The 235117-nt window shown below is 35.8% G+C and overlaps 1 protein-coding gene and 1 long non-coding RNA gene across 3 annotated transcripts; one reads left to right on the top strand and one right to left on the bottom strand.

Annotated features, from left to right (window-relative positions):
• Positions 1-3649: 3649 nt before the first annotated feature.
• On the bottom strand, positions 3650-233765 carry LOC124405564 (zwei Ig domain protein zig-8-like). Its single transcript, XM_046880582.1, has 7 exons — positions 233651-233765; positions 92432-92713; positions 29350-29540; positions 28956-29169; positions 12748-12934; positions 7738-7859; positions 3650-3995 (listed from the first exon to the last, which is right to left on the bottom strand). The coding sequence occupies exons 2-7, from the start codon at positions 92586-92588 to the stop codon at positions 3868-3870; spliced, it is 999 nt and encodes a 332-aa protein (XP_046736538.1). The 5' UTR covers positions 92589-92713; positions 233651-233765; the 3' UTR covers positions 3650-3867.
• On the top strand, positions 117107-193165 carry LOC124405565. 2 transcript variants are annotated; one of them, XR_006929122.1, is made up of 4 exons: positions 117107-117205; positions 175788-175891; positions 178304-178309; positions 193155-193165. It is a non-coding gene; the product is annotated as an uncharacterized LOC124405565 (long non-coding RNA). The 2 variants fall into 2 exon arrangements; XR_006929121.1 differs by lacking the exon at positions 117107-117205 and adding an exon at positions 175683-175728.
• Positions 233766-235117: the final 1352 nt, after the last annotated feature.

Here is a 235117-nt window from a genome sequence, read left to right as displayed (position 1 = left end):
GCACTAAGCTGCAAAAGGCCTCGTTTAGCTGGCTGATTTTGATCAAAGATGTGTTATTTAATAATGTTTTAGATCAGTTGATCAAGGGATGCTCAGCTGGTTTGATCGTTGGCTAGAACTTCTCTTCATAACTGAGAGTCGGTAAAACAGTGCTGAAATTCTTGTTATCGACCCCGAGGGATGAATACGACAATCGAGTACCGCTTGTAAGTACATGTACCGACTGAGTGCCAATGAAGTAAGGTCTCACGTACCGTAAGTCGGTATTGTAGCAACAATCAGATGCGTAGCTCCTTGACAACGGCAACGGAATTGTTTGTTTTTTAAAAGTCTGAAAGTCTTGGAAACATCGTTCAATTTTTGAGTCATTTGAATAAAAAAAAAAACAGTTTTTCTTTCTAGGTAATTAGATTTTTGAACTATACGCCAGTATAGAAGAGAGAAAAGCTAACGACTTGAAATAATACACAGTAATTCAAGATGTGAAACATCATTTTCGAAAATCATTTAAATCATTGAATTTATATGGATAAGTCCAGAAGTATTGTGAATTCGAAGAAATTTGGTCGATAATGAATTACGTATTATTCAATCATACGAATTTAAGTACGCTGGTCAAAAATCTCTTGGAAACAAACAAGTTCGTTCTTTTTTTCGTTGATATTGAAATCCTATTCACCAAAGAAAATTATGCTTAAGAAAAATATCATGTGGTAAATGAAACGTTTATAGCCTTGAAAAAGTTATTAAAAACCAGAAGAATTCCGTATCGATATCAGTTTTGATGGATACACTGGATGTAGTGAGATTTGTAAAAATGGTTGTTTCTATGTCTTGTCCGTTCGAATTATGTACGGAAATTTGCTTTTTCCCAACAACAGATTTGGTACGGCTCGCATATGTGCAATTTATATATATTAAAATTTATTGTATAGTGTTTGAATGAATACCAAAATAAATATGTTGAATACTACTATTGATTAAAGGCATTTCTTTTTGTTTCCTTTCCCCTATGATTTAGGCATCGGATGATTGATAATGATTGTACTACGTGAGTGAAATATTCGATGAATGAGTACAATTGTGGGAATGTATAATATTTCGATACATATAAATATGTATTAGGTGTGAAATGAGTGGTCCGTATTACATTCATCGTAATTTAATAACGTATCCGTTAACAATATTTATACGCAGTAATCATATATTTAAATTTAATCTACATTAGATACATACACAGAGTGGTTGTAAATAAGTCTCAATGTGTTTCACATACGACAATGGAGAAAATTTTCGTAACATAGAAGGAAACAAAATGTAATTAAAAATGTTTTAAACTCAATTGAAAACTAGATTTCTTTGAGCAACTTTCGTTCATGTGAAGAATTTTATGAAGAATCCCTTACTTACGGAGTTACTCAATTTTCCAAATTATTTCATCCTTGATTAGTAAAAAATCTTCAAGTCTTGGGTTTGATACACTTATAAATTCTTTTCAATGAATAATCACAAAGTAGGTTTCGAGCTTGTGTCAGGTTTTCCCGGATGAAAGATTGTGAGCTATTAACATTTAAAGTCTGGTTAATCGCAAATTAATTACGTTGAATAGAAACTGTTTCTCAACAATTACTAGAACAATAATTCTAGTTCTCTTGAAATGTAATTTTTCAAAGCGCTTTGATCACTTTCCTTCATGATAAACTCTGAGGGTTTCTGAAAAATTCATGTATCATGAATTCCATGAAATTCATCCATCAATTAGAAATTTTGAAACGTTCTCGCCAGCAATTTGCCAATTTATTGAATTTGATTCAACCAAAAAAAAGGTTACCTAAGCCCCGTTTAAATATCACTTTTTTCCAATTTCACGAATATGTACAATTCATTATACAGTCATCAATTTTTTCCTCATTATTCTGTCATCGCTTATTTTATCATCAATACGTCAATTATTCAAGCGTAGTTTTTTTGCATCCCTTGTATGTATACATAAATACGCATAAGACTTTAAAATACGTATGTACAAAATGAGGCATTGAAAAAGTTGCGAGTCAACTCCTGCGAAATATGTCGCGATAATCGAACGAAAAAAAAATTGCAAGCTATAATATAAATAGTTCGACGAAGAGCGTAACTCTCATAAGAGAAATGCTAATCAATAAAATTATTCAGATAAATTACACGAGAATCGATACTGGGAAAACGAATGAACAATCACTTTTATAATTGAATACGGCACTCCAAAAACTCTCCTAACGAAAATTAGCAGCCAGAGATCAAAAATGAAAAAGATTATTTCTCATATTTCAATTAATTAGAAAATGAGTAATTATTGAAAGTGCTTGATTGGTCCCCTGAAAAATTAACAATTTCACAGGTAAATATTACTAGTTCTAGCAAAATGAGAAATCAAAAAATAAGTCGCTTGTAGAACGAACAAGGAATTTGACCATTACGAATTTGATGAAAACTTAGTAATAACGTTAAGATAATTTTTCGTAGCCTAGAATTGTGATGAGTTTGTTGTTTTCATGTCATTAGTAGTAATGAAGAAAGATATTCCTAAAGGCAATCATTATTGCCAATCCCTGCTGACAGTGTATTGGATTCCGAATTAGAATTTTCCACAGTGCATTCAAATTTACTTTCAGAAATATACGCCTTTACGTGTTAAGTTTATCGCTAACTTGTTGTTCATGTGCTACAATTCTGTTACTAGGAATTGAGCGTGCGACTTAAATTTGAACAGAAAGAAAGAAAAAAGACATATTCGGTAGAAATTGATCTCTGTGACCTATAAAGATTATTTTTTCAACACTCCGCAGATCTTTCGAGACATTAACTCGCAACGATTCGCATGCCTCATCGTGTTCATGTACGAGCATAAACGTACTTAATGATATTTATAGAATAATACTGTTATATTAATTTGTATTACGCGTATATACACGCTGAGAAAAAATGTACTTTACTTGCATTTACTTGATTACATTCAACGAAATGTTTCAACTTCAACTGAATGTTATTTGGCGAGACATAAGTGGTTACTTATATCTATGAAATAGAAAATAGTTTAATACGGTTGAGAGAATTCACTTTTATCTAAGAAAATCACTTTCTTACAAACTGTCAATGCAATTTAGTCAAATGCAATTTAACCTCACAATATATTTACCAGCTCTATGAGTAAATGTTGATTGTTTAAACAAATTTGCTTCTGTACCACTAAAATTTTGACTTTTGCCTTACAGAATATTCTTCAACAACCAGCAATCGATTCTATTTTGTGGATCAGTGAAAATTTTCTTAAGCCTAATTGGTCACACCTCAGAAGAATCGTATAACGATTACACTGAAATTCATTCCAGTTCCAAAAAAGTGATATCCTGCTTCAACAATGAGTTATAAAAATCTGAAAAAAAATTTCTAGGTAATCTTTAACGATCACAGAAAAAACTCTTTCAGTTTTTTTAGCCAAAATTGATTTTTTAAATATTGCAAAACATCGACAAAGTTAAGGTAAAATGGAAAAAAAATTCTGTTTGATTTTGAGCAAAAAAACCCCATCAAAGTCTATTCCTGAACTCTACGAGAAATTTAAAAAATGTTTGGGGTCAAATTCACCCAGAGTGACCAATTAGGGTTCATTCAATTAGATGCTTGAATAGTTTGTTATTTCATAGTTGAACAAGAAATTATTTTACAAATCCAATTAGGGCTCAGTTGAAGGTCAAAGATTTACATCAAATAAATTAATTTTGATTATTGGTTATTCCTTCCAATCTAATTAACGTTTTCCTCAGTGTAGAATCGTACGTCGAATAAAGGATGCTTCCTTATCATTGATAAGCTGAAAACGAGTTTTTCTCACTTTTGAATCACTGCGAGTAAATCACTTAACAGGATAGCCAAAAACACTGCAATAGTTTTTCTGTTTGGTCGCTTCGTCCTGCCGGAATTCCATTGATCATGGTGTACAGCGGCCTGCTTTTCGCCTGCAAAAAGCAAAAATTAAAAGTTCTATAATTTGAACAGAACTTTAAAATATTTTCTTCTTCCATATCTAGACCATTTCGGTTTTAGTTGAAACTGGGTCGTGCTTTGCGTCCTTCGATTTTGTAGCAACTTTATCGCGTCACAGTTGAGCGAACCGCAATGATGTATAAAAGACCATTAAAAGTTTCGAGTCCCTCGACCTATTCGAACTTAATATTGTTCAGGGGCGTATTAAGCCTAACCGCCGCCCTAGGCTTGCGCGCAAAAGCCGCCCTTTTCACGCAGGCATGGGATAGGTGAAATGAAATAAGATACCTGACGGATCAAAAATGATTATTATTATTTTATATTTAGCTAAAGCTGCACAGTGCAAAAAAAAATTTATCGTCCTGATTTTTTCTGTGAATTTTATAGAATTTAGGAATAAAATCAACATGATATTAGAAATCATTCCCCTCCTTACATTATCACAACAATATGAAAAACTAGCGCCAATGTAATATAAAGTGAACTTTTAGAGTCATATTACACGCTAAGTTTTTATAGCTGCTTAACATTTTTTTGGAAAATATTTTTATAATCAGCATCTTTTGCGTTGCCTAAAAATTTAGAAACAACAGTTTTGAAGAGATTTCAGGCATATTTTCCTGAGCTTGTCATGGCAAATTACAGACATTCTCAATCTCTGCATCTTCATATTAACGAAGCAAACATGAATTCACTAGAATACTCTTTTGATGATGTTATAAAATTATCTCTTCATGTATGTATGAATAACAAGAAATCACGATGTGATACGTAAAAACAGAGTTGATATTCTGAATCAGTAGACCAAAATCCATATGTCCATATGTATCATGTACAAGTATTCAGAAAACTTTTTTGTTGCAGACCTGTGTATTCAATTGAAATGCATTAAATCTTCATGAACTGTACAATTTAGTAGAATTAGTAACTGATATTAACAATTATGAGAAAAATGTTAAAAAATACTGTTTTCGGTACAATTCAAATATTTTTAGACGTCATACAGTCTTTTCAAAATGTATTTTCAATCACAGAAATGCAAAACTAAAGTAAGCTCTACAGCTGCATCTAAATATTATCTACATATTTTCTGAACGAAATCACATTTCACGCACATTTTTTTTCACCCAATTTTGAACAAAATTTTTGGTTGCCCCATGAAATTGAAAAAAAAAGGCGGAAAATACAATTCAATATACATATCCACCAATTTTATAGTTTTATTACAATGTCAATATCGTATTTTAAACCACAAATAAACTCTCGACACTCTCGACACTCTCGTAGGTAATAATTTTATCACCTACTTCATCTACAATATAAAATACACCGATCACAGCATTCACTGTTCACAATCCACTGAAAAAACAATAATGATTTACTACACGAACAGGCAATCACGCGGTCTTTCTACTATTTAATCACGTCCAATATCATCGACCATACGAGGATTTTAAATGCGAAACGCAATACGCTCCTCGAGAGAAAAGTCTCGCTCCTCGCACATGATGCGAGATCGAACAGGCCGTGGCCCGTGACAATCAGCGCATACATTGTAATAAATATCGAGTTTTTTCGAACGACAATCTGGAGACATTGGCTTGAAAGCAACTGGAAATATTTGTAATGTATATACGAATGTGTTTAGTCGATCAATTTAATTATTTTTCAGGAACATTTTTATGACATTAACTTGAAAGTTTTTTTCATTTCTTTAAAAAAGATTTTGTTAAATGCATTTCCATACGTGTGGCGCTCAGCTATTTCCTTGTACCAAATTTGTAATTATTTGAGATTTCAATTTTAACAATTAACCATTCTCCACAGAAGCTATTCCATGTCATATATATTATATGGGGCTGTCCACGTCAATTCACCTAGCCCCCAGCCCACAAGATTTTTGATTTGCTTCGCGATTTTTTCTGTTTGTTATCCTTGCTCTGAAACCTTGTTCTGAATTTTTTCAGATTTTTCGATACAACCCTTTTCTGAGTTAGGATTTTTTAAATCAGAAAAACCGAAAAACGACCAATTTTAAAAATCTGAAAAAATTCTAAAAAATCTTGCGTTGTTTAACAAAATTCTTGTCTTGACCCAAAGTGATCAGACGTTCGTTTCTAGTTTTTTTGGACTTTTGGAATTTTTTTTTTTTCGACCAACGTTGAATATTATGAGAACCGAACGTCTGCCCACTTTAGCTAAGAGCTTGAAAATCTTGATAAATGAAGCAGAATTTTTCAGAATTTTTTCAAATTTTTCAATTTGGGCTATCGATTTGCTCATTGTCAAAAATCATAAGTAAATGAGTTGATTTTCGAAAAATCTGAAAAAGACTACAGTGTTTTTTTTAAAGACGGAACAACATAAAAAATCATGACTAATCGGAAGGGATCACGGTTAGACGTTGTTCGGTTTGGGGTGGACTGCCTCATGTATATAGTTTTTCAGATTATACAGTTAATAGTACTTTCTTGTTGGGCTCATTATAGGTTTAAGAACTTTGCTAATACAAGAATACTGCTGTATGAATGAAAATCACTAGATCATTGTATCACAATGATACACCTACACTCAAAATTTGTGTAAATCATCCCGTGACAATAATGTAATCACGCTTACTGGCAATTTTTTCCTTGTTACAATATCAGATGATATTGAGAAAAAAATAAGAATAATCTAAACTGTTGATCAATCGACTAATCAGAAGAACGAGACTATCAATTAATCGATTAATCCTTGGGAATTTTAAGAGTAACGGGGGTTAATTTTTTACTCTACAACAGCATTCTCGAAGGCTGATTGCTGAAAAGTTGATATTCTTAGGTCAATACCTACTCCTATATTAAAATAATAAAAGCAAGACCGCACAAATGCCACATATTTTAAGTGGAAAAATGTATGAGGCATTCCAAACCCAACCGACCTACGTATGACCCTCACCATCTGAGTTTCAGATTTTCAGAAAACACGCAAACCCAATTTTAAAATATTCGAATTTTGTAAAACAGCCGAAGGAGTTATAATAAAGGGATGAAATTCGATAGTGTAACTAATACGTAACTTATGTACCTATAAGTCTAAAATACGTGACTAATTATTAATAGTCGATCCACGTTGCTACAAAATCCGCCGGGATTCGATTCAGCGATCAACCGCTTATGAAGCGGAGACGTTCCCGACTACGCTGCGTTGAAATCTGCCTCACGCGGATAGTATATGAACACTTGGAAATTAACGATTTTTTCTATCGCGAGAACGCTTGAGATGTGGATCCTATAACTTGGACCTGTTACACTCCTGGGTGGACCCTACCTGTGACGTAAATTTTGTCCGAATTGTTCACCTGACTTAGGCGATGTCCCGTTGTTAGACATATAATTTCCTACAATCATTTTTTTATGATTGGGTGTCTATTCATTATCAGATTTAAGGAATAAAATAGTGGATTTTGCACGAGGTGTAAAATTTACTGCGGATCGTATATTTTTTTTCTAAATTTCTTTAAAATTCAGGTTTTGTGGCGAGTTTGACTTTATCGGAAAATACGAATACAGGATGGTTTTTAATGTTGGAAAAACTGAAGCCATCGTAGATGAGTCTCATTGTTACGTAGATGTCATTAGAATTCATAAATTCATGTTGAAACAACCTAAGAGAAAGCAAAACGTTCCCGTATAATTGTATTTTTTCCAGTAATTTATTCCTATCACTTACCGTTTAAAACGTGTAGATGCACCAGGGAAGTGCTGTGCTGGTCAAAGCTGCAGGTGTATTCACCGCTGTCGCTTTTTGCTACGCTTTCGATGTAGATTCTGGTGATCAGCTTATCAGCAGATCTAAGAAAAGAGGAAAGAATGAAAAATTCGGAGAATCATTTGAGGGATTTAAATTTAAATCCATATCAAGCTAATCTTTTTACCATTAGGGATTTAATTTTGAAAGATGATAAATAACGAATAAAAAATTTCAAAAGTTTCTCCCAGTAGTATAGAGAAGTCTCGAGAGGAAAGAATAACTATTTTTGATTATTCGTTGATTGGAGAATATTTGGAAAAGAAATTCCGTAGTTGGGACAGAATCAGTAAGTGGGAAATCACGTTACGTTTAAGTATATTAATAGGAAAATAATTCGAATCGTTAGAACGCAACGATTATTGTATTTGATGAATGACTTCAAGCAACTAAGAAAATACAAATTATAAAGTTGTTCTTCATATTTAAAATAACTGTGTAAGGTGATTCCTTTTTACTACAGAATATTATCACATTATTCTAAAATACTCTGTAATTTTGACGAAAGAAGAACTTCAAGCGCCTTAACGACCAGAAGTAATTGAACAAAATTGCTACATGTGTATATACCTTTAATTTTATGCAAACTCAGTTATTGATTGAAAACGAGGGGTTGATAACTTCAAGAAATCAAGCGAAACGGGCTCGAAGATCGTAACTTAATTTCATGATGTGACGATAAAATCCAACTTGACTTGAACGGATACAAAGAAAACTGATTAGTATTGTCATGAACCCTAGCCGAGCGGAACACGAAGGTGATGACGTCACACATGCCGATCACCTTATTCTTCGTTGCATTCACTGTGTTATTTAATTACCGAACTTCAAACATTTATATCACAGGTTAAACTTATCCATGAACAATAAAATTTCAGTACCGAAGGAAGCAAAGTCACGCACTTAATAAAGTATGACTAATGAACGTCAAATGGATATTCAATCGTAGAAATGATTAAAAGATTTCTCTCTTCCTTTACAATTGGTCTGTCAATTAATTTCCCAATTTAACATACATACTGATTACTATTAACGTGTTTTATTTTCTCGTTTATTTCCTTTTTACATTCCGGACTCAAAATTCTTAGATCGTTCGCTATATTTATAAGCCTTAGGATTCGATGGATCCTAAAGCAATTCACAAGGCTGAACGGATTTCACGAAGTTTCTTCAAGTGAACTCCACGCCACACAGTATTTATCTTTTCGCTGGTTCACTTCGAACAAAAAGTAATGAATTTTAATTTTTCTCGCCACATGGTGCCATTTTTAATAAATTCGAAGTAACTCCTTCATTTTTTTATTACCTCCATTTATAGTTTGAAACCTGTGGAATACGGTGCAGTTAGTGATTTTGGTAAATTTAAAAAAAATGACGTCCCGAGAGAATTTGAACTCCGATCGGCAACGAATTGAGCGGCAAGAGAAGCGCAGTTTCTTAGCGACAAAAGAGGTCCGTAAATCACGCAGCTCAGACGAGATGGATGGGCAAATTGAGTATTACGAGAAAGCTAAAGGACTATTTTATGTGCTGGAATAGCTGACTAGTCGGTAAGTTACAGAATCATACGTGCCGAAACTTTAAACGAGAGTATCTCGAAACTTTTTTTCAATGAGTTGAAAATCGATGGACGATTACTCAAAAACTGTTTGACCGATCAAGCTTATATTTGGCACACGTTTTTATGGTATATATATATTTTTTTTTCGTTCTTCACATTCTAAAAATGAAAGGGTTCCAGACTTCGTGATTTGACTCAATTAAATGACAGATGCACGGTACGTTCTCGTGAATTATGTCAATTCTCCAAGTAATATCGCATAGTCGGTCGGTTAAAATTATCTTCGTGTTCGGACAAGCTGGAAAATTCATGAAATTTTCATCCACAAGTTCACTAAGTTCCCTGGAATAATTGACTTCAAATACGCGAAAAATATAAAATTTTCATAAATTATTCTCATTGTCAGAAAGAGAAATCGAGATATCAGTCACATAATTCGCGACTGTCTGGATGTCTGTACCATAAAACAACGTCGACTCATGATAAGAGTGTACAAGGTGACATTTCATTCCGAATACCCTGTGTATCTAGGCTGGGAGTAACATGTGTTGCACAGCTAGGCTTACAAGGGACACCAGTTTGGTGCCCCTCTTAGAATTCGTTACAACTCATGTATGTTGTAGAAAACTAAAAACTAAAAAACACGTCTTCTTTTTACCGGCGAAAAAACGGTCAAAGAGATGAAAACGATCCCTGAAGGTATGCATTTGAATGAAACCAGCGCTGCAATGTTTCTGTTGATGAGTTAAACATTTCAGCGTTGGTTTTATTCAAATACATGAAGCACTTCTATTTAAAACTGAGAAACAACCCCATTGGTTGCCATATTTGAACCCCATTTTCATTCCTTTAAACCATTTTTTCCAGCGTTACAAAAATTCGAGGGGGACACCAAACTGATATTCCTTGTTCAATCTCTGGAAGTTGGGTGTAATTTCTAACTTTTACTCGAAGTTGATAACAAATTTATCTCTGTATACCTTTAATTTGGAGTCTACTTGCTGGCCCCCCCACCCAATTTCCTCTAGAAGATTCCCTAGGGGCATCGTGCCTTCTGAGAATATTTTTTCGGGGCGTTTCTTCATCCATCACGTCCGTAGCGCTCGGCTATCTGATGTTCGTTATACGTTGTATAAATGTAAGGGTTACGCGTTTCCTAATCAACGGATTTTGCGGAACACCATCAAACAGATGTAGCTAACAACTTTGCCAAAACATTTCGTACGTATTACAATTCTAACTAACTAGTCCAATATTCAATTTAATAACGATGATGTTGCTATACTTAGTGTCTGTGTAAATGTGTGTAAAGGAGTGAGTGCCACCCTAGCCGTAACGCCTGAGGTTTTGACAGAAAGGACCCCGCAGAATCCTTGTGGGAATTGACTCTCGGTCGAATAGGCTGAAATTTTAGTATGTGTAGTACATACCCTTCCAATCATAAGTTCTCATGTCATGAGCACAAGTGATACAGGCTTCGGAAGAGAGGTGTATGAATTTTTTTATATCTATGGATTACGTGATTTTGACGAATTACAAAGCTTCAAGGGGACTTGAAATGAAATATATCACCGAAAAACTGCACAGCCGATTCGAAGAGACTACGCACATGCGTGAGAAACAGGAAAATTCGACTATTACGAAAAACCAGAGGATTTCGTTCTTCACGCGAAATCTGTCGTTGCACCTTCTTCCAGTAAACCAGCGAGTTCATGAATGGCATCAATGCATTGATGGAATTAATGGCAACTTTCTGCATATCTTTCAGAATCGACAGTGTAATTTTTTGACTAATTACTTTGACATCAAGTCCCCTCGAAGCTTCGTAATTTGTCAAAATCGCGTAAACCAGAGATACCGAAAAATCTACGCGCCCCCCTTCCGAGGCCTGTATCTCGGAAACGACTAATTTTTGACACTTGTGTCCTAGGGAATGTACTCCCAACGATTCTCGTAAGAATTCTGCCGGGTCCTTCATTTATAACTGAAGAAATTTTTTTTGACCGTAGATTGATAAAAAATACATAAGGCTTCGTGGGTGTGGACGGTCATAGCAATTTACAAAATGCTTTATTTATAACGAATTTGCGACAGAAGAACCCCCATTGATGAGCCCACCAGAGCCGGAATACAGAAGACTGATCATTGGTGGAATAAACAAGTTATAACAGAATATCAATTGCACGTTTGACGACTTTTCAATTTTTTTATATATACCTTACTGGTCTAAAATACTTGTTATTTCGTAGAAGAAAAAGAAAAATAATATTCACGGTAAACGTTGCTGTTTTTTGAGGATTTTTAAATCAAAGGTATAAAATTTTTATCTATCAATGGAAAATGTTGTTCAAAATTTTGTCGCAGTCAATCTGACTATGCTTCTCACAGCGGAATTGGTCCTAATATTTCGTCAAGACATATACTTAGATAAAAGATTAGTAATGAATAACAAGCTTTAGTTTGTATCAATTTTATTTCAAGTGGGTGCAAAGTGGTTGGTCTTTTTCGCAACAACTTTTGTATGTTTGAAATTTCCGGTTACGGGTAAGAATTATTTAAATGCTTTGAGATCAAGTGAAATTCAAATGTCCACATAAAAATTTACTTAATTAATTAAATTTATGAAAATATATTGGTTCCAATTATACAAAATCAAGTATCTTGGTACAACAAACTTGGTAAACCAGTGCTTTTTAAGCATCTCCAGAAAGAATCTTACGTCAAAGATAAATAAAAATTTCCAGATAGCATTGTGTTCCTGAGAAAGAAATTGTATTCATGTGTTGTAGTTCTATTCAAAACACGTGAAATAGTTCAGAGAACAAATAGCTTACAGCAAAAATAAGGCAACATTCGGTGAAACTATGCAGTCAGGTGCAACGGTAAAGTGCAATTAGTTTCTGGCAATCTAAGGGTGAATTTTACTTGGATTAGTATTTCGCTGTTTGGTTTACTGTGAATCTCAATTGCTGATAGTACCTGTTGACAACTAATTTCCCGCAATGTTGTTTATCAAAAACAAAAGTCAGCATTCAGTCTGGCAAAAAAATGAAAATAAAATAAAAAACGCCCCTGACTAAAAAAATTCAGAATATTGCTATTTGGGTTGTTCACACCAAGAAAATAATGTTGTATCGTCACTATGAGTCAGCCGGCGCGGCGTTGCCTATTATGGCAATAGTTTGTTCAAAAAAATGAATTATGTTAAAAATTAAACATTAGATTCTGCAAATAGCAAATCCAAAAAAAAAAAACCGTAATATATACATATAAATTGGAACGTGGCCTTTCAACGCTTAGCTTACAAATTATAGAAATAACTTAACTGAAGTATATTAACACACGAAAGTGACTAAAAGTAATTTGCTCACCCGTTAACATGGTAAAGTTTGACGTGGTCAGGAATTTTTGCACCATTTTTCAACCACGTGGGAACCAGGTTTCCATTCGTGCGCCACGAGCTCCGGACAATACATGCAAGCTCCACTCCACTCCCTGTCTTGTAGTAACGGTCCGCCACCTCGTGACCCGCTTCGTCCAGAATCCTTATGTCGGGTGCTGGAATCAGGTTTGTTTTTAATTTAGTCAGGATTTTCTCAAACGATTTTATAACTGGTATTACGGAAAGCATAAAACCTTGAGGAAAATCAAGAAAATGTTTAGAGGATATGGGACACATAATTTCGTAAATCTAATATCCATAGTAACACAATAGATCTAATTTTGGTGCTTTAGAAACATCTGCTGTTGAAACGATGGCGCTTTGGCCTGGAATCTTGCATTTCGATATACAGTATAAAATGAAGTTAAAAGTGCCAAACGAAAGCTAAAGTTATCTCATGATTTTCTGTGATGATCGAGTATATATATTATACTGATAAAGGTCGGGTGTGGATATGACTCACAGCGTTGAAGTTTCAACTCTAGTTCAGTTGGTTACACGTGACAATATCAGGAAACTTTTAATCCCGCTACAAAATATCCGTAAAATTAACCCGCAGCAATATTATCGCCAGACAAATCCTCCTCACGACAAAACTTCATAAGAAAAAATATCTGTATACAAAAACATCTCACGACAAAATATCACAAGACAAAATAATTATACACAAAATCATCTTGCGAAAAAAAAATAACGGGACAAATTGTGTGTGTGTGTGTGTGTTCGTGGGATCAGTGGAGCAGAATAAATTGGATGCCAATTAGTGTAGTCAAGCAAGACTAAACCAGAAAACCATACACATGAATACATGTGATGTCTACATTTTTTTGTTTACCATGTTTTCAAACTGTACATCCTCGTAACGTTCAAATCGATATTATTCTTGTAAATTATGACGCTGGTTATTTTTCGATGTTATTTTGTGGATGTTTTCTAGTCGCTACATATTTTGGCTCCAGTTATTTTATCGTGTGATATTTTGTAACTAGTTATTATGTCGTTGGTAGCTTTGACGGTTATTTTGTCGTTGTCATATATTCACGTGCCACCGTTCATGTCAGGGCTTCATCAAAACTGTGCACATACAAGCAGAGCAATACCTCAACTCCACTCAACTTATTTCGGTAATTGACATAAACACCAAAAAATTCTCACTCATACATCCTGCAATAATAACAACGTTCAACTATTCTATGAGATATTATTCCAGTGGTGTTTAATGTTTATATGGTAACTGGGTGCCGTTAATTTTGCGTTGTTGAAAAAAAAAAAGCACAATCACCTTTGTATATGAATTTCTGTTCGTTTATTTTGGCAACACTTGTTTATTCTTTGATGACAAAAATCCTAGATCATAAATAAACGCGTCTTCTTCTTCTTCCTCTTCATCAATACTTGTCACAGAATTAGTATTCAAGTGAGGATAAATATTTTCTGTATCTCTGAAGTATATGAGTACACAAAGAGGTAGATTCTGACCGATTCAAAACCGCTCGTGCGTCTATTATGCGAGTTGAATAAATAGTAGCAGACGACATCTACCTTGGTTTGTGTACTGTAACGCTAAATTCTGTTACCCTCTGACGAGGACTTACCGTTAGCACTTTGGCGCGATTCTCCAATTATTCGATACGATATTTAAAGATCAGAAAAGGTACTCGTTGGGCGCCAGACGCTCCAGCGTCAATTTTTAAAGAAAAGGGAAAGATACGATACGGTAATAATAATTAGAGAACCCGTTGTATGGCTGGCTAGGCTCAGGTACTCACACGAACTGGTAGAGTGGCGGTATCCAAGGCAGTTACAACAATTACGGAAATAAGGAAGTAAAGAAATCAAGAAATAAGCTCGAATTAAGAAAATTAACAAGTCAATCAGTCGTGTATTATCAATCAGTTCACAAGCGGTAGATTAGTCAAATTTGTTACAGAAAGGTAGCAGAAGGTAATTAGTCAACGAGAGTGGTTTACAAGATTTTCGACAAAAGAAGCTAAGCGATAATCCGCGCAAAAGTGATAGTTAACGAAAGAAATTAGTCGTAGGTCGGGAGAAGCGATATAATACAAAAAGTCTACTTATACTAGACGTCACTGGGCGACGTGATTTTACCCAAATTTCAGAAGGCAACACTACGAGAATTGTTAATTGGTTAAATTAAAGCAAGAGTGAAACTTTAGCGAAAATCGGTAGTTGACGGAATTGACGATAGCTCAGAACGATAGTAATAAGAAAATAATATTGAAATTACGACAAACGGTAATCAGTAAGAAAGATTGACAGTGATATACAATTCACAAATATCGGTAGCTTACACGAAAGTATTATTCACGGCGAGTGAATCCATAATTTACAACAGTCAAAATTACGATGTTAATTTGACAAGGAAATTCGGAATTACGATAACGAGAGAGAATACAAAAATTATGCAAGATTGAGAGATTTAGAGACGGGGTCGCAAGATAAAAATAATACACTAAATACACTTGTTTACAATAAGCAACTTACGATAACAAAGAAATATGATATTTGGGAACGAGAAAATATTACAAGGTAATAAGAAATGTAAACCAATAATAAGCGATAGAACAAAGGTGCGATAGTATTTAGCGGCTTAATCTACGCTCGGCTGTACTCCAAGTAGCTCGATATACGATACGAAATTCATGCACAAAGCAAATAATATAAAATAGCGATACGATACAAAGCGATAGGCAATACTAGTAAAGAAAATAAAAGATAGCGATAGTAAGAGACAGTAGAAATTACACAAGCATTTCAAACACAAAATTACGAAAAGCAAAGAAAATCAGAAATACAAAAGATAATTATTCGGTAGTTACGAGGTTACTCAACGATAACTTTTCGGAAATTAATTACATAACGAAATCATGCAGTCGCACGGCGGCTTACAGCACCTCAATGTCCATGGACCATGATTCACAAAGATACTGGCATCATTTGATGCAACCAAAACGATAATTAAGATACGATAAGAGAAATAGAAAAGAGAGCAACTTCGTAACGATACGATAAAGAAGCAAAAGCCTTACCTTAGTCGGTGACGGTATTAACACTGAGTTTAAATTAAAATAAACTTAACGAAAAGCTAAAGAAGGAAGGAATTGACTCTACGGGAAAGGAAAGAAGCTAATAATCAAAACGATAGTGGGTGCGAAAAAGATAGAAAACGGTAGCGATAGCGATAAGAAGGAACAGGAACGATAGAGGAAGAATACGGAAATTTGAAGGAAGTCTAGATTAACGAGAGCAAGATGTTCGGTGTGCTGTCTCCTGGCGGGTTGAGTGTAGAATAGGTAGAGTTTGGAGTCCGGATCAGCGATCTCGCCGTTGTCCTCGGGTGATTCTTCCTCCCCTTCAGTGGTCATTCAATCCCCACCATAATTGGGTCATCCCTCTGGCGAATATCGGCTACGCGTTGTCGACGATTACCGCTAGATGATGCGTAGTTGACACCAACACGTACTTTTCTTGGGCTGCTGAGTTATACTGTACAGGTTGCCTGTCGCTGGGGGTTCTCTTCACGAAGGCAGGTACGTAGGCTACCTCCGGAAGGTTACCGGATGTAGTGCAACTCCTCATTGTTTGCCTTCACCGGCTTCGTCGTATAGGCAGTGGCCTTTTGCCCACGATATATCACGAAGACCATGCAGTCACACGGCGGCTTACAGCACCTTAACGTCCGTGGACCATGACTCACACTGATTGTAGCCCTTACTGACAGGAAGGCTGCGTCGATCCTCCGAACGAGGGCTTTATCAATTCTGGACGTAGTGTTTTGGGTTCGGTCCGACTCCTGGCCGGTAAGTCGGGGGACGACAGGCTGCGGTCTGCCCTTAATGTCGAACTTACGGCATCCGAAAAAGTAGGCATTCGAAGTTGTACGGGAGATTCATAATTACGGAACGGTAGTTGAATTCGTTGGTAGCTGAAACTGTAGTTTTCGGTAGATGTTGATCCCTCGGTGAATCAAAGAACTGTGTTGATCCCTCGATGATCGTGGTTGCGGTACCTGTTTAGCTTTCGCCGAAGCGCGGGATTACAAAATTTATACAGAAAATATTAGTAACTAGTATTTTTCGCCTATATCATACCGAGCTTTCTTGGAGTACCCCACCAGGGACGCGTTTTCGGTAGTTTCCTTCAGATTTTTAGCCTTGTAACGGGCCATTCCAAAATGCCACGTTACAGTACATACAATGAATCAAGACATTGAACTACGCACAAGTATATAATACTTCCGATAAATTTATAGGTTACGCAACAGAACAGCTATTGTTGTACAAGATGATGAGTATTGTCTTTTAGATGAATTTGAGATTATTCGTATAAAAATTTATCTATCTAAGTTAAAGTATAATTTTCCATGCAATTATCTCTATAAATGATAAGATTTTCCTAATTTTTATCTCGACAATCAAACAAGTAATTATAAGATCCGGAGATTCTTAATAAATTGAAAGAAAATAATTCCTTATTTCATAGAACAGTTTTTAGATGGATAATTTAATAGATACTTTGGGTATCACGCGAACAAATACTGTTTCTGCGAATGTTTTTTTTATTGAGGCAACAAAATATCCGGTCAGATCAACTAAACAGGCCAGATCTTTCGTAACGTCAAAAGACTTAGTGAGATCATGTCAAGTTTAATTCAAACAATAAAATATTTTATCACTGCCTGAAAAAAATCACATTTTTCCGGAACAGTCTTTTTTCTCAGAGAGACGTTCTCATTAAACCATTCGTGAAAGCAGAATGACTCCGAATGGTATCACTTTCGTGTTAGTATAAGTAGTTTATCTTATCTTTCATATACCAAAAACAAAATTTGAAAATGAACACTAGATTTATCCAAATAAAATTTAAAAATGAATCTTATCTTGTGTTAAATAACATACATGCATGAAGAGAATTAGATGAAATTGTTATCGTTATGTTATTGTTATCGGCAATAAGTTCGTAATCGTGATATGTTAATAATTTCAATTTCGTCAAGGTAGGTCATGTTTGAAAAATATATTTATTGAACGCCGTTTTGATCGAGCACCCGCCAACCATCTTCAGGCTAGAAAAGCATCGTACAATTTTTAATGTTTAATTTGACATTGCATAGAGATAATTAATTCAAGTTTGACCGAAGTAAGTGTGAGAATCACAAATTTTTGATTGCATTACAACTTATAATATGTCATTGAGGTTATGTGTAGCGAAATTTCAAATGTGTGAAATGAAAAATAAATATCCCAGTTTTTACAGACTAGCTGGGGAATTAGTTCACATTATGTCACAGAAAAACTATTTACAACGAGATCACGAATGATATTCATGGATTAACTACTAAGAATTGACGACCTGCAGGCTATAAGTTATCGTCTTGCGATTAGGGGGGAAGTGACTTGTTCGGAAGTGATGAAATTAATCGAGTACAAAGTGCGAATCGATGAAGGTAATCGATACTATACATGGCGAGAAATTACGAATGTGATATAAGGTCATGATCAAAGTACCTTAAATTCTGTATATCGATTCTACGATTTCATACTTTGTTATTGTTGATACTTATGTGTATCATTTCATAAATGTTTTTTCTTTGTACCAATTGTTCAATACCATTTAAACCGGTAAAAAATAGAATATAATCTTCAAACGATTTTTTATGAAAAATGAACGATATCATATGAAAACGAATCAAAATGAGAATTATAATAATGAAGTGTATGAATCTAAAGAAGATGACATCGACAGTGAATCAATATACAAATACAGCTAGCTGTAGAAAGGTCTGAATTCTGCCGTTTACGCTCTTCAGCGAGTCCTGTATTATCTTAATTATATTAGATACATATTGGGCCTAACGGCCCAAACCCCGTGGCTGCAACTTTGTGTATTAATGCGTGCTTCAATTAGCTAATTAAAATATTGGCAAAGGATATCCTAATGTAACTTTCATACATACATAGATCTTGCATACTGATTACTCTGTCTCAAGTTGGTGCTTCTGGTGTAAGCAGTTTGTCCTAATTATTGATGGAAAATATATCTTAAAAAAGGAAAAAGCTTCAGCGTGTGGCGGTTTTCAAGCTAGTAATGAATAATCATCACGACAGTTCTGTGCACAGAGCTTTAAACTTGAATCTCTGAAAATAACGTTTACCCGTATTTTCCCATTATTTCGGTTCTCTTTGCTTCGTTTCTTATTATTTCCGTCCTAATCGAACAAAATCAGCTCGCTGCACAGTAAAGCGTAGCCTTTTAATTGGGTTACTTTCGCAGTACATTCAAGGCTCTGGCGGTTCGTTAGCATCCGCGTTTACGTTGCCGCTTCCGAATTACGTACGTAGGGAGAAGTGAGGAGGAAAAAAGAAGAGCAGGAGGAAAAAAATCTACTTTAAACTATGCATATCAGAGAAGTTGCGGGTTTACTTGATGATTGGTTCGAAGCTCTTTGTTAACGAGATATTATAATGAATAATTGCCATCTTTATAAAAGCGTAGGATCAAGTTGGTTTTCCCTTTCAAGTTTCCAAGTTCCCGTATCTCTCCCTCCTTTATATCTTTACTCTCATTATTATTCCTCAGCTTTTCCATTTCTATTTAAAAAAAGATCTCCTCACGCACACTTGGATTTGCCATTTCACGTATGGATTTATAGTATCCTATACATGCATTTTACACACACACACACACACACACCTGTATTTACGTTGCATGCTTATATGAGATAGACGTTTTATGAGAGAAATGAAAGACCCCTTCGCTTCCTTCAAGGCAAATATCTTTTACCATCGTCGTCGTGCAATGCGAACGAATATATTTTTTATTCCTCCCCCCCCTGGTTTTTTTTTCAATTCGCGAACTTGCTGTCGCCGGCTGATATTTCTGGTCCCCGAATGATTCTGCCTCGCCTTCGTGCAGTATCTGGGTACGATAATCCGCGTAGACCGTTTCTGCATATTCACCCCGAAGAAATGTATAACCATACCCATCTCGACCGTCTTTCTCCATTTCATTCCATTTGAGTCTCGCCTGGTAACTGGAAAGCGTGCTACGATTTAACCTCTAGTTTCCATCATTTCCTTATTTTCGTCTGGGAATCACAGTGAACATCGCGTATCTTATTACAAATGTAGACAGATGGTCGTAATCTGTTGGTTATGGAGCTAATATTCTTTACAATTGACCGAACATCAAGCATGTACTATGAATGCCAGAAATTGTTAGCTTTACAGTTACTGTGTTTAGAATGGGATGTTGACGTGACATCAGAATACAAATCAGGCATGAAGATACAAAAAGTAGAACAAAAAGAAGAAACATTAATTAGAGGACACAAGACGTTCTATTGCTCTGCAAGAGGAAGTACCGTAACTCATATCAGAAATGTCGAAAGAACACGTGAACAATATTGAGATACGATTTTTCGTGAGTGAATGAATTTTTTGTGTCAAACATGAATGCGCCCGTCCCGACTGCACTATCTTTTACCACGATGATAAGCGTTCTAACCTCCCCGGCGAAAATATTATCACATATACGTCGCCGCTTACGATAAAATTTGACGTTCGGCAAGTTTCATAGGTTTATAGATTTTTAGACCTTTTAATCAAGCTATATATCAATATCATCGATGCACGAAGAGCCGAAATATAACCAGTTGTAAGATCTCCGACGTCGTAGAAATCGTTAGTTCGATCAAACATTTTCCTTCTTCTTCAATTCTCGAGACTCGATATTAGGGTGGCCGTTATTTACCAAATTGATTATTTTTCTTGCGACGCCCCGTAAATTTTTAGATTATAGTTTAAAACAAAATATCAGAGCAATATTAAGCCCTTAATATTCATATTAAACATTGCCCCAAAGATAATACATTTTCCATTTGAATTACATTTGCCACTTTTCACAATAACATTCTTTTTCTTGAACACGTTCATATACAGCAATGAGAAACACATATTCTTATAGGGAATTGAATGCTCTACAAGAAAGGTCAGTTATAATTTTTCGATTAATTCACTCCTTCAAAAGTTATTCACGGTTAAAGTTGAACTTATTGTAAATTTTCAGATTTTTCTCCTTTGCGGGAAAATTATTATTGTTTAGATGAAATTTAGTGGTTTATTTCTAAGAATATATAGTTCTGACGATATTAAGGTAATAAGTTGGAAAAAAATTGAATTAAATTTGAAAAATTAAAAAAAACTCGAATGCTTCCGGAGGAAAAATAGGAGAACAAAATATCTAGGAGTTTTTTAGGATAAATTCGAGGAATTGCTAGATTTATGCTTTTCTCGCCAATTTTGCAGTTTTTACTGGCTGTGTTTGTTATTTTTCTATCCACGCAGTCAGCGACACAATCTCAAAAAAATGTAGAAAACCTTCCGTTGTCTTAAGTTCTCGTTACCAACCGAGAACTCTACAGAGTTTGTTGCTAGTTACCAACACGCACACAAAACCTGCATGTCGTCAGTTTTATCGTCAGGTACCAGCCACTGATCTGTACAATACACACTGGAAATCAGCGGCGGTGAACGAAAGGCGACCACTTGAGGGGTTATGAGCTGATTCTATCGGTAAAGTAAATTCCAGAATTGCTGGTAGGGAAAAGCATTTATAGGGACAGCCTATTCTGAAATTTGGATTTTATTTCTACATGCCAATTATATACGTCATATTGTACCTATACACTAGATTCAAGGTGGTTTCTTCGGTTCGAAAATTCCGACGTAAATTCAGAAGAAAATTATTTTGTAGATCAGGAGAATCTAGGAGGCTTTCAAAGTTACCCTAGGAGATTTGTACGACAGCCATCTGGCAACACTGCGTGGTAATGCGGTATACGATAAAATTTCGTGAACAATCCGTCAGCTGCGTGACATATGGTGCGAATGAGCAGACGGAAAAAATATCAGAGCCAGTGTTGAACAGTTCGCAATAGTTGGAAATAATTGGGTAAATATCATTTACATCAATTTTTTTCACCTGAAGCAATGTTGCGGCGTAAAAATTGAACCGAGTATGGCTCGGATTTTTTGAAAAATGATAACTTTTAGGGTTATGAGAGCCTAGTTTGTAATATATTTGTTTTTTTTCGAGATGGTTATTATTTAGAATAAGAGTAAGAGACACAATATTTAGGAAATGCTATATAATTTATTTGAGCAATGAGCTCTCAGAAGCAGTGTAACAAAAGAAAAGTGCGATAGTGAATCAGATTTCTAATTTATATTAACAAATATAGTAACAACATGTATCTTGGCGGTAATTACGTTGAAAAGCGATCTACGTATAATGCGGAATGCAAAGAATGCGAAAATGCATAAAATGCTTACCAAATCATCAGAATAACAATTAATAGCACCAAATGTGCTATATAATAAGATAATTCGAGTACGAATCGACAAGTTGAAAATTGTATAACGACGACCGTATAATACAGTCAAACGATTGAGAATAAAACTGGTGATCACCTCAGAGATACATTAATAAAAGTACATAAATTGATAATTGTAAAATAACGACTACACAAAATATAAAACAATGAACAAATAGAGAAAACTAGGCAATATAACAAATGTATTGATATAAATGCAACTCAGCATAATTTGGCTCACAGCCTCAAAAACGATTCGTTTGAACAAATTTAATCACAATTGTAATTCACACAGAACCAGAATGTTTCGAAGTAGTTATTAATAATAGGTGGTACGTCAACTCACTTCAGCATTCAAAAGAGAATCTCAGCGAACATCATTGTTCACGCTGGCGATAGATGCTGATAATTGAGACAGATGCTGATAATTGCGATATTAGAGATGAGTACACAGCATGGAAATCCTCCTTGAATGCGATACCACGAGGTCGCCCTTTCGGACTTGATCAATTGCTCAGAGCCCTTTGCGTAATGTGTGAATTATAACAGGCGGATAAGTTTAAAATTTACTGAGCTGAGTCTGCCGGTCTTAAGGTGCTTATAAAGACGCGTTGTACACCTCAGAAAACGCGGGGATGCAAAACTCCTATATCGCTCCAGTGATCAGAGTGAAACTTGGGTAGTTGATGCTTTATTTTGGCAAAAAGTGTAGCGACTTTTTGCTTTTCCAAAATTTGGAAAAAAAATTTACAGATTGGTTATCACCCACAGAAATCGGCCAAATTTTCACCAGTTGCACTGAATGGATCGAACTATCCGGTATGATGCCACTCGGCGGTGATGAAACACACATTTTGAGCCCAGTCCCATGGAGATTTGATGGTGAAATGACGAAATGGCAGCTGATCTGGTTTTCAATTACGAAGTACACCGAAATCTCATTTTGGCAACATTTGTTACCGACATTACGCGCATGCCGGTAATGCGTGTAATGTCAGTAACAAATTACCGGCATGCGTGAACAGTCGGTAACAAATGTCACCAAAATGAGATTTCGGTGTTCTTCATAATAGAAAACCAGATCAACTGCCATCTCGTCATTTCACCATCAAATCTCCATGGGACTGGGCTCAAAATGTGTGTTTCATCACCGCCGAGTGGCATCATACCGGATAGTTCGATCCATTGAGTGCAACTGTGAAAATTTGGCCAATTTCTGTGGGTGGTAACTAATCTGTAAATTTTTTTTCCTAATTTTGAAAAAGTAAAAAGAGGCTCCACTTTTTGCCAAAATAAGGCATCAACTCCCCAAGCTTCACTCTGATCGCTTGAGCGGTATAGGAGTTTTGCATCCCCGCGTTTTCGAGGTGTACAACGCGTCTTTATAAGCACCTTAAGCAGAGCACGTTTCGCCTAGATCTGCGGTTTGATGACGACGCTACGCACCTACAGATTATACATCGAAGAGGGAGAAATTCGTGACCACACATGTCGTGAAATTGTGATAATAGTTTAAGGGGCATGAAAATCCGTTACAAGTTGTTGAAATAGTTGGGATAATGAATATGGAAGCATTTTAACGTGCTTAAAACAAACATATGAAAAATTTCCTGTCAGATGCTCGTTAAAAAATCATATATCTTCTCAATGAGTCTGACTGCATGGCGATTATTTTGAGTTTGATGTGAGAAAATTTGTAAGACGCAGAACAGTATGCTTCGTGGGATACATTTTCCTTCCATCGGTTACAAAATAATATTCAATGCGACGGCGATAAGAGGTAAGATTAGAGAGTACCAAAATATTATTTATCATTAGTTCCCATATGAACGACTCCAACGAAAACTATGCGGATATACGAAATAGAATATAAGCTGCAGGGCCCACGGTTCTGCGGTAGCACGGTTGTTTTCCATGTAATTCAAAAAGTGGTTTTATTACATCAGCATAACCTCAATGCTTAATTATGGATATATTCTGAGAGCGGTGATGAAAATATTCTAATTCTTAAACGTGAGGGTGGAAAATTTGACAGCTTCCTCGTACTGCAGTTTTGATGAAGTCTTCAATCTCATTGACATTAGTTTTAAAAAACATGTTGAATGTATAGAATATGACTACTCTGGTAGTGATTTTTGTAAGTAATCTATTTTTCTCTCTATCTCGAACATTCAAACATTCTTTCTATATTTTAGACACTAAACGCTTCGGCTGAATCAGAATTTGTGTAACGTGCGCTTGGATAGCTAGTTTTTCCAATATGAACGACCAAACTCAGGATCAAAAATCAGCATCGAGGGGCCATTCACGGGAATTCGAGCTGTACTTCAATATTGAAAATCACTTGCAAATCAGCAATATGCCGAACATCTTCAAACGTTTTGGAACCACCTTGCGATTAGTGGAATTCAAACTACATATTTCCTAATATCGGAAATCACCAGAAAATCACTTGAGAATCGTTGATGACTTCAAACCGAGTGACCCCTTCGATTATAATCCTCGAATCTGTCCACAGATTTCTTCGTACTACTTTATGATGCATCAAAAATAGTTTTATAATATCGCTTTAGGAAGATTTGAAATAATTACACATTCAGAAATCGAAGACAAGTCTTTCGGCAAAGTTATAGTAATAATAATTTGAAAGCAAAGTTCACGCGTGTTAATTTTCATTTGATTGAATGTTGGTCACTTCGAAGTAAAAGTTCCCAAGATGCGAGATAATTCTTACATGTTTACTCTGGATGTTTTGTAGCTTTCAATGATCAATAAAGTTTAGTGCTACGTGACGTTTGCTAATCAATTTTTTTATTTCATAGTGCTTAACGTAGGGACGAGATTTACACGGAGTTCCGATCGATAAATTTTAATCAAAAACTTAATGCGGTGTTGATATCCAGATCCCATTATAAATATTTGAAGAATTATGGAAACTTGGGTAGTGTGAAAGCCTGCAAATAAACTTCATCGATAAAAGCTTCAAGTATATGAAGCAAGATATGTAGCACTGAGTGCTCAGTGCATCGAACATACTCAGGTGGATCAAATCGAACTAACAAAGTATATCTTGCCAATTGCAATTGATCTTCCAGAACACAAGACACATAAAGCTTCAAACAATTGAATTCAGCAATACGAATCTCAGCACAAATTTATAAATTTCGAGAAAATAACTGTTTCGATAGAAGATAAACAATATAACTGGTCACAGTGTTAATGTCATTTTTTGGAAACTGATTGAATTTGTGTAATACAATGAAATAAAGTGATGTTCATATTTTTCATCGTCATAGGTTCAAAACTAAGTAAAAACATACAAATTAGTAATTATTGTTAGACTACTTTAAATTGATTTGATGAAAAGCGGAGATTTCTATGAGGCTAAACGCAGAGTTAATAGTCTTGCGAAGCCTAAGTTTATGCTCATGTAACTGCGAAAACTTGGTTTGACAATCTACAGCACCTTCGAACCAACTAGTGCTGCGATGAAATCGTCTTAAAATAACCATGATTTTGGTCCGAAACAATTGTCTGCATTTCAAAGTTATTAATGTCTATCAAAAGTAGTTTACACATAAGAACGAGTAACAAATAAATTTGTATAAAAAGCAGTGATATCCCCCCAAAAAGCACCATCGGTGCAAAAACTTTTCGCCAAGTACATTAAATGTGTGTTCTCATCCTTTACCAAAAAAGATGGAAATCGTATCCTACCATCAAGTCCATGTCTGTTAATTCACAATAAAAGCATGATTGAGACTTAACCCTTAGCTTCCACATCTTTCTGGAATCACACTCCTATTACAATGGGGTCAGATCAACCCTAAACTTATCCAACTACAAAGGATAATTAACTATGAATAAAGAACAAAATAACTTATACACGAATAAAAATTCAGAAAAAAATGAAATCAGTAAGTGGTATTTGGCGGGCCTTTTTCAAGGCATCATGCATGCATGAAACTATAATGGTAGAATTTGATTTTTTCATCAAGGTATTTTCCTAAAAAGTCCCACCAAGTACCACTTACTAATTTCATTTTTTTCTGAATTTTATCAATGTATGAGTTATTGTGTTTTTCGTTCATACTTAATTATCATTGTGGAACCTAAGGGTTAAGTTTCGATCATGCGTTTATTGTGAATGAACAGACATGTACTTGGCTGTAGTATGTGATTTCAATCTTTTTGGAGAAATGATGAGAACACATTTTTAATGTACTTGGCAAATGGTTTTTACATCGGAGGTGCTTTTTGGGAGGATTATACAATTTGGGCGATTTTGCTGTCCGTCATTATGGCTTAACAAATTTGAGATAGCCTCCCTGCGTGCCTAATCGCAAACATGGTGCCAGTGAAAACAGTTTATACGCGAATAATTTCTGGCGGAAGAAAGCGGCACAAAATGTAGACTAGACGCACAAAATTACAAACGACAACCTGGACAAAACATGATCGAGTATTTCTAACAACGTACTGTACTGTACAGTGATTCCAAACAACTTTCTGTGGCACATGTTCGTAGGAGGAGATATTCGAAAAAATGGTCTCGGCATCAAGGGAGGACTTTAAGGAACGGTAAGCTGATACCAAGATGTCTGATATCTGTTTCTGAAGAACAAGACTCCACGATACCAGTTCTAAATATTTCTGGAAAGGAAGTAAAAATCTAAAAAGGTAAAGTCATCACCAGAGGTGATGTAACGAACACTGTTGAAGGACGTGAACGAACAGTCAACAATTAGAACGCTACTTTCAATGATAAGTCCGGTCGAGAAGTCAATACTAAAGACATCACGTTAGATGAAATTGATACCGACGTACCAAACGACAGATGTCAAGAAGTTCTACAAACTCTAAATGGCTACAAGGATTTGGTGGCGAGAAATGTCAATCAACTTGGACGCACATCAATGGCAAAGATGAAAATTCAACTGGAGTCAACGACACCTGTTCACTGGAGATGATAAATTACATTGGACACTGTACACTTGAACCCCAACGTGGCTGCCGTAAGGCGCTTCGAACATCTACATTTATGATCTAGAGAAACAGGCTCTATATACGATAGTGATGGAACTCAAGTTACAGGTAAGTTCGTCTAATCCTTGAGTTCTAGCGTGATAGAATGACTTTTACAGTAAGAAGAACAATTTTTTTTGTATTTACTTCTGTTTTAGATTGTAACATTTGCGCCAACTTCCTTCGATGGCCGATTTTCTACGCTTCGGTAAACACGTTGGTAATATTTCACGCGGTCCAATGTATAGCAAAACAAAAGAAACAAAAACTGGATAGATTTGTCAAAAATGCGTCACAGCGCGGCATTACTGAAGGACCATGCAGAAGTAATTCTGGTCCTTGTTGTACGTGAACACGTTTCGTTTTGACGTGTTATTCGGATAACGTTACTGATCCAACTGGGATTTGGATGTTTGATCCCGGGATGTCGCGTGTAGCGTGAGCGGGCACACGAGGACGTTCCCCTGTATATCCGGCCATACATGTACACCCACATAAATCGGGGAAACTTTGCAAGCACGTATAACTGTAGAGCCAATTTAAAGTTGTCCCTCGTCGTTGGCACCGGCCAGCCGACTCGATCCGTTCAGTTTCCGCAGGAGCACCGGATACCCTGGCAATACTTGAAATTCATCAAATGTTTGAGAGAAATTCAAATTTACCCATGCAGGAATAGCCGTGCGAGGGGTAACGGAGTGTGAAAAGTTGCGTACACGGAAAGTTTCAGGCTTGTGCGATCTGGACCAATCGAGGTCAAGAAAAGGCTAAGAAATTGATTTCAGAAAGTTTCCAAAGCCCGGAATACCTCCATGTTTGCGGCACTGCTCTGAAAAAGATCTCACTGACATTGAAATTGGAAAATAATTTACCTAAAATAGTTTTTTTGCTTTATAAAAAAAAAATCGCTGAAAGAGTTTCTAGAAAAATTGAACAAATTGTAAAATTTTTTATTTCATTTCACTTTTGGGTCGACTTATAGGTACAAAAAATATAAAACGCATTCAGATATATAAGGTATACCTAATATGCCCGAACTACTTAAGTCCACATGTTTTATGACCGAACTAATCAGGTAGTTGGCCAAAATTGGTAAATAGTTGGTAATCAAAAATTGCTCTAAAATCGATATTTTCGATTGGTTTCATTGTGTGAGAGTCGTAAATTGTCTTTTTAAAAATATAAGAATAGAAATTGTTGAAAATATAAATAAAATCTTAGATATGAATGCTTCATTTCAAATCGCTTCCAAACGGTTGAAGGTCTAGTAGATAGATACATTTTATTTCATCCCAAGATGGCTTATTTTATTTAGGAGACTAGTTTCTACAAATTCAATTTTATTATGGTTAACAAATGACAATATTCATGTGACTACTGGAAAAAAATCTATTTCATTAACGTTATACAAAATAGTCTTCTGAATAAAATGAGTCATCGAGGTGTGAAGTCGAATGAATCCAGTAGATTCTGAACCACTTCCAAATGATTTCAAACCAAGCATCGACATCAACGCCTTCGTTTATAATTCTAGTATTTTTCATTCTTGTATTTTGAGACATCTTCGTAACCTATGAATGTATTCAAATTAAATAAATACTCAATGTACGAATATCCCGTAGTAAAATTCATACAAAGTATCAATTTTCGATTATTCAAACCCCGAATAAGACATGATTTCTAAAGAGATATAGTAATTAATAAGGATGAGTAATAATTACCTAAAACCGTGACGTTCGTCGTGAGCATTCTTGGGGGATGGGTATTCACCTGGCAGACGTAGAGCCCATGGTCTTCACGTCGCACCGAAGAGATGGCCAGCCGCCAGTTGTTGGGGTATTGGAAGTACAAACTGTACCGCAGGTCCGAGCTGTAGGTATTTTTTGCGACCGTCAGCAGCGAAACTCTTTCCCCGTTTCGTCTCATCCACATCACCTGATTTCATACTAGAGTTACCACTAATTGTAAGCTTCGATTTAGCATTAATTGTAAATGGAAATGTTCTGAATTTAAGTGACACTTCTCGTTTCAATGACGGTTACAATTGTAATTATAGAAAAGGGAGAAGAATAGCATTGCAAAATAGAGAAGACAAGAGCTTGGAAAAAAATTGACCGTTTTGTCGGACAGCATGGCGACTCGACAATCGAGCATTGCTGTCGTGCCTAGATGGAAGGAGACGTGGCGAACACCGTTAGTGCTGACATCCTCGTTCTTCACGTTCTCAAAGTAAGGTCCCCAGTGGGTGACGTGGTGATGCCTCAGATGCGGAATTCGTATTGGAGGAAGTTGCAGGCTCGGTTCATCTGTGAAATGAAAAAAATAATTAGAAGCCGCGCCCGTTTCTTCCATATTCGAAATGAGACTTTCAAAATGGTTGCTAAAGGGCCCGGGGATGGCCAATCGGTCGATCGCGACAAGGTAAAACAAAATGCGTGACCCTGTCAAAAAATATTTCATTTCATTGGATTCTGGGCATTAAGGTGCTTATAAAGATGCGTTGTACACCTCGAAAACGCGGGAATGCAAAACTCCTATACCGCTCAAGCAATCAGAGTGAAACTTGGGCAGTTGATGCCTTATTTTGGCAGAAAGTGGGGCGTCTTTTTACTTTTCCAAAATTTGGAAGAAAATTTTACAGATTGGTTACTACCCACAGAAATTGGCCAAATTGTCACAGTTGCACTGAATGGATCGAACTATTCGGTATAATGCCACTCGGAGGCGATGAAACACACATTTTGAGCGCAGTCCCATGAGGTTTGATAGCGAAATGACGAAATGACAGCTGATCTGGTTTTCGATTACGAAGAATACCGAAATCTCATTTTGGCAACATTTGTTACCGACCTTTCACGCATGCCGGTAATTTTGTACCGACATTATACGCATACATTACCGGCATGCGCGTTATGTCGGTAACAAATGTTGCCAACATGAGATTTCGGTGTACTTCGTAATCGAAAACCAGATCAGCTGCCATTTCGTCATTTCACCATCAAATCTCATGGGACTGCGCTCAAAATGTGTGTTTTATCGCCTCCGAGTGGCATTATACCGAATAGTTCGATCCATTCAGTGCAACTGTGAAAATTTGGCCAATTTCTGTGGGTGGTAATCAGTCTGTAAAATTTTTTTCTAAATTTTGAAAAAGTAAAAAGACGCTCGACCCTTTGCCAAAATAAGGTATTAACTGCCCAAGTTTCACTCTGATCGCTTATGCGGTATAGGAGTTTTGCATCCCCCCGTTTTCGATGTGTACAACGCGTCGTTATAAGCACCTTAAACAATAGATGTCGGGTCTGATCAAGTTGGTCATTTCTGCTATTGGGATTGTCATTTTGCAATGCGTCACTTGGTGATCGTTGACGGCGTCTTTTGCGTCTCGATGGTAGAACAGCTACATTATTGATTACGTTTCGTTAATTTATATAACATGAGTAATTTAAAACCCCAAGAATTACGATTTACCTTCACTAAAATTAAAAACTTAGGTTATGTAGTGATAAAACGGCGCCAACAACCACCCTCTGACCTCATGAGGACATTTTCCAATCGAGCGAACACTTTGCATGTCTTACTTTATCTACACAATGCGCTGAAGCCATTGGTAAAACCGAACGTAAGGGATGGAGTCACGAGATCTGAGCAAGGAAAAAAAAATATTCAAACAAAAAATTGCAGGTGAAAATAAGGATGATTGATGAATAGTTGATACCAGCCGGAGGTGTTAGCTCACCAATAATTTTGAAAGGGTGCTTTGCGGAGAGGATGAAATTGATTTTCGCTGCTAAAATTTTATGAGCTCAAGCTTGTTTTAGTTGCAGCAGACCTTCTTCTCTACTTGCCATTCAGAATAGCAAATATAATTTTATTCCATACTATATTATTATATCAATTACTGTCACGTTCTCACGCATATTTTCCTACAATAAATGGTTGTTGTTAATGATTAATAGACTGCATCAGTTCCGTCTTCATCATACTCAGAATGCATTTTATCATTTCCACGTTGTAATAATTTTCAAAGTCGTCGACGTACTTTCTTATTCTTTTAAAGGTTATAAGGTATCATATGCGTACGCTCAGCTGTATCAACAATTGAGCCATGCGTAGTAACTAATTGCGACGTTAAACCACGACGATTTCAAAAACCCCGACACTTTCACACTCAGGATTAAAATATACGAACACGCTACAGTAGGCGATCATTTTTAATTGCCACACCTCGTAAGAGTTGAACATAAAATCGCTGTGACAATAAACGGCGCCATAATTAGAGCAAATTTAACGAAGCCTTGGCCTCAGGCGCAATATTATAAAAGTTGCACGATTTCAAGAGAATCGATATACGTATACTTCAAATATTTCGCATGTAGCTTATTCAAAGTTTTCACTAAATTGGATGGAAAGTGGATGAAAATGAGAAATCAATGTTACTGTAAAAATTTCCTTATTATCGGTATTATCTCTATAAATTACACCTTCAGAGTTATATTACTGTGACAAGTGAATCCGACAGTACGAAGAGTAACTTGCCCTTCCAAAAGTATATCGATGCGGCATATAAAATGACTGATTTTAGCGGTTTTCAAAATTGCCTAATTTTTGGCAGAGATTAGAAATTTCAATTTTTTCGGTTTTTGGACGATCAAATTGTTGGTCTTGGACCTAATTTTTATGAGTCTGTTTTCAGGAGCCAACTGCTATTAATACTTATAGGATTTTGGTATCTGTCTATGAATAGATCTTCTACCTGAAGGATCTGCATTACTTTTTTTTTAAGTAGTTTATACACATACCGGATTATTTTCTTTAATTTTCTCAAAGCTTCGCCAGCAGCTAGACAAACCTCAAATGTAACTTTGGTTGCATATTTGCTACCGAAGCATAGCAAACCTTAGAAGAAATCGTTGGGTAGATTACTCAAGATTGCATTTAACGGATATTTGAGAAATCTTGGAATTTTTTGCGTAAAAGTGAAGCACTTAGCTTCCATTATGTTCTTGCATAGTTAATTTTTCCAAAATCAGGTATATAGGACGGTTCGATTTTGATAGTTTCAGTGACATATTAGCGTAAAAACTAATATTCTGAGGCACACAAACATGAACATATAAAATTGAGATAGCTGAGTGCATTACGATGAAATAACTTAATGTTTATTTTTTATATCCGCATAATAATTTTTACTGAACCGTAAAAATACGGTAAAAATAACGTTTCGTGAACCACTGTAACATTCATTTAAGATTGTTTATGGTGTCGATAACTTGTTTGAATGGCATCTCATACTTTCGTCTCCCACCATTATGTAATATCCATTCTACATGTTGAAAAGCTTAAAAATATTATTGATAGAACCATCTGCATTTTACAATGGGAGGCACTTGAAAGCCCGGGTACGAATAAAAAAATCATCACCTAGAAACCCCTGGCTTATTTTCACACAGCTGATGGCAATTAGCCGAATAGTAAAGAAACGCGGAACACGTTGATGGAGGGGTAACGAATTTTCAATTTCTTACGATGGGCGAAGAGCCGAAATATAGAAGTCTGAAACTGAGTTTTGATATATACGACCTGACCGATTTAAATTCCTTGACTAGAGGATACCTTTGACATATCACTATAAAGCCATGGGTTCGTGCTTCGTGGTTTTTCTCCAATGTTTCGTGGCTCAACGTGTACAAACTTTATGCATGACAAATTTGATCCGTAGAGCGGATACTGAGACCTGGCTAAGATTTTTACCTTGAAATATTCTTAAACAAGGTAACTTCGTAGACAAATGTACGGATCTGCGTTTAAAAAGCTCCCTCGTTTCTACGTCCGAAATTTCTTCTCAGAGATTTTGTGCCTGCGATGAACTAATTCTAACGGAGTAAAGTGCCTTTACGATTCTTAGTCCTCAAGAAATTTACGCAGATTTTCTATTTAAAACCTAACTATGCATCGAAAAGTTTTTGGCGGTCTTAGTTTTGCTAAATTTGGAATGCGTTAGTTTTTGCTATTTTAAGCATGATAATATAAATATTTAAGGGAATTGCGATTTTAATCTTTAATGATTGAAATATACTTAAAAATTTATTAGTAGGTTTCTCATTAATTTTACTCGCATTTCTATATTGCATTTTAGATATGACACTACATAAAAATCCAGTTTATAACGTTAAAAATAAAAAATATATGATCAGGGAATGATAAAAGCTACTGATACACATTGCTCTCATTTTCCAAGAAAAACAGTTCTCGGAATTGAATTGTTCACAAAGTTCTATCGATAAAGAATTCTCATTTGCTGCAAAAAACAAGCAAACTAAAGAAGATCTTTCGCAATTCTTCTGACGGAAAACCTTCAATTTTGCTGATGAAAAGAAGATCATGAAAGAAAGTCTGCCAAATGCTTACCGTATTGTTAAGTTATCCATAATTTGTAGATTAACAGGAAATTAATCAAAGAATAATTAAAACATCATATATGGTGAACGTGTTCGTAATATTATTTATCTGGTTCTATATGTAATTGAAAAACCGTCCAATTTGCGAAATAGGCTACAATTTTGACGTTTCGAAGCTCTTTAATGCAATTACAAGTAGTTTACTACACGTACTGCAATTTCGAAGAAGATACTGGAAAGTTAGACTACTTGTTTACTTTTCAGTGATGATACACGGTTGTCGATTTATCTGTATAATAAGAGGAAAGAACAATTTCAACTACACGGCAAAGTTGTAATTAGCATGAGATTAATGTTGCATCGAAAATGCAAGTATCTCCGTGTAAAATAAATTTTAATTAAACTTGCTGGTAGTCCCGGTCTAGGTTGTAGCATCATCTTAACTACCGTAAGGCTTAAGGTGAAAGAGCTCGGAGCGCAACGCAACATGTCGCTGCCTCGTGTTCGACTTTATTTAATCCAAACAGGGTGTTAAATTTACCGCCAAGTTTCCTCCGTAATGGAAGGCACGTGTACTTGTATCAGCGCTATACGCCCGGCGGTAAAGATAACGTAAAGTACGCAGCCATCAGTCCAGAGCGCCACTCTTACGTATTAGCATAAATACATTACTGGCATGTATATACAAGAAAATATTGCTTTCGAAGTTTAACCGTACGTCGATGCTGGGGGAACTAATATTTTCAAAACTCCAATTTATCATATATAATTCACCCTTATACCACAACGATTCGTTAAGGGAAGTATTTGGTGTAAAATTTTTGACGTAGTTCAGTTTTTGGGTGGAATCAACGTCACAGAGAGTTGGAATAAGTATTATTATTTTCTCTGTAGAATAGTTGCATTTATCGGAGAGGGAAAATTAGATCATGAAATGATAAATCTGAGTTTTAAAGTTTACACCATATTTCACAGAATTATGACATCAGTGTTTTTAATGTATGCAATTCGGTGACAAATTTTTCTGTGACAATGTTTTCAATGAAAATGTCTAGAAACTATTCACGACAATTTCGGAAGAAATTTCTGTAATGAAGTAAAAGTTTATTGAACATAGCCTACAATGATTTTGCGTACAATATTTTTGTGAATAACTGACGGTTCAAGAAAAAAATCAATTACTAATTTTCAGAAAATTGATTTGCGGTCGAAATCAGGTATTATAATGAATCAATATTGGCCAAACGGTTCATTTTTGGCATCAGAAAAAACTGTCTAGTAATTTAGTAACCGAAATCGCGATAAATTATTACTGGTCTCACATTTCCGGTTCACATTTTTAAGTTTCAAATTTTCTTTATTTATTTGAAGATAATGTTGCCTCCAGAATACATTAATGTGGTCGAGTACCATCACAGCCTGTGGACTTATGTTTCATTATTAATTTCGTTTTGACGCTTTTTTCGGAGTACACGCCTGATACAAATCGATTTTCTGAACCACCAGTGGCGCGCGTCAAGTCTCAGGATTTGTCTTACTTGTATTTCTATGTTCAGACGAGCTTTTCAGCCTGAAACCGTATACCACGTCTTTTACTGCGATTTTAACGGGCGGGGTAAATTTTGTTACAGTCGTAACACGAACCGTAAAGAAGAAAGCCGAGTCGTCTTTCGAATACATAAGAAAGGACGTGACTTATTTCCTGCGAGTAAGGATGCAGCAAAAAGCTATGATTATTTGATCAATCTTTTCACACTGGGTTTGTGATAAATGAACGATGAATCTGTGTTCCTTATATGTGATTTAATACTATTGTAAATTGTTGAAGTCATTTTCTTCCACTCCGTACGACTAAATTCAATATTTCCGGTAAAAATTTTCGAAAGATCAATCGAACGCTTAGGTTAATTATTTTCGAAGAGAAAAATCCCAGAAATATTCTGTCGAGAAAGACTTGAAAACTGTGAAATTATCAGATAATGTTGTAATCATTTTGCAGAGAGAATGCCAAACATTCCAGCGCTTCATTGCAAATGTTGTCACGATTTTTATCCCCGACGTTATGCGGTATGTAACGATTTAAATCTTATATTCGATCCATCAAGCTAACCTATATTTATGTCTAAGCTCATTTCAAGTATTCCGTAATTTCATTCGTGGCACTGAAGATGATGAATCCATATTCTATCGTATGACCGCCAGGATGGATAAAACCCATTTTCCGGCATGTATAAAACCATCTTCAATGCTGATCTCGGTCATTTTCGAGTATTAAGAACGGATGCGATAAAGTGGCGAGCTTTTCTCCCCATTACAGAGCGGTGATCCTCGAATAATCTGAGCATCAAGTCGTGGCATCGGATATTGCTTCATTGACTTTACGATGAGGATTCCACACACAGTTCGGTCCGAAGGTTACAGAAGTTAGCTTGTTAGTCACAGACTCGTAGGGTGGATCATATTGAGTGCGTGCACTTTACCTCTCTTAACTAGTCGATACTCCAGATCTTGTTAAAAGTTTTCACTCTATCGCTGGACCACTTAGCTGAAAGCTGTTTCTCAAATTGCCAGCAAGTTTTAAGGATAGAAAGAAAACCGTATGAGAAGTGAAGGCAGGGCTAGAGGGAGGGGGGTAAATGGTCCCCAACTGACCTTTCAAGTGAAGTGCTCTAACCAAAAAATGAAAGGAGGAAAGCAGAGAAGGAATGAAAGTGCCACACACTCCTCGAGGTAGGAAAGCATCTGTGTCTGTGTGTCTCTGTTTTTCTCTACCTTTTCTCTTGTACTCCCCTTTTATGTTTCTCTTCTTTTAGTGACCGAGATAAGTGATGGAAAAGTCGACGACGCGACGAGCCGCGATCGTACCAACCGGCTTGGGGTGGAGTTGCGGTAGGATCGAGCATTCAGGGTGCGAGGGTATTTCGAAACGGTCCTTCAGGTCAAGGAAGATGATACCAGGACGCGGATGAAGACGGTCGACTCGTTTTATACCGGGCCATTGTCTTCCATTAGATAATTAGACGTGGAGCATCTCGGTTCCTAATGTCTGTCCGCACTCTCGTTCCTTTCTTCTTTTTCACCTAGCTCCGAGTGACGGAAGACGGTCAAACATTGACCTGCACACCCTCTATCTCTGTGTTTAAAGATCGCTTCTAGAGACGCGTTCCTGAACCAATTGGTCATTTGACATCCTATCGTCTAGTATCTAGTTCGATTGTTAGGTTTGTTCATTAAGTTTTCTTAGCAACCAGCTGTATCACGTTGTCAATGATCAGATTATGTAATTTTTCAAACATACAAACTGTGAAGGTTATTCGTCCTCAATTTACTCGTTAGGTCTACGAGCCGATGACACGCGAGACTCCGTTTAACTGTAGATAACTCTGAATGACTTCGAGTATTGATTTACCTGCTCGATGTATCAACTTTTTTTGTGGCGATTCAGTAATGGCTCACAGAATTTTTTATTAATGTCTCACATCCGATAACCTGAAACTCTGATTCCGGACGACGTTTTATTCTTATAATTTTTATTACTTATAAATTATAATGAGTCGATATTTACCTTCATTTGCATCATCTTGAAACTTTTCTCTAAATTCTTGAAATTCTTTTTCTAAATTTCTGATAAATCTTTATTGAGTAAGTACGTTACATTGCAATGATTTTCTTCGTGGTTGGACTGGTTGTCTGTGATGAATTACTTTCTACTAACAACGGATATCAGGTTCCCTCCCCCCCCCCCCCCCCCAGCCCCGATTTCGTAAAAACTCATGTATGTTGCAGAAGATTAAAAACTAAGAGACACGTATTTTTTTATCGGTGTAATAAAGTTTAATGGGTAAAGTGACTCCCAAAGGTGATTTCTTAATTTCGGATAGAAGTGCTCGATATATTTGAATGAAACTAATGTTTGAGTCATCAATAGAAACATTTCAGAGTAGATTTACTTCCAGAAACATCAAGCGCATCAAGGAATCACTCCGTTAGGTGCCTATCTTTGGGGGTCATTTTCACCCCTTGAAACCGTTTTTCCGCAGATAAAACATACGCGTCTTTCAGTTTTCAATATTCTACAACGTAAATATAAATAGCAACGAAATCAAAGGAGAACACCAAACTGATATACCTTCTCAGTTTCTAGTTTCCGCAATAATTTGAGATAACTTTTGACAAACTCCCTGAAAGTGTTCAATGGCTTTAGTTCTTATTCTGTACATTTATGTTTTACATAATACAGAGTAAACTCTTTCTAGGCCTGATAAAGGGGGTCTTCAATCAATTGAGGCTCCACGTTGATGATGATTTCTATTTCTTTCATTCATGTTTCATATTGTAGGATAATAGGCATGGCCATCTCGAAAAGCTAAATAGTACCTGAATAATAGCTTCTTCTTCGTCTGTAAGAATTAATCCTTCATGATCGTTAATATATGGCAAGTGTCGAGTAAATAGGCGCTGATTCGAAACTATTGTTCTGGCAATGATGAGTATAAATGGAGGGATACGTAGCTTCTCCTGTATCGAACTCGGAGAATTCTCACCCTGTGTATGAATTTGAACTTGGGTACTGCCACGTTTGGGGTTGATTAACATTCGTTTTGCTAAAACAACGGTAAGTTCGATCTTTGATATTGGTAATGTGGCTACAATTATAGCCGAACTTGAAGAATCGATCGACAGAACTTGTTATTTATTAATAAATGTGTATTTGAATCAACGTGTTAACGTAAAAAGAATCATTTCAATTATGCGTAGTGATAGTGGGCACGAACCCAAATCAACCTAATCCCAGATCGATGAGAAATCCGTGAACCTGGACATCACAAGGTCTGTAAATTTCACTAAGATCTTAAATCATGCGGTAAACTAGAGATTTCTTGCGACGTTCTTCCCAGAACATAAGGAATAAACTGGAAAATCTTGCAAGGTGCTTTAGGCAATATTATTAAATATTTGTTTCCTATGGGATAATCTTAGAGATCAGAACACACTAATCATTAGAACATTTTATGATTTATCCACAAACCCCTAAGCTCTTCTACAGCATTAAAGTAAAAATTCGCTCCGCGGTTTTAGTTATGCGTGAGTGAATCTACTTACGAATCGGAGCGCTCGTAAAAGTGACGTTAAAGAGTCAATATATTGATTGCGGAGACTGCCGGGGATTTGGTTCTCGTATTTTTTCGTAACTTATAACGAATTCATCCACGTGGAGGTGATTCATTATCCAAAACGATCTCGTCTAGGTAGGACTTCTGAGAGCCCAAGCCTCCAGGAAAGCATTTAATTGTTATAATCAATACAATAACTATATAATTTAAAAAACCTAACAAAGAACCCGCGAAAAGTTAGAGGTATTATCCAGGTGTGAGTTAAAATCAAACCAAGTTACTTTTCAAGTTTGAAATTATTAATGTCGGGTATTGCCACTATAATTTCATAATGCAAGTCATATGATTCCAGAAATTAACGAATAACAAAAACACTCTAGAGTGTTTTCTCACCAACATGTGAGAATAATAATTCTCGCAAGATGATTAATTCTAATATTGTTTCATTTTTTATTTGAAGTCGTATGATGGAATTTTTTTTGTCTCCAATACATGAAGGCCCGTAAAGGTGAAGTGATAAGGTCTGAAGGACTGTCTTATTCCAGAGCATCTGTAATTATGGAAGGCTAAACAGTTCCTCAAACTGATTACTTGAACCACGATTCTCAGAACTAAATATATTTCCTGGGTTCTCCGTTAAAGATCTTGCATATTTTAAGTTTCACTCAGTGTGCTTTTCGTCCAAACCTGCTTCGCTCTATCGCCATTTTCCCAGGATCTCGAAGCATCATCAATAAGCCATGACACCATTCCCCTTGATATTCGTTCACGGTTTTCAGGCTTCGCGATATGAATAAAAAACCTGGTATTGTACAAGCATCAGCAGAGAGAGATAGAGGTAAAGAGAGATGCGATTAATTTGTCGATTAGGCGTTTTAAATTTCGGAAAGCATCCGTTTATTTATAATACCGCCTAAATTGCTCATCTCGTGGTATTTTCTCAAGAGGATTTTTACGCATACAGGGTGTTTCCGAGCAAACGCCACAGTACGTTGGGTTGTCTAAAAGTTAGGGGCAAAAATACCGTTAAGACAGATCTACCGAGTTATCGGTGGATATCGCGTTTACAGTTCTCGCGAGTGAGCCGGAACAGTCGGTGTTGCCAAGTTCTGTGCAATTCACTCGCGAGGAATTTAAGGAATTTAAACTCGTTACCTACCGAGTTACATACCGATAACTCGTAGGTTTGTTTTAACGGTATTTGTACGCGTCGGTGGTGGACAACCCAACATACTGCGACGTTTACTCATAAACACCCTGTCTGAACACAGAAATGCATTTTTCTCGCCACGTGCAGCCTGACGTTATTTACTTGCCCACAAATTGCGTCGCTTTTTTCTTCTACACAGCCACCTACATTGTAAATTACAGCGTGAGTTTTTGGTGAAGGTTTCCGTCGCGATTGATGCGTCAGCGGCAGATAGGTTACCGAGGTTGCATTACAGGTACTTATACTGCATGACAACGCATCGTTCGTGTCGTGATTGTTTACTGAAAACTCACGATAAGAACCAGTGTCAAGCCTATACATATACCTATGTGTATTTTTTGATTCCTATTTGGCTTTGCCACTACGTTAACAATTTTACGCAACAAATAATTTCTTACAATGGCTAGCATTATGAAACTTTTCTTTCATGGAATTCAAGAAGTATTTTCATAGGTGTACCAATGAATTATATTTACCCCATATATTATCAATGATATTTTTCTTAATAAGCAGAAATTATTTGCTTCTGTATGAAAACAATGAATAATTTCTTATATAGATTTGCGACAAGACTTTTTCACTCGTGATAACCTAACGATGACGTGTTTTCTACAGACGAAAGTCACCCGGTATATTTACGGAATGCGGGAAGCTGGAAGTGGGTCAATGAGTGGCGAGAAATTGCAAAAAACTCTTTTCACTGTGCTTTTTCTCGACGATCGGTGGCGCCTCTCTTCCCGACCCGTTTCGGATTTCTCGTTTTTATTCACTGACCTATACTGGGATTTCTACACGAATCAAACACTTTTTACTGTTTCTACTTTTTCGTGACGTTTTGGTCTCGAGTCAGGTATGATCGTTAATTTTGTTCGCGATTCGCACTGGCGTCAACACACTCGGTATCATTTTTCTATGCGTGGTGTTATTTCAAGCCAAAAATATTTACGATCAGTGAAAGTGATTATACTGGAGTTTTCTTATAATTTTCGTGATAAGGAGTTTCAAACGCTCAAAGACTTCTTGTTCACACCGCTTTCAGGAATAGACAATTTTGAGATGAGAGTGATCTACTTTTTTGAAAAGGAGGAAGAACGACGATCGCAAGATGAAAAAAGTGAAACAAATTGAAGATTCCACATGCTTGTCGTGCAAAAAATTACTTGGATGAAACTTTCAACGTCCGTATCCTAAAAGTTCAATTTATGAAGCTGACAGGAGCCTGCAGATTCCTTCTGACTCGCTCGATAACAGCATCCAAAACTGTTTAAATCTGAGACAGAGATTTATAACCGTATTTTGACTGATTGCGACATACTGGGTGAAATGTGTTTTCCTACTTGTTTCATATTTCTGAGTTAAACCAAAAGCTGCTCACTGCTTCAACGTATCGCGTAATAGCCACTTCGGTGTGGCACGACGTTTGTACGAAAAATAATAGTTGTGAAACTCCAGAGGCGATAAATTCAAATTCAAATTAGTGTATGAGCCTGGCATATTTAAGATCCTTTTCATATTGAATTTTGCGACCAGCTGACAATTTGAAGTAAAAACTAAATGTAGCACTCAGATTTAATCAAATGGATTTTCATATAACAAGTTTTACATGACCAGACTCAAACATATTTTTTTACAAACGAAATCGATTGCGTTTTGAGCACAAATTCATTGATACTTGAATTTCAACTTGTCACGATTAGTAACAATGCTGAAAATTTGAAATATATATGGAACTAGGTCAATTTGTTTTAGGGAATTCAATTAATTTCAAATATTTTACACAGAAATTTATCTTTATGTTTGAAATTAAGTATAAAATTTTTGCCATAAGTACATTTTTTAAATTCTACATAATGAGATGTTTCATGTAAGAATGATCATTTTTTCACCGAGTTCCTTGAATTAAAATACACTTGCAATAGGATCATTTTGCCCCTCGTAGCTAATACGATTTTCTCATAAACGGCATGCAGGTCTTTTTGAAAATTTTTAAATCAAAGTAAAACCTACGTTCCGAAAAATAACGTTTGTTTCAAAACCGTACGTATGGAATTTCATAATACACGGAGCGATGTCATTCCCATATTGTTATTATAGAAAATAAAGCAAAGACAATACAGGTACCTGTAATGTCCACGAATAATACAGTTTTCAAAGCTGGTCGAGTTGCACAGAAATGCAGCTTCGAATAAATATTCTTCTGCAGCGGTAACCTCACGCGTAAATAGTCAAAGGAAATACGTACTTCTGAAAATCTAAAGACAATCACGTATAATATGTAAGTTCTGAAAAACTAGTTGGGTGAACTTTCTTCACCCAAAGAAGACTTCCATCTATATGTACATTAGCATCACGCTGAACTTAGCGAAATAGTCTTGAAACTTTCTCACCTACCCTCATCAAGATTTACAGCAGTTAGGGGAAAATCCGGTGACATGACGACGTTAAGACTTTAGGGGATGCTACACTAAATTTTCGATCCTATTTGAATTGATTACATTTGGATTTATTCTTGAATATTAGTACTAATAATATTTGAAAGAGCTTTTCTTCAAAAGTATCGAAACTTTGTGTTATTATATTACCTTTCGTTTGATTCAAAATTGTTAATGGAATATAATATAATGAATATAGAGTTATTCATCAGAAATTGTCAGCTGAATATGGTGTTTTGGAGGCACAGCATGTACTGTATTTATGATTTGCCCTACCTCACCTGGCAAACTGTCTTAACAATATAGGCTTCGTAAGTGCGAATCCATCGTTAGGATTAAACCTGAGACAAAATTGGCGAGCCATTTAGCTGTAGGAATGTGATGAATTTGTTTTCCTTCAAAATACACGTCGACTGCTTAAGAGCAGTGGTGAAATTTTTGCTATGCAACAATTTCTTCCAACAAAAAATATCTTTTCCTAAGATAAAAGTAAACGTAAGTTTTCAAAACAGCGATATAATATAGATAATAGCTTGATAGCCATGAAATTAATAACTCCACGTTTCTATACACCCTTTAGACACCCTTCGCAGTACGAAAAGTTGATTTTCTGTGGACAACGTAAGACAAAACATTTCTTGTATGCTGCATAATATCGGAAGAGGAAGTGTTCGCTGCTGCAGTTTTAACCAAGGCTGTATTTCAAATGGCTTGCATACTGGCATGTGTGACGTGATATGTGCATAAGGGGCATTCCACGCCTAATTCATACCATTTTTCAATCCTGATGATTTTGGGTCTCATTTCCGTTTTTATGTACTCGGTTCGACCCTAAAAGGTACCTGCAATATTCAAAATTTTTTTCGAAAATCATTCACGAAGTTAATTAACGAAATCTCAAGGGAAAAAACCCATGTTCTTGGGAACTTAGCGTATTTAAAAAAATATTTCAACTGCCCATTACGTTGAACTGTTTTTAAACGTATTTTCACGTAATTTAAACTTTTATGTAATTCACGTTTTTTTCATTTACTTTACTCATAACTACAGCTTTTATGTAACAGATTCAAGTCCTGATAACAGATCCCAAATTTTTTTTCAGAATGGACAAATGACCAGCAAATGGTATTGTCCAAAAATAAATTGTAAAGGAATTGTCACTTTGTTTCAAAATGGACATTTTCTAAAAAGATCTTTCTCTCTTGTTTCAAAACTTCTTTCGTTCGCCAATTTTTTTTTTCCGCAAAAACCATATTGAGCAGTAGGTATTTCTGCTATATTTACACAAGCATGGTTTCCATTTGCACCATACATTTATACTGAATAAAAATTGTCGAAATTGGGAGAAGAAACGGAACATGAATAGGATTCCACTTTTAAATATAGCTTAAGGTTGAAAGGAATGTTGATAATAAATGAAGATAAAAAAAAATGCCTGGAAAATGTTACTATAGTATTTAAAGTTAGTAAAATGATACAGCCAAGAATATCAACCAGCTCGAGATATTTCAAACTGCATATCAGCTGATCTGGCATGGAATGCCCGGTATACATAGATAGAAGATGGATTCTAACTGCAGGATTTATCGCAGCTCAAACGGAGCGGCGTAAAGCTGTTCTTGAATGAAATTTCGACCGCGAGGCGAGTAAAACGAAAAGCATGCTATGGAAGAAGCCCGTGTAACCGTTGATACGTTTGCGAGCCTGCAGGGTATACGTATATACGTGTATATAGATATACATATGTATACATAGGCACACATATATCACACGTTACTTGTATACCCGTGGCTTTTCATCCCCTTTTTCATCCCCTTCACTGCTCCAGGCCACGTCGGCCACGTCGCAAGGTTTAAATTACATATGCTCACGTGCAGTGTCGAGGGGACTAGATGCGTCAAATGTGGATACCACCGAGAAGTTTTAATTTCAAAAGGTCGCTATAGACCGGTGGCAAGTGTAATGGGGGTTCATTTTTTTCTCAACGTTTGGCTCGTGTGTTTTTTTCGGTATACCGAAATCTTTCCCTTCATTTTCTTTCAAAATATTTCGGTACAAAGATCGGCTTTCAATATCGAAACCGAAATATCGATTTCATCGTAAGCGAAAGTTGTAACTATCGACAGCGAAATACCGGAATATCGAAGTACTAAAATACTGAACGCAATTCTCGACTACCGCGACCTTAATATTAAAATGCAGATTTCAAAAACTGAATATCCCACATTTTCACGGTACTTTTCGGCTTCACCTCAAATAATCTTGATATAATGTTGTATTCTCACATAATGCTACGGTTTTCTTAAATTATAGCAGCTCATATATTTGACCACAGTTGAGCGCGGACGAGTTTGCGTTCTATACATTCAGCTATTTAGTGCAATAGGTGCAACAATTTTCAATTTAATAAGCGCCTCAATTTTTAGTTTTTCGGTATTTCATTTTTACCTCACTGTTTTATCGGTATTTCTGCATCCCGTCGGTAATTCGGTATTTTGTTGGTAATTCAGTATTTCGATATTTACCGTCAGAACAATATTTCGGTAATTATCAACACGTGCGGTAATGCGGTGAACCGAAAATACTGAATACAAAATCCATGCAGAAAAACACTATAAAATTTTCGATGTCGCATAGCCTAATCAGTACATAGATCATTTTTGAGCAAGACTAGTCGGTTGTCGAAAGGTTAAAGGTATGCCGTGTGTCAAATTTGACTTTGTAAGATGCCATTTCCTTCAAAAGACATGTCCTTTCCGCTTGAGCGTGACGGAAGAAAGAAAGCGGAAATGTCATGTCCTCTGAAGAGAATAGTTTCTCATCATGTCAAATTGGACTAAACTTCCTCCATCCCTAAGACGACAAATTGGTTTTGCTGAGAAACTGATCTCTGTATTGACCTACGTACTGGGAATGAATTAGTCACGTGAAATGTAGTTTTTACATTTGAAACGGTAAATATCCACCATATTTTTTTCGGAATTCTCAGCATATAGATATTGGTACTGCTCACTGATTTTTTAGCTTCTTTGATTTGGTATCTCCATTACTTGTTACGTATCGTAAGTTTCAGCATGTTGTAGGTTAACCGAGTGTTACCACCAATCATGAGCCGATGATTCGAGCTTGAAATTTTTATTCGCAATCTGTTATTTTTCCTTTCAGTTATAATGCATGTATCAAAATGTGGAATTTCAGAGTAGAATCAATCTCGGTTTTATCATTCAGGAGAGACTCGCTAATTTACTTTTATTCATTTCAATAAGTTGAACATGAAGTCAGATTTTACGAAGCATGACATTATTTTTTGCTTTTGTTCAGAGAGAACTCGGGCAAAAACTCTTGGAAACATTCTGGTATCATTTAGAAGCGTCAAGAATTTTCTGGTAAAACCTCTGAAAATGATCTGGAATGTTATATTTTTAAGGGTTACCAGAGTAACCCGAACTTCTTACAAAATTTCAGATCATTTTTAAGGTTACTAGAAGATTCTCAACGTTTCTAGGTGCTACCAGAACATTTCCAAGAGTTACCCGAGTTCATTCTCGAAGTTCAAAAAATTATCCGAAACATTTTCAAATGTTACCAGATAAACTAAGAGGTAATAACCTTTCTTTACGTTATTCGAGACGGGTTATATATTCTTTTACAAAATATTTTCTAGTCTCGAATCTCAATGACTCTTCCGAATCGACTTGAAATCGTCTTCACTTTTTTTTGTTTGGACCTTGAAATGTTTGTAAGCAATGAAGGTTTTTTTGAAAAAAATTTAAGCCAAATTAACCGTGCCATACTTGAACAAAAATTTTGTTTTTTACTTTAGAAAGAGGCAAATAACCCTCGGGAGGTTTTAGATTATTTTACCATTTTTTTTTTTATCAAACTTTGAACTAAACTGAAAATGAGCATTTTGTTCGAATCAAATTTTATTGTTAGGCCTCACGTTCTTGCGTTGCGTGCTCTTGAAAATGTCATTTTTGAAAGGCGATTTGAAAAAAAAGAAATCTCGCCCCCTATCGATTTTGAAGTGAATCCGAACATGCACTCGAACGGAAAAAAATTATTAAAATCTTGAGCCACAGAACGTTGCTTGGGACATCATTATGTATCGAATTGCTATCCATAATAAACTCTGATTTGAAAAAGTAGTGAATGCCATCGGGACCTTGTCCCCTGTTGATTTTTAAGTAAAAGAAAAATTTACAAAACTGCATGAAAATGGCCGCCACAGATCCAAATATGGCTGCCCGTGAGCGTGGACGTGGCGCCACTATCGGTCATTGCCTAAACTAACGTAATCCGGCGTTTCTTGGATTGACGCATCAAGGTTGTCCTACTGCTGTCGGATACTTGCAAAAAGTAGCGAAACCTGTGTAGAAAAACATCTCAAATATAAAAAAACGCTGTCAAGTATCAGAATTACGTTATAATGAAATACTGATAGTCGTGACTGACTAAAAATTGCTGTGTAATGCATACTCATACACAGCAGATATGCCTTTTAATACTGCCACTTTGAAGATAATGAGCTCTAGTTTTTTACCCGCAGTGCCACTATATACTGTGTGCTAGGTAAGAATTGACTCTCCTACTGTTTTTCCAAAGTTTCATGCTAGGATTTCAAGGAAGAATAATACATCACTGTCTAGAATAAAACCTTAATCATATATATATATATATACAAATATGAACTCAGAGGTGATTGACGATGTTCCTCGCTACCAAAGCTGCAACGCAGTGTAAATAAATAATATCGAAACATTCGTTTGGACCTACCTGTTACTTAAAAGATGGGAAAATCGTTGCGTGCGAGTACAGAAAGGATCCGAGCGTCCAGAACAGTGGGAAACAGAATTAGCAGATTAAAGGCGATAACGAGTGGCATCAGGCTGGGCTGGATGGAAATTGGAGGACAAGATGAAGGCTATAAAGTTACTACATATATGGAATGTGGAAGATTTAGCAAGCAGGGGCAAGAGGCGATCGAAAAAGATGGTGAAGACTTGTGCGCCGGACGTGATAAAGTACTCAAAAAACCTCAAACATGGTGTAATTTACAAATCAACTCATATCAGGATTATATTTCCACCTTGAAACCCTCCAGGTTTTGTATAAAATTTTTTCTTGTATCTCTTCTAGTTTGCGAAACATTCGCCTGAAGGGATTGAAAAAAACACCCTATCCTATGTTTAAAAGTAGATGGACTTATTCGACAACTGCTACCCATTCGTGAAATATTCTAATGTTGGCATTTTGCTATAGTATGTGTGGCTTTTCGAAAATTTTGCTTGAGTATACTTCCTTTGAGAGTCCTCGGATTACCGCGGTTTCTTGGCGTTGAAAGAGTATTTTGTGGTGGTTTTTTTTTGTGTTTTTTGACAGAGACTATGTCATAGTCATGTAATGTCTGAGAGGTTATATAACCTTCAGGCCTCATCTTCGAGTTTATTTCCCAGTTATCCTAAGACCAGAGTTTGAAGGGAGTGCATTGTGTCAATCTCTGTTCGATCTCTGCCGTGCGCGTGTCATGTCAAAATGTCCTCATTCAAAATTACATGAGGGTCGTTCCGTCAGCATAACAAAATATTTTATGGTGCTACAGCTTTGGTAATTCACACTGCAATGAATCCACTATTTTGGACATGTGAAATTTTTAACGATTCCCTAAAGACACCCTTCAGATTCTCTCGGGCGTATATTATGCATTATCAACAGAATTGCGTACGATGAAGCTTACTCTAATACAACGAGTCAAGACTGTTTGGCTGAATCTGAGGTGAAGCCCAGAAATATTGTGATTGAGGAGCTATTCTGGTCTAGAGGTCTGGATTTCGTGCGTTTCGTCGGGCTTAATGTAAAGAATCATATTTTCAGTATCGATTTTTTTTACAAAATTTTTATTGGTGTTCAAGGAAACTTCAGTTAAATTTTTGTAAAAAAAAAAATAGTAATTGAAAAAGTTATGTGCCTCTTAATACGGTCGTGACAAAAGAACCGGTTTAGCTGGCTGACACGATTACAGTGCTCTCATTCATCCAAATCAGAAAAACAACGAGCTTTCTTGATTAGTAAGAACATCGCTATAGCTCGTACGAAGAAGAGAATTAATATCGTAATGCCTGTGGTAGGGACTATAGAGGAATGTATGCTGAAGATTCGTACCACATTTCAAGTCAATCGGTTGGACAGAACTCAAAATTTTATGTCAACCAGGTTGAAAAATATAGTTTTGAGATAAACGCATTTAAAGTTGATGCGTTTAAAAGTTTGACCTCGGTTTTCACGCTTATTTCTGTATCACCTGAAATGGGAATTTTTCCTACAGTTGATGGGCGATTCCTGGGGAACACAGGAGACCTTATGCCGCATCCGTAGCTTCCTTACAGGCCGGTCTTTGTAACCTTGAAGCCAATAAGTTTATTGAAGTGCACATCGAGCGGTCATACATGGTTTCACTCGAGTGCTCATAACTTTCTTGATATTTGTAAATTTGATATTGGCTTTGGGCAGAAATATTCTTAAAGGACGTAGCTATAATAATATGCTCCAACTGCAAAAAAAAATCCAAGTTTCTCGACCAGAATACATCCTTAATTCGACGAGTCATGAGGTCAATTTTGAAGGTGAAATATTTTCTCATTGATTCGACGATAATATCCAAATTGGCATGCTCAATTTGGAAAACGCTTCAATGATTTTTTTTTTTTTTTATGACATGAAAATTTGTTTTTGGATATGAGAAAATTGGCTCATTGTACTTATTATCAAATAACAGTATTTCTGCAACTAGTGAAAATCTGAGTGATTAGTCAGATTTAACGTAAATGGGTGTAACTATGAATAAAGACAAAAATTATAGTATTCTATCAATCAATAAAAACAGGTAATAAAGCTTGAAATGATCGCTCAACCGGAGTCTAAAAAAATAAGTTCATCACAATGTACTACTACGAATTCAAATATAAATTCAATTAAAAAAAAAAAAAAAAAAAACAATGTAAATAACAAAAAATAAGCAAACAACAGAAAATAAATTCCATTTGATGAAACAAAAAGAAGAAAGCAGTCTTAACAGTGATATCGTCAAAGTGTAAAAGCTAAGTCTATAGTTATAGAAAATAATTAGATAGGTACAAAGTGCTCAGTAAAATCAATTAAATCACAAGATCAATATATGAGAAATTCGAATATAAACTATCGAATTAGGGAGGAAAAGAATAGGAATTTTAATAATAATGGTCAATATTATGCAGGGTCAATGGATTTTGTATCCCCCAAATGTGGTGCGAAACATTTCAAAGGAGGAAAAGTGTCCAACGAACTATCACTTTGAGACTACTGTGCTTACTTACTTTTTCGAGTGATTTCAATGAAGCGATTTTAAATTGACGGCTTTCCAGAGCGGTTGTGATTTCAATGAGTAAATACCCTCTCGGCTAATTCATTAAATTTGCGAGGGTAAAGATCTGACTGGTGTTGTTTTCAAATATAGGCGCCAATATATTATCGAATACTACCAAAGTTACGGTGAGGTTTTCGTCATAGATAAACAAGAAGTTGTAGATCATTGCTGGCAGAATAATTCAGAACTTGATATAGAAACGATGCAATTACTTGAAGAAATGATACGTAGTGATAATATACATGCCAGATCATATCAAATTTTAAAAGAAGAGATACGGAATTACTTCAGCTATTGGGAGTATACCTGAATTACATTTATCCGTCATATCAAAATCCAGGGCAAGATCTTCGTCGTTTCGACACTCCGAGATGTGATAAAGTAGCAGCTATTTTTTTTTCTACTTCAGAGAATGTAGAAATTTCAGAATTATATTTCACTATTGTGAATATCATTACAAAAGTGTTACATAACATAAGTTTTGATAGATCGAAACGTAGAGTCGTGGATTCATCCATTATTTCATTCATGCGGATTGACAGGTTGGCATCTGTTGTGCATCGTCACACAATTTTGCTATATTCTCTAATCAATTGTACATTAGATTAATATCTATAAGGATCTTAGACTCCAGTAGTTCATACACTATAAACGTGGATTCTCGTTGAATCACTATTTTTCAACTTTAACTATTACTTCTTAATAATTTCAAATTACAAGAGGAAGACAGAGCCTGGATGTCGCAAATCGGGTTCTCCTTTCACGTGGTGAAAGTTAAAGACTTCCGAATTAACGTCGTTTTTGATTTTTGTTCAAACAGGACTTAGTTGCTGAGATATCGCGATTTGAAAATTTGGGTGGCATTTTTTTTTTAATTCGACTTTTTTTTCATCCAACAATCTCTCATAAGACTTTATATGTGCAGGTAAATATTGTAAATGCAATACTTGTCTTTTTACGGCATGGGCATTGAAAAGTTCACTATTTGTGGCAGTTTTCGTGCCGTAAAATGACGCTTTATACGGCAGCGAACAAAGCTGCGGAATAAAGTCTTTATTCCGCAGTTTTGATGCGCAGTTCGAAGTGCGCATCCCAAACTGTCGGATAAAGTAGCTTCGTCGAACAGATCGCGACATAACCTCACTCTTCGTTTTGCTTTTTAATGCCCATACCGTATAAAATATTGTATGTGGCATGCCCGTAAACTGTTTTTTGGCTGGGATAATTTCAGTACTCGCTTCCGGCTCGCTTCCGGTTCGCCTTCAGCTCGTCCTCAAATCTTTATCCTTGCCAAAAAAACAGGCGGTTTACGGGCAGGCCACACAAATAGCTATTGTTTCATAGAAAAATCCGGTGGAACAGGATATGCGATATTTCAGGAATTTATGTGTCATAGAAAATCCAGGTGGGATATTCCAGGTACTCATTTCTTGACTAGGTTCAGCCGGAGGGGTGTTTTTCATTGGTCCGTCACAGGTAAAGATCAGTTTTCGGTCTGGTAATCCACACTGCTACGTATGTCATCAGTTTCACTGCAATTCTCGACCAGGCAAGACGAATTATTCACTGTGAAAATATTATTTGTGTAAAAATGGAAGACCGTCCAAGTACTTCTGGAGCCGGCAATCTAGCTCCTTCGGAGAGTGAAATCAATGATTACGAGTTTCAACATTCAAAGGAAGACGTCACTGATGCCGTGTATGAATGTGTTGAATCCGCATTGGTGTACTGATAAGACTAGATCGTATTTTTGTAGGCAATTGAACGCTCTACAAAAAAGTTCTCATCATTTTATGATAAATCTACTTTTTCAAAAGTTATTTGAGCTCAAAGGTCAACAAAGGATCTGAAATATAGAACGTAATTATGATACTTGGCAGCTTTTTCACATCCAAATGTTCTCGATTTGGAAAGTATATTGCGCCGTGTTTCACGGTCAATAAGTTTTGCGGAAATGTATCATTCCTGTTCTATTTCAGCCGAGTATAATAAAAGTAACTTATTTCAATTAACTTAAGGCTTATTTTTGAATGTTTTTCATCTATCTTTCCTTGCAAAAAAAAAGGTATTTTATTCTGTCCTCGTACCGAATTTTACCACCCCAAAAATTCTACAGTCAATTTAGAGGCTATAACGGGTGAAATTGGTTGAAAATTTTTTTATTTCAAGTGAACAATTTTCTATTTCACTCAGTAAAGCATGTGCCTATTGAATTTATTTTTGCAGAACATTCAGCTCAATAAGTTATAATTTTACCTCTGTTTTCAATTTCGAAATGTTTCTCGAAGAAATCAAAAGCTGGAAATTAAATTTTAGACCAATTTGAGAGTGTAATTTTATTATTACTATGCTCGGGCTATTCCTTAAAAAATCGACTCAGAAGATTCAATTCTTTGCCTGATCCTTTTCAATTTCTTAAGCCTCTTACAGAACTCAAATTTACGGAGAATTTTCGGAATTGGGAAGGATTCTGTATAAATTTCGCCAAATTGATCATAAAACTTTTGTGGGAAAATGATTAACGCAGATTTTATGCACATACAAAGTGAACTTTATCGACAAAGGAGTGTCGTTTTAAACAGGTATTAAAAATTTCAGACAAAAGTGCGAAATTTCCGTGTAAGAAGCTATTTCATAGCCTAGGTCTCTGAGATTTCCCGATACACTGAACACTGAATCGACAAATTACCGTAATCCAAATTTCAAGATGAGTATTATAAAATACTATTGATTTACAAAAATATGCAACAGTTTGTAGCTGAGTCTTCCAATACATTAATGAATTCCATGTGTTTCAAGTTGAATTATTTAAATCAATACTAACTTACTTTTTAGAATCCTTTTTCTGCATTGCATACTTTTAAATCTTTGCATGTAGGTATACATATATGTATGGAATTCATACCTTTAGAGTTATCAACACCAAGCAAAACAAATGAGTGACAAAAATTTGCAATAAGCATGACGTGTTATAGGCTCAGAAAGAAAATTTGAAAAAATTACCCCTTTTCAAATCGTTTTCCAACGTTTACAGATCATCCACAACGTTTTGACGCGTTAAACCTCTCACCTTTTTTCTATATGCCACTTTTTTGCTGATTTGCCGTTCTAAATCCGCATCCGATATGTGATACAAATGGAGTGGGAAAAAAAAAGAACGACAAAGTCGTTGGATAGCGACAGTTTATTGGCTGTGAGATGAGTCCCCGGAGGCGGAAAAAATTTCGAGCACCAACAATGACGAAGGTTGAGATAAAGCGCAGAGTGACCGAGCAATTTACATTAAGTTTTTCACTAAGAGTAACAAAATAACGAGGTGAGATAACCCAAAGAAACGCATGAGTGTGCAGAAAAAGAAGCAGATAGGAAGACCCCAAATGGTGGATTAAGTATGAATACGAATACTTACGAAGCATTCGTGATTCCAATTTTGAAAGAATTGCTAGGCTGGCTGCACCGTTTCGAATTCCCAAATTTCGATAATTCCGTAATCGCCATTTTCTAAGCAACGCTTTCGCGAAAAACGATGTAAATAAAAATTACGATGTAAAATTCGGACTGAAACGCTTTCGTGCGTGAAACGTGCGAGTAAACATTGAGCGAAATTTGTTCTCCGAAAATCGAAATATTGCTGCTGTAATAACAATACTGCAGCTTGCTTGTTATTCAGTTTCATTTGAATAACCTCGCTGTTATGTTTTCTTAAGGACTTCAAAACTCCAACTAAAAACGAACAGCCGGAGAATTCCTAAGCAACTCAAAAAAGTCGGACTAAGCCAACGATCTCTGTTAGAGAAATACATTACAGTGCTGCAAAAACAATAAGATTTTTCTTTTTTATCAACAATTAATTAATTAAATAATTTTTGAAAACGTAGCCTCCGGTGAGTCGGAAAATCGATCAGCGTTTGACAGGATTCTAAGTAGAGTTTCATTTGTTTGTTAAAATTGAACTTTTGAAACTTGGCCAGATTGTAGCTGTAATCGCTGTAACTTTTTTTTGGTTCGACCACAAATGAAAAATCTTCGCCCACAATCAACTACAAGCGATCCCGCGTTTATAGGAACGTTAATATCTGATACACCTCAAAAAATAACAAATTCCAATTTTTCGAATATTAAAAAATTGCTGTAACTTTTTTCTGGAGCTGTTACAAACGAAAATTTTTTGACTACAATCAACTACAAACGATTTTGCACCTGCAACTTCTTACGATTTTCGAAAAGTTTAAAGTGGAGTTAGCCCCATTTTTGGAAACGCTTTATCTTCGTTGCTTTTTTACTACAAACGAAAATTTTTTCACTACAAACAACTACAAACGATTTAGAACCGATAGAAATTTTGAAAATTGATTTTTGAACGTGTCGGGTGTTAGGTTCACATAGGTGATACACCTGTTTTGTTGGTGTGCAGAAATGTCATTCACACACACACACACACACTCATCGTTATTACTCAAGCCGAAGATCAATGCAAATACTCTGAGGACAAATATTCTGCACGGGGATTATATGTATAGTAGAAGGTAGGAAACCCGATGCAGAGCTGGAGACGTGTATTGTGGAGTGTGAGGTGCAACTCGGAGGGATAAATAATTCAAAGCAGTATTAATGTGTACTGGGAGGATTTCCTTTTTCGTGCCTGTATATTCCTGTGAATAGAAATAACGACTAGAGAATGAGAACAGACACGTGCTATATGTACATTATCCGGGTGGGTACGCGACACGCGTGTATGAAATATTTCCGAATCGTTTCTGAAATACATTCGAAATATACTATGTTTCATTGTAATATTACAGAAATATGTCAGAAATATCTTCATGTCCGCCTATAGCTGACACATGTCTGAAATATGTCGAAACATTTCGGTAATATGTCAGAAATATTTAAAAAACGGTTCAAAGATGTTACATTCGAATCATGTTATGTATTCTGTTTCAACATTTGAGAAATATGCTGGAATTATATCCGTGTCTGCATACACAATTTGTGTAATATTTCCAATGAATATTTCCGAAGTTATAAATACGAACACAAACACATATCTGATACATTTTTGACACGTTGCAAAAACATTTCTGTTTTTTCGTGTTCTGCGGGTGGTTAATATGCGGAATAAAAACGTATTTACGTAGTGACAAATGGATTTTTGAGTCACCGTAACCAATCATTGATCCCGAATGTCGATTAAAATGACTATATTGTTATGATTTATTTGGGATTCTTTTAATTACACAAATTGTTAGCATAACTGTTCAAGAATCTGTAGTCAAAATTTCAAAGCGAAATTCGAATTCGTTCCGATTTTATGAGAAAGATGTCTTCATATTCAAACGGTAAGCATGAGACTTCGGATCGGCGCAGTAAACCACGTAAGGGATCGTTTCATGGAAAGTAGAATAGCAATGAAAAATAAAGAGAGAAAGCAATCAACAGGAAAGTGCTAGTGCAAAAAAACTTTATACTGCTACCAGTGAGAACATGACTGTGAATGCGTTGCATTTTTATCGGTTCATAGAATTTTTCACCGTATTCACAGCAATGTCAGAAATGTTAATTTGTCGGAATTGCAAACAAGATGTGAAATTTGAAAAAACTAGAATCCGAAGCCTTGGTTTCAAATTTGTTGTTAAGTCTAACTGTGGATCTAGATATATCCATTCATGTCCTCTGATAAACACTGGATTCGAGATAAATCGCAGGATTGTGTTCGTCTATTTTTTTCAATTTTGATCACATCCACTTCACTGCAAAGAAAGTGTTCGAATGTTGCGGTAAAAAAGTTGCAGAGGAAGAGAAACAAGAGAATGTAGAACGAGAGACACCTATTTCGAATTTCAGTTTCTGGGGACGGTACTTGGAAAAAAGCGGATATAAATCTCTGTAAAGCTTGACAACTCATATTACACAGCTCATTACTGTAGCAAAGTCATCGATATAGGTGTCCGCAGTAATTACTGTCATGCTTGTGCACGATGGCAGAATAAATCCAAGAATTTCAAAGAATATTCAGAATGGAATAAGAGCATGATGATGAATCCTGTACTAAAACTCATGAAGATTCTGCAGGAAGCATGGAAGTAGAGTCTGCAAAAAAAATGTTTTCATGATCAGACAAGCTGCATGGAGTAAAATACGGTAATTGTACTGGTGGCGGTGATTCGAAAACATTTTCAGGAATTCTCAGTTTAAATCCTTGCGGTGATGGACATAAAGTCATAAAAAGTGAATATATAGGTCCCGCTCAAAAGAAAATTTATAAATGCAATTCAGAATATCAATAAAATTAAATTAAAGTTAGATCAAATCCCAATTAATTTTGCCTACACGAAAAAATTTGTACAAAGAGCCTGAAAAACAGCCTCCTGATGTGGTTACCGCTCTTAAATGCATAGTGTATTACAAAAATACGATTTTGAGTGATGTGCTCCAGAGTCATGAAAATGTTGGGTGGTATCTTAAATATGTCAATAATATTTCAGAAGTACTGGAAGCGACATATTTGAATTATGAAATATTTCAGATATTTTTGAAATAACGAAACTGTTTCACTTAAAATAACATATTTCTAAAATTTTTCATGAATATTCAGATGTTGCTTTGCAGTTGATACATTTCTGACATGTTTTGATAATGTCGAAAATATTATATTGCACTTGAAATATTTCTAAAACGTTTCTGAAGCATTTGAAACATTACTGAAACGTTTCTGAAATTTTGAACGTATTATGTGGTCATTGACGTACTTCAAACTCATATCAGAAACATTCCAGAAATTATGTAATCAGTCTGAAATGTTGTAATATTTCTGAAATATTCCGCGCCGTGTGGGAGTATAAGAAGATATACCTTTGATCGCAAGAAATCCGAAATCAAAGTCGAGTACGGTCTGAATATAAGATTGAAATGGTTTATGATTTTCAGGCTTAAAATATTCTACGAATTGCATGAAACGCGTTCCAGACTGTATTTATTTTCTGTGGAGATTATAAATCTTGGATCAGAAGGCTTTCTTCAATTTTCGCATTTTCGAGAAATTAATCACGTAGATTATGAAAAGAGCGCTAAATTACGTGATGGCACAATTTACGCCATATTGAATACGATTTATTTGAGGCCTTTTGTTCATGTTCTGTTTCTTTTTATTGTTCGAGTTTTTACAGCATCAAGCATCACCCAAGTCTCCGACGATTTCGAAGGAATTAAAGAGTTGCGGAGTGGCGCAAATTTCGAACAAAGGATGTCGAGGCTGCGGAGTCCAAGGTGGAAGAGAATCCTGCTGGTGACCCTCTATGTTTTAGTATAAGATTCTTATTCCAGACAACCTATTGCAGAACATTACCACGTGAATCGAGCTGGGTGATGAAGTGTCCAAAGGTTAGTAGAACTTTTGACTATACCCCCAGGTTTATTGGTAACACAATTTTTTCGCAGCGTACTCTCGAGATAGAAAGTCAAACAACTTTCCATTGTTTGTCATTATTATAAATCAATGCTACCACTGTTGCTAGTCAATTTCCTTTTCAACACTTGTTTCTTTCGGATTTCGGGTTTTTGATTTTTCCTACACTCTATTTGGCGAGATGGACACTTTCTTTAGACGGGAAAAGATTACGGTGGCGTGGGAGAAATTTCGAGAGCTAATTAATAACGGCGTGCCAAAGTAACGTGTAACGATTTTCATTATGCCGATGTGATGTAATGTGAAGATTAATGTGAAGATTTATTCATTTGATTATTTATTCAAAGAAAATACCGGTAACAAATAGCCTCATTTGTTATCAAAATGTTGGTTAACGTAAATTAAAATAACATAAATCGAGATTATTTGCACATAGAATTTAAAGATTTCTCATAGCTGACAAAATTGACGTAATACGTTCATTCATCGCACACACATCCATCTAAAATACGTCTATCTTGAATTTTTAAATGATTAACCTTAAACTCTACGTGGAAATTCTGTGTTACGTGTGATGCTGAGTTAAAAAAAGCTGAAGTTGAGTTAAACAGAATTTTTATATAAGAAGATATGTGTAATAAGCGTACAGTCAAAAACAAATTTAGGTATACATATAAATGTAAAGAAAATGTATTCCTTTAATTTGAATATTGCCGCGCTCCTTTGCGAGTAAGGTAGAGACCGGCTTTTACGGTGGAGAGTTTTTGAGAGAAAATGAAAACACATTAGCTAGAGAAAGTTGAAAATATAAACATAATTTGTAAAAGGGGATCGACAACCCAAATAATAAACTTAAATTGTCGTTTCTTTGTTTCCAGGTAAGAGTCACAGGTCACTGTACATAGCGTAAAATAAGACATTAAAATAATTAAAGAAACACTTTGTTTCCAGAGCAACGCAACAGTGTATTATTCATGGATTGATTTCCCAACACCATAAAAAATAGATCTTATATAAACATAAATATACCGAACTTAACTCAATTTTTGTACAGGTCGAACAGATCGTCACACAATCCACGTTTGATCCATTACCAGATGATATGCGTTGTAAAAACGGTGTTTCCAGGTTACGACAATTTACGATGATAAAATGATGTTCCCACATAGTTCGAAGGGTACTAATTTACATTTTGTTGTATTTGGTATTGATGTTCGAATTTGACCACGTCGGCAATGCTGTCAAATTCAATACAACTTTAAGCAATTGAAAAATAAATTTGTATAAAACCCCACGAGGAATTATATGTATATTTATACGATATACGAGAGTTTAAGATCAGAATCTTGATTTTGTCTGAATTGTCTGATTACGATTGCGGACGATTACGCCATAGTGAATTTGGTTTGATATAACTTTGGATTTAGCTTTGTCCGATAAGGTTGATGATAATGATTACGCTGGATTTGATGAAATTACGATTCCGATTACGCACGTTTGGTAAAGTTTGGAATTACAGTTACGCTAAGCTGCGCTGAGTAGGACGAGTTCTCTTAAAGTTGTGTTAGTATGGTATTGCGTTTGCAATAGCTTCATTACGATAATTCATTATTTCGATTACGGCAGTAGATTAGACGTTAGACAGATGTTACTTCGGGAAAAACGACATTATTTTTGTTTCAAATTCTTTGGATTGTCGTAGCGTTCTGAAAACTTTTTGTTTTATTATTTTTTTGCGATACTGTGCGTAAAATTCAATTCTACGCACTAGCTGTTATTAGTACGTAAAATGGTACTTCCGATATAGTGTGCGTAAAATCCTAAGGTAGGTCTTAGCCAATTTGACGGTAAGGTAAGCGGCAGTATCGTTGCAATAGTGTATCATAACAGCGTTCATGTAAATAATTTCATAATTTTAACCTATCGTTTGTGATACTGAATATTATGTATTCATATCGTCACTGAATTCCTCCCATTTTTTTGTTGGTTCTATGGGTTTATAAAAAGTAATATTTATTATGGTGTTAATACTGGTTTGGAATATTTAAAACTACTCCGGATATTTGTTTACCGTTACGCTTACAAAAAATGTGAAAAATAAAACTATTACGGTGACAAATTCTCGTTCTGTTAATTCTCTAAATTATTACTCTCCATAAATAATTTTTTTTTACGTAAATACAGATTTTGATGATTATTATGAAGTTTATGATGAATTTTGTTGAATTATTGAAAGTATATTTTGTAGTTGGTTGGGCTCCACCTGCCCCAACTCCCCGGGTGGGGGCTTTGCCCCCCCCCCCCCCCCCCCCAACCCTCCAGGGACTGCGCCCCTGATTTTAGTACATGACATCTACCGGGAGTTTAAAAGATGCTCTACAAGTAGAGAGAGAGATCGTTTATGCAATAAAGCGGAAGTACTTTCTTTAAGCACACACTCTGAGAACTGTCTTTATTCTTAGAGTACCATATTTCATGAATATGAACCATAAATTCGAGCACCCCGACTTGAAAAATGAGATGTGATTCTTCAAGTGAGAAAGCTCATTTTTTACAAATACACATCTTTCCGGTGTTGTGGGTCATCTTAACATTTGATTTCCTGATGCCTGCGTTCATCACATACTCCAAAATGTACAACCCACGTTCTCTAATTATTTTTCCCTCAATTGGAGGGATACTACTTTCCGTATAGCAAACACTTGAAAATCAGTCTGATCAATTTGACACTGCAGTATAAATACGGCGGGATTCAACAGACGTGTGACTGTGGAGGGTTGAAATGAAGAAAGGGTCAAAATTTCGCGTGATTCCAAGTCATACATTGAGATTCGGTAAAATTAACAATCAGAATTTTGTGGCGCACCCTGTGGTTAGTTGGCATGACATATATAGTGTACATTGCTAACAACAGAAATTATTTAACAGAGGGGAGGGGAGGGGGGGGGGGCAACTGTCCGCCGCAATGTGTGTAAGCTGAAAAAATTTTACAGCTGTCAGTATTGAAGACAATTCAAAAAGTTGTCTGTGACAACTGTTAATATTTGGAGGTTAAGCTTACGGCGGTTGGTCATCCTGGAAGCAACTGCTCTCGGATTGGTGTATATGCGCTGAATTATAGCAGGTGACAGGCCATTCTGTCGTTGGTAATTTGCGTTGTATAATTTATTTCAAGAATATTACTAGACTTTCCAATATTTTCACTTCGTTCACAATCAGTGTAGGTAATACTTCATATTACGCAGGACACGTGGCCATTTGCAATTCAAGGATTTGACCCTAAATTTGACAATTGTGGTTACGGAATAATCGTCATCAAGGCACATATCATGCAAGGCATATTAATCCTTTTCAGGTAGATTGGTAACCACCACCTTTTTTTTCTCTAGTTTATTCATTATTTCCATTGTATTTTGCAATGCCTTTATAATTGTAAGTATCTTCTAGATTCTTGAAGGTTCAAGTTAGAGGATACGTATGGAAAAAAGTGTAGATTTGTTTATTTATTATTTGTTATAAGCAATTCAAACGCAAAAAACTTGTTTTTTTTTAGAATAAACTCGGCTGTTCTTGAACGAATCGTCCAATTGCTTTAAAAATTTGTTTACGTCTACTTCATATCTAGCACTATTATATATATTTTATCCAAATTTTTTGACAAGCTAGATTTAAAAAAAAATGTTTGAATTTTCCAAAAATCGAGTTTTGTAAAAAAAAAAAAAAAAATTCATGCTTCATGACTCCCAAAACCCCCTGTATACCAAAAACCACGAACTTAACCTAAAATAGTCGCCATATCGGGTCCCCCATCTTGAACTTTGCAATTCTGACATCAGAATCGTAATCAGCGATCCCAAAAACCCTCAGATCACCTATGATTTTGAAAACTTGTTCAATAGAAAACCGTGCCTCTCAAAGGGATATACCGGTGGGATGCCTCTACCAATGGAGCGGCACTGTTTCGGTAGTGAAGTCTTTAAATGTGGTTCACTGCACCAGTAGCCAGCTATACTAAGCTGCTGGTTCATTACGTCGTTGCTGATCATTATGGTCTTTATGCGCCTCGTTTCGTTGTATTGCAGTGTGCGGTATGCAGGTGGCTTCGAGCATAGCAGGGCGTAAACAGAGTTCGGCTCCAACAACTAATGCCGAGCTTGCAGGGATTAAGCCCGAATAAACCACAAAGCACATTGTGCAACACCTGTGCGGATCGTGTTTCAACATTGTTCAAACACTTGTTCACGTAGCGAAGGATGAACTCCACAAAGTGCTTTAGTTTTTTTTAGTATTCTTGGCCCTGTTGATAACCGATGTGTGTAACTGATCTGATGAAAAATTAAAAATAGCTATTTATGTGGCATGCTCGTAAACCGCCTGTTTTTTTGGCAAGGATGAAGATTTCAGGACGAGCTGAAGGCGAGCCGGAAGCGAGCCGGAAGCGAGTACTGAAATTATCCGAGCCAAAAAACGGTTTACGGGCATGCCACATACAGTATTTTTTATGGTATGGGCATTGAAAGCAAAACAAAGAGTGAGGTTATGTCGCGATCTGTTCGACGAAGCTACTTTATTCGGCAGTTTGGGATGCGCACTTCGAACTGCGCATCAAAACTGCGGAATAAAGACTTTATTCGCTGCCGTATAAAGCGTCACCTTACGGAACGAAAACTGCGAAAAAATGTGGACTTTTCAATGCCCATGCCGTAGAAAAAATATTATGCGGAAAAAGTAACTTGTAAGCAGTAAGAAAGGAAAGGAAAATATTGAGAAAAGAATTTTGTAGTATCTAGCAACCAAACATTGTAGATTATTGGAAACCGACAGTAAGCGAAAATAAATATTCATGCCTTGTTTTTCGCATTTCTAATCTATATTTTTTCAATTAAAAAATCGTTCCTAGTGACATAATGAAACAAAAAGTGTTACAAGTTTAATATTGAGGGAGGTTTTGTCCTGTTACGGTGTTGGTGTGCAGCTGCTTGTTTGAGGAGAGAGAAAAGAGAAGGGAAGGACAAGAAATTTCATTTTCTACGATACGAATTGTTTATAGTTCGATCAAAGAGCCTGCCTGTATTCAAAGGAAAATTAATGTTTACCAACGCAACGGCTCCGCGATCGTGTAGGCTATTCACAAACTTAAAATGAAAAAAAAAGTACAAGCTCGTGCGGAATTAATTTTCCACTCTTAATCGGAGGTATAGGATTTACCGAAAATGCGAGGCTTTAGAAAACTCACGTTCATGTGCCTCTTGGGAGATGTAATATTAATGCTTACCGTCTGAAACGTTCACATATTAAGTTACAGGTGAAATTTTGTACTCGGTACGATAAAGCGAGGTAAAGCGTAAAAGCATTATGTCCAATATATGTATTTGTAATTTTTTGAATATTCGAAGGTGACGTTGAAATTGTTGATTTCATTTTTAGTCAGCTTCGATGTGTGATTTGGGTATCAGATAAATTTATCACGTGATACTGATTCCAATGAAGAAATTCAGTGCTCCTCTTGTACATGAAGAAAATTTAAGGATCGTGATTTTTGTAAAAAAGCCTCAAGATTCTAAAAAAATATTAGTTTCGAGATTTGACGTCAAGAAAATGTGAAAAATTGATTTTACAGTAGTCATTTTTTATCACTTGCGACCTATTCTTCTTCCAATATGATTTTTTTGTTTCAACTTTGATTCCTTCACAAAATAAAATGTTTTTTCAAAATTGAGCAATAGGTTGGTTCTTGTAGAAAAAAAAACAGGCACGCACGAGCCACATACGTATTATGAGCATTTGAGTCATGGTTTCAGAAAGTCTATAACCTAACGTGCAAAAACCTTGAGTCAAGTACAGTGAATTTATAACCACGTACAAATTTTTTTTTCCTTTCAAAAACCATAAAAATGGTGGCCCTCAAAAATACTTTGTTTGAACAAAGTTTCTGTATAAAAACTAGCAACAATGCCTTTTTTATGTACAATAGATATTGAATCGAGTCTCTCTTATTTTACTGTCCCACCATAAATCGAGTTGAGAATTCTGCAGCCAGTGATAATTCCGTTTTTCAAAATCTTCTAATGCTCTATTTATGAGACTATTCGTGCCATACCTCTAAACTTTCTTGAGTGTAATGTATAACCATTTAGGAAAACCTATCCAAAAGTTCAGAACTTTGGATCCGTTTTTCAACGTTGAAAAAATTTTCAAAACCGGTTTTTTCAAAATCGCCGAAGATTCCAAAAAGGTATCATAGATATTGAGAAAAAATCAATTAATTCATAATATATGAATGAAAACAAATTTTACCAGAGATTTGATGACAAATTTTTGTTTAAACGATTTTGGCTTTACTAATATTCAAAACGAATTTTTCCAGATTTTTATCTCATCGTGAGTGTTCAATATTATCACCGAGATTCACTTTTGGTTGGGAATATTCGTCCAATAAGACCTTAGAAGATCAAAGTTTTAAAGATTTCATGACTATTGTAATCACAATGATTACGATTGAATTGCAAATTATTATGTTAATAATAAGTTTTCATGAGTACAACGCGATCACAATAATTACAAAACGACTACAATAAGGTTTGACACAATGACTGCTTTAGCGGCCGACCCCTGATCGATTTCCCTTCGGAATCGGGATCTCTACTTTATACTTACAGTACGTAGCACATGAAAAACCACTTTCTATGCTTTAAAACCAATTTTATACGGCTTCATTAGGTCAACACTGAAATTCACAATTTTTTCATAATTCTGAAGCTTCTTTACAACAAAATCACTATCTGTATATCTTTTCATTCCAAGAGGAGCCCTGAAAACTGAAAGGGGAATTGGAAGAATGCAATTGTTCAAAAAATCGATTCTATGATTCTGACGGAACGCAGAATCACCAATACATATGGGGAGGCCCAAAGCATCTTGACAAAACTTTGACCTTTACCCCTTTCGATTTATTCACTAATTCTTCATTGAATTCCTTATTATAAAGTGGCTTCTAGATTTTTTTTTAGATTTTTATATCGTACAGTTTTTGAGGCAGAAGATTTTGAATCTCAAGAAGCAAAAAATATTTTCAATTTACTATATCTTCCAAAAGCCAAATGGGACGGTCAGAGTTAAAAAAGTTGAAATTCTTTGTCTTCAAATGCAGTTTTCAGTAAAAATGCACCAAAAATGTACTGCGCGTTTAGAATTGCGATATCGTGTCTCAAAATTGAAAAAGTATTTTTCAGAAGAAACGATTTTTTTGATTCTCACAAAAAATGTACATAATATCTTATTATAAAATCGAACAGTTTAAGATAGGCACGATCACGGTTGTTTTTTGGTATTTTTTTGCGCGTATTTTCAAAAGATTGATATTCCATTTATAAAATATCTGTGCCAGTAGGATACTCAATTAATTTCTGTTTATGCTAGGATGAGGTAAAAAACTATAAACGTCAAAAAAAGAACTCATCAACGATGCAGAATATTCATAATTCTGATTTAATTCTGTTTCGAATGTCACATTCTGATGTTACCATAAGCCATAAGCTAGATCTTTCAAGTTAGAGAAACTCTAACACGAACTGTACAGTGTACCATAGCTTTGAGAAATTTCGGTGAAATTCGTAAAAAAAAAGCGATTGCAAAAAATCTGCTATTGCCGTCATTTCGAAAAACAAAACAACCTAAAAATGCATTGCGTTATTCTTCGAAAATGTGATTTGTTTTCAAAGTTTCTCTGATTCAAAATACTTGAGGAGCTGTAAAATTCTATTGTCACGTTCGAAACAGCATTAAATCAGGATTTTTGATTATTCTGCACCGTTGATTATTTGTTTTTTTCAATTCTGTATTGTCCCGCACGACACTTCAATGGAGTGACGGTATTTAATTAGGTATTAATTGATGAATTGATTTTTGGAAAACCTAAATATTTATTTACACGTTGAATATAAGACATTTGGTTACAAGATTACAGTAGTATTATTCGTAGTAGTTCATATATTTGTATGACTATTTTATAGTGCAGTTGATATCGTCTATTGGTTTATTTGTTCAAGTTGTCAGAATCTGAAATAGCTGTTTATTAGATAGACTGATAGTTAGTTAGGTTTAGATATTTGGTTGAGAATTGAAATTATCATTTAGCTGTTATTGGCTTGAGGATTTGAAGTAAACTGTTGTCGGTTCGAGGTCTTGATGGAAACTGACTTTTTGATGATGATAGAAGGAATTCGGAAGCTTTTTGGAAAATCTATAGGGTGTAGGAGTTTGCTAATTCGTCGATTTTTCGTATTGGTTAATTATTATCGTTGGTAGGAATTTAGGATTGGTCCAGAATTTGTACCGGAAGTCTGAATTGTAGGAGTGAAAATTTTGTACATAGAAGGGAGGTGCACCTTCGTAGCAGGGTTGAAAACCCGCGGATAATAAAGTAGGAAAAACCCCCGGTGGAAGTCCCGTACGACGCATCAACGCTGTCGTCATTGTTTAATATCACTTTATTGTTTAGGGTCGTAGTTCCTTCAGCGTGGTATTATCTTACCAGCTGTTATCTTACCTTTTCTAGATGGTTCAACCTGGCTTGGGATCTACCTTCCATGGAAGTCCCAACCGTATAAAAATATACAGATTAAAAAGAGGTTAATTACATTAAAGAAATTGTGTTGATACACAATAAATTTCTAGTTTCCTACCTCATCTTAACGTAAATAGAATAGAATGATACTGCGGTAGATATTTCATGGAATTTATACATAAATTATTACATAAATTATTTAAAAGAAGATAGCCATTATCGGACCTAACCTAAATTATTTGTACTTGCACAAAAATTTTCGGATTTCAATTGCAAATAAATTGTAAAGTTTCGCGCCTTATGAAAAATCGTTTTTCAATTTTGACGCATGACTTCTGAGTTCATATACTATAATAAAAATCTGTCACACATTTCAACCTTTGTAGCTAAACCGTGTCATAGTCATAGTCATAGAACCATTCTAGGGACGTAATGAAATCCACGCTCGAAATGAGCAATTGTCCATCGACTTCAAGGGCCCATTTCATGCACGTGTTGAAAGACAATACATATAAACACTGATGAAAACCGTGCAGTTTTGATAGTACACCGTAATTTTGGAATGTGCGATCATACCTGTCGTCTCCAAAGTTCCAAAGGCGCGGGATCTCGAAGTGGCAAATAAAGCTGGTACATAGGTGGAGTATTTGCAATAACCTCATGGCGTGAAACATGCGTGCTATGCATACCTACACAGGTATGCGTGTTATCCTGAACCCTTATCCGGCTCAAAAGGCGAGTGCCGCGAGTTATCGAAAGGTCGAATTACACGGCCGATTGAACCCCGGAGGATAAAGTGACCGCAGAATCGACTGGTCGCAAGCATAATTTGTGTTTACCTTTGTCCTTATGTTCATTCTTGTTTATTTTCATTTGTCCCTTTCATTTTTACCCCACTATTTACTTTCCTGTATCGTTTGGTACACATTTGCCCTCCTCCCTCTCCCCCATAGCAATTATATGGACCGTCGTCGTAATCAACACTCGAGCGATTCTACCCACGCTGGTATTCCGATACAGGAGGGTGTAACGCTGACCGAATTCATTGTCCGCAGAATGATACCGCGAGAAGGGAATTATACCCCCATCAGGGATGCGGGGTTATCGAAGCGAGAGAATTATATATATACATGTATATATATATACTTTCTCTCGGATCAATTTCAATCTAGTTTTCATTCGTTATTTACTTTTCCTGTTTCTTTGTTGATTATTCGACGAGTTTTGCATCAATTTTGAACACAGTACTGGACGGGACGGTGGAAATTTATTATAACGGAAAATAAAACACGCGAAACAATCATGCTTTGGAAAATGAAACTGAAGTGTCTGAAGTTTATTGTTTTTTCTTTCCACGAAAAAATAAAAATAAGATGCTAGATAAAAATTGCAAATCTAATAAGGAAAGGCCGGTTGTTAGTAAATTTAGAAAGTTAATAGTTTTGTTTCAATGTTTTTAATGTGAGAACTGTATTGTTTAACAGATTTTTATGGATCAAAGCTGAGATTATTTGCAGATATGTTCTGTATAAATCGATTTTCAAGAAAGTTAATTACTTATTATTATTAATGTTGAATCATCTGGCTTGTTTGATTCGACTTAAACCAAGCTAAAATTCTCTGTAGTCCAAAAATATATCATTTTGATGGAACTCAATTCTGTCAACTCAAATACAACTTTAGAACCCGTGTTTCATCAGTTTACTGGTTTGACGTTATTACCTTCAGACTGTACACTCGATACATCCTTCAAATAATCCTTCGAGGAGAAAGGACAAAAATACCCATCTCACTTTACTTTTGAATTCATGCTCCAGATACTTGTTAACAAAACAATCTCTTATCTATAATCGGGATTCCGCAAGACCATCCTCGCATGTTGCAGTTAAGAGTTAGCTGACATCTCGAGAGTAAAAAAAGAGAGCTTTATGTTTATAATCTACCAAAATAATTAATGCCAAAAATCCTAAACGAGAGGTCCTTTTAAATGTTTTTGCGGTTAGGTACAAAAATATTCAGTCTGTATTAACTGCTGTGAATTTCAAACCAACTTAACTTTATTTACTCCTCACGTGACAATATACGTTTAGTCCTGTGTAAATGTGACAATATACATTAAGTCCTGTGTAAATTCTAAATTTCGAAAGAACACTCTAAATCCAAGGAAGTCAAAACGTAGTGGAGGTTCGAAATTAATATCAACTCGAAAAAATGACATCACAACATCCGGTCCAGTTTTAGAATAGTAAATAATTACACCGGTCGACACGATTATTGGGTCTGACTTATGAATGTCAAATTTTCCAATTTTAGGAAAAATAACTGAATTTTTCATAATTTTATTTTAAATTACAATCAGAAAAACTTTTGCTGAACATTGGAGTGTAGTTGATTCAATTATAATGATTATTAATAGCATAAAAATGAGAAATAATAAAAAATAAATTTCAAAAATGAATATTTTTAGTGACTTTCTTATGTTTGTATGGACTTTTTCGTATTAAACCCCAAATGTAATCTTCCATCATATTCTCGTATGAGAATTGAGATCAATTGGGGGTAATTCTGATGATTTTTCCGTATAATAATAACAGTTATTGAGTATTCAAGTTACAAAAATATAGTTATGTTCGAAAATTTTTTAGATTTCAATTATAGATATAATTTTAAATTATCACAAGCAAAGTAAGGTATCCATTGTTTATCTTGATTCCGAATTTGCCGATTAAAGTAGGCTTCATATGCTTCAGAAGGCTTTAAATTTGTTGCCAAGGAAAATTTTTTGCTTCTTACTTTAATAAATTCACCGCGCATAAAACAGAATGAATCAACATATTATTTACATTGTCTTGACGCCATTTTCTAACTCAGAAAATTTTCTAACTCAGAAGAACGGTTGTTACAGCTTTGATAGACAAGTAAACACTCACTAATGTGCCTTACGCGAGTAATACGCAATTTGCTACCGTTTTGATCAAACTAGTACTACCTACTGCTGGTAAAATGAATTAAAATCTGTAAAACTTACTTATCGACGTAAAACAGACAAAAGCAAACTTCAAAAGCTAAGAATAAATATTCTGGTGTTCTTCAATTCCTAGCATCAGAATTTATGCATTAGAACAGAAACCCGGAAAAAAAAGTTTTTTTGTCGACCTGTGTTAAGGTGCCTGTCCACATGAGAGTAAAACTCTCAAGAGTCGCTCTCGAGAGTAGTACTGGCCAGTGGACATGCTCCTGAGAGTTACTCGCAGGCAGTAAAGTCAAACTCGCCGATAGTAGACTCGCGAGAGCTTGCTTTCAAGTGGACAAGTTCAAAAGCGCTATCTGACAGTTACTCGCAAAGGTTCGAACCTGGTTCGAATTGTGACAGTGCTCTCCAAAGTCTGATCATGGCACGTCGCACGTAGACCAAAGAATATTCGGACCGACTAATTCTATCAATTCTTCTAATCGAGCTGCGGTCATTCGGATGGAATTTCGAAATTGACACGCGTCCTCTATTTTCAATTCACGCACGAGATTATTAGTGACACCAAGTCGCAGTCTTCGTGATATCAACGGTTTAATCCAACAACTCCTTTTATTTTTTTCAGTTTTTTTTTCGAATTTCAAACGCAACTGTCATGGCTGCTGCAACTCGTTGCAGTTTATGAGAAGCCATCTCGAAAAGTAGTAACGTCACGTATCTCACGAGTTGCAGACGCTCTCTAGTGGAAATAGTTCAGAGAGTAATTTGTGACAGTAACTCTCAGGCTACTGTCTAAACTACTCGCGGAAGAATACTCTCACGTGGAAACAGTCACGAGAGTACTCTCGAGACCAACTCTCAGATTTTACTGACTGATTTCACGTGGACAGACACCTTCAGCTATGGAAACGGAATTGGAGACAATCATTTTTGATCTTCGTGAATAATTTTCATATTACTTCACATCGAATCTACAATATTCAATCAAATTTAAGATGAACAATAATTTCATTCTCGTATTTCTATATTCATAACGAAAGCAAGAATAATTAAAACGTCACATTCTCGTCATAACTCAAATTAATAATAAAAAACATTCGAAATTTTTCCAAAAATAATCGTTTGTGACTTGTCGGAATGATTATATGTATGAATATTTATTAAAATGAAAAGCAAACGATATTGTACAAGACTACGGAAATTACTGTTCAATAATTTTATTTCTATAATCATGAAAAAGACCTAATAATTTACAATCGGCAAAAATAAATTATCGATAAAAGGTTTAGTTCTATAAATGTATCTTATGGATATTATTTAAACCTACCTCTTCGCACATTAGTGAGATAAAAACAATAAATTCGTTTCTATGTATTATAGTATAGTTAAAAGAATTTTACATAAATCTACTACTGAACTAATCGAAGGCGATCAAATTCTGAAAATTGAGATAAAGTACTATCCTAATTAGTTTTCGATAATTGATTTGAGTTGACGGGAATCAGGTTTCCGGACAGTTCACCGTCTTAAAATCGGGGGGATGAACGAAGAGCAGGAAATTCCAGGTGAAGATGTCCTTCCGGCCATGAGAGGCTCGCAGGAATAAAGTATGAGGACGGAAGATGGAAAGGGGGTTAGGCGGTGATCTTTGGTGAAAACATTTGCCACGAGACAACCCCGGCGGTCGCGGTACCTGCTTATCCTGAAGGGCGACAGGGTCGAGAAGACGGATGGACCACTTCCAAAGTCTTCTCGAGCTCATAGCGAGCATCCCTGTCTGTCTCCCCGGAAGACAATGCGCAAGGTCTAAACAAATGGTCGCGAGTCACGCTCCCAAGATTAATATTTATCTCCGCGATCACCATGCAGAGCTTTTAAAGACTGTTTCGGCAGAAAAGCAAAGTGTGGTAAATTTGGAGGGTTAAGAGGGCGCGTTTTCAAAATTAAACGATGCTTCCCGCCATGTGCGACAATGCCAACAATGTTACGGCAGTCTCTTTAACAATGATAATGACGCTGTGGTGGTCCAGGAGGAGGGTTAGGGTCTCACTATGTGGACCTTTGTCCAAGGTACCTACTGTGGCGTCCTTTAGAGAGCGCTCGATACCTCCGGGAAACACTTTTCACAGCCTGGGCGTATCTTGATTGCAGGCAAACATAATCACGGTTTCAAACCTGAGTGAGTCGCGGTTGCGCCAACTTTTCTGATCCTTGGCCAAATCGATGGACTCTCAGTGTCGAAAGCAAACGCGTGAAGTATGGACTGCGGGTGAGAGGCCAAGAATTGACTGCGCGTTGAACAGAAACAGCGTGTGGTGTATTACCTGGTGATTTTATCTCATTATATGTTCATAATAATATGTTAGATCGTAAAATGTTTTGAAAGAATAAGCCTGATAATTTATTACATTATTTATCTTGTAAATTCGATGAAATATATGATGAATGACTTAATAATTTACGAATTTAACAACTTTAAATTGCTCTCTGCGTTACAATATTGTAACTTTGAGTTACAAGAAAGTGAAAAGGAGTGTCCGATTAATAAATCAATGTAGTAAACCCCATAAAATCAGATGGGCAAAATCCTATATTTGAGTTAATGTCTAGAGAAAGACTGATTTTTACAATAAAGGTGGTTAACGCAGCAACCAAGTAATTCGTTCATTCGTAATATTCCCTTGTTTAAATAAGAAGGGTGAGAAAGTATGAACATGAAATTTCAAATGTAGGTTTTCATCATCCAAATATCACAGCCTACGGACTTGGAGCAGAATCGAATAACGCAGAACGAAGTAGTAATTGATTATATTTTAAATCGTAATTTGCCTCTACGAAACATAACATCAGCGAAACCGTTGTAAACGTAGACTAAAAATCTTGCAATAGGGAAATTTTATCTGAATCTTGCTCCCTCTTGGATTTCAAAAAGATTTGATGACGCACAAAAAATCTATGAAACCATTTAACATCTACTATGAAATTTAGACGATTCAATTTCCCAGTCCATATGACAATGCACTGAAAATTTTTACTCAATCCACCCAATGAATCTTGAGTTACTAAGTTCTTTTGGATTCGGATGCATTGTTTCAGACAAGCGGCTAATAAAAATTCTTGAAACTTACTTGTTAGAAAGTAGGTTTATACCATTGACATGGCTTCATTCCTATTTATTTTTAACTGAATTGGAAGATGGGTAGAACAGTCCCTGGTTATTTTACCAAAACCGGTAGGGACTACGATTTCAGACATATTATTGGAAGTGAATTTTTCGGATCTGAATGGTGGGTTCACTGGAGTGAAGAGGTCTTCTGACTATGAAAACTCTTTTCATTCACAGCATAATACTCATAGACTTATATTTGTATGTATTATCAATATTTCCTACTGGTCTTTTACACTGAATTGAATGTGCCATTTTAATGTATTGATTTTGCAACCAGATTCTTATAAAATCCTTTGAAAAATAATCTAGTTTATAAAAATGTTGAAATAAAACCGTAATTCTATTCGTACTGTGATATCATAATCATAGTCCATTTTTGTAATTCGTAAGCGTAGAATCTAGTAGTATCAATATTATACAATGCGCAAAAAAGAAGTAAAATACATGTCAAAGACACGATAAATTTCAAAAAATCTCCCAAGTCTGTATTTTTAGTTGCGCAGAAAACTTGAGTGCGGCAAGGGGATGCCCTGGTCGATTTTGATGCTGACTTATGTATCTCCAAATGTCGAAGACTACGTGTCTCAAATGCAAAAAATACCTCAACAACCCCATTCTATAAACAATTCCGAACAAAAGTACTCCAATCCATTTTCGTTTGACGCAGAAATAAAAAAAATGGCATGGATTCTACGAATTCACTACTGCGATTTCGTAGAATTCGTGCCATTTCTTTATTTTTGCGTTTGAGATACGTGGACATTTGATATTTTTTGATATATACGACAGAATCGAAATTGACCAGGGCACCCCCTCAAAATACTTTGGGACGCAACTTTAAAGTCAAGTTCAAATTGTTCGACGATAGTAACTAAGTGTAATTTGATACCTCAGATGATCAATTTTTGATCTGATGAGCAAGTTGAAACTTGTAAGAATAATTCCACCAAGATGGCAACGTGATCATCAGAACTTTTTTGAGAAACGCGTCGCAACCCGTGAAAAGCTACCAGCCTGAAGTCAAGGGCGTGACAGCGTCATGAGAAAAATTGCTGCGCACTCGAAACGCTCAAGATACACCCCGAAATTTTTTTCAAGCATTACAGAGAACTTTTGTATTACGATTTTATCAATTTAACTCAAGAAGTTCCAAATTCAATGCCTCCGTATTCTGCACCTGTGAAAGTTAAGAAGCTTGAAATTCGATATCCCCGTATTGTTCTAAAAGTGTGTATTGCAAAATAAATTCTAAGAATCAGAAAGAAAAGGTAATAAAATCACTCAACGCGAGACCAGAGTTCGTTTTCAATGCCAACTTCGACGAATCGGTGTAACTACTGTGAACCAGAGATTCAAATTTCATAGTGAGTGTGTTCTGCTCAGAGTAAACATACGTAGTTCATACACTCTCAATACCAACTACCAGGGGCGTAACTAGACTCGGGCAACCGGGTCAATGCCTCGGGGGCCCCGAGGTTAAGCGAGGACAGGGGAAAAAAATGAAGTCAAAATATTTCATTCGGATTCGTAATTGTGATGTTTCGCTCGTTTATTTTCTTAAGGTTTGGTTGTTTGTATAGTTCATTACTTTGCCATCAGATGCCAGCATGTTATTTTAGCCAATTTAACAACTTGTCAGTGTACTTCTGATATTTTCTATTTCAAATACTTATTTCATTTTAGTACTGAAACTGTATTGATAGTCATATTGACTGTATCGTCAAAAATGTAAAATATCTTCTTTGGATAAATGATAATTTTATTTTACAGTGAATAGAATGCGTAATCGAATATCTTACTGCTTGGGATGGGAGGCTTTGGAAAAACATATTTAATTATAATAATATAGACCCAGAGGGCTCAATTTGCGTCTTGCCCCGGGGCCCCTAAATGTCTGGTTACGCCCCTGCCAACTGTGAGGCAACTCTCTGGCCTATTATAAATCGGTGGTATGACGCTAAGGATTCACTTTAGAGCAAGCTCGGGATGTAACTGGCAATTTAAGGACTTCCTTTTGAAACTAGGGTCGAGCGCGAATGCCAGCATGCTGCTGTGTACTTTGGTCAGGATATAACGACTCTGTTCAGGGATGTTATACATGTATGCTCATGTATGTATACACATCCATACACATATAATCGGCCTTTACCAAAACCCTGACCCTCCTAAAATGGGTTCAGACTTTTTGGATTTTTTTCTTTTGGAATAAGGCGATTATGTGCGATTTCTGTTGAATTTGAAAAATTCGATTTCTTGAAAACTGTGCATTTCTAGCGGTTGAAATTTTAGAAAGTACGTCTGTGTAAGTGTATGACATTTGTAAATTTTGTTATCTGCCCCGAATTAATTCAGAAGCTGTCAAATCATTTTCTATTGTAATTTTCATAGAAATTGTAATCCTACGTTATCATGTCGTCAAGTCATATGACATAGCCCAAAGTATGGATACTAATTTCTCACACTAACAGAGTGGGTAAGTAATATCCACTGACGTAAACGGAAAAAGTACGGTTTCCAAGAAACCCAAAGAACTGAATTTTTCCCGAACTTTCAGCAACTTTCATGGGTCTTCATGTGTTTTTGTATAGTTATTATAACTTCAGAATTCAATCAATTAATTGTCCACTGACAACATTTCGGAAAGTTTTAACGCGTTTCGAGATGGTCAGAATGTCCGTCAGGTCGATCGCATGTGAACGCCCCATACACATACGTCTGTCTATCAGTACACGACGCCATCCCGTTAAGTGCTTGATATACGGACGTTATGTGTACGTAAGTATACATTATATGAGTGGTGCCACCGTACACTTTGCCACAAACCCTTGGACCTGAACGCATGCGTTACTGAAAGGTCACCTTGAAACAAGACACTAAATAACGTTTGCAGAATCTAAAAAGCTTTATTTTTTGCCACGTGTCACTATTGTAATGCATATCGGTGTCCGTCGTCAGATTCCTTACCAAAATACAACTTCTTATCACAAAAAAGAAATTACGCGACAAGTATTTGTTCTTCAATTTGATTCTACTTTGATTGGGGAAAATTGATATTTTCTTGAAACACTTTTCATCTGATAGTCAGAACGTCGAAGCAGTGTAAGTATCGTTTTGATAATTCCAAATGAATTCGTAGTCACATTACTGATGTAAAATATGTATACATATATGATATTCGATCTATTTTATATCCTTAATGTGAGGTCGAACAACTTCAAGCAATTTTTGCACTGTATGCACAGGTGACTGAACCCTAGATTAACTTAAAAAGTGCAAGTAGTGACCCGAAAAGATTTAACATAGTTAGGAAAAAAAACCGTTAATCAGTAACTACAATTCCGAATTGTTGAAAGAAATTGCCATTTGATGACAATTAGAGATATGAAATTTCGAGTGCACTTTTTTTACCAACCAAAAGTACCTTGTCGATTTTTCAATTTTTATATATTTCGTAGTTGAAATAGGTAGATTTGAAACTCATTATATGAAATCAATTATCTACCCTCTCGGTTAGTAAAAAAATAGGTGAAAATCAAATTATCACTTAAGGTTTGTAACGGTGAAGTGATATTGTTTTTATATTGGAAAAAATTTTATTAAAATTGTGAGACTGTACAATAAGTACAGAATTTTGTTTTAAAAAAGGCGAGCAACAATCCTCCATGAATTTCAAAAACCGTGTAATGAATTGGCATCTGCTTGTAACCACAGTAAAGGATTTTCTTTTTACTTTTGGTTGCTTTACTTCCTGAAAGACATCAAGAAATTTTGAAAAACTGCGATAGGTATAGAAAAATGACTGATAATGAGTGGAGAAAAATATTACAAATTAGTCCTAATTCAAGTCTGTTGAGTTTCAATGGGTGTGAGCGTTCTTTTCAATAAATCATAATATTACGACGTGGGAGAGTGATTTGAAAAAAACTTTTCTACAAATTTCGCGTTAATTTTGCCTACTTCACGCTACTGCACCGTTCACTCTGCTTCTTCACATTCACCACGTGAACATATTATTGCAACACATATTTTTGCAAAAAACTGTTTTAGACTTGAATCAAAATTTATGGACAGGTAAAAATAGAAAATTTGAAAATAGATTTCAGACGGACAGAAATTACTGACAGGTTTTTCACGTATCTTTTATTATGAGTTGAAGCCCAAGCGAACACAAGCACTGTAAATTTCGCCGTACTTTGCGAATGTCAGAAATTAATCCGCAACGCTTGTTCTTCCTTATCCGTCTTCCCACGAGCGATCGGCCTGACGACGGGGCTAGAGGGCGAGAAAAGGAGGAGAGTGAGGCACCGAACGAATCATCACGGCACAGACGAGGGTTGACAGAGACCGAGGAACCGCTAAAGCATTTCCTGTTGTGCCGCCTTCGCTTGCAGAACCGTTTTTATCGCTTTCACCGATTTTTGTATTTTTCTTTCCATTTCGTTACCGTATATTTTGCAATCCTGTTTTATTGTGAGTGTGTACCGAGTATTACACCCTAGGATTACCTCGAGTCACTCTACATGTAAGTGAGCTTCTTTTTCCGTCCGAATTCCCGAGTTGTAATTTTGCTTTGCTTTTTCCGTTTGTGCCTGCCCGGTTTGCAGATAAACACCTCGGGTTTTCGTGCGTTATTGTATTAGAATTCATATATCTAGCATGACTTTGTTGTGAGTTATGATTTACGGTCCCGAATTTTATCTTTCATCGTCCCTTTGTTCTCATGTAAACGCTTTCCACCTTCTCCCTCTCCGAAGCGTGTTCGTGGATAGTGTCTCTTAACGATACCTCTCGACTACCGTTGAAACAGTTTATTCCATTATTAGTATCCTATTCAGATTGAATAAAAATCGATTTAATATCGATTGATGCCGATCGGACGCTTGTTGCACGGTAATAAAAATCCTCTTTTGTATCCAGAAATTTCTATTACGCATTAATATTGTGCTAACTATCCCGTGCTTGCGAAATCGCGCGCATGCGCTGTTCAATGCATTGAACCGCGCGTTCAAGTCTTCGTTCCTTTTGTTCCTAGAGGTAACCATTATAGTCCAGTCAAAATAGGTCTGAATTCAAAACATTCGAATTGTGGCTTCATTTTGGTTTATGGGAAATTTTCGACCCTTCAGGAACTCAAATCTGGCGTCATTTTTAAGCTGCATAGTCGGGGCTTTGAGAAAACAGCCGCATTTAATGTTTTTGCATTTTCCTCAACAACTGCTGTTGATAAATGAAAAATGACTTGGCCATCGTATAGAGCAGAAAATCCTACATCGATTCATGTCCTCCCATGTTGGAAACGGAGTCCGATTAATAAAGATAAAAGAAATTATTTCACAAAAATTCCCCAGATACCGTCGATAAGTAGAATTTCTATTTTCTTAATTTGTTAATCCAACTCCGTTTCCGACATGTGAGGACATAATTCGATGTAGAATTTTCTACTCTACACGATGGTCAAGTTATTTTTCACCTATCGATAGCAGTTGTTGAGGAATATACAAAAACATCAAATTTGATTGTTTTCTTGAAACCCCGGCTATGCAATTCAAAAATGACATCAGATTTGAGTTCCTAACGGATCGGAAACCCCTATAAACCAAATTGAATCCACGAGCCGAATATTTTGCATTCAGACCTATTTTGACTGGACTAATTAGCTTGCACATAGTTCGTGAAAACTGATGGATCGTGTTTTATACTAGAGAGCTGTATGTAGCGTCAGTCGAGGTATTAACCTGTGTGAGATCGTACGATTGTAATTTTTGTATCGTCTGTCCTGTAATGTCACTCGTTAGCGTATATTAAATTATACCGGGTCAAACTCGTGGTATGAGTATACATGGTGTGCCTAGGAGGGCAGCTTATTTCTCTAAAAAAGTTTCTCTCTCGCGCTGGAATGGACTCAGGTAAGATGTGTAGGTCGGTGGTAATTAATTGTTGTGACGTTGAATATGCGTGGGGAAAAAATGAGCGGGATTCTTAAATAACTCACATCAGAACTATACATGCTGGCATTACTGAGCAGGGTAGCGTTCGCCAGAAATATAATTCCCTAATAATATAAGGATTTCTTTAGACAGTTGGTACACAGCTCACTTAAGGTGCTTATAAAGACGCGTTGTGCACCTCGAAAACGCGGGGATGCAAAACTCCTATACCGCTCAAGCGATCAGAGTGAAACTTGGGCAGTTAATGCCTTACTTTGGCAGAAAGTGGAGCGTCTTTTTAATTTTTCAAAATTTGGAAAAAAATTTTACAGATTGATTACCACCCACAGAAATTGGCCAAATTTCCACAGTTGCACTGAATGGCTCGAACTCTTCAGTATGATGCCACCTGACGGTGATAAAACACACATTTTGAGCCCAGTCCCATCAGATTTGATGGTGAAATGACGAAATGGCAGCTGATCTGGTTTTCGATTACGAAGAACACGGAAATCTCATTTTGGCGACATTTGTTACCGACATTACGCGCATGCCGGTAATGCATGCGTGTAATATCGGTAAAAAATTACCGGCATGCTTGTAATGTCGGTAACAAATGTCGCCAAAATGAGATTTCGGTGTTCTTCGTAATCGAAAATCAGATCAACTGCCATTTCGTCATTTCACCATCAAATCTCATGAGACTGGGCTCAAATAGGAGTTTTGCATCCCCGCGTTTTCGAAGTGTACAGCGCGTCTTTATAAGCACCTTAAAGGCTTTACCTCGAAGAAAGAGGCGTGTCATAGGAGTTGCACTAGGCACACCATGTATACTTACATCATGGTCTAACTGTAACTGCATATCACCGTGTCGTACCCATAGACTTATAAGATAGACTGAGCGCTCTTATGAGTCACTTGAACCAAGGATATAAAGGACAGAGATATGTCCGGAGTATTTCTCTCTCTGTCTGGCGATATTAGTGGCGGGGACTGAGTAGAGGAGAACGAGGAGAAATACGCATTTGACAGGCGCAAAGCTGTTCCACTTCCACTGCTCCGTTGTCTCCCACCATGACGCCGATTGAAAAGAGAGAGCAGTACTCCCGGATATCTCTGTCCTTCATATGTAAGCGTCAGTGCCTCTTATAGAAGCGCTCGATCTATCTTATAAGTCTATGGTCGTATCACGATTGTATAGTCAGATCTTGTTTAAATCGTTGCTTGGCAACGTAAATTGATAAACACCAGAGTGACACATAATACTGTCTACCGGGTGAAACTCTGTAGTTTTATTAGACTTGTAATTATGTAAATTTAGTGCGGTACTTTTCTTTAGCTGTGTTAACTTCTACCGTTTGCCGTTTACTTTATTGTAATTTTACCTGATAATTTCCTTATTGCCAAGCCGTTTGAGCATAATTGCCGTTACCGATACTGTTTCATCATTTACCGTTTCCTTTATCGTAAGCGTGCCGTATGATTTCTCTATCAATTTCTGATCGAGATAGTGTATTCTGCATCGTTGCCATCTTTACCTATTACTGTTTGTACTTTTGAAAATCGCCTTTCCATTCCGCAATAATTCCTTCTTTTTACTACATTTTTTTTGTGAACTTGGGTATGTTTGTCATAACCTATGCTCCAGGCCTCAGCCGAGTATCTCGTTTCATATAATGTTTTTTCTTAATTATTGTTTTTTTTGTATCTATCAAATCTCGTGGCACTTCAGGCCTGACGCCCAATTAAGCAAATTAACGTAGTTCCGACTATTTCTTGTGTACTTGGTTCAGGAATCTGTACTTCCGTTGCCTGAGTTTCCCCGTAGGTTATCGGAGATCCGACGATGTTGCAATCTATATCTTTTATTTGATTTTCTGTCTTTATAATCAGTATGGTTTGTAAAGAAATGGCAACTATTACGACATTTTGTTCATTGAATAAAAAGAGACACATTTTCAAATACAAATATGATAAGAAAGACATGAAAGAATGAACAAATTTTATCTCGACGCTAAAGTCTTGTTCATAATATTCTAATAGAATTTAATAATAAAATTAGTTGTTCAAAATTATGAGTGGTTTTCGAGAAAGTTTTTGTATACTCATTCAATATATGCATGTTGTTGAATAGTAGCACCAAAAATAGGAATCTGCCTTATCATTCGTGCAATCGATTATCGACCTACAGAATTAAAGAGAAACGTTTCGCTTCTTAAAACTCACTTCCTGCAGTTCCTGCTGTTGTTTATCCTTCAATAGTGTAGAATATTGTTATCAATATAAATCAAAACCTGTATGTGCACAAAAACATTACAGTATAATCAAATATTCAATACGCAACTGAAATGTACTGGTTGTTTCTATAAATCAGGAAAATGTTCCTAACAAGTATCAAACATCTTACAAACTCCAAAACATGTCATTATTGGAAAGAAATTACGTGGCATTATCAGTATATTCGCTGTACCGTGATATATAACGAAAAACGAGGAGGCGAGACAATTTTTACGGTGATAAGAGGGATTTTGATAATGGCGGGAAACTTTGAAAGTGCCCGTTAAAATTAAGTGCAAATTTGAATCATGCAGATTGAGTTTCATCTCGCAGGAAAAAGCAGCTTCTCGTGAATTTTTTTACAGCACGTTGGATTCTCGGGTACATCACGCTATAATGTGAGAATATCGTGAAATTCTCGCCGCCGAGCCCCTTATATAGAGGATTGAGGTAAGGTCGTCTGAACTTTCACAAAGTTTGTAGCTCGTCCCGATTTGTATCCCTTAAAAGTATTAAACCGTCTGAAGCATAGAACGTGTATACAATATAGATATACCTTGCGCTGATGTGAGCCGAGAAACTCTCGTCAGCTCTTCGGCGGTTGGTACTCGTTCGCAGATTCTGCAGGACCAAACAACAATATATCTTTGGAAAGTTGCAAGTTTCAAGCATCCTGCTGCGATTTTCCAACGTGTAATATATATATATATATATAGTGTCCTTTGTGAAATATCCAAATCAGACAACCCGCAATATTTACTCTGCAAAGTTGATCAAAGCTTCGTATATTGGTGCAAATATTCAGTTTACGACTACCTCGTAATAAACTGACCGAAAAGTATCGATTTTTGGCCAACCTTTTCCTTACAGTTGATTTTCGGGATATGAGTAACTTTCCTGAACTTCGCTAGAAAAGAGTGATGCACCTGCGAAATTTGGAAGCTTTCAGTTCATTTTTTTATTTAATATAGAAAGAAAAGGGGTGAGTTTACTCGGTCGGTAAAGGTGTAAGTACTACATGACCTTAAACGACGAAAAAATCGCCTCAATTCCCTGTTTTCCTATCTCGTATAAGGTTCTAACACGTTTCAATCCTCGACAATAAAAATTCCAGCTCATTGGTGAGCGTTGCATAATTTCAATTCCTTTGTGCAAATTGTGGGGCAAAATCTACGGCGATGGTTTTAACGTGGGTAAAAAATGTGCTGCATTGCGAGTGAGCATCCACTTCTCTTTTATGTCGGTCCACTGTGGCGACCCTGCTGCCAGAGTTTTCTCGCTTTTACCTTCTGTACGATTACCGAGGCAGACGTTATATCCCGCTAATTGCTGAGGATACGACCGAGGCTTCAAACTTTTCGTGGGCATGTAAGTGTGCTCATTTTTCACCAAACTTTGATTCATTAGTCTATGCATGAAGTGAAAAACTAATTTTCACTTAAATTTAGGACTCGTAGAAGGGAACGGCTCTGTGAATTTTTAATTAATATTTTTCTGCAAAATTAACACGGTAATATTAAATTCATAGCTCGACATCAAATTTCTCTTATCAATTACGTTGAGATTTAATCTTCGTTCAGCGGTCTAACGTCCATTATAATTAAGCCGATCTTATACTTCCACCGTGATGAGCTTCAAAAGATTCTAATCTGAACGGCAATGAATAAGTATAACATGTTAGAAATTTTTAAATTCACATTTGTATAAAGTATAAGAGCGCATTACTCAAAAATGAATAGTACAAAAATAGTTAGACATTATGTACAAAAAGTAAACACATCAAGGCTTAAACGTAGAATCTCATTGTTTTGTTTCCAATATATAACTGTGTAAATAACTGATAACAATATAATACGAAAAATTTTGACCATGTTTGGCCGGAATATTATCGGTTGACGATTATAGCATATTTTTAGTTTGATAATAATCAGCTAGAAGCCATTATAGAACGTTTATTTGTTATTCATTTTTATTCAAGCGTTATTTATTTTAGCAAAGTATTTAAGCGAAAAGAAAATTAGAAAGGTTATAATATTGCGTAGCGAAACTAAAATGAAAGGAAAATGGGATGAAAGAAATGTAAGCCTACGCAGTGAAAAAGGGGGAGAAGAAAAAATAAAAATTTCCCTTTTCACATTCTGCATTTACGGTGGCTCGAGGTGCGTGAAATTATTACACACGTGACGTTATACAAAGGCGGCGTATCCCCGAGGGTGAACAGGGTTACCCCACAGCAGCATAAGGCTGTAAAACAAATACGTCACAGTGTTAATCTTGGAAAAAGAAAGAGTGCCTGTCGTAATTGTGTCCTTGGCCGTAAAATGATGGCTGGAGAGAATTTGTGAAAATTAAATAAAACGCGGGTTTTCGTCACAATATTGTTACACATTCGCAAAGTTTTCAATCTCCTGCTCAATGAATTGGTACATACGTTAAAAAATATATAAACTGTATATAATCAATACATATATATATATACATATATATGAATGTCGAAAAGTTCATGCAAAACCAGTCAGGACCATGAATCTTGAATTTCACATCCGGACCATGCTGCCTCGATGAATACAGTCGAGCTGTGAATGGTTATTCATAGCGAAAATAGAAAATTCTTCTTTTTGCCATTTTCATGTTTCTGTAAGTTCAAATCCTGCCATTCGTATTAATTGGTTTTTGTTATACTGGTGGGTTTTTTCTATCAAAAAGCCTGTTACGAAACTATTTTATCAAAACTGAATAATAATTGAATGTTGTTATGATACATCATCACTGTCTATATCCTAGTTATATTGAAAACTTGTGGCACTTTCACGATTTCTGGATCATTTCTAGATTGAGATCTTAAATTTATTCATTGTAACACGGCGCGAGCACTTCAATCGTTTTGTTTAAAAAATATGAACTTGTTGTATCAAAACAAATTAAGCTTGTTCTCTATTTCATGGTTTGTTGAGTCAAGAGTTCAATGGTCGAAGTAACTAATAAAATTTGTTATTACAAACAAATTTTGCATTAACTGGAAATTACAGTTATTCCAGCGTAAAAACGTATTCTTCGAACGATATCATTTATAATTCCGTCGCCACCAAATTTTGTGGGATTTACTCGAATTTTCATATGGAAAAATACACTCATTTGAATTCTTTTAAAGGATGCTGTTAATTACTTTCAAACTGTATATTACAAAAAAAAATCATCAAGATAAAGCAGTGCAATAAGTAAAGAGCAGATATTAGTGCGATACGTGACGATACTATTCGATAAGCAACAATCAGCAAGTTTATAATATTCAAAGAAAGATGACTGACATGCAATAACAATCTGAGAAATTATTAATAATAGAGAAGATAATAGCATATTCTTCGAATTTAAATCGGAGTTAATTAACGGCAGTTTTACGTAGAAATCTAGATTGCGGTACTCTTGCAGTAGGGAATCGGTTGCAATAATTAGAGGATTAGCTAAAGAAAAGAGAATTAATAATATAAACCAGAAGAAACGATATTAAAGGTACTCTCTACGATTTTGATACCGATACTACAAACTCGATTAATCTACGACCACATTTGCGACATCATGAATTTCGATGCTGGGGTCAACCAACTCACTTATTATAGACGAGGTATGAGCAATAAATCAATGTATGACAAGGTTATTACCAGATATAGAAATTATACGAAAGCGTGTGTGTAAACAAGATGTGGTAAGCGTGAGAAATTCGACGAGAAGTTACGATATTGGACAAGATACTACGATTTCAAGTAAAGAATTGCGGTATTAGATAGAACGAGATTGGCAAATTAGACACAAGAAATGCGATAAAGAAAAGACACCGGAAATTGAGTAAGAGCAATCACAAGATCAAGCGCTAAAGTGCAGAAAGAAAACAAGAAAGTTAAGTTAAGGTATTAATTCTTACTTAAATCATCCGAGGATTAATTACACTTGAGCTTCAAAGTTAACGAATGTTACGATAAAGTTAAGAGAGCGTTAAGAGTCACGAAGTCACTTGCGATAAAGAGAATATTAAGCTATTCGAACTCGAGGTTCGTCGGCTTAACTAGTTAGCTTAGCTCAACATAGGTTGTGACTTGGTTTTTCCGGAACATCGAGGTCATACGTGCCCCGGGAGGGTTTTCGTGGTAGTGCACATCAAGATTTGTGTTAAGTAACTCTTGTAACAGTCTTATCCAACAAAGTGTTACGATATGTTAATTACTTTTGGGGGGTGAGCGCGAAGAAATTGCGATATGAACAAAATAAGAACCACCTTATGGTATACTGATGTTTACGATGAATTTATTCTCTACTTGTTTCAAAGCATGTAGTGTTCATTTTACCTCGTAAACAAATTAGTGCAACTAATTCAATCAGTTACGCCATGCAAGTTTCGGTTAGATCAACAAAGTATGGCGTTTAATCGATGTAGATTTTTTGTTGGCTAAATTCACGTACTTATTTTATTTGAAGTACTCGATTGTTTCTGTCAACGAACATGCGACTTGGAGGAAGAATATATACACTTCAAATGAAACGATATTTAGTTGACTAATTTTCGGAAACACATGAAAGGGTTCACTCGAATTAATACTTCACTCAATTGCGACAAGAGAGGCTTTTGTTGAACCAAGGAATTCGCTTTACTACATCATTTTGAAAAACAAACTAAATCGAAATTGTTGAAATGAAGCTATCGTATTTGGAACAAGTAAGGGATACTGCATTAAAGTAAATGAACTCCGAAAAAATCTATTCTGTTAGTTTCAGAATTTCTTTTGCTCGGTGTGACTTTTCCACAGGGGTCTTGAAAAAATCTAGATATATTGAATGTGTTTGTTTTTCCAGAGACGACGAGAGCGCTGAACAGCGATGTCCTTTTTCGAAAGCTGTTGATTAGAAATCTTGAACGAATTAAAAACGATGGACATCGGCAACAAAAGCTCGTTTACCAAATTTTGTGAAAATTCATTGTGAATTGTAAGAATAATATATTCTTTTAAAGTTACTTTGTAGCTATCTTATATTAATCAGAGTCACGTCAAATCGAAGTATTCAACACCGACCGCATGTGTAAGACTTTCGATTTTACAATGATGGCTAATTGTAAGAATAGGAAAAAGTACATAACGTCACATTCTCTGTCAAAATATGCGATCAAGTACTGAAATAATCAAATACTCACACTCACATTTTTTTCACTTATTCCTGAATTCAAAAAATGACTAACGTACTGTTTGCAGGATCGATGAATTGCCAGGGGTGGCCCGCACCCCGTCGTATCGGCGGTTCACTATCTGAATTATTGAATAACGGAGCGTTGAGTTTGATATCAAAACTCTGACCATTATTCATTCAGATTAATGGCAGAGTTTGCATACTTTGGAGCCTTGTATTATGACTATCAATCCAGCTTTGACTCGTTCTTCGTGAATCATGAGTAACAAGAAAATTCCTGAAAGCTTTGAAAGTTCCGTCAGCCCCGAATCCCAAAAAGGAATAGTCAATGGGTCAAACTGTCAATGTCACTGTTATTCTTATTATTATTATTATTAGAACGCTTTAAAATGAACTGCGCTGCTATCATCAGAAGGGTGAATAAAAAGTTTCCACCCTTACTTCCTGTACCGGAAAATACTTAAGTTTGAGGATCTTGCAAATTCCATGGCAGAGTCGTGAAAAAGAGAGTAGAAGAGAAAACAAATGGGGAAAAGCAACGATCTACAAAGCACTTAATAGAATAAACTTTTCCCGCACTTGTTCGCCTTCTTTCCTCGCGTTACTCGCCATGCCTTTCAAAAGCTTTGGAAATAACGGTAAACAAACTGTGCGCGGACCTTTTGTCAGGCTTGAAAATCGATCAAGGCGAAAGAACGATCAACTTACGCCATTTTCGGTACGAAATAAGCTTGAGCTTGCAACAATGGTTATTGTGCACAGGACGGTTATTGTACACAGAGTAGAAAGCTTTCGCGACAATACACCGAGTGAAAATGTTTTTACGTATAAATTTCTTCCTAAGAATTTCAAGTATTTTTACTTACGGAAGTTTATTTGACGGTTAAGAGGTTGTGGAAAGCAGGTACATCGCAAAAATTTCACGTATTTCTTTCACATAATACGCAGTCCCAGAAAAATGTTAATGATGCTTCACAATACAGATCTTGAATGCTGGCGAAAAAAATTTTTTAGGCTCGTTCTTAATTTTCCATCTCATGATATTTTAATGATATTGAAAATTTTTGAGAAAAAAATTTTCAGTCACTTTTTTTTCTTCATCACAACCTTGACGACAGTGAACATTTTTGTTTCAGAAAAACCCTTTTCTAGATAAACGGAAAATGTTGATAAATGAAATAGGGACGTGAATTTTCGCCTTGCTGAAAATTTGAAATCTTATCTTGGGTAGTTATCCAACTAAACTTTGTCGATCATAAAATTTAGTGACATTTATTCCACGTAATGTGAAAACGAATTCAAAAATCAAGAAGGGAATAGCAAATTTTTAGAATAATCTCTCCAATTTAATTTTCTTTGAATAATCTAAGCAGGGAGTTTGAGGTCGCATCCTTTTTGTTCACTGTTTTAAAAATTCAGAATTGATTGTCAATTAAGTTTCTTACTTCTATTTCTATAAAAAATTAGTCGCACGATAAACGTAGTTTGACGATTGACACGAAGTCATCTTTCAAACTGACATCTAACGTTTTTAAGGTTCCATGCCTCCAAAGAAAATAAAGGAACCCTTATAGAACCACTTTGTTGTCCACCCTTCCGTCTGTCAAGATCATTCTTCTCAGGAACGGGTAGATGTATCAAGTCGAAATTAATACCAAATACTAAGGTTCACGATCCCTTGGAGGTGTAAAAAATTCAAGCTTCCAAGTCAACGCAATCAAAAGATACGGCCATTTATGTCACATATTTCGATACTTGTAAAACTAAAACGTAGAGGCTACTTCCCGTTGACCTAAAATCAAGAAATTTGGAGAAAAGCAAGGTCTTACAGCACAAGAAAGGGGAAAAGTCAGAAAATAGTTAATCTGCAACAACAACGACGACGACGACAACTACAACAACAACAAAAAAAACATTGACAGGCCGAGATCTTGAACCCCAAGTTTAATTTAAGAATTAATTTGTTTAATAAATTAATTTGCCTATGTATCACTTAAAAAAAAATGATAATAATTAAGTTCGTACGGAATCCTTAGGGCGCGGGCCCTACTTGCACTTGTCTATTTTTTTTCTTCAGTTTCGCACTTTAGTTTACGAAAACTCGTTGTGATGCGTGCCTTGGGGATAGACGTCGTTACCTACAGGTTTGCCCTCGTATCAACTTAAGCGGCGATTTGAATACTGACGAGCACCCGAGCGTAAGGTTCAAGCGACATTCTGCATGTTAGCTAACCCACCTTTACTTATTCACTCCGGAATTATGATTGAGCTCATGATCTGACGTTACCGCACATTGTAACGATTCAAATGAGCCCGTCTGAAATCGAAACCAGTGTTCAGTTGAGATTCACTCTAAGTGTCCATCACGTGGTTTTCGCCTCTCTCTCTCTGCTAAGCTCTCTTTGAAGTATGACGTGCTGAATCGTCTTTCAATAAAATCTCTTGCTAAAGAATAATGTGAATAAGAACTATCAGAATTTTTTAATATAAAGTTTATACACGAAGAATCTATGAGCTCAAAATAAAAGGTGAAGTGATATCTTGAAATGTTATCGTGTCCCTTCGGAAACGTAACACCTTTAGGTGTAAACGTCTTAAACGAACCTGTTGCCATTGGAGAACGTCGATAGAGGAGTATCACAAAATTAAGCCAGTTAACTTTCACTGTGAAATATAAATTAAAGAGAGACTTTTTGTAAATAAACGACATATATCACAAACAATTTAAATTAAGTAAAGACCATTTACATCGACAAATTAAATTAACCAATGATGATTTATATCATACGTTTTAAACGAAGAAGGATGATTTATTTATATAAGTATAACTGAAGGAAAGTGATTTACGTATACATTTTCAACGTTACATGCATATTTTGTTAATATATTATCGATATTTTGTGTGAGTAAACGATTGAATGAATAATCGGATGAATGTTTGTACAATTTTATGTAAGAACTATTGCTTCAAATTTAAAGATGTCATATAGAACAAAATTCTTGACTGATTCCAGTTTTAATTATTTGCACTTTTGGACTGATGTAACTACGGGTTTGTTTCTACGCGACATATTAAGCCACTTTATAATTTCATAAATGTCTTGGATGTTGTACCAACTAAGAGGAACTAACATGCGTTGCATTCTTGGAATTTGAGTCAATTCTAGAGGATAAATTCATTAGTTAATTTCGTTTTATGTTGCAGACATTTAAAAAAATGTGAATTCCATTAGCTTGAAACTTTCAAATTCATTCAGGGAAAATGACGTTAATTTACTCTTCACGTTTAATCATTGAAAATAATTTATTTCTTCTGTAAAATATTGTATGTAATTCTTTTTGCAATGTGGAATAATAATAATACTAGACGTGAGTCCAGGCGTGGAGCGAAAAGTTTCACAAGATAACTCAACTAGTCTTTTCGTCATTTTTTTCATCACTCAAAATTAATATTCTTGAATTGAAGGAAATTATAGTTTCAAAATGGAACAAGAAGTGTAACTGTTTTATACGAAATAATATATTCTCTGCTTATAACACATCCCGCATAAAGAGAAAAAAAAATAAGAATTTCAATTTGCGTCAAAAACTCTCAAATGTGTCCTTGTCAAAGCTTATTTCAGAGATTCAATATCACAACTCGTAAGGAAGTATTAAAGTAAAATAATGGACATAAATTTTTTTGCAAAGACCTGCTAACGTAATATTGTAGAATGATTCCTCGTTATTTTTCACCCTCATTGAGCCACTCTGGAATGATACTCTAAACAAAAAAGTAACCGTGAAAAATGTGTATTTTCGAACCTTTCCCTCCCTTCGATAAATCCACCAATTTCTTCTTGTCAAGCTTTGACGAATATTGCAATGTTTGTGAATTCCAACAAGATATAAGATAACAAGGTAAATTACTGTAAATGAAAAAGACGATGCGCCTGGTTTCTTTATAACAAGCAGACAAATCTGAGGACTCTAGAATATCCGGGTTTATCAAGATTTTACAAATTTAGCTTAAAATTTCCTGTGCGACATAAATCCTTTTCAGGATTAGAAAATTTGAACTATGTGTCATAAGTGAAACGAATCGATAGCAAGTAGAAGCTTGGGAGATTTTACTTTGCAGGAACTTGTCGAGTCGTCAAGTAACTTTTCCAACTGCAGTAAACGTACTTCAAACTGCCGGATGTTGGTCCAAATTTTGGAGACATGGGACGGATTCTCTACTTTCAAGCATTTATGTCACAAGGAATCAATAATACGTCTCAAGACTCGGCGTGTGTGAATCTTGGGTTGCGTTTGCCTTAAAACAGCTGTTTTGAACGCTGAGAGCTTCGAATCTGAAGTAGAGCAAATACATTATTTGAATTTGACCATGGTAGTCAGCTTTTTACGTACTCATAATGCACTGCAGTTTCAAGTTTTGTGTAAATAAATTGACGTCGTGGGCATGAAATCTGCGGACGGTAGCGATATTTGCTAAATATATTTAAAGCGCGAAGAGTTTATTTATTTTAGCAGAGAGATATCGCATTCGTTCCTGTCACGGCAACAAGAACGGTATCTATAACTAAACTTGAACCATTTCTCTTAATAAAATATGATTCAACGTCGTGCTTGATGAGCCCCGCGGCATTTCACGTCAACTGCAACGCTCGTGAACTTTTCGTACCGTATAGGAATACGTGGTTAGTTGTTCCACTTTTATTTATGTATGCAGAATCAGTAGAGAGACGGCAAAGAGACAATAGCTGCGTCCTGCGGTCTTATGGATGTATAAAAACATGTACAATAATTGCATATAATGTCTAATATAAAACGTGTGTGATGTGAAGTGAGAGACGAAAGAAGCAGAATAACGGGCATTAAAGCGAGCTTCAGCTTTCAGAAAATGGACATCGACAAATCATCTTTAGCAAAATAATGCGTTGATCGTAAGGTTTTAAGTTGATCGTTGATTTGATGTCAATTGTCCGAGTTTTGAATTGTTGAAAACGAAATCTCATTGTATTATATTTATATACATATGGGGCATTCCAGCTGAACTCGACTCACTTTTGACCTCGCTTTCGAATTCAGTTTTCAATTTTTTTCACAATTCTACCAGCCCACAAGAAGACTCTCTATTTTTGCAGATTTTTTAAAGCAAACGGTTTCGAGTTATAATATTTAAAAAAATGGCTTTTTCAAAAAAATAACATTTTTCAAGAGGACGTAGCTCAAAAACGTAAGGTTTAACAATAATTGTAAAATAAAATACTCAGTTCAATTCAAAGTTTCCGTGAAGAAAATGGTGAAAAAATCTACAACCTCCCCAAATGTGACTTTCTGTTACAAGGCCTTACAAATTACAGAAAATCTCAACATAAACTGTAGAAATGTAAAGTACTTACAATATTTTTAATCGTGTAATAAATCAGCTTTAATATTTTATACGATACCATGGCAATCTACATGGTAATAATAGAACCATAACGTTATTGACGTCTGATGAATTCACAATCATGCGTTTAAAATTTTATTTAATAGTTTGACTCCATCTCTTTGAGAAAGTTGGATCCTTCATTGATCAGGCTAACGAATAACTCTGACCATTACGAAAACTGCAATACTTCGTTCAAGATTGATAATTTGTTCATTTCTGTCAATGACTCTCATTAAATGTAGATGTTAAACAGACTGAGAAAAGATACAAAAAGCGTGAACCTCCCACTCCTGGCACCAATTTTTTTAGTTGTTTATAAAATAAACTATTCCGAAAAACATAATCGTGTGACTAAGCCTGTATTCTCTTCATTTGTTACAGAGTTGACTCTTACTTGTCTCCTTGAATTCTTGGATCACACTGCCACGTTACTGGCCCACATCCTTTGTATCCACAGTTGATTGGGGTTTAGCGTGCAGCTGACAGAGGTCTTATGGTTTCATTGTTTATTCGCTTCAGGCTTGGTTAATAAATTAATACGTCAAGTTATCCCCGGCTGAATTGCTCCCCTTGTTTGACGTGTGTAAGACGTCGAGCAGGTTATAGTTACCTTCGCTTCGGGTAAAACATGTTACACTGATATGCTCGACGAACAGTACACGAGACTACATTTCGTTTATTTCCACACATAATACGCAGACCTCAAGTTGTGCACATCAATTTCTCGCAGTTCTTTCCTCAACTAGTCGTTGATCATGTACAAAAGAATTACGACGCTTGTAGGGTCCCTGTAGCGAAGTACGTCTAATGTAGTACTTATTTTCTGCACTATGATCGATATTCATTTCCATTTTGCATTTTCTTACTATTCTTAAGTGAAAATTGACGTTTATCCCAAAAAACGAAAATTTATTGTGTTATAATAACTTGATCAATTGAATATCTGTGAAAATTCGTCTCCACAATTGGCGTTGGATGCAGTGAATTTGGTTACCTTAGAAAATCTATCTTTTAAAATTTTTTACACTCGTGTTTCGATAACTTCTGAAAATGTATTCATTATCATTATTCGTCATCCCCTGGGGGGAAAGATAGATCATGCATTTGATTACAACGACCAAAAGAAGGAAGTTACAAAGACTTAAAAATTTAAATTCTGAATCGAAATTGACCAGTGGATTACGTTGATTTAGGATTTTATAAGTGATAAAAAAAATTAGTTTGGTCCAAATTTTCAGCGGTATCATCTGTAATGGGAGATATATGGTGGGACTGGGGCGATAGGGCGCAGACCGAAGGTTAATTTGTCCCGCGACTGAATTGCGCCGTTACCAAGACCTTTTGGTCCGCGAATATTTGGTACAGTTTTGTTGCAGGCTGGCATAAAGAGTATACTTCACGACGTGTCCTAGGCAAGGATCTGACAAGGGTCTCGATCTTGAAGATTGACTATGCCGCTGGACTAAACCGTCTGAGAGGCGGAATTATTGACTTGTTCATGTTTTCCCTGAATATCCTTGGCGGTAAAAGGCGAAAGCAAAATGAAAGAAAAGAGGATGATACAAAAACTGAAGTTCACCATGACGAGAAACTGCTAATAATAAACTCGATCTGTTGCTTATATCCCCACGTGAAATATCTACTAGAGGAATAGATGAGATTCTGGAAACTTTGTCTCATTATAAAAATAACTTGTTTGAATTATTTTACTTGAAACATGACCACTTGCCTTGAAAGTAGGATCCGTTCCTCGGTTTCCTGGTAGTGGACCTTTCGTGGAGATGAGCGGAGAGATTATCGAACTGATGGTTTTGGTTCGCTATGACGATGGAGAGGGTGGCCACCAGGAGAAGAAACCACGGCTCCCACGTCCCGGGTCCCAGCATCGTCCGCTGGCTGTCGCATCCCCCGAAATTTTCTATCGGCTTCGGTATTACCGTTAATCACAGATCGAGCCGGCCTAGCGAGATTGTACGGGGATTCGATAAATTTAATGCTTCCGCTTCACAAACTGGAAATGAAAAAAGTTAGATGGGTTTTGTTAATTTGAAAAATCTTGATTCCTAAAGAAATACTGGCATTCTTTTATCTGATTTTTTTTTTCTTTTGGGAGTAATTTTTTCATTATACTGACGGTCAAAACGTGTATGTATATGTGAGCAAAATAATGCGGAAACAATAGAGAATTAGCAAATAGTTCCCTAAACCAAAGGATTTAAAAGGATTGGCAATAATTGAAGTGAATTAAGTGGAAAGGACTTATCATTAACACTGGAAATGAGGACAGTTGTGGAATTCAAAAAAGAAGAATGAATAGAAAAAGCATTCGTTGGTGTGACACAAATGAAATCAAGGTAAATCATTTCGGTCAACTATCAAGTAATTTGATGAATCATCGATTAAAAAAAAAAACAAGACTTGCAATTTGTCTAAAAAAACAACCGTTTTTTTCACATTACATTTATTTTGTATAGTTTACGTATTCTACACTTGCAAGACTGGAAGGTAAATGAAGCTACTGACTCGACTGCGTTTCTTTTTATCTTTTTATCACTTTTCCAAGGCAATATAGGCAAAGTATTAGATTCGGTCAGAAATATTCTTTTTTTTTAAATTTCCATGAATCTGCTTTTGCAGACCTCTGAATCTGAAATCCACACGACTTCACATTCAACTAATAAGAGTGAGAAATTGCCATGTCTCATTTATTTATTTTTTTCATGAAAATATGCTTTTATCGTGGTTATAAAATTCAAAATTTCTATTTTCGACAAGCTCCCGTATAGATATTAATCGGAAACAGCTTGATGAGAAAATTTGAAATTTATCCAATTTGAGAATCGAATGATGGGCACTAAAAATTGCGGTGTCCTGTTTTCTGTGATCGTATACTTCTGTAGAAGAATGTTCACGAAACTTGAAGAATTCCGATACAGTTCATAGGACCATTATAGAACATTTTATACAAATTTCTTTGAAATGAATAAAATAATGGAACAGGGAACAATTTCATTAAAAAAGTGGAACCATTTTATGAGAAAAGAGTATATTAATAATAAAAGATTTGATAGTACTTCGAAAAGTACTGTAAAAAATGCTGTATTTGCAACAATACATATGTTGGTACAAAAGGCATTCTGAGATTGCCTTAGTAAAATTTTGAAAGGGTTCCGCTTAAATTAGGTGAAAATGATCGGAAGAAATCAGAAAATGATGAATCTGTCAAAGGCGATGTGTATTCGAAATACGTTGTCTTCTTTTGAGGTTTGGAGTATTACTGTTTTTACAACAATGTTGGTTGACGAGCAACCGTGAATAACGAAACAGGTGATATAACAGCTGACTCAAACTATAGGAAACTCCTAATAATTTGGAAGTGAGAAGTCCCTACCTCTTTTTAACGTGGTTTTCATTGCAGTAAGACGATATTTTCTTGTTAGACTCTTCGATCAAGTACCTAGTATTTTTAGGTAGCAAGCCTCGAGCATGATTCTGCTGTTATAATTAACTCTTATAACCGCAAGTCCCGAGCTACCGTAATTAACCCGGTTGTTGGCGGAAATTTCAAAAGTTCGGCCGTGACTTAAAGAGTGATTAAGCGGGCTTCGTGGTCGGTAGGTATATGCAAACCACGGCTTCTGCAGACCTTCGCCTGCTTTGGCTAGTGTGAGTGAGTGTACCGTGGGGTGAAATTGAGTTTAAACTACCTTGCGTGGAATGTAACGTACAATTGCAGGGATTGCGAAAAGAAAAGTTATTTTTTTTACTCGATTTCGCTTCGAGTTTACTATGGAAACGAAATTTTCTTTTCTAACGTTAATTAAATCGGTAGACGGGAAAGAAAATTACTGTTAGCAAACTGATGAAATGGTCCAGTTTTCTGTTGAAGTTAATATAGTTTTTTATTGAAGTTACTGCAGAAATTGCCTGAGTTACTAGATCGACAGTCTAATTCATCGTGGAGAAAATTTGTCATTACAAAGCTTTTAGTGATGTAAACAACAACAGTGCGTCAGTCTCGAAAGTAATAAATGCAACCATCTTTTTTCTCTGAGTAGAAGTCTAGCCGAATAAAAATAAACTGAACCAACTTGTCTTCGGGAAAGAATTCTACAAAAACAAAAATACGGGTGTGAATAAAACTTACGCGCGGAATTGAACTACGATTTATGAACAAGGTAAATCAATGTTTACATACTCTAAAGTACGCGAGCTTCCGACATGCCTCAAGCTTCAAGCGTTGAACTAAATATTAAATTTTTATTTGAAAATTCTAATATATCCCTCAAAAATCCTGGAATTCTTAGCTTTCTCATAGGTATACTACACTTTGAATTTTTTACTTCATTATTACTCGAAGTAACGAAAGATTGAGAAGCATTTAATCATTTCACGGATTTAGAATAATTTTGAACTAGTTTAGTTTGAAAAATATGCCTACGTTTCGGTTTATTTCAGTTTTACGTCACACGTTTTTCGAAAAGTGTATCCTCACATCAACATATATTGTGCATTTTAACTTCATCCAAAATAAACTTCAAACGGACACACTGATTAGTAAATACTAAACGGAAATAGATAAATTATTGCTTATTCAACGCGAAATATTTTCCAGAACGTCACCTGAATTGCTGACAGTGGTCGAATGTAGAACTTTTGATGTTAAAGGGGGGGGGGGGGGGGGGGGGGGGGGGGGGGGTTCAGCGTAAAAAAACACTTTTTTTGTGAATTTTTTTTTGAAATTATGGATCGAGCAAATTCATTGAGACCTTTTGTACATTATTAAGCACACTTTTAACAATATTCTGTAATTTTTTCATGCAGGAATATTGCAAAACAAGCCGGTAACAGAGCTTGCCCCAGAACGTCTTAGAAGAAGAACCATTTGCGGTGTTCACTATATCTCGGTCGGAAATTATCTGAAATCAAAATCCATTGAAATTTAGTCAAAGTATTATCAAATCCTCCCCCAACGTTCTACGTTTATTTTTTTTTTTTCCATTTAAAAATTTGTGGTGGCCGTCTAAAGTGTAAACTGCTATTTTCCACAAAAAATTCCGCCATTTTGTGGGTGGGAAACCCCTTTAATGTTGAAAAAAAATTTTTAACTAAACGTTGGGGGGAGGTATTTTATATGTAGAAAATGTGTACCAAGTTTGGAATGAATCGGTCAAGTAGTTTGTAAATGGCAGTGAACACGGACTTTGAAAAAGTAGTTTTGAGAAAAACGTGTTTAAAGTTTATTGAGCTAAAAAAGTGAAAAAAAAGCTCTGTCACTGGCTTGTTTTGCAATATTCCCACATGAAAATATTACAGAATATTGTTAAAAGTATGCTTAATAATGTACAAAAGGTTTTAATAAATTTGCTCAATCCATACTTTCAAAAAAAATTCACGAAAAAAGTGTTTTTTTTTACGCTGAATACCCTTACCCCCCCTTCAAATGTTTTGCTCAGATCAACTTAAAATTTTGAGAATATATTCTTGAAATGTTTAACAATAAAAAAAGACAACAAAAAAAATTCGATTTTTCGAAAGTGTAAAACCCCCCCCCCCCCCCCCCCCCCCCCCCCCCCTTAAGGGCATCTGACGATGAACCTATGAAATTTTTTATTCTTGCTATTGAGTTTAAGTTACGACAATTCATAAAAAAATAGATTAGGGAGTAAACGTCGTTATTGCTTGACTTGACAGCTGATTCTGAGTCATTTTTCTTTTCAAAAGCAGTAGAGGTTTTAATATCATACGACTCGTACATACCTGCTTGCAAATTGCTTAAGTACTTTAAGTGACAGGGCGTGAAACGCCGACAGTCACTCAAAAATAGAATCGTCAAATAATTTGAACAATTATAAGGATTTCACACGGCTTCAGAGCTGTGGCGGCCAAATGTGCACTTGTAAACACGCAATTTTCCTTCTCTTTTTATAATTTCTGTACATGATTTGTGAAGATTTTTCCTTTCATTGTTTCAATCCACATAGCTTTTCCTTATAGACGAAATTCTAATGTCAAAATCTTGACCAATCCTGAAAATCCACGTAGCAGAATAGTTAACCTATCCACAAACCAAAACAAACTCCCCCTCTTCAGAAAACTAATAGAAAGTCAGTCTTCCGGCAACTCTTCAGAGTGAAACATCAAAAAGCTCTTTGAGCAGGAATTCGATTCGTTTACTTATACAAGTCTCTACACGTAACAAATTCGAACATAACTACTGAGACGTTTCGATTAGAAATTGTATTTGAGTTTTAACTCTGCCGCGGATCCAGTATATAGTAATATTATTTCAGACATCATTTCTGGTAAAATAATTGGTTCTTGACTTCAGTTTCATGAATAAAGTAGGATCTTAGATATGAAGGTCAGCGTTGTCGTAAAACAAAAATCTTTGTTAACGTTTCGGCCAGAGATACGGGCCCTCCTTAGAATGAAAATAATACATTCGAAGCTGTTCAGAATCGGTACAAATAATTACAATGATATAAAAACCGAATTAAATATAAGAAAAAATCCAGGCAGATATAACAAGCAGAAGATTTTTTTTTGTAGTTACCTTCAGTACAACGTAGCGATTCATGTGCACTCTGCAAAACAGGTTTAAATTTTTAAGTATAAAAATAATAATTATTATTTACATGTGTCTTTGTGTCAAAAAATTTTCTAACCTCACTTCAACCCACGAGTTGGCTTGCTCTTTTGCCATGTCGCACCAAGATTTTGGCTAATGAAATGTCTAATCAACGCCTAGTTGTAACAAACATATAGATAATAATTACTGTTTTTCCATTTAAAAATTTAAACCTGTTTTCTAAAGTGCACATGAATCACTACGTTGCACAGGAGGTAACTACAACAAATTTTTTTTTTTCAGAATGTTATCTTCCCTTATTTTTCTTACGTTGAATTCTCTTTGAATATCATTGTTATTCCTTGTACCGATTCTGTACAGGTTCAAATATACTATTCTCGTTCTGAGGAGAATCCTAATCTCGGGCCGAAACACGTTAACAGAGATTTTTGTTTTATGACAACGCTGACCTTCATTTCCAAGATCTTACCTTATTCATTGTATCTAGTGTTAAACAGTGTTAAAAAATGTGTCTTTAAGAAAGTTTTCGTTGATATCTTATTATTAGTGCTAAAAATTTGTTAATAATGAAGAATCTTTTCTGAACCAGTCACATTAAGACGGTGTCGGCGTGTGACGCTACATTCAACGGAAAGGTAACTAAAACACGAAATTCTGCTTCAATCGTTCGTCTGTCTTATTGAAAGTAAGTAAGTTTCTTTTTCTTATTCAGAATCTCAAGTTTTTTAGATTAAAGATGTGAAGCACAATTCGAACAAAATCATGTACAAACTCTTCGGTTGGCTTCATTAATCATGTATCGAAATTGTTGAGTTAAACTCTCTCTTATTTATATAAGCAGTAGAAGTTCGGGTATTACGATTAGCCTTTTAGGTCGAGGATACTGTTTATAAATTAGGGATGAAAGGGCGCGGAAGCTCTCGTTTATGAACGAGGAATTAATTCCGTAGAGATTTTCGGGTAAAGTATTTGCAACTATTATGCGTATATTTGTGTGTGTGTGTGTGTGTCAGAGACAGAGAGGAATCATTTATTCATCCTAGGTCCCTTCTGACTCATGTTCCTTCTTGGTCAGGCAATCAATACATATCAGCATCACGATAATTCAACTGCGTGCATATTGGGCGTGATTAGGAAAAACTTGGATAGCCTAAACTAAACAGTGCAAAATAAGGTAAATGTAAAACTGAAATAAAATATAATGTTGAAACACACAATAATATTTTCGCCCAATAATTATACATTAAATCTAGTCCAAGTCGCTTGGCAGCTGTGACCAATTTTTCGCAAGTCCATCGAACTAACACCCTGTATTTGAAGGCGTTTACCAATTCTGTCTTTCGAATTGGTTGGATGAGTGTATTCCAAAGATGCTTAATGGTCACTTCCTATCAGCGCTCACGAATTGCCACTGAGTAATTAGGACTATAGAGATCGAGATTTGATGTGCGTGTGGCATAGTGGGCCGTTTGCGTCCTGTACCTAAGTCTACAGCTTAGATAAATTGACCCTACTCCCAAAAGCAGCGAATACAGAAAAATAAGTGCTAGGTCTCAAATTAGATTTTTGACACACAATAAGTTCAGTTGTTTGTAGGTAGGAGTGTTGTGTTGTTATGTTCAAAGGCAACCCTCACAAAAAAACCTTTAGCTTGGGCGTATATTCGTACTCTTAACATTTTTCTGCAGGAATTTAGTATTATTATCTATGAGTTGGTGCTACGAATTCACCCCTAAGTTGAGGGTCTTTCTATAAGGGAGGAGTTTCAGTTACAAAGTGCGTGGGCACGTTCATACATCTCTGTAGTTTATATACGGGGTCGGTTGTTAGATCAGTAAAGCATAGAGCCATAGTCGGAGAACAAAAAAGTTCAACGACTTTTTAAACAGTAATTGAGTCGTAGACGGTAAAAGTTCAGGGATCTTCTTCAACCAATACGATGCTGTATACTTTCATTTCATAGATTCGTGCACTGCTTTCGCTATGAAAGTGTCAGATTCGTGGTAACCTCTAAATCAGTAATGGTTTCCTTGTATTGGGGTAATGACACATCAACTACAACCAGTGGAATATCTGCTGCTGACAACCTACCTAGAACCCGCAAAAAGGATAGCCTGAGTCTTGAAAACATTAAAAGATAGCCCATTCTCAGTTGTCCACCTTCAAATCCTACCAATATCGTGGCTGAGTAGATCAATAGGTGATGAAAGATCTTTAGGCTTGCAGTGAATGTAGACCAGGAAATCGTGACCACACGAGTGATACTTACAGTGATGTAGACATAATGGAAAACCATTAATAAGTAAAGAAAATAAAAGTGGGCTGAGATCGGAGCTTTGTGGAATCCCACACATCTTTTCACATGCAGGTGGATTGGGTCCCTGCTGACTATAGTGACTAACAAGTGAAGACGAGAAAACAGGAAAATAGAAAATAAACAGAGAAATAGGACCTGGACGTTATCAATTATAGAAAATTGAACTACGAAAACAGTGACTGAGAAGTGATGATCAACTGTAGTGAAGATGAGATTTTGGTAGTAAGAAGATGTTACCCGCAACCCCCCTGGCGCGCTGCCGCCATGCTAAGGCTGGGCCTGCAGATATCGGCAGTAGCCTGGCTCCGCACCGGCTGAGGAAATAAGAGTGCGCGCGGGCCGGTTAAAATACAAAACTACCACAACTTATACACGGTGTAAATGCTCGCGCACCCGCTTGCGCAGCCCACTCAGCCGATCGGCCTCTCTTCATGGCCCGCGCTCGTCCACAAGATACCGACTGGCGACCGAGATCGACAGCCAGGGTTGCCAGATTTGGCTACTTTGCAGATTGCTTTGGCGCCCGAATTTTTGATTTGGTGACTGATGATATTTTGGCTACTTTGCCGATTTAGCGATAATTTGGCTACTTTGCGCTTGAGCGATATTTAGCTATTTTGCCTCTTAAAAGAATGTTTAATAAAAAAAATGAATAAAGTGCAAGTATCAACAAAATATAATAGACTTCAGTATACCCGCGAGAATTGTTGTCTTAATGAGACATATAATAAAATAAATTGAAATTCGCTTCCTGTAAGTTAATTATTTATTGTTTAAGTGAATTTGTGTTAAGGCAAATTTGCTTATATTTTATATTTCTATTCACACACTTATTCATACAAACAAAAGTCAATAGTTTGAAACGATTGTTAAGTTTTACAATACTCAAATAGGATATAACACAAATCCTTTACCCTGATATGAATAGCAATTAGATAGAAGACTTATCTTTTAAAACTATTCGTGGTTGAGTCGGTCACGTTCATGTTCACATTTACATTTTCTTTTTTTTTTTTAAATTCCCAACAGGGTTCGTCAATCTTATATTTGTCAATCAATAAATAATCAGTCAGAGTATGTACTATTAAAACTTGAACGAAGCGCTTGACTAAGCGAATGACTGAAATCCTTACATTTGAACATCTGGTGACCGACTGACTAGCTGAGCGTACTCACCGCTCAGCTAAGCCTCATATTGTCTCTCTGTTGTGTGTACATATCGTTACAATGCCGTGTTCACGAGCTAATAAATTAACTTCTTTTATTTATTATGGTTATGATACATACTGACAAATCCGTTTAGTATATACATTAATGGGTCACAAACTCCAGTTTCCCAATATTTTTTGAGATGGTCAACATTTTGGAGAAAACTAAACTCAGTTCGAGTGTACAATTAATACATGCATTCGAATGCAATTTGATTTCGTCCGAAACGTCATCCATATTTCCAAGAAAATAGGGAAAGCGCAGTTCTTACCTGTTGAGCCGCTCCGTAAGTGTGTCTGTGACATACCGACGGAAGATCCAGGTAGAGAGACAAAAAGGTAGCGGCATAGATTTAACGACGAAGTGAAAGAGAGAGAGTGAGAGCGACTAGAAACTTGTTAGAGGCTAACTGATGGCGATTTTTGACGATTTCAGAGGTCTCTGAAGTTGGCGATTTTTGGCTATTTCGAGGACCTCTAGTGGCGACTTGAGGTTGGGAATATCTGGCAGCCCTGATCGACACATTTGACCGTTGACTACCGATGCCACAGCGCTTGGATTCTGTGACCTACCTGCTCAATAAAACGGCTTACAGCACAAAACCGTCCTTTTAAGGATTTGTCTTCTTTTCGTCTTTCCTCCTTCTTGTTTCTCCTTTCTCTACCTCTATCCTTCATTATCATTCTCTCTCTCCCTCTCTCTCTCTCTCTCGCTCTCTCGTTCGCTCTATTCTCCTCTCATTCGTCATCCGACATCCCGTGTCCGTGCCTCACTAACTCACTCGCGGTACGATGCCCCCGACGTCCCCACCCTTGCCCCGGACCAGAGGATGGCCCTGTGTTGGGTAAGGGAGTAAGCTGCCCGGGTAACATGGCAATCCCGGCTCCGTAAGATCGAACTACCTTCTGACCCACCAGCCAGGCCCCGTCGATATCACCGGATTTGCCTCCGAGTACGGTACCGGGAGCCAAACCTCGAGAACTGGTCCTCGCCAGCACCTCGGAACCCGCCGAGAAGGAACACGCCAAGGAGGAGAACGCAGCCCCCGAGACCGAGGATGTCACCCGGATAACCAGTCGGCCCATTCTCCGAAACGCTTACGCGGGGATCCAGTGACCTGCGACGCACCTAGTCGCCCCGCGCCGATCGACCCTCCATCCTATCGCGATTACCTCCTGTCCCCCACGTCGCAATCCTCTTTCTCCTCCTCCTTTACGACGACAGCCATCATTATCCTCGTCCCCGAAAAACGTCGCCGTCTATAATTTATCCCCCTCTCTCTTTCCATCCCACCCTCTTTCTATCCCTCTCTTTACCCCCCCCCCCCCCAGCCATACATTCTAGCGTGTGACAAAGACATTGGCAAAAGATCACTCTAAAGGCGGGTAACAATTGCATCTTGTGACGTTTGGTCAACCCATCAAATAAAACAAAAATTAGATTATTAAACAAAAATGTATTAGCAATTGTGAAAAATATTAATGCAATTATTTATTTATTCGAGTGTCGAAAGACATACATGTAATCACGAATATAGTATAAGATTAGACTACCTACTCGGTGCAAGCCTACAATCCTGACCTGATAGTCTAAATTAAAATCAATAAATAAAACTATGTAAAGAAAATAAACATAACTTTCAATTAGAAATTCTCAGAAAAGAATAAGGAAGAATAAAACAGCAAACATCAAAAGGTAATCGGTAAAATAAACGTTAAAGTGTCAAGCGGTTCGGAGACGCGATATATATATATACCGAGAGTATCTCTAGAAACTCTACAAGAACTGCGCATGCACCAAGTAATTCAATCTCATTGGTCGGTGAAATCGCCTCACGACGTTATTTCGTAAGCTAACCAAGGCTACCAACGTACACAAAATGTAACAAGGCTGTGAATCTCTCGCGCGCGAAGTAGCGCATTCAGATTATGTTAATATGAATTGTCTAAGAATAGTGTCATTCAGCAATACCATGGTCGATATCAGAAGATATTTAATCGGCACAATAAAGGCGTCAATGGAAAAACAAATACCAAAAGCCTCAGAATATGGATTAGTATTTTATTCAAAAGAAGAAATCTGAAATTAAAAGTAAAACGTCATTAACGGGTGGGAGACTAGATAAACTGAGACAGGTAAGTAAAAATATTGTTCATTTTAAACAGATTCATTTACATAAAATAAGAAGTAAATGGATTCGTGCAACGCGGTAGAAGGTAGCTGAGGCGAGTGAGGCGTAGATTTGTTACAGCGCAGTGCTCCGGAAGCCAGTGATCAGTGCCGATAAACATAAAATAAATAAATAGAATCAGTAACAAGGGTTAAGAAAAACGGTGTATTTTAAACACACAGCTTAGGAGTACAAAAAGTAGCGATTCGTTTTTCTATCGCCATTTATTGAAAATTAGTGGTATCCAAAACTATTAGAATCTCCTGTCTGATAATAATATCTTCTAATATTTTCAGGTAGGCAACAAGCCATCATCGAAGCGAGACTAAAGTTGCCAGGCATCGCAGCATGTTAGTAAATTTCTAATTCTCTGATCTTTGAGTATTACAATATTTTCACAGATGTTCAATGATAAAATTCGTCTTTTTCGGCAGACTCAAAGCTTCCAGTTTGGTTAATAGGAGGAAAATCATACCTTATCTGATAGTCAAAACGTTTTGGTGGTAAGGACCCTACTTTTTCGTTTGGTGCCACCATTCCAACCATCGAACCTGGTTGTTTCATTGTTCCATTAGACAATAGGTAAGCGACGGAATTTCTTCAGATCATCGCCACCTTCTGAACATCAGTCGAGGCAAAATTGAAGAGCATGACACGCTATAGATCATGGTCTGAATATTCGATCATTTTAGACTGATCGAGCCAACAGTAATAAGTTTGTTATTCAACCGTTGCTGTTAAGTAATTTTTCAGAGGAATCATTCCGTGCACCATTGCAATCCAAACAGTATTATTGGCCTGCAGTATTTTCCATATTTTATCCCCCTCAGTTTTGAAATTTTATTTCTTACTCTCTTGGTATTCAATTCAGATGAATAGTGTTTCGAGTCTTGCATCAGATTCTAGGGATAAATTTTGATAGGTAAACTGAACCAATCTCAATCTAAAAATGTTGGATAACTTTAGTTGAAAATGTCTTTAAAGTCAATATTAATTGACGGTATTATCTGACTAGCTAGTTGCAGCTATCATCCGTGCTTGAGTCTCGTTCAACCCCAGCAAGGTCCAAAGAATGCATTCACTTACTAGTACACGTTACAAATGATCACTTGGTCTATAATAGGATTAATTGGCTGGCAGACTTTTTTATTTTAAGTCTCTATTAGTGAGTTATCCTGTAACTTATTGATAGCTTGAAACCAGATTCAATTTTACACTATTAAAATGGTCCTTCACTGAGAGTGAAAGTTTGTGAATCTCCATTCGTTACAATCATTTCTTGTTTCTGTTTGAAACAAAAAATCTCACCCTGAGATTGGAAATGGAACCCGCAATGCGAAAGTTATCTAGTGGCACAAGTTGAAAACAAAGAATTTTATAATGGTTTCTGCGATAGAGGAATTTCTTCTGGATATTTGTGTTACTGGATGATGTTCGGAGCATTATGAAGCAGATATTATATTAGATTTAGGTTTGATTAAATTCTCTCATGAACTTCGTTGAAAATTAGATATTCATTTGTTTGATAGGAACACGAGGTATAAACTTGAATTTGATAAGTCAATATCGTCATATTAATGTTCTGAACATTACTGAGGCACATTTTGAAAATGGTGATTTTTAACTTGTGTCACAGAAAGTTTCTGAGTTTTACTCTTCGGATTAGATTTTTTTTAGATCAGATTTGTAATTAAAAGAAACTATAAGACCTACAACTTCTTTCGCCAACCAACAAAAGTGGCGATGATCTCTGTACGTGACATGAATTGAATAGCAGCAGCAGATATCACCGTACAGCGGAGATGAAATTATTTTGGCGGTATTTTCTGTTGATAGAAAAAGATTTCATTGTTATTCTTAACGTACGGGGTAATAAAAATGATTGAATAAATTGTCCCCACTAATCTGCTTCGTTTCTTCCGAGCAGCCAACATTTAAACAGATTTCTTGTTTCAATCGAATAAGACGAATTTTAATTAAAAGAGCACCAGCATTAAATTTCGAACATTTTTTGAAGAATCAATTGTCCGACTCAAGAACAAGTGCTTCCGAAGCCTTTCCGAGTCACTACCTGATTTTTTTTTCTTACTTCGGCACAGTTATGGGATGTTAGCCCATGTACCAAACTACCTCAATTACTTGACATTCTAACCTCAACAATGCGTATGAACTACATCGCCAACAGGAGCAGAGTTTGACAGCTGGGACTCGGGGTAGCCAGCCTGCATGGACGGCCGATTGAAACTCGCTCATGCGCAGTGCTCGTATAGTTTCTAGAGATTCTCCCGCTATATGGGGCATTCCAAGTGAAATCGAGGAGTTATTTGCCTCATGTCGTTAGATCGTTGTGTCACTTTTTTTTCGCATTGATTCCACTTCGTACGAAGCAAAATTTTTTTAACGAATTTTTTCGCTACTCTTTCCGGTGGCGCGATGTTCGTTTTTGTGTCAAAAAAGGGATGGCTAAAAAAACACTATTTTCTTAAATTCTGTAACTTTTTCCACGGATTCTGGGTCAAAAACCAGTAATATCTATTATGGTTAGAAAGTGGGCTGCGGCGGCCTTATATTTGAGAAAATTTTTTTTAGTTTCCGAAATACGAAAAAAAAAGGAAATTACATCCTAATAGTCGATACAGACGCGGAAAAAAACAGAGAAATGAAACGTGTCTTGGAAAATTTCAATATTATGCATATTTTTCAAAATAAATGAGAAAAATCTTCTGACCTTCTAAACGTTTTTATTGGAAAAAAAAGATTTTATGTAACGTTTCATTTTTCTTTTTTTCCGCTTCTGTAAGGACTATTAGGAGTTGGTATTTTTTTGTACTTTGGACTCTAAAAAAAAGTAAAAAAAAATATGAGGCAGCCAGAGCCTTCTTTTCAATCATGATGGATATTACTTATTTTTGACCAGAATCTGTGGAAAAAAATTGCAGAATTTTACAAATGGTGTTTTTTTGGTTTTCCCTTTTTTACACGAAACAATCGGCGCGCCACCTGAAGGAGTAGCGTGAAAATTCTTCAAAAAAATTAGGCTTCTTTTGAAGTGGAATCAATGCGAAAAAAGAGTTATGCAAGAATCTGATGACCCGAGGCAAATGACTCCTCGATTTCACTTGGAATGCCCCATATATATTGAAGGGAGTTCGAAATGTCTGTACTTGAGTGAGTGTTTCATTTCATGTAACCACCTGTTTTTTATATTTGTCATTTGGATTTTCTTCGTGTTTTGGTTTATTACCTGATCAGGATTTATTTCATTCACACAACACCGAGTTTGGTTCACACACTTTCCTTCTCCTTCGAGTATTGTAAGCTTACTGACCGTTTCGAACGTCTGTTCTCACTATTCTGATCGTAAATAGACACATCGTCACAATCTCTTTCAGCGTCAGCTGGATCAACTTCAACAGATGGGCCTTACTAACGGATCAAGACTTGCAGAAGGCCTCAGTAAAGAAACGCGGCTCAAGGTATTCGCCCTCTAACAAGCCAGAAAGAGACAGATTCGTCCACATAATAAGTTTAGAGAGACAAGGAGAGGGAGAGGGACAGGGAGAGGTGTTTATTAAGTCGTGGGATCAAATCCCCTATATCGTATTTCTGATACAGTTATAAGTAGAAACAGTAGCCGAAACAGAAACAAACAAGGCAGCAGACATAACTGACACATAATGTAATATAAGAGTGGCATTCTGATTCACAGTGCGCAGTTGATGGCCGCGTGGAAATCGTATTTATTTATGTAGACTTTGTCGTTCATTTAAGAATAAATTGTAAATAGCAGTGACAAAATGGTGATTTAGCATTCCATAGCAGATGCAATTTACGCGACGATAATACATACTGTGACGATACCACCTAATTTAAATATTGCGTGCCATAATATTTAGTTCTAGTTACGTCACAGGTCATCACCGTAACTCAGGTGTGAGGCGAAAATGAAGATACTCAACGGGAAGACGCAATACATACCGGTTACCTCATTCCTCGTTGCAGTCACATAATCTCGTAGAATTAAACTGCCGAGCTTCAAAAATTTGCATTACTGTTAAAACTCATCTGTGAACAATAACCTCTGAGTACCGAAGGAAACAAAGTCACGCAATCGATTTAGATTCTTAAATATAATTGGAGGCCACGTGCACGACATCAAACAGCGTGGCTGTTCTCATCCAAAATCTTCCCGAATGAATTTTACATCCATCGCAGTATTCGGAGTCGTTGTAAAACTAATAACAACAAGCTAACTAAACTACGGAACTGCTGACATAAGAACAACAGAAAGAGAATCTATTTCTCGGCACGCTTTTTCTGTAATACCGCGACGACACGATTAACTTTTATTAATCTTCCCGGCGTATTTCGATGCGTGTATGCTCGAATGAATATATTATCGTATAATTTTTAACTGTATTGATTTCCAATGATTTTACTAACAAAACAGTGGCTTGTGACAGGATTTGATTTGTTACCGAATATTCTCGATAGATCCTTTTAATTTAAAAATAACTCCAGAAATTTCCTGATAAAATATGATTAATGAACGTTAAGTGGATATTCAATCGTATGAATGATTAAAAGATTTCTCTTTTCCCTCACTATTGGTCTATTGAATTAATTTCCGAATTCAACATACAAACTCATTTGCTATTATCGTGTTTTATCTTCCCATTCATTTGCTTTTTATACTCCAAACTAAAAATTCTGAAATAGTTCCCTACATTTTTATGTCTAATTTAAGATAATTACCTCACGATACAATAATGAATTAAAAAGCTTAAAGATTTATAAAATAAATATAAATATAACTGCAAATATAATATAAGAAGAGCAGACGAAAACGCGGCTGGCGCTACAACAACCACCACGGATGAGAAAATGATAAAAATATTGGAACAATTAACCCTTCGTGGTCACACCACCAAATTCAATCACGGTGGTCACACTGGGTCAATTATACCCAGTCGCTATCCAAACATGTATCGAGACCAAACCATCTGTCCGAAGTGGTTCAAAAAATTACTGAAGATGCTTTGAACATTCTAGATGCCGTCCAAAAAACTTATTTATAAGAAATAAAATGGTGATATGTTGAGAATAAATTATAAGGATGTCAATACGCGAAAAGGGTACTTTAACTAAAAAATCATAACTTAGTAAGTTTATTGTATTTTAAACTAAAATTTGGAGGTGATACTCCTTATGTGTAATACTTTCCAGAAAAAAATAGTAGCATAGTACATGTTCCAAATAACGCATTTATTCCGTGGGCACGATGTAGTTTGATCGGGTGTCAGGTCAACATTGAAGCTTGAACAAATGACTAATGGTCGGTGCACGTAGGGGAAACCTTGAACTCCAGGTGTGTTACGACTGAAACCCCGTTGAAGCCAGGTACTATTAAATATTAAGGTCGAAAGACGATCAACGGGTCGATTCTACCTAGTGTGTCCACGGAGCGTTAATTGAAAGTGATCAGAAATCTAAAACTTAACCCTGTGAGTAAGATACCGAAAGAATTTACGATTGAAAATTTGATTAATAAAAACTCAAATGCCCACCAATGGATAAATGAATTTGAAAAAGAGTATGAAAATTTAGGTATAACGCAAGATGAGAAAAAATGGAAACTTTGAAGTTTTTCATAGAAAAGGCTTGCGCAAGGATTGATACAGTTATATGCTACTGAAACTAGCAATGGAAGCAGAGTGGAAAGACTGGAAAAAAACTTCAGTGAAACGTTTGTAAATAGAGGCTAAAAATGGAAAAATTACTATTGGAGGTAAGAAAATCAATCGATACGGGTACTCTAATAAACCTCATAGCAGTTGAACTCCCAAATGTTGTAGCTGACAAGATTGACAAAGAAGAATTAAAAGAAACCGAACATCTTTACATTGAGACAGGTAAATTGAATGCTGGCTCAAAAATAAAGAAGACGAAATAAAAAATGTTAACAACTCAGAACTGGAAATGGAATTCAATAACGAGGACGAAAAACACTAAACGTTACACCATTAATCAAGCTTCAGATAACATTAAATGGTACAGTGGACGTACTTGGAGTCTATGATTCAGGCTCAAATGCTTCACTGATTAGCTCAAGAACATTACACCTGAATTCGAAGAATAAGAATAATTCGGAAAAACTTACAATAAGAACGGTTAATGACAGTAAACAAGACAGGGATTAATAACGATAAAAGCAAAAATTCTAGCTATAGAAAATGATATTGATGTGTTCATAGTGAATAATGAAAATTTTAATTACGATTTCTTAATAGGTCTGGATTGTATAAAAAAAATTTTAACTGATACAAAATCGAAATTTAAGAGTAGAAGAAAAAGTTCCTGAATGCACAGAAAAAACTGAAAATGGAAAATAACAACTTATTTCAAATGAAGAAAGAATCTTGACCATACAAGTAAACAAACGAATACCTCAAGCAAGGACACAATTGGAAACGAAGAGAATAAACAGAAAAAAGCGAAATTCAGGAGGAAAGAAATTACCAAGTAAACTTCACTGAATGAATAATTTTGAGATCTAAATAGACCATTTAACCCTTAGCGGCACACATTTTTCCTTACTTACTATCGACTTGAAATTTTGCACTCGAGGGTTCTTGGGGTCGCTGATTACGAATCTGCACTAAAAATTTGAAAATTCAAGATGGCGGATTCAATATGGTGGACCAAACGTGCAAAAACTCGTTTGACGAGAGCGAAAGTTGGTACTCGGGGGTTTTCAGGGTCGCTGATTACGAATCCGCACTCAAAAGTTAAAAATTCAAAATGGCGGATCCAATATGGCGGACCAAAACGCAAAAAGTCTTTTGACCTTCGCAAATCATAAAACCCAAGATCTTTTCCATATTTTCAAATCAATTGCAATCGTTTTGCGGTCATAAAATCCGTCATTTGAAGTATACAGCCACGATATTGTGTCCGCCATTTTGAATTTTGCAAATCTGAAAACCGATTCGTAATCAGCGACCCTAAAAACCCCCGCCTACCAAAAATCGTAAGGATACTCTTAAAACTATCTTCAATAATACATTTTTTCTAAAAAAAAGTGCTATTTTTCAGAATTTGTTAATTTATATAAACAAATTAACGAGACATAAAAACAATTTGAAAATAAACTTTGATCCTCTAACATATCAAGATCATAAATTTACAAAAAAAAAACCGGTTAAATCGAATAAAACTACTCTAAAATCGTAAAAACGTGTTTTAAAACAGGTGGCATTCTGGAATGCCACTATGCCGCTAAGGGTTAAACTACCATGAAAAATTGTTGATAAAAAACTTGTAGATAAATATAAACAACTCTTGGTTAAAGATAAATGTGACATTGGTACAGTCAAAGAGAATGCAGCAAGAATAGAGCTGACGATTGACAAATATTCTAGTAAAAGGCCATATAGATGCACAGTTGAGGATAGAAAAGAGATGGAACAACAAATTTCAAAATTCCCGAAAAAAAATCTAATGTAAGAATCATATAGCCTCTTCACTGCTCCAGTAAGACTGACATATAAAAGTGATGAAGATAAAAGATCAAGACTATGCATAGACTTTAAAGATTTGAACGAAGTAATGATCCCTTAATCAGAACCATTTTCCTTAATAGGAGATTTGGTAGAAAAAAGAAGAAACTGCTAATATTTTTCAAAATTTGATATCAATTCAGCGTTTTGGTTACATCCACTACGTGCCGAAGACAAAAAAAAGATCGGACTCGTAAGCCAGGAAGGACATTTCCAACGGGCACGTTTGCCGTTTGGATTAAAGACCTCGTGGGCTATTTTTTAAAGGATCTTGAGTAATATAATATGAAAACACGAACTGTCAAAGTTTACGGTGAACTATATTCATGACATTATAATTTTATCAAAATTGTTTGAAGAATACGTTGACCATTCAACAAAATTACTGGATGCAATTGTGAATGAAGGTCTTAGATTGAAACTTTCAAAATGTACGTTTGCTTCCAACTTGGTTGAATATTTGGGCCATGTATAAGTTAAAACCTAATTTTCCCAATGAAAAATAATCATCGATGAAAGAGTTGGTAGTACGAATGGTTCGGTTCAAGGCCAATAAGATTCGATAATTGGAGGCTTTTGGCACGTTTGTGGCACAACCCTATGCACCGTTGACGCAGCATCCAAGTGGTAATAGCGTATCTCGATGATTTGGTTCTTGACCAAGAAGTCTATGCAATTAGGGATATGTGCTGTGTTTTACGCACGATCCTGTATGCAGTTGAAATAGGTATTCATCTGAAGTCGGAGTGGTGTTTTCTGTCCTTTAGCTAGTTGCACTGTGGCGTAGACCTGACCCAGAAGTTCTGCGATGTGATATCCAGCTCCCACGATGCGATGATCTCTAAGACAGTTTTCGTGGTGCGATGTATAAAGTTTGAACATAAACAAAATTCTAGCTTGCTCGATAATTTTTTCTCAACCGGAGCTAGCCGTTTCTGTGGAGTATTGGCTTCAGACGTATCTTCGTTGCTTTTATCGCTTTGGAGTGAAGCCAGGGAGTGCGTTACTTTCACCCCTGTAACGGCGCGTGAAATACCGCATCATATAGTGTCCATTGTCACATCCAAATATCAGGAGGATAGGAATTTATACCCTTTGAAAGCTGGCCCAAGGCTTGCGGTTGACCGTATTTATACCCATAAACTTTAGCACCGCTTTCTGCGTAAGTAGCATGAGTTTCCAAAATTAGCTGATTTTTATCAGTACTATCCTAATATTGATTCAATTTACCTTTACAAATGTTCTGATTTTTTATACCCATTTTTCACATTTTCAAATACATGTTATTTCTGTAAAGGCATGGCTTTACACGAACACGAACTTTACAGTTACCAATACATATGTGAATAATTATACCCACATGCGTGCATTCAATCCCTCATATCCATTCATGAAAGAACTTCCGAAAGTAATGTTGCAGGGGGCACTCGACCTTTCAATTTACGTGATTGCTGGAAGCTGGCGTATGTTGCCCGTGTAACGAGCACCGTCCTGGAATGGAAAGATGTGAAGAGAAAGAATTGAATTGGAAAAAATTGCACAATTATTATGTCCTTGTGTGTACCACAGGATGAGGAACATATACTATGTACATTTGAAGAGATGGGAATGATAACTGTACTTTTGCATGGAGAATGGTGAAAGTATACAGAGTGTGATGACTCAAAGCTAAATAAGATGTACAATATTAAAATTAATTAACCGAATTGGAAATAATTTGATTATTTTGATCAACTACTATTGAGAGTAGAAAAGCTAGCGGTTGTATAGTAAAGTCTTGAGATGAGTATACACTGTGTCCCAGAACTAAGTACGTACATTGATGAGAGTAATAGAGGGGGTCAAGTTGAGTTAATTAACCTGAAGAACACGTGGTCTCCGAAGACCCGTTCGAGAGGTACGACTGATTAAAGAATTTCGCTAAGCGTCGTCATGCAGGTAACCGAGTACATAGGAGACATCAGTTGGGAGCAGTTTCAGAGATCACTGATTACTTTCTGTAATTAATTACGTCGAAATTACAAAATGAATTAGTAATTTATAATTGAATTAAAAAAAAAAAAAAAAAATACTCATTAGTAGCACTGCTCGAAACGTAAATAAATCCTAGAAAACAATTGACCGCGGTGCTAGGAAACAGCTGAGCGGCTGTAGCACTATGCAGCGGCTACTAAAATCCCATATTCACAACTTCAAATAGTTATTATTTTATACTAAAATTGAAAATTTGAAATTTTATAAGACGTTGAAAATCATACTTGAAATTGAAAAAAAAATCGGTAATTTAAAAAAATTTTGAAAAATATCAAGAATCGTTTTCCCATGACGGGACCATGCTTAAAATTTGTCAAAAGAAGTAGTTTTTTGTGAACTTTAGAATAAAAAAAAATTGATTGATACAAACGATATTCAAAATGAAATTTTAATCTATGAATTGAAGAAAAATCTGGTGAATAATTTTTTGATATTTTTTTGATATTTTTTTGATATTTTTTTGCATAAAAGTTTTGAGAAATTGATTGAAAAACACACAATTTGTAAAGAAAAAACACATTCATATTGATGTATTTTTGACTAAGTTGCAGAAAAATATTAATCGACAATTTCAAAGCGTTTCTGATACACTACAGATTGTGACTAATTGCAATGAACAATTATAAAACCGAACTGAGCTATAACAATTAAAAAAAAAAAAACCAATGATTCATGTGTTATTTGAATGGGAAAAATTTTACGATCGAGAGGAAGTACTTAAAATTGAAATTACGGGCTCATTTTTGGAGGGAATGTTTATTTTTATGCGAGTAACCAAATTTTTATGTATCAGCGGAAAAAAATGTTCTTTTCGAACGAAGCACCCTAATGCGTATTGAATCAAAAGGTACTTATACTTTCTATAACTAGAATTTGAAAGAAATTCTAAAAGAGTATAAAGCCACTAGATGTACATGTTTGTAGTACTTAGGATTTGATCAAGTTCAGCCCTCTCAGTGTTCGAAGTTGAGTTCACTCCTTTTCACTATCTTCTTAATGAAATTGTCACTGTGCTTACTTTCGTTGCTACCTTACAGAGTCGTTCCAACAAAGTTTCGTTTCAACTTGAAAAATATACGACGATTTGCATTTCAGTCGTTCGCCGAAACTGAACGCGTCCAGATTACGCGGAGTTAGTAATTAAATCTAAACGAGAAGTCGAAATCATTACATTTTCTGCGACTGACGTAATCTTTCCAACCGATGATGAGAGAAAATCAGTCTCATATAAATTATATTTTGCACAAAAATATCATGATTAAACAATACCTAGTACTTTGTAAAATTACACGAAATCGTATGAACCTTGCAGAGTATTTTTGGAAAATGACATTTGGCATCCAGGTTTCAAGATACAAGTGCGTAGTTAATTATTGATCGGGGGGATTTACCTCGTTGAGAATTGTCTCTCTTTACGACTAATCCAAATATTAAAGAATTTCACAGCTTCTTTGAAGTGATCCAGCTTACACGTAATACAGGGTGGTTTTTTTTAATCTCCTCATACGAGTATCTCGGAAATAAGAGAAGATACGAAACAAAGTTTCATGCAAATCAAAAAACAATTTTGCGGGGGGGGGGGGGAGGGGGGAGATAATGCTGATTTCGTAATTTTTCCAGTACTTCGTGGTTTTTGTTACGGAACACTTATTCTGACTATGACCAGCTGACAGCGGGTATAAAAAAGAATTTAAAAACGTAAGAAACATTCTTAATTTTTTCAAAATTAAAAAAACATTAAAAAGTTTCTCGAATTTTTGTCAAGTTTCAAAAAGTGAAACACGCAATCACCTTCCTCCGAAATGAATCCTCAATCACCATGATTTGAATGAACTACAAATCGTATTTTCGAGGTGATCAAGCGCGTCACATACCCCCTTGAGAGCAAAAAAAAGTAATGAAACTTTAGGGATTAATGCCTTGTCTAAGCAAAGTAAGGGCCGAGCGTTTTATTTTCTAGAGTTTTGAAATTTTTTTCCAAATTTTCAAATTTTTCTTGCGGGGTGGATGATTAAGATCATGGAGAGTGGCTATTGAAGGTCGCATCCTCACCTAGCCGTAATATTGTTACGGCCTATTCTGGGTTCGTAACTTGTCGACTACATGCCCGTACGAAGGATAAGAGGAAATGTAAGGAGCTTGTATCGAGGAGTTGAATGTTTAAGTATATGTATAATTGATTTATTGTCAAAGATGTGAAAAGTACACTGACAGTGAGAAGATGTGGAAGAGGAAAAGGAGAAGAGCGGTTAATTCAGATATTGGCCGAATGGAAGATGACTTGAGAGTGTGTCTACAAAGTAGCAAGGATGCAAGGGACTGGCTAGTTGCAGTTCAGGAGTAGAGGGAGCATACTGCTGACTCGATGAAGATAAGGAGAGGATGCAGGGTGTATGGTGACTATAAGACTGTGGGAAAAGAATGTGAAGTCTGAAGGAAGTAACATTTTTTTGTAAGTATGAAAAAAAAATTTTTTTTCTACGGTTTTGAATATGTCTTCGAACCCACTATCAGCCGATCATAGTAAAAATACGCGATCCCTGTCTAAAACTATGAAATTGTTATGGGGTAGAGCGTAGGAATTGACGCACGTCTGTCAATACATCTCTTTAACCAATCGAGATGTTGTTTCGGGTACCTTTGAGTCCGATCTCGTCGCTGTTCTCGAGTCAGGGAATGGAAGAAGAACTAAGAAGTGATATAAGGGAGGTTTATAATTGAATGTATGAATGCTTTATTGGAATGGTAAGGAATTTGAATGTTTAGTTAAACGATTGTTTGAATGTGAGAATTGGAATTGATCGTTTGTTATTTGGAAGGTGGAACGGAAGTTGACTTATTGGAAATGGATTGAAAGTATTCTTGATGACATGTGCATTAGAAGTGCATTGATTGGAAAATGGAAAAGCAGTGGCTTGAGAGAAAGAATTTAAGCGCAGAAAAGGTCCAAGCGTCCAGAATAGTGGGGAACAGTGAACAATACAATGAATCGAGAGTATTTAGCTGCATCTGAGCTGCAGCCCAGAAATATTGTGATTAATTCGACAAGTCATGAGTTAAAATTTGGAGGTATAATATTTTATCATCGATTCGACGATAATATCGAAATTGGCATGCATAATTTGAAAAACGCTTTAATGAATTCATTTACGAAATTTGATTAGAGGATGCTAATGATTAACGAAGCACAAATAGCAGTAGACAAACTTGATCATGGATTTTGGATGCTTGATTTTCATCCTACAGATAATTTTATGAAACCGTGTTTTGACGGAAAATTTTTTTTTGGAGTCGTTGATTCTATACGATCATTCTACTTATTTCAAAATAACGGTATTCCTGCAAGTAATCAAAATTCGGGTTATCAATAAGATTTAACGCTAATAGGTGTAATTATAAATCAAGACAAAAATTACAGTATTCAATAAATTAGCAGAAACAGGTCGAATAATCTTGAAATGATCGCTCGACCAGAACCTTAAAAAATAAATTTATCAGAACATACTACTATGAATTCTAACTTAAATAAAAAAAAGTAAGCAATATGAATAACAAAACATAAGAAAATAACGGAAAAAATGCAAGTTGCTGAAACAGGAAAACGAAAACAATCTCAAAAGTGACGTCATCAAAATGTAGAAGCTAAGTCCATACTTATAGAAAAAATTATGTAGATACAAGGTCTTCGGAAAATTTGATAAATATTGAATAGGATAGTGGCAAGCCTGTTTCAGATCAAAATTTAGAGAAATAATTACATTACAAGATAAACCTACGAGAAATTCAAATCTGAGCGATTAAATTAGAGAGGAAAACCAGATGAATCGTAATAATAATAGTCAATATTATGCAGGGCCAATGGATTTTTTATGCACAAAATGTGATGCTAAGAATTTCGAAGGAGGAAAAGTATCCAACAAACTATCACTTGAAGACTACGGTGCTCACGCAGAAGTATATATTTAAAATTTTTAACAAGTCCTCCTCGTGAAATGAAAAAGTTACTTAAAAGTAAACATCTCAAGCCTCATTATTCTTCAAACTTATTAGATATTACAAAAATGCTTATCTCTTGCGTTTTTTGATGCTTATTCCGAGGGTATTTACTCATAGATCGAGTGACGAACAATTGCAATGATTTCGACTGATTCCAAGTGATTTTGAGTGATTTCAAGCGATTTTTCGACTAATTTCAAATGATTTCAAGCGATTTTGAAGTGACTGCTTTGCAAAGTGGTTTGCGATTTCAACCAGTGAATACCCTTCGGCTGATTCAGTAAATTTGCGAGGACAACGACCTGGCGGTGTTGTTTTCAAATATAGGGGTGATATATTACCAAATAAATTCATCATTTTATCCGGTTGACAACGAACATCCAAGTTACGGTCAACCATTCGTCATAAACAAACAAGAAGCTTTAGATGATTGCCCGCAGAATAATTCAGAACTTTATGCCCCGGGAATCTTTAGAAACTATACAAAAACTGCGCATGCGCAGTTCAAATCGGCCGTCCGTGCAGGTTGGCCACCCCGAGTCCCAGCTGTTAAACTGTGTTTCTGTCGGCGATGTTAGCGATGTAGTTCATACGCATTTTTGAGGTGAGAATCTCAAGTAATTGAAGTAGTTTAGAAGTAGTGAAAAAAAACAAAATGGAGGTAGTGACTTGGAAAGGCTTGGGAAGCATTTGTTATTAAGTCGGAAAGTTGATTCTTCAAAGAACGGTTGGAATTTGATGCTGGTGCTCTTTGAATTAAAATTCGTCTTATTCGATTGAAATAAGAAATCTGTTTGAATGTTGGGTGTTTGGAAGAAACAAATCAGGTAGGTAGGGACAATTTATTCAATCATTTTTATTACTTCATACATTAGAATAGCAACAAAAAAAATTTCTAACAACAGAAAATACCGCCGAAGTAATTTCATCTCTGCTGTTCGCTGATATCTGCTCCTGCTATTCAACTCATGACACATGCAGAGATCATCGCCACTTTTATTGGTTGGAGAAGAAGTTGTAGTCCTCAGGGTTTCTTTTAATTTCAAATCTAATCTAAAGAAAATCTAATTCGGAGAGTAAAACTCAGGAACGTTCTGTGAAACAAGTTGAAAATCAATATTTTCAAAATATGCCTTAGTGTCACAATTAACTCTAAGGATAACCATGTTTTACAGTAATGTTCAGAATATAAACATAAAGATATTGTCTTATCCGATTCAAGATTGTACCCCTTGTTCCTTTGAAACAAATGAATATATAATTTTCAACGAGGTTCATGAAAATATTTATTCAAACCTAAATCCAATACAATATCTGCTTCATAGTGCTTCGAACATCATCCAGTAACATCAATATCCAGAAGGTATCTCTCGGTCGCAGAAACCATTATAAAATTCTTTGTTTTCAATTTGTGCCAATAGATAACTTTTGCATTGCGGGTACCACTTCCAATCTCAGGTTGAGATTTTTTGTTTCGAACAGTGTTGATGTGGGATGCAGAATTAATTGTAATAAATGGAGATTCACAAACTTTTAGTCTCAGTGAAGGACCATTGTAAGAGTTGTGGCAAAACACCCTCCCCGCAATCGAGTGACGAATGCTCGAAGGCGGAAAGGGGCACAATTCAGGCCTAAATATCAGGTGCCGGCGTTCCACGGCTCGCCGACACGAAGCTTCTTCCACCGTTTACCTTTTTTGAGCGCCAGGTCGGGTGTGATTTTTCTTACCTAGCCCCGATCCAAACTAGGAGATGCCGACTAGCCCGGTGATGACTCTCGGTCCGAGGGTCGTGTGTCCGGTAACTGGAGCACGGCTACCGCAGCGAGGGTTTTACGATAATCTCAGGGAATAGGTGCAGATTGAGTGTGCCAAGAGTTCGAATACACAGTGATAGATGGTCATTACATTGTCTTTTATTTTACCTTGGTAGATATAGGCAATAATCACCGTGGTAAACAGTTTCCACAGCTCACAGGCACTCACAAAACACTTTCTCTACTTTTCACTCACGTGGCGATACTTGACCCGCGTGTCGGTTTGTCGCTTACGGCGATAATTAACTGACTGACTGACGCCCGGCACCTTGTGGTGGTCCGGACGCCTGTCCCCTCTCGGCCCCCTTTTTCGAGGTACGTGGACTCGGTTTTAAACTCATTTTGCGTCTCGCGCCACAGAGTGTAAAATTGAATCTGGTTTCAAGCTATCAATAAGTTACAAGATGACTCCCTGATAGAGATTTATAGTAAAAAAGTGAGCCAGCAAGTAAATCCTATTGTAGACCAAGTGATCATTTGTAACGTGTACTAGTAAGTGAATGCATTCTTTAGACCTTGCTGGGGTTGAACGAGACTCAAGCACGGATGATAGCTGCAACTAGCTAGTCAGATGATACCGTCAATTAATATTGACTTTAAAGATATTTTCAACTAAAGTTATCCAATATTTTTAGATTGAGATTGGTTCAGTTTACCTATCAAAATTTATTCCTCGAATCTGATGCAAGATTCGAAACACTATTCATCTGAATTGAATACCAAGAGAGTAAGAAATAAAATGTCAAAACTAAAGAGAATAAAATATGAAAAATAATGCGGGCCCATAATACTGCTTGGATTACAACGGTGCATGGAATGATTCCGCGGTAAGCTTAGTTAGCATCAATGGTTGAATAACAAACTTATTACTATTGGCTCGATCAATCTAAAACGATCGAATATTCAGACACTATGATCTGTAGTGTGTGGTGCTCTTCAACTTTACCTCGACTAATATTCAGAATGTTGCGATGATCTGAAGAAATTCCCTCGGGTACCTGTTGTCTGATGGAACAATGGAACAACCAGGTTCGATGGTTGGAATGGTGGCACCAATCAAGAAACTAGGGTCCTCACCACCAAAACGTTTTGACCATCAGGTAAGGTATGATTTACCTCCTATCACCAAACTTGAAGGTTTGAGTCTGCCAAAGAAGACGAATTTTATCATTGAATACATGTGAAAATATTGTAATACTCAACGGTCAGAGAATTAGAAATTCACTTACATGTTGCGATGCCTGACAACTTTAGTCTCGCTTCGATGATGTCTTGTTTCCTACCTGAAAATATTAGAAGGCATTTTTATCAGTCAGGAGATTCGAATATTTATTTGGATACAACTAATTTTCAATAAATTGCGATAGAAAAACGAACTACTTTTTGTACTCCAAAGCCTTGTGTTTAAGATACATAATTGTTTTTATTTTTTGTTACTGATTTCATTTATTTATTTCATGTTCATCGGCACTTATCACTGGCCTCCGGAGCACTACACTGTAACAAATCTACTCCGGAGCTACCTTCTACTGGGTTTCAACAATCCATTTACTTTTGATTATATGTAAATAAAAAATCTACTTAAAATAAACAATATTTTTACTTACCTGCCTCAGATTGTCTAGACTCCCAATCGTTAATGACGTTTCACATTTAATTTCAGATTTCTTTTTTCAATAAATAACTCATCCAATTTCTGTAGCTTTTGATATTTGTTTCTCCATTGACGCCTTTATTATGTTGATCAAATATCTTCTAATATCGATCACGGTATTGCTGAATGACACTATTCTTAGACAATTCACGCTAAATAGGAATAAATATTAACATAACCTCAATGCGCTTCTTCACGCGCGAGACATTCACAGCTTTGTTACATTTTGTGTATGTTGGTCTCCTTGGTTAGCTAACGCAAATAACGTCGCGGGGCGATTTCGCCGACCAATGAGATTGAATTATTTGGTGCATGCGCAGTTCTTGTAGAGTTTCTAGAGATATTCTCGGTATAGAAACGATGCAATTATTTGACAAAATATTACGTAGTGACAATATATTTTCCAAATCGCATACAAATGTTGGGAGAAGAGATGCAGAGTCAACAACGAATTATTACAGCTATTCAGGGTATACCCGAATTACATTTATGCGTTACATCAAAAACCGGGGCAAGATCTTCGTCGTTTAAACTCTCCAAGATGTGATAAAGTAGCAGCTATTTTTTTTTTACTTCAGCTAATGTAGAAATTTTAGAATTATATGTCACTATTGTGAATGAGAATACAAAAATGTTACGTCACATAAGTGAGATAGATCGAAACGTAGATCCGTGGATTCATCCATAATTCCATCCATACGGAATGACAGGTTGGTATCCTAATTAACTTCCTGATGACAGAAAGATAACTGCTAAACTACTGCTTGACGCGTCAGTAGATTTGCATGTATGAAATACAAATTGTTGTTCACGAAAATAAATTTAACATATTTTTGTTAGGACGCTGATTATTTCAACAGTGGATTGTAGATAATTATGGAAAAGTGGAACAAGATCGATTATTATTCTGTTTTGATAATCAAAAACAATCGCGTTCAGAAACATGTTGGGAGACTATTTAGGAAGTGTTGCACATGATAAATAATAAAAAAACGTCAGTATTTTCAATACGCAGACAATTTTCCTAATAAAAAATAACAAATAATCAGGGGAGTGCAATACAAACAATATTTGTGTCTATTCAATAAACGGAGAAACTTTGTTTATTGCAAAAAGCATGATCACATCAAGGTTTATCTATTGTAACGCCCAAAAGACGTTATGTATTATAATCCACGGAAGCAACCCACTTCCTTCGAGTCAACCACTCCGCGAATTAACTTTAGCCGCCACAAAGCACGAATATAACATATAAAAGACTGAAACTAGTCCTATAATATTCAAAAACGAGCAAAGCCAAAGAGAATAGAATAATATGTATATACTAAGAAATATACCTATAGGAGACACGCTAATCCGGCACAGCAAGCAAAAACCCATATCTATATAACGCACGGCGTCCGAGCCTCGCGCGCCGACAAAGAGGGGGAAGGAACCAAAATAGTATATAAGCCGGCACCTCGGACACAAGAGGGGACTCTCTTCTTCAAGCTCTCCTTTGGAGAAGCTAATTCGCAAACAAAGGATCAACTAAGACCGCTCAGTTGATCCAATTATATACATTGTGTTCTAACCGTATAACGGCTATTTAAAGTATTATATTCTTCTATTTCGAAATCTCAGACCATTCTAAACAGCAAACCTACATAAATTTATATTATCTTTATTTACTGCTCTGCAGCACGTCAACGACTCGTAACGACTGTCATTAATTACAACACACGCATTTAATCAATTTGTTCGGTAGCTGGCGCCGATATTAGGCCACACAACTTTCTGTATTATTTCACTATTAATATTTAGCATTATTATTAGTTTATCACCCAACATTGGTTGATTCTTTATTTTTCTATTTTTTTTTGTATAATGTTAAACGCCGCAGGCGAAATAGATTAAAATTCTTATTTTATCCAGCACGCGCAAAGAGAGATTCTGTCAATCACCCACCCCTTCATCCCACCGGCTGCATCTTATCACTATTGCAGTGAAGGATTCATTGCTGACACCCATACGCGGCTGCGGTCGTGCGCTATTGCTGCGCACTCCGCATTGCTAACTCACACATTCATCCATATCACCGGCTGCGTCTTCTCACTATTGCAGTGAAAGATTCATTGCTGACGCACACACACGGCTGCGGTCGTGCGCTATTGCAGCGCACTCTGCATTGCTAACTCACACATCCATCCACATTACCGGCTGCGTCTTTTCACTATTGTAGTGAAAGATTCATTGCTGACGCACACACACGGCTGCGGTCGTGCGCTATTGCAGCGCACTCTGCATTGCCAACTCACACATCCATCCATATTAACGGCTGCGTCTTCTCACTATTGCAGTGAAAGATTCATTGCTGACACACACACACGGCTGTGGTCGTGCGCTATTGCAGCGCACTCTGCATTGCTAACTCACACATCCATCCACATTAACGGCTGCGTCTTCTCACTATTGTAGTGAAAGATTCATTGCTGACACACACACACATACAGCTGCGGTCGTGCGCTATTGCAGCGCACTCTGCATTGCTAAATCATACATCCAACCACAACACCGGCTGCGTCTGCTCACTATTGCAGTGAGGGATTCATTGCTGACACACACACACACGGCTGTGGTCGTGCGCTATTGCAGCGCACTCTGCATTGCTAAATCATACATCCATCCACAACACCGGCTGCGTCTTCTCACTATTGCAGTGAAAGATTCATTGCCGACACACACACACACACGGCTGTGGTCGTGCGCTATTGCAGCGCACTCTGCATTGCTGAATCATACATTCATCCACAACACCGGCTGCGTCTTCTCACTATTGCAGTGAAAGATTCATTGCTGACGCACACACACACACGGCTGTGGTCGTGCGCTATTGCGGCGCACTCTGCATTGCTAAATCATACATCCATCCACAACACCGGCTGCGTCTTCTCACTATTGCAGTGAAAGATTCATTGCTGACACACGCACCCACACCTCCGGCTGCATCTTCTCGCTATTGCAGTGAAAGATTCATTGCTGCGACACACACACGGCTGCGGTCGTGCGCTATTGCAGCGCACCCTGCATTGCTAAAGTACACATTCACTCACCCCCTCGGCTGCATCTTCTCACTATTGCAGTGAAGGATTCATTGCCACTACACACGCACACACGGCTGCGGTCGTGCGCTAATGCAGCGCACCCTGCATTGCTAAATCACACACCCATCCACCTCGCCGGCTACGTCTACGCACTATTGCAGTGGTGGATTCTTCGCCGCTTCACCCACGTAAATCCTCATACTCCCGCGCACAGCGTTGCACCTCCGCATCGAAGGACGAGCAGCACCCTTGGGCAGGGACCGCCCACACCAACACTTATCGACATAACCGCCCTTGGAAAGGGGATAAAGTACGTCCATCGCGTCTGTGACAGCCACAGAAAAACGAGACGTTACACTATATTGATGATTATTTCTGTAATGCTAATGATAACTATGGAAAAATTTGGATTCTTCGAAATAACAAAGATATAAATAATTGAATGCCGCTTTTCATCTGTTCGACAGTTGATTTTTTGTCGAAAATTCATTTCAACTAGCGGATAAATTATGTCGTTCCAAATACTATTGTTATGTGGAAACCCACGGTCGATATTCACTTACCGTCTCGTTCTCAGAGAATTTCAAGTATTACCACAAAATAAGTTATTCATTCAGATGAATCAACGGTCAGATCGTCTTTTTTTTATTGCGAATAAAATCAATATTACCAAGTGTACACGCAAGAAGTAATTGAGTAAGTAAGACGAAGCAACTTATACTTTCAACTTTGAATGTCCGTCTGGGATTTTCCGTGACACTGTCACTACGGAAACTCCAAAATATGTACCCAATGCATAAGAAATTCGTTATCAATATCGGAAATTATCGATTATTTAAAATTCATTCCTGCTGCCATTTCGTCACCGGTATTCTCGGAATGTTAAGGATATTCGTGGAGGAACAGCAGCAAATACTTTAATGTATTTATAGGTACTTGGTTGATAGCGATCGTGTATAAAAATCGTATTTTAAAATCTGCGAGATCGTGAATTTTTATTTTTTTTATTTTATAACATCTGTTCTATAGGGTGATAATTTCTATTACTCCATTCTTTTCGTGATTCATTGAATATAAATTTTGCTACCGTATTGTGGGATATGTTTGGCTCTCAGATGTGTTTTTCAATTTTTCCAATACCATTCGAAAAACGGGAATACAGAATTTGAAATAAGATAATATACTGCTTGAATGAGACGTCTAAAAGTCTGACTCACCCTACAGCCAAAAATTCACACGGTCATTATCTACGACTGAGAAAATAGACTGGTCGTGAGCGAAATTTGAGAACCTCGACGGGACGTGGACTCTGTCAATTAGAGTGCCGCGCCTCGGATCGCAAGGGAGGAAGAGAGAGATGAGGGAGAGAGACAGAGAGAGGAGATAAGAAAAAGTGAGAGATCGTGCCACGCGCTAAAAGGAAAAGGGGCTGTTGACACCCCCGCATTACGTGGAACGCAGTTCATTTATAATCGTTTCCTTTTTCATTCCTTCTCTTGCTCTACTTTCTTCTTAGTTTTCTCCGTCTCAGTCTCTCGTAAGAACAATTCAATTATTCCTTTTTGGGATTAACCGGTAATATCGTCTTTCTCAAAGCATTAGCTTTCGATCATGTGCCTTCTCAGAATCGAAATTCTCCTCACATGCAATGTCTGGTGGATTCTTGGTATTCATGAAATTGTTATATATTCGTAATCTGCAAAAATGCCTGTGAAAATTTAAAATTAGAAGATACTAAATTTGTGAAGAAAAACTTGAATATCAATGCTTAATTTTAAATTGCTTAAAAATTGTCAAAAGTCTCTACGATAGGTCATTGCATTTAGAAGATTATTTTAACATTTCACAGGGACACTTTTTATTTCATGATGTTTAAATTTTATTTTCAAACATTGCATTGATATTGATTATGACCACCAATGGCCACATTGATTGAATACTTAAAAAAAAATCTATCTGAGCTACTTTGTAGAAAATAAAAACCAATCATTGTAAAGTGAAATACAACACACCTACCGTATTTAAAAAAATTTTGATATATAATTTCAATGTATGAGATGCTTGTATTTTCCAAACGATCTTCTGACAAATGTAATAATTCCTCATTTAAAATGGCACCAAATCAAATTGAATTTCCGACTCCCAAATTTGTGACATGGCGATTGAAAAATTTATGAAATTACCAGTGGATGTTCGAGATCTATTCAATTTGAACTTTAACAGATCGATTTTGTTTACCAGGTACGTGTCTATGAATATAATCAAATCAGATTTTAATTGGTCAATATTGTTGGATTTTGGAAACATTTCTCAATTGAAAAATTACGCTTTCAGCCGGAGGGTCAGATTTGAAAATTAATAAGCATTAGGTGGCAAATCAATGGGCTTCTTAGACACGTTTGGACGATTGTGATAAATACTTTTTTTTGAAATACTGATGTGGCGGCCACCGAGAGTCCAAATTATCTGAAGGTAAGGCTCATATAATTATATAATAAACTATCTATCCAAGTATCTAATTTTCTAACTACATATCAGATCTTCTAAATGTATGTCTGTTTAACCCTATAGGTTTGTAACTAATTAGCTAACTGACTAACTAATGAAACGTAAGAATTGAAGCGAAACTCTATTTGGAATCACGAAAAACATTATATCGTTGAATCCTTTATTCCTTTTAACTATTAGTTTTACGTATTTCATGATCCAGCCATTCTTTGAGATGATATAGTTTTTACTAGAAATGCAAGAACACATATCATACATTTAAAAAAAATAACATTCATGACAAAATTCGTAGAGTACGAAATTTATTTGAATGAAATGCTCAAACAAGTAAGAAGAATTCAAACTGAGTTAATACCTCTGACGCAGAGTGAATGTTGAAATGTGTTATTCCCTCAGGCGCTATATAAATATGAATGAACGAGTGTAATATGCAGGTATTACTGTTTTATAAGCAGGCGTAAATTTTTCAGAATATTTCTTTTAAAGCCAGCGAATATTTCGAGCGAAAAGCACTCAATTTGGAAATCAGAATTGTAAAAGTTGTATAAGGCGTCGGTGGATCAAAGAACTCGGATCTTGATTTCGCACAGCATATTGAAAATTTATTTTTACTTCCTTCTCGTATTCTTTTCGTATCTTTGGATCCCGTCTCTGGCCTCTAATTATATCCATCCTCTAATTGAATTCTAAACAAACTTCTCCCCGGTAGAATAAAATTGTCAGAAGATTCGTCCCGTGCGAAATCTGTCAGTCCTCTGAACGCCACGCCCTCGCGAGATACCTAAGCGGGTTTCCATTAAATCCCAATAATTCGTTTCCATCAGTACATATATAGTGTAAATATCCCGATAGCCGGAAGCCTTAACGACGTTTACTCAATGAATGATTTTTGTCAAATCCGTAGAATAAATATACTGTCAAAATGGAAACACGGTTAAATTCTCGGTTCATCTACTGCATCCAAGTGCAAAGCCGGAAGAATTTTCTCCAAGAGCTAAGTCAGTAATTTTGTTCAAAATGTCTTATGGTGCGTCGCATATTGATTATAATCTATAGAGTCACTTTTATTATTCACACTGAATTTTCATATTATTATATTCCAGAATTTTCTTGAAGGCATTCTTTCTGGCAAGGTTGTCAGTTTTTTTTTTACCATCGTAAACGAGTTTAGGTAACTCCGTCACAGTATGCCGGCACGTAAGTAGCGTGAATAATTTTATTTCACCCTCTTTGTAGGGTCTATTGAGAAAAGTCTGAAGGTCCGTTGACTTTAATATATGTATCTTTCAGGGGTCTTGCAGAGTATATACAACTCAAGATCGGGAATCTAGTTGGTGCTACTTAGTATCACTGGTTTTAATTTTTGATCCCCAACGCAAATTTATAAAGACAGTTTAATGTTATTCTGAAGTACATCTAAGTGAGAGTCAGCAGGATCGCGTAGGGTTTGTCTAGAACACTTATGATTCGCATGAAAAATTCTGTAAATTGCCAGAACAATTGCAAATATATGAGGAAGATTAGAAAATAAGATCTCTCATTAGCGAAACGCGGATTCCAATTTTACCACTGAATAATAATTTCATTAATGAAAGAATAAGATCAACTTAACGAGTATTCAAACATTATTAATTCTGTAAGTTTCGCCAACAATGGACTGGTTTTGAAAAATGTTAGAAGATCTGAAAGTGTTTCGAAAGAATACGTAGAAATATATTATAACTTGACTGGTAAAACCAATATGGATGTGAATCTCTTCAAAAAGTATAATCGAACAATTTTTATAAATTTATACATTCATGGTAGTTCCTAACAAAATTATTCTAGAACAAAATTGAATTTACATGTCACTTGAAAAATGGGAAAACCGCTGTATGCGTTCCCACGCAGCGATTTTTCCATTTCCGATACACAAAAACCAGTTCCAAATAGCCACTGACCAAAAGTATTAAAAAAAAGTCATCCTATTAGTAACTTGTTTTATATCTTGTTATACACTGTTCGAAACATTTAACTAAATCCAATTTCCCAGTAGATCGACTCTTTATTTGTGTTATTTGTTACATTTCAGTTCATGAATATAACATAAATTTTTGTAATTTTAACATCCAAACTGGCGTATTAACGTTTAATTTGTAATTTTTACTTTCTTTTCACTTAGTCACACACTAAAAAATGGTTAAATCAACCCAAAAGCTTTAGTGGACCTGCTGGTACATATTTTCTAATCGTATAAGTACTCATACATATCTCCTTAAAGAAAAGATGGCAGCAATTATTTGATGTGTACAGCGTCACTATTTGAACCACGAGATTTTTAATATAAAAAAAAAACAGTCAACATATATATTGTAACGTGGATAGTTATTTAATTAAGGATAAGGTAAGATAGGTGAGGATAGTTATCCGTTACTCTGCGCAGGTTAGTTTCGGCAGGAGAAAAGATAATGTTGGGCGTCAGACGCGACTGCGTCAATTTTCAGGGAAGGTAAAAGATAAGACAAACGATGAAACAAACCTTACGACGATTCTGCACGACTAACTCAGATAGACAAGATAGTGGCAGAGGGGCGGGGGTAACCAGAAAGTACGCAAAGAAAAGCAGGTATCGAGATCAATAATATCGGGTGTGTTGACAACATAGCAAAATCGGATACAGCCACAGGAGGAAAGTTAACAATTGATCAAGATAAAGCAATGCAATAAGTAAAGAGCAGATATTAGTGCGATACGTGACCGTACTATTCGATAAGCAGCAACCAGCAAGTTTATAATATTCAAAGAAAGATGACTAGCATGCAATAACAATCTGAGAAATTATTAGTAATAGAGAAGAATAACAGAGCAAGCAAGAATCAGTAAAGATCGAAATTATGCAGTTCGTTTACGATAATCAAAAGAAAAGATTGACAGAAGTTAATAACTCAAAGAGTTTGCGTTATATTAGATCGATTCTGCAATCAACGAACGGAACAGTAAGATTACGAGGATTTGGATAATACGGTAATTCTTTTCTTAACTGGTAATTTCATTGCGATAGACTAGTTGTCAAAGACATTGTTGAGTAAAGATATAGATATTAGCGAGAATTTATGAATTTTCATATAACTTGAATTGCGAGACTGAGAATTGAAAGTGTTTGACAAACGATACGGTATGTTGGAAATCTGATGAAGTTACTTATTAACAATAGTTTTACGTAGAAATCTAGTTTGCGCTACTTTAACAGTAGGGAATCGGTTTCGATAGTTAGAGACTTCGATATAGAGAAGAGAATTAACGATAGATACGAGAATTAAAGATATTAAAGTTACTCTCTACGATTTTGTTACCGGTACTACAAACTAGATTAATCTACGGCCACAGTTGCGATATTCAGGGATTCCGATGTTCAGGGATAAACCAACTCACTTATTATACACAAGGTATTATCGATAAATGAGGGCAAGATAAAGATAATTATAAGGTATCGGAAGAAATACAACGTAAACGTAAGCGAAAGCAAGAAAACTGTAAGCGTGGGAGACCTTCAAGGAAATTAAAATATTAGACAGGATATTACGATATTAAGTAAATAATTGCGATATAAGATAGAAAAAGATTGGTAAATTAAACACAAAAAAACGTAATATAGATAAGACAGTAGAAATTAGGTAATAAAAATCAAAAGATCAAGATTTTTTTTCGCAAAACAAAAACTACTAAAGTAATCATGGTTATCGTTGTTCACGTTATAGGTATAGGTATAGTAAAATGTTGTAAAAATTTGAGCAGGATCGATATAGTGTTTTTTGAGATATCATGTTTACACTTTTTTCTACATACATTTCGATCGGGCTGCATACATTAGATTATATTCAATATTTCGTCTCCAAAAAATTCACAAAGTTTGTTTAAATGTCAATGAATATAATGTGAAAATTATGGGAATTTTTATTCCAGTGGTTTGTCTTGAAAAAAACACCAAAAAAAAAACTAAAAAAACAGCTACGCCAGACGACCCATTTAAAGAAAAGAAAACAGCGAAAGATATGTTTCAAGTAAATTCGTAGCTTCACAAAAAAAAAATAAAAAACAGCCTTCACACTAGACGACCCCCTTAACCCTTTGAAGCATGGTGGGAATCCACGTGCCCACCTTGATTTTCGTGAATTTTTCTAATTCGCTTACTTTTTTCCGTATTCAGATCCGGTTTTTTACACTTTTCATTTAGTTTAGTAATGAATGAATATAAAAATACAGTCTAATTAGCATAATTGTTCATAATATAAGATTTATAAGCAAACAAACTAGAAAAATTACGTTTTTTCGGAAAAATTGATTTTTAAAGAATTTATCCATGGAAATAACCAGAAATTTAGTGAAAGTGGGTTTTTCGGATCGCTGATTACGATTCCGACTCGGATTTTCAAAATTCAAAATGGCGGATTCAAGATGGTGGCGAAAAATGTAGGAAAATCTGAGTTCGGATTCGTAATCAGCGACCCAAGAAACCCCCATTTTGAGCAAAATTCCACAATTTTCTAAATTTTTCGCCGCCATTTTCAATCCGCCATCTTGAATTTCGCAAATCTGATAGCGGATTCGTAATCAGTAACCCCAAAAACCTCCGTGTAAGAATTTTCACGATTATACGATCGTTTAAAAAATGTTTGCTTCAAAGGATTGAAGAAAAGAAAATAGCGAAATATTCGTGGCTTCACAAGAACAAGAAAGACTTTACCTTAATTAATATAAATGAAGAGACGGTAGTGAAGAAAAGGTACAATATAAAGGAGAGAACGAGATACTGTCCCAACTGATTCAGACTAATAAAGAAAGCTGAACAAGCGAGTTACGTGAACGTCGATTCGGCTCTGCAGTAAACTGGGGCGAGGCGTTCGTCGATCCTAACAATCTCGCTGAACTGTCGTTACGTCACCTAGTCCTTTTCTGGATTCTCCTTTGTGCAATACTTTGCACTTGCGGTAAGATAAGGTGCGTTACTTGCGTGAGTGGGATGAGGTGTGGGACGCTCAGGGGAAGATCCTGACCCGACGTCTTTCTGCTGGTACTCCTCGTTCTATTGGGTGCTTGCGGATGACACCCTGCATGGGTGTCGGGAGTCCGAGGGTGATCGGATTTCGTCTCCCGTGCACTCGTGGCTTCACCAGGACAACTTTCCTCGCGGCGTAGCTCCATCATGCTGGTATGCTTTACGTCCATATTCCACCAGAATGGCTTTCTCATCACGTCGTCATCCTTTGGCTAGCTGCGTCGTCGCTGAGTAGGTCATGATGGAGTAATCCAGCTCCAGATCGGTAAGTCTTCGATAACAGGAGGCACTATTGCAGTCTTATGTACGGTCCTGTACACCGTCATTTGGATATTTAGCGGCAGTGCGATATTTTTGCGATAATTCGGCACGTGGCCGAGAAGTCTTCTCCCTCCGGAGGTCGTTCCATGGTTTTAGGTATTGACCTTGTACTCGGAATCAAGAGAGGCATTTATCGTTGCGTCGGAGTGGTGTTCTATCCACCTAAGCGCTCGTACGACCCTCGATTCTTCCTTGCACTGGTCCAGGTCCTACTGTGATAGTTCTTGTTGCTCCTCGTGACGACAGTGACGGTAGTTGTTCTCGTTGACGGTATTCGTAGCTGGTGTCATAAGCGTTACATTGATAGGAAAGGAAATGGAAAGAAATTAACTTAACTAGTTAGCTTTGCTTAACTTAGGTGAGTTGGTTTTTCCGGAGTACACATCGAGATATGCGTTAGGTAACCACTGCAACAGTTTTCCCTAAAAAAGTGTTATCGTATATGCGTGCTTCGCTTTAATTATCAAAACGGGTAAGAAACAAAGATATTGACGGCAAAATGTAGAAATTTAAGGTGCATATAAAGACCCATTGTACACCTCGAAAACGCGGGGATGCAAAACTCCTATACCGCTTAAGCGATCAGAGTGAAACTTGGGCAGTTAATGCCTTATTTTGGCATAAAGTGGAGCGTCTTTCTATTTTTTCAAAATTTTGAAAAAAAATTTACAGATTCGTTACCACCCACAGAAATTAGCCAAATTTTCACAGTTACACCGAATTGATCGAACTATCCGGTATGAGGCCACTCGGCGGTGATGAAACACACATTTTGATCCCAGTCCCATGAGATTTGATGGTGAATTGACGAAATTGCAGCTGATCTGGTTTTTGATTACGAAGTACACCGAAATCTCATTTTGGCGACATTTGTTACCGATATTACGCGCTATTACCCATCACTTGGTATATTCGCTACACGAATATGAGATTCAGCGCACTTATCTCGCTGTCTATCATTGAAAGAATTCTCAAGCTCTGTTGAGTGGACCAAAGGTATACCATTTGGTTACAATTTAATTTTAGAAGAAGAATTTGAAAAAGGTTGGCCGAGGCGATACGTCTGTGCGTAACAAGTCGTACGTTTTCTCCTTCCTTCTGGTATAAGATAATTTGTGATGTTTAATTGAGAAACGTCTCGACGTTTGAATGATTTTTACTGGTTAAATATCAAAGTCCACGTACCTGAAAAGAGAAAACGCGCTTGACGGCTCCATTCCATACGCAATTCTGAAAATAAAAACTCCAATCAATTTTCATTTGACACAGAAATAAAGAAATAGTACCGATTTTACGAAATCGTAAATGTAAAATTGTAGAATTTATAACAGTTCTTTTTTTCTGCGTTGAATGAAAGTGTATTGAGTTTTTTTTTGGTTCAGAATTGTGTGTGGAATGGGGCCGTCAAGCCTCTTTTCGCTTTTGAGGTACGTAGACTTCGATATTTGAAGATATATACGTCAACAACAAACAAAAATATTTTCACGCTCTGATAGCGCCCAATATCATAAAATTCTGAAATATTAATGATTGATGACATTTATAGTCAATCTCATATGAGTGAATATTATATAAGATGTATCGAAATGACTGTTACTCAAGCCCAACTGAAATAGTTGTGCTATTTTAATTGCTCCACATGAAATATTAATAATGATAGTAAATAAGGCAATACACACATACTAGTGTGTATTGAATAACGATTTTTTAATTTTTATATTGTTTGGAAAAATAGAAGATATCAAAAATCGAGTTTTAGACGAAGAATATTAGTGATTTTTTCAGAATTTTCAAAGGATGTATTCTTCTCAGAGTTGGTATTACTTATTAAAAAAAAAAACACACTGTTGGATCAAAAATTTAAACAAAATCATAGATGATCTTTCAATAAAGTACTACATTATGTAAAAAAAAAGAGCGATAAAAAAATGTCAGGGTCAAACGTGGGCGATAATGGATAATTCATATACTTGAAAAATGCTAGATAACTCCTGTCTTTTTCATTGACGAATAGTCAGATGTAAAAAAACTACTTCTGTCTCTCTTGCACCGTACTTCTAAATTGCAGCAAGCCTAGCGGTCAAATCGTGAACCAAGACTCTGGTCACACTTAGTGAGACTCCTTGCACCACTCAAAAACGCTCTAGTTCCCCTAGACCTGCTATAAAACCATAGCTGCAGTGTCCCAAAAAAAAAAAAATGGTTTGTACATTTGACTAGACCCACCTAGGCTTTTGTATTTCGATGCGCTGAATCCGAATTTGTCGTCGATTTGGTCCATACACCACCAAAAATTTTGAGTCAATTGCAAAAAACCGCTAAAAATGTCTAAAAATCGAGAAAAAATGCTTCTATACTAACGAAAAAATTTCTTTCGAACTGGGTCAAGTATGTTTCTTATGTGTTTCGATGCTCTGAATCCAAATTACAAGTTTTAGCCCGTAGACCCTCCAAAGTTGGCGTAAATTGTGAATAACCGCTGAAAATCTCTAACAAATCGTGAAAAATTGCAATTATACACACGAAAAAAAATTTCTTAAAGTATATGAAGTATTTTTCTCATGTATTCTAATGCGCCAAATCCAAACTCAGCGTCGGTTTCGCTGGTACATCCTCCAACTTTGAATAAGTTGCGAAAAAACACTGAAAATGGAAAAAAATCGTAAAAAATAGTCCTGAAGTAATAGATAATATTAAAAAATAGTATTGTTTTTATTCACAGTAATAAAATAAACGTGATTCCTTTCAAATTATACTATAACGTCTACAGATTGCAATTAAAGTTAAAAAAAAGACGACCTTCCTTGATTTTACACTGTTCTTCGCTTGTATCGAACTCTTTTGTCTTCAAATGAACTATTTTACTGAAAATCTTGAAGACTACAGTGAAGGACAAGGAGAACGATTCTATCAAGACATAAGTGAAATGGAGAGTAGGTATGAAGAAAATTGGAATCTCAACATGATGACAGATTTTTGCTGGACGCTAGAAAGAAAAGTACTTGAAAGAAAATAGCAAACGAAAAGGGAACCCGCTGCATAAGACATTTGAAGACAAAAGAGTTCGATACAAGCGAAGAACAGTGTAAAATCAAAGAAGGTGGTTATTTTTTTTAATTTTAATTACAATCTATGGATGTTATGGTATAATTTAAAAGGAATCATGTTCAGTTTATTACTGTGAGTAAGAACAATACTATTTTTTGATATTGTCTACTATTTCATGACTATTTTTTACGATTTTTTGCTATTTTGAGCGTTTTTCTGCAATTTATTCAAAGTTAGAGGGTGTGTAAGCCAAACCGACGTTGGATCATGATTCAGCAAATCAAAATACGTAAGAAAAATATTTGATCTAGTTTATGAAATTTTTTTTCGTGTGTATAATTGCAATTTCTCACGATTTTTTTAGCGATTTACAGCGGTTATTAGCAATTTACTCTAACTTTGGAGGGTCTATAAGCTGAATCAACTACGGAATTGGATTCAGCGCATCGACATACATGAGAAACATACCTGATCTACTTCGAAAATTTTTTTTTTGTTTGCATAGAAGCATTCTTTCGCGATTTTTCGCCATTTTTAGCGGTTTTTACAATTTACTCAAAATTTTGGTGGCGTATGGATCAAATAGACCACAAATTCGGATTCAGAGTATCAAAATACTTAACCCTAGTTGGGTCTAACCAAATGTACAGACTACTTTTTTTTGTGTACCAGTGTAATTAATGATTTATTCAGTACGGGTAGAATCAAGGGATGCAGTTATTAAACAAAAACAAAATTGTAAAATTTTCAAAGGGTGTCCGTCGTGCCCCGGAGATTTTTTCTCAAATAGAGTTTTTCTCACCTCTGTAATTATATTCGTATATATCTATAATTAAAGTTTTTTTTCTGGCCAGTGATGTATTCTAAAATCCGAGAATGAAACTTTGTATAGTAGGATAGTCAATTTTTATCTGGCACATGGTATGTAGTGACACTGCGGCTAAAAAACTAGGGCTCATTGTCTCCAGAGTGGCAATATCAAAAGGCGTATCTGTTGTGTATAAGTCTTGTATGTGTAACAAGTCTTCTCACATCTTCACATCGAAAATAAGCCTTCCTTAATTGTGGCCATTGTCAAATCCTTATTACCTAGCAATTTTTCATCAGTTTTTAAATTTACCGAATATAGGTTGCACCGAGACGGCAACAAAGTTTTTTCAATTTCTCTGATTGAAATAAAGTTATGCTAGAGTGTGTTACTTAAGATATTTGATTCTCACTTCACGAATAAACCCTTAACAATTGATTCCAATTGTTTGCGTGAGCAGTGATTACAATACAGTAAACATTGCATTATAGCCATACATGAATATATTAACTGATCAGGAACTAAACTCGAATTGATATACCACTTGAATTTGTATGAATAAGAATTAGATAAACCCTCTTCATACAACATTCGTGTCAACTGGACTGAACTATCTGCCACTGACGATCAACAATACGTCATTTAACAAACAAAACGCGTAAGGGATTACCGTACTGTAAAATTATCAACGTAAAATTATAAAAAAAAGAAAAAAAATGAAAACAGTTTGAACGATTAAAATTTCTATACAATCGAAAGCAGAAATATTTAATTAACGGTAAAATATGTATGTTAAATTATCTCACTCGAAAAAATTTTAAACATATTCTTCTCAATACCATGTTTTTTAAAACGGTGTACACGATATATACGGTGTACATTTCATGCTGTAATCTATATTGAATTGAAATTTGGTACATATTTTCAAAGGGATAGTACTTTTCAGCTGACCGACGATTTTGTCATTTTCATATTTTGTTCAATTAGTTATTGATAAAAATACAACATATTCACCAGTCAAAAAGGTAAAAAAAAAAAATTAGAAATTTTTTTCTCGTCAGCAAAGAGGAAAAAAAAGGTATCTTCTGTAATAGAATGTAGTTAATCAGCATATTTCTTATTCTTGCCATGTGCCATGTAATACCACCGATACTTGTGGTATTGTGTCAACCGATTGACCGAGCACGAAAAAAATCGGAAGAAGCAAAGAGATAACTTTATCAAATCGTATTTTTCCGATGAAACTTGTTGAGCACATTCCGTGACGTGTCTTTTGTCAAATAGACTGTTCAACAAACAACATATTATATTTTGACGAAGCAATATGAAACTAACTAGTAATAATGACAATTTGTAATTTCGTATTAAGATCTTTTAAACTCAATCTCAAAATATGTAGTTATACTTTCGCAAACTCGACTAATCATCTAATATCAACAAAAACTCACCCTTACTCCATCTAAAGTGTAGTGGAGCCTGTGGGATAAAACACTACCCACCAAATTCTACTTCGCAATGATTTAGGAATTACTTTTCCTATTTTCATTTTTTAAGATAGTGAGTTTTTGAACTTGATCCTGATTGAACTCTTAGCAAGATATGCCTAAGGCATATTCCTCTAATGGACTTAGGCATCGTTATGTCGTTTCTGCAATGCTTATTTTTTTCTATTCATAAATAATTAATACCATCCTACCCACTTTAACTACATGTTGACATTACTTTACCAGCCTCATCTTTAAAGTCAGTTTTGCAGTCCACCTTGCAGAGCAGAACTGGTGCAGAGAAACGCGACGCGACGATGCTGCGGAAAATTTTCACAGCAAGCATTCCCTTTCTCGTATATTAGACTCTAACTCGATTTTCGCCTTATTTTATGCACGAAGTATTTGTCAGTTTCTCAGTAATAATAATCACCATAATAATCATAATAATAATCGTAATGACAATAATAAAGAAAGTGGTCATGATAACGACTACAGCAATTGCGGAATGGCACCAAATATTTTATAACATTTATCAATCTCGTCACAATGAAATTTCAGCTACTTTCACGTCAGTTTGTGTCTTAACCAATTATGATACCTATCCCAACTTTATTTCAGTTGGTTGAAAGTTTCACGATAAGTGAGAAATTTGAAAGATGGATTATGAGACTTAATTAGCTTTGTACAAGGTTTTAGTCAGGGCCAATTCATTAGTGAAAATTATCCGTCGGTTGTTACGTCTAGCGTACCGCCACACGTCTTCCCTGTATATTGCTCCGTCTTGCTAACTCTCCGACATTTCTTATGTCAACCTTATAGTCTCCATCCTGTCCTTCTATCTCAATCCAGCCTCACACTACTCGCTATTGCTCTTACTCACAAGGAACCCGAGGTAGGTCAACTCCTCCGATTTTGATCGAGTTCATATATGTTCTAGTGCATTGAAAACTAAGAGACACGTGTATTTTTTTATCTGTTATTAAAAGGTTTAGAAGGGTGAAACGTCCCCCAAAGTTGGGCACCCAACGGGATGATCTCTCAACGCGCTTGATAGATTTGAATGAAACAAACGCTGAAATGTTTATATTCATTAATATAATATTTCAGCGTTGGTTTGAATCAAATCCATTAAGCGCGTCAAGAAATCACCCCGTTGGGTGCTCATCTTTGGGGAACGTTTTCTCTCCTCTAAACCGTTTATTAGCAGATAAAAAAATACACGTGTCTCTTAGTTTTCAATGCACTAGAACATTAGAACATATATTAACTGGAACAAAATCGGAGGAGTCAACCTACTTAGGATTCCTTGTTAGCTAATTCCATTCCCCTCTACTTCGGCTTCTCACAGCTTTCTTGCACCCATAAGCTTTGTCTCTAAACGCATGACTCTAAACAAAGTCTTCATCGAGACACATATCCGGTCTTTACATGTATTTCCGTTCATAAAATAATCTTCAAATCTAATTTCTCAAATAAATTAAATTTCGGCGAACACTAATCATTAATCAATACCCTACTAACAATCCTTCAGATGTAATTACTTTAAGCGGGAAGGAACCCATATCAGTAGTCCATAACGGACGTAACAGAGGTTTCAGACTGTGGCTTTACTATTTTCGTTTGGATGCGATATTTTAAACATGAGGTTATTGCAACTATTAGGATGATATCTATTATCAATTGTAATGACCAGCTGATCGATACCCACCACGGACTTATGGAAAGAGTATTCCCTTGCGAGGCGTTCGACGCAAGATGGAATGGGAATTAGCCATGGCAGGCATCTTGGTAGGAAATGTTTGTGCGCCACATACAAACCATTATAGCCCTTCGTAAAAATTATCAATGAAATATTGGAACATTTGTATTTCATAAGTCACTCCTAATTTAAACTACATAACCAGCTACTCACATGACAGTAAAAAATACAAGTGAATTAAATTACATACATAATAGTAAAATATATAAGATGAATATATAAGTAAAAAATATAACAGAATTAAATTTCGTGAAATGAATCGAGCTATGAACATAGGTATAGCGTGAATTCTAACCTATACAATTATTATAACGAGCTGTCATACTTGAATACACTTCACTAACAGCAATCAGGTAGAAATTTATTGCCACCGCTGATCTATAAGATTATAATAACAATCTGTCACACAATACACTTCTATACTTAGTATTTGAATAAATATTGCAATACACGTTGTAATACTTCTTTAGCAGTACCCGGGAAACTACTATGACGTCTACGTGTGAACGGAGTTGCCGTTCAAGATTGAACACGGATAGTTTGTAATTTGTATATGGCGCGCACATACTTCCTACCAATATGACCATCTAATACCTCATCTACTCCCCGCGAGGCTACGTGATAGCCACACATCAGCAAAATGATGGTTACTCCGACGATAACCGGACTTGTCCGACTATGGTCGTAACCGAGAAAGACGACGAGCGAGACGGAGAAAACGAAGACACGAACGGACCGATGCGACCTCGATGCCACCCGAAGCTGACCACGGAATCAACCGACTGGGACGAACGACGAACGCGACGACACGGCCGGTGGCCGCGCTTGACCATCAATTTTTTAGTATAAGTCGAGGTGCCTCAGAGCAATTGTCACCAGTTAGGTACCATAGCGCTCCACTGCGTCGTTTTTGTTAGAAGGAGCAGTTCTCACCGGAAAATTGTTTCCGAACCTAGAAATTTCAAGCCATTCAGAGTTTTGAAATGATAAGGTTTTGGCTGCCTCTTGATAGAATTTCCAATACTTAAAATAATTTCGGCAAAGCGCTAAATTACTTAAACTCTGCAGCAAAACTTTAAATTTTCTGATCTTAATGCAAAGACAACATAGATTAAGAACAGTAGAGCATGTTGACAGTGCCCCAGGCGGGAATTCTATTTCAACTGCAAGGTTATGTAGGTATTGATAAAAAACGGCAAGCCTCAAAATTTCAGACCTCTAACTCAACCGGCTTTCGGATAAATAGAACAATACTCAAAAATAAACATTTTTTTCAGCAACGACGGAACCAATTTTAATAAAAATGTTTATGGGACATGTCAAGACTCTTCTGAGACAAAGTAACAATCATATCGGATGTCATTATCCAGTAAAAAAAATTTGATTCTTTCCGAAAAAGTTTTTTTCGAGTACAACATGATTCGAGAAAAATTATGATATTGTTTTTGTAGATTCTTCATACTCTCTGGCTGTTTCAAAGCTTACCTCTACCGCTTTTGAAGGAGGACAAGTCCTAGGTGTCACCACTGTGGAGTGTATGACGATGCTGAACATAAATTATTTCACTGTAGCACAACGGAGGCCACCAGAGATACAGCATCGGCAAACCACTGCGCATGACCGATCTGATGGACGCGATGACGCAAAGTCGGGAGTCCTGGCGAGAGGAATAATAAGGCCAGGAAGGAAACGTGACAAAAAATCAACAGAACAGACAGGAGACAGTACAGAATAGAAAATGATACTTGTAAGACAATAAGCCACTGGATAGTGAAACTTCATAGGTTAGACACCGAAAGCCCCCAGGGAGGAGATGTACCTGTGCTCCCCGGACATATTAACAAACTAAGGGTCGCCACCGTAGCCGGTCCTAAGTCCGTGTTGAGAAAGTGCAGCGGGGCCTAACATACCTAACCTTTTTCACCCGTAGCCGCGCCCTGCAAAGTGTAAGCAATTGAAGCAATGCCGAAAGGTGATACCGAGGCCTCACACTGGGTGCACCCCAAGTCCAGTGGGTTAGTGTCAAGAAAAAACGGTGGATTAGGATATGTAGCGCCAAAATATGTTAAAGTAGGGTATCGAAGATTGTGTTAGGTATGAATATCGGGCAGATATGTCCGTATCAAGGTTCTGAATATAGGACTGAGGACCAAAAAGGATTCAATAAGGCCTTACTAAGTACTTGCGCTTCTACAGTAGGGCCAAAATCTAGACTCTGGGTGCTAAAGTTGAATGTGATTTGAATGTAAGATTGAAACGTTAAAGTACATATCAGTAGTGATTATTATAATTTCTACGGTGATACATCTCGATTTTGGATTATGAAAATTCAGCAGTCAATTCGTTACTTGTTTGGTTTTAAAATCTTCGTCTTCGAATGCAACAAAAATTTTTGTTGTTTTATTGAATTATTGATTACCCTTCACTCTTCAGTCTCAGCTTTAACTGATGAGTTTTAAGTGAATACCGATCTACAATCCATCATGAGTATGAAATGATTCAAGAAAAGAACTAAATAACATAGGCCAAAAGATAAGAATCATTTGTATAAAATTAATGCTTCGGATGAGTAAGTCTTTCGTAGAACTCACCAAGAGTTGACAAAATTTTCCTTCGAATCCCCCTGACAAAGTGCGTGAGAATTACTCTGCGGGGCGGGGTTCATATTACGCGTATCAATCTCGTCGGTGATCACAAAAGTCAAGTATTGTGTGTACTACGTCAAGCAAATTGAGAGGATAGCGTTGATTGGGTGAATAGCTTCATTGCCAACTGAATGTACGTCGTTTTTCATTGTCCTATCTCTGTAACATCAAATTATGCGTGGGTGAGGACTTTCTATGCAGGTCTAATTTATCTGCCGTTAATATATACTGTAACCTAGATTTTACCACGCGATTGCCGATCCGGAGAATCCAACAACCGCGAATCAAGATTTACAAGAACTTGCCACCTGCGATGATCCCAGATCAGATGTTCGGATCGTGATTATTTCAGTTCGGCACCAGATGCATCGCTGCACCGATTTAACTCTACTTTACCTTCCTCGGTATTATCGTTACGCCACGGCTCGTTCAGTATTGAGGAGAGGGGATGTGTGATTTGAGGAGAGAGCGGTACTCGACACGACTCGCTAATTTAACCAAATAATACAAAAATAGTATGTTCTGCATTATTTGCGCTTCAGAGTAGATAAATTTTCATAACGCTACGACAGCACGAAAAAAATTAAACAAGATGATTTCGTTTTTCACGAATTTACGATATCAACTACCCTCATCAAAATAACAAAATTATCGTATTCAACCTTATTAATTAGCGTTTTCAACGCGACTAACTGACTCAGCACAACTTAAACACAACTCGTTCTGCTATTCACAAATTCTAGCGCAATCACGTCTTACTAATACTAGATCTAATAAAACGAATCCGATTCGAAAGCACAATCGTAAATCTGTAAAGCATAGCGTAATCGTCAACATCAAATCGCAAGCGTAGCTAATCCGCAATCAAATCGAAATGTCATTTTATATACCGTAATCGTTAACGTCAAATTCGCAGTTATAATCGTAACTTTCCCATCTTGAACAAAACTTTCGTACCTTACCCGTAATCGTAACTACCGTAACTTAAAAGTAAACCATAACTCGTAAACTCCACTGGCCGGCAGCAAATCCTTATCGTAATTCATTATCGTAAACAAATCGTCAACCAAATCGTAATCGTAACCCGGTCAAATCGTAATTGTAATCGTAAATTCCTTCAACATAACATATTTGTAACTGTAACTCTGACAAAACCCATCCTCTTCGTAATCGTAATCGTAAAATCCATATGACAAAACCGAATCGTTACCGTAAATTTCTGTTAACAAATCGTAATTGAAATTCATTCGCAAATCGTAGTTACGTAATTCTTATCGTAATCGCAACGCACCCGAAATTTGTAACATGTGAAATAACACAAGCGCTATTCCGAATCTTCGCACGTGATTATCCGCGACGCTGTTCGAAAAATTACACTACAAAATGGGCAAACGCGTTTGACCCAAAACAACGACATCTCAGTCGTACATAATTCATAATGAAACAAACGTAATACATAATCGTGATTCTGATCCGAATTTTATATAAACAAAATCAAATCAAATTGCTAAAACACAACTCAGGCTCCGGTTATCAAGCACAGAGAACGGCATACGAATCTCGAGCACATGTCGTAAACGTAATTCGAAAATGGCTATCCCTTACTTTGGCAAGCCGCTATTTATTAGTTCTCGGATCGCGAGAAATGAAACACGCTTACCCTCACTATAAAGCCATCATGCAAATGCGCCCACACCTTTGTATTTACGCTCGCTCCAAAAGAGATTGCCCTATTTCGAAACTGACTCGTTACAAGAAAAGATCGAAACTCACAACTGTTGCTAAATAACGCCAAAACGAGAGAAATTCGAAATCTACGGGCCTGCCATAACTTTGATCTCTGTGCCACTAGTGGGGTGACGTCACGTCAACACGAATGTGTAACAATCGATGCAAATCAATTTTGCCTCCTGCACAATTTTATACGCGCGTAGCGGAACATTTCGACGCAGAGCTTAGCAATAGATCGTAAAAAAAAAAACCTGAAATAAATCCTACTCGAAATCTCAACTGCGTGACTCCTGTTCTGGCGCTCTTTCTATGATCTGCGTGATCAATTTCGCGAAAATGCTAATTTTGTGTACCACCTGAGGTTCCGGGAGCTGCTAGTAACGTGCATTCAAAATACGCCTTTACAGTCTGTAGACAAAACAGTATTTCTTCATTTGAAGGGGTATTCTAATTAATCTAACCTACAGCGTTGAAAATTTCTGTTGTAAATTTACTAAAAATGCATAGGAAACATTATTTGAGATCGGTATTGGGAATTTTCTGTACATCGTAACGCATCGTGTGTGTTTCCTTCTTGGTTCTGTGGTGTCCTCGAATGGAAGTCATGCGGGTGTTATCTAGGCGTCAGAGTTGAATGTCAAAAAAATGATTTTTCGACACTCTAGCCCCCTTGAGGATATCAAATAAGATTCACGCCTGACAAGTTGAGTAGATTCACAAGCAAAATCCGTAATTTTCGAAAACTGTTAAGAAATTTTTCAAATATAGTACATTCGACATACTATCAAAGTTATCAACTGTATTGCGACCCGGCCCGTAAACGAGACTATTTATTTTGAAGCGATATTGCGACTGTTGCTAACACCATTGTACGAGAGCAGTAATGAAAATGAGTTAATTACCGATCGAGGTAATCTGAAAACCTAAGAATAGCTGCAATGTACCCCCTAAAAAGTGCGGGTTGTGCCCCTCGGGGTGTATGAATACTTGCTTGGTTAAGTGAAACAACCCAAAGGCGCGGAGCGAGAGTGAACGCAATGCACAACGGATAGTTTTGCAAGACAGAGCAACAAGTTCGTGTCACTCATGTGCTCGCATTCAAAACTTGGGGTTGCCTTTTTCGATATGCCGGAACAATAAACTGGCGTACGTACAGTATCTAAATATGAAGAGCACGCCACAAATTTGTTTCGAAGCAATCGAAGCGATCGAGTTGAAGACCGGAGTGCGAGAGATATGAGACTACCACCAGCACCCGACCGATAAGTCGTTGTACCAAGTATCTGGAGCCAAAGAAAAGACTTCCTTAATTCCTTTGGTTAAAAGTCAAGTAAAACTCGAATTATTTGGGGTAACTTCATTCAGAATTCAGTTTTAGGAAAATGGAAAGCAGACTACGATGGAATTTAAAGTTCAAATGCGTGATTTAGGAATCTAGTTATGGCCGGGCTTCCAAAATTAATAGAAATGTACTTTGATTCTCTTTGCCACGAAAGATTTTTTATTTCAAAAAACTCTAATCGAATTTTTTTGTACAAGTGTCACGTCAATTCAGCAGCAGATTTAGTGAACTCCAAATACCGTGCGGTAAATGTGTAGAAAATTTTAAAATATAACAAATTTGCTTCAACAATTTCGCAAATTCAAAATACGCTTTTGCGTTTCTCTAACCAAGTTAAGGGTAAGAGATACTGACGTCCGCCCAACTCAACCAATTACAATTTTCAAATGAAGTTTCATAACACGATTCCCATCTCAAAACATAGACTTTATGGAAATCTCAAGTCATTTGAAACGATAAGTACAGAGTTACTCCTCATAATGCTTCCGAAATAGCGTGTTTCATTCGAAAAAATTTCATTTCAATAATTTTTTCTAAAATTTGTAATTTTCTCTCGATTTTCATAATCTGAAGTAAATTTGTAACTAATGTATGTAAGAATCTACCCTGAAAATTGTATAAGTCTACAACCAAACCTTCAGCGCAGGAAGATTTTTCAATTGACAAAAACATGGTTTTCAAATAAATCGGTTTGAAGTTTTTTTTAAACTATTTATAAAATTGAAAATTCTTATTACTGTATGAACCAATCTAGTTTCGGACGAGATTGCGAATAGTTTTGAAGCATGTTACGTTACAAAAAATTGCTCTTACAGTATTTGAGGGGAATTAACATTTTCATCATACATCCTACATTTCAGGAATTACAATTTCAAGCAGTTTCGATAGAATTATAAGGAAGATATATTATTTGAACATAAGTTTTAGCAGTTCGGTTGATATAAACTTGGTCCTATCGAGCGTGAGCAATTTGTTCTGCGGGCAGCGAATCGTGCAGTTGATAAATTGTAAATCTGGTTCTGCAAAATAAATGCAAACGTTTGGACGATTAATGATTTGCCATATGAAATTCAATACTCATGTTTGGTGGAATGTGTTTCAAAAACTTCGATATGATTCCAAACCATAGAATAACACATTTTGAAGTTGTTGTTCTATCCAAGAGTTTTGAACTACGTGTAGTTATGTCGATTACCATATCGCCAGTACTACAGGAACCGTTTCTGTAAATACAAACACCAGAGCAAAACAAAATAATAATTATTCTGTGAGGAAGTTTCATAAATATCTTTTTTCAGAAAGAGTTTCAAACTCTGTTTCATCCAAGCGTGGGGATCGTATGTCATTCTCCCTACTGGCACAACATCCCTCTCTGTAAACATGAATAACTGAGTGAGACGAAATAATAAATATTCTTTATGAGAAAAATTAATACATGTTTTCTAGTACGAGACTGAAAACTTATGGGTCCCCAACGTAATTTTATTAGAGCTGCATATCACAATCCGACAGTCGTAATTCCGTCAACCATGTTTCGGTTCAATACAAAAGGTGGCATTAAGGGGTATATACACTTGTACCGGGCGAAGCGACGTGACATTCTTGATTTTTTTTCGACAGGATAATAAATGTTTATTGTAAAACTGTGAACAACATTGATTAGTACATGCTTTCATGTACTTGTACAATCTTTATCATTGAAAAATGTTTAAAAATGGCGGAACTACAGCTATATTCCAGGAGCACCTTTTCTTGAGCATCGGTTGCTGTGGATATGATAATTTAAAAACGGTTCATCTGAAATCAGAATGTAAAAAGATCTTATCAGTATATTGCATTGACTTGGGCCTGAACGGAGGATTTTTAATTTTGTTGACAAAAAAATTTGTATAACAAAAAGAAACGAGAATTTAGCTCCTCAAAAAATGAACTTTTTGTTAAAATTGTTGGCATTTTTTGAGAAATCAAAATTTTTACAAATCTTTCGTACAGGCCCAAGCCAATGCAATATACTAATAAAATCTTTTCACATTCTGATTTCAGATGAACAGTTTTTGAGTTATGATGTCCACCGCAACTGATGTTCAAAAAAAGGCGCCCCTGGAATATAGCTGTAGTTCCACCATTTGGAAATATTTTTCTTCGTAAAAAATTGTACAAATACATGAAAACATGTACTAATCAATGTTGTTTACAGTTTTACAATAAACATTTATTATCCTGTCGAAAAAAAAAATCAAGTGAATCACGTCGCTTCGCCTGTTACGAGTGTATATAACCCCTTAAACTCTCTTCGTTCTTGACACGTGGACTTGCATAAGTATCACCAACCACATGCACTGCACTTCAATAATAACTTCACACTGAAACCGTAACGATCACGCACTTGTACGAACACATTTTTTTTTACACAGTTGGTGCACTTCACATTTTTCATCAAATTCTGTAAGCACGAGGAGTAAATTAACAAAAAATCACCTGCTTTAACCAGTGGAATCGAATCTGGATAAGGAATAAAGTTAGGGTCGTTCGAACCACTCGGCTCTGTTTGCTTTGCTGCCCACTTTGAGACAGAATTCTCACAGGATTCCCAACATCTATCGCCTCAGAGCATACAGACATGGAGGAAGCACGACGCTGAAAAAGTGTCCCCGAGTTAGTGAGAGAGAGGGACGTAGTAACTCTATATGCCCTTTTTTGCTACGGCCAGAGAGTAACTATCGTAATTGAGTATCCCGAGTATTGCATTGATATAATCCGGATAATATGAATTCATATTATACACTAGTACATAGTGGGTCAGGTTATTGATAAAAAAAAATCAATAATAGCAATGCTTAACATATCTTTTTACGGCATGGGCATTGAAAAGTCCACTATTTCTGGCAGGTTTCGTTCCGTAAAGTGATGCTTTATACGGCAGCGAACAAAGCTGCGGAATAAAGTCTTTATTCCGCAGTTTTGATGCGCAGTTCGAAGTGCGCATCCCAAACTGCCGAATAAAGTAGCTTCGTCGAACAGATCGCGACATAACTTTGCTTCACACTCTTCGTTTTGCTTTTCAATGCCCATACCGTAAAAAATATTGTACGTGGCATGCCCGTAAACCGTTTTTTGGCTAGGATAATTTCAGTACTCGCTTCCGGCTCGCTTCCGGCCCACCTTCAGCTCGTCCTGAAATCGTTATCCTTGCCAAAAAAACAGGTGGTTTACGGGCATGCCACATAAATAGCTATTAAATGAAATAATATAATACATAAGTGTGGAATTTTCGCTGAAAAGTCTGTATACGCATAAAAATACTCAAACGTAAGGTAAGTTTTTAAGTAACAAGCTAAAAAAAAGTTAATAATTGGTTTGCACGAAGAAATGCAATATTTTAACGGCATCATTCAGTAATTAAATGAAACTTGATAGGTTTTACAACAACGGCAATGCTTTAACGTCTATGTGCTCTGAGGGTACGTTAGAACAAAGCTTTGGAGCCAGGCGCCGGGGTTTTGTGATACGAGCGTGAGTTGGCCAATCGGAGCCAGCGAGACAGAGAAGAGACGTAGTGATACTACTTCCATTTTTAACGTCGATGAATGTGATGCATTGTTTTAACAAAAGCACAAGTTATCCGAGAAACCGACAAATGGATCTCACTCGTAATGCTCGAATTCGCGCCTTTGCGGTATGCTTACCCAACACGAATCTCATCTCACGCCATCGACGAAAATTAAAGATTTAAAAACTGCATTACCAACATCATCTCATATGAATCACTATAGTATGATAAGTCGATGGAAAAATGCATCTCGAGTTATTTTTTTTTTTCACAAATTAAAAAAGCAATAACCGAAATACAGTAGGATTGGAAACTCCTGCCGAAACTTTATACGCTTTATTGAGTAGACGGGGAATAACAAATTGTTTTTGGTTCAAGGATTTATGTACGTGTATATAAGGGTTTAAATAACACTTTTCCGTGAAAAACCGAAATCGATTTTTTATTTATCCCTTTAAAATTTAGTATCTTCTGCCCTTAAGCAAAATTGACAAAATTTGTTGTAAATTTAATGCAAATGCTTGGTAACTCACTTTCAAATAATAAATATTCACTTTTGCCAAACTTTTGTTAGTAAGTGTGTAGCAAATTTACGAACAGTGTAAAAATTTGGGAAAATCGACATTTTCTTTTAAATATCATTATCATTATAACTACATCATTCAAGAACATTTTGGCCCAAAACCGATGTCGGATTTCTAAAAATTGAGAAATTTATGAACACTTGAGTGAAGCAATGCACGGTGTGCGACTCACTAGAGCCAAGTTCAAGGTTAGCTAAATCAGTCTACGAGGAAGTTGTGAATGTTGCATAAGGCCGCTATATGCCCGAGGAATTATGGGTACGGGATTAAGGGTTAGAAAAATATTTATTTCACCTGGTGTACAAATCAACGTCAAAACCGAGGTCAGAACTTTACACGCGCTAACAACGCGTTCATCTCGAAACTAAATTTTTGAATTTCGTTGGCATAAGTTCTCGGATTTGATTGCACCGATCAATTTCAAATTTGGTGTGGACCTTGAGTATATCTATGTTCACCTATAGCCCAAACCCTGGCTATTGCAAAATTATTCTTAGTACAATTTTTATTAAATCAAGACTTTGGAAAAAATAGGGCGAAAAATTGACTTTCTCGTCAGACAGTCACCGTTTTTCTAATTTCCAATTTATTTTCACTAATTTCGGCTATAATGACATTTTTATTGATCAAGATAATTAGTTTTATCTTTGCTCCGGATAAATGGGAGTAAAGGAATCATGACAAACACCACAACCCGTTTTTTTCACTGTCATATTTAAAGGCCCATACATTTTTCAATTATTATTCGAATGACACTAAAAGTTTTTTATAAGTTCTTGAGACATCTCTACAAAATGTGAAAAACTGATGCTTCAAATATATTTTCATTTCATCAAACCCGATATATTGAGTATGACTGATGCAAACAAAAACATATAGGGTGTCACAAAAGTAACAAGCCAGCTAAATATTTCCGCAGGCAAGATTTTTCAAAACGGTCGAGGTCAATCTTGTAGTTACTTTCAACGAGGAATTCAATGGTGACCTTGGATTTGACCTTGTTTTTTCGTTAATGGAAACCCCCTTTTTTGACATCTGTAATAGACAGAGCGCGAACTTTGACGTTCAAATATGCACTTTGATCATGAGTACACTTTGACCTTGAAGGTGACTTTAAGGTCAATTAAACTAAAACTAGGTGTGGATATCTCTGGGAATAGAAACTTATCAAATTATTTCCTAACGGCTGAAATTATTAATTCCAACAAGGCGCATTTAATAATGAGCTTAATCGACCTTGAAAAAAAAAGTTAACCTGTCTTTTTGAGTTCTGAAATCAAAGGAACATATCCATATCGTTCCTGAGTAATACTAAAAGTTTTCCGAATCTTTTGATGTGAACGTGAAACTGTTTGTTCTACTAATTTCACCATTCAAAAATAGTTTTTCATTTTTTGAAAAAGTTGACCTTGAAATGACCTTGAAGGTCATCATCAAGCTCATGATTAAGGCCACTACTAAGTGCACCTTGTTAAAATAATTGATGTCAGTTAGAGGTATTCACACCTTGTTTAAATTTAATTGACGTTAGAGTCACCTTCAAAGTCAAAATGTACCTATGACCTAAGTATATATCGAAACGCAAAATTTCGCGCTCCATCGACTGCCGATGTAAGAAAGGGAGTTTCCATTAAGAGCAAAAGTTCACTTTGAAAGAACCTTGAAGATCATCGTCCAGGTCAAAATCAAGGTCACCATTGAATCCCTTGTTAAAAGTTACTACAAGAATAACCTTGACCTTTCTGAGAAATATTTTACCTGAAGAAACATTCAGCCGTTCTGTTATTTTTGTGACACCCTATGTATAAAGCATACTTGGTTTCATAAACATGTTATTTATGAAATATTGATGCTTAAACAAAGTTTTTATAGTATTGGTGACGTGACATCTTATAAGATCACAGGTGCAGAAATCGTTTGAGGCATAGATTTTTCATTACTAGGTATGGTTCGTTTATGTTTCTTTTTACTTTGAAATAGATATTTTCACTACCCTCATGAAATGTTATATCACTTTCAATACGAGACCTTACTCTTTTCTTTCTTTTCTTTTCCAAAAGAAAGGAAAATACAAGAAAGAAACCAAGCTGCCATGACCCGTGAAATCTGAAAATTATTCGATGCTCGCAGATATTTGAGAACGGGGTTGGTCGATGGTTGGGTGATTTGAATTGATACCTATTGATGCATACAAATGCGAAATTCTTGTTCTTCGTTCACCGATCGAGTTTTTATTTATTTGGTTCGGAATGCCGTACGGTAGAAAATACTCTTTCTCCATCACTTGAACAAATTTCAATAATTTGAAACCTCGAAAGTCTGCCGCTGGGAGATGTAGAGTATAGATTTTCACCAGTACGTGTGTTATACCTATGACACGTTTTTATACTTGTTGAACAAAGTTTCGTTCATTTCTATTTTCACAATAACAAAAATTATCCAAAATTATAAGAATATTGTTACTATTGACATTGTATGTGGACTATTCCACGCAAACTGGACCGATCAAGGTTTGAATTATTTTCCAAATTATGACTACCTACCGGTAGTCCTTATAAGGGGGTTGGATTTCCATGCGAAACGACAGATCAGGTATAGCAAAAATTCGTCAACTTATGTACTAATGGAAATTTAGGTATTACCAGATAAGGTTATCGCACCCACCTTACAAAAGCTAAACACAACTTGGGGTTAGAATTGGGTACTTTTTTTTATTTTGGTACTAGAATTTGAATCCTTCACAGATGAGTGGAAAAATCCGATTTCGGTCAGGGTGCTAAGCGAACTCTACATAGCACCCCACCATCGACATCTGGGGGGGGGGGAGGGGGGTGTCTAACCGACGTTCAACATCATAATAATATAATAAAGAATTTTACAACAAGTAGAAAATAATTTAAAATCCATATCACGACTTTTTCGGCACAGCATAGGAACAACTTGGAGTGCAACACGAGTTTTGGTGGTTGGAATATTTTTAAAGTACATGTATCATACATGCAACTGACAAAGCATAGACGCACAATTTGCATTTTTTCCATAGTGGGGACGTATTGTTACGGTAAGGGTTGCAGCCCAAAATCTGTAGTTTGAACGTTTCAGGATTACATAAATCGCACGTGCATCTCGAGTGTAAAACTCGATAAAACTACTTTTGTGTAATACAATCTCTAATTTTTCTGAATGTGAAATACATTTTCAGATAAATCCGTATAAAAGCAATACTCAGTAGCAGTGATAAAAGTTTGTTTTGTTTGTGAAAAATCAATTTTGAAACTCAGGATTCTGCAAACAAAAAAAAGTATAGCTTCATCTTATATGTATATTCTGATGATACCGTCGAAAGGCTGAAGAATTTCCGAAAAACACTACATTTTCAGAGTGGTGATGTCTTGGGATTTATCTGCCTTCAAAATATCGCAACAACGAATTTCGCACTGCAAACCTTATGGTGGAAACGTATCCCTATTATGAAAAAGAAAACACAGTTCGTTATATGTCTTCACTACATGAGATGCATGTGCAATTCGTTTACATTGAAAATATTGTAATCACAAATCTTGAGTTGTACTTCAAGTCATCCTTATACATTCTGTATAAATTTTTTCAATTTTTATGGGCAGGAGGCGACAAACCTTTAAGGATCTGGTATCGTTAGCAAATCGATATTCTTCTAATTATCAATATTTGGACTAGTTTTCTTTCCATTCGCGAAGAAGATGCTATAAGAATTGGTTTTGAAATCTACCTAATAAAGGGGAAGGGGTGAAAATAGAGAAGGAATGAGTCATCGGGGCTTAAAGAACAACACAATAATCTCGCGGATAAACTAACGGTGAATAATATCCTACTTGATCGTAAAAACCCTCACAGTGTAGATAGAAAAGTCTGGCTGGTAAATTTATTGGACAAAGGTGAAATAAATTCTGATTACATAAAAAGTGAATACTAAGAAGTTCGTACTTTAATTTTTCAACGTAATTTCTCGTGAATTTTAGAGAGCTCTCTCATTCTAGACAGCTGGTGAGAAAACTCCTCGTTTAGGTGGTTCAACGAGAACAGCTTGTACCTTGCCGAAGTACAATAACTTATTGTTAGATAGATTCTGACTAGTTCGATATCCCTAGAAATTTTATGACCCACGTTATTGGATGAGCACCGTTTGCACCGCCGGTCGTGCGCCGCAAGCCGAGCAGCAAACAAAAAAACAGTCGGCAAGCGGTGCTCATCCAACACCGTAGGTCGTAAAATTTCTCGGGATATCGAATGTATCTAAATCTAAGTTACCGTGCAGGGACGCCCCATAATAAATTGCATTCCAAATCAGCTGGCAGGTCTAAAACTCCCTAGAACAGACGCAGAGCTACTCAGGAATTTTGATACGCAACAGATAAAAGATTGTTGACAGCACCACATAGAATAACTTGCATCGTTAAAGATGTAAATGAAAGATTATTGTGTTACAGTCTAATCTTTTATCAATACTGGAAAGCTGTGAACTTACTACGAAAAGTATCTCGATGAATCTTGTAGCATCACGTGTGTACTTTGGCACAAAAGTTAAATTGACTCCCCGAAAACTACTACTTGCAAAATTAAAAAAATATACCTCCGACATCTCACAGATTCACCTCACCCAAACAACCCACAAGAAAAATTGTACTTTTGAAACGATATTCTGTGTTCACGAACTTTTATCACATTACTGTTATACCAAATATACGAGTATTACTTTGTTTATTATATAGTACTCATATTTTTCAAACCACTTTACCACGAATAAATATATTCTACTGACTAAACTATGAGGATAAATAGGAATTCTAATGGAAACGATCTAGGTTTGTGGTGTTAAAGAATATTGCTTTTCTTGTCAAATTTGCTGCATAATTGTTTCCACTGAAGAACCTACACATCCAAGAGAACTCGTGTCTTTTTCTTATCACATTAAACGATTCTAATTTCGATGAAGCTCGAGGCAGGTCGTTACCTTGTTTATATCGTGGCTGAAATCGCGCATTGTGATGTTTTATGCAAAATTGAGAAAGTCAGTAAGCCATGATTACCAACGGTTGCTATTAAATAAGGAAATTGATATTGAGCTCTCTTACATAATACTTTAATATGATGTTGTATCGTAGCAGAGCTGTAACTTTGAGAACATTTTGTCCCGCGTTACGAGTGCAACAGTACGTGGATATTGGAAAATGTCCGCGTGACGTCAGAGCCTGGTTGTCGGTGCCGTTTTATCACCACATAACCTAAGTTTTTAATTTTAATGGAGGCAAATCATAATTCTTGGGCTTTCAAATTACTCATGTTTCATAAATTAATTAAACATAATCAATAATATACCTGTTCCACTATCCATACGTAAAAAATACCATCAACGGACAGCTGTCAGCCTGGTTGTATTAGTTTTATTTTTTACTACCAGATGACTCATTGCAAAGTAATCATCCCAATACAATACAATATGATTTTTACGGCATGGGCATTGAAAAGTCCACTTTTTGTGGCAGTTTTCGTTCCGTGAAGTGACGCATTAAACGGCAGCGAACAAAGTTGCGGAATAAAGTAGCTTCGTCGAACAGATCGCGACATAACCTCACTCTTCGTTTTGCTTTTCAATGCCCATACCGTAAAAAATATTGTATGTGGCATGCCCGTAAACCGGTTTTTGGCTCGGATAATTTCAGTACTCGCTTCCGGCTCGCTTCCGGTTCGCCTTCAGCTCGTCCTGAAATCTTTATCTTTGCCAAAAAAACAGACGGTTTACGGGCATGCCACATAAATAGCTATTCTTGGTTGCTTTTGTTTCCAGATTTAAAATTCCCGGTCTATCCAACGTTAATCGGCGTTCATCAATTGATGAATAGGTAAGCGCTCGTGCCGACGAAAATTTGAATTATATGAGCATTACGAAGAAGTATAAAATCACTAACCATTCTCATAAAAATACCCAGAGACCCCTTTTGAGAGACGATCGTCGGTACAAGTGACGATCCTGAATATGAGAATTTCACAGTTTCAATACGCTAGAAATTCCACGCCATACGGAAAGGATTTTGAAATTTTTGAACCTCATATTCTTTAAATCGATCTAAACTTTTCCCAATTCAATATGACCGTCAAGGAATCAGAAACACAAGAACAAAGACACAAAGAGGGAACCAAACAGAGAGAAACAAGTAAATTATCCTTCTTCGAAAAAAAAGAGAAAAGTCGAGACCGGATAAATGACATGAATTCAAGGAAATACCAAATAACGAGAGAAAACAGAGAGGTCCGGAGCACCAAACTGAAACTAATCAAAAGGGAGGGAAGCATTAGGAGAAGCAGAAAAGACGGCATGAGATATAGAAAAAAAACAGCAGTGTGGAAGAGATTCTATGAAAATTGAAAAAGAGCAAAAACATCAGCAGAGCACAAGAGGTATTGTAATAGGAAAAAAGAAGTTGCGGACGTTATCATGTGCAGATGATGCTGTGCTGATTGCAAACAACGAAAATGGAGTAACCGGAATGTTGGATAAAGGACCCTGCAACATTCTTATGGTGATTGGCTCCCGGTCGAATTGGCTGGATTTTCAGTATGTTATAGTATATATCCTCCCTATCAAAAGTTTTCAAGGACAAATGTCCCAAAAATAAGTAGCATTCAAGATACAGGCTTCGGAAGGGGAGGTAAGTAGATTTTTGGATATCTATGGTTAACTCGGTTTTCACGAATTACAAAGCTTCAAGGAAGACTTGAAAGGAAACATATGACTCAAAAGAAAGCAAATATCTCACGGTAAAAGCTTTCTGCCTATCTTTGAGAATGAACCGTGCAGTTTTTTGAGTGATTTGTTTGATTTCTAGTCTCCTTGAGGCTTTATGATTAATGAAAATCACGAAATCCATAGATATCAAAAAATCTAGACATCTCTCTTCCGATGCCTGTATCTCCGATACTACTGATTTTTGTGACTTGTGTCCTTGAAAACCTTTTATCGAAAGGATATGCACTAGAACATACTGCAAATCCGGCTTATTCAACCGGCAGCCAATTTCCGTAAGGATTCTGCGGAGTCCTTTAGAAGATACATAAAAAATGGAGGCCTAGAACTAAATATAGAAAAGTCCGAAGTAAGGAAAGTGAGAAAACCAGGAAAAAAATAGATGAGGAGCAATTTTGCATGAGGAGAAGAACAAATAGAGGAAGTAAAAAAAACTGGTTAGGAGCTCCTCTCATCTAATCCCTAAATTTTTCCTAGTGTTGGCTTTGCTTTGATCCTCAGGTTTTTAATATACTTCATTCCACTATTATTCTGCAATGTTTATCCTGGGTAGTTTATTTTTTTTTAACTTCCTCTATTTCTTATCCTAAAAAGAAGCCAAGAATTTCGAAGACGTAGACATAGAAGGCAGGAATTGTAAATAATGTGGGAAATAATTTTAGCCAGGAAAAAAACGAAGAGAGCGAAATTACAAGTGATATTACGGGGTCGATGATTGTGATGGCGGTGAGTGGCTATCGATGACCACATCTACACCCATTAACCGTGATGTTATTACGGCTTCTTTTGGGTTCGCAACCGGTCGACTACGCACACGTTCGCAGGATAAGAGGAAATGAAAAGAACGTGTATTAAGGAGAGAAAAATTCACCGAAATTGCTAGTTACTAATCGGGGTGGGGGTCAAAACTTGGAAGGGTCAATATTTCAAATGGACGATACATCGAAATGAAATAACAAAAGATTTTTAACAATTCATCTTTCGTTATTTTATTTTCACCTGTTTGAAATTTCGACATATCGGCCATTCGGAATATTGACCCTTCCAAGTTTTGACCCCCACCCGCTAATCGCACCCACTGCTAATTGCACGGAAGCAAGAGCCGTCATTTGAAACTTCATTCGTGAGCTCGTGGAAGGAATTTTTTTGACACGTGTGTATGTACTTATAAAAATTGTCTGTATAATACGTTGAATAGTTTTTTTATTCCTTTCTCTCCTAATACTATAATAATATTTATTTATATTTACTTTCCGTGGTATGATTATACATAGATTTTGAATATTCACATTTTGTACTGATGAATGGTCAGTTCGGTCTTTAACCAGTAGTCAGTCGAGTAACACATTCTTTCTTTCACTTTCGCAGTCTTGAACTCACTCTGTACCGTCTATCGTTTTATGAATAGCAAGATGTGTTTCCGTTATTGTTATAATTCCGTGAGATATTATTCCACCGTTCCCTGTCTACCCCAATGAATAACTCTGATCAAAAAATATGTTGATCTTCTCTCTGACTGTGAAATTGATATTGTTTTTTTACATTTCAGTGATTGTCAAGGAACTATCGATTACTGATTGATTCAGGAACAACAGGATTCGTTGAAAAAAATGAGAGCAAAGTGTCCGCTGCAGCTACTGCAACATTCGGATGAATATTCTCATTAGATTCCACTGCCACGTTCGGTCCTGAAAATTATTTTGACAAGTAATCATCACATTTAATGAAGAGATATTATACTCATGTTATTGAATTCATGCATTACGAAAGATCACCTTCAGCATTATTGTTTTCAGAATCACATCCACCAGCTTGGCGTTTGTTGGAATAGATACATCATCTGGATCATGTGCGATCCAATTTTGCCTAACTCGGTTTTCGACAATTTCGTAATCATTGATCTGTTTAACTTTTCTTAAAATCTCTTCATCAGTCCTTTCTTCATTTAAAATCAAGATAGAATTTACATGTACAGCATAAAAACAATCCGGTAGAACTTTTTTCTACATTTTAAAATCTATAATCTTTTAAATAATTCCAAGCACGAGTAAACCAGTCAATTAACTTCTTGATGTGAATTGATTTCAGAAATGAAACAATATCTATTCATTTTTTATGCGTGGAAGATCGCTTTGGAACTTCGGTCCAAATTCTACCTTGCAATTTATAGATAGAAATTAGATGAAAATAGGCCATCAATGAATTGGCCCAACGGTATAAAAAAAACTCCTCATAGTACAAATTTTTTCTCAAACACTTTTTCGATGAGAAATAAATTTGATCAATAAAAAATTTGGTTCTGGAACGTCTCGATTTTGTTAAAGTCGTTGTATTGCTCCCTTTAGGGTTTCGATGACCAAAATTGAGAAAACGATAAAAAGAAGACAAAGGAGGTAAATGTCAATTTAATTTAGGGATATTAAATTATACTCATCAGAGTCCCTACATTATGTTGTGAAATGTAAAGTTGATCAACGAATTATCAAATATGAATTACACGCTTTTTAAAATTTTCTTGGCAAATGGAACCCGGCTTCCTACTTGAACATCAATCATTGGCACAACGAATCTAGATTACATCGAATATGATTCTGAGTAAATTACTTTTTCCCGATTTCTTATATCAAAAAGTTTTAATTTAGAAATATGTACTCATGAAATGCGGCCTATTTGTTGGGAACAGTTTGTCCATCAAAAACAGATTGTGGAAATTCTGAAAAATTTAAGACGAGGATGGAATTCATATTTCGTAATAAGTCCTCTGAACTTTTTATTCATAAAAGTGCTAAACTACTCTGGTAAGTATATGAATAAATTTATTATACTCATGTTACTTTCTTAATCCTTTTCTTTTTATCTGTATTCAGACTGCGTAAATCGAATTTTCTCAAAAAATTCTCCGAGCTGGGGCTAGCAAAATTTGTTTGCAGACGTTATATTCGAGTGAAAATAGGAACACGTATTTGATTGCAGTTGGCGTGGCGTTGTGGGTTGAAGTAAATTTGCAACGTTCACCGCATATTGGAAAGACTATATCCAAGCTACAAGGCTTTTAACTCCCTTAATCCAACCATTTGTATACATTTTACCCTACTTACAGGGACGGTGTCACACTATTTTACCTAGTTTTGTTTGCCCTGGTCGCGTTTATGCGTTAAAAACCGCTATTTTTAAAAATGTTCATGTATACGTACCACTAATTCAAGCGTGTTTGAATACTTGTAATGCTATCATTTTATGAAATAAGTTCATACTCAATTTTCAAATTAGTTAATGAACGAAAATTAAACATATCAAACGTGAATCAGCGAAAAAAAGGTGAAAAGCTTCCGATAGTTTCTAAAACGGCACGCATATGATATAAAATTTTTATGCTTTTGATTTCGTGGGTCGCAAATTGAATCACTGGCCAGAAATCGATTGTCGGATATATAGTAGCTAATCATGTGAACGTGAATGTCGAAGCTTGGCTCAATCTGAAATCAATTCAGCTCCTCAAAGGTTTCCTGATACTCTGGTATCGTGTGCACAACACATATACGAGGTTAAAGTCATGCTAACTCTGCGACCTATTGTTTTCATGGGGTATCGAAGTGAAATAGGGGGATAGATTCTCGCAACATCCACTTTGTCCTTTTTCTCATTTCAATATCCGATCATTCAGTCACAGGATTGAACTCCCGCATCTTTTCGGTTGCGGTGGACTTTTGCTATAATTGCTGCACCGTCCCCAGATCTTCACCTACTCGCTAGATCAAATCATGATAATAAATAAATCATTCGCTTCATCAACATTTATATTTTACAAAACATACTACCTATTTTAGCGCTGATATTTCTGCAGGTTCACCTCCCGATATTTCTCTTATAAATTAAATTGAAAAAGCATTAAAAGTTTCATTCCCGTTTCATGGTGGCGTTAAGAAGAATAGGGTTTCCACCGATTATTTTGTATGGCTGCCCGCAGAAGCACGGGCTAGAAAAGCGAAAAAATTAAAGCCAAGAAAAGATCGAGTTCGAATGCGCTTTTCATAATTATAATTCATTACACAGGCTCGGCTTTTCGACCCTCAGTTAACTGGCTACGCTAAGATCTTATACTCCGAGTAAGAAGTAACGATTTTTCTTTATTTCTAACTTCACGGCACAACTTTATGACAGCCTGTATTCACAAAGATATATCTGTGAATTCTTGTTATTGCAAAGTAGTAAAAAATGGCTGAGCATTTGTCAATTTTATCGTAATCTTTGCTCTTGACATTTACTCCGCAAAAGTAGTGAAAGCTTCTATAGGGCTTTCGCTAATAATCTTTCTTCTTTGTGTAATATAAGCGGTCAATTGGATATTCTGTTCATCACGTGAGATTTTCACAATTTAAGGGGGGATTTACTTCTTTTTTTTTGCTAAATTTATCGCTTTGTTTCTTATTTTGTGGTGAAGAAACTACACAACGGATCAATGCAAATTTGATATACGGATTTATTTATCTTTTATCTATTGAATTAAAAAAAAAAAAAAAAACACTCACTCCTAAAAATACCGTTTAAACGCGTTTTTCTCGAAACAGCTTTTTGCAACTGGTGTGCACGATATATAGAAAAACATTCAACAGATTGCCTTCAGATTTGGCAAGCATGCTCAGTCGACGTCATTCTATCGTTTCATGAAAAGAAAAGCGAAAACAAGAATCTATTATGTTCGATTAATCGATATTTTGAGTTCAAAACATCACCGGATCCACGATTTTATTAATTTTTTTTTTTCGCTTCATCAAACGATAGCTACATGTGTGTAAAATAAAATATTTTCGGGTTTTTGTTGTGGCATCAATAGGAAGACTCAAATCATGCACACCGTCAGTTGGGGATCATAGCACGTCGACGGGGGTGGGAGGCGTACTTTTGAGAGGAAATTATTTTTAATTTTTTTGTTAATAGATAAAAGACGAATGAATCCATATGTCAAACTTCGCATGTATCCGTTGTATAGTTTCTTCGCCAGAAAATTAGGAAAAAGCAATAAATTTAGCGAAAAAAAAAGAAAATCCCCCCTTAAGAGATGGTTTCAAATCCACCCCGTGATGAAAAACTTTTGATACCCCGGTTGAAATATTTCGTACTATGGTATTAGAAAACTCGGAAAATTATAAAATTGTTGTTTTTTGTAAATGTTTCCTAAGAAACGATGAAATTTCATGCTAAAATAAAATCATTTATAATGACAAAATTTGACGGCGTTTCTTGTGCTCGTTTCTCCACGCTCAAAATTTGCGATTTATTGAGTTTGCGAGGGCGAATATGACACAAATAAAAGGACAACAACTAATTGCTTGAAATTCGCATCAGTCAAATTCAAGTTCATTTTCCATATCTTATTAATCCACAAATTGATAAAATTTCGTTTGATGTAGTCAAAGAACTTTGGTCTGTGCTGACAACAGAAAAGAATTGCAAACCCTTCCGCAAAAAAAAAGGAATTGTATAACCGATTTTATTTAACCACAGAAATATGTTTTTTAAGTATGGCAAAAGAAATTTTTCTCTACCCTGGTGTAAGAAATTCGTATAATTTCGTACGAAAATTACTACGATTTTGCTTTTCCGCTATCGTTTCTCATATATATCAACCTATGGAATGTAGAGGGAAGGAGGACTATATCCGTGTATAGAAAGTGTCGGTAAAGTAGAGTTCATATGAGATGGTGCTGCTGTAGGAAGGCGGATAAATTTAAAAGAAAGAGCCAACAATTGTTAAAGCAGGACAGAATTAAACGGATAAAGATAGATATCCGCTTTGTGAAGGTGCTGTTTTCAAAAAACTTATTAAAAGACATTTTCAAGATTCAATTATATAAAGTTATTTTTTTCATTTAATATATCTGACGCTAAAAAATTTTTAATTGTGGATTGAAATGTTCATTCAAAGCACAAAATTTGGATTGAATTTTTTTGAAGTTGTATTGAAGTTTTTAATCAAAAAATTGTGCGACAAAAAAAATTTTACAAATAATTATTTTGTGGGGGTTCGATATTTTTACATCTATGTCGTCTACTTAAGCAACTTTTTGCAGCATTGAATTTCCTGAAAAAATGGGTTTCAATTTGAGAATCCATGTTTTCAAGTATAGTATATCGATTGACGATTTCATTGAAGAATCGATTCTTCTCTTACTAATGATGTGCAAGTTATAATAAACTTGAATTTGTAGCGACCAAAAAGTTTATAAAATTATCAGATAAGATAAGATCTTCAGATTCGCAGTTATCAGGGTACTCACGTGTTTTTTGGAGTTTCTGATTTCGTTTCCAACCTCCCAAAATTCTAAATATTACATCTACAATGGTAGGCATAATTCTGGAGGAAAAAATGAATAGATATAATCTGTTCTATCCAGATCTAATTCGATCTAATTAGATAAAAATTTCGTCTGTATCAAATCTGATCCTCATATAGATAATGCAGAGATCTGATTAGATCTAGATAGATCTAATAATATTTGTAGATGATGGGTAAGGGCTTTCGCCGAGGAGAGCATTGTAATACCAGAAACAATCAAAACGCCATTCTGAAGTCATTTCAACATTTCTGATCTTCATTTCAAGTGTTTCACTGGTACTTTGAGATGGTAAACACTGTTAATTTGGGAAGACTTGGATCAAGTTTAGAATTAGGTAATAAGTGTCTTGAAAATATTTTCTGAAATCTGCATGAATTTTATTGAAAGGGATTTATAACAATAGAGGAGATCATTTTGAATTTGAAAAAAGCAGTTGGTTCCGAAATGTACCGGAATTCACATTTGCAGATCTTTATGTGTTACATATTTTCAGCAGGACATTTTTGAACGTAATTATTGATAGATTGAGCAGTCGTATTCAACTAATTTCTCCATTTTACGTCTATAGTTATCAAATTCGATTACCGAGAAAAAATTCTATCGTTTGGATGTAAAATGTTCATTCCCCATGCATCGATCTTGAAGCTGGTTTGTCATGAGTCAGATCGATAATCGAACGTGAACTTATTCTCTTCATTAAAATTTGACTGATTATTCACGCGATGAAACTTATCGGATTTTTTGCGTACGTACGAGCTACGGGTCCGTGTAACGACCTCGCGAGTTTAAAACCAAAGTGCGGATCACGTTACATCACCTCAAAAGTGCCAATTTTTGAGTCGTGTCACTCTTGTTGCCGAGTTGCGATCATGCATGGGGCATTGAATGTCAACTCGACCTGGGCCTAAAACTTGACCTCTTCGATTTGATTTGCGATTGTTTTGACTCTTGAAAGCGCATTTTTTTCGAAATTATTCGAGTTACTGGGATTCCAATTTTTCAAAACGACCATATTGATCGCCACAATTAAAAGAGTTTTTCAGATTTAACAATCTGATAAGAGTTCTTATGAATCCAGTGTTACATATAAAAAATTTCAATCAACAGCTCATAGTGGACTGACTGTTCTAATTGACAGACATTATTTGGAAATTTTTTTTCAGAATTTTTCTCAAATGGGAAAGAAGAGTCAGACTACTATGGGCTGTTGATTGAAAACTTGTATATGTAAGACTATATATTTAAGAATTTTTTCAGTTTTTTAAATTGTGTCAATCAATACGTATATCTTTAAAATAGCTAACATTTAATTGCGTTAGAAAAATCTGAAAAAATCTCAAAACACTGGTGTTTCATATGAAAATATTTGAACAACTACCCATAACAAACCAACTCTTTTGATTTTTTTTCTGTCTCTTCCGACAAAAGGTAAAAAAAAAAGAAGGAAACGCAGGCCCACTCTGGCTCAAAGCTAAAAAGTTTTGGTATCTGACACATGATTTTTTAGAATTATTTTATATTTTTAAATTGTGTCGATCAATATGGTCCTTTCAAAAAATTTTAGCTAATTCCAACGTATCCAGAAAATCCCCCGAAAAAAATTAGTGCTTTTAAGAGTCAAAACAATTATACAAAAAGTTGTTCGCCAAATCGGAGAGGTCAGGTTCCAGACCCCGGTCGATTTGACGTGGAAACATTCCATCTCACGGAACACATGGAGAAACTGCAAAGCCTCACAAATTAGTGTGGGCGAATGGAAAGGCGAACCCCCGACCCTGGTATTGAAAAACGAGGAATTTGTTTATTTTTTGCTGCTTAAGAGGGAGGAAAGTAAAATGAAAGAGAAAGTTTGCTGCTGGTAGCAAAATGGGTGCTGTACCTCCGTCGAGCAGAGATAGAGGAAAACTGAGGGAGAGAAAAGAAAATCGTTATCGTTAATTTCTACTGGTGAAGTTTCTTGCATACATACACCTGTAATGACCTGAAGGTCTTTTATTACCGAGCGGTAAGGCTGGTTCGGCTGTGCTTTTGGAGATTAGGTTGAGGGTTGAATAATTTTACGTATGTTTGGAATATCAATTACATGTTTATTTTGAGAAAGAGTAAGTGAGTAGAGTCCTGGGACGAACAGAATGAAGCGTTTGCAAGTGCAGAGAGCAGAGTGCAAGATCAGGGTTTTGGGAATGGCAGGTGATAGTCAGCCGAAATCGAAAGTTCATTAAATAGGAAAAACGGAGAATGAGTCGTCAGTGCGAAGAGAGACTGAGCACGTAACATACCCATTCATACGCTTTTCTCATTTAGGTCGTTGGTATTCAAAATTTGCGCCATTTTCGTGAAGACTTAGAATTTTTTTAAGTATCCGAATAACAGTTTTTTTTTTGATTGACCAAATACTCTGAGTAGAAGAAATTATTCAGCTTGTGCATCTTTCGGTTGAATATAATAAACATTATTGTGGCTCAATCAACGATAGGAATCATCGGACTGCAAAGATAATTTTTCAACTGTATTTCTGTTAGATAAAAATCCTTTTTATTATACATATAACCTGCATTTCTAAAACACGATGAACTTGAAACTTCATGCGATTCTTTTCCCATGTACACATGTGGACAGTGATTCTGGCACGGCTATCTTTTCGGCCGAGTAAGTTAGGTTGGCAGCGAAGTCAATCCACAGCGCTACCACCAAAATTAGTCGTGCCAGAATCACTGTCCACTAGGGGTGGTCCTTATTTAGGGCTCGGACGAATTTTTAATCAGACCCCCCCCCCCCCCCCCCCAGATCGGCTCCGAATAATTCTAAAACAATACCCTGATTTTTTTCAGATTTTTATCTACGCTTCAAACCCTCCCACCAGGAGGGTGGATTTGGCTATTTGAAATACACGTGTTTCGGCCATGTTCTTAGGGTATATTTTATTCTAAGAGTAATTATTTAAAAAAATTTCTAATTGCGAGATTCCAGTAGTGCTACTATCTGAGAAAAAATTCACATTATCATACAGGCGAATTTAGACGAATTGCATACCCTTTAAACCTTTGAAGCATCGTCGTAACCCACCTTACCACCTCGATTTTCTTGAATTTTTCTAATTTATTTACTTTTTAAGTTATTCAGATCCGGTTTCTTGCACTTTTTAGTTACTTTAGTGATGAAAGAACATAAAAATACAATATAATTAACATAGATTTATGAATGAATAAACTTAAAACAATTACGTTTTTTTCAGAAGAATTCAATTCTGCAGAATCTGTTCGAGGAAATAACTTGAAATTTTGTTAGATTGAGTTTTTGGGGTCAGTGATTACGAATAAGCTATCAGATTGCGAAATTCAAGATGGCCGACACCGAAAATTGAATGTCGAGTTTCAAAAATTCGACATCGGATTCGTAATCAGTAACCTCAAAAACTCACGCATTCTAAAGTCACCCGTATGACAATGTGCATTTTTTTTCAAATAGTTATACCAATGATTACTAAAATCTCGCAGTTATAGATTTTTTGAAAAATTATTACTCCTAGAATAAAATATATGCTGAGAATATGGCCAAAACACGTGTATTTCAAATGGAGAAATCGACCCTCCTGGTGGGAAGGGATGAAGTCTAGATAAAAATTGTAAAAAAATCAGGGAATTATTTGGAGCCGATTTGGAGGGCGTTTGATTAAAAATTCGTCCAGGCCCTAAATAATGACCACCCTGCCGTCCACATGTGTACAATAAACGAAATTACCAAACAGATCTGTGATTTGAGAAGTACTTATGGATTTGAGAAACAAAATGTTTTCAGTACATTACAACAAATTTGTAGATTTTTAGAAATTAACTAAAGTTTAAAAGTACGTGGCCAAAATATAAAGCTGGAATTTGTAGTTTTCCATTGTTAAAAGAATTTTTGATAAGCAATAAATGCAAAGATAGCTTGCAGACAATAACTCTGAAATTAAAGGACATCTATCAATGACTGTTAGGGTCAAAATACTGTAGTGCAGACAACTCGAATTGCATTGATAATCAAGATTTCATACATTTCAGTTTACAATCATGGACAATTAATTCAAAAGCTTCGAAGTTACTATCAACTTCCACGATTCAATTAGGACTGTTCTTTGTACTCATCGTCTTCTCGCATATCGAATCTACATTTCACGCAATTCTTACCATCACATGACTTTTAAAAATTACGATAATTACAATATATATTATTTATTCGTGAAATATGCGACAAGGAACTTTAAAATTCTTTTAAGTATGTAACGTTTCAATAAATTTATGTGGTCAGATACTCTCCTACGTGACTAAAAATATATATAAGGTTGCTCTTGAAATAATTCAAAATTTTACGAATATTAGAAAAATAAAATAACGTTGTAGGATGCAGAGAGATCAAAAATTTTCCGAGAATTTTTCAAGTTATTAACTCAGCAATATTCCGCCACAGTTAGGAGTCTCAATTCACAGAATTATGCAAAGATATTTCAGTGGACTTATTTACGGGAAAAATTTAAACTGGTATGAAGCTTTTGTGTAATTTATACAGTGGTTCTAAAGTAAATTTTGCTGTTTTCTTTAGTAACAATTCACGTTTCATACTGCGTATCACAAAAGGGCACATTCAGTGTGGATCTAAGGTATAATTTAACAGAAACAATTGCGTATCATGAGGTGTAAAAAAGAGAATTGTACAGTAAAAAATTAACTATTTTTAGTTAAATCTGTTCGTACACACGGATTTTAGAAAATTTTCAATATTTTAATGGTTTTCTCGAATGGGCCTCTTCAATCTATCGATTCATATTCACGTGTGTTTTACGAATGCCACGAAAAGTCGACAAATATTAATAATATTTGTATGGGAATCTTTTCGTGCAGCACTCTCTATGCTTGGGGGTGTTCAAAAGAACATGTTTTAATAAAACAGTGTTTACTTGCATTGGTATTAGCATTGGTTCATACAAGATACAGTTTTTTGATTTAGCGTTAAAATATTGAAAATATCAGGTAAATTACACTTTTTGCAACGGATTCTATTAACCTTAATTAAACATCCTTCATTGAGGTTTAGAATTAAAAGCTGTTTTTATTTCAAAATGAAATGAGAATAATCTGCGAGGTCCTTTTGTGAAAGGTCTCCTTCTGAGTATGTTCCCGAAGTTCTTTTTATCTTACTTAGCAGATCTTTTTATCTTACTTGTGAAAAAGTTTCTAGAGAAATAACGTTTTTCTGGTTGATAGGTATCCGTAAAAACACATTTCTCTAAAATATAAAGAGCAGTGAAGTTTGGAAATCACTGCAGACGTCTGAATACTTATAAATTTTTTCTAATTCCAGTTTTTGCAAATCAAGACCATCGATGGCTCGGATAAATGCGACGAGCGCTCGTCGCCATCGTCGTCGTCCATAATTAAAGAAGTTCGCTGATGTATATGAGTACATGTCCAACTTACTTTCGACGGGATTGGTTTGATTGGCAATAAAACAACGGAGTTCGCCAGGTTGTAAGTTACGGCTTAAGCTCTTCCCGCCATCGCGCCAGTCGGTGGGTCGACAAAGTAATCCCCCGGTGCCAACGATTCGTGAATTGTTCCCGTTACGGGGATCCCAATTCCGTACTTTTCTCCTCCCGTTCTATCTCGAAATTCTTATTTTTTGTCTTCTTCGTCGTTGTTATATTTGAATAGAGGCAGTACGTGATACCCTGATTTATTGAAGCCTAGTTAACTGGATCCGTCAACAACTAATCATAACGGAAATCCGTAACTTCAAAATATTGGAGATGTTAGTTGCTGTTAGTGGTCATATTACACATAACATCTACCGGGTGATTCCTTGGGTACAAAGGGGGCATAGTCGATACATTAGCAGATTAATGTCCAATTGTTTAATGCAACGGTCCTGGTGATCTCCAATTTTAATTAGCCAGAGAAGTCACTCGGTGATGTCAGGAAAGAAAAGGAAAATACGAGTTTGAATCTTGATCATATAACAATTAAAGTAATATCAACAATTTTTTGCGAATGAGAGAACGTCTGTATAGTGATAAGGCTTGACGGCGACTGCCCTTCCAGTTTTGAATTATGAAGATGCCCTGATCGATTTCGACGTTATTAGCTCCAAATATCAAAGTTCATGTATCTCAAACGCGAAAAAGGCCTAACAGCCAAATTTTTTACGCAATTGTAAACAAAATACACTCCAATACATTTTTCTTTGACGCAGAAATAAAGATGTGGCGTGGATTCTAAGAAATCGCAATAGTAAATTTGTAGAATTCATACGACTTCATCATTTCTGGGTTAAATGAAAATGAGTTGGATTATTTTTGTTCAGAATCGTGTATAGGATGGGGCTGTTAAGTCCTTTTTGCGTTCAAGATCCGTGGACTTCGATATTTGGAAATATATTCGTCAATCTTAATTGCCATCAATCAGGGCACCCCCTTAGACAGATATGGTCTCGGAAAATTATGGGAAGTGGTTGGAAAGTTAGTTGTTCGCTAAGAATGGGAAGTTCAGAACTTATGTGATGCAAGGACAACGTTTGGCATGTTGAGAGTAAGGTCTCGTAGGTATCAGGGACGATTAAAAACAATGGGGAATTGTAAAACTGGAACTAGTTGAGCCTGCGAATATCAGAGGATATACAAAAATGGAAAAATATACGAAGAAAATGAAATAAACTTATAATGAGCAAGGTATTTAACAGATCATATCGTGAAGGACATAACGCCCATGACGTAAACGCACGCACATTGTGTTCAGCTGTATTGAGAGGTCAACTGCGTTAAGTCTGAAGCTGAAAGTTCCAGACTGCGTTACTCGAAAGTGGATAAAAAATGTCCCTAGCTGGTGAATATTCAATATTTGTAAATTTGTTTATTCTACTTATCAAACTTCTCACAACTAAATATTGAAGAATGCACATAAAATGCTGTGGATTTGGTTCATCATATCAACTACGACGCTTCAGGTATACAAATCCAACAATTTATTCTCATTGCAGATCGCAGACTACGTACATCCTGTAGTTAGAAAAGTGGAGGACAATTTCATTGCGGTGAAAGATGAGCGAGATGATTGACTGACATTTATCAGCCAGCGTCGTAATGAAATGACTTCACAGGAGTAAATGCAAAGTAAAAAGTTGCAAGAAAACAGAATGGTAAGAAAAAGTGAGTCAAATTGAAAAAAATTTGATCGGAAGCGAAAGAGAGAAAAAGCGTCAGGTTGAATATGCTTCTAAGAAAAGCTCAAGCCTGTTCTAATCAATCAGATTGGAACTTCTCCTCAAATTAGATAGTCATTTTCGGTGCTTGATCAAGACACTTTTCTCCTTTCATAAGTTATCAATCAGTTGATTAAACAATCTAGGTACTGAAACGACCTGAAATTTTTCATTTCAAATGGTCTAGCCCGATAAGAACGGTGAATCAGCCCCACCGAATTTTGTGGTGCCTATTTTTTCAAAAGTTCCTGACCTGAAAATAGCTACTTATGTGGTATGCCCGTAAACCGCCTGTTTTTTTGCCAAGGATAAAGATTTCAGGACGAGCTGAAGGCGAGCCGGAAGCGAGTATTGAAATTATCCGGGCCAAAAAACGGTTTACGGGCATGCCACATACAATATTTTTTACGGTATGGGCACTGAAAAGCAAAACGAAGAGTGAGGTTATGTCGCCATCTGTTCGACGAAGCTACTTTATTCGGCAGTTTGGGATGCGCACTTCGAACTGCGCATCAAAACTGCGAAATAAAGACTTTATTCCACAACTTTGTTCGCTGCCGTATAAAGCGTCACTTTACGGAACGAAAACTGCCACAAAAAGTCGACTTTTCAATGCCCATGCTGTAAAAAATTAATTTATGCAAAATTACACCTTTCTACGTTGATTCCAAGGTGTCTTTGTGCTGAAAAGGTGTATTTTTTGCTTTTTCAGTTCTTAAATATAAAAAAGAGACCGAAAAATCAGGGACATCTCAACATTCATTGGAGAATTTCCTCCAATTTTTAAATGCTAAACTCCATTCTTGATCATCGAATTTTTCTTTGAAAAAATTATTTTACAGTCTATAAATTTTTATACTGTTATGAAAACAATTGACATGGTTCTACTCTTCATTCGCTGATGTCACGTGGTCAGACTCTTTTCAGACTCACCACTCATTCTTCGTCCCTCTTATCTAGAAGCCTCTTCATTTCATACCTAACAATCTCTTGCATATCCTGTGCACACCCGACTATCTCCTCTCATTACCAGAGCCCCGATCTTACAGTTTGCTTTCTGCACCAACTCACTCTTCATTCTGCTTACGACTTCTCACTTCTGATCTACACTCTAAACTACATACCTCGTATAAACTGTTCCCTCAACTACCTGACAATAAACATAAAACGATATCCTAAATAAATCAAGCTATTCAACCTTCATCCTAACCTCCAGTTGACCTAGGACGCAAAATAGAAGCTAAACCCTCGTTATTCCTTACCACTCGGGAATAACCGACCGGTAGGTCGTAACACTGAAAACTCTAAAAAGTTAAGAAATTCACATAAAAAAATAAAGAAGAAAAACTATAAAATTTCACATTTTTTCTCCGAAATTCATACGTAAATCATTCTTTAATTTAGTTTAATTAATAGGTGATCATGGCTGAAATTGTTGTGAGACATAACAAATAGATGTAAACAATGGGATTTTATTGCTGATTTTGCATATGTTTGAATTTTGGACGTCATTTAAATACTAAAAATGGATTAAATAGAATTTACATGAAGCTCAGAAACATCGTACTGTTATACAGGGTGTTTATGTTAATGCTGGACATACTTATCAATTACTTATACTATATTATTAAATTATTATACTTAGAAATTTGTTCAAGTTAAAAATTAATTCAATGACATGATTTTATAGCGGTTAAATTGTTTTGCAAAAAAAAAACTCACAATATTTTGTGATGAGTCTAGTATTTTTCCTCTTAATCTCTCGGACATTTAGATATATATACGTTACTGAGCTACAAAATTCCCAAATAACTATAATTCCTAGAAGGCCAAATTCATAAATAAAAATGATAATCAAATGAAAAATAAAAAATTGTGTTCAAGAACCTCTAAATCCTAATATTAAGGGATTAAATTAAAACCCTATCTATTTCCTCTCCTACAATCATTAAACATGTGACTTTTGGAAAAAATAGTCCATTTTTTTGGACCAGTCTAATGTCCATCACCTTGTACTTCATAATAACAATTAAATTGACGAAAATGAAAGTGTAAATATATGAGTGAAAACTAAACTGTGTATTTTACACCAGATATTACAGGTGGTTTATGTGTTTCATTAAGGTAATATTTCATTCCACCAAAATTGATTGAAATCCAACGAATCGAATTGAAAAAACGCATTTTCAATATCATTTGATAAAATATTAGTTTGACCAAAGGAAATGACTATAGTACTAATTATAAAATGTTTCGTTAGTGTAATGGCCTAGAAGACAGGTTGACGTAGGAAAGGAATTAAATGCAAACGAATTAAAGGTAAACGCGACAGATATATCCTAGATTTCAATCGTTCTCGTACAGCAGACCATAGCTGTTACAGAAGGAAATCATCATGTGCAAAAATTTTACACCAAATACACTAAATTCACAAATACCTATAAGCAGTTCTTTTTTGTGTTGAAAACGACGAAAATGGCCTCCCAAGAAAATTATTTTTTGGCGTACAAATTGACATTCATCTTTGTTGCCAAGTATGTACATTGTTTAAATATGAATCAATATATTTGCACTGAAAACTACTGTAATGATTTACTTCAAATTTTGCAGCTACTTCATAGATGAAATTTAAAAAAAAAATTTAAATGAATCGTTAAGCGAGATTAATATCCTTAGCCGTGCATCGGTGCCATTTTAGTGACTGAAATCGAGTGATTTTTTTCTAACAACCACCGTTTTGTCCCAAATCGAGATTTCGTAAAACCAGTCTTACAAAAACAACATAATTTAATACACAAAATAAATATGAATAATTTCATTTTTGGATCGAAATTTTAGCAGCGATAATCATTGCAAAACTTTTTTTTCCTCGACCTGCGGGAGAATGGCCAAACCATGTTTATTTTCAATGCTTCTGATTAAAGACCTTACGTAATGCATCTTTCAAAACACGCTGTTGATTCAGTATTCATCCAATACTTTCAGTAGATAGCGTGAAGAAAAATATCGGAAAGAATATCGTGTAGAAACCCCACGTAGTATGCACGCACAAATTCCGTGAAACGTGCGCCCCATGGAGGTGACGAAGTCGTGAAAGCAGTCACCGCGTCATCCCAAGGACGTCGTGGATTTGATATAATTACCAAATTTTGGCCCCGCACCTACAACTTGTGAGCACCATTTTCATTTCACCCACGCCGCACGTTCGTATGGGTAATTTCGTTAGTGAACGATGACGTGTAGCTAGGCGCTTGACAGATTACCCCACCTCGGCACGTCACCCTCGCTCAACGTCTTATCCGATTTTTGAGATATCAGCATGAAAATTATACTGTCGTAATCCTTATTACTCCTGTAAATATTCCGAGGCATGTGGCTGTTCAAAAAGCAGCAAGAACATCACGATAGTAGATAGTAGATCGGAAACTTCATGATTTTCTTAAGAATCTTGCAGACTTTCTAAAGAACTTTTCGAACACCATTATTGTTCCTAGTTTGGAGAGAAAAATCTGCGACAAATCAATTCGAGAAAGTTTAAGAATACGTATGACTGATTTTCCCCAGACACTTCAAGACTTTCTTTTTTTATATCACAATTTGTGACGTCACATGCAATTCAATTCGATCATTTTCATAATATTTTAACATTTGCCATTTCACATAAATTTCATGGATTCGGATTGACACAATGCGAATGAAAAAGAAGACTTGAGAAATATGTCACGCTTGCTTTTACACGAGAGAAGGGGAGATCGTAAAAAAATGAGGAAAATGAACTGTAAAAACATATTGGCGGCGGGCTGTTATAAAGTTTGCACTGCCACTTGGAGTAAGATCTTATACGCGCTTCAGCTGGAAAAGGGATCGATTACCCTTCGGTATATTACAGGAACCCTTTCAGGCACGACTGCGTAGCGAAAAGTGCCTATAGATTTGTCACCGGGTTGAAATTACATCAGGTCAAAAATATCGTATTTCCTGCTGAAAAGTATGAACTGCGTTTCGTTATTAATTTGAAATCCTTTTTATCCAGACAGTCGACTTGGCTATTGAGGATTAAGCTCTGCTAAAAATCAGAGTCTCGGACTTACGACCTCCATTGAAAATATTTTCAAGCTTCAGTAATCAAGGTTTGAGTATGTCGTCACTCGGTTAAGTTTTTTTTTTTTTTGGAAAACTGATAATGTTTGTGTGCAGAAATTCGCGTGTTTCTGCAAAATAAATCGTAACGCAGGTCAGATTGGAAATTAATTTTACAAATGATTTGATAGTCTTGTTTTCTATAGGAATTCTCTCCATGTGCGCATTTCAAAGTAACTCACTTAACTGGTGTTTTTCTGAAGACTTGTAGGGCTCAAGCACTTTTTAATGAGCCAGTACCGGAGATCGAAAGAAATTTATAAAATTCAGAAGTTTGCGAAATCAGAGATTCAAAGAGTGTTCAAATGAGAAAAATGTTTCCTTGAGTAGTAAACCATGGCTTGAATGAATTTTTTTTTTTAATCCGTCGTCATTTTGTAATAATAAAAAAAACGGTCACGCACAACGATAGCTACATTTGTATGGACACTATTAAGATTTTGTTTTTTATTTTTAGTTAACCCTTCACCTAGATATCAATGCCACGATGGAGGTGAAATTTCTTTATTCATCTTTAATTCTAGGGCCTTATTTTTTTAATTTTAAATATTTTTTAATAAAAATTCATACAAAACAAGTTTAATATACACCCAATAAAATACCGAGAATCCGATCCCTTTGTTAATTAGTTATCCCTGTGAAGAAAATTCTTAAAAATCGGTTATGTTTATAATAAATTTCAATTTCAATATCAAAAATTAGGGCAAAATATGTAAGGTATTGAAATCCATTTGTTATATTTACCCTCTAGCACAAATATTTACGTCCTAATCACACTTGTTAAATCATGCGATGCGTGACCAGAAAATTAACACGTGATAACCAATCAATAAATTTATTCTTTTCTATATGAACAAGATGTTGATTATTCGCTATGGTTGAAAATTGTGCAAATGCCTTAAACAAGTTATTGAAAATATTGAAAAAATTTGTCACACATATCATTATAAAATGCAAATACAATTCCGGAAAGCAACGAAAATCGCTGTTCTTTCAAAAAGTAAAATAATACATAAAAAAGCATTTTGGAGAAGCAATCGTAATTACAACACACTAGCTATCAAATGGCTAAATGACTTCCGGACCTAATTCCGGGATCTCGACTTTCAGGATGCAGCCGACGTCTATAAACCTGACACAACCATCCGAGCATAATCGATTCAGATTTATAAAGGTAATTAGTGCTGTTGCGTTGCTAATTAGTTTCCATGCTCCGGAATGTGTCGCTCCCGCCATTTTGCTGTAATCGTCGACAATTCTGGGTATGAAAGAAGTTACGAATACCATAAAAACGTGAGATTGGCATGTAATTTTTAATATCCTATATTTTGTTGCCCATGAGTTGCTCGTGGCTTAAATTACTTGAAAAACAACCCTTAGTCTGATTTTAGCTCACAACTTTCGATTTCTTACACCAAAAACTGAAAATTGATCAAACAGCTGGGTACAGTGTATAAAATTACATTTTTTTAATACTCACGAAAGAGCCGTGCCTCGAACACCGGCTTTCAGAACTTGTTGCTTCATCCCTTTTCACGAAAACCACCGTTAAGACCCCTTCACGGATTATCGGCTTAATGACTCAGCACACTGCGAAGAAAACGCTTGATTTATATCGCATAGTTAGGTTGCTTAAAAAATAGCTGTCTACAGATTTGAGTGCTTCATCTCATTCGACAGAAAACCACCACAGATTTGACTCACATATTGTATTCTACTGGCCAAACGCTTGAGCATACCGTGAGAAGATACTTCTCTGACAATGAGAGATGGATTCGTCGAAAATATGACAGTATACGGTTAACATTTTGATGGTTGCATTCACTAATGGAGTAGCTAATTTTACCGAATACGTATAGTCATCTTGACTAGAAACGTTCAGTTGAGCTACAGTTACCACAAAACGCTAGTTGTTTTAACTCTTTTAACGAGCAGAAACTAGATAAATATTAACCATTTTTATCCAGTAGTTTTAACTATCACATACAGTGATCGAGCTTGATCACCATGAACTGGGCATTGTTGAGATGAGGTTAGGAACATGCTTTGGACTAACTCACTGCTCGAAAGTTTAAGGACATGTACAGTTTACAATTAGAACAAGTTTCGAATCTATTAATTGTGATAAATTTTGTGAAATATGTGTTGTGAGCAATACCTGCATATATAGTTGTAGGAAACATTTGTGTGCCAATAATTTTGATTTAGGTTAGGTTAGCAACTTCGTACAGAACCGAATGTGCAAAACTGATAATATTTGCTAATACAACGATATGACGTTTAGTTACTTCAGGTACAATCATTTAATGAAACATTTATTAGACATGTAGTCACTCTAGCAAAATATTGAGCGTATTGCCTGACACTAACTGATGAAGAGAATCCTGATTATATCAGATAGTTATCGCAAATTATAGCTGAAGTCTTTGTGGCGATGCCATCTACTTTTATGTCCAGCATTTCCAGTGATTCCAGTTGAGACAGCCGTCTAAATGACACCTGCCAGCACTTAATATTAGCATAATCGAAATATTAGTTATCGATAGACTATAAGAGTTAAAATAAGTAAAATACAAACGACTAACTTCAGAAGTGAGAAAGTTTATGATATCCGTTGACTGTCGCAAAAAAAAAAAATTCTGAAAGTTATTTAAATCGTTTTTTTGGTCATGTGTTACTTTTGGACATAAAACAATTTTCTCTCATAGCACGACGCCTTCGAATTATCTTCGAATATTATATTCTAGAATTGGACACGGAATTTTCAAAATTAAGGGTATCATGCGAATTCATTATTTTCTACTTTCATTGCTATTTCAAAGTTAGAAACTGGAGTTTGAAGCATACAATCTCCTATGTAATATCTTACATTTTACCAAAAATTGTTTATCCATTGCCAGACAAACCAGAGTCAGTATCTAAAAAATGTCTCATTAATTGATAAAAACTATTTATGTCCGGACTTTTTCCAAGCCGATTATCACATTTTCTTTGATGAAAAATTTGGAATAAATTGATGGAATTGATTTGCATGTGAAGGATTTCAAGTGAGAATTTGGACAAAGATCCAAAAGTAAAACATTTTTAGCTGGTCGTACTTAGCGGGCCTTTCCATAAAAAAATGGTTAAATATACCGGCAGAATCTCTAGAAACTATACAAGAACTGCGCAAGCGCGTGTTTTAATCGTCCGTCCGTGCAGGCTGGCCACCCCGAGTCCCAGCTGTCAAACTCTGTCGGCGATGTAGTTCATACGCAATTATGAGGTTAGAATCTCAAGTAATTGAGGTAATTTGGTACATGGGATAATATCCCGTAACTGTGCGGAAGAATGAAAAAAAGCGGAGGTAGTGACTCGGAAAGGCTTGGGAAGCATTTGTTATTGAGTCGGAAAGTTGATTCTTCAAAGAAAGGTCGAAATTTAATGCTGATGCTCTTTTAATTAAAATTCGTCTTATTTGATTGAAACAAGGAATCTGTTTAAATGTTGGGTGCTTGGAAGAAACGAAGCAAGTAGGCGGAGACAATTTATTTATTCGTTTTTATTACTTCATACATTAGGAATAACAATTAAATTTTTTTCTATTAACAAAAAATACCGTTAAAATAATTTCATCTCTGCTGTTCGCTGATATCTACTCTTCCTATTCAATTCATGACACGTGCAGAGATCATCGCCACTTTTGTTGGTTGGCGAAAGAAGTTGTAGGTCTTACGCTTTCTTTTAATTTCAAATCTAATCTCTTTGAAGATAACCATGTTTTATAGTAATGTTCAGAACATTAATATAAAGATATTGACTTATCCGATTCAAGATTGTACCCCTTGTTCCTTTGAAACAAATAAATATCTAATTTTCAACGAAGTTGATGAAAATATTTACTCAAACCTAAATTTAATACAATATCTGCTTCATAATGCTCCGAACATCATCCAGTAACATGAATATCCAGAAGAAATCCCTCTGTCGCAGAAACCATTATAAAATTCTTCGTTTTCAAGTTGTGCCACTAAATAAATTTTGCGTTGCGGGTTCCATTTCCAATCTCAGGATGAGATTTTTTGTTTCGAACAGTGCTAACATGGAATGCAGAAATGATTGTAATAAATGAAGATTTACACACTTTCAGTCTCGGTGAAGGACCATTGTAAGAGTGTGAAATTGCATCTGGTTTCAAGCTATCAATAAGTTACAGGATACCTCCCTGACAGAGATTTATATTAAAAAAATTAGCCAGCCACGAAATCCTATTGTACACCAAGTGATCATGTGTAACGTGTGCTAGTAAGTGAATGCATTCTTTGGATCTTGCTGGAGTTGAACGAGACTGAAGCATGGATGATAGCTGCAACTAGCCAGTCAGATGATACCGTCAATCAATAATGACTTGAAAGACATTTTCAACTAAAGTTATCCAATATTTTTAGATTGAGATTGGTTCAGTTTACCTATCAAAATTTATCCCTAGAATCTGACTCAAGACCTGTGACGTTACTTTTATGGCCTCGACCGTTCAGGCTGCAAATTTGAATTATTCAATTATAAATTTTCTACAAAAACATAGAGATGTGTATACAGGGTCTCGATAAACAACAAAATAAAAAAGACACATACTCGTGAATTGCAATCCAAAATTGAAATTATGAATTTATTTGGTCGATGATGCAAGAGCGTAAAGTAGATTGCAATATTAGAAGAGATTGCGATATAAAAGGAGAAGGTAAACATTTGGTATTGGTAAACCAATACATACACTTACAAATATAAAATATCGAACGAACACAACATATAACACGCACTCACGCATTCATTTTCTATAATACGCCTGACATGTGACTCTAAATTATTACTATGAACAACGCTGGCTGGTGAAATGATTCTAAGTTATAACAAGTGACTCTACATGGAACGATTCTAAGTTACAACTAGCTTTTTATGTTGACAAATTCTAGATTTAACAGATGCTCGATTATTTTAAACTAGTGACAAATGAGTGGATGGGGCTTAGGCCCATACATCCACTCATTGGTGAACTTAGCTTAAAATCGTCCTGGACGCTGGCGGCTCGGCGGCTCCGAAGATGTTGTATGGCGAAGAATGTTGGAAGAATCAATAGTAGGTCGTCACCAACTATTGATCTTGACGTCTTTTTGCTCCAGGATCGATGATAGGTCTTAAATGTGGATGTTGAAATGGGCGGCTGATGCGCTTGATGAACAATTTACTTTTTATTATAAACTCATTGCCAGAGATGTGACTTATCTAAGATACAAGTATCTGAAATACAGATACAAGATACAAAATACGTATTTTCATCTTGTAACTACAATACTTTTTTAAAATTTATTTTGTATCTTGTATTCAAATACCTTTTGTTTAGTATCTTAGTATTTTGTAGATACTATGTTTGCTAAGATACTTTTAGTAATTGATAACTGAGTCTATTGTGACATCTTAGGTGACATTAATTTTAAATGTCAATGTTGTCGTAGATAAAACTGAACGCGTTATTGAATCTTTAGTCTGGGGCCAAATTGATAGATGGCGTGGCAAGGTCTCTTGCGTACCTTTCAACGTACAGTCGTCAGCGCCGCCTAACGTGGTCGTCTGACAACACTCGGACGTTGTTTCCGTATATGTACACAGCAATACAAGCACGTTTTGTTTCACACTTCGTTCAACACTTGACATTGGTAGAATCACCGCACGGTAAAGAGCGGCATCAGAGCCTTAAAAAAAAAAAAAATAGTCTATGTTACTATGTAGATTGCAAACATGGAAAGGTAAGTTTTATTTTATTTTACTAAGTATAATATTTGATTATATTTTATACACTTCTCGAGTCGACGACAGGGACGACAGAAATGTGTATGCAACTCGCGAACAGACCAGGAAGAGGTTAGAATGACAACAAACAAATCATCAATGATATTTTCACGCATTTGTGTGTAATTTGGTTGTAGGCTGTAGGTAATCAGTGATATCTAATTTATGTATCTTCTATACAATAAAAATGAATCGTTCTTTTGTTACTGTGTTTGTAGTTGTCTAGAGAAGGTTTAAAAGTTTTTTTTTCAAGATTGCACCCAGGCAAAGCTGGGCGGAATCACTATAGTAAATGATAGATATTTATAAGTTTGAGTCGAACAAATCGGAATGTTAGGTATGTGTTATTCTGCCCATTACTGCGTCACTGTCGTCTTAAAATTTCATATTTCTTTTCCTAACAAAGTTTGTTTTTTGTTTTCAGAGATGAAGAGAATAATTGGAATATACCGCTAATTTTAAAGCATTGCTTTAAAGATATTAAACAAGTTGATGGAAGTGATGTGAATGTATCTGCAATATGCAATACATGTTCGAAAGTTATAAAGGGTAGTGTTACTTCTACTACAAATTTCCTGAAGCATTTAAAGGTAGGTTTTTTATAAAGATGCATTCATTTGTATATAAGTAAAACACAAGATAAATATTTCAATTACTGTTTACTTATTTCAAACACTTATTTTATGAGGAATTTTTCATGAGAATTAATGAATTTTTGATTCTTTTTTAATGTACTAATCACCTTTTTTATTTTATTACAGAGGAAAGGTCACTCAGATCTGTTGCAAGCTTATGAAGATTTTAAAAATTCAAACCTTAAGAAAAGAAAACATACTGAGATTAGTAGCAGCGGTTCAGCATCAGCAGTAATACATAAAAAATTGAAGCAGCCTACTCTTAGTGATGTTGCAAGTGGTTCAAAATCTGTTAATTTAGACAAGTTGATTGTACAATTTATTGTTGAAACCATGTCACCAGTATCCATAGTGGAGTATAAGTCTTTTAAAGCTTTGATTGAAGGTGCACAGCAACTAACAAAGCCTCCAAACGTTATGTGCCGTCGTACAGCTAAAAATAAAATTTGTGATGAGTACAATGAATTTAAGAAAAAAATTAAAATAGAGTTGAACACTGTCGAATTTGTGTGCAGTACTGCTGATATTTGGTCTTCCTCTAAAAGAAGTTTGCTGGACCACGAATACTACGGAGCGCTGATCCTATACGACGGAAAATACATTCCCGTCATCCTGGACCACAAATGCTACGTAGCGCTAGTTCTGTACTGCGGAAAACACACTCCTGTCAACCTGGACTACGAAAACTACGGAGCGCTGGTCCTGGACGACAATCAACATCCTCCTATTGACCTGGACCACAAATACTACGGAGCGCTGATCCTGGACTACGGAAAACACACTCCCGGCAACCTGGACTACGAAAACTACGGAGCGCTGGTCCTGGACGACAATCAACATCCTCCTATTGACCTGGACCACAAATACTACGGAGCGCTGATCCTGGACTACGGAAAACACACTCCCGGCAACCTGGACCACGAAAACTACGGATCGCTGGTCCTGGACGACAATCAACATCCTCCTATCCACCTTGACCACGAATTCTACGGAGCGCTACTCCCGGCAACCTGGACCACGAAAACTAAGTGGCGCTAGTCCTGGACGACGGAAAACACATTCTCGGCAACCTGGACCACAAATACTACTGAACGCTGGTCCTGGACAATGCGAAAAAACACCTTCCCGGCAACCTGGACCACAATAATTTAATAGACTACGGAGCGCTGGTCCTGGACGACGTAAAACACCTTCCCGGCAACCTGGACCGCCATAATTTAATAGACTACGGAGCGCTGGTCCTGGACGACGGCAAACACCTCCTCGTCAACCCACCTTCATGCGTATTACAATTTCAATCTTAAAAACGCTAACTTCATTAATCTTAAAAACGTCGATCTTATATAGATAGATAGATAGATAGATAGATATATGTTCATCAGCACTGATTACTGGCTTCCGGAGCACTGCACTGTAACAAATCTACTCCGGAGCTACCTTCTACTGGGTTTCAACAATCCATTTACTTTTAATTTTATGTAAATAAAAAATCTGTTTAAAATAAACAATATTTTTACTTACCTGCCTCAGATTGTCTAGACTCCCAATCGTTAATGTCGTTTCACATTTAATTTCAGATTTCTTCTTTCAATAAATAACTCATCCAATTTCTGTAGCTTTTGATGTTTGTTTCTCCATTGACGTCTTTATCATGTTGATCAAATATCTTCTAATATCGATCACGGTATTGCTGAATGACACTATTCTTAGACAATTCACGCTAAATAAGAATAAATATTAACATAACCTCGATGCGCTACTTCACGCGCGGGAGATTCACAGCCTTGTCATATTTTTTGTACGTTGGTGGCCTTGGTTAGCTGACGAAAATAACGTCGAGGGGCGATTTTGCCGACCAATGAGATTGAATTATTTGGTGCATGCGCAGTTCTTGTATAGTTTCTAGAGAACCTCTCGATATATTCATATACGTTGTTCTAATTAGTTGTTCTTATGCATAAATATGTATAAATTAATTACTGGTTAGCCATGTACAAATAATTCAAAATATAGTGTTTCACTTTTGATTTTGATTTTTCAATTCAGATTTTAATAGCCCATGTAGACGAATGAGATATTTTCGTAAATACTGACTTTAGTATGTTTGGAAATGAACGAAGAGTTTATGGTATGATGTAAAATATCACGTAAAATTGTGTGCGTAAATCATTGGTTTCCAGCCTCCCGATACTGATCTTGCAAAATCGAGGGTTTGGATTCAGAATAATGTACATTGTTTTCAACACAATCCAAGCTATCGAACTATGCGAAAAAACTGGTTTTTTGTGCGAGAGTAACACATAATCACGAAAACTATTCAATTGAATTTTTAATTTTGTTCTGACGAAAGTCAGTTTCAAGATGAAGAAAGTGGTATATTAACTTTTGTCATTATTTGTTTTTTTTCGCTGAGTTATAGGCATTTGAAGTTCTCAAGGTTAAAGTCTTAACAAGATGATGGTCGAAGATGGAATCGTGATGAAAATCTAAAGAAAACATGGGTGCTGGTTTGAATGGTAAATGAAACTTCAAAACAAAAAAAAATTAATGCAATCAAAAATGGTATGGGTCACTCGCATGTCGAGTTAGTACCAAAACTTTGTACTAACACACAATTATCAACGAGAATTGAATCATCTCATAGGACCTCGTACAGGTGAATCATTTTCTCCGCGTAGTTGATACTATAGTTTTCGATTATAAGTTGGGCTAGGGTCTAAGGTCCAAATTTGAAAAGTTCCGAAAACGCCAAGTTCCGAATATTTTCGTGGCGAAACTTAAAGTAGAGAAATTAAACTTTGCCGAAACATCAAAGTTTCAAATGGTCCAAAACCAGATGCTCAAAGTTGCGAAAGTGTTAAGTTCTGAAAGGGCTAGAATGAGAAAATTAAAAAATATGAAACACCGAAATTTCGAATGATCGAAAATTTCCAGTTCAGTGACTTTCGGATTAATGAAATTTCTCCACTTTGATATTTTTTTGGTTTGGTTTTTCGATATTCTCACGTTCGGAATTCTGGTGATTCTGATTTTCAATTTTTCCGATTTTCCACACCGACTCGTGGAGTAAGTCACGCTGTGTGAGTATCTTAATTTTTAGAATATTACTCTATCGTAACCTTAACTTTTGTAATCTCGCGTTTGGGGAACTTGGAGCCTTCGGGTTTCCGATCATTCAAAACCTTGTTGATTCGTAAAAGTTTGACTTCTTTACTTCAAGTTTCACTACCAAATAGTTCGGAATTAGGCGTTTTCGGAACTTTCCAATTTCGGAACCTTAACCCCGCCTCCAAAAATTTTCCACCATATTTGAAGTCGGCTCAATTATACCGAGTTTTTTATTGCACCAAATAATTTCCACTGTTATTATCGAATCGATCCGACGTTCATTCGTCGCTAGAAGAATCCATCAAATAAAATACCGTGGTCATAAAATTTTACAAAATAATTCGTTCAGGAATTAACTGAATAACGCGTATATGCGTTTTCGTCGAATAAAAGAGTTGTTGGAGAAAGAAGTAAACGGCGCACAGATTTGAATCGAAATGAGATGTTTTCCGTTTGTTTTCAATGTCGGTACATTATACGAGTTCATATATCAGTGTCGCCATGCATCACACAGTGGCGTACATTACTTTCCGTGCGATCGCGCCAACGTTATCAAATCGTTTTCGAAACCATCCTATCGAAATAAATGACACATGCGGGTGGTGCATATCGCTGAATGATAACAGTAGGTAACAATGAATTCGGAAGGTGGATGGAAGAGAAAATGAAGGCTAGGGCGACAAGGGGTCGTGAAAGGGGTGCGTAAGTCATTCATATTAATGGCAGCGCGTCTCGTCGCTTAGCGTGATATCCGGACGTTGGGCTGTAGGAGGCTTTTTTCATAAGCTTCCGAACGAAAAATCGCTGTACCCTCGCGTATATATGATGGGCAATAGAAAATCTACGCGTCCTTATATTTTCTCCCGATTTTTGTTTTTTATGTAACATTAACTATAAGCTAATTTAGCGACTGTACAGATCTAGAATAAGTTATGGACAAACCTGGGGGTTCAGTGCTAGGACCAGCGTCTTGGGTTTACCATTTGTGTTGTTAGATATTAGCCAGATCGACTATTGAGGTCCTTCAAAACTTCGACTTGCGACGCAGATCTCATGGGAATGTGGTGGTCGTGAGAAAACAATTCTTCGTCACCCCTGCCAAGGAGGGGTTAAATTTCAACCAATCACAGACCTTACTACCCCCGCAAAAGTCCACTGCACGGAAATGTAAGAATTTGTAAAAGAAAAGCAGTATCGGAACGGTCGGCAAGGCGATATCACCTACTCAAATATAAAAAACAAGTCCGTTACGGCGGCAACACAAACAATATAAGCAATAATTTTACTTCTAAAAATGCCACAAAATATATCCAAATATCCATTTTACATTATTTTAGGATTAATCGAACTACCTGTCCAAGAACGGTATTGGCGGGCAGGAAAATGGAATTTTGGATTCGAAACAGACTCGAAACATCGAAAACTTTTGACAGACGACACGTCTTGTCTTTTATAATTGTAATACTTCATGATCAGTTTAAGGGCGATTTTCTCTGTTTTTCGCTATATTTATCGCTTTTTTCTAATTTTGTGGTGAAGAAACTATACAACGGATCAATACAAAATTTGACATGTGGATTTATTTATCTCTTATCTATTCACAAAAAAAATAAAAATCATTTCCTCTCAAAAATACGCCTCCCACCTCCCTCGACGTGCGATGATCCCCAGTTGACGGTGTGCATGATGTCTAAAAAACTATTCAACGGATTGCCTTCAAATTTGGAAAGCATGCTGAGTCGACGTCCTTCTAGCATTTGATGAAAAAAAAAGCAATACGTTGGATATTTTTTTGTTTACAACAAAAAGAACGATCTATTTTTGTTTCGATCAATCGATATTTTGCGTTTAAAACTTCACCGGATCTGCAATTTTTTTTACGCTTCATCGAACGATAGCTATATGTGTGTAAAGTAAAATTTTTTGCGCTTTTGTTGCCGGATCAATGGGAAAACTCAAATCATGCACACTGTCAACTGGGGATCATCGCGCGTCGAGGAAGGTGGGAGGCGTATTTTTATGAGGAAATGATTTTCAATTTTTTTGTGCATAGATAAAAGATAAATAAATTCACATGTCAATTTTCGCATTGATCCACTGTACAGTTTCTTCACCAGAGAATTAGAAAAAAGTGATAAATTTAGCGAAAAAAAACGAAAATCCCTTAACTTCATTTCGTTCGATCAATGCAATACGTGGAGTGCGAGACAACTACTTTCTAGCTTTTACTTCAGCTTGTGGAACTAGAGTGAAAACTTTGTAAGAAAGTAAAAATAACGAGTGTCGGAAAGTTCACAGTTTCGCCCGAGTACAGTGCTTTATTTGAAATGTTCCTAATACCGTAGTGGACTTGGTGAAAAAAGAAAATACATCCAAGGCACATCCGGAAAAGTTGGGGAGCTATTGAGTTGAATCTGTTTATACTTGCTAACTTGGTTAGTAAATTTGTGCGAGAGAATGGAGATAAAACAAGAATTCTGAGGACTTATATATGAGATAATCCGAAAAACTTTCACCAATTTCTGGCTGTGAACCTTTTTGATTTTCCATGTGAGTGTCCCAAAGTGCTGATCAATTTTTTCAGCTGTTTTCGAGACTTGCTTTTGAATGTATTAAATATTACCAAAATCTGTACCTTCAGAAGTCGCTTGTATTCGAGCGATTCTGACTCATTACTGAAAAAAAATTGCGCCAATTTTTATACAAAATTCTGCGGATGAACGCTAAGTTGTTGGAGGCCTAGCAAACATGGGCTGACATTAATTTCCAGAATTACAATCATTTCTATTTCGTACTACCACCATGAAATTTTTGAAAATTCTCTTTCAAGGTACACCCTGCAATTTAAAAGCATATCAATAAAATTGGCGGTTATTTTCAACTTGGAGGACAAAGCCCAAGTCTCGTTTAGTATAAATCCTCAAATTCAAGGGTTCGATTGGATATGAACGCAAAGAAGGTTAACGTCAACGGCTAACAGTTACACCCTTAAATCAGAGCGATTCGCAATAACTTCGGAATAAGTCGACTTTTCGACCTTCGAAAATTATCATTAGGTTACTGAAAATGTCATATTTCACATTACTGGTGGACAATTGTTCTTGCGCGTAAAAAAATCATGTCATATCTATGTTGTTATATTTTACCCATATACTGATTCCGAATATGATAGTGTCTCGTCTGTTATCTCTATTTAAGTATTTCACAATGAAATGCATCAATTCACAATTCACTAGTTATGTAAATATTATATTCACGTGAATCACACAGGGTGCAGAAAACTTGAGGAAAAAATCCATAATTTTAATGTGACCTCCTAAGCCTGGGGTTTGCCCCAGAATTTTGAGGTGAACCGTCAATAAAGGAATACGAATTTACCCTTTGTAGTTAGAGGTTGATTTCGGTGTGAACTCACGGGTAAATTTGGGTTTCTCCCGAAATTCTTCAATACACTGGTCCATGTAAATCAATATAATAAATGCAAGAATATAATCTGCAGGCTGAAGTCATCTCAAATCATGTAGGCCAGCGAAGTTCATATTCCGTTATTGCTCGTAACTGAAGTAGGTATATTCTTAGCATCTAATCATGTTAATACATTTGTAGAGAGGTTGTTGACCGTTGCATCAGACAAGGTAGGTTAATATTGTTGGGTGTGACGGTCAGTTTTCGAATATTTGTTTATTTGGACAAAACGTTTCGGCTGTGGCATGGCCAGTCATCCTCAGTTCTGTGGGAATAGTACATATACTTAGTGACTAGGTTTACATGAAAAACAATTTGTAACAATTGATAAATTAGGAAGCACGGGCTATACATTCTTCGGCCACGTGTTAACCAACCTAATGTTCCGAATTGGAGGTTAGGAAACCCCTCTTGAAATTTGACTCGACTGTTTACTCTAATACAAAAACATTTTTAAATTGTTAACATTTTTCTTGAAATTGAAGCTACTTAGAGAGGTACAACAATGACTAGTGTCACAACCACTCAGAACCCTCGCCAAAGCCAGGAGAAAGTCGTCCAACGCCACAAACAGAAGAATTTTCTTGCTGCGATGCCGTACAAAAGGCATAGTTCCTAACTTCCTACATTTTAGAGTAAAAAACCTAGAACACTTAGTTGCAAATCAATCGTTTCAAAAAAGCTTTTAAAAAATTTCAAGACAAATTACTAGATATAGAAATTGGTAACACTATATCAGAATTGAAACGGCTAAATAGAGATATATTGCACTTAATGACATACATTAAACAAAACACCAATGACCCTTCAATTTTAAAAAGATTACATAATGACGAACTTAGAGACCGAAGATGGTTCGAACAAAAGAAAAAATATAATATACACAAATTTGAGAAACTTGACCAAAAAGTACAAAAAAGAATACCCACAAAAAAGTGGATTGTAAACTTCACAAACGTCACCATTCCAGACAATGTTAACGACACACCTGCACTAGGATCAAAGCATGGAATTCCTTACAAACCCAACAAATTACTGGTAGACGACATTATCTGCAAAATAGAGTCGGGTCTTACGGGTCTGGATAAAACCACTAAGGATATTATCCGGAGCAACGTAACACACAAAATCAGTACACATTCCAAAAAACAACTTAATCACACACAAAAGAGAGAACTGAACAACATTACAGCAACACAAAAATTCCTAACCTCACACCCAGAAATCATAGTCACTAGAGCCGACAAAGGAAATAAAACAGTAATTTTAGACACGGTAGACTTCCATAACAAAACCACACAAATGCTAAATGATACAACCACTTACTGTATTCTGAAATCAAATCCGACAAATATCATAGAGAAGAAAAATAATAATCTGGTCAATAACTGGTTCAAACAAAGCATCATCTCGTCGTGTACAGGAAAAAGTTTAAAAACTCATTGTGCCGTACCTCCAAAAATTTATTTTTTACCGAAAATACACAAAGTCAATGTTCCTCTACGACCAATTGTATCAAATATAGGTGCCCCAACCTACAATCTAGCTAAATATCTATCAGTTGCGTTAAACAAAATAATTGGAAATTCCAAATTCCATGTCAAAGAGTCCTGGGGCCTAGCCAAAGAGATTAGAGGGATACATATTCCTACTACACACAAATTAATATCGTTGGATGTGACATCATTATTTACAAATATTCCTACAGACTTAGCCCTAAACAGTATTAAAGATAGATGGGGTAAAATTGAAAAACACACTATTCTACCAAAAGCGGACTTTTTGAAGGCTGTAGAACTCTGCTTAACGTCTACGTATTTTGTTTATAAAAAAGTATTCTATCAACAAATCAAGGGCGTAGCCATGGGTTCGCCCATTAGTCCTGCAGTTGCAAACATAGTAATGGAAAAACTGGAAAACTTCACCATCCCTAAATTAAATTACACTTTACCTTTTTATAAAAGATACGTCGACGACATACTTACTAGTGTACACCTGGATAACATTAAAGATATTGTAGACAAGTTTAATCAATTTCACCCCAATCTACAATTTACCTTTGAAACACAAAATATAAACTCCATTAGCTTCCTAGATTTAAACATTATTAACATAAACAACACACTGAGGATTGATTGGTTCAGAAAACACACTTGGTCGGGTCGATACTTACATTTCGGATCACACCACCCATTAACATACAAAAAAAGTGTCATAACAGGACTGGTAGACAGGGGATTAATATTAGCAGAACCAGAGTTTAGGGAAAAAAATTTGAAACTCATCAAAGGCACACTCATAGAAAATGGGTACCCACTGTACACCATTAATAACATCATAACGAATAGAGTAGAAAAACTTTACAATAATGATGAGTTTTTAAAAAAACGAGAATTAACTATCGTTAACGACAATTCCACAACAATAAATATCTCTCTACCTTACGTCCAAGGACTCTCAGAAAACCTCAAAGGTTATTTAAAAAAATTCAACATCAAAGTGGTACATAAAACACAAAACACACCTGCAAGAATTTTCACCCGACTTAAAGATACTGATCCCACAATGCTCCACTCGAATTTAGTATACAAATTAGATTGTTTGAACTGTGAGAATGCATATATAGGTCAGACCTCTCAACATTTGAACAAACGCATAAATGATCACCGCTACACTACATAGCTTATCCTTAGGACATAAATTTGATTTTGATAACCCTACTATCTTAACTCACGAGTCCGATTATCAAAACCGGTTAGTTAAGGAAATGATTCACATTAGTCGGAATATCACGTGTAACATAAGAACTGACATTGATCATTTAAGTAATTTATATGCACCACTTCTACATATGTAACGTACGGTAATTATTTCAAATGTGCGAGTCTCTACAGTACCGACCGACAGGTAACCACTATCCACCTGCAATACACATTTTCGATTCTCGATCACTTCTCCACGGGAGCGCCTTCAATTAACACCTAGATGCGCAATAGAAGTAGAAAACTCGTAAGTTTGAATTAAATACCATCAAAATCATAACACTAGTCATTGTTGTACCTCTCTAAGTAGCTTCAATTTCAAGAAAAATGTTAACAATTTAAAAATGTTTTTGTATTAGAGTAAACAGTCGAGTCAAATTTCAAGAGGGGTTTCCTAACCTCCAATTCGGAACATTAGGTTGGTTAACACGTGGCCGAAGAATGTATAGCCCGTGCTTCCTAATTTATCAATTGTTACAAATTGTTTTTCATGTAAACCTAGTCACTAAGTATATGTGCTATTCCCACAGAACTGAGGATGGCTGGCCATGCCACAGCCGAAACGTTTTGTCCAAATAAACAAATATTCGAAAACTGACCGTCACACCCAACAATATTAACCTACCTTGCATGTTAATACAGCTGTCAAATGAAATTGATCAAAAAAATAATATCTCGAAAAATAATAATAAATCAATATTGCCGTTCGTAGGGTACACAGTGTATACTCCGTATCAAGACATACTGAGTTTTCGGAAAAATCAAACCTAAGCTCTTTCAGAAAAACGACTTTTTTTCAATCTCTGTATTTTTCGCAATTTTGAAAATTTTTTGCATTTTGATATCTGATTCGAGGGAGTGTGAGATGCTACGTATTCCAAAACAAGAATTCTTACAAAAGCTCCAAATTTGCGAAATTAGCGGTTATTTTTCGTAAATTATACGTCAAATATCAGAAAAAAACCATATAATTTATCTTATATGTCTCAAAAATCGTTATTTGGGTAATAATTAAATATACGTGTTCACGAATTTTGGGCGAAAAAGAACATACTTCAGTTACGAGCAATTATGGAATATGATCTCCGCTGTCATGCCTGATTTGATATGGATTCAGCCCGCAATGTTTAGTTCCGATTATTTTCCAGGAAAATGTTTTCGACTATAAAATCAAAGTTTTGTATCGTATTGAATTCTATTTTGCCAGGTTGTTTTTTTATCCCGTTTGTCATATTGACAAAACGTTTTTCTATTTCATGCAACGAATCTATGTGGATGACATATCGAACTCGAGAATGAGAATCGTGCAGCGATTTCATTTAACGTTTAACCCATTGAACTTTTTGTATACTATAGTGTATAATCTTGATTGTAGTTTGTAATGTTTTTCTCCAAATATACTGCATATTAAGGGGGGGGGGGGGGTAAAGGTTTACACTTTCGAAAAATCGATTTTTTTTGTCTTATCTTATTGTTAAACATTTCAAGAATATATTCTTAAAATTTTAAGTCGATCTAAGCAAAACTCTTGAAGGAGGGGTTAAGCGTTTCAGCGTAAAAAAAAATACTTTTTTTGTGAATTTTTTTGAAAGTATGGATTGAGCAAATTTATTGAAACCTTTTGTACATTATTAAGCATACTTTTAACAATATTCTGTAATTTTTTCACGCAGAAATATTGCAAAACAAGCTGGTTTTTTTACGTTGAAACCCTTACCTCCCCCCCCCCCCCCCCCCCCCTTAAATAATTGTTAAATATATGATTTCAGGGGTAAAATTTTCTGAAAAATCGATTGCCGCTATTTATTTTTTAGAATTATTCTCACCTTGCTTGAAAAACGCAAATTATGAAGAAAAAAAAAATCAATTCCTGAAACATGTCCAAAACATCTCAATATTGTCCAAAAAGTGCTTCTTCACTCAAATAAAAGCATTTTCCGTCAATATTTTCATTTCAAAGTGAACGCGTTATATCGAAACGATACCCATCCTTTTACAAATTTTTAATAGAAATTGCAACAAAGACAAATTTACTAATCATATCTCACCTTACTTCTTTACCAACTAATTTGCCGGATTTAGGTGACAGGATTTTTGTAATGAAGCGATGCCGCCCACTCGCCGTCTTTCAAACGAGGATAACGAACTCTCGTGATTAACGGCTAATTTTCACACAATTCATCATCTTAATTCGAATGAATTCCAGGTCCTTCTCTCGAGAAGGCTTCATTAACGCAAATATGTTTAACCTAATTGAATTGGGTGTTGTACCTCGCAGATGAGCAGGTAGTTGCGATACAGACGTGACATACAAACAGCCTGCGGTGTTCCTGAGGAGTATAGTTTTACATTCGTACAATAGCGCACGGCTGAACAGTCAAAACTTATTCTTCATTCCGAATGAAATGAATTATATGATTAGTTCTGGGGAAGGTGGCAATCTCCCAATTTTTCATTTTATAGCTGATATTTGGATGTGGTTTCGTTCTTTGCCAATATTCCGACAGATCTAGGTATCAGATCTGCTATCAAAAAATGGGATCAAATGTAAGAAAATGTGGAAGTTCCTTCACAAAAGTTACTACCACCCCTTAAACTGTGTTTTGATGCAGCTGTTTTGAAATTTGACAAGACAATTTACTCCCAGACATTCGGTTTGGCAATGTGATTCCGATCGTCCCCAATTTTTTTGAACTTTGTTATGAAAGAATTGGAGTTAAGATCTTTGTAGTTCTTATATTTTCACCTGGCGTTTTATTACACACATGTTCATCATATTTTGCTAACAACCCTATCAGTCCGCTTGGATTTTGTTAGTAAAGTCCTTAATAATTTTCATGATAGGCTTTAATTCACTTCAGAAGTTGAGTCGAATGATAAGATCAGTTTCCTAGACGTAACTGTAATGAAACATGAGTCAAAAACAAACTTGATCATAAAAATATTCAAATTTTGAGTTCTATCATATTTCGAAACAAAAAGTGACTAGTATTTACAGTTTGGTGAACGAAAGGCTTTCATTGACAAGCAGTATGTTCCATGATAAAAATATCCATTTGACCAGATAGGACTTCCCTAGAAAAAAATTTTGCCTTACAATAAGCTTGTAATAACGCTTGCGAAAAAAAGCGAATTTATCGAAATAAGATGGCAACTTTTTTTTCATGTATAACATTTGTATTTGTATTGGTTATCAGTGATTAAACTAGTCATAATTGATTGCCTACACTAATTGGAAAAACGCAACTCGTATAAATACGCTGCGCTAAACCTTCGGCAGTAAATTCGAACTCGGGACGGACGGGTCGCTAGCATTAATTAATCGCACGCTTGAACCGGTTACGTCAAACTCTCGAATGCAAACATTTGTAACTTTTCAAAACTTATGCTAACGTTTCAATGTCACTCACGTTTTTTATCGCTAGTTAAGTATGAAATCTTATAGCAACTTTCGTTTCATGAATGTAACAAAAATGCTATAAGCCGAGATTTATGCAAAGTTCAAACGCAAATTTTTCTGTTAGGTCTTGTTACCTTGTATTATAGTACATCGATTATTTTACATGTATGTATGTACTTGGCATGTGGTTTACATTTTCGTCAAATCTTTTTCTATCCATCCTTGTGATCCGAGTACAAGTAAATTACACTCGGATATTTTTTTTGCGACTAGTTTTTCACTTTTTCGTGACATACGAAATCAGCACTCGAAAAACTATCTCTGGAATCTTTATCGTAATTTAGTATACCACTTTTATTATTCATCTTTATCGAGAACACGCCTGAATCTTCCACTTACACTTTCGTCGGATGTAACACAGTAACAAACGATCTCACCCAAATGCTAGTACGAACCTAACCTAATTCCGGCCACGTCGGATAATACACCCAGCTGCGACAGCTGAAACCTTTAATTGGTTAAGCAATTCGCGAGGGTTTTCTAAGATAATAGCCGAAGCAAAAGCATGAGTTGGAGCAAGTCTTTGCCATTTGAATAACGTTGGCATTGCCAAGGTAGAGAAGCGAGTTTTTTCCAAGAGAATAGGCAACGCTAAAGCAAGGGTTAAAGCAAGTGTTCTCCAAGGAAATGACCAAGATGTTACCAAGCCTTAAGAGCAAATGTTCAGCGAACTAATAGCCAACCTATTCCCAAGGCTTACAGAACCCTTGTGTTAATAACCAAGTGTTGGCAAGTTTTTAGCAATATGTGTCCAAGGGTTTTTTCAGCAGTTCAAGGCTTTTTCAGGATATACACTTTCGCAAGTTATACTTTCTTGCACGGGTTATTGACTGGTATCATCTGAAATGCTGCTGATAATATTCCAGCGTTAAACTTTGTCACGAATTTCCCATATGTCGAAGGTTTATCTCATTGCCAGTTAGTAAGACAAGCTTTAAGGGCATCCGATATCAAATGTGTTTTTAAAAACGTTATTAATCTGTCTAGGCTGTGTGATCTGCCAAAAAATGGAGTTCATTAAGACAAGTATTCATTAAGAAAAGTTATAATTTTGTATATGAAACACCCTGTAATTTTATTACTTTTGGACCGTGATAAATGGTTTTGACATTGGACAAATTAGTAGGCTTTTAAAAATTAGCATCAATGAACATAAACGAAACATTTGTGTATTCTCAAAAAAACAGACAGTTTTAACTAAGCATTAGGGTGTCCATTGTTTTGGTCATTATGGAATTTTTTTAATTTACCCCCAAAAAAATGTTAATATTAAAGAGAAAAAAACTGACAATATCAAATTATTTTGATAGTAATAATACGCGCCAGTGGGTGATTCAAGTTTCAAATTTTCGATGCTTCTGAATTTTTTTTTTTTTCATGAACACAAATGGAAAAAAAAAATTTCATGCCTCAGAACAAAGTTTATTCTTCCATCTTAACATAGGATTGATTTTGAGACGCATTTTTTAGAAAATTTCCTGGTATCAACACAATTTTTTTGTTGTAAATACCAAATTTAATGAAATAATTGTTACAAAATCGCAAACAAATTCAATAGAATGAAATATACTCATAACAACGAAATCTCGATTTTAATCCAGTGAGTTTAATGAAATAACACTCTCGTCACGCTATTATGAAAATATTAAATACGCGCTGGTGGATTCAACTAAATCGCTTCATACGGCTCACTAAATCGATTTGGTGGATGAAGATGAGCAAAATTTATAAAATTATGAGAGCTACTCATTGATTGCCGCTTTCAAATAATATGTTACATCGTAAATCTACGAAATTGCTTGTCCAAGTAGCGAAGTACTCTCTGTAACGCGTAGCAAATTCTCTCTTGCAAGAGAAGTAAGATGAGCAGATTAGGATGGGCTTCATGCATTCGTCTAATCCGTAATACATTGAATCAGCCTCTCAATTCACAATGGCATATTTTTTTGCCATTCTTTGAGGTAGCACTTAATTCATACAGCATAAATTATAGTCAAACGATAATTTTTGCAGTTGCGCCAATTAAAGAATCATTGTTCAATCTCTATAAAACGTTTTTACTGTAGTAGATCTGCTTTCGCAATCGCAACAGGATCTCTGAGATTGTGCGACTAAATCGTTTCTTAGGAATTGCTCAAATATTATGATCTCTGCCTATTATTATATAAAATCAAATGAACTTTTTGGTTCTGTGAAAAAAATGTTTGGTCACCTGTAAATTAACCCTGAAATTTCCTTGCAAGGAGAAAATTTTTGTCATTACGACTAAATTTTTTTTCCAAGTGAAATAGGTAGAATCTGAAAGCTTTCTTATACTTCACAAAACCGTAGTTTTTACGGTTTGATTGAGGGTTTTTATCTACGGAATACGTACGCTCACCCCAAAGTTTTTTTGTTCCTACGTTTAGTTGGAAGTCTAAAAATTGTTCTCAAGTACCCAATTGATTTTTTCAGCTAATTCTGATTTACAACAAAAAAAAAAAAACAGAAAACAAATTGACAAACATCGGAAATTGTCATGTATTTTAGATTTCAAATTTAAATCGTCCACCGGCGAGTGGTAATATTATCCGAAAATTTTTATGTTGACAGCGGATTTTGTTTCTATAATATGAACATATTTTTGGGGGGAATCAAAAAAATTCTAAAAATTTTTAAAATATATTTAGGCCATTATATCAGCTTCGAGGAAGTCAGTATCAGATGTCGTAAGCAGGTTCATAGAAGAAGATTGATACTTGAGATGTGTAATATAGTGAGTCATGATGATTTTGTAAATATGAGGTCTAGCATTGATAATCTAAGCAGTTTATAACACAACTTTATTTTAAAAACCGGAAAGAAATGATTTTTTTTCTCTATTTTTCGATTTTTTTTTCGTGAGAACCAAAAAATGATCCTTAAAGATTCCGACAAGTAAATTATTGATGCAATCTTTTCTTGGTAAGTTTTTAGGATACAAAACATTTCCACTAAGTTTAGGTGATTTCGCAATTAACTGTTGTTACAGTTGACAACCGCAGAGTCATCTGGACATGATTGATTCTTGACACTTTTGTTTCTTCTATATCGAATAGAGATAAATTCACATGCCACTGAGTGATCTTATATAACCTCCTTTTCTCTTCTTTTTTCGTAACAAAGGCACACTTTTTATATTCTTTGTTTAAATAAATTATTAAAATCCGCGGAAGACTCCCTTCCAAGAGCCGACACGTTGGCATATCTTGTCGTCTCATTTAACCTTCGACACAAAAAACGTTCAAATTCTAATTGAATAAGTAAAGGTAAAAAAAATCTATCTGTTACTATAATTGAAATCGTTGCAGATAAATTTAACTAGAATGTCTGGAAATTCCGCCTGCAATAGTCAGTTCTATTTTGGCAGGCCCTCTAATTAGAAAATTACTAATAAATCAAGAAGGAATCACCTGTTTCTGTAGCAGCGGTGAAAATTTTCGTTTTCTGGTTATTTTTTCAAGAAAGGAGCATCGAAAGAAAATATGTTGTGTTTAGTAATTCTTCCATTTTGTGTTTGAATTCGAAAATCTGTGGTAATTGTTTACTTTAGCAGTTTGAACAGATTATTTTTCTTCAGTAATGTCCATCAAAAATAAACGTTTCATGACTTGGAAATTTCCTCCCAGTGAGTCATCTTTGGAAAAGAAAGTCATAAGTGGTCACGTGGTAATTATTCAAAATTTTTGATTATTCATTAACAAAAATCAGTAAGTCCGAAAAAAAATAAATCGCTTCGGGATGTGGTTTTACGTTGAAAAAGTAACACGAACAAAACTTTTGACAATAAGTCAAATCTGAGAGTAAAAATTCGGAACCCTCTAAATCGAGCGAGGATTACTTATGTGTTCCCACCGAATCCCAATCCAACCGTTGGATTTTCGATGCATCCGGAGTTATTTCGTATCAAAGGTAACGCCTGATTAATCCCGGAGCGCCCGAGTCGTTGAAATTGTTGGTGGTGGAACCCTGCCGTGCCTTTCACACGTTTCAATACACACGCAGGTTAGTGACGACATGGAACGTACAGTCAAAGAGTATTTCTCAGTTACAGTGCAACCTCGTTAATGAACTTCCGCATGATCGGTAGGTACGAATTTGCGCTTGCATCGATCCGCCAGCTTAAGCGCTTAGTGAATCACGAAGACTCAAACACGGGAATAATTGAGGGATAAAATGATGTGACCTGAGCGATGTTCGGTCGGAATAATAATGGGAGTTTCATTTTCAAGATCATAAAGCAGATGTTTGGGGACTCTTTCAATAGTTATTCGCACATTTTATCGCTGTTTCATCTGAATCCTGAATTTTATCGGTGACTGCATAAGTCTTATTTTTATCATAATTATTATCATATAGTATGTAGATTTTCCTACCCATGGAAAATAATAATCTTTAGATCCTCACAAAATTGAGCTTTTTAGGATCCACTGTATTGAATTATTGTGTAATCTGTTAAAAAAAATTATGAACAGATCTATTGATGCCAAGCTTCATCGACAATTTTACAGAATCTAAAGCTAATTTGTGCTCTCATGACCTAAACGCCTATAAGGTAACAACAATAAATGAATTGAAGGTTCAAGAGAAACAGGCTGATCGGTTTATATCGCCAAGAACACCGGATATCAGGGTTGCGTCAGCCAATAGGAAATAACAACTATCCCTGAAGCTTTGTCTTTAATTACACGGAATATCCGGACAGAAATACTGGCGGTGAAGAAGGCCCGGGGACGACTATTCTCCTCGCAGCTGTCCTCTTCACTGGCGAGTCTTGTTCGTATTATTAATATCAATGAAGCTCTTTAGTCATTTTTGCAAGAAAGAACTAAGAACGACGTGTTATTCGAATTACCTCACAGTAACCTCATCAAGCTGAGGTTGAGGTGACCACTTGCCCAAATGTCTGAATATATCCCGGATACCTGGCTGAATCAAAAATCAGTTTCAAATTTGACGTGATACCGCTTTGGAACTGATCTTTATTACGTGATTTTTCTCGCTGAGATTGACTAAACTCTGAAATTTTGTATATATATATATATATATATATATATATATATATATATATATATATATATATATATATATATATATATATATATAAGTCTTATTTTGACTATTATCAAAGCCTTTGTAGCACTGATGTAAAAATACCACTGTCAGTAGAACTTGAGATGAAATGTTGAATTCAGATGTCCAAAAAAAGTTTTATTTTACGCAAGAATAAAAATAAGAAACGTATTCTTATAATTTAATTACTCCTTATTGCAGCAATACATTCCCTGGAGTTATTTTCGCATGAAGCTGAAATGATTTTGGATAGTTTTGTTCAGCGTTGCGTGCAGAATTACGCTGATTGCGGTATTTTCGCATCAATGTTGTGTAGGCTTCAATAATAGTCAAAATTAGTGACAGATTACTCACAAGGAGAGTATCAGACCTCCGAATCATAGATTATGCTGAAACTTGGAAAAGTATTCCGTTCGCCTAAAATATGGAGCCTCCGATGGGTAGTTTTTACCATCAGGTTGCCAAACATTCTCAGTTTATATTTTACTGCGGCTCTGAGGTAATAATACATCCGTTCACACTTTAATCTATGAAAATCTGTCATAGAAACTTCAAGAAAGGTCGATGATTTTCTTTATAAGAATCTTCCAAGTAATTTAATTTTGTTTATAATTATATATTTATACTAAATTATCAATCAATCAATTATTATTCTATTTAACTTGTAACCCGGGAAACGCCGGGTATTTTTGCTAGTTTATATATGTACACGTAAAATACAGGTTTTAACGTAGAATAGAAATTATTATTTTTGTTGTGAATATTCAACACTCCTGGGTAAAAAACCTGCCGCATTTGTAAGCTGCACAGGATGAAATCGTACACTTCAACACTCAGAGTTGCTCGCAATTAACCGAGTTGTTTTTTGGAATAGCTGGAATGCGGAATGCTTAACATAAACCAGGGTGCAATATATCGTTAAAAATCCATTGATACACTCCCATTTCAGTTTTTTTCCGCAAAACATGGGTTCATTAAGCGATGAACACGAGGAACACTATAATCAGGAGATAGCAGTTTAGAGGGATACTGGGATAACTGGCTACAAGACAAAAGCCAATGGTTAAAAAAACATAGGTTTTTCAACGAAAAATAAAGTTTTGTTTGGCTTATTTACATAATTTTGAAAAAATCAGTAAATGCTTTTCAGTATGAAACCTGACGTGTGTGAAAATTTTATTTATAAACCTCAAATGACTTTAAGGTAAGGAATCATAATCACATACTTTAATTCCAGTGAAGAAAAGTATTTAATTACTGCATAGTATTTTAAATAAGCCGTTTGCTTCGTAAATTATTTCTTAGTACATTGAGGATTGGATTATTTTGTAATGAACAGTTTCCACGAACTTATACATTTGCATGATGAGTTTATGGGCATCGTAGGTGCAATTTTTTAACATGCACTTCAAGTTCTTGAAATCTCAATTTTGAATCATGATAGTAAAAATTAGCATTCTGATCCATAGATACCCTAGAAAAAATTTTCCAACCTAAAATCACAGAGCACACTGCAGATCAATTATTCACTCAAGTTTCACGATCAGTAACCTAATGCATGTGATTCCACGCGCAATTTAGATGTTTGCACATTGCAACTGATGCACCAAATTGCGACAAATATCGTGCTGGCTGCGGTGTCTCAATGTGTGGACACTAATGTACATAAAGCTGAATAAACACAGAGCACAGTTTGCTTCCAGCGTTGAAGGTACGTCTTGTAAACAGATACCAATACCTGGCTCAAACCATTCACTGTTCCAGTTTTCTACTTCTTACCTCACTGCTGAATTTATCAACGAATATATTAGTGCTTTCAAACCATGGTATGTTGCCCCAGCTGTAATGGTACAGCCACTAGAATCATTGTGAATAGAACAGTATGTGGGAATATTAGAAGTAAAGAGAGAGAGAGAGAGAGCATGGAACAAAAAACATTTCGCACGACGAGCACGCTGACGACAGATTAGCAGTCGACCTAAGCCCCCTGGTCAGGGAGGACTACGAAATCGAATAACTATATGTCATTGGTGTATTCGAAGGACTGAAATTGTTTGTAAAGAAATATAAAGGACGCAAGCTTCGAACCTGTGGGACGTATAGATACTAAAGAAAAATGGGCGATCTGCATAATTGTCGGTGAATGGGCCACGGTGATCTCTCTCCATCTCTCCCACCAGCCACAAGAAAAAACGATCGTCGATAAGTATATTTGCCAAAGTTTGAATAATTATTATAATTCGTCGTGTTCAATTGACGAACGCTCGCGCGTGTAACCTCTTTTAGGCCTTTCACATACCAGCTGCCTATATTCTTAAATAAAGAATTAACAAAACAAAATTATAATTATAAATATTATGAAAGCGCAAAGTCGAATCCAAAGTAAGTGTCTGTGATGAAAATTTGCAGCAGAAGATTAAAAAATTATTAAATGTAAGTTACACAGAAAATTCATCGAATAATTGTTCAGATCAGAAGGTTGTAGAAATTTTAATCTGCGTAGCCTCAGTAATAGAACAAGAAACTTTGAGCCATAATTTATTAAGATAAATTTTCATCAATTGAATTGATAATTCGGATCAAATTAATTCATTGAACAATTTTTATTTTATTTTTATCGCCCCTAGTTTAGAAGTTACCGAGTATTGAAATTGCGGAAAAACGGCAAAAAATCTAAAAACACACTCTCTTTCAATTGCCTTTATCTCCGGTTTTATTCATCCTACTGACTTCGTCAAATATGCATTTTGAAGCTCTTGAATGCCACTTTCATTATAATTTTATTTTATCCTGCGGTAACGAACAATTCCGATTGTTATAAATAAATATATTATTCAAACATAGTTTTCAAGAAAATTGACACGACTTAGAATTCAAAAAAAAAAATATATCAGCGCATTCCTTGATCAATTCTCTACAAAACTGTGAAGTCCAATTCATAGCGACTAAATGGACTCTATTTTAAAACGATTTATTTGTAAGCGATGGGGCACGTTGCCGCTGAGAGACCTGGTTCGGTACCCGTACACGGTGTACGTGTAATCAGCGTGAGGAAGAAACGATGGGCATGGGGATCTATATACAAAAAATGTATCATACAAGCAAACAATATATTTCACATCAGTTCATTAAGTATTCAACTAACAATAAGTAAATCGTAATCCTAAATCTTACATAAAGATTCGCTAGTGTATATACCTGGATGTTGTCATACATTCGCTTACAATTAGTGGTTTATTTGGAAACAACGGCCTCTACTGATTTATCAACATCAGAGTATTTATTGGCTATTAATTTATACTTTGTTAGTGGCAAAATACAGTGGAACTTCAGTGAAAAATTTTAAATTAATATTATTTATGTTTTGGTTATTCTGCGCCCATGAAAATTTTTTTTGCGGTGTATTGATTGAATCCTGCAAGGGTTCCAGACTTGCTTCAGCTGCTAGTCTTTTGAGAGGTCCTCCTAAGCCATCACGAGGCTCCTTTCCATGCGAGGTAGTGAAGAAGTGCCATTCGGCACCAACTCCAGAGTCCTCTAGATGAAGACACCTGTTTGAAAAATTCTATTTGTTCTTGTATTGGGTACTTGCTCCGTCAGAGAAGTAAATGATTCTCGTTAATTCTTGAATTTCTTGTTTTAAAAAGTTCACAAAATTTCTTTGGAATAGATGGACGGCGATAGTGTCATGTTTCAGATACTCTGAAATTGCAATATAATTCTTGTGTTTGATTGTGTTGTCTTCGTTGTAGTAGGCCACAAAAGGATCTATCGTGACTTGGTCGATATTCCAATGTATACCATGAATTGTGTCTCCATGAATCAGACTTTACAATTTTGTACAGAATTGATCAAGGAATACGCTGATATTTTTTTTGGAATTTTATTCGTGGCAATTGTCTCGAAAACCATGTTTGAATAATATATTTGTTTACAACAATTGGAATTGTTTGTTATCGCAGAATAAAATAAATGTATAATGAGAGTGGCATTCAAGAGCCTCAAAGTGGATTTTTTCAAAAAGTCAGTAAGATGAACCGAACCAGAGATAAAAGCAATTGAAGGAGAGCGTGTTTTCGATTTTTGCCGTTTTTCCGAAATTCCAACCCCCTGTAACATGTAAACAAGGGGCGATAAAAATAAAATAAAAATTGTTCGACGGATTAATTTGATCCAAAGAATCTGCAAAAAAATCGAGACCTGAATCGGAAACATCAAGGTCAAAAACCCGCTCGGTTTGACGTGGAATGACTCATTTACAGGCGCCACTAAACAAGAACCGCGCGTGAAAACAGTATTCATTACCCCAGACGAAACTGGGACGAAACTAGAATGATCTTTGGCCTAATGTATAGCCCATTTTATTTTTCGAAGGCAATGGATAAAGCGGTAGGTCCGTTACAAAATCAGGTAATCTTATTCCATCTTGACAATATTCTCATTCCAAGGAAAGATTGGAGTGACTTGAAAGAAAGACTTATCGCGGTATTCGAAGCATTACGTAGCGCAGAATTAACGATTAGAACCAATGAACGAGTTACTCAAAAAGGACTGACCCTTCGAGCAAACTTATCTTACAAACCTTTAACTCCAAGAACGCGACTGAGTGACATAAAGATGCTAGCGCAAAGAGATTAGCAGCAATGCTATTCGAACGTGGGGCAAACAATCGTTGGCATCTTGTTTACGTAATTAGTTGTAGAACAACCGAACCAAAATGGAATTATCATTCTAGTAACCTCGAGCAATTAGCTACAGTGTGGGCGATAGTACGGTTACGAAATCTATTATTCAACATACATTTCAGAATAGTCGCGGGCTGCGAAGCGCTATTATATCTAAACATCCAAAAAACAAAAATGCACAGATAGTAAGATGGGTGAAGGAATTAGGTGCATTCGATTTTGAAGTAACCCATTGCCCGGGTACTAAGTTAGCTCACACAGATGCTTTAAGGGGAGGGGGAGGAGGAGGGGGAGGGGGGGTGTGGTTAATTCGGTCAAACAACAGCATGTTTTTAGGAAATTTAAAAAAAAATATGGTTAATATGAATTGATTTATTAATAAAGCACGCAATAATGTGACATTCTGAGAGTATTCTCTAGAATTTTTATTTGAAAATATGACGAAATGAGCTGGTGACAGCAACTCTTAGTGGGCGCCTCACAATCAGATAAAAGGTGCATTGCAGTGGACACCAGATCTCATTTCTCGATAATATGAAACGTAAAAATCAAAAAAATTTTATCACTTAACAAGTTTTTCAAGGTTACGCTGTCCAGTTATTACTTTTTTTTCATTTTTGGATATTCAGTAGCGATTAGAAATCAATACATCGATTTTTTACTAAAAACTCAGTAATTTAGCTATTGTAAACATGACTTAAAATTATAAAAATAAAAACTTGACAGCGTTATCTTGCTGGTAATGTATAGAGAAAGTGTGCAAAGTTTAAAAAAGATTGGTGCAGCAGATTTCGATTGGCAGTGTTCACTGACTTTGAAAACGCAAGTTGTAGGCAAATCGAGTTAAGGATTTACACCAAAAGTTGCAAAATTAATCATCAATAAACAAGTGTGTTTTTTTTATACTTACACAGAATCATCAATACCAGGTCCATACAATAGAAAGCTTTCACCTCGGATGTTTATTCATTCACATTTTCACATTCACATTCGTACCGCGCATGCGCTATAAACCGTATGGGAGGGACGGAGACTAAAAACGCTCTATCTCGGTGAGTTTTTTCTGATTGATTTGAAATTTTAAGACAATAATCTTGAAATGTTGTACATTCATCTGACAAATTTTGAAAGAAATCAACCCCCCTCCTATAAATAGAGCTCCTATGGAGGTATAGTGTGATAGCGCAATGACGGAGTGGCTGAGCGAAATATTCGCAATATTGAGCGAATAAGATGAAATAACAATGTATCATTATGTGGATGATGATTTGCGTAAAAAAAAGAAATCTTAGCAAGTGAGTGAGTGCGTAAACCAGCTGAAAGAAAATGAAGTGGCCGGATAATAGTGTAGGAAAGAATTCTCTGTAAAAGAGAACGGTAAAAACTATTCTACGTGGTGCTAAAAGCGATGCGCAAAGACCTCATAATCTGACTCCACGAAGTTCAAGGATACCCGGGATTAGACCGAATGATCGCGAAGATCGCAAACTATTATCAGCTCCCTGGAGTGCGACGCAATGTAAAGTACCATGGGTACGTGCGTGCGTACAGTGCATCCCCCCAAAAAGCACCTTTGATGCAAAAACCTTTCGTGAATTACATTACAAATGTGTTCTCATTGTTTATCAAAAAAGAGGGAAATCACATACTACCTGCAAGTACATATCTGTTAATTCACAATAAAAGCATGATTGAAACTTTACCCTTCGCATCCACATCTCTTGGAATCACACTGGTGCTACACTGAGACACCTAGATAGTGACACTAGATTTATCCAACTACAATTGATGATTAAGTTTGAATAAGAAACAAAATAACTCATACATTGCTACGAATTCAGAAAAACAAATTAAATTAGTCAGTGGTACTTTGCTTAGTGAACATTGTATGTTTGTGGTATTTGTATGAACAATAGGAAATCACGGTATGCTATTTCACTCAATAGTACTATGCGCCACGTTTCCGATTGTCTATACACACATATAATATATGTAGGTACACATAACTGCGCTATGCGAAGCCCCTCGGCAGAGAAATTCTGCGTGCAGCTGTCGTATATCTGCAGTTCCTGCAGAGCAAGTATACGACATGAGGACACGTTAATCCTTCATTTCCGAATGACATTCCGCAGTGTTCGCACAAAAGTTTTGTGCTCTTGAAATATTATTTGACGGGTGTATATCGTGGCACAAAGTTTTGTAAGCAAGGAATTACATTTGTAGAATTATATTGTAAGAATTATATATGTAATACATATTTATGATGTATAATGCATGTATCTACAAATATGGGAAGAGAATGATATTATTAAACTGAATAAAGAAGTAATTAGATGTACGTAAATAATGATATAAGCAGATCTTAATACATATATATACAAATATATGAATAGAATGGTTGTATTGAAATGAATAGATGTGAAATATCGAAAAAAAAAAGAAAATGAAGCATCGATTATATTATATGAAAATAAAGAACTGATATCATATTGCGATTGCTGAGGAGATTACTGAAGATATTCATTTAACAACTACCGTTCGACCGCCTACCGCATGTACCTCTCACGAAGTCTCCGCGCCGCTAATTAATTTTGACGAAAATGGGGCTCAAATGTGCATGAAAAAATTCATAATTGATCATTGAAGTATGGACGAGTGGTATTATTTACAAGTCCTAATATCATTAACATTGATAGCAAATTTCAACTAAATAAAGCAAGTGCATCTTCGGTTCTAATTTAAATAAAGACTTTTTTAAAAGAATTTCCGCATCAAAAAGTAAAATAACATAATATCAAAACATGGTTTTCTTAAACTAACCTGAAACAGATATCGTCGTATTTAATGTGGGAGTTTTCAGTGTTTTTCACCTTAAATAGCTATTCTTGAGTTGTACCCTGCATATTAAAGATTTTTTGTATCGAGTAGGTAAAATGTTATCCAAGACTGCGATCAAACTAACATGAGATTTATGTACAGCTTTGTTTATAAGTGGCAAATATATGTAATAGTTTACTGCTACTTAATCAGATACGTGTCGTATAGTTGCAAATTATTGGACATTGCATTGAAACTGTTAGAATTAGGATAAACAATAGATTGATTCTAATAATAACAATTGGTCATCATATTACAATGACAAGGAATTACATATAACGTTTTAGTCAATGACTTGTTCACTGTAGCGTACATCATTTCAATAATCTGATAGATAGCATATTTCTGAAAGTATCAACCGATTTGTCCAGATTTTGCCAAGATAGCAAGTGATTCGACTTATTTCACAGATATTTTGAAGGATTTAATAACACTCTAAATTATGTTAGCATTTTCAAATTGATTTTACAATACTTCAACCTATTTATTTTAGGATATTCCACTAGTTTACTAATAAATTTCAAATGAGTCTTCGATAGATTGATTGTGAAACGGTTGCACAAGTAGTTAAATGATTTATCAAGATTTCAAGGTTTCAAATGTTTTCAAGTGTTACCAAGTTTCAAACAATTTCAAAAGCTTACAAATCATTTGAAACATTTCAAAAATTTTCATAATTATAGAAGATATCAGTCGATTCTGAATTATTTAACAAGTTTTCATAGATTTCAATCAATTTAAAAGATTCTATGAAATTTATAATGATTTGAAACATTTCACAGTTTATTTATTTGATTGCCTTTTGCGGTAAAAGCTGCTACTCTTAATTCCCTTATGTGGCATAGTAGAATTATTCATTCATTCTGCAATGCAACACTGGTTCGTCGACAGTCCGAGCAGACAGACAAACTTGAGAGATTTAATCGTACAAGAGTTTACCAGCTCGCGAAAGAAGTCACAAGTTTTCAACAGGATGTTCACCAGATTTCATAAGTGAATAATCCCTTGGTTCAAAGCATCCAGCACACTCACATCCAGATTTTGACTGTCATTAAGATTGAGTATAACTCATGTCAATGGATGAATAATGAGAACAATTTAGTTTTATGTGAAAACCATACAAAACAACGATCACGTACAAATCGAGAAACATGGAACTAGTCACACAATTATACTATGATATGATCAAATGGTTGCGAAGTTTATAGTCTGTTTTATATGATTACGGGTGATCTAGTTATAGTATCTTGCTCAGTACATACTGTTGAAAGCGAGATATTGAAACTATATTAGAAACGTCGCTGGAAAGTCAGTGGTGCTGATGGATAGGCAGGATAAGCAGATGAAGTTAGCGTTAGCAGACCAGTGGAAATTGGTTCAGGACAATGAGAGAAATACATAGAGTGTCGACTTCGGAGCAGCTGTGGACTGTGTTTTATGGCTGGACGTTGTCATGTTGAAGTATCACGTGTGACTGTTCCGATGGATTGATAATCGGATAGGGATGGTCCATGTGACTGTAAAACATATGAAATGAAAACCAATCGCGGTGTTATTATGCATGTAGTTGAATAAAACAAACAAGCGACGACGACTTATCACTGCGTTTGTACGTATTATATGAGGTAAGGTGATTGTTGATTATGGAATTGTATAGCATACCATTTGATTATAGGTATCACTATTGACATTGATATCAGTCTTCTTGGTAAGCAGTTAGTGATGCCAAAGTATCGATAGGTTAAGTGAGTGGTTGGTAGTCTCGTGGAAATTGATTCATTATGATGAGATACGTAGAATATTAACTTTTGACACACCTGCCGGCCATCTCTTGTTTTGCGACATTATTTCGCCATAGTGAATCGTCTTTCTGTTCCAGTGGATTGATAATAGGATAGAAATGGCCCAAGTGATTGTGAAACATACAAAATAATAATTAACGAAAGAAAAGGTTTCACTTTCTTGCTTCTCATTTTTCAAGCGAGTTTCACCTGAATCAAGGTAACGTAACCGATGTGGAATATGGTAGTGTATCAACGTCGACTGTTAGTTTCGCAGAAGTAGGAAAACTTCGTTTTTGATTGCGTGGTTTATCATTTGTCTAGTCTATCGGATTAGAAATTGGGACATGTTCTAGGCAATGGTAGAAAGCAAACAGATCAATAAACGAAGGATTCGTGTATTTGGTGGGAATAAAAAGGTTGAGGCTGATCTATTCATCTTCTGCATGTTATGTGAATAAACGTAATGCAATGAGAATCAACGTATGTAACATACTGTCTGATTTGAGGCACCATGACTATTCTTGGACTAGCTCTGGTTAGTACTGTTACATCAGATTCATGACGAACAAGTAACCTTTTGCTGAGCATTTCGTTGCAAGCTATTTGTGAGTGATACAAATGTTTCTGATTGTTATTCAGGCTGTTTCGCAAAATTGTATCGATTGCAAAGTATCGTATTTTCGTTAGGTCGATTCTTTACTTACACCTAGCTCAGATGTTATTGTGTGCTATTTTGTACAATCACAAGAGTCTGTCATGTAAATGTCAGTAACAATTAAAATCAATCGGCATGAAACCACGGTCATCGCACTTTTTCACTCTTACGACACTCGATCACTGTTCAATTCGCTTACTTATTACATAAAACAATCGGTGTGAGCGATTTTCACTAAATTTACAAATTGATTTTACGATTGAATAACATATAAATAAACAATAATCGTTTATTACAAACATTTTCACCATCAACAGTGTAACAGCGCCAGGGGGTGGCCATTACGGTTACACGGCCTACAGTGCCATCGGGCGGTTATATTATTAACAGCTCTACCCAGCAGCCATTCTTTTATCGACTCACTTCGCAACTTCACGATAATGTACCAGTCGAATCCGGATTCTGACTCATGTCAAAATCAATAGAGGGCAAGATTTCAATGCCAAATATCTGTGTTTGAAACTTGAAGTCGATTGGTATATGCGTTCGATCACAATCGTGTCCACGAGACCCTCTGTCGTGGAAAAGAGGAAGAAGAAGCAGAAAAATATTATTTTCATCATCTTTGACCGCTAATACTGCGAAAACTACTTGACACGTTTTGATCAGGTTTTAACACTGAGGTCATGTGAGCTGGAAGTACCAGCCACGTAAATCTCATTTGATACTATTCACGCATTTCTGAGATATAACGCCATGCTTATATATATGGTAAGATAAGGAAGTAGTTCGGCCGGGTAAATAATTCATGGCTAGCTCTCGCCTTAAGGTAACTTAGCTGCGATTCGCTACCACGAACCTTGATTCCGTAGGGATGCGAGCGAGCGGCTCGAGTTGCATACAATTTTAGTTTTGACTGGCATCGCTCACGTTAGATAGCTGTTAGCAGTGCTGTAGTTACATATCCAGTTGACGGAACTAGCCGTATATATCTTTCAGACACATATGTACAAGCGAACCTTCCAAGTTGCGTATGTACACGTAGGTACTTATGTAAGTACTTTGGAAACTCTGAGTAGAATTGTTCGCGAAACTTAATCATTTATCGTCAACCGTATTCCTCTGGTTCCCCCAGTCACTCTCAAGGCGCACTTTGAGCGTCAACCTTCAACAGGACACTCCAAAAAAGGTGAAAACTTTTACTATGGGTGTGAAACAACGAACAACAACGATTACGAAAACAAGCCACTTTCAGCTTTCCCGCAGCGGACGCAATTGCATCACATTTTATTCAAGCGAGTAATTCGGATTTTCACATGTGAAATCCCATCAACGACAACTTTTATAAAAATCAATATCCTGTTTGAATTACTCGTATAGGAGGTTAATTTTACGATCAAACTTGTAGGAGCTGATCAATCAACTTGAGATCAGCTTTCAAGGGTAAAATTTTTGATCAGACTGCAGTTTGAATACATCATTTACTAAAAATTTGTTCCTCAATTTTATTACGTTTTTGAATTGTAACTTTGTCTTTGAATTTTGAGCATTGTGATCAAAAATATGACTGTATGTGCTTTTTGCATAAAAATATCTGATGTGTGCAAATATGAAATCCATTCTTAGGAAGATCTTCAGATAATGGTAAGAAACCCTCTTTTTATATATTGAATCCATGCATGCCCAAGCCCTAAAGAATAAATTATTCAATTCTTTTGTTTGAAACATCAAACGTTTTCGAGAAAATCGTTAAATTTTGAAAGTAGATCGACAATGGGGCTACTATTAAAAATGAATTGGTATATGTGACGTTTCGCCTCAACTGCGCCACCTTCAGATTTTGACATTACACGAAATAAGAATACACCTTCCCTGTTTGTTCCCCAAATATTTTAGGCCCTCGTTTGTGAATTATAAAAACGAAAAATTGGGTAGTTTACAATATCCTACAGTTTTTTTGTCGATATTATATCGGGATCAACACAAAAAGTGGTCAACAGATTTGTCTGTATTGGATTTTGCTTGAAATAATGCTCCAGGTTTCTTCAAAGCAGACCCCTTCTTACAAAAAGAGGACGTAGTCTTGCAGAACCGTCAAAAAGGAGAAGGGTGAGTTACACATTTATAGAGTTTTTCACATTCTATGATTTTTACCTATACATATAGCTCTCAACGGTTCGTCTAACCGGTCGCGCGTTCATATTTAATTGCGTCTCTATGATATTACCCAGCCTTTTCTCTAAGAGTTTGGAATCCAACTTTATGAGAAAAAAAATCTGTTGAAATTTTACGAAAATATATCGATTCTAAGAAACTAAATTAACGGAAAAAAATCAACAACAATTTCGAATCGGTTTTTAGGATTCTACACATTTTGTGGCAATTAATGACGTCTTCGCAGAGATGACGAATATACTACAAAATCTCTACTTTTCGACAAAAAGAAATTGAAATAGTCTATTTTTTGGATCTTCCTGAGGGTCTACCTGAGAATGAATTTAATAGACCGAGAGATCAGACTTTTTTTTACAAAAATACACATGAGTTCCTATACAGGACGTGACAAAAAAAAACCGGATCAATTTAAATCGGAATTGAAATCTGAACGCGCCAACCGATTTTTGGAAACTCTTTTTGATCGAAATTAGAAGTATAAACCTTTTGTTTTGACATATGAATTGAAAAAAAAAAAAAAAAAACAGTTTCGAAAAAGTGGCTGGGAAGACAAAAACAATTGATAAAGGATGTTTAACTTAATTTCCATCTAAAATTGCAATTTGAAGTTTAATTCTGGCATTTTAGCAATTCTCCTATATTCTGTTTATACAATATGAAACGTTTCTCGTAACGTTAAAGTCTAAACGTGCGCTTCAGACCGGGTATGAAAGAGTAGTGCTCTCAACAAAGTTTCACTGAAGAGTAAGAACATACTATGCAATTTCAATTTCGACGGATCAGTGAATAATCCTTTTCCTTGACTGCCAATGTGATGCTTTAGGTAATTTGCCAATATTAAAAAAGTCAGCTACAACACCGTGACAAAAAAATGTTGAAAATGTTGGGTTTATCGCCTCGCGCTTACTTGTTCTTGGTTGAATTCTTATTGAATTTTTATTAATTGTTGGCTGAAGTATTTGGATCATTAACCTGACGTTTATCGTTTTTGGTAAGTTTTCGACGTTATTTACAGCCAACTTCTTTGGTAATATCCCGAAAACAAAATCCCCATCCAGAAGCGTGTGTTTTGACTCTATTATTACAAGAAACGTTTATGTCATGTGAATAGAATGTATAAGAATTGCTGAAATTTCAGAATTAACCTTCAAATCACAATTTAAGATGGTAATTGAGTTGAATTTTTTTTCCATCCACCCAGCCACTTTTTAAAAACCCGTTTTTCAAAAGCGTGTATGTCGGCAAGGAATAAAGATTTTTCAGATTTTTAAACGCAAAACGAAAATTTTATTCTTTTAGCTTCGAGTAAAAAAAGTTTCTGGGAATCGGTCGATGCGTTTCGATTGTATACACGTTTTAAATCGTTTCAGTTTTTTTTTTTGCCCATCCTGTATGTATAAACACATATACTTTTCCGACCGCAGGAAGTGCTAAAAATTAAGAAAAAAGGTTTGATTTGAACATCGATAAAATCGAATAACGGGTTTCTCATAAACATCAAGACTTAGAAACTAGAAAATTACAGGATTCTCGTACTTCCGCGTACACCATACATATTCAACTTTCAGCCAAACCGAAATTCTTATCCTGTGAAACTGACGAAAGATTCGTGGATCGACCCTTACACTAAATATAGGACCTTAAATGTTAAATAACATCAAAAAATGATCCTTGTTCTCAATTTTCAGAGTCACCCCCATTCTGTGACAAAATTTTTACTGATGTAATTATCGAGGGCAGGAAAACACAGTAATTTGTAAAATTGATGCTTATTGTTATTTGAAGTTTAAATTTTTATTCCACAGTGACAACGAATTATTCGAAAACACTTTAGAATATAATTATATCCACAGAATACATCTAACTGCAAATTCTGTATAGATTTTAGATATTCAACCCCGGTAATTCTCTTTAGAGTCAAGCAAAATGCGTCCGTTAACCTAGCAGTGAATGAAATGTATGATTTTCAATCAGAAGAGAATTCTTTTCATATTGATGCTACTGAATTGTTAGAATTCTTGTTTCCCCGTTGAGACGAGCAAAAGTACTGGTACCCAGCGTATAGAATATGTAAGTTATTAACAAAGAAAGGCATATCTGTCTCTGAAAAATAGATGAGACTGATACCTACATACCTTGAAAATTGTATCGATCGCAAATGGCATGGCAGGTTTTTTTCCCACTTCACGCAGTGTCTTTTTCTATTTTCTCATTTCGCTTAGTGTTTTCATTTTTTTCCTTTCTCATCCATGAATGTCTTCTTAGGCTCAGTGCCGCAGCATTCGAAATATCCACTTCAATATATTATTTTCTGTACTTCTCTGGTAGAGATTTAAGTCTCATGTGAAAACAACGCAAATGCGCACAAGGCGTTTGTTCGGCGTTTCGAAATTATTGTATGGAAAGAAACTGGATATTCTTAGCTATTTTTGCGGATACAATTATTTTGAATAATAACTGGATACATGTTGAACGTAACTGATTGGAATCGAGTGAAAACCACTTGTTTTCTGGAGCTTTACTATGAGTTCAAGTTTCAAGCAAATCGAATAAGTTTAGAGTTTCACTGACGTATCCCCTTAAGCACGACCTGGGACTTGCTCGAACAGCATGAATACTTACATTGAATTTCGTGATCAAGTTACTATAAAATATTCGTATTTTTACTTTTCATCACCTAAGGTGATGCAAGAAAATTATTAGTTTTGTTCGAAAATGGCTTTTTCTCATTTCAATGAATTTTCACGTTTTCTAATTTCTATTAGTCAAAACACAGATTTTACAATAAATATCGGTTGGTCTGTAGGTCTGTCCTTACAAGCTCTCCTGATGATTAGAGAAACGGCTTTATGAAAAAAATCTAAAATTGATACAAGTTTGGAATCAATAATGGGCATTTAAAATTGCCATGTCCCGTTTTCTTTGACCATACAGCTGTATTTGAAAAAAAAAACTCTAAGAACCCCGACACAGTTCATACGATGTTTATACAAGTTGCTATAAAACGAATGAAATAATGTACTAGGAGACAATCATGGAGAATGAAGCAACCACTTTACGAAAAGTAGAATATCAAATATTGTAATCATACTTGATGGTTCTCCCAGTAATCAAATTGGTTTGTGAAGTGATTAAAAGTAATAGGAAAAACAGTATTTTTCTGGCTTGTATTCAGTTTTTGATTCAATATTGATGTTCGTTGATCATAATCAACAGTTGATTGATTGGGTTTTACCGTATCTGATAGGAGGAAATTCAGCTTCTAGACTGCACCAAAGGGCATTCATACTGGAAGATCGACTTATAAACAAAATCTCAAGAGGACGCTCTCCTGAGGAGACGAGAGCAAATGAAGTGACACTGCTTTGGTTCGTCAGAAGAAATTAACTAAACTTTACTAGCAACATTATTACGGATACATTTTTCATTCAATCTATTGCAATATAAATAAATAAACACTATATTTGTGCATGAGAAATTTATTATCGCGAGAGTAGAACCTCTCGTATTATTCAGAAGACTATTTTCCACAAAGTCATTGAGCGTGAGATACTGCTTTAACATGTTTGCATCGTAAAATATCTCATTTTACGACATTGCTCTGATATTGATTACGAACAACACATCGTGATTTTATTTGTAAGTTCTTCGTTCTCAAACACCGAAAATTCACAGAAAATATAGGGCAACAAAAAATTTCTTTTTTTTTTGCTAAGCTCTGCAGTATTTTTTAATAATTTTTAGTTACAAAAAAAATCGAATTCTCCTTCTAAGTATTGCATTTTTGAGCCATATATGAAAATATCGATAAAATAAATAACTGGAGCCAATTTCTGAACATTAGGCTTACTCCGAGGTTTACTCCTATGGTCGTTGACATCAAATCTTACTCACAATTGTAAGACCACTTAAATATCAAGGGCTACAAAAACCACTGTTGACCAGTGTAATTGATAAAAAAACAATCGATTTTTACCCAATTTATCTTCTTGACAAGAGATATACGATTATTTCAATAATACAAATACATCAAATGAAATTATTTCCGACATAAATTATGTAGGCATTTGCTTAAGGTGCTAGACATTTCTGTCTACACAGCAGCTGATATTCTTTTATCCAATTATTCAATCAGATATAAATCTATACCTACGTATCAGTTTTGTGGTTATTTCAGGGTCTTCTTGACCATTATCTCTGGTCCTGTTCCCCGAGTATCGAATTACCACGTGCATGATCATCGGCCGCCGTCTGCACTCTTTGTAAACACCGAAATTGGTCCGCGAGTAAATTGACGCCACCTTTTGACGGACTTTACGTTACTGCATGTCTGTATTTAGGGGATGACGAGATGACGAGAATGTAGAGCGAAGGGAATGTGGGAGGTTTGACCGAACGGAATTAATTCGACGAAAAGAAATGAAGAAATAATTGATCAACTGGAAAATCTTATTTTATATTCATGACCATACAACATATACCTACTCTTTACTTTAGCATACATCACTTGATATTTAAATAGCTATTTCAACTACAGCAGCTGGAGAAATTTAGAATCTTCTGTTACTATCTGTAGTGAAAGCTAAAAAAAATGTTGATTTAATGGATCCTAATGTTGAACGGTACCTCTTCAAGGCTGGCATAGGAATATACTGCGAATCAGTCGAAATGAAACCAGCCGTAGGGGAGCGTGGGGTAATGGGAATCTATGGGTAATGAGAGTGGTCTCAAAATGAACTTTTCCAATTCTCGTATTTGTGCAAACGGATGTTTTCGTGAACGTTCAACAAAGTGGCCTCTCGCGTTGGTTGCATGAGACAGTTGTGTGTTTTTCGCTCCGCTTCATAAAAAGTTTTAAATTTCAACGTTCCAGGTAAGCATTAAAATGTATAGTTACTATATTGTATTTAAACCAGCTATACCACCATATCTATCTAAGTTAAGGTGTCACTCTTGAAATTGTAATAAAAAACGAGATCAAATTATTATTTTTTTAATATAATTTGGTACAATAATATATCAATGACTCCTATTTCCCGAAGTGTGGGATTCGAATGACATTTTTTTTTTTATCCAAAGATTATTCAGCGCAATAGCTGTTCAGTGATTTTCTAGTAGCCAGATAAGTAAAGCTTACGTTCGTAATTTATGAAAAAATAAATTGTATAAATTATGAGTATTATCAACAATTTTCGTTAATAATTGCCCCATGCTCCCCTAAACGTACAAACAGATCAGCACATGTGAAGTATTGAACAGCTATACGTGACTGCGAACTTAATTTTTTTCATCATGAGTGGTGACTGTTTCAACAATGGATACATTATAGTTATAGAAAAATCGAAAAAGATAAAATAGAATACCGTCAAAGTCACCGGAAAGAATTAGATTTAGAACCGTAGCAAGGATTAAGAGATTAAGCAAAAAACAAAGAGCAAGAAATGCCCATGGTGAGGTTGGAAATATGATACCTTTACCTTTGCATCATCGTTTGTATGTAATCCAAACGAAACTGAGGAAACTATTTGACACTAGAAAATTGACAACTTCAATTTTCAGTTCAGTATAACTTGAAAGTTTTACATCAGAGAAAAAAAGTTGGGAATCAAAAAGTTTTGAGTGAATTTTGAAGTCATAATAAGTATGCAAATCAATACGACCACCCTTCAAATCCGATAAATAATCGAAAACATCTCAGTTTTCACAATCAGACTCAGCGAAAACCGTACATATTTATCTCTGAAAATTCCGGATGATACTTCTTTGTGAGCCTATAAAAACGGTTAAAAATTTCTTTACGGGGCCAAATGCAGTTTAGAAAAATTAATCTAAATTAAATACTAAGAAAAAAAGAGAAGAAATATTCTGACTGAATGAATGAATGGGGATGAACTAATCCGCATGATAAAGTTTATATGCGTTATACGGAAGACAATTTTTTGAAATCTAGTCAAAAAATAGTACTGAATCAATGAAATCTGAAAAAGCTGAGGTATTTTTGGTTCTTCTATCAACTTTGGAGAGCAGCCGTATTTTGTGGCGTTTTATGACTTTCAAATTCGTTTGGAAACGAAACTTTTATATTTTTAACTTTTTCTCGTGTGATATATGATTTTTACGATTAAGCACTGGATTGAATCTCGAAAATTGTCATTTTTAGAACATATGTTATCTAACTGCTGCTAACTGCTGCTAACTGCTGCTAACGTCTGAATATCTTTGAATATAAATCACAGATACTATCCTCAACTAGCGAAATCATTTTACAAAGTATGAAATAGTTCTGAGAAGGCGGATGTTCCGGTTAGAAAGATCACACGTCGAATGCCTCATGTATTATAGCTACATGCTTTCACGGAAAAAGAAATTTAATTGTGAATAAGCGTGACTGAAAACGACATAATTAATTTTGTCCATGAACAGAGATGATAGATTTTCAAATCAATTTATAACAAAAAAGAAAAAAAAAAGAAAATCGGATAAAAAAGCAGGGTATTTCAAAGTGCCAATAATAGCCGTATCACAAACCCGATAACTCAATTCAACCATATTACCTCACGCCACAGCTGATTGATATACCGTATAAATTAGTTGCTGAACGCCGTATGCTCGTGGTATATTGTGTTATACATGCACTTATTGTACATATGTTTTCACTGCCTTTGAAGACACCGGCTAAATCGATAAAAGCTTTTACATAGCGAGCGCGGAACTTGTGGGAAGAGAAAGGATGAAAAGAGAAGCATAGAAAAAGAACAGAGGATACAAAAACCGAGAAGAGGGTTGCTACAATAACTCTACGTCGAGTCGATTACAGAGTGAAGGAACAAGCGCTGCGGGTAGGATAGGTCAAGTAAAGTCGACAGGGTCAGCTTGGGTTAACGTGCCTGAAATAAAATCTGTTCATGAGCTGGTTATACCGACAGCGTAGTTTCTACTCTTCCTGTCAGGACTCGGAATGTAATCACGTGTTTGACGGCATAATTTCTAGTTAATTAAAGATTAATCCACAATCGGTATGAACGCTGCCGGAATCTCGCTTCGCCACAGACATAATTTTATATAATGCGAGCATGTTTTGCGCGCATGTTTCATGCGTGTTTTTCATATAGGAAGCACCCGTTTCTATGATGGTAGAGAGAGTCTGCGAATGCGCATGCGCCGTCGCGAACAAATCTGACATTACGCGAGCCTAACCTCAAATTTGTACTTCGTGCAAAAACGCGCAGCATACTTTTTATACAAGTACGATAGGCCCTCTGCGTTACGATCTCGCATAAAAAGTACAAATCAGTATTCGTCTCTCCTCTGTGTGGTTATTTTCTGCTTTTCAGTGTGAGCAGATAAGATACGCTCGTTTTTAGAGTGAGTGAAAACGGCTACTTCAATTTTGGAAATGTACGTACGAGAGCAGGAGGTGAGTGACAGGAGATAAGGGGATGAAAGCCAGTTTTTAAATTATCAATTTGAATGGAACCGATGAAGCGTAAAGACGACCGAGATCCACCGTAATTCTCTGGAAACAATGGATGGAATTTACGAAAATCAGGACTAACAATTTCATATTTCAACATTACAGTCATGCACTCGTTATCCCGTAAATAAATTCTGAGATGCGTACTACAGTGTACTCTCTCAATAGGGCCACTTCCCCGTTTCCATATTCGGTTGCTGTCCTCCACTTCCTAGCTGAAGTTATTCTTTCAAGCACAACTCTCAATAAGGCCGCACAACAAATTGAATGTTTTGGACGCTCGATTACCATCGAGTTTTGGTTTCCCTCTTGTCCTGTAGTGACTCTATTGAGAGAGTGCACTGTATTTTGGAGCGCGGCGCTGATGAGGATCAAAATCGACGTTGCAGTTACAGAACAATGCGCAAGTAATGGAACAATCACTTTTTCAATGTGACTGTTGCTGATATTTAAGCTTAGTTAAGTTATTTTGTAGGGATCGCATGTCCATTATCAATTGCCAGGGTATTGCAAGAAGAATATAGAAATGATTAATCAAGTAGATTATTTGGGCATGTGAAGAGTGTTTGTACCGAAAGCATTCTTTCTATACCTTCTTCTTGTCTCCATATTTGCATATACAGTCCGATCTCACAATAAAACCGTAAAAGCCGCCACGGGAAAGTTTTTTTGGGAATTCAAGTACCGTTACCATGCGCGTGCTCTTCGCTCACTCACTCTCTCTGTCTCTCTCTCTCTCTTTCTTATCTTGTAGGATGGGCGTTCTTATTAAGAGTTCCGCGTGAGAATAATTGAAGCTTTAAGGTTGAATCGAAGTGGGGGAAAGTGCGCGAACCTGAAACTGGGGAAGTGGGCTTATTGCGGGTGGTCTCGGTAAGAGGTCGGACAGTACATAATAATATACAGTTTGAACATCACTCTGCATATTTCTTTGCAAAAAATGACCCTTTTGTGATGCCCCTCGTCAAACTCGGACAGGAAGAGATGAACGTGCTCATAATGTCCATCTTTCGGACGTACTCATATCACACCTAATTCTTATGCATGCACCACTCGTCAAGATATTACCTTCCCATGACTCAGCTCGATTTGGATAAAGGCCGAAGATAAGGTCTAAGCTTCGGATGCAAGGTTTGCGCACGTTTCAGAATTTGTTAAATAAAAATTGAGCGAAAGTTTCGCGTTCTCGGGCATGATTGTTGAGTAGAGTGGCCGTTGTATGTGTCGTTATGAAAAAAGTTGCTGCGAAAAAAAATTAATTTACCGTTAGGTAATACGGTACGTTTCATTTGTCACTCGCACAATTCTTTCATAATATTGTCCAACATTCGTATAAATGTGTGTGTTTGCATGTACCTAGAAAATGTTTAATTGTTAAGTCCGGAAAAATTGATTAATCGATTTGAATGAAAGTTGGGTGAAAGATCAAGGGTTAAAGATGATGCAGGAAACTTGCCAAGCTTCTATCGCTTCCGTTCACCATACGTCGAATTTTTTAATTTTTTTATAATTGCTCTGGTGTAACCTAAATTATGAAGGAATTGCTCCGCCATTTTGGACGAAATTTTAACGTTACATCAATGAGTATTCCGTACAGATAATATGTCACGTAACTTTACAAAGTTCTACGACTCGCGGTTGCGTATATCCCAAATCTTGACTAAACTGTTCATGAGTCAATAAAAAATACTGTGTTAACCATTGAAATCTCAGACTGTAAAGTGGTGTAACTTTAATCGTTGCTTGTTTTCACAAAGTAAGTTATCATTTGTAACAATATAAATAAACCAACTAAGCTTATCGAAGGTAAGATAATTTCTACAGAATCCATTGCGAGTTTCGAATGTCTTCACAAGGAATTTCCGTGAGATTTTCTTCACCACTTTCGTGAAGGGTCTGACTAAACGTCGACTTATAAATGAACCGATGAGCATGCAGTATCAAGCCTTTGAAAAATACCACGAAACAAATTCTAAAGCGACGAAGTAGGACAAGCCATTATCTAGCTGCGGAATTTTCCCTGTGGGAAGGTGAAATTTTCTCGGTAGACGAAAATACCTGGAAATGAAAAAAAATGCAAAAAAATGAGCAAAGGTTATGACAGAAAGATGAAAACAGCGTCGCCGTTCTCTTCGCCGTTGCAGGAGAGCACACAATTGCAGGGAGACCCGCGAAGACGAAATCCTCGCGTTCCTTTGTCCTAGGGACAATTAGCATTCTGCAAACTGCAGCTGGGTGGTTCCTGCAAGGTTGACTACCCTTCGTCTCCGTCTCCACCACCACCTCCACTTCTACATCCGCCTTGTCTTCATCTTTATCTTGACTGGAAGAAAAAGACGTTGACTACGACGCGACGACGACGTGGCAATAAGGAGTAAAGTGGACCTCCAACTGTTTTTGGCGAGGTTTCGCGGGTCGGGTAAATCTATTACCCATCCGGCCCGCCTAATCCCATCGTGAGGTAATCTAATCTCGTGTTGCGGCCAGCCCAACGCGAGTTCGACCGACCGTATGGCCGCAGGAAACGCTTCGGCTCACGGAAAGTACCAAGAATTCCAATTGCCTTACCGTGCCCGGATTCCGCGGCCATTTTCTTACACGTCCAAAATCAACCGGAGGGCGTGATTCACCGCTCCGGTTCATTCAAGTCGGCCAACTATAGCTGTGACCTTTGCAAGAAATTGTATGACTTTGCAGAGATCATTTTGATTAACAGAGGTTTCGCAATGATCGATCATCTCCACACGTCGTATAAGTGATTGCATTCGTTGTAGTTATTAGAAAATTTTTATGAACTACGGATCGTTACAGAAAAATGGTTTATGTATTTTTGGTATCACAAGAGAATGTAGTACAAGTCATTATTTAGCGTGATTGTATATGGAGCTTTCCATGCTAACTTGGTAAGACTTTGTAAGTTGACATTTCTGATTTTGCTGAAACTTCGTTATCTTTTTTCATTTTGTGAAATAACACTTCTTGATTACATATTTTCAAATTTTTAATCGTCACGGCTTGTGAGTAGTAAATTAAAAAAAAAAAATCATATTTTTGATGACACTCATTTGTCAAACTTTTTTCAAAAGTGTATCCAGCTTTTAGGGGATTGTAATACATTTCTTCCAGAATACGGATACTGATTTTCAGGATTTTGCATGCAGTTTTTCTACATTTATATAATCGTCAAAAAATCTACAGAATGAAAGAAATCAAAAATTTAACCGAATATATTAATTTTATTTTGTCGATTTCTTGATAATCACATGAATATACAAAAACTGTAAACGAAGATCTGGAAATCGGTATCCGTACTCTTGAAGAAATGTATTACAACCCTCTAAAACTCCAATACAATTCTCAGTGACGTGTGAAAGTGTCTGACGACTTGGTATGGGAGGTTCCAGTACGGTGTTTGCTATTTACAGAGTATTGTATACTCGTACAGTGGAGGTGAACTCAAAAACCATTGTGGAATCAATTACGTGTCAACACCTTGTGAATTATAAGAAAAATTCTTATAATCAGAGAAAGATCACATTCTTCGAAATTTTCAAAATTGAAAATTAACATGAAGGAATCATAGTTCAACGATCCATCCAAGCTGAAAAGTTTCGTTTTCACAGCAAGAAATTTTGAGAATTATTTCGTAATTTTCCAAAGGAGAATATAATCCCAAAAAATTCGATTCTTAGATTTAAAATTGAGAATTAAGTGTAAAGATGACTAATGTTTCAAAAATTTATGACTCAAAGGTCGTCACGAATAAGAATTTGAAAAGTCATCTAGAAATTTTTTTTCACAGAATGTAAAGAGTAATGATAAGTTTCAGCCAAATCAAAAACGTCGACTTTTAAAGCCTTGCGAAGTTGACATGGAAAGCTCCACACATAGTGTCTATTTGGGTGTCCGTTATTTCCCAAGTTGGCTTTTTTTTGCTGCTGCCCCTTAACGTTTTAGTTTTTACCCTAAAAAAAAAAATATCATGCCAAAAAAGCTCTTTATTTTCATTAGAAATCATCACATCGATGCCACAATCATGGTACATTTCCCATTTAAATAACATGGGATTTTTGTAATTTTTCGAATTAGTTTTTTATCTTTGAAATAAACAGTAGCACAGCAATAATCGATGCATATTCTTGTAGGAAATTGAAAGCTCTACAAATAAGGTCTGTTATAATTTTTCAATAAATATACTCGTTTAAAAGTTATTCGAGGTTAAAGTAGTGTTCATGGTAAATTTTATAGTTTTTCAAGTTTTGCCATAATTTTATTTTAAATAATCATTAAATTTATAAATTAATATTCTAGAAACTATCTGGAGCAAGCTGGACAGTTTAAATATTGTAAATGATATCTTGTAATTAATAATAAAACGTGATTTATTATTTTTTTTTTATCTTTTTTTAGAACTCTTTTGCTAAGCACCTTTTTTTGTTAACTTTTTTGCTGACCTTTGCTAAAAAGCGAAAAAGCAAATTTTCAGTTTATTTCCATTTGTTATTCATTAACCTTTTGCTGAGCAGCCTTAGCTTGCTTAGCAAAAACGTTGTGAAAAAATTTTAAAAATAATAAATCTTGTTTTATTGTTAATCGCAAGGGAGTTCTTACGATATTGAAACTGTCAAGCTTGTTTCAGATAGTTTCTAGAACATTACTCTAAAAATTTAATGATTATGTAAAAGAAAATTATTGCAAAACTTGCAAAACTATGAAATTTACCATGAACACTAATTTAATCTCGAATTACTTTTGGACGAGTAGATTTATTAAAAAATTATAAAGGATCTTTTTTGTAGAGCGTTCAATTTCCTACAAGAATATGCATCGATCATTGCTGTACTACTGTTTATTTCGATGATAAAAAAATCAGTTGCAAAAAGCACAAAAATCTCATGTCATTCAAATGGGAAATGTCGCATGATTGTGGCACGATTTAAAATAAAAATTATCTCTCTTTGGCATAATATTTTTTTTAGGGCAAAAACTAAAACTTTAGGGGGTGGCAGCAAAAAAAAGCCAACTTGGGAAATAACGGACACCCTATTGTCAATCCGTAAAATGGTTCATAAATAAAGTCTGAATATGAATTTATTGTAATAACAACATCAAATTATCCTATTATTTGTGAAAATATACACTGAATACTTAATAGTAAATAGAGAAAGTAGTTTAGGGGAGACTGCGGTGGAATTTCGGTGTGGGTCGAAGTTCTGAATCGTAAAGGCTCCGAAAGTCGAAGTACCCGAAATTATGAATTTCCGAATTTACAGAATTCGATCACAATGCTGAGCAATGCTTGTCAGAACTTTGAGTCGTCGGAACTGTGTAGTTTCGGGACTTTTTCGTTAGAGACTTCGCCTATCAGCACTTCCAACGGTCCGAGCTTTGCGATTGTAGTACTTTACTTTAGGAAATTTATAATTTCGCGGACTTGGAATCTCGGAGCTTTTATAATTCGGAACTTCGACTCCACTCCGAAATTTCGGGGGAAAAACGGTATTTTAATTCTTGATTCATTGAAAATAGTCGTATTAGAAAATATTTCCACCAATTTTCAGATTACGGTAGAATAGACGTTGACAGAAAAAGTCGATTTCCTGAGTTGAAAATGTATGCGCAAGGAGCCTTTTAAAGGTGATTGTGTCCACCCCTGCCAAAAGTTGCTTGCTCATATATTTTCATCGCAGAAGGCTGAAATTTTTTCAAGGCCTATATTACCATAATCTGAAAATGGGTGGAAGGATTTTCTTATACGACAATTTTCAACCGATAATTAAGATTTCACCGAAGTCTCCCCTTAAGCACTCCGTATGTAGTAACTGCAATTAGATATTTTTACCGGCGCATTTGATTTATTTCACTCAACCTAGAAAAAGTGTGCAGAGTTGGGTATAACCACTCTAAGTATTGCCCATACTTTTTGATGAGACCTTTAAGAATCATTCGGAATTATGACTTGAAATCTTCTGAAGTCCCAAGCATTTTTTGAACGCCAATAGAAATACTTGAAATCACATAAAATAGTTGCAAATCGTGTGGATTTCTGTAAAGTTCTTTGGAAATTTGTGCAGTCTCATGGAATATTTGAAATTTTAGAGAATTATGAAAATCAAGTGACACCGATTCAAAATCCCGCAAAATAATTGGCATCGTGTAAGATTTTTTGAATTTTTCTAGAGTTTTCTAGGATCATTTGAAATTTCTTGTAACCACCCGAAATCTTCGTAATCTAAGAATTCATTCATTTTGAGCAAACTTGGCCATTTGCGTCTGTCTGGCGGAACGTTTTGCACAATTATTTTACTGCTACGAAGAAACCCAGTAGATATATTAGAACGTCTACTTAAACTGTTATTTTCGTGGCCGCATTAGAGAATTTGGTTTCAGTGAAGAAAAAGAACGTGCATTCATATAAAAACGACTATTGTGTTTCTAATTAACGTTTTTACAAAACTATACGGCCATAACTCAGAATTTATCCAATCTTAAACTGGTTTTATCCTACATCGGACTCACGTCCGTTTCTACGTCTCCTACCAGTTTTCAGATGACCCAATAATCTGAAAGAAACCATGATATCTGGAATCCTTCAATTCGTATAGATGTATGGATCTAACTTACAATATAGGGCATAAGTTGTAGAAAACATTTTTGTCGAATCAGCTTTGCGTTATTTCTTTATATAAAATTGATTCTTTATGAACTAAGGACATTTTAAGAAAAAATCATATTTGTTTTTACTTTGAATAACCGATCTATGATGGGCCCCATGAAAGGACTGTTATCTAATAAAAAGACTGATGAAAAAAAGCGAATAGCTAAGCTTCAAGGTGTGTGTAATCTCTCTGAAATGTGTATTCATAATATGCCGAAACTAATTTACAATTAGATTGCGAAGTATTTCTTCCAGATTTCAAGGAGTTTTCCCATCACAGATGAAATATCATTGTGATATTCATGAGTTGATATACTTACAGGAACACCAGTTTGGTGTCTGTCTTCGAATTCGTTGTAACTCATGCATGTTGTAGAAAATTTAAAAACAGCGGAAAAACGGTTAAAGCGGTGATAACAATGCTTAAAATGGCCGACCAACGCGGTAATTTCTTGATGGGCTTGATGTATTTGAATGAGATTAACGCGATACTGGTTTTTTGTTGATGAATGAAACATTTCAACGTTCGTTTCATTAAAATACGTCAAGCGATTTTACTCGAAACTGAGAAACGACCCATTGGGTGCCCATATTTGGAAGTCATTCTCACCCTTTTGATTCGTTTTTCCGCCGATGAAAAGGACGAAGGAACGTGTCTCTCAATTTTCAATGTTCTACGGCATACATGAGTCGCAACGAAATCGGAAGCGGACACCAAACTGATGTTTCTTGTTAGCGAAAGTGTACATCATATACAATATCGTATATAACGACCAATCAACCCTTACGAAAAAAATTTGAAATCGTTGGAATTCAATTTTAGCCCCTCTGATAATTGTTTCTCTGCTGAGAAAATATTCCAAGCTGCTAATTGAGTTTAGTATTGTGATGTATCTTGAAATTAAACTCCTGCATAATGAAATCGATTAGTTTTCAAAGAGTCCTATTCATCGATCCGTATACCGTTAATTGGCTTACGCTGGGTAAACCCCTACTCAATCACGCTTCAATCAAAATAAACGATCCAGTTTTACGAGTATATTTACCAAGCTGCACCTATAGCCGAATGTATCGAGGTTCGATGGTTACACCCTCACCGTGCCGCGTATACAATTCTCATTTTCATGAAAATGTTTTTGGGGAATTGCGTGCGTGTCGGGTTTCAGAACAAAAATTAATGAAACCCCCCTCCCCCTCCCCCGCCACTCCAGGCCAAGCTATGATGAAAATACGAAAATTGAAACAAATGACTGATCACTGCACCTCACCCTCGCTAATTGATTGATTCATTACATTTTTTGTTTGCTTTTTCTTCATCCACCCTCTACTGCATTCGCCTTAAAGTTGATTGCGAATTTGACCATACCTGCAGTAAAATTGATTGCGAACTTTCGACTGTACATGAAGATGAGGACACGATATTCGTTCCAGTTTAGAGTACTGCAATTGCTAATGACTTCAAATGTTTTGACAAAAAAAGAAGGTTTGATCGCTGGAAATCTATATACTTTCTATTCATATTATGAGATAGCCGTAAACTGGGTATTTATTGAATTATCATTTTTGTGACATTTTATCTCTTCATATATACGAAAATACTGAAATAGTGAAAGAAACTTGAAATATCGATGATTCATTCCCAATCACTTCCAAAATGGTTTAGAATGTAGTAGATTTGTTCGATTTCACATTACTATGGCTTATTTTTATTCAGGAAACTACTTTTCATAAATTTACGCAGACATGTTTCTTCTATCATGATTCCATTGTTGAATATATAATTTCACATAGTATTGCACCGATATTGGCTCTGATCAACAAATAGCCATAATGAGTCTATTGAAAAGAATCTATTATAGTGACTTCATAGAAAATAGTCTTCCATATAAAATGAGCCGCGAGTGAAAATAAACAAATCTACTATATTTTCAACAATTATTGTTCTAAAATGTAGCCTAGTTGTCAACGATTTTGGTCATAATCAAAGTACTTTATACTCTTGTGTTTTCAAAGAGATCTTTATAGCTTAGGATTTCAATAATTTTCCGAGTACTAAAAATGGTAAAAAGTATCGATTTTCGAACAAGCAACCTTCTTAAGCAACGAAAAAATTGTCTACGGCCAATCAACATGTCAAATAAATATTTGTTGAATTAGGGGGATCAATAGTACCTTGATGAATGAGAATTTGGAGAAATTCAGGGAACGATGGAGTCGCTTGAGCGTCGTTCCTTATCCGAGGACGTCAATTTCCATCGTCTGTTGAATTTCTAACAGTTAAACTGACAAACGGAATACCTAATCTAATTGTCTGCCCCAGAACGGTAGGTAACCGCGTGGCTTCCAGTCAAAGCTCACGAGCCGATTATATTCAACAAACGTCTTTGTCCTATTACCGTTAATGGAGAAAGCTTTGCGCAAAAGCACTGCGAACCTTGCGACATTCTGACATTCCACAAGTGAATCTTGGCATCTTTTAAACAACTCATTTCAGACTATGCACGTGAAAAACGATTAACGAATGTTAAAAAGGAAGAGAACACTTGAGGATAGGAGAAATCAAAAATCCTTAATTTCACTGTAAAAATTGTTAATATCTTGAAAGTTCATATGGCGCACCTAATTTTCAGATTGCAAGTGATGTGGATTCCAAAACGTTCTTGGGACTTTTGGTTTATCTGACTTCTTATCCGACATGGCTGATTTTATACATCAGCAATAAAATCATTATTTTGTCAATACTTTGGGAAGACACAAAATATTAGAAAATATGCTCTAAAAATTTTCTGTCTGTTCGTTGTAGAAAACTGTCAATAGCAAATATTTTCAAATATTTTACTAGTGGTCGTTGGTGAAAAATATTTCCGAACCTCATAAGGTATTTCACTAATTCTTACAGTCAGAACATTAGAGACGTGAAGCACAAGACGAAAATAATAGCCACGCGAAAGCGTTGAGAATGAAAAACAACAGAGTTGAATTAATTGAGAAACATTGCTCCGGAGTAAGAAACGAATCAATCATATACGTATACCTCAAATTCCGGTGTTTTTCAATTCCTGAAACTCGATTGCCGATCCATTTGCGTGACGTCTTATAGCAACGAAGCGTTATACATTTAGGTACACATATACCTGGGAGGAAAATTGACCGGAAAACTGCCGTCTGTTGATGAGGGAAAAACGCGAGTGCCTAGGGCAAGTGTACGATAAAGGTATACCCGAAATTGAAAATCCATTGCAGCTCGAGGCGAGGTGAAAGAAGAATTTCCATTTATATCCGACGTTTTTGTGCTCTTTCTCTACATTTCGCACTTTGTTATTCCGTCCCTTGAAATAACCGGTATATACTATTGTAAAAAAAATTTGAAAGAAAAAAGTTCTTACTTCATGAATATTGTCAACTCACATAATATTTCCCTGCATTTTTGTATACACTTCATTATTCTCCAGGGTGAAATTTTGTGGCATGCAGATACTACGTGTTCCTATTATACGTTTTTCTACACACTATTTTCCACAGCTTCAATTATTTTTGAAGAAATATCATGATGCAATTGTGAAGGTTTATTTGAGAAACATAAAATTTTGAACTGGCTTAAATTTGAAAAATATCGTCGAAAAAAGTGAGTCCTTCATTTCCGCGTATGACTGAGAATTGAAATTCATTGTCAGTGATTTGCCGTTCGGGAAGAAAAATCGTTCACACTCAGCGGTAACGGATATAATTCACGGTCTGGGAATGGAACTCCATGGTATAACCGTTCAATACTGTGCTATCGTCATAAATCAAATAATCCACGGCGAAATGCGGCGATAAATTTACGACGTAATTTTATCATTTTTCTGTCCCAATACTCTAGGATATTTGCAAAAATGTGAAATCAAAGTGCAGAAGCGCTGAGTTCTTGCAGACAATAAAATATGATACGAATATGTATACATATATGTATATCTATTCGCGAATTCAACCATATTGAAATAATTTATAAATGCGAATCTCTTTCAACAAAGGAATTTCGAATGCTTGTGAAATCAAATTTCCAAGTCTCAGATCATACTTGCAACAATTTTGTGAAAAAAATGCAGAACCGAATTTGAGAGAAGTGGACTAAATCGGAGTAGACAGTGTTGATGCAACTTTGGATGTAAGTCAAAATTGGTTAAAAATTAAATTTTTTTTGTCCTCATATTCAGGCTACATTAGCCAAGATATTAAACTGTTCTTAATTCGATTTAACCGATTCACGAGTAAAGCTAAGTTAATCCGATTTGAAACTGCCTACTTCAAGGAGGAAGTTGGATTAAGCTTACCTTCGGTGCGAAATTAGCCATCGATTTAATGATTATCGAAATGCGTATCTAATGCAGAAAATAACTCGAACAACTCATTAAAAATGCATTAGACTGTTAATCGATCGAAAAGTGTCTGTACTTGAACGGAAAATTCGTTTCGTCGCGTGAAATATGTTTGATTATCCATGTTGGTGGACAAATTCGATTCTAATGGAACAACAGCTCACGTCATACGAATATCTAATTAATTTTTTTCGAATTTTTAAGTGTAAGCGAGATGAACAGAGAAGATTTACTTTTCTTGGAAAGATATACGATCACACTGAGGTTTTTCAAATTTGTATTCTTTCCTTCATCCGTATTGCAAACCTACGCTGAGAGTGAAAATACCGTAAAAGAGCCTCCTTGATGTAAAATCTACTAATATAGTGTTATTATGATTGCCAATGCTACATTTTCTGATTATTGCAACATTCAATCTCTTTGCTGACAATGAGTTGACTACATTTTTTCTAAGTCGAATAAGGCCTTAACGTCAACTCATTGGTGAAGTAACAATAAATTATATTGCGGTAATGACAAAAAAATATAGCACAAGTGATCATTATGCAAAAAATAGTGAAAAGCACCAGACTTTGTCGTACCATTTACAAAACTCGTTTTCATTTAGTACCCAGCTTTATATTTTCCGTTTATAGTAAAAACTAAAATAGCGTTAAGGACTGTGATACAATATTGGCAACGACAAATTTTGTACAGCTACTCCAATTTGGAAAATCAAAATAGATCTTCTGACAAACTCCATATGTATTATTCAATTGCCAAACAAATAGGATACGCATCTTGTAGGCATAACTTACGTGCACACTGCAGGGAAAATTTGTTCAAAATGGATCAGTCGTAGATTGACCTGATCAGTCGAAGTGTTAATTGGTTGCAAAACAGTCGAATTCAATGTAAAACTAGAGGATCCGCTCTGCTGTATACTGATTCCGTTGACACGAACAAATTTCGTATCTGTCCGCCATGCGGAGAGACAAATGCATGCCCAGATGCAGGGCTGCTGCATTGCAGTCTGCAACGAGTATGAGAGCCGGCTAGCGAATGTTTTCCATGTTTATTCAGCCGAACGAGTTTAGTTAGCGGTCATCCCATCCCATCGTCAGTCAATAGGTGAGCGAGCTGAGTTCGCCGGCTTGATTAAAACGAATGTGTAGCTAGCTGCGCGATTATACGTTAAAACTACCAACGCGAAGCTCTCGGTGTAGAAAAAGCGCATATATTAATAATGGGATTGGAAGGAACGAAACGAGAACTCACGATAAAGAGAAACCGATTCCAAATCCTTCGAGATGTTCTTCGAACGTTTTAATGATGCCTATCACGCAGGTCGACGTGATTGGGTAAATTCTGTAAGTTCAACTTTCATGCTTCTTCGAAATTAGCTTCCATATCTACGCAGACTTAAAGGATTCGATCTTAAAATCCCCGGGGCGTAAAACGTGGGACGTAGCCAAACCGACCGATTAGAGTTAACCCTTTCAATCACAGTGGGATGCTCAGCGTTCCACCTCAAAAATTTCCATGTCCTAACAATATCACAGTTTATTTACAACTTGAAATATGAAAGTAACGAGTTTCTGCCGGAATCACAGAGTTTTGATAGTTTTTTTTGATGTTACATCTGCCATGTTGGATCAGTCACTTTGGATTTAGGTATTATGAAATACTAATTTCAGATCCGTGATCAGTGCCCCCAAAAATCGCCAAGTAATAAAATTGAGGCCAAAATGTTGAGTGAAAAAATGTGTGACTTTAAGGGATAAGCGCTAATCTTGCACCCCTGTTTTCTAGATCCGTATTCTGATCGATAGTGGTGAAATAAGACGACAGAGTTATACGGAAATATTGTAAATACTGTTCGACAGAAATTACATTACAATTGATTTCACTGTTTTTACTCTTTTATTCACTCTAAGCTGGCTGTTCATTTTTCCCCATAAGTATTTGTTTGTTGTTTATTTACGGTTAATTATACTGAGTTTTCAGCATGTTTACATATTTTCAAGTTTTGCACTATGGAACAGCCTCGAAAGCTTTTAGTATCATTGTCAAAATAGAATCACAAGTCACTTCAACATTTCTACAGAATGATGATGCATCACGATATGTTCAGTCGAAGTTATTGTTTTATCGCCTTTGTGATGTTATTGCTATGATTTCTAGGGTGTTGCAAAAAACCGACAATTTTTTTTTTTCAGAGTCTCGTGTGACAAAATGTTACGTTTTTGATGTTTTAAGAGCCCACCCCAAAGGACAGCTCAAGAAAAAAATTTTAAGAGGTCACTCCACATTTTTTAAAACGTCAGAAACTAACATGTTGTCACACGAGACTAAAAAAGAAATAGTCGGTTTTTTTGCGCCACCTTAATGAACACATATCATACAAATGCATATGCGTTACGATATTTAGACGTCTGCATGACGCATGACAGGGAACCACTATAATATACCTACAAATAAACATAATCGTTCCAAACTTGAATATTTACAAAAAATCCCATGAAAATCGATAAAAGCTACACATACGATCTCGGTAACGATTTCTGGATATTTTCAAACTTAAAGCAGGGTTTTCTCAAGAACGATTTAGCGGAATAGGCTGGAATGGGGAATTTCGTCTTGTTTTGATTCAAAAAATATAAATCGGCAAAACAAAATTGCTTGTGCTCTTTTTCGTCATTTAAACATGCTTCAGACCCACCGTGTTGATGCATTTGACAAGCTAAAAGAACATTTGTGAATGTAACTTGAAGGTACTGATAAGTAAATCCCACCAGAACCCCTACAATTTCTACTCCGAAAAATTGCTGCCCATATAATTACCGTCGCAAATGTAAATAGAACATCTTTTTTTCACATGATGAAAATTGATAGGGTAATATGTGAACAATTTCATATTCACATCCCACTTTATTTTCGATATTCAAATATTCTTGTCAATAGATTCAGAAGAATATGAAGCTAAATGTAATTAGCCTTTGACATTTTCTCACACAAACTTTCTCAACTTGCTGGGTCGTAATTTATCAACCTAAACAGTAGTACAATTAACAGAACGTCATAAAATTCTGGTGAATTAGATTGCTTATTTATTTCTTCCTCTGTAAACTATGACGCTGGAGTTTAGCATAAATGAAATATAACACATTCTTCTACATTACTAACAAAGAGAAAAATAATTTTTTTACGAAAGTTTGCTTTTGTAGAAACCACAGCAATTTTTCCAATTTTACGAAAAATAACTGAATGTTTCATAATTTTATTTTAAATTAGAAACAGACAAACTTTTTCTGAACATCGGAGTGTTTTTAATTCAATAATAATGATTAGTAATAGCATACAAATGAAAAATAATAAAAATCAAGTTCAAAAATGAATATTTTCAGTGATTTTCCTGTTTGTATGGACTTTCTCGTATTAAACCCCAAATGTAATCATCCATCATATTTTCGTATGATAATTGAGATCAATTGGGGTTAATTCTGATGATATTTCCGTATAATAATAACAGTTATTGAGTATTCAAGTTACAAAAATATAAATATGTTCGAAACTTTTTTAGATTCTAATTTTAGATATGATTTTAAATTCACACAGGCAAAGTAAGGTATCCATTGTTTATCTTGATCCCGAATTCGCCGGTTAATGTAGGCTTCATAAGCTTCACAAAGCTTTAAATTTGTTTTCAAGAAAAATTTTTTGCCTCTTACTTTAATAAATCCACCACGCATAAAACAAAATGAATCAACATCTTGTTTACACTGTCTTGACGCCATTTTCGAACTCAGAAAATTTTCTAACTCACAAGAACGGTTGTTACAGCTTGGATAGACAAGTAAACACTCACTAATGTGCCTTACGCGAGTAATATGCAATCTGCTACCGTTTTGATCAAAATACTACCACCTGCTGCTCGTAAAATCAATTAAAGTCTATAAAACTTACCTATCGACGTGAAACAGACAGAAGCAAACTTTAAATGCTGAGAATAGACATTCTGGTGTTTTTCGATGCCTAGCATCAGAATTTATACATTGAAACAGAAACCCAGAGAAAAAAGTTTTTTTGTCGACCTGTGTAATAAAATGAGGCAATAAGAAAAAAACATAACTCTGATAAATTTTTTAAATACTGATAACGAATTTCTGATTTACACAAGCACTTTAGAACACCAGCCGTGTATTCTACAAAACATTACTTTTTGGTTTCTGAAGTAAGAAATATGAAAGTGAATTGAATTTTTTTTCTTCAAATACACAAATAATGGAAATGGTGTTACACCATTCGACTGATTTTTTTTCTCTGTTTTAATACCTAGGTAATCACTTCGTAATATTCTTCTACATGAGATGATTTGTAGTTTTTTGCTGCCACGCTCTACACATAATTTTCACCCGTGATGTATACAATTTTGCATACATACAGCTATAGCGCTGCATGGAATTAAAGTTCCCCTAGCAACCCAGGGATCTTCGGTTTGCACTGGTGTTTGCACTAAGGGTACATAGGAACAAATTTGAATATTTTTCAAAACCGAGGTCAAACAGCTTACGCAATACTCTCCGTATATCACAGATATATGCTCAGCACCCGCCATTGTATTTATCCTTCTACCTGGATCCTTGTTCATATCACGTCTATAATGTGGCGGCGCAGTGGCACAAACTCCGTTCAAATTAGTCAGTCTCTGGACGCTTGCAAGTGCTTCGGGTATTGCATTTCAAATCGAGACTTCGCACAGGAAAAGATCTATTCTGAAAACGTGACGTGTATAAGGCAGAAAAAAAACACAGAATCATCAGATCATATTTTGTTCTTCATATTGAAAAACGTAATTGCAGGTGTTGCAAGAAATTTATAAATACATCAAGATATGTCTGGAGGATAGGTGACATATCATATTGTTGTAGTTTTCAATCTGCCGTATTTGCTTCAATTATTGTTTAATCGAGAAACGAAGAAATATGACATTATTTTTTTTTTATTTCTCTGCATAATATGCATTTATAAAATTTTCTCATGCGAAGACTCAATTATACATCGATTCCGTTTCCACTCGTTTCCCGTACTTCCATTCCTGTGCCGAGATCGTATAAACTTTTCCAGCAAACAACGCGGTACATGGAAATGATTTTACAATACAATCTTGCCGCAGGCTTTGAAACTATCGGGAAAAAATTCAATATGAGCGAAATGTTTTGTTTTCCATTCCTCAGCTTGATTTTTTATCTGTTTCACGTTTTTGTGCCTATCTTTCCATTCTACTGTGCAATTTGTATATTTATCTCAGATAGAAAAATGCACAGTTTCCGTTTGTTTGAGTTTTACTTGCGCGAAAAACACGTAAAACAATTGTTAATCGAGTAGATATGTGACTCTAGAATTCACTAATTTTTTATGAGACGATTATTATTTTGTATATTCCGCTCTTAATGGAATATGAATAAATATAGGCAGATTTAAATAGATACGGCTAAGAATTATCTTTACACCCAGAAAAAATGTTCATTCGTATTAATTTTATGTCCCAAAAAGTAAAAAATATCAGTACGTAGACTTGTATTTATCTCTTTACAATCAATTCATTTGAATTCTGTTATTTACGGTTGACAAATGTTTAGGAGCAGGAAATAGTGACATCGAATAAATATTTTATTTATGGCGAATGAATATTATTTTTAGTCGAAATAATATTGTACTTGAATGGTCTAAATGTATCATTACTTATAGGGAGTGGTTATTTTTCATTCATTCTGTTTGTAAAGTAATATTATCTAATTCGCTAATAGTTTGCTGGATCACAAGTTATCAATAACGTCCATTTAATCAGTCACGGAATAAATTTATTGCCTTACTGATTTTCCCCAATACAATACGAAGAATTTACGCTAGGTTACCGAATTTTTTCCCGTACAATATTTCGAAAATCAATTCATAATATGGATGCAATAATAATCGTAGTTCAAACTCTCGTTCAAATTTTAATTTCGTGAACATGTCAAACCCTGTCAACACTCACGAACACCGTTCCGAAATATTCGCTCTTTACGTACTTCACACATCACCTCTACGATCCCGGATAAATAATGCTTCGAGTCACCATCATGAGAATTCTCATTATCATTGTGTACTGAACGTAATATTATTCATCCGGATTGAATTTTTACCAGAAGTCACGGCGTACAATTAAACTCACCAGCTTATCTCGCCCTCGGACGATTATTAACGGCGAATATTTGATGGCGCAGGTTGTTTTCTTAACTTCCATTTAAAACCAGCGAACTTCGAACGACGAACTTGAGCGTATGACGGTCCGCGGACTACTGCCTCCCGCGGAGCTTGCAAGCTTTCTTCTACCCCACGTGGTCAGAGGGCAGGTGCAGCGCTTCTCTCGGCAATTTTCCGAACTTAGCAAACGAATTGATATTCATATTCGGGGTATGATGTACAGGGTGTATATGTTAACTCTGTACATACTTATAGGTTGTGTAGGGGATACCTAGACCAGCATTTCGAGGTATGATACCCATGCCCCGACACTCATCCTAGCGGCTGTGGAGGGCTTTGAAGGATATGGTACCGCGAGCCTGATCATAGTGTAATGAATCAGACGTGATCTGAACATTCGACCAAACATTTTATTCAGCCATTGACAACACTACAAGGTTCTGGTATGAAATTAACAAAACGATAATCAACAATTTGAACAACTGCTGTAATAGATCCGAAGTCGTGAATTTGTATCCCGAATTACTACGAATGTTTTGTTATTTTCCTCATTGTTTATAGTTTTTTTTAAAGAATTGACGTTTTGTTACTTTCATAAGAGAAAGTGCAGATCACATCTGATTCATTAGACTACGATCAAGGGCGCGGTACCATGTCCTTCAAAGCTCTCCAAATCCGTTAGGATGAATTCCCGACCAAGGGTTTCATACCTCAAAATTCTCGCCCAGGTAGCCGCTACACACCCTATAAGTATGTACAGAGTTAACATATACGCCCTGTCTATTGGGGTGGTCCTTCACAAGGATATTTTTGAATTTCAACCTGCTCACCCTAGATCGCTTGAAAAAAAATTACTACTATCACTGGCGATGAAAAATTATACATCAGCAATCTAAAGAGTACTTCCATAGTAGTAGGGAAATGAAGAAAAAATCATAAGTTCGTACCTTGATACTCCCGAAGCAATTCCAAACTTGGCAAGGAAATTCTTCGAATATTGGAGATGAACAAAATATTAGAAATAACTTTCAATTACAAATGAACTTATTGTTAGTTACTCATAAGCCATTTTATTTGAAAATCGACAATGAAACAAAACAACTTAGTTGTAATTCAGCCTAAGTCATCAAGTCACACAGACACTGTAGTAACTTCTCTTGCAATTTACGTTGCTCTTTTGCAATCACTGAATTCTTATCCATATTCAATCCAATCTAGTCATTCGAGCTGTTAGATAAAATTTTTGCTGCTGCTGGAATGCTTAGATTGGATCAAATACGGATAAATATTCAGGAATTGCGATAGAGAATGTAAATTGCAAAAGAAGTTACTATCGTGTGTAGTTTGATGACTAAAACCTAAAGTACAACTGGTGCGTTATTTCGTTGTCGATTTGTGAATGAAATGGATTATGAGTTACTCAGTTGATTTGCAA

The sequence above is a fragment of the Diprion similis genome, chromosome 4 (genome assembly GCF_021155765.1).
Source record: "Diprion similis isolate iyDipSimi1 chromosome 4, iyDipSimi1.1, whole genome shotgun sequence".
Classification (NCBI taxonomy): Eukaryota; Metazoa; Arthropoda; class Insecta; order Hymenoptera; family Diprionidae; genus Diprion; species Diprion similis.
This window is presented reverse-complemented; position numbering and strand designations above follow the sequence as displayed.

Bases quoted from the DNA above. Each gene is read 5' to 3' on its own strand.
- LOC124405564 (XM_046880582.1), bottom strand. From the start codon at position 92,588: ATGCTGGGACCCGGGACGTGGGAGCCGTGGTTTCTTCTCCTGGTGGCC. The intron at 7,860-12,747 runs GTGAGCAAATTA...CTCTTTTCTTAG, and splicing joins AAACTTTACCATGTTAACGG to ATCTGCTGATAAGCTGATCA. The intron at 3,996-7,737 runs GTAAGTGATAGG...TGCTTTTTGCAG, and splicing joins GCATCTACACGTTTTAAACG to GCGAAAAGCAGGCCGCTGTA.